Source organism: Corythoichthys intestinalis, chromosome 9 (genome assembly GCF_030265065.1).
Source record: "Corythoichthys intestinalis isolate RoL2023-P3 chromosome 9, ASM3026506v1, whole genome shotgun sequence".
In the NCBI taxonomy this organism is placed as follows: domain Eukaryota; kingdom Metazoa; phylum Chordata; class Actinopteri; order Syngnathiformes; family Syngnathidae; genus Corythoichthys; species Corythoichthys intestinalis.
The window spans coordinates 25,843,651-26,114,946 of NC_080403.1; the positions used below are offsets into that span (position 1 = coordinate 25,843,651).

The window sequence follows — 271,296 nt, forward strand, 5'->3', positions numbered from 1 at the left end:
TATTAGGCTGAGGGTGCAAATACTTTTGTCCGGCCCATTTTTGGAGTTTTGTGTAAAATGATGATTTTTTTTTTCATTCTCTTTTGTGTTTTTAATTGCAAGCAAAATAAATGAAGATATTACTACCAAAGCATTTGTAACTGCAGTCATTTTCTGGGAGAAAAATTGGGGTACCAATACTTTTGGCCAGCAGTGTGTACATATACACATACTGTACATATTGAGGTTATTGGCATACAAAATTCAACATGTGAAAATAATTCAAAATTATTATTCAAATCAAATGTGTCCCAAAAATCTATTCTAACATTTGAAAACACCTCAAGACATACACACATTTTTTTATCATCAGTGCCACCTAAGAAGTAGTTTATCCTTTTGTCTGTTTTATCAAAGTCTGATTCATAACAGATTTAAATAAAAACTGCGTACCTTGAAAGAGAACAGAATCTACCATCAGGGTGGTGGGTCAGACATGTAGGGTAACATATCAGGGTTGTACACCACACTGACCTGTAACATAATTTCTCTGTAAAATGCCCGTTTCTCTAGCTGGTAATATTGTACAAAGGAATAGAGTTGTTTTTTTATTATCGGAAAACGTTAACAATCTTGTATGTCTCAGTAACTAGCTTAGTGCAGAGGAGTGAAACTCATATGTACAGGTAGTTCCCCTATATGTCTTGTCACTATTGTTTTGTATGGAATGTTTTTGTATGAATTTTTTACCAGCACTTCTAATAGCCTGCCAAGGGACTACTGATGAAAATTAGCCTATGGCTAACACTGGCTCATTTACTTGAACTTGAAAAATGACATCTTGATTAATGTGCATTGCCCTCGTTAAATTAAATAAACGAACATATAAATAACTCTATTAGTAGTTTGTTTCACATTTTACAACAGGAATTGCCAGTTTGGTGTTTTGAATTGTGTTGGCATTTTCTATGACCCTTGTGATTAATCAACCTGCAATTCTCTCCTGCGGCTAATTCAGGGGTCTGCAACTTGCGGCTCCTGAGCTTCATGTGGCTGTTTTAGCCTTCTGTTAAGGCTCTTTGTGGCTTTGGAAGTTTAGGGGGAAGTTCAGAATTTTTGGCATGACGCTTAAGCTTCAAGTTAGCTGGGGTTTAGTTAGTCGGTGGAGTGGATTTCGACAAATTCCGTGCAGTTTGTTAGTTATTTCTAAGTTTTAGGTCTCCGGAGAGGCTAAGCTAGCGCGAGTCAATGGTGCAGTCTTAGCATGCCAATAAAAACAAAATGCATGCATGAAAATCAATAGTGTTGGCTATGTTTTCAGGAAAACGTTATTAAAACTTACCATTGCATGTCAATAACAGTAGTATAAACAGCAACATTTGTAATCCAGCAGCTCTGCAAGGAACAGGCGGCAGAGCGGAGTTATAATATTTTTCACCGGTGTGTTTATGTCGTAGTCAGCAGCAATTTACCACTGTTTGTATTGTTCCTCATTCTTCATAGGGAATTTGTGGACTACAACTTTCATTTGCCCATTTCTTCAGTCTGTTTCCACAGCCTCTAAATGCACATTTCACCATGTTGCCGTTCATCAGTCAAGACTCAGTAGACTGGTGCTGCATTCGAGGAAGGTGGGAAATTGGAGTTTTCCAACCTCTGACCAGGAAAAATTTCGTTGACTATGTTAAATTTGTTAATATCATTTCTTATTGGCATGCTAAGACAGGAAAATTTACTCGCGCTAGCTTAGCCACTCCAGAGCCCCAAAACCAATAAATAACTGACAAGCTGCAAAGGAATTTGATGAAATCAACTCTGCCAACGAATTAAACCCCAACTAATTCGAACATTAAGCCTAATGTCAAAAATTCAGAACTTCCGCTTTAACTCTTGCAGTGCTATTAAAGATCCTAAAGGTCCAACCGTGAGGTGTCAAATCATCCCTCTCCTGTTTAATTAAAATTAGTTCATCGCTAATAGATGTTCAATCCATTTGGACTGGCGGGTGGGGGTGCAAGCCAACCCTCGCACTTCAAATGGATTTGACTTCTATTGCCATCAATGGCAACTAATGCGCTAATGAGTATTGGTGCTGTTCTAATAAAAACAAGTAATGAACAAGTCCCTCAAAATATGCGAAACCTAAACCATTTGGCTCCCAATAAGCAAACTAAAGTATAGATGAACATACCTGTCAACCCGAGGCCATTGGCAATCTTACAAATAGTGACGTATGCCCTTACAAATTGGTGACTAATCTTACAACGTCATACAGTATATAGCGTGCAATATGAAACAAAAATAAAACTCAATTTTTAAAATAATATGAATTTATTTGTAATATTGTAACATATAACCTGGTGCAATCAAAGAACAATCAATATCTTTAGCTACATCATCATTACTAAAATTTAACAGTGACGTTTGTTATAATTGTATGTAGCACTTTTGGCAATTTCTATCATGTCTTGATTGCTGCACTTCATTGCACTTCAGCTCGCAGTTCAGTTTGATTTGAAGGTAGTTTGTTAGTGTGTCCAATTATAAATTAAAAAGGTCGTTTGATAAAATTAAATTACCGATGCAGTCTTTAAGTCAGGGAACATTTCTTTTGCTAATTCTGAGAAGTGATCACCAATTGTTGCAGGCAAATTGTGTTCGGCAACAAATTGGCAGAATTAAATCTACGCTTTCGTCACTTTTCATTCTGCAGACTTCATCTTTATGAACAGTTTTGTTAATCTTACTTTTAAAAAGTAATTAATTACTAACAAATTACTTCTCCCAATAAGTTATTGAGTTAGTAACTCAGTTACCTGAATGTAAGAGTAATTAGTTACTTGGCAAAATAACTGGTGTTACCTTTCATGTTTTTTTTTCTTCATTTTTTCAGAAAAACAAAAAAGAAAAACGGACTAAACTTTGCTATGTTTGGAAGACGTTTAATGTTGTGAATCAACTGTTAAAGCTGTTAAAATTGCTCCCGTTTTTGCATTTGTTCCCTTCTGTCTACTTTCGACATGTGAAAGTTTTAAAACTGTTTCATCATTTAAAGATAGATTCAAGTCAAAATTTTGCCGATTTAAGAGTATTTTAGACAGGGGTGAAAGTGGGCCAGAACAGTCAGGAACGCAGTTCCGGTATAAGATTCAGGGCCAGAACGCAGTTCCGGTATAAGTTTCAGGGCTGGAATGCTGTTCCGGTATAAGATTCAGGGCCAGAATGCTGTTCCAGTACACGGTATTTTGATTCCGAAAATATGACGGCAACTGTCAAAACGCTGTGTAAAAAAAAAAAGAAAAAAAAAAAAGCTAAGCTGCCACACGTGCATTTCATCTCCAAGAAGAAAACAATCTACGAACATCAGATTTACATACACAAGTGTTAATAACAAGCATAATAAAGTGGTTGTGTAGCGTAATCCGTTTCCACCGATATTCATTATTTATTTTATTCCACGGACGGCATGGAGCTATCCCCAGCTGATGCAGTTATCTGAATCTGACGATGATGAGTCACATCAATGTGCGAATGCACGCAGCAAAGCAAAACGCCGGGACTCATTTATCCGTTCAATTGGCTGATATACTGATATGTGATCAGCAGAGAGTTTGCTCTGATTGGTTCAAATTTGCATGTTTTCTGGAACAGCAAAAAAAAAAAAAAGGTTGTTGAATTGATGCAACAAAAAAAAGGCAATGCAACATAAAATGGATCAAATCTTTAAGAGCAACGAAAGAGTTGAGGAGGCTTGCAGTATTTATCATATTTCGTTTTATTTGCCGTGATGGGGAGGTTCAGAACATGTTAGCTGTCAATGCACTTGGACTTATATTTGTTAATTTATGTTAGGCTATTTATTCATTATATTATGATTTTAAAAAGTCAATGTTTACGCGATCTTCAATTTGAATACACATCCTATGTTTTCAAGTACCGTATTTTTCGGACTATAAGTCGCGTTTTTTTTTCATATTTTGGTTGGGGGTGCGACTTATACTCAGGAGCGACTTATGTGTGAAATTATTAACACATTATGATATAATTTCACGTTACTTTGGTGTTTTGGACTGATGGTTTTGTAAACTTGTTAGCATGCTATAGTTATCTGAATAATTCTTAATGTTCAATTGTATTATTGACTTTTTTATATTGAAATGGATGCATTTAGTTTGTGGCGCTTTCACGCCCACGTGGGAGCGCACTCGCACTTGTTTACGTGAAGAAGAGCGCTCGCACGCCAGAAGAAGACGGACAGCTACGTAGCTCTGAGTGAGTGAGTGGGCGAGTTAGCGAGAGAGAAAGACGGCTGCGAACCTACGTTCATTGTTTATGCTTTTAAAATATCTCTACAGAGGCAACGCCTGCGTGTATCATCTTTTCTGTTGTTGTGTGTTTTCCACCCGCGATCGGACTCTTAGAGCCAGTTGTGTGATTGTTTGAACGGTGTGCTAATGCTAGCAAACGCATGCTAACCTGTTACGTTATTGCTGTAATAGTACCTAATTATCATTTATTTACGTTGATGCGAACCTGTTTGCTATCGAGGACCAAATTGATTCAGCAAATTATGCGGATGTCCAGCATTGTCTTTTTGGAGTTCGCTGTATATAGCCAGGACCGAGCGGTAGCGTCCTGGTGAGGACAGTATATTCGCATTTCGTTGTTCATGCACTGTACACTGTACATTTATTCAGCATGTTGTTCTCTATTGTATTTTTATATTAAATTGCCTTTCAAGATGACATATCTGTTCTATGTGTTGGATTTTATCAAGTAAATTTCCCCCAAAAATGCGACTTATACTCCGGTGCGACTTATATATGTTTTTTTTTCTCTTTGTTGGGCATTTAATGGCTTGTGCGACTTATACTCAGGTGCGACTTGTAGTCCGAAAAATACGGTAGTTAAAATTGAGATTTGGCATTTAGTATGTGAGGAAATGTATGTGTAAATAGTATGTGTTTTTATTTTGCAAATCATTGAAAAAAATTTTGAAACAATTTTGAATGAAAATCTGTTTTTGTATGTGTTATAGAAATAACAGTGCTAAAACAGTTTTCTTTGCATTCCAGTAGTCTAAGAGGTTTGACCCCCTCCCCAAATGAAAGAAAAAAATAAATAAAATTTCTGGCTCCATGGCGACCTTTACGTCGGGGAGTTTCGGCAAGAAATTCTAGCCACTTTCACCCCTGATTTTAGATAAGTTTAGAAAAGTTACTTAGGTTCGCCAGGAAGGTTCACTACAACAGAGCCTTTCTGAGAAGTCTACAGCTTTAAAATGGCAGCTGTTTACTAACGCCGCCGATTCTGCATTTCGCATGTAGTTTTATATGCATGTGATATCTAGGCGTAGATTGTTGGCTGTCGGCTACAGACAGGAAATATTAGCGCCACCGAGCCTAGAACCGTGTTTGCTACAGCGTCACAACAAACACTTTTCTCTCTCCGTGTCTCTGACTTTTCTCGCGTTATTCAACCAACGTAGTAACGCATAGTAACGCACATTGTCTCGTTGCCGAAACGGTGACATAATCCGAACAGAGAAAAAAAAAACGTAATGCACGAAAAACGTACAGATTTTGAACGTACGGCATACACATTTAAAAATCAGTGCTCATTTGTACAAATTACGCCGAAACCGTACAATTAGACAGGTATGGATGAATGAACGTTTTTGTGTTTTCTGTTGGAGTTCATTTAAATGTTAGATGTCAAAGAACTTTTGTGGCTCCTGGTATTTTTTATTTTTTTTTAATTATTAATTAATTTATTTTTTTGGTGGCACACTGTCAAAACGGCATTTTGAGTATTTAAGGTTGCTGACCCATGGATTAACTCATTCATTCGCTGCAGGCTACTGCCGATCAAAGTGGATTGGACGTTTATCGCCGCCAATAGCAGCCATAGAATAACTTTAATTTTTATTACAAAAGATTATTTTACTTGGCCCCATCTCAATCAACACACATCACTTATATTCATTCCTCTTATCAAGTAATGCACCTTTTTCCCTCCCCGTCTCTCTCTCTCACTGTTGCTCTCTCTCACTGTGTCCACCACCTCCCTCATCCCCCCGAGCAGCACACTGGCTCACAAGTGGATCTCCCCCTCGAGCAAACCGCAGCACGGACTCATTTCTCCACGCACCAGCTCTGAGTGGATGCTCACTCAGCAGGGGTGTTTTGAGATATTAGCGCGCGCGTGTGTCTGTAGGGGGGAGAGAGTTTGCATGGTGGCGGGGGGGAGCGGCTCGCCCACCTGCACCGTCCCCGTTCAAAGGTAAGACGCCGTTCTTCGTTGCCCGGGTGGCGTCTAATAATGAAGATCATAAAGATGAAAAGATGGGAGGGTGACTTTGGAGTCAAAAGGAAAAAGTGGATGTGAAGTGTAAATTATCGTGTGGTCATTGAACGCAATCTTTTGAGAGTCGTGGCACTTTCTAACATTTGACAAACAAAATGCTCCTTGAGTACACTTTGCCTTATTTGGGATGTAAATTACCTGCATATTGGGATGCAAAACTACATTTGTACAAGTTGAATGTGTTTATTTTAGCTTGAAAAGTTGTTTGAAGGACATGAATATCATGTCTTGAAGGTATTTAGAATAATTACAAGTATTTCAAAAAGAAACGAACACAAAATTGGCCATCAACATCATGGATTGAAAACTTATATATATATATATACACAATATATAATAAGTAAATAGATGTAACGAAAAGCATATATTAAAAAAATATTGGTCATCCATTGCAATCAATGCTAAAAATGCAAATCTGTATTGCTCAATAATTGCATAATTATGATGATGATTAAAGCTTGAAAAGTTGTTTGAAGGACATGAATATCATGTCTGGAAAGTATTTAGAATAATTACAAGTATTTCAAAAAGAAACGAACACAAAATTGGCCATCAACATCATGGATTGAAAACTTATATATATATATATATATATATATATATACACAATATATAATAAGAAAATAGATGTAACGAAAAGCATATATAAAAAAAATATTGGTCATCCATTGCAATCAATGCTAAAAATGCAAATCTGTATTGCTCAATAATTGCATAATTATGATGATGATTAAAGCTTGAAAAGTTGTTTGAAGGACATGAATATCATGTCTCTAAAGTATATATATAAAAAAAAATTGGTCATCCATTGCAATCAATGCTAAAAATGCAAATCTGTATTGCTCAATAATTATGATGATAATTAAAACAAGCCATGATATGTAAAACAAAACAAAAAAAGTACACATACATATATATATATATATATATACTATCAATGTTGTAGAAGTCTACATCTGTAAAAGAAATAAATCTAATTCATAATAAAATAATTGTGATTTTAAAAAATTACATCACTTTCTAAAGACTTTCTAAGTTCTTGTTTATTCCTTATACATACATACGTACTGTGTGTGTATATTATATATATATATATATATATATATATATATATATATATATATATATATATATATATACACACATACATATATACACACATATATACAGTACGTATGTATATATGTAGATACATACATTATTGTCAATAAAACAGGTCAGTTGAAATATATATTGATTTTTTGGATTGTGAATATTTGATGATCATGGGTCATTTTTTTTGGCTTACATTGAGTATTTGGTCTAATGAAAATTTTTTCATTAAACATATATTATGTTAACAGAAATTTTATTAAGTGATTCTATTTTGAAAACAGCAATTTACAACTATTTATAAATCTATAAAAATATATGAGGTGAGATTTTAAAATATATTTGAAAAAACATCCACACATACGTAATGTAATGTAATTTAAAAATACATATATTCAAATTAGTATTTGAAAGAACAGAATGACTCTTTTAAGTGAGTAAAAGCACTGAATTAAAAAAAAAAAAAAAAAGTAGATAATACCTGACATTAATCCTACTTGAAATATTCACAATATTCAATATACTTTATGAACTAAAACTATGACAAAATGGGATTATTTACATTACTTTATTTTAGTTAATGTAAGTGAAAATCAGTTTTAAAAAAAACAATTACAACTCCACATAAGCCAAACATAAAGATACTACCATGTTTGTCTACAGAGAATGGGTATCATCACATGGACCCGTGTTGGAGTCATGTGGAGAAATTAAAATGGTGTGACAACACCTTTAGCAAACAGCAAATTAGTCTCTGCCTCCAGCAAGCACAACGTTTCGAGTCGCGTTATCAGTTGCCCTCGACCATCAAGCTGTGGTGCGCCACGTCAACTAAAATGAAGAGATGGTTGAGTAAAGAATCTTTTCAATTGTCCTGTCACTATTACATTTTGTCATCTAGAAAAACAGTCTTGTATGTCTTTATAATCTCTAATGATAAGCGGTAACATGGCAAACGGCTTCTTGTTTTTTGTTTATTGTCTATCAGTGCGTTCCTTTACATAGTTCCCCCCTAGGGTTGAGTTTAGACACAGCACAACTGAAATGCCTTATGTTACAGGGTTCACTAGTGTAAAATGTGTGGCATGACCTTTACTAAAACATGGAGGTAGAAGTTCAAAATTCAGTAATGACAAGAAATTGATGTAAAATGTATTATAGTTGTCTATAGTTGGTGTGTCACAAGATGTGGACAGATCATATAAATACGTACACAAAAACTTTATCTAACACTATATGTTATATACTATTGTATATCACTGAGTATTGGATACAGTTAAAATTGTGTTATGTACAAAAATATATACTTACTTTGGCACATTTCAACCCATCTGGCATGCAACTGAGAATATTCTTAGTTTGCTCAATGAACTCAAGGAGAAAGAAGCATTTGCTTAAAAAAAAAAAGAAAAAGTTATTCTTAAATGGTAAGTTTGCTGAATTCGGTACTCGCTCTTTCTTGTATTTTACCCTAGAGACCGCAGTGTTTTGCAGTGGTGGACAAGTTTAACTGCGCATGTGTTGTGAGTCGTGCAAAAACGGGCGCTGAGTTGCTGTCATGTCAGTCAAAGGACAGATGCTAGAGAGGGGTTGGGGGGGTTAATAGGCTCAAGGGGCCCCGAAATAGGTAACTATCTATGCAAAAGCTTGAGTGGTTTACTTATGTTTCAGTTAGTTAGGGCTGTCAAACGATTAAAATGTTTAATTGAGTTAATCACAGCTTTAAAAATATTTAATCGAAATTAATCGCAATTCAAACCATCTCTAAAATATGCCATATTTTTCGGTAAATTATTGTTGGAATGGAAAGATAAGACAAGATGTGCATAAACATTCAACATACTGTACATAAGTACTGTATTTGTTTATTATAACAATAAATCCACAAAATGGAATTAACATTATTAACATTCTTTCTGGTAAAGGGATCCACGGATAGAAAGACTTGTATGTAGTTCTTAAACGATAAATTTGAGTACAAGTTATAGTAATTTTATATTTAAAACCCCTCTTAATATTTTCGCTTTCAGCCACCTTGCTTTTCTTTTTGTGAACATTATTTTTTTGAGAGATAGCAATATTATTTGTTGTGCTTTCACTAAATGATACTGTGGCTACTTAACTGTTCCGCCCAAATGCATGATGGGAAGTTGGGCAACCATGACTGTCAGTTGTGGCTCCAAATGGTACACAGTATGTTTTGCATTGTGTTCAGTTAGGCGTGTTAAGAAAAAGAACAACTCCTGCTCTGCCCAAATGCATGACGGGAAATTGGGCAACCATGACTGTTAGTGGTGGCTGCAAATGTTATACAGTAGGTTCTGCGTTGTGTTCAATTAGGCGTGTTAAGAAAAAGATCGTCTCTTGCTCCACCCAAATGCATGAGAAGTTGGGCAACCATGACTGTTTGTAGTGCTGCCAAAGCTTAAGCCAATAAAAGGCGCAGTCCAATAATCGCCTGTGCCCACTTGCATTTCTCTGCCTTTACGCTCTCAATATACGTTGTCATCGTAAACTACCGTATTGGCCCGAATATAAGACGGTGTTTTTTGCATTGAAATAACACTGAAAAAGAGGGGGTCGTCTTATATTCACGGTCTAGACATTATATCCATTCACGACGCTAGATGGCGCCAGATATCATTGAAGCGATGTTCTGTCACGACAGACAGTTAGACTTCACTTTGATGGTTAATGCAGTTATTGCAATTTTGTTGTTTTATCACAATAGATTGGTTTATAGACATTTTAAAAACCAGAAGCCATTCATTTACGAATGTGACTGCACTTTCATTTACATATTTAAATGTTCAGATATTAATATTTGAATGAGGCAAAATAACATGCTTTTTCTCTTAAATATATTGCTATAATCGTTTGTTTCGGATGTACTGTATTTTCTATATAAAACTTAATTTGGTGTTCAAAAAGTCTTTTTTCAAACTTGAGTCTTGAAAAAGAGGGGGTCGTCTTTTAATCAGGGCCGTCTTATATTCGGGCCAATACGGTGTTTGAGGCAACGCATGAACGGGTCATTCCGTGCATGCGTTAATTGCGTCAAATATTTTAACGTGATTAATTAAATAAAATAATTACCGCCCGTTAACGCGAAAAAATTGACAGCCCTAGTTTCAGTCAAAAAAAAAAAAACACAGAATTGCTGTCGTTTGGAGCCAATTAGTTAGAGCAGGGGTGTCCGAACATTTTTTTCTGTGGGGTTCTTTTCAGGAAAATCAAGGATAAAAGTGGTAACTTGAAGTCTTTCCACTGTCATTTGTTAAACAGGTGATCAGAATCGGGTAAAAAAGATCGGGTTTTAAAATGTATTTATTTTTAAAGGGATCCACGGATAGAAAGACTTGTAGTTCTTAAAAGATAAACGTTATGATGAGTTCAAATAATTTGATATTGAAGCCCCTCTTAATGATTACATTTTTATACAATTTGTAAAATTAGTTTAACTAGTAGGTCGCCATTGTTGATGTCACAGAGTGGTGACGTCACACGGTTAAGCTGCCGGGCTTCCAGAGTATGACTCTAGCGACACAAACGTCATCTGTTCAATCCTTTCAATTTGAACCTGAGAGAACCATTTATGAGCAGGACAGCCCTGTCAATATTTCACAAAACGAGCAGCAAAAGCAAAATGAACAGGAAAAACTGGATGAGACAAGACGAAAGTAGTGGGGGGAAAAAAACGGTGTTTTGCCAAAATGTGCTACACCGGCTAAACGTCCTACAAGGGGCGAATTTGACACCGAAAGTAGCACTTTCAGCTTGCTTTGTTTAGATGCTTACAGACAGAACATACTAAAGATGCCTTAAGAAAATACTTGAACGTACTAATTTCAAACAAGGGTGGTTTAAATATGCTAATGTGGTCAACAGATCAACAATCTGTTTTAAAGTTACCACAAGAAAACACTCTGCTTAAAAGTATGAGAGGGAAACATATGCAAAAAGTATTTTGAGGCAATGAAAAGGTAATAAAAGACTCAATAAAAACACAAATAGTAAGTGCTCGCCGCTTTTAACCGATGAGCTCATGTGTTGGACGTCTCGCCGCGTAGACAGAATTGCAGTAACCCGGTAGTATTGGTCGAGTGAGAGTGACAATCTACGTCATCACCCCGAGCGTCCATAAAACATGGCGCCCTCCGTAGGTCAAAACATGTACTAAATATTATAGATATTTAAATCAATGGCAATATTTTATGTGTTTCTAATTACATATTTTAGTAAACGAGAACAATTGGGGCTTATTAGAGCCTACAAGTCTTTAAGTCCGAGGTTCCCTTTAAGTAATAACTAATTGGGTGGTATTGACAGCGATAGACGTTCAATCCATTTTGACTTTGGAGGGCTGGCAGCGAAACATGGAAGTGAAACATGATTATTCAATGCTAGCCTTCCCAGATGAAACTGATTTGATGTCTACAAGTTTAAGAATAGACACATTTATCTTTACACTACTGAAGCAAGCTTTGCAGAACAAAAAGAAAATGTCCAGTGACAGCAAAAAAAAAAGTTAAAATCCTGAAATTCTACGGTTTCCTACACTGATTTTATCATGTCAAGTTTTGATCCCTGAGCAAATTGAAAGGCACTGCTTAAGTGACCAGCTCCATCTTGTGTTAAAAATGAGAAGTGCAACAGAATGTAGGATGGATTTAAGCGTCTTGTGCAGGCCATATTCAATGACTGTTTTTTCATAATTTGCTGCAGGCGCATAAAAAGACTCAAAATCTGTTTTTCATTTTGAGGACACTAACTAAAATGGCTACTCCTTTATTAAGTTATTCGTGGATGGATCAGAATGGAATTTGGTGTGTATATTCTAGGGATGTACATGCTTCGATCCTCTGAGCCCATTTTTAAAAAATTTTGTCTCAAGAATGAGTGATTAATTGCAGACTTATTGTTGCCTGTAGGTTCGAAGTAGAAGGTATGTGCTCATGTCTCTTGGCTAACGATACTTTTAGACACGCAGAAAATCACATTGTTTGATTTTTAAAGAATTTATTTGCAATTCATGGTGGAAAATATGTATTTGGTCAATATCAAAACTTCATCTCATCACTTTGTTATGTATCCTTTGTTGGCAAGGAGGCCAACGTTTTCTGTAACTCTTCAAAGGCTTTTCACACACTGTTGCTGACATTTTGGCCCATTCCTCCATGCAGAACTCCTCTAGAGCAGTGATATTTTGGGGCTGTCGTTGGGCAACACGGACTTTAAACTCCCTCCACTGATTTTCTATGGGGTTGAGATCTGGAGACTGGCTAGGCCACTCCAGGACCTTGAAATGCTTCTTACGAAGCAACTCCTTTGTTGCCCTGGCTGTGTGTTTGGGATCATTGTCATGCTGAAATACCCAGCCACGTCTCATCTTCAATGCCCTTGCTGATGCAAGGAGATTTTCACTCAAAATCTCTCGATACACGGCCCCATTCATTCTTTCCTTTACACAGATCAGTCGTCCTGGTCCCTTTGCAGAAAAACAGCCCCAAAGCATGATGTTTCCACCCTCGTGCTTCACAGTCGGTATGGTGCAATTCAGTATTTTTTTCCCCTCCAAACACGAGAACCTGTGTTTCTACCAAAAAGTTCTATTTTGGTTTCACATGACCATAACACATTCTCCCAGTCCTGTTCTGGATCATCCAAATGCTCTCTAGCGAACCGCAGACGGGCCTGGACGTGTACTTTCTTCGGCAGGGGGACACGTCTGGCAGTGTTGGTTGGTGTTGGTGTTATACTTATATTGCGCTTTTCCACCTTTCAAGGCGCTCAAAGCACTTTACACTATCTCGCCATCTACCTACTGGTGACGCAGCACCAGGAGCAACGTGGGGTTCAGTATCTTGCTCAAGGACACTTAGACGAGTTCATCAGAGCGGAGAATCGAACCCACAACCTCAGTGCAGGATTTGAGTCCCTGGCGGCGCATTGTGTTACTGATAGTAGCCTTTGTTACTGTGGTCCCAGCTCTCTGTAGGTCATTCACTAGGTCCCCCCGTGTGGTTCTGGGATTTTTGCTGCCCGTTCTTGTTCTTGCATGGAGCCCCAGATCGAGGGAGATTATCAGTGGTCTTGTATGTCTTCCATTTTCTAATAATTGCTCCCACAGTTGGTTTCTTTACACCAAGCGTTTTACCTATTGCAGATTCAGTCTTCCCAGCCTGGTGCAGGTCTACAATTTTGTCTCTGGTGTCCTTCGACAGCTCTTTGGTCTTAGACATTGTGGAGTTTGGAGTGTGACTGACTGAGGTTGTGGACAGGTGTCTTTTATACCGATAATGAGTTAAAACAGGGGCCATTAATACAGGTAACGAGTGGAGCCTTGTTAGACCTCGTTAGAAGAAGTTAGACCTCTTTGACAGTCAGAAATCTTGCTTGTTTATAGGTGACCAAATACTTATTTTCCACTCTAATTTGGAAATACATTCTTTAAAAATCAAACAATGTGATTTTCTGTTTTTTTTTCCACATTCTGTCTCTCATGGTTGAGGTTTACCCATGCTGACAATTACAGGCCTGTCTAATCTTTTCAAGTAGGAGAACTTGCACAATTGGTGGTTGGCTAAATACTTATTTGCCCCACTGAATATTGGTTTTGAATTCCGAAAGGCTCGTTGAATCCACATATGAAACTTGTGGGGTTTGGTACCTTCAGCAAGGTTAAGAACCACTGTTCTAGAATTAAAACATGACTTCACACAAGGCCTCCATTTCACACTTTTAGAATAGCAGACAGGCACGCTTGGGTGCACTCTGATGCCTTTCTAACAAGCCGACCTTCTCGCTCACCCATGAGTATTCATGAGTAGGGATGTCGAAGGGGTTCGGGTGAGGTGCGGGGGGCTAATGGGCCGGCGCGATGTGACCCTGTGATTTACTGTCAGGCCAAATGATAGGGAGGGTGTGATGGTAGAAACAGGTGGTGCGCAATACAACAGAGGCGACGGCACGCCGCTGATCGGCATTGTCCTTTCGTCTAGCCCCGCAGCACGTGCTCCCTTGCAATATTGACTTGGGAGCACGTAATTATGGTCTATGCAAATGAGCTCCCTTGAAATAGGCTTATGGCTCAAAGCTTAATGTCTGTGTGAGAGTTTTAATAGTGAAATTGCTGTTCGCAAAAACAGTCAGTTCAACGCCAAAACTATTCAAAGCATATGGAAAGCGGTGATAAGCCTGTAATGTTCCACACAGGGAGCATTTTTTTTTTTACAATACTCTGAGGAAAAAAAGGGATGATAACTCTATACTTTTACCAAGAGGAAATAATATAAAGTGAATTCAGTCATTCCAGCCATCATAAAACATTAATAAATGGCCAGATGGGGAACACTTTAAGGAGTGACATTCAAAGTTTTCCAAGGTTTAAAAGCAAAGTTATCCACTAGCAATCATTGACTCTTTATAGGGCACTCAGTGGCTGCCATTGACAGCAATAGACGTCCAAGCCATTGAACGGAAGAGGGTGGCAGCGAATGATCGAGTGCTCTATAATGGTTATTACATCATGTTCCAAAAAGGTTTGACGTAATATGAGTCATATTTTATATATACAGTGAGTACATTGATAATCTTACGACAGAAAAGTATGACACTAAATAAAAGAATAGTTCAAGTTCTAATTACTGAGGTGAAAAAGTCATATTTTTACAAAATTAAGCGGTTTGCAAGGCTAGGCTTGGACTCCATAACCTACAGGTAGTCCCGGGGTTAGGACGTACTCGACTGCGCGATTTTGACTTTAAGACACAGGATTCTCGTGCACCATTTTGTCTGTAGTTGTTTTTGTTTTAGTTATAAAGTATACAGTGCTGGCCAAAATATTAGCACCCCTGCAATTCTGTCAGCTAATGCTCAATTTCTCCCAGAAAATTATTGCGAGTATGTGGTGCTTTTTTTTTTTTTTTTTTTTTTTTTTTTTGCGAAAAAACACAAAAGAGAATGGGGGAAAAAAATCATTATCATTTTACACAAAACTCCAAAAATAGGCCGGACAAAACCCTTTTAAAAAATCGTGTGATGCTTCTCTAATTTGTGTAATGAACAGCACCAGTTACTTACCTGTAGCATATAACAGGTGGTGGCAATAACTAAATCACGCTTCCAGCCAGTTAAAATGGATTAAAGTTGACTCAAACTCTGTCCTTTGTCCTTGTGTGTACACATTGAGCATGGAGAAAAGAAATTTATTTTGCTTGCAATGAAAAAACACAAAACAAAATGCAAAAAAAAAAAAAAAAAATCATTATCATTTTACACGAAACTCCAAAAATGGGCTGGACAAAAGTATTGGCACCCTCAGCCAACTACTTGGTAGCACAACCTTTAGACAAAATAACTGCGAACCGCTTCTGGTATCCATCAGTGAGTTTCTTGCAACCCTCTGCTGGAATTTTAGACCATTCTTCTTTGGCCAGCTGCTCCAGGTCTCTGAGATTTGAACAGTACCTTCTCCAAACTACCATTTTCAGATCACTCCACAGGTGTTCTATGGGATTCAGGTCTGGACTCATTGCTGGCCACTTTAGAAGTCTCCAGTGTTTTCTCTCAAACCATTTTTTAGTGCTTTTTGAAGTGTGTTTTGGGTCATTGTCCTGCTGGAAGACCGATGACCTCTGAGGGAGACCCGGCTTTCTCACACTGGGCCCTACATTATCCTGCATAATTTGTTGGTAGTCTTTAGACTTCATAATGCCATGCACACGGCCAAGCAGTCCAGTGCCAGAGGTAGCAAAGCAACCCCAAAACATCAGGGAACCTCCGCCATCTTTGACTGTGGGGACCGTGTTCTTTTCTTTGAAGGCATTGCTTTTTTCCCCTGTAAACTCTATGCAAATGCCGTTTCCCAAAAAGCTCAACTTTTTTCTCATCTGACCAAAGAACATTCTCCCAAAACCTTTTTGGCTTTCTCAGGTAATTCTGCAAACTCCAGCATGGCTTTTTTTTTTTATGTCTTTGGGTCAGAAGTGGGGTCTTCCTGGGTATCCTACTATAAAGTACCATTGAGATTGCCTATGCTTCCTCACAATTTTGCTTCTCAAGTCCTCAGACAGTTCTTTGGTCTTCTTTCTTTTCTCCATGCTCATTGTGTTACACACAAGGACACATGACAGAGGTTGAGTCAACTTTAATCCATTTTAACTGGCTGCAAATGTGATTTAGTTATTGCCACCACCTGTTATGTGCCACAGGTACGTAACAGGTGCTGTTAATTACACAAGTTAGAGAAGCATCACATGATTTTTCAAAGGGTGCCAATACATTTGTCCGGGCCACTTTTTGAGTTTTGTGTAAAATTATAATGATTTCCATTTTTAAACATTTCTTTTTTGTGTTTTTTCATTGCAAGCAAAATAAATGAAGATATTACAACCAAAGCCTTTGTAATTATTTTCTGGGAGAAATTGAGCATTCTCTGACAGAATTGCAGGGGTACTAATACTTTTGGCCGGTAGTGAATGTACACTTATGTTCAAAACGACACGCATTTTAACAATAAAACACTTGACACAAAACAATTGGTGTTCAAACATCCATTTAGTTTGATAAATATGTAAATTTAGTAGACTGAGTTAGCCTAATTTGCCTAACAAAAGTTGGCTAGCTTAAAAGCTAAAATGCTACTGTATTTACAATTCTTATAGCAAATCGCTCACACATAAGTCCACAAAATGTAGCTCTAGACTTAATTACAAATGTATAAACAAACTATATTATAACTATAACTATATATACAAACTATATACTATATATTATATCAGCTGAAACAACTTATAGCCTTATGTGGGCCAACCAGAGCGCAGCTATCCTTTATCCATGTCAGACGTCTGAGTCTGCTCCCCATTCATACAAGGCGACAGTCCACCCGGACCCAACACTGCCACCAGAGGGCAGTGTATCGTCGATCATTAAACAAAATACGATACTTTTGGCCTTTTTGGATAATTATTTTGAGATGTAGGGGTACTCAAAGAGTTAATTCCAATTTTCGCGGAAATTTGGGTTATGTCACCAGCCAGCGTAGGAACGGAACTCGTTCGTAACCCGGGGACTACCTGTATTAAAAAGTAGTAAGTTAGGGTGCCATTATAAAGCTCTTTTTTTTTTTTTTTTTTTTTTTCTATAGAGGTTCCAGTCAGGAGAATGGGCAAATCGGAAAGCCAAATGGACATCATGGAAAAATCGAGTAAACCTGGCAAACGTGGATGGACGGTGGTCGAAATCGGTCTGTGTGTGCTCCTGCTTGTGGTCAGCTGCGCCCTGGGTGGCCTCGTGGTCCTCTATACATCTGCCCTGAAAGGTAACAAAATTCTGTATAAGAACTACAGTTAGAATGCCATCATGTGTATTAGAACTGCCACAAATGATTAATTTGATATTGGAGTACCGTATCTTTCAGATATAAGGCGCACTTAAAATCCTTTATTTGCCCCAGAAAATCACAGTGCACCTTACAATCAAATGTGCCTTACGTATGAATTTGGGTTACGCTGAATGACCTCGAACCTATTTTATTGGAGCAGAACGGTATTATGTTGCTCCACAAAGTGCTCAAGACGCACATTCATCAAACCCATATATAAAACAAAGTATATTTACTCATTCACTCCCAGCTTTCACAATACGTCCTCTTCTGTACCACCATTTACAATAATTGACTGATAATTCAAGCGCCACAGAATATTGTGTTCTTTGGCTAAATGTGCACAGAATTTACAAAAAGAAAGATTAATATTCCAATCTTTCATCATTAAAAAAAAGTGTTTCCACTGTTTCGTTCATTAGTTTTGAGCAGTTGAACATCAGAAACAACATTGTTTATATATCTTTAGTAATGAAGGAGTTAATTATTATATAAAGCAAGAATTTGAATGTGAAAAGACAAAGGACGAAAGACAAATGCAGTAGTAATGTGTTTTATAATCTGATGAGCTTTATAGTCTGAAAAATATGGCACTCACTGATTACCGGGGTACTGATAACCTGGGATATAACTTTTTAGGTGGAAATTTGCGCTGAAAACTAAAACGTGCGGAAGAATCATGAAGATATTAAGGAAGTATATGACTGATTCAGTGTTTTCCAAAGAAAAAGAAAATAGCAAGTATCTAATTTTGGTAAATTACAAAAATAATCAGTCAGCTCCTGTGACTGGCTGGCATCCAGTTTAGGGTGTACACTGCCCCCTACCCGTTGTTAGCTGGGATATGCTCCAGGACCCCCGCGAACCTCATGAGGATAAGCGGTTCAGATGATGAATTAATGAAGGAACTAGTGCGTTTTCATCGAGGACAAGGAGAGTATTTATGGATTTTTGCCCCCCCCCCCTAAATTTTATTTAAAAAATAATTTTAAAATATATAAAAAATTTTGAAAAAGAATTGTTTCATTGTTGTTGTTTTCCAAAGTAAAAAGCAGATGTTTACAATAGCTAAATTATAATACAAAAAAAAAACAGTCCGCTTTCATTCAGTACTGAAATCAGAAAAAAAATAAATATAAAAAGTAAATTAAAAAATAACCAAAAAAATAATATTATCTTATTTTTTTTAACCCTTTAACACCTGGGCCTATTTTGTCAGAATTTGCATGCCTTTGATATTCAAAGAAAAAATTGTTAACAAACAACTGGTTAGGTGCCTTTTTTCAGGACACCATAGTCCTCATGTTCGAACTGTTGTTTTCTTCATTGACCAATTTTTAATCAACATTTTGGACCCAAAAAGACAACAACAATAAAAAAAATCCCCAAATCTTGTACAAAATTTGATATATTGATGTCCCACTGACAACCAAACATGCTCAATGAAACTATATTAATAATAATTAATAATATTTACTCAACTTGTTAGGCTAAACATTCAACAGAAAAGGTTTTCTATTCGATAAATCAACAGAAACAGCAGCGTGTTTATCGGCATTTTTGTTCTTTCTAAATAATATGGTCAAAACAGGTTATGCACAGTATACCAACACTGTAAAATAGTGAGAGAGGAAATGTGTATATACATATATATATATATATATATATATATATATATATATATATATATATATATATATATATATATATATATATATATATATATATATATATATATATATATATATATATACTGGACTGTCTCAGAAAATTAGAATACACAATATTCTAATTTTCTGAGACAGTCCTGTACATTAAGCCACCATTTAAAGCAGGGGTGTCCAAACTTTTTGCAAAGGGGACCAGATTTGGCGTGGTAAAAATGTGGGGGGCCGACCTTGGCTGACGTCCTTTACATAGAACAATATACAGGACTGTCTCAGAAAATTAGAATATTGTGTATTCTAATTTTCTGAGACAGTCCAGTATATATATATATATATGTATATATATATATATATACACACACATATATATATACAGTACTGTGCAAAAAAACTTTAAAAAACTTTTTAAAACTTTTGCACAGTACTGTATATTTTTATTATATTATGTGTATACAGGATATACTGTATGTATATATTTTCCCCAAGTGGAAGCTTCCATGATCCTAATAAATTTAATAATAATTTAAAAAAAATATATATATACATATAACACAAAAAGGGTTGGGAGGATATATCTTTGTGAGGTTAGGTATCAGTGTTGTTAATCTTACTGGAAAAAAGTAATTAATTATAGTTACAAATTACTTCTCCCAAAAAGTAATTGCGTTAGTAACTCAATTACCTGAATGTAAGAGTAATTAGTTACTTGGCAAAGTAATTGGTGATAATTACTTTTTTTTTTCCTCAAAAAAAAAACAAAAACAAAAACAAAAACAAACCAAAAAAATTGGCCACACTATGTGAAGTTTTTTGTGAAGGCTTTTGGTAAAATTGGCCCAAGCCCAGTTCTTTACCCTACTTTACCCTTTACCCTGAATCAACTGTTAAAAGTTGTTAAAATTGCTCCCATTATTGCATTAGTTCCCTTCTCTCTACTTTCGACATATGAAAGTTTTAAAACTGTTTCATCATTTAAAGATAGATTCAAGTCAAGATTTTGCCGATTTAGAAGTATTTTAGATAAAAAGTTACTTAGGTTCGCTAGAAAGGTTCTCTACAACAGAGCCGTCCTAAAAAGTCTACTGCAACAAGATGGCGGCTGTTTACTAACGCATCTAGTGCCGTGTCTGTCATTTTGCATCTAGTTATATCTATATACAGTATATGTGATATCTACCATGTCTACCATATCTACCATAACATGCGGGCGTAGTTTGTAGGCTATCGGCTACAACATGTATTATTGGAGCTACCTAGCATCGCGTTTGCTCGGCGTCACAACTTTCTTGCCTCCTCCCCACTCCTGCTCTGCTCTGTCGTCTCGGTGAGTCCGTCTCCCTCAGACTTTTCGACCAATATAATAACGCATAGTAACGCATGCCTTTCCGTCCTCAGTAACGGTAACGGCGTTGCCAAGATGAGAAAAGTAATTAATTAGATTACCCACTACTGAAAAAAATAACGCCGTTAGTAACGCCGTTGTATTGTAACGCCGTTATTAACAACACTGTTAGGTATTGCACCCATCACCTTACCAAAATTATATACATACAATCAAGCTTCTCGAACACTCACATCTATTTGAAGGAAAACACTCAGGTGATTAAAAGTTCCACTCTGAGACCCCCAATTTGGCCAAATTTCAAAATTGTCTGATATGCATGTGTGATACATCATTGGAAAGCTTCAAGTCTCAATTTTCTGGGGAAGGAAAATTTTGAACAGGAGGGCATTTAAAAAAAAATAAAATAAAATAAAAAATTAAACAGCAAAATCCTAACTGGAGGCGAGAGCACACGAGAGCAGAATTAAAGACGGCACGATTTTAACGAGATATTATCGCCTACCTACCTTGTTTTGATCCAAAAACTCCATGTAGCATGTATCACCAAATGTCTAGACAGAGCTGCAAATGGCCACATTCAGATTTTTTGGGGATTTTATGGGTGAAACATGGTGATATAACAAGGGTCGTGATGCAGAAATTGCAGACAACAAGGAGTGGTTGAGATTTTCTTTTTCGTATGGTTACCCTTTTAAACGTTATTTTTCAATTTTTCATTGTTTGGATCGATTATTTATCATCTAACATATCAGGGGAAATGAGACAGTAACAAAAAAATACAATTAAGCGATAGTTATGAGGTAGATATCCGTGACTTTTTAACAGATGCCAAATTTTTCATTGTGACGTAATTTGTTTAAAAGTTTAAATATGCGAGTGAATAATTTTTAAAAAGTCGTTTCCTTTTTTTAAACTAAATTTTAGACATCAATTAATGATTCTAAGCTTAAAATGAGAGACATTTTGAATACTAACTATATTTACTTACCTTCTTTTTATGGCTAGGTTGAAACAAAAGCGGTTGCGCGACATCTGTAAACGGGGGTTTTCAGGGTAAAACGGACAAATTAAAAATAGTTCGGGGGCTTAATGCTCCATGAATCTACCATGTCAGCATATAGACATATTGTTCTATCAAACACAACAGTTGTTTTGGCTTAAAATACAGCAGTTTCTTTTAAAGAGGAGTGCAAGAGCAGAAACTGCTTTTTTAGTCTTGTCTGTGTTTTCCGCCATATCCATACAATCAAGCTTTTCGAACACACACATCTATATACAAATTGAAAAAATTGATAGCGGAAAAAAAAAATCAAATAAAACATCGAAAAGAACCAGTTTCAAAAATATTGACAAAAACTAGTTCAGTTCAATTTTTTCAGGCATGCCATTCAGTTTCCCCTTGAACAGGACACAGGGCTATGTGCGTCACGCAGGCCACTCTCCCGCCGTTTGCGCACTACTGTCACTTCTTACGCGCTCATTGGAATAAAACGACAAATCTGGCCCATCCTTTTCCTCGAGTTGATGAAATAATGCAGTAGCTTGCGCTAAAATTCAATTTCTATTTATTCCGCACGTTTTAAAGTCGCTCGCTAAATCCACTGGGCTGTAATGTTCACATTACGTCTGTCCTTCGTGACCTCACAATGGCTCCTGGGATATGCAGTTTTTCGTGATGCTTTAGGTTTTGAAAAAGGACAAGAAATGATGGAAATATGGGCATAAACACATTGTCCATGCCACGTTTTGATGTTTATTTATGAGGGAAATAAATCTATAAAACTCAAATGACATTATCACACGTTTTACTTGGTCGATTGACTTTGAATAAAAACGGGCGTGGACCTTAACTTCCGCACTTTCAAATGAGACCAACCAGTGGCACGTGGACTGACGTAATTACAGCGTGACCACTGACGCGGCTTCAAAGATGACATGTGTAAACGTGTCTCCGCCGACACGTCCGGTGTTAAAGGGTTAAAACATTAAAAGTAATACTGTACATGACTAAAATAAAATATGAAATATACATTTTTTTACCTTTCTTTCCAACATAAAAGTATAAAAAAATAAGTACATTAAAAATTAGCAGAAGGAGAATTTTTACTAGACCATTTTAGGGGTCAACTAGGTCTCCAATCGATTAATCCATGATTCGAATAGTTCATCAATTCATTTGATTATTCATTATCTGTCAATTAATCGTGGCAGCTCTAATATGTATCCTCACTTTGACAGTCTATAATAGAGTTTTATGCTGATGACTTTCTCAAAATTCTATGCATTTCAGAACAATTCCAGCGTGCGACCGTGCCTCTGAAATCAGCCGACAAGGGAGGTGAGCAAGTCTCCCAGCCGCAGACAGTGAAAGCGGCACAGTAAGGGATAAGTGGTGTCACAGTGGAAGCGCCACCTCGCTTAATACTCTAAAGTCTCTTTGTTGCCAAGTCAGCAGCGCGGCACAAAAGTCAGAGCTGAGTCCACTGTGTGACCGATCTGTCCCAAATGCTTTACACAAGCAGTCTATGTCTTCACTCGGAGCTCCTTTTTGTTAAATGTTATGAAGAAACTGTATTTGTATAAAAAGCTGTCAGTGGCTGACATTGACAGCAATAGACGTCCAATCCATTTCGACTGGTCGGGCTGGCAGCGAAGAATCACTGCCAACCTTCCCAATAGCAATGAGTTAATGAGGTAAAAATGGTCATTTTTATCATTAAAATAATTTTAAAAGAATGAAAGTCTTATGTCATTAAGGTGAACGCTATCATATTTACTAAAAAAAATGGAGGTTGTCATTTTTACTGATTTGCAGCGGATTACTGCAATAGACTGCCAGTCCATTTGAATTTGTAGGCCGAGGGTTCCCTAGTGCTGGTACAATTGGATTGGACGTCTATCACTGTCAATAGCAGAAAAGGAATTCATGAAAAATAATTTGTTCTAGGGCTGTCAAACGACTGAAATTTTTAATCGAACTATTCACAGCTTAAAAATTAACTAATCGTAATTAATCGCAATTCAAACCATCTCTAAAATATACCATATACCATATTTTTCTGTAAATTATTGTTGGAATGGACACAAGACGGACATAAACATTCAACATACTGTACATAAGTACTGTATTTGTTTATTGTTTATTGTTATCATCAGTATCATTGACAGTTACAAAATAGCATTGTGATGAGATTAATTAACCTGAAGAAAAGACAAGGGCTGACGGGAGAAGCCTGTGCTTATTAAATTTGTTTATTATAACAATAAATCCACAAGATTGCATTAACAGTATTAACATTCTTTCTGTTAAAGGGATCCACGGATAGAAAGACTTGTAGCTCTTAAAAGATAAATTTGAGTAAGTTATAGTAATTTTATATTAAAACTCCTCTTAATGTTTTCATTTTAATAAAATATGTAAAATTTTCAATCAAAAAAATAAACTAATAGCTTACCATTGTTGACGTCGCTGAGCGGGACGTCATATGGGCTCCCTGTCGTTTTTCCACAGTGTCTTTAACTACGCAAGGCAGCGATTGAAATACACCACAAGGTGTCAATGGCGAGTTTTGAATTAATTAGAGATCTAGCCAAGGAAAAGTCTGAGTAAGTTTTATGTGTATTTGCATAGCTATTTTTTATTGGGAATGCCGTTCTCTTTGCATTGAGTGCTTTTCTTTTTGTGAACATTATTTTTTTGAGAGATAGGAATATTATTTTTGTTGTGCTTTCACAAAATGATACTGTAGTGTTTTAACTGTTCCGCCCAAATGCATGATGGGAAGTTGGGCAACCATGACTGTCAGTGGTGGCTGCAAATGGTATACAGTATGTTCTGCATTGTGTTCAATTAAGCTTTTAAGAAAACTATTATCTCCTGCTCCGCCCAAATACATGATGGGATATTGGGCAACCATGACTGTTAGTAGTGGCTGCAAATGGTATACAGTATGTTCTGCGTTGTGTTCAATTAAGCGTGTTAAGAAAAATATCGTCTCCTGCTCCGCCCAAATGCATGATGGGAAGTTGGGCAACCATGACTGTTAGTAGTGGCTGCAAATGGTATACAGTATGTTCTGCGTTGTGTTCAATTAAGTGTGTCAAGATAAAGATCGTCTCCTTTCATTCTTCTCCACGTCATTTGCCACAATACTTATATTTGTTGTGAAAGAGTTGCCAAAGCTTAATCTAATAAAAGGCGTGGTCCAAAGAATTCCTGTGTCCACTCGCATTTCCCTGCCTTTTCGCTCTCAATGTGCTAAAACGGCATCATTGTAAACTGTTTGAGGCAACGCATGAACGGGTCATTCCGTGCATGCGTTAATTGCGTCGAATATTTTAGCGTGATTAACTAAATAAATTATTACCCGCCCGTTAACGCGATAAATTAGACAGCCCATTTTGTTCATTTTCCAATGTGGTTTGTTTGTGGATTTTTATAGTCTAATGAACTGCACGCCTTTAGTGTAAATGTCCCATAATGTAATGTGGACGCCTGTGGTTTATATACCCTAACTCTAACCCAGTAGGGCTTATATTTGAACTAGGGCTGTCAAAATTAACGCGTTAACGAGCGGTAATTAATTTTTTAAATTAATCCCGTTAAAATATTTGACGCAATCAACGCACAAATGCCCCGCTTTGCGACATGGTTAATTGCTTTCTTGCCAGTTCAATATGGCTGCACAACGTCTCGGGCTGACACCTACGTTGTAATGTTGTGCTTATATGATCCTTGGACAAGATTTGTCCGTAAGTATGGTTGTTGTAGAGAATGTACATATTATGTTAGTAAGGGAACTGTTATATTTTTTGTATGAGACGCTTCTTGTTTATGTTTAGTGAACCTGTATAGCATGCTAAGCTAACGTTGTTGCTAATGCAATGCTTGTGTACTTTTTTGTTTGTAGTTTCACAACGGGTCTAAAGAGGACAATGGTTTGAGGCCATTTTATTAATAAATCAGATGAAAAAGGAAGAAGTCTGATTATTAAGGCGTCGTTCACTAGCTGTCTAGCTTTGGAAAAAGTAGACGCTTCGGAGTGAGGATAGCATAGACAGATTTAAATGGCAGTAGAGTGAAATGCCCACTACAGTCCTTATATACCGTATGCTGAATGTATATATCCATCTTTTGTCTTATCTTTCCATTCCAACAATTTATTTTACAGAATATATATATAATTTACAGAAAAATATGGCATATTTTATAGATGGCTTGAATTGCGATTAATTGCAATTAATTACGATTAATTAATTTTTAAGCTGTAATTAACTCGATTAAAAATTTTAATCGTTTGACAGCCCTAAGATTTATATATTTTATTTATTATTCTTATTTATCTTTTAAGATCTACAAGTCTTTCTATCCATGGATCGCTTTAACAGAATGTTAATAATGGTAATGCCATCTTGTTGATTTATTGTTATAATAAAGAAATACAGTACTTATGTACCGTATGTTGAATGTATATATCCATCTCGGTCTTATTGTTCCATTCCAACAATAATTTACAGAAAAATATGGCATATTTTATAGATGGTTTGAATTGCGATTGATTGCGATTAATTTCGATTCATCAATTTTTTAGCTTTAATTAACTCGATTATAAATTTTAATCGTTTTACACCCCTAATTTGAACAATTTTTTTTTTTTTTGTATTATTTACTGGCTGGAGCCCATTGAAAAATTAAGCTGTTATTTTAGAAGAAAGATATGTGATTTTTACCTGCCAAAATTGTTTTTGAATGAATTACCGGTATGTCATATTCGATCATTTCACTTATCAGTATTTCCTTTTAAAGAACTGTTTGATCCCTTTTTACGTTACCATCACGCACATCAGTTGAGCCACATGACCACAACACATCTGAATTTTATCACATGAACAATGCAGAGAAAATCTAAATTAAAACAAGAAAGAAAACAATACATTTTTTACAAATGAGAATCTTACCATTGTTCTTTACATAGTGTCATAAAAGCCCAAAAAAAAGAAAAAAACACATACACACACTGGTTAATCCATTGATGACAATTCTAACTTTGGGGGGGTTGATAGTTCAAATGTAATTTTTTGTTTTTCCCCCATCCAGGTCAACTATTTCGCTCCAACCTGGAAAACGTGTGCACTACCGCAGACTGTGTCACAGCAGGTGAGGCCTTCAAGATTTGAAAATATATGATAAAAATAAGTCGCATTCCGACATTTGACCCCCTCTCCTTCTAAAGCGTCTCGACTCATTCAGAACATGGACGCGTCGGTGGAGCCCTGTGATAACTTTTATCAGTATGCCTGCGGGGGCTGGCTGGAGCGGCACGTCATCCCTGAGACTAGCTCACGTCATAGCGTCTTTGACCTCCTCAGGGACAAACTGGAGGTTGTGCTCAAAGGTCAGTATATAACTTTCGTTATGATAGAGATGGTCAAACTGTGGCGTAATTGAAACTAAAGCATAACATTATTCTGTTGCTGTTTTTAATATAAGGTCTTAGAGTAAAATGCATACTGTAGATTAATAAATATTTTTGTACTTATTAAATGTATTCATAGTTCATACATGTATTTACAAAGTCTATTCCCTACAAAGACTTTATGAAAAGGTGTATTATTAAGGTATGTATTATCAAAAGACATGTTTTAAAATTAATTTATAAATGAGATTTAAAGTGAGGGATTAAACAAGTTACTTTATATAAAAGCCCATAAAATAAACACAATTTATACTGATATGTGTTAGTTTTGGGGAATAGAGTATTATAAATTTTAAAGAAAAATATATTTTGTTTTAAACTACCACTCTGTTTGAAATTTTAAAAAAAAATGTTAGTTCCAATGTATATATTAAATTGCATTTTGTATGCGCTTTTTAATTGATCATTATTGAATGACAATTGAATCACTGCTCTATATTTATTCAATTTTTTGAAAAATAATTTTCCTTTTTGTAAATGAAACAATTTGATTTAAAAAAAATAGCCGTTATAAATGAGAAAAGATTGTGTATAACATACTAAATTAGTGAATATTTGAAAAACAAAATTAAAGATTGCATGAATCTTTGCAAAAGAATTTTTTTGTTTTAATTTTTCTTTTAAAGGGAACCTCGGACTCAAAGACTTATAGGCTGTAATAAGCCATAATTGTTGTCTTTTACTAAAATATGCTATTACAAATGCAAATATTATTGTCATTGATTTAAAAATCTATAATATTTAGGACATGTTCTGACCTATGGCAGGCACTATATTTTACGTGCGCAATGCAGGCTGGGGGTGAGGACGCGGTAAGTCTGGACTGGGAGAATAGCTGTGCTAGCTAGCAAGCGAAGCTAGTCTGAGGACTGGCATGATTTTGTCACATCCTGCTGAAGGTCAGTTTGTTTTGTTACAGAGTTGTGGGATGAGTTCCCAACGTCGTAACTGCATCCAATTCCAGCTCATCAGCAGTCTTTAAATCGATCCAAGGCGGCTTGCTGAGATATTAACTTGCTGCCATTTGACAGTTTGTATATCCCTTTGTTGGTAGTTGCATCATAGCCTTGTTTTTTTTCCCATTTGTCTGCTTCTCACTGAGGTTTTCGCAAGTTTTTTTTTTTTTAATTTTTAAATTGATCCCAACTTACTGTCACGGACCCTTTTTGTGTCTCCCTTTTCGGGATCGCATGTTTTTTTGTGTGTTCAATAAACCCTTTTACGCAATCCCTGTGTTATTGTTGTCTGCTTGCTGTCTGAAGTGAGCCGCATTTCCTAATAATTAGGTTTTACCGCACAGTCAACATATGTTGGTTGCAATTGCTTTATAAGGAATATCCTGACTCTGACGTCACGCGGAAGTATAGTCCTGTGGTCTACGCGCTTATCTGTCCCACAGGAAACACGGGTTCGAATCTGAGGACCTTCATTTGATTGCTTTTGCTGCTCATTTTGTGAAATATCGACAGTGCTGTCCCGCTCATTACTTTTACGCTCGGGTTGAAATTGGAAAGGCAGAACTGATGACATGTTTATGTAGCTAACGAGTGACAATGTGGAAGTACGGCAGCGCTGCCCAGTGACGTCACCGCAAAGTGTGCATTGCGTTGTCAACAACAATGGTGACCTACGAGTTAAACAAATTTTTCAAATTTTATAAAAATGAAGATATTAAGAGAGGTCTGAATATTAAATTAGAGTGATCCATCGCTACTTTGCGCTTCAAACTTTGCGCCCTCAGTCCATCGCGGATTTTTTTTTTTCAATTGAAAAATAAATACAGATTAGCTGTCCCGAGCCGATCGCGTAGTCTCACTCTGCCTTCCTCCGTCCCTCCCTAACTCCCTCCCTCTCCCTGCTCTCTGGTCGTACTGGATGTGCTTATTAAAGTTTAACAATGATTGACAGACAGTTAAGCTTTGATCTTGCCAGAAGCGCTGGTAAGCCGAGACTTCAAAGCGCTGCATGCGTCAACATCGTTTAACCTGCTAAACAGATGCTGTAGCAACTCATTGTGTGTAAGTGAGCAGCTTGAGTGGACTCACTCAACGAAGCATTTAAATTTTTCAACTTTTTTACAATGGATTGAGCGTCTACATTTTTTCTTGTTTAGAAATATATATATATATATATATATATATATATATATATATATATATACTGTATACGTAAAAGTTTCTTTAAATAATACTTTAAGGGGAAAAAAGTGAGAAACCATGTCTAATACGTATCTTTTTCCAATGATAAATCAGAATAAATGCATTCAACACACAATATGGGGGGCACTACTTCGCGTTTTTTTTCACAGGTTCTGGTCCCCATGAACCGCGAAAAACGAGGTATTACTGTATTATAACTCATACGAACATTAATCTTTTAGGAACTACAAGTCTTTGTGTCCGTGGTTCCCCTTAAATGCAAAATCTGTTTTTACTAGAATAACTATCAGTATAACTAACTTTAAACTTATTTTCTTAAACGAAAAGAATTCTATAAAAATCACTGCTACATATATACTGTACTGGAAATTAGAATACACAATATTCTAATTTCCTGACTGTCTCAGGAAATTAGAATATTGTGTATTCTAATTTCCTGAGACAGTCCTGTATATATACACAGGACTGTCTCAAAAAATTAGAATATTGTGTATTCTAATTTCCTGAGACAGTCCAGTATATTGGTGGTGAAAAACATAACTTTTTTATATTTATCTAACATTTAGAACATGAATCGGTACTCCAAATAAACTAACGTTTTTTCATGTTTTTTTTTCACGACATGATGAATCTTTACTACCCAAATAAACACTAATACAAAGCCTGCTGCTGTGTGTTGTCTCCTACTTTTCAGGGGCTCTCGAAACAGAGAGCGAAGATGACAGAGATGCCATCAAAAAGGCCAAAATTCTTTACAGCTCCTGCTTGAATGAACGTAAGCTGCATCTTCAAGTCAACAGTAACAAAATGTTATTGTATTCCAGAACATAGCAGTGTAAACTGTAGATTCTGGCAGGCAATTTCTAAGGTCAAATAACTCAATAATTTTTTTGGAGTAAATCCCTATTATGATTACTTAAGGTGCTTAAAAAAGACAAAATACTGTTTTCTTGCACTGTACCTGTGCAGGTGTCCCTAATGTTGTGAGGTCTTTCTTGTTTAGACGTCATTGAACAGCGTGATTCGAAGCCACTGATGAGGCTCATCAACGTTATCGGCGACTGGCCTGTGGCTTCTGATGATTGGAACGCCACCTCTGGTAAGAGAAAACCTGCAAACGTTGAGCTAATCTGTCGAGTGATTATTGAACCTTGAAAGGATACACTGATCATGCACATAAAGTTTTAAATGTTTTAATTTGCTGCGGAGTAAGAATGGAGCCTCGAGGACATTCTTGTTACGATGACTGCTCGCTTTCACAAGAAGGTTCTTGTGGATATGTACGTGTGGACCGACGACAGAGATTCTCAGCGACATATCCTTTACGTAAGCAAGCGAAAATTATATGGTTGGAAACATCTTATGTAAACGACAATTTTATTTCTATTTGTTTTAATTTCATCTTGTATTTTGTTTAGATTGATCAACCAGGACTTGGGATGCCATCTAGAGATTATTATTTTAATGATGGAAACTACAAAAAGGTGAGACCTTCAAAAGCCATTAAACATTTACTGGTAATGCTGTGGATTGTCTTTACTGTTAACTCATTGGCTGACATTGCCACGACTAAATTAACCCTTCAGGGAAAGCAGTCACAACAGTGGATAGCTATTCAGACCTTTTCTAGAGTAAGTGACTATTTCGAGTCATTTAATTAACTCATTTTTATTACACTTATTTACGTTTTCAAACCCTTTATAGTGTGAGTGACAATGTGGTGATTTGAAAAACTTAAATAATTACCAATTATATATTATGTTAATTATTAATCGTTGTTCTGCTTTGTACATTCCATTATATTAAAAATTATAAATGTAAACAGTAATAACATGTTGATATAAACTATATTAATGAAATTAAAATGAACAAAAAACAAAAATACACACTGCTTACGGCCCCATGTAACACTCTACAGTATTTTTTTCCCCATACTATTTAAAGCAACACTCTGTAACTTTTCAGTTTTGGTCGATTTTAGTGACGCTGTTCCACAAGAGTGGTAGTGTTTTGCCTTAAAGGGATCCACAGATAGAAAGACTTGTAGTTCTTAAAAGATAAACGTTATTGAGTTAAAATAATTTGATACTGAAATCCATCTTGATGTTTTCGTTTTTATACAATTTGTAAAATTTGTTTTACTAGTAGGGCACCATTGTTGTTGACGTCGCAGGGCGGTGAAGTCACATGGTTACGCTGCCGGGCTTCCAGAGTATGACTCCAGCTATATAAACATGTCATCTGTTCAGCTCTTTCAATTTGAACTCGAGAGGAACATTAATGAGCATGACAGTGATGTTGATATTTCAAGCAGCAAAAGCAAAATGAACAGGAAAGACAGGATGAGACTTAACGAGTGTAACGAAAGAAAATGGTGTTCTGCCAAAATGTGCTACACCTGTGAAACATCTTACAAGCGGCGAATTTGACACCCAAAGTACTACCGTGCGCTTTCAGCTTGTTTTGTTTAGATGCATGCAGACAGAACATACTAAAGATGCCTTAAGAAAATACTTAAATGTAGTAATCCTTAAACGTAGTAATATCAAATAAGGGTGGTTTGAATGTGCTACATGACTAATGTGCTCAACAGATCAACAATTTGCTTTAAAAGCTACAACAAGAAAACACTTTTCTTAAAAGTATGCGAGGGAAACACATGCAAAAAGTATTTTGAGGCAATGAAAAGGTAATAAAAGATGCGCCGCTTTAACCGATGAGCTTATGTGTTGGACATCTCGCCGTGTAGAAGGAATTGCAGTAACCCGGTAGTATTCATCGAGTGACAGTGACAATCTACGTCATCACCCCAAGCGTCCATAAAAATGGCGCCCTCCATAGGTCAAAACATGTACTAAATATTATAGATTTTTAAATCAATAGCAATATTTTATGTTTCATATTTGAGTAAAAAATAAATAATTGTGGCTCATTACAGCCTACAAGTCTTTAAATCCGAGGTTCCCTTTAAGGAAGACTGCTACTCCCATGAGGACCAGCGCACACCTGCAGTGTCGTAAAATCATTAATCAATCAAAAATCAATCTCCCGGTTGCTTGCAGATGGATTAAAAATCATTTCTGCCTCCAGCGACTGTGTGAAGGATGAATAGTAATAAGGTAATAAATCCAGTTGTAGCTAGACAATAGCATATGACGGTTAGCAACCTGTGCCTTAGTGTGGCTAACCCCCCTCCACCCTACCCAAACTCTTCAGCGCTGACCAGCGCTCACACCAGCGAGTGAAAGCCGGGCCAATGTTTATTCTGTATATCCTGGTAGCCTCCTTTTTTTCCCCCCCTCAGACAAAACTTTTTGTTTCTCATTGCTCTGCCATCTTTCCAGAATTCAAGCGAAAGTGTACGCATCGACTTCCATCTCTATAATGAATGGGGAAATGGGGAAGTGACGTATGCAGTAAAGCAGTCAGCACATTTGTAGTTGTTTTTTTTTGTGTGTGTGGCAGGGTTCATGCCACCCTTCTCGAAGTTAATTAGTGCCGGTGAAAGCAATACAGCCCCCTTTCAAGACATAAAAGAGGTGTCATTCAACTAGTCGTCAGTCGACATACCATCACAAATGTTATGAAAATATTTTATAAAGGTTAAAAAGTTAGTTACTTTAACTCGTTGCATGCTATTGATGACAAAAGACATACAATTCCTTTAAACCAGGAAGACTGGCTGTAAATGCTCATGTTTCGTGCCAGGAGTTTAATGAGTGCCTTATAAGGGTGAAAAAGGATGTTGTTTTTTTTTTTTTATTATAATCCATGCATGAAAGGGTTAATATTGACACTTTAGGTTCGAGAGGCCTACCTCCACTTCATGGTCACCATTGCCAAGATGACTCGGGAGGACAGGAACCTGACACAGGATGATGAGCGTGTGTGGGAGGAAATGTTGCAAGTGATGGAGCTGGAGACAGACATCGCTAATGTGAGTTTGAAGAGAAAAGAGAAGAGCTCTCATACAGCTTCATGTTAGAAAAATAAATGAAATAGAATGTTTAACTCTGTTTGGATAAATGCTGTTAATGTAAGCAGCTTACATATAGATTAGCTGACATTGATTCATAACAGGGTGGCCTCTCAGTAAACAGTCGTGATTAAGTTATAATGTTACTTATGTCATGTAGCATTAATAATCAATTATGCGCTTGTACGATTAAACCTTTTTCTGTCTGGCTGGATTTCAAATAAACATACCAATAAAAACCAGAGAGGTAGTATTTCAAACTCTCCTGTGGCATAGCAAAACTGTTCTAGTTTTAAAAGCCATTCAGATCTACCATTCTGAATGTCCAAACTACTGAGCAGGGTAGAACTTTTTTTTAATCATGTAAGCACTGTACAAAAACTAAGTTATGACATTGATCATCTAGCACAGCTGTTTTCCATGTCTCCATCACAACTGACACTTTGATAATCAGGATCGTTATCAGGCTCCTGCAGAGCTTACTGATGAGCTGATCATTTGATTCAGGTGTTTTAAAGGAGGGAGACATGGAAAACAAGCTGGACAGGGGCCCTCGAGGACCGGAGTTGGCTACCCCTGATTTAGCACAACTCAAATTTGCTACGTTTACATGCAGACAAAATTTGATTCCATCTATTTAGACATTTGGAATTTACCTGACCGAATATACAAGGTTGTGAATAATAAGCAACCATCATGATGCAAATCCCGTCATTTCTGCAATTTGTCTAACTCTGTGGATTTGTTTTCGCTAAACATCGTTAAAGTATGTACTTTCTACCGCCAATAAGAGTTTTAAATCCTCACTCCAAACATTTTCGGCATGTATTAGACAGCAACAACTACAGTGGTATGAAAAAGTATCTGAACCTTTTGGAATACTCACATTTCTGCATAAAATTACCATCAAATGTAATCTGATCTTTTTCAAAATCACACAGATGAAAATATAGCATCTGTTTTGACTAAAACCTCCCAAACATTTATAGGTTTTCATATTTTAATGAGGATAGAATGCAAACAACGACAGAAGGGGGAAAAATAAGTAAGTGACTCTGCCTCAGGAGACTTAAAGAGCAATTGAAACCAATTTTTACCAAACATTTAAAGTCAGGTGTGTGCCCAGTCACTGATGAGTGGTTTAATACTCTGAGAGGTAAAAAAAAAAGAACCCTAGAGTGTCTGCTAAAGACACACTGGCACAGTCTCTGTGCACACATCAACTATATGTAAAACTATGGCCACGGAGGACGCCACTGCTGTCTAAAGAAAACATTGTTGCTCGTTTAATGTTTGCCAAAAGGCACTTGGACACTCCAGAGAAATTTTGGCAAAATATGTTGTGGACTGATGAAACCAGAGTTGAATTGTTTGGGAGATAACACACAACATCATGCGTGGAGGAAAAATAGAACAACTCACCAACATCAACACTTCATTGCCACCGTGAACCATGGTGGAGGGAACATCATGATTTGGGGCTGTTTTTCTGCCTCAGGGCCAGGACTACTTGGAATTGTTAATAGAAGAATGAATTCAAAAGTTTATCAGGATGTTTTGCAGGAATACCTTAGGCCGTCTGTCAGACAGTTGAAGCTAAAAAGAGGATGGATGCTGCAACAAGACAATAATCCAAAAAACAGAAGTAAATCAACTTCAGAATGGTTTCAGAAGAACAAAATACATGTTCTGGAGTGGCCAAGTCAAAGTCCAGACTTGAACCCCACTGAGATGCTGTGGCGTGACCTAAAGACAGCGATTCATGCCAGGAATCTGACTGAACTACAACAGTTTTGTAGAGAAGAATGGGCCAAGATTAGTCCTGATCGATGTGCCAGACTGATCTGCAGCTGCAGGAAGCGTTTGGTTGACGTCATTGCTGCCAAAGGGGGTGGGGCGCAAAATATTAAATGTGATGGTTCACTTACTTATTTTTCCCCCTTCTGTCATTGTTTGCAAACTATCCTCATTAAAATATGAAAACCTATAAATGTTTGGGTGGTTTTCGTTAAAGCAGACAGTTTTTTTCATCTGTCTGATTTTGACGAATCACATTTGATGGTGATTTTATGCAGAAATGTGAGAAATTCCAGAACGTTCAGATACTTTTTCACACCACTGTACTTCCTATACTCTAAGTCAAAGATTTCTTACGAATGTACAAGCTCCTTTTGTAGGGGCCTTTTCATGGTCAGATATTTGCTTTAGAAAGGAGTTAACCCATGTGGAATTTTTAAAAACACAATATGAGAATTTTTTGTTTAAGAGCAAGACAATGAAAAACACTCATCAACCCTCATCTCACAGGAGTCGGACAATCTGACAGATTATTTTTCTCCTTCTAGGCGACATTGCCGGCTGAGGAGCGCCAGGACGTTACCGCCCTTTACAACAAGATGACACTGAATGAGCTGCAGAACACATTCAGCTTGAACGTGAGTGAGGACTGTGCGTCTGGCTCCAGAGATAACACAAGGGATGGCGAGGAGCAGTTGATTACAATGCAGCAGTCAGACAAAAGAAAGTAATTAACACGAATGTCGCGATGGGAATTTACGAGAGCGGGCTGCTACATGTGATTAGATAATAAGGTCTTTGTCTTCAGACTTCGTAGAGCAGTCTGTGGCTCATTTTAGCAATGTTTGTTTTGTCTTTGACAACAATTAGATGTTAAAGTCATGAGGCGGTGTGGCGGCAGCTGCTGTGTTCGTCCGACGACCTTTTACACCTTATTATTTTCATTTGTTTCTTGTTACTCTATGCAACTTCTCCTTGCTAAATAAATTTCTAGTTTAGCGTTTCCCATTTGCCCAGGACAACTGCTTCAGTTGGGGCTCCTTTGGATTAATTTCCTGGTTGGAGTTTGTCAGCATACAAACCATGAAACTCACCTAAAAGGGACTGCAGTCTAATCACGTACACCATATTTTGCATTGTGTGGTGAAAATTGTGTCTAGAACCACGGTAATTTTCGGACCATAAGCCGCTACTTTTTTCCCCTCATTTTGAATACTGCAGTTTATAGTCCACTGCGGTTTATTTGTTGATTTATTTGGGTTAATACTGTATGTAACACTTTATTTGATGGCGGGTTCATAAGACTGCCATAAGACCGTCATAATTATAACATGACACTATCATGGGCATTAATGAATGCTTATGACAGATGTCATGAAGTTTCATCCGTCAAATTATGTCACTTCATTTATGTCCAGCTCGGATCTTTTACACCCATTCGAAAGTTCAGATAATTTGCTGGATGACACAAAATTACATTTGTCACAAGCCTTCATTAACACTAGTGGCAGTGTCACAGTGGCACGTCATAATTATGATAGTCTTATGACAGTTTTATGGTGCCACTGTCAAATGAAATGTTACCAAATACCATAGCTAGCAATTAATGAAACAACTAGAACAGTAACTGAAGAAATCATTAGCATCGAACATTAATTTTAATTGTTATTTACATCTGTAGCGCTGCAATGCATGCTAGGAGGCATGTTGGATGACAACAGTGCTGACAGCAGGTGGCAGCAGAGGTTGACTGTCTTCACCAAGGGAGCAGTGATGGCCAAATGAATCTTCTTTAAAAAAATGAAGCTTTGCAGTAAATTACAGTATTGGCCCGAATATAAGATGGTGTTTTTTGCATTGAAAAAACACTGAAAAAGAGGGGGTCGTCTTATATTCGCGGTCTAAACATTATACCGATTCACGACGCTAGATGGCGCCAGATATCATTGAAGCGATGTTCTGTCATGACAGATCTCAGCTACTCTTTTTAGTTTAACCAGTTTGCATTATTTTATTGCAAGGTTTTTCCTTATTCAGATTTGTTTCAAGACTACAGTTACAGTTAGACTTCACTTTGATGGTTAATCCAGTAAATGAAATTTTGTTGTTTTATCACAATAGATTGGTTTATTTACATTTCAAAAAACAGAAGCCATTCATTTACGAATGTGATTGCACTTTAGTTTACATATTTAAATGTTCAGATATTAAGATTTGAATGAAGCAAAATAACATGCTTTTTCTCTCAAATATATTGTTATCATTTGTTTCGGATGTACTGTAATTATTTTCTGTATAAAAATTAATTTGGTGTTCAAAAAGTCTTTTTTCAAACTTGAGTCTTAAAAAAGAAGGGGTCGTCTTATAATCAGGGCCATCTTATATTCGGGCCAATACGGTAGTTCAAAGCTTTATGGTGGTTCATTTTGGTCTTATTTTGCTGCTGTCAAATAAATTGTTACCGGTTAAAACCTTTTGGTGTAAATATCCCATTATACAGTGAGGACAGCTGCAACTTATAGTCCAGTGCAGGTTATCTATGAACACGTGTCGTTTTCGTGTGCAATTTGATGTGTGACGGCTTATAGTCAGGGGTGCATTATAGTCCGAAAATTACGGCAAAACATCTATTGACGGCAATAGATGTCCAATCCCTTTTAACTGAAAGGGCTGGAATTTCACAGCATGCTTGCGCTGCAATGCATGCTAGGAGGCATGTTGGATGACAACAGTGCTGGCAGCAGGTGGCAGCAGAGGTTGACTGGCTCCCCCAAGGGAGCAGTGATGGCTAAATAAAGCTTCTTGAAGTAATGAAGCTTTGCAGCCAATTGGATCAAAGCTTCATGGTGCTTGATTTGGTCTTATGTTGCCGCTGTCAAATAAAGCTTTACCGGTTAATATCTTTTGGTATAAATATCCCATAATACAGTGAAGACAGCTGTGCCTTATAGTCAAGTGCAGCTTATCTATGAACAAACGTCATTTTCGTGTCAAATTTGGTGGGTGGCGGCTTATAGTCAGGTGCGCATTAAAGTCCGAAAATTATGGCAGTTTCACCCCCCCCCCCCCTTCATGTGCCCTTCCATTCGTATTTGACACCTAAATACTCAAAAAGGTGATTTTACATCATACTCTACCCACACTACAACATGTAGACAAAACCTTTTGGCAGTTTGGTTTTGCGCACCCTTCAAGATAATCTGTTTTTTTTTTATTGATTTCACCCATAGTGGTGTCCTGGACCTTAGAAAAAAATCTCTTTAGTACCAAGCTTTTTTTCCGGTTATATCCAGTATATTATAAGAAAATAAAAAGCTTTTTTTTTTTTTTTGCAGGGTTTTAATTGGACACGGTTTATTCGAGGTGTCCTCGCCACTGTGTCCCTCAATGTAGAGCTTGAAGAGGAAGTGGTTGTGTATGGCTTACCCTACCTGGAAAAGATGAACGAAGTCCTCTCCAAACACAGTGTTCGGTCAGCATAAGACACACATGCAAAGAAAAGTTTGACAAAAATGAAACAATGGCACAGATTTTGCAACACTTCATATGTACAGGACCATGCAGAATTATCTCACCTGGCAGCTGATCATCAACCAAGTTAAAACCTTGAGTCGTCGTTTCAAAGATGCCAGGGCCCGTTACAGGAAGGTAAAACTCCATCGACAACTAGCTTGTTTTTGGAATTTAAAAATTCATTCTGTGTTGACATTTGTTGGTCACTCAGGCTCTGTTTGGGACCACACTGGAAGATGCCTGGTGGCGAGAGTGTGTCCGTTACGTCCAGACCACCATGGAGAATGCTGTTGGAGCGCTCTATGTACGTGCGACTTTTGCCGGAGAAAGCAAAAAAATGGTGAAGAAGATTTCTCTCTCTCTTGATATACCATAAAACCTATATTCGAAATCACTGATAGAGGTTGTTTAGATGAAGACAGCGGAGGAGAAATTGCCATTATCCGCCCATCCGTTTCCACACAGCTAATCCCCATCAGTGTCAAAAGGCACACTGGTCTAACTGAGCTGACTTTGCGAAAAGGCAGACACCAAAGACTGGTCGTCAGTCAATCTCAGCCAAACGTTCGTGTTTCTTCTCGCTTGCAGGTTAGCGATCTTATTGGGAAGATCCAGACTGCGTATGTAGAAACACTTGAGGAACTAAGCTGGATGGATACGCCCTCCAAGGAAAAGGCCAGAGAGAAGGTAAGTTTTACATCCATTCATCCATCCATGCAATATCCTGTGCTCATCACAGTCTTGTTCATGGGGAGCAGACTTATCAGGGAACAAGTATTCCCTGTGTCAGGTCACTTTCCCAACCTTCTGTGAGAGGACATCAATGTGTTCCCTGGCCAGCTAAATTGAGTTTTTATTTACTAGTACAGAACACAGAGGTGACCAATGGAGCTAATAAGCATTTTTGTGCAAACGACTAAACTGAAATTGCTGACTTAGGGGCAGTTTACATGGCGACTCTGCGACACGAAGACGCAATGACTGTGTTGCGGCGTGGCCTCGCGTGCATATGGTGTCGGTGAAAACGGAAGGCGATGACGAAAAATTCTGAATCCTGCCTCCAAAGTGGAAGAATTCGATTGTGGGGGATTGAGGGGGGCTTGCTCCGCATGCATATCAAAGGCTCCCGCGGCGCGACACTACACCAATAACGTCAGCACTCGTACACGTCACATTGGGCGTGCGCAGCGGTGCTACTAAACATTAAAAACAGCAAATATGGTGGTATGTCGGCTTTAATTTACTGTTTTAATAATATTTTTAAATTAAATATGTTGAATGTTTCAATTTTTGTGTCTTTTTGAACAAAAGAAAAATGCCATCGCTTCGAGTGGGCGGGCATATTTTTTTCCAGGCTGAAGAATTTTGGTGGGGTCAAAGTGCATCATTCGCTGTCGCCTTGTAAATCTGCGCTGCCCCCTAAGGCCTGGCATGAATACTACATCGTTTTCGTGCGGAATTGCAACATTGTTTGAATGGAGACGGGCCCATATAAATGCAAATTTGAAATTTTTCGTATTCTCGGAGAGTCACCATGTAAACGGCCCCTAAAACAACACTGTGACAAAATCAGCATAGAACGTTAGCAAGATGACGACTAGTAAACAGTGAGCCGGATGGAAAGTACTGGTAATATCGTGTAATGTCATTCCAAGCCTTTTCCTTTTATTGTATCGGCACACAACAATGACCAATTCTGGAACCAACGGCCTTTGCACGCTACACGCGGGCGATATGAGTTCCAGACAGAAACTACTATTTCCTTTGAATCAAGAATCTGTAAATTTAAGGTGTTTTCCCCACAGGCCTTGGCCATCAAAGAGCATATTGGCTATCCAGATCACATTCTGGAGAAGAGTAACCAAAAGCTAGACCAAGAGTATGCTCATGTAAGAATAATCACTATACGTTTTAGGTAACAGAATTATCCTTACGATCACTAAATTTGACTATTTTCTGGACTATATTTTACATTCAGTTGAATTTTACTAAGGAGCACTACTTTGAGAACATCCTGGAGAATCTCAAGTCCGAGTCCCACAAGAGTCTGAAGAGGCTTAGGGAGCCGGTGGACCCCAACATGTAAGTCGATGCACACCGAATGATAAACACTGAAGTATTTTTTTTTCCCCTGAGGAATGCTTAACGACAGAATTATAAACATTCCTGGTCTCTCTTAAGGTGGATCATCGGTCCTGCCGTGGTTAATGCGTTTTACTCTTCAAACAGAAACCAGATCGGTAAGATCTTCAATGTCGAAACCTTTGAATAACCTCCCCAGTGACAACCATCTGTATCGTCTTTTTAATAGTGTTTCCAGCTGGCATCCTGCAGCCACCATTCTTTAGTGAACATCAACAGCAAGCTCTGAACTTTGGTGGAATCGGAATGGTCATCGGCCATGAGATCACCCATGGATTTGATGACAATGGTAGGACTGGGTAATTAGTGGCTGCTTTCAAAATAGTATAACCGTATATTTCAGACTATAAGGCGCACTTGAGTATAAGCCTCCACCCACCAAATTTGACACGAAAACGGCATTTGTTCAAAGAAAAGTTGCACTGGACTATAAATTGTAGCTGTCCACACTGTATTATGGGATATTTACACCAAAAGATTATCTGGTAACAATTGATTTGACAGCGGCAACATAGAGTAAGACCAAATCAACCACCATGAAGCTTTGAACCAATTGGCTGTAAAGCTTGATTGCTTCAAGAAGCTTCATTTGCCCATCACTGCTCCCTTGAAGGAGACATTCAACTTCTGCTGCCGCCTGCCATAAACACTGTTGTCATCCAACATGCCTCCTAGCATGCATTGCAGCGATACAGATGTAAATAGCAATTAAAATTCATGTTCGATGCTAATGATTTCTTTAGTTACTGTTCCAGTTGTTTTATTAATTGCTAGTTATGGTATTTGGTAACACTTCATTTGACAGTGGATACAAATGGAGATAGTGACATAATTTGCTGGACGACACTTAATAACATCAGTCATAATCATTCATTAATGCCCATGATAGTGTCATGTCGTAATTATGACGGTCTTATGGCAGTCTTATGATGCCGCTGTCAAATTAAATGTTACCTATTAACTAGGATGTCAAATGATTAAAAATTTTAATCGAGTTAATTACAGCTTATTCCTCAGCTTAAAAATTGATTAATCGTAATTAATCGCAATTCAAGCCATCTATAAAATATACCATATTTTTCTGTAAGGTATTGTTGGAATGGAAAGATAAGACACAAGACGGATATATACATTAGACATACGGTACATAGGTACTGTATTTGTTTATTATAACAATAAATCAACAAGATGGCATTAACATTATTAACATTCTGTTAAAGCGATCCATGGATAGAAAGACTTGTAATTCTTAAAAGATAAATGTTAGTACAAGTTACAGAAATTTTATATTAAAACCCCTCTTAATGTTTTTGTTTTAATAAAAATTTGTAAAATTTTCCGTCAAAAATAAACTGGTAGCTCGCCATTGATGTCAATAATTACACAATGCTAATGTGGTGCTGAAACCCATAAAATCAGTCGCACCCAAGCGAAAGCAGAGGGTGACAAAAACACCAAAAAACACAAGTAACAAGTGGACATTACACTGTGCTGTCATTTTAATGTGCTTTAAATGCATCAAATATCTTAACGTGATTAATCTAAAAAATTAATCATTAACCATTAACCCGATAATTTTGACAGCCCTACTATTATAGGCCTGAACGATATTGGAAAAAACTATTATTGCGATTTTTGGGGGGTTTGCGATGTATTGCGATATTATATTGCGATATTAAAAAAAGAACATATATACTGTGCATATATATATATATATATATATATATATATAGATTTTTTTTTTTTTTTAAAGACATTTTCACTAGATGACTTGAATAGCTGTTTGGAAAGACTTTGGATGACTCACCATCACAACAGTGTACAGTGATCCCTCATTTTTCGCGGTTAATGGGGACCAGAACCCGCCGCGATAAGTGAAAAACCGCGAAGTAGCGCACCTCCCCAATTTTTTTGTTTTTTTTTTGTTTTTTGTGCTCAATGTATTTATTCAGATTTAGCATTAGACATGTTTTTTCTCACTTTTTCCCCCAAAGTGATTTATAAAATGTATATAAATAAATGATTTTTAAGCACTTCAAATGTCATAATTATTATCAGTTTTAAACATGTCCAACCAAATCATTTTTGAACAAGAATAAAGTACTGTAGTAGAAAAATGCTTGGTTCTATTAAATGCTTCTGTTTATCTACCTTAACTGTGACTCTTGGAGTGACATGTAGAAATTTCAAACTCCTCATGATCACTTCTGGCATTTGTTTTATGTCTCAAACGTCTCCACATACACATACACATTCATTCCAGCGCGGCTTCCTTGCAGAAACTGTTTAACAAGTTAAACAATGATTGACACATTGCTCCGCTTTGAAGTCCGTTTTTTTGGCAAGATCAAAGACAACGAGCATCGTTAACTTGAAGAAACAAGTGCTGCAGTGACTGAGAGGAACAAAGGGCTGGGAGTGGGAGGGTATGAGGCTGTGCGCAGAGCAGAAAGCAAGGCTTATGTGGATTAAAAAAAAAAAAAACTATCGCACGTGCTTGCAATGATGGGACTATCGCGTATGCGCACATCGCGATGGCAATGTTTAAACGATATATCGTTCAGGCTTACTATTAACCCAATAAATGGAAGAAAAAAAAACGCACTGGACATATAGCCGCAGGATTCAAAATGATGGGGAAAAAGTAGCGGCTTATCGTCAGAAAATTACGGTAATAATGCATTATTATATTTTACTACTACTAAAAGTACGTGTTGACAAAATATGGTCTGGTAGTAGAATAACAACTACTGTACCGCTCGTTGATTGAATATCAGACTCCAGTTCTTTCACAGATGTTTAATGCTTATCAAAACAACAACTTTAGCCATAATTCTTAATATTTACATAAAATAAATGCTAACTGCACGTTTTTTTTTTTTTTTTTTTTGCTTTTAATCAAGAATTGAGACTGTTTTACGTCCATATCTATAAAGAATTCGGGGATTTAAGCATTTAATCATAAGACCTTTCACCGGAAAACCTCTGTTTACATACTAAGGTCACTAACAGACTAGCATTGTACTTCGACATATTTACGTAAAATAAATGCGAACTGCAGTTTTTTGTTTTTTTTTTGCTTTTAACCAAGAATCTAGACTGTTTTACGACCATATCTATAAAGAATTTGGGGATTTAAGCATTTATTCACAAGAATTTTCACCAGAAATGCTCTGTTTAGATAAGGCGGCCGCTAGCTTAATTTACTAACACACGAGCGTTGTACTTCGACATATTTCATAAAATAAAGGCTAACTGCACGATTTTTTTGCTTTTAACCAAGAATCAAGACTGTTTTACGTCCATATCTATAAAGATTTCAGCAATTTAAGCATTTATTCACAAGAATTTTCAACGAAAAAAGCTCTTTGCCTGTGATTCCACTCGGTCAGCTTTGACAGCCTCGCAAACGATGCAGGCCCCCTATTTAATGGTCCCGCGTCCCGTTAATACGTTATGAAGTCTATGCTTACATTTAGTGACGCCGCATATACACTTCCGGTGAACATTTCAAAATAAAGGCATGGCATGTCTGCAGTTACAACTACTGTTTCCCATTTTGATTCTGACATTTCCACTTCGGGTCACTTTCAATGTGCCCTGCTTCCACCCTTCCTGTGCCTGCATGCTTATACTCTTTTCTCCAATAACCTAGCTGTTTCGATCTTAGGGTTTCCTTCACACCTTAGTTTTGTAAAGGTACTTCAGTGTCCAGCGTATTTTTCTGATAGTCAGGGTTTCTCCGAATTTCCTAGTATTCAGTGTACTCCGGAAAAACTCCTTCCTAATGAAATGAAAAAAATCTAAATCTGTTGACAGTACAGCTCAATATGTACTTGATTGACGTACCATACCTGGTTTTCCATTATAGGGAGAAATTTCGACAAGGATGGCAACATGCTGAACTGGTGGAGCAATTATTCTGCGGAGCATTTCAAGGAGCAGTCACAGTGCATGGTGCAACAGTATAGCAAATTCAGCTGGAAACTCGCGGGTGGTCAAAATGTAAGCCTTTTTCATGATATAGACCAAAGACACCAAGATGTGCTTTTGTGCATTTACGGGCTTTTCATTGTAGGTGAGCGGAATTGGCACTTTAGGGGAAAACATTGCAGACAATGGAGGAGTTCGCCAAGCCTACAAGGTGGCCTTAAAGATGCTAAAATATTTGTGTGAGTTAAAGTTTCACACAACACGTGTGTTTTGAAAGTGTTTTTCACCTGTTCACAGGCTTACTTAAAGTGGGTGGAGACAAACGGGGAAGAGCCTCGTCTGCCCGGTCTAGACTTGGATCACAAACAGCTGTTTTTTCTTAATTTTGCCCAAGTAAGCAAAGAAAAATATATGTATGTATAAAGGAGGCCCAATCAGAAAAAAATAGCAGTGCATTGGTAATTAAAAAAAAAAACAAAACATTCTCCACTCCAGTGTTGCTTTCGCCAACAATGACAATAACGAAAATATTTCGTTGACAAACAATTTTTTTCATGATGATGACGAGCCAAAAACGTTGCTCAGGAGACTAGAACGTAACGAGACGAATGCCAGTTTTTGTGTGACGAGAAGACAACGAGACGAAAATGCAACATACGTAGTTTCTGTAATACTGTATGTTCACAATGCGTGAGTTAGCGTGACCTTTTCATGTTGTACGTGTCGTGGAGTAGGGCTGCAGCCATCAATTATTTCAGAAGTCGATTAATCTATCAACTAATTAGTTTGAACAATGGGATTAGGAACATTTAATGCATTGCAGAATACATTTTAGGAGATGTAAAACAAAGGCTTGCTAGGATTGCACTTTCAGAAGAGCATTAAATGTGAATACAAAAATAATACAAAAATAGTTGCTCCAAACTATGCATGATTGCACTTTTATTTAGAAATGAATTCAAATACCTGATCTTAGCCTCAAATGGTATTAAAAAAAATTAGGATCTACAAGTGAGTACAACAAGTGAACATTTGGCTTACTTGCATAGCAAAAGTCTACTAGCCTAAATGCTATAAAAAGCTAACATTTTTTTCTACAATGCTTTTAACAAATTGTTCAAACACATATTCCCACACAAAAAAACAGCTAAATATACTAATTAACGAATGCATAAAAATACATTAACTCAAACAAAAACTTACCTTATGTTGGTCTTAACAGGGAGCAGCTGGATTCAGCCATGTTGAATGAGTTATGTCGTATTCACTGTTGCTACTTTAGGGCAGTATATCCACCCAAAATCAATAAAATCAAATGCTAACACTTTCAAAACAAACCATTACATTGCCACTATAATTAAACGAATACTCGAAGCAGCAAAATTGGGTTCGAAACTTTTTTCCTAATCGAATTACTCAAGTTAATCGATTAATCTCTTCTTCTCTCTCTTCTGAAGAAGAGAGAAATGGCGGCGCGGAACAAAGTTTGCAGCGGCCCGATGCTCACTCATAGAACGGAATTTCGTTGCATCTGTTGTCATCTTGTGAGAGCTGGTGTCCATGACAAATAAATCTCTGAATCTGTAATCGTTGCAGCACTAGCGTGGAGTACGTCAGCTTGCATTGTAGCAGTATCGTGTCACTCATGTGAGATGTACTGCGCCTCCCCCTCACTCTTCTCACCAGAGTTTAAGATGTGTTTCAAGTTAGACTGCGCTTCATTTTGCTCATTTGAAAACACATTAAGATTTGTTTTGTTATCTTGGCAAGAGACAATATGCAATGTTGCTTTAGACTTTAAATCTCTGTGCTGAGTGATCATCACAGACTAAATAACTCGTTGCATTAGGATAGCATTCGCGTTAGTATTAGCATCAACTTTAGCGTGGCGAGCATCCTCTTAAACGTTCAGATATCACTCATTTTTAACATAGTTTAACATAGTTTGTGGCTTCTAAGTGGGTTTATTTGAAAATAATGTACTACTTTTCCTGCCGAGTGTGTATCATCATCACGAAGTTGGCGTTTTCCTTGTAGACGCTACTATTTTTGCTCGTCTGTCTATGTTCATTCGAAATTGTTGGAAGCGTTTATTTTTGGACTAAAACGTTTGAATTTTAAAGATCAGAACAATGAGTAACTGTCGACTAAAACTACACGAAATTTGCTTAAGATTTCGTCGAATAAAAGTAGACTAAGAGGAAGACATTTTGAAATGACCAAGACTAAGGCTAAGACAAAATTGAAAGGGCTGCCAAAAACAACACTGCTCCACTCTGAATGTTCACTTTGCTTCGTCCAGGTTTGGTGCGGTGCTTATCGGCCAGAATTTGCCAGCCAGACCATTAAAACAGATTCCCACAGCCCATTACAATACAGGTAAGGTAAATATGCCACCAGGTTAAATTATCTTATGCTAGCCACAAACAAAATAAGCATTAGAAAACAGTTATCAATGGAAATCTTCAGTACCGCCAACGCAAGGCTATTGGATCAAGGAGATGATGTATTTTCTCAAGTTGGAGAAAATTAGACTGACACTTGGTGGATCTTCTGCGTCCTTTGAGAACACTTGGAACCCTTTTTTTGTTATATGTTAGGAGCACAGATTGTCATATTGTAAATTTTTGAAATATGCCTGAAAACCCTCATAATGTATACAGTATGTACACTTTTGTTATTTAGCCTTTGTTCTTTTCCCCTTTAAAGGGGCATAATAATAATAATACATGGTTTTGGAGATATGTGCCGGGGGCCTTGGGAGACGGGGGTGTGGGTTTCGTCGTGGGTTCCCCCCCCCCCTTTTTTTTTTTCGGGGGGGTTCATATTTTTTTTCGGGTTGGTTGTTCAGTTTGGTTTGATATATAAAAATAAAAGTTACGGGGGATTTGATGAACTGATCATGGGCACAACTGCTGATTGCCTCTTTAATGTGGATTGCCCCATTTGCTTCTGATCCTTGTTAAAAAAAAAAAAAAAAGAAAGCAGTTATCGATCGTGTTGTCCGTCAGGAACGCACAGTATGTTCATGCAGCATGTTCAAAAAATTTTTATCCTGGTACACGTTTTCACTGGCACTTCTCCAGGGATTCTTGGAATTCTATAGGAACTTAATTTTTCCCTGGGTATTCCAGTTTTTCCTGAGTGCTTAATTTTGTTCTGGGTTTCTTCACAACTCAAACTGATAGGACAGTTTTTCCAGATTTTTGTACGTCCTCTATTTTGTTCGAGTATCCCACTTCACCCAAAATCTGCAACTATTTCATAAATTTCCAGTAACATCGCTTTATCATGCCATTCAGACCAGTTATTGCTGAATTGCAGTTAATAGCTTAAATTACTTTCTCAGCAGTCTTTACAGTTTTTCTCAATTGCTTTGGTACGTTTCTCAGATAAGAATTGAAATTCTCAAAACTACTTGTTTAATCTTCACAAAATGTCACACAAGGAGCAAAACAACATTACCAGCAAAAGCCAGTTTTCTGTGCAAAATACTTTGTCTATCGCTCTAAATTAAATTTCTGTGTCAAGAACATGTCAGTGCTGTCAGAATGATAAGTCCTTGTTTCATTGTGTACAGACAAGACAGTCAAATTGCTTAGTCATGCTCTCAGTTGAAAAGTTACCCTGGTGAAAGGCTCTGACGCCGAAGATGGTGTACGTAAGTTTTGATGAAAATTGCAAATTACAACTTTGTGTGTGGGAGATTGATTGCTAGAGACTGGACAAGATTCAGTTTACACTTTTCCTGTTTTTGCAACCTTTACAGATCATGTCATTGCAACACAGTATGGCTGCAGCTATCGATTATTTTAGGAGTCGATTAATCGATGAACTAGTTAGCTCGAATAATCGAGGAATCTGATGAGGAACACGAAAATTTTAAAATACCTGAGCTGAGCCTCAAACGGTATAAAAAACAATGACAACAACAGAACAATTGGCTAACTTACATAGCAAAAGTCTGCTAGGTTCATTGCTATAAAATGCAAATTTTTTTTTTTTTTTTTTTTTACAATGCTCTTAACAAATGGTTCAGACACATATTCCCACAAAAACGGCTAAATATGCCTATAAACTAAATTATGAATGCATAAAAAACATTAGCTCAAACAAAAACATAGCTTACGTTGGTCTTATCAGAGAAGAGTTGGATTCAGCCATGTGAAATAAGGCAGACCAGAGAGCAGTGTATCCGCCCTAATCAATAAAACTAAATGCAAACACTTTCAAAATAAACCATTACAACGCCACTTTAATTAAACGAATGCTCGAAGCAATAAAATTTAATTTGAATATTTTTTTCTAATCGAATACTTGAGTTAATCAATTAATCGTTGCAGCACTACAATACAGAAAGCAAAAGACAGCACTGAGTATCACAAAGAAATATAAAAGCAAAATTACAAATGTGAACATAAGACAATCGGCACAACTAAACTTAAAATGCTGTCAGGATTATTCACTCATTCCTTCTACACATCTTGACGTTCCTCTCTGCTTGGCCACAAATTTTCATCCAGGTCACAACGGATGTCCTCTCTTGCTATACAGCATGGAGAGAATCTTCTTGAATGCCTTACACAGCCAATGCAGGCATCTGCTGTGATGTCACTGCATGCTGCATTCATGGCATCCAGGAAAGTCATCTGATTGTGAGGCTAGCAATCATACACTTGCCATCTCCATGTGAAGAAAAAAAATCTTCTATGGGATTGTATGGGTTGTATTGTATTGACTGAATGGGGAGTATAGTGGTAGGAACTTCATTACCATTCTGTTGTAGATTGCAAACCATTCCCTTATTATGTTGGCGTGGTGGAAACGCGCATTGTCCCAAACGATTGCAAATTATGGCAGGTTAAAATAAATTACTTAAAACAAGTATTTAAAATGCTCAGAAATGAGCACACACGTTGACATATTCTGACAACACGTTCATCCATTTTGCCTGTAAAGGGCAATGAAATAATGACTAGATGTTGTGGTTCTGCTGAGTAGGAGTGGGAACCTCTTGGTACCTCACAATACGATACGATTTGCGATACAAAGCTCATGATAATGATGATCTGACGATACAACGATTATCGATACATTGGTCAGGAGATCATTCTAGGATATTCTACAACCAACTAATGAACAGGAAAAACAAGCTTCTGCTGTGAATTGGAATGAGTTTATCACTAGTAGATGTCCAATCCATTTGAACTGGGAGGGTGGCAGCGAATGAACGAATGCCATCCCTCCCACTTCAAACGGATTGAACGTCTATGTAGGGCTGCAGCTATCGAATATTTTAGTAGTCGATTAATCGATGGACTAGTTAGTTCGAATAATCAAGTAATCGGATAAGGTACAGTTGTGGTCAAACGTTTACATACACTTGTGAAGAACATAATCTCATGGCTCTCTTGAGTTTCCAGTTATTTCTACAACTCTGATTTTTCTCTGATAGAGTGATTGGAACATATACTTCTTTGTCACAAAAATCATCCATGAAGTTTGGTTCTTTTATGACTTTATTATGGGTGAACAGAAAAAAGTGATCAAATCTGCTGGGTCAAAACTATACATACAGCAGCGCTAATATTTGGTAACATGTCCCTTGGCCATTTTCACTTCAATTAGGCGCCTTTGGTAGCCATCCACAAGCTTCTGGCAAGCTTCTGGTTGAATCTTTGACCACTCCTCTTGACAGAATTGGTGCAGTTCAGTTAAATTTGATGGCTTTCTGACATGGACTTGTTTCTTCAGCATTGTCCACAAGTTCTCAATGGGGTTTAAGTCAGGACTTTGGGAAGGCCGTTCGAAAACCTTAATTCTAGCCTGATTTAGCCATTCCATTACCACTTTTGATGTGTGTTTGGGGTCATTGTCCTGTTGGAACACCCAACTGCGCCCATGACCCAATCTTCGGGCTGATGACGTTAGGTTATCTTGAAGAATTTGAAGGCAATCCTCCTTCTTCTTTAGCCCATTTACTTTCTGTAAAGCACCAGTTCCATTGGCAGCAAAACAGCCCCACAGCATCATACTACCACCACCGTGCTTGACGGTAGGCATGGTGTACTTGGGGTTAAAGGCCTCACCTTTTCTCCTCCAAACATATTGCTGGGCATTGTGGCCAAACAGCTCGATTTTTGTTTCGTCTGACCACAGAACTTTCCTCCAGAAGGTCTTATCTTTGTCCATGTGATCAGCAGCAAACTTCAGTCGAGCCTTAAGGTGCCACTTTTGGAGCAAGGGCTTCCTTCTTGCACGGCAGCCTCTCAGTCCATGGAGATGCAAAACACGCTTGACTGTGGACACTGACACCTGTGTTCCAGCAGCTTCTAATTCTTGGCAGATCTGCTTTTTGGTGATTCTCGGTTGAATCTTCACCCTCCTGACCAATTTTCTCTCAGCAGCAGGTGATAGCTTGCGTTTTCTTCCTGATCGTGGCAGTGACAAAACAGTGCCATGCACTTTATACTTACAAACAATTGTTTGCACTGTTGCTCTTGGGACCTGCAGCTGCTTTGAAATGGCTCCAAGTGACTTTCCTGGCTTGTTCAAGTCAATGACTGTTCAAGTCAATAATCACTCACATGAAATTGCTAATTCGTGTTGCTGTATGTATATTTTTGACCCAGCAGATTTGATCACTTTTTCTGTTAACCCATAATAAAGTCATAAAAGAACCAAACTTCATGAATGTTCCTTGTGACAAAGAAGTATCTGTTCCAATCACTCTATTGGAGAAAAATCAGAGTTGTAGAAATAACTGGAAACTCAAGAGAGCCATGACATTATGTTCTTCACAAGTGTATGTAAACTTTTGACCACAACTGTACATGAAAAATTAAAATACCTGAGCTGAGCATCAAACGGTATTAATCTTTTTTTTAAATGAGTATCTATGTACAACATTAGAACAATTGGCTAACTTACATAGAAAAAGTCCACTAGCTTAAATGCTATAACATGCTAAAGTTATTTTTTACAATGCTCTTAACAAATGGTTCAGACACATATTCCCAAGAAAAAACGGCTACCGTAAATATATCTATAAACTAAATTATGAATGCATTAAAAAACATTAGCTCAAACAAAAGCTTATGTTGGTCTTAACAGGGAGCAGTTGGATTCAGCCATGTGAAAAGAGGCAGACCAGCGGGCAGTGTATCGACACTAATCTAATCAATTAAACAAAATGAAAACACTTTCAAAATAAACCATTACAACGCCACTTTAATTAAACGAATACTCGAAGCAACAAAATTTAATTTGAATATTTTTTTCTAATCGATTACTCGAGTTGATTGATTAATCGTTGCAGCACTACGTCTATGGTCGTCAGTGACAGCCAATGCCAGGCAATGGGGTAATTTTGGGCCATTTCAGGTCATTTGCCTGTTGATTTTCAGTTACTTCCTGTTGATTTGGGGGTATTTTATGGGTCACTTCCTGCCACTTCCTGTTTATTTTGAGTTACAGAACAGGAAGTGACCAGGGAATTACCCGAATGAATAGGCAGTGACTCAAACTCAACATGAAATGACCAGTAAATGCCCTAAAATGAACATCAATTGACCTGTAAATACCCTGAAAATTGGACAGAATAACTGTAAATGCTCTGGTTTCAAATGAACAAACGTTCCCAGTCTAAATGGATTGGGCGTCGAGCACAGCAATGCAGCCTTAGAGTTAACTGAGACACTATTATGGTGAAAGATTTTGGTAGCAACTTGTTGGTTCCCTTTTTTTTTTTTTAAATAAACAGTGACACCTTTTAAAAACGATATCTCGATTTGTGGCAGGAGCATATTGATAACCTTTTGTTTTGGGATAAAAGTATCATGCTATATCACCATTTCGATATTTTGTCACACCCCTAGTGGTGAGACTATTCGTTAAAGATCCACGATAATTAATTTTGACCATCATGGCAGATACAATTGATAATGTAGGAAACAGCAGAGAATTGTACAAAATCATTTGCATGGATGCACAAAAACATCTGCAACCCACTCGAAGGAATGAGAAACTGCTTTTTTGATGTGCACTAGTGGTGCGATGTTGTGAGGATTGAACAAGTAGTTTTGAGAATTGCAAGTCTGATCTGAGAAACGTACAAAAACAATTGAGGAAATACTGTAAAGACTGCTGAGAAACAAATTTAAGCTTTTAACTGCAATTCAGGAATAACTGATGTGAATAGCATTTGCCATCTCATCCTCATGTTCTCTTCTTCTGCCCGCAGGGTTCTTGGTTCGCTCCAGAATTTTGAAGCTTTTTCAGAAGCATTCCAGTGCCAAAAAGGCAGTCCGATGAATCCAGAGCAGAAGTGCCGCGTGTGGTAGAATGTTTGTCATCATTCCTGTTATGGCAGTTGATGGTGGCACTGTCTTGATGCTGACTGTCTGCAAGAGGCTCATTTCATTGTATTTGGGGTGACAGCAATTATTGCAGTCACTGTTGTCGTATTTGCAACCAGTGACATTACAGATCGTTTCATGGCTTGAATGCAAACTCTCGTGAATTCCCAAGGCAACGCTAACATTTTGCGTAAAACCTTTTCTTCTGAGAATGTTCCATGCAAATCTCTAGAGCAGATCTTTATGATGTTTTCATTCGACCGACATGAAGTGCTTACAGCATTAATGAAAACATCAGCAGCTACAACAGAATTAGTTCCGCTCGATGAGTTTGCCTATTGACTGTTAAGTGCAGCAAATTACCTGACAGACTTAAGACTTCAGTCTCTGCAGTTTGAATCTTAAATTAACATTCTGGGTAAGCTTCAGCTTTTAACAATAACTTGGGAAAAAAAAAATCAAACAAGGATTTTCAGAAGCTTTCGCTGAGTGTCTCAAACTACAGGCATCCACACTACTTTTAGTTTCATAAACAATTTAAGTGGCTTATTCAAAACATAAAACCACTTTGAAGAACCTGGTACACAATTTATTTAAAATTTAATTGCTGGATTGAGGGGGAAAAAAACTGTTCAAATGATTAAAATGTCACCTGATGAAACATTTTTATACAAAAGATGTAACAGTTTCATGTTTCAGGAGAATGTGTTTTTTGGTAAAATTTTCAGTCATCCAATTGTGGCGAATAACCTTTCAAATTGCGAAAAAGGAGAAACTAATTTTAGCAAAGATGAAAAAAGTGCCCAGCCCTAAAAAAAGACCAACATTTTTGCGATAGCTATTGTGAGTAAGGTTTCTGAATCTAGATTTCCTTTTCAGTTTGAGTGTTGTCATTAACCTTTTTCTCATTGGCTCTGCTTTGTCTGTTTACTGACAAATAAAAAAACAAAAAATGTAGTATTTACCTACTTTGGAACTTTTAGCTATTGTGAATACCATTTTTGACTACAGATTCCTTTACATTTGAGCATTTATTAATGTTTTCTAATTTGCTTATAAATGTGAACAAAACCATACTAAATAAAAATCTAAATTTATACATAAATACATACAAAATGAAAAGTTCAATGATTTGAGTTTGGTACCATTTTCGGTTAAGGATTTCTTTCTGGATAACTTTTACTTTTGGGGTGTTTTTGTCAAATTTCCTTCATCTGTATGTCTGCTCTTTTTTTTTTTTTAATGGCAATTGTGAGAGCTTGTAGGTAGTGATTTTCAATTACCTTTAGCATCTTCTCTCTACTTTCACAACTGCATGTGACATTTAGGGGATTAAACAAGATTACATTCGTCAAATTAGCACAATAACATAGGCCAACATATACACATACATGAGTTAATTCTGGATTTTCAGCCTTTTGGACAAAAGCAATTACACGCAAACAGTGGACTGATCAGGCAACAGCAAGTAAATGTAGCTCACATTTATTTAGTAGAGATGAAAGGATGCTGAGGCTTTGTGACAGCCAATGTGAACGCAAACGAATGAGGCTGGGACTGTTATTTTCTATCTTTATTACCACATAATGGCTCAAAAATCAAAGCGGAGCACAGGGAAAAGGGGAGTTGAGTGTACAATACATAGGGGTGATTAGTGTTCCTTTGTGCCGCTGAGAGCTTTAAAAAAGAAAAAAAAATGAAAAAAAGAGAGACATTCAGGATGCCTTGTGACTGTTTAGTCTGAATGTTCTATATTCTGCAATATAAGTAGTAGACATACATGTGTGTTACTGTCTTAGTTTGATGTTCTATACATAATTATTTCCATACAGATACATCAGGTTACATCCACATGGTGAAACTGAGTCATTACCAGCCAATTACTTTTTTGGTATACATATGATACATATGTATATGTATGTAAACATGTGAGAGGAATTTATTTATCTATTTATGAGGTTGCATAGTTGCTTGGCCAAATTTTAAATATACAATGAAATAATGTCTTATGAATGTTACTGTGTTAATTGGATTTCTACAATGACTGCTATTTTTGTGACACTAACCTATAACAATTGCCATTAAAGTGAATATCCCAATAAAATTAATGAAATGTGTATTTGCCTATTTCTTTTCATGATACATATTTTAAATTAGGCCTTCACAAGATATTGTTTGAACATCGCCATCGCAATGTGCGTATTCGCAATAGTCCCATCGCAGGAAGGTTTTTTTTTTTTTTTTTTTTTTGGGGGGGGGGGGGTGTAAACTTTTTCTCATAAAAGCAGCAATTGTGCAGAGACATGGCTTCCTGGATCCCTTTTATAGACACCAATCTTCATAATTCACAGATAAACCCCCTTAGCCTGGATTAAACTGTATTATATGAATACTAGGGATGTCTAGAGGCGTGCGAAATTTCCGATTCTTAGATTATTTGCAATTCGGCCAAGGAAGATTCGAGTACGATTTACAAACATCCAAATTCCGATTATTGAATTATACCAGGCAAAGCCGAACTAAAACACAGTCAGCGCGGTCTTCGGGGCGCAATGAGGAACAGAACGAGAGTAAATATCATGTTCAACTCATGCCGCTAATAAAAAAACAATACCTAACTGCGACCGACAGCTGCTACAAACAACGCCCAGTGGCTAGTTGCTACAAACATACGGCCACATACGGCTACAGTAGATATCACATACATGTAGAACTAGATGCGAAATGACAGACGAAGGTAGCGTTACAACATATATAGCGAACTAGATGCAAAATGACAAACTTGCCGGCATTAGTAAACAGCCGCCATTTTAAAGCAGTAGACTTCTCTAGAAGGCTCTGTTGTAGCAAACCTAGTTAACTTATCTAAAATACTCCTAAATCGGAAAAATCTTGACTTGAAGCCATCTTTAAGTGATAAAACAGTTTTATAACCGACATGTCAAAAGTAGACGGAAGGGAAATTATGGAATAACGGGAGCAATTTTAACAACATTAACGGTTAATTCACAACATTAAAATAATTTAATGTAGTTTAAAGCTGCTCATACAGAATGGGGACTTGAGTTTTTTATTTACGGTTTTCAACTGTTAACTTGACACTGAAATATTAGTTAGGTTTAACCTGAGAGGATTTTTAAACAATTTTGGAACTAATGTACGAAATACTAAAACCGGGGGGTTGGGGGCATCAATAATCGATTTATAATCGAATCGGAGCCTCTGAATCGTAATCGAATCGTTACGTGACCAAGATTCCCACCTTTGGGATGTCCCTATAACATATTTCTAGACTTTAGTCCGAGGCACCTGATTTTGAGATTCTATCCATACATATCAATTCAGAGTCGCGATCCGATACAGAAAAAGTGTTTTTTTTTTTTTGCTTTGACGTTCACGCTGCCTAATACAGCCTCACTTAGACAATGAATGAGTTGCCACAGAACACTTTAGACTGTGTACAAAGCTTAACAATGATTAACATATTTGTGCCTTTGATTGTAGCGCTACCGAGGCGTCTCTGGCCAGATCAAAGCTACAAACCTGTCAATTATTGCTAACTTTTCTGTTAATTCTTCTAGTTTTAATTAGACATGTGCCGATTACCGGTTTCAAGGTATACTGTGGTAGAAAACGTCATGGTTTCAAAACCCCCCAAAATTTCCGTCATACCGTCCCTACGGTATTAGTTACAGTGCATCACAGAAGTGAGCACATCCCTCGCATTTCTGCAAATATTTAAGCATATCTTTTCATGGGACAAAACGAACAAAATGACACTTTGACACAATGAAAAGTAGTCTGTGTGCAGCTTATATAATAGAGTTAGTTTATTTTCCCCTCAAAATAACTCAAAACATAGCCATTAATATCCAAACCCCTGGCAACAAAAGTGAGTACACCCCTTAGAGAAAGTTGTCAACATTAACATACAACATGACAGTTGTCAATATTTTGTGTGGCCGCTATTATCCAGAACTGCCTTTACTTTAGCTGCCTTTACATGGAGTTTACCAGAGCTTCACAGGTTGCCACTGAAATGCTATTCCACTCCTCCATGACGACATTGCGCAGCTGCCGGATATTTGAGACTTTGCGCACCTCCACCTTCCGCTTGAGGATCCCCAAAGATGTTCTATTGGGTTCAAGTTTAGAGACATGCTTGGCCGGTCCATCACCTTTACCCTCAGCCCCTTCAGTAAAGCAGTGGTCATCTTGGGGATGTGTTTGGGGTCATTGTCATGCTGGAACACTGCCCTGCGACCCAGTTTCTGGAGGGAGGGGATCATGCTCTGCTGCAGTATTTCACAGTACATGTTGGAGTTCGTGTTTCCCTCAATGGAATGTAACTCTCCAACACCTGCAGCACTCATGCAGCTCCAGACCATGACATTCCCAGCAGCATGCTTGGCTGTACAGTAGGCATGACACACTTATCTTTGAACTCCTCACCTGGTCGCCGCCACACATGCTTGAGACCATCGGAACCAGACAAATGAATCTTCGTCTCATCAGACCATAGGACATGGTTCCAGTAATCCATGTGCTTTGTTGACATGTCTTCAGCAAACTGTTTGCGGCTTTTTTGTGTACAGCTTCAGAAGAGGCTTCCTCCTGGTGTGACAGCCATGCACACCACTTTGATGTAGAGTGTGGCGTATGGTCTGAAAACTAACAGGCTGACCACCCCCACCTCTTCAATCTCTGCAGCAATGCTGACAGCACTCCTGCGACGATTTTTCAAAGAAAGCATTTCGATGTGATGCTCAGCACGTGTGCTCAGCTTCTTTGGACGACCGACCCGAGGCCTGTTCTGAGTGGACCCTGCTCATTCAAAACGCTGGATATCTTAGCCACTGTGCTGCAGCTCAGTTACAGGGTGTTGGCAATCTTCTTGTAGCCTTGGCCATTTTCATGTAGCACAACAATACTTCTTTTAAGATTCTCAGAGATTTCTTTGCCATGTGGTGCCATGTTGGAACTTTCAGTGACCAGCATGAGAGAGTGTGAGAGCTGCACTATAAATATAAAACACACCTGCTCCCTATGCACACCTGGACCTAGTAACACTAACGAGCCACATGATATTTTGGAGGGAAAATGACATGCAGTACTCAATTTGGACATATAGGGACTTAGTTTCTAAGGGGTGTACTCACTTTTGTTGCCAAGGGCTTAGATATTAATGGCTACATTTAGAGTTATTTTGAGGGGAAAATAAATTAACTTTATTATATAAGTTGCACACAGACTACTTTTCGTTGTATCAAAGTTTCATTTTTTCAGTGTTGTCCCATGAAAAGATATACTTAAATATCTGCAGGAATATGAGGGGTGTACTCACTTTTGTGATACACTGTATTTTTTTATGTTCCAAAAGTGCAGGGAGAAATCCCTCGCTTGCAGCTGCAAGTCCCCCACCAGTTTTTGCTCAGTGTCAGTGAGTCAGTTGTGCTACACAATGGCTGGAGGAGGTGAAACGCCATAACTTTGTCCCCATCGAAGAAAACGAAATCGCCGGTATATGAATACTTTGGCAACAGAAAAGTTACAGACAGCCGCGGCTTACAGTAGATGAGGAAGGCCGACCGACACGTAAAACATGTTTGTGGAGTGTGGCTGCAGAGAAGATAATACCTCCAATATGATTTTGCATTTACACGTACAAAATTAAAGGTTCATAAACACTGTCATGAATGTTTCCAACCAGCTACGAGAGTTAACCCCAACATGTTTAGTGTGTCTAGCGGTGGAAAAACGTGTTTTTTTTCTCTCCGGCAACTGTCTGTGTTGAGAAAGAGAGTGTGTGTATAATGTAGACACGACACGAGTAATACACACATGCTTTCTATGGAAAATAATTCCATTATTTTTGTTCTGATGGTAATAATATTAAGTTGTGGCTGTGGGTTTAGGCTTACCAAGGACTGCATTTATCTTAATTTTATCTCGAATATTTCAGCTATATATTTCAGTTATATTAGTTTTTATTGAACTTAACATTATACTTATGTCCCAATTTGCAAATATGTTTTGAAAAATTAAACTCCTTTTTAATGGAAAAAAAAGTGTTTGCTTTTTTCTAAACCTAGATACAGTGCCTTGCAAAAGTATTCGGCCCCCTTGAACCTTGCAACCTTTCGCCACATTTCAGGCTTCAAACATAAAAATATAAAATTTTAATTTTTTTGTCAAGAATCAACAACAAGTGGGACACAATCGTGAAGTGGAACAAAATTTATTGGATAATTTAAACTTTTTTAACAAATAAAAAACTGAAAAGTGGGGCGTGCAATATTATTCGGCCCCCTTGCATTAATACTTTGTAGCGCCACCTTTTGCTCCAATTACAGCTGCAAGTCGCTTGGGGTATGTTTCTATCAGTTTTGCACATCGAGAGACTGACATTCTTGCCCATTCTTCCTTGCAAAACAGCTCGAGCTCAGTGAGGTTGGATGCAGAGTGTTTGTGAACAGCAGTCTTCAGCTCTTTCCACAGATTCTCGATTGGATTCAGGTCTGGACTTTGACTTGGCCATTCTAACACCTGGATACGTTTATTTTTTAACCATTCCATTGTAGATTTGGCTTTATGTTTTGGATCATTGTCCTGTTGGAAAATAAATCTCCGTCCCAGTCTCAGGTCTTGTGCAGATACCAACAGGTTTTCTTCCAGAATGTTCCTGTATTTGGCCGCATCCATCTTCCCGTCAATTTTAACCATCTTCCCTGTCCCTGCTGAAGAAAAGAAGGCCCAAACCATGATGCTGCCACCACCATGTTTGACAGTGGGGATGGTGTGTTCAGGGTGATGAGCTGTGTTGCTTTTACGCCAAACATGTCATTTTGCATTGTGGCCAAAAAGTTCAATTTTGGTTTCATCTGACCAGAGCACCTTCTTCCATATGTTTGGTGTGTCTCCCAGGTGGCTTGTGGCAAACTTTAAACGAGACTTTTTATGGATATCTTTGAGAAATGGCTTTCTTCTTGCCACTCTTCCATAAAGGCCAGATTTGTGCAGTGTACGACTGATTGTTGTCCTATAGACAGACTCTCCCACCTCAGCTGTAGATCTCTGCAGTTCATCCAGAGTGATCATGGGCCTCTTGGCTACATCTCTGATCAGTAGAAGAAAGTTTGGAAGGACGGCCGGGTCTCGGTAGATTTGCAGTGGTCTGATGCTCCTTCCATTTCAATATGATGGCTTGCACAGTGCTCCTTGAGATGTTTAAAGCTTGGGAAATCTTTTTGTATCCAAATCCGGCTTTAAACTTCTCCACAACAGTATCTCCGACCTGCCTGGTGTGTTCCTTGGTTTTCATAATGCTCTCTGCACTTTAAACAGAACCCTGAGACTATCACAGAGCAGGTGCATTTATACGGAGACTTGTTTACACACAGGTGGATTCTATTTATCATCATCGGTCATTTAGGACAACATTGGATCATTCAGAGATCCTCACTGAACTTCTGGAGTGAGTTTGCTGCACTGAAAGTGAAGGGGCTGAATAATATTGCACGCCCCACTTTTCAGTTTTTTATTTGTTAAAAAAGTTTAAATTATCCAATAAATGTTGTTCCACTTCACGATTGTGTACCACTTGTTGATTCTTGACAAAAAAATTAAATTTCATATCTTTATGTTTGAAGCCTGAAATGTGGCGAAAGGTTGCAAGATTCAAGGGGGCCGAATACTTTTGCAAGGCACTGTATCTTAAAGTAACACATTTTAGATCTGTAATTGCAATACCGTGATACCGTGATATTTTGGCTTCAGGTTATCGTACCCCCAGAATCTCTTACCGGCACATGCCTACTTTTAATATCATAATATATATCGCAATATATGGCAAACCTCCAAAAAGTCACAATGTAAGTTTTTCCAATATGGTTCAGCCCTATTTTAAATGTTTTAATGAATCTAGTTTGACACATTTGGCTGTAGATACTACGAGCTAAACATGTAGGTGAATTGATTTTTATGATTTGGGAAGAATTTTGAACTATCACTAGTTGAGTTGGTGAACTATGAATTCAACAGTGGAAAAAATAAAGCAAGAGTTTGCATCTGGAAAGTATGACCGTGATTTTATTAAAAGCAAATTGATTTTCCAAACAAGGTAAGAGAATCATTTGTGTACAATTAAATGCCTGGTCTTGCGACTGGATGAGATTAAAATCAAACTTGATATGCGACGACCTCATCGGGTGCAAACGTCATCATTGCACTGCAAAAAAAAAAAAAAAAAGATCAGAGCTTGTCATTTCTACATTTACACTGAATTTTTCAGAACATCTGGTACCGTATATTATCTTTCATCATCCTATGTACCCTGTGATTGGCTAGCCTGCTGCAGAGATGACGTACTTCACAAAAATGTGTCAAGTCACTTTTGAGAAAAATCTGAATTTATCGGGAACGACCGCTGACCTCCACGCGTTTACAAGGCTTCAGTGTAGACACGGCCCCGCTCGCAAACAAGCGCGTCCGCCAGCTTGTGACTAACACTCATTTTCTTGAACGTTTGGATTGCGCTTTGCAACAAAGGAGGTCTTTTGTGTTGAGAAAAGACGCGTATTGCGACTTGGGACAGGTCACGGGGAAGTCGGATGCGTTTGAAAGGTATGCTTGGAGGGCGTCACAAGCAGCCTTGACGAATCTGATGGTCACAGGACAAATAGATGCTACCAGTAAGATCTACCGCTCAATACGAGGACTGGTGTTCGGCCATTCCTTACTACGCGGCGAAACGTCCTACAAAATGCTGAGCGCCACACGCATGCGCACATCGGTTAGAAGTGGCGAGTACTCACTATTTTTTTTTTAATTTAGTTTTTTAGAACCTTTTCATTGCCTCAAAAATACTTTTTGCATGGATTACCCTCTCATACTTTTAACCATTGTGTTTTTTGTTAGCTTTGAAGCAGTTGACCACATTAGTCACGTAGCGTATTTAAACCATCCTTATTTGATATAACTACATTTAAGTATTTTCTTAAGGCATTTGTTTTAGTACGTTCTGCCTGTACGCATCTAAACAAAACAAGTTTAGAGCGCACGGTAGTACTTTGGGTGTCAAATTCGACTAATGTAGATGTTTCGCCGATGTAGCAGATTTTGGCAGAACACTGGTTCCATTAAGTATACAGAAATGGCATGTAGTAGTGTAATAAAAATGTTACTTTCATTCATCTAGCAAGCTTTTAACCCCTTTCAGGAATAATGGTTACTAAAATGGACAGCTTATCAAAGGTTGACACTTAAGACTGCTAACCTTTATAGAGCAAGCTATTTTGGTAGTTTAAAAAAAAAACTTTTGTGACACTAGAGACTTTTAACCTTTTATTGGGCAAGTTGCCTTTAGGTCACAACAAAAATAGTTGTTTTTGTTGTTGTTGTTTTTTTTTTTTATTAATACTGATATTTATTCGGGCTGTCAAACGATTAAAATTTATATTCGAGTTAATCACAGCTTAAAAATGAATTAATCATAATTAATTGCAATTCAAACCATCTTTAAAATATGCCATATTTTTCTGTAAATTGTTGTTGGTATGGAAAGATAAGTAAAGTAGTGATTGAAAATACACCACAAGGTGTCAATGGCGAGTTTAAATTAGAGATTTAGCCAAGTCAAAGTCTGAGTAAGTTTGATGTGTATTTTGCATAGCTATTTTGATTGGAAATGCCAGTTCTCTATGCATTGAGCACTTTTCTTTTTGTGAACATTATTTTTTTTGAGCGATAGGAATATTATTTTTGTTGTGCTTTCACTAAATGATACTGTAGCAACTTAACTGTTCCGCTCAAGTGCATGCTGGGAAGTTGTACAACCATGACTGTCAGTAGTGGCTGAAAATGGTATACAGTATGGACTGCGCTGTGTTCAATTTAGCGTGTTAAGAAAAACATTATCTCCCGCTCTGACCAAATGAATGCTGGGAAGTTGTGCAACCATGACTGTCAGTAGTTGCTGCAAATGGTATTCTATATGGTCTGTGTTGTGATCAATTAACCCAATTAAGCATGTTAAGAAATAGATCGACTCCTGTCCAGCCCAAATGCATGCTGGGAAGTTGTGCAACCATGACTGACAGTAGTGGCTGCAAATGGTATATAATATGGTCTGCGTTGTGATCAATTAAGCGTGTTAAGAAAAACATTGTCTCCCGCTCTGCCCAAATGCATGCTGGGAAGTTGTGCAACCATGACTGTCAGTGGTGGCTGCAAATGGTATACAGTATGTTCTGTGTTGTGTTCAACTAAGCTTGTTATGAAAAAGACTGTCTCCTGCTTCGCCCAAATGCATGCTGGAAAGTTGGACAACCATAACTGACAGTAATGGCTGCAAATGGTATACCAATATGTTCTGCGTTATTTAATTAAGCGTGTAAAGAAATAGATGGTCTGATCGTCATTGATAATTGCGTCAAATATTTTAACGTGATTAATTTAAAAAATTAATTACCGCCCCTTAACGTGATAAATTTTACAGCCCAAAAATTTATACTTATTTCTTATAATTATAAATACATTTATAAGTCAATACAATGTTAATGAACCAAAATAAATACAATTTAAATCAATACAAACAGAAATACACACTGGTTACGGTCCCACGTTTTTTCATATTATTAAACTCATTGCATTGCAATTCATTTAAACTGTGAATGCTCATGTTTCAGTGCCTTTGACAGTGCTTCAGGTCCAATCCATATTGAGTGGGAGTCAAAATAGTTTGAGCATCTAGGGCCAACAATGGCAGCCAATGAGTTAAATGATTGCCCTGTAAGGATTAAAAATAATCCTAATCTGTGCATGAAATGGTTAAAATGAAGTTTTAAAAAAATGTGATAGGACTTTTCTGGGAAAGTTGCCTAATGTTGTTATATCAATCACAAGTAGTTTCTCAACTAAGTATAATTAAAGAAGATTGCTTCGGGGAAAAAATAATGATCTTTCTGCTGATGAAAAGCATGAAATAGTCCCATGCCTTCTGAAACCAATGAAAATGCTGCACATTTTAACAGAATCCTTGTAAAATGGTTTGTCAGTAATTCAAAAAGCAAATGGATTTATTCAGAGGTTTCTGGCAGGCAAAAATGCCAATGATGAGAAGCAAATGCCAATGATGAGAAGCAGGCAATTCTGTTTAAGATTTAGCTAAGTATTGTTAACTCTGAATAAAATCAAATCGCTTCACTTTATAATGCTGAGGGGTGGACGGCAAAATGTGCAGAAATTACAACCCACTCACCTGTCAATCAAATACCACTTCTACAAATTGATGCTCATGTAGGAGCCACGAAATATAGTGACACAAAAAATGTACGTAATTTCACAGGCCAATAATTTTGGCGATTCTTGATGAAATAACTTCATATAATAGAAATAGGAATATAATATAATGATAATAGAAATAATAATATCTAACTGATAATTTTTATTTCTTCAGATGAACCATTCCATTCACACTGACAAAGAAGTCATTTTGCAGCTACGAATATAATACCACACATTAACCCAAGACTATGCTGCATGCTTTCAATTAAAAACTTTGAAAAACTTAACTTCCTACAAATTCAAATAGAATTGGTTCCCAAAATGTAATTATGAAGGAAATATTTGAGGACTTTGAACTTTTCAATTTAATTGAGGCAGACCAAAGGTATCAAACTCAAGCCCCAGGGACCAGATCTGGCTCTCCCACATCATTTTCTGTGGCCCACGAAAGTAAATCATTTGAAACGACTTCATATTTCTCGCTTTTATTTTCTTTTTTCAAATGATGTCACTCCCAATGAAAGATTGAGGACACGGGATATCAGAGGATAGGTTTTGTATTTTTTCCCCCCTAAATATTAAATAAACAAATAGTTCAGTTGTATTTTTTAGGTATTACTTGTTCTTTCCTTTTTGATTTTTTTTTAACTGAGAAAAATACATTTAAAACTAAATATTGCACATTTTTAGTTCAACAATGTGTCAAAACGATTCATCCGTTATTAAAATAGTTGTCGATTCATTTGATAATGGTAACAATGGTAATAATGGTTATAATGATAATGTCAATAAGTTGGTTAATCGTGGCATCATTGTTGGGCAATAAATAATGCCAATAACCCTCTTTCCCAAGGAAACACTAACACGGTGGACAAAAGTGGTAGTGTTTTGCCTTAAGGTAGACTGCGTTTCCCATGAGGACCAGCGCACACCCGAACAGTGTTGTAAAATCAACAATGAATCTCCCGCTTGTCTGCAAATGGATTAAACAACATTTCTGTTTCCAGCGGCTGTGTGAAGCACGAATAGCAATAAGGTAATGAATCCAGTTGTGGCTAAACAATACCATATGATGGTTTGCAACCGTCTGGTTAGATTGGCTAACCCCCACCCCACCCGAACTCGTCAGCGCTGACGTCACGCCAGCGAGTGTAAGCTGTGCCAATGTTTATTCTATATATCCTGGTAGCCTCTCTTTTTTTCCCTCCTCAGACAAAACTTTTTGCAACAACTCTGCCATCTTTGCAGCATTCGCGCGAAAGCGTTCACATCGACTTCCGTCTTTATAATGAATGGGAAAAGGGGGAAGGGACGTATGCTGTAAAGCACTCAGCACATTTGTTTTTTTGTGTGGCAGGGTTCCTGCCGCCCTCCTCAAAGTCAATTAGTGCCAGTGAAAGCGATACAGACCCCCTAGAGATAAAAAAGAGGTGTCATTCAACTAGTTGTCAGTTGACATATTATCACAAATGTTATGAAAATATTTTATAAAGGTTGAAAAGTTGCCTAGTGTTTATATATTTTTCAAGATAATTGTTTTTAAAATATTTTTTGTACGAGATATAAAATGTTTTATAATTATACTGCAGTTGACTTTGGATGATGTCTTCCACAAAATGGATTACGTAATTGAAGTTGAACAACATCAGATTTTAGAATTTCTAGCAAACATTGCGATAAGGGTACAGTAATTATTTTGCAAATTATATCTATATTTACAGCATCACGGTGATCTAACAGTCCTTTTCAAGCAAGTTAATGTCCAAATTTTCCGGGTTGATGGGCCGTAACTACTCAGTAACGACCGTGATATTGTCCGTGGAGAAGCCTGTCAGATGCACCCAGTGGTGCTGACGTAAAACCAATAAGAACTGACGTGTGGGTTGTGACTGACACATGTTTTTCTGACTGTTCCGTTTAAACCCTCATTGACAACGTCTTGTTGAGGTAACCTAAGTTTAAGTAGCGTGACTTACCACTGGCTTCTGTCCCGCTTTCGCATTGGAGGAAATGGACAAAGCTTTTGCAATATCCTCCAATGGTACATAGTCACCTGGGGTTTCCTGGACAAAGTGCAGTAAAGTCTTTTCTCCCCCTTTAGCAATAAGAAAAGAAAAAAATATCAAGTCCATGACTTAGGGTAAACTGTCATCTTTCTAGTCATTTTCCATGAAGAAAAAATCTGAACATTAGATTAGAGTGGAAACATGCAAATGTCAAACCAAATATGTTCCATATTAACATATTTGTTACTTTTGACACAATGCTTTGTTGAAGTCAAGAGATAAAAATGGGTTTAAATTAAGTTAAATATGAATTCAGTTATACTTAACAAATGAACTGTATTGGATTAAAAATAATATAATAATATACATTTTTAACTCACTGCCTTTGACTGCCATTTGAAATGGGAGGATTGGCAGCCAGTTTAAACGAAATGGATGTTTATCGTTGTCATTGGCAGCCAAAAAATTAAGGGGGGGCCACGTCCCGTTAGTGGAACTCCTATCACAATTTTCCTAATTGCTTTATTACACCTAAAGTGCTCACTTAGTCTTCCTCTTCTATAGCTTTCATCACTTTTTCCCCGTCAACATCGTCATTTGGTATTGTCAAAATGAAAAAAAGAAAGACACCGTAAAACGAAAAGCCTACAGACTACATTATTGAAGGTGTATTCATTTGTTCCAGCAAAGACAAAGAGTATAAACTGCTCAATTTGTTGAGCAACAAGAACAGATACAACTTATCGTACTGTATAAATGTAAAGTCTCAGTTCATATGATAGAGCACTGCCCTCTTCTGGAGGAACTTCAACATACAGTACTATATATTTAACCAGTCCCAACTCCCTTTTGTGATTTCCCCCCATTTGTAATGTAGGATCTTTCGTGTTAAATGTCTCCCTTTTGTGTCTTCCTGAAAAGTGTTGCTTTTGCAGAGATAAGCATGCTAGACTAATTGAAAACTGTACATTTATGTATTTCATGCATCTTCAAATGAGGGAGTACTACAACTTTTTAAAGTGTTATCATACAGTAAATGACTCATTTTTACATTGGTATAACATTTTTATAAAATAAGCTGTGTTTATTATTTTGTGAGTAGCAGATTTTTAAAGGATACAATGTCTTATGTTTTTATACTTGAACAACATTCAAAATGTTATTTAGATTTTCTCACCTTGAAGGTAAACTTAAAATGCTTGTCAATGTACCTTTGGCAACGATGAGCATGCCTCCACTTTGGAGCAGGTCGCCAGAGAAGTTACCCTGTATGCCGTCAGCGCTGGCCTATGTGTGAAGCAGCAGCAATAGAGGTAAATGTCAGTTTGTGTGTGGGAGAATCATACAAGCGAAAGAAAACACTCCTACCTTTGAAGACACTTCTCGTACTTTCTTCCCCAAAGCGGCGGGAACCACACTCAAAGCTGTGTACCTTCAAATCAATCCAAGCGTAGATTTATTAAAGGTGCTATGAAATGGTGACCAGGTCAAAAAATGAAAGTAACTGCTCTAATGCAATTTTACATATAGAAAATGAATTTGGCAATCAAATTTGGCTGTTTTTTCCCATTTTATATTTATTCCCACCAAATCAATGCAACAGGGAACGCCCACTTTTTCGGCTTTTCTGGGTGTGATATCACAACCAGAATTAATGATCATGTCGAGCTTTCTAGTGCTGCGCTAGCTAGAACATGTGGACAGAATGACAGGACGGGCACACAGGAACAAGAAAATAGAAAGCCTATGGAAAGCATACTAGCAGATTGTAAAATTCTGCAGCTCATTCTGGGTGTGACATCTTCTGTTTAGAGAATTTTTAGTGGCCGGGCAGCTTAGAAAGGAAGACTAATTTCATTACTAAGCCTGTTCTGTCACTTTTAGGATAGATTGCATCCAAAATATGGTCTTCTATCATTTTAATGTGATTTCCTGTAGTTTTCCCACAGCAACTTAAAGGAGTAAAACATTGCCGTTTTTTTTTTTTTTTTTTACTTCGGTGGCAGACTCTGGATGTATTCAGAATTTTGTAATTAGATGACTGTGCTGCGGTGACATTGGCTCGACTCACCTTTTAAAGCCCAAATCCTTGTAGCATTTCTTTTGCTCATCGATGTAAATTGCTTTAAAAAAAAAAAAGTTTTCTGTTATTCATTTCATAAGAGGGGCAAAAACATTCAATCCTCATCGCATCTCATAAGACTTCAACAGCAGTTTGCTTAAACAGGGTTGCTGCAGGGTCAACAAGCAAATTTAAGACATTTTTAAGACCAAAATGAATCAAATTTAAGACCCATTTCACCACGATACCTGAAAAAAAAGTACAAAAGATTTTAAGGAAAGATTGGAGGCCCGGAATTACTTGAAAAGTGTCTGAATTTATTCTCTGTCAGAATCCTGCGGCTCTTTAGCATTGCCCTAATGGCTTCCTGGAGCTTTTTCAAAAATGTTTGAAAATGGAATAAGATTGGGGAGGGAAATATATTTTTGGTTTTAATATGGTTTCTGTAAGAGGACAAACATAACACAAATGTTCTTCTAATTCATTAATACTGTAATGAAGTTAAACTTTAGGCGGCATCGTACAAGAGTAGTTACATGGTGCGTCATTCTTAATAAGATGCACTTTAATCATGAAGGCTCATTATGTATTTGTAGCCAACTTAGTCATTTTGATAGTAGGCTAATATAGCGAATATTGATACATACAGCAAGCGTTGCCTTCGTTATAAGGTTTAGACAAGGCTTTTAATTTTTTCCGGCTCCAGACATATTTGGTTTTTGGTCCAACATGGCTCTTACAACATTTTGGTTTGCGGACCCCTGGCTTAACCAAAAAACACTAGAACTTTGTCTTTTCTGAAGCAACATGTGAACCCCAAACGTTGTTTTCTGCTGGCATTTTATAACTGCCTTGTGCTTTTCAGATTTGCAATGGGATTCCAATGCCTTGATACCCAATGTTCCAAGTTTTAAAATTTTCTTGCACTAAGAACAGTGTGCTTCATACGTGTTTCCCTCAATCATGCGCTGAACTGTACGTTCTCAAGCGATAAGTCACTAAATTTGCACTTACCCATGTATGTAACTAGTGTAAATCGGTCTTTCAAGTTTTCTCTGCTATGACTATCCTAAGCTGTTAACACACAACTGCGCACTCACAGCAAAACTTGGTGGTGTTCGATAAATTCGGACCAGACAGCACAGGTAGTTCCGCTTTGTAGATATGTTATATCATCCTCTAAAATCGAATCATTTAATGAGAGACTGAAATGTATGCATATTCTACATAAAAGTAACATCAACAGATTTTTAAGACATTTCAAAATTGTATTTAAGACGTTTTATGAGATTTTAGACATTTTAAGCCCTTAAATTCAAATTATTGGAATTAAGACTTTTTAAGACCCTACGGATAACCTGTTTAAGAACTGAGTAAATTGCTGCCACAAGCTGAAGCCATACTTCAAAATAACAATCACACGAACACCACTTACATCCTTTAAAGAAGCCCAACTTCTTGAACTCCTCGAGGCCGAACTCCTCGGGTCCGATTCCCACCAGAGCGACGTTGTTGGCGCTCAGGTCAGGCTCCAGTTTGCTAATCTCGGCCGCTGTCCAACGGCAAATTTGGCACCCGAAGCGGCGCAGGAAGAACAAGACTACTGGCCGATCCTGCCATAGAGACTGGAGCTCGACACTCTGGGGAAACACAAAAGCACAAAGTTAGACAAAACTCATCTGTTCCTTGTGGTGGGAAGTATATGTACTTTGTCTTACTGGTATCTGCAATTGAGTGCATATTTTTAATTAATTTTAATTATATTTTGGTATGTCTTCACATAAAAACTTTTATAAATGAATCGAGAAAAGATCAGAGTAAATGTATACCTAAGTACACCTTGGTAGTACTTATGCAATCTATTGTCTATCTCTCTGCATGTGAACATAATTATGTATCACACAAGAGACCCACTTAACACTTATTAGCCTCAGTATGATAGCAGCTATATGAGTTTAGGTCTCTAAGTCAGTTGTCAAAGACCCCCAGGGTATAGTCAGACTACTCAAGTAACTTCAAATGGAAAGTTAGATAATTGTAGTACAAATTGAACATATTTTATCCCATAGTTTCCTCTCTCTACGTTTTATGTATTACCTCCCCGTTGTCAGCGCTCTTCAACAAGTTCTTCCCTACGCGAACAAGGTCGACGCTGGCCATGTTTTAATAAAGACAACAAAACAACAACAATACGCAAAATTTATATTTCAAACAGAAGGTACGTGATATTGTAAATATGTAAGCCAGTTGTTGCAAAACAACTACTTCCTGGTACGCCTACTACATTGTTGTCCAATCGTATTAGGCTATCTAGTAAGCAGTAGCCAATCAGAAGGCAAAAAAGACCACCAAAAGAGGCGGGATATTCTCCAGCAGAAGACCGAGCTTTTGCTGAACAAAGGTGACATTTTTTACGATATCAACGTTTGCCCTGTTCCACGCCTTATTTATTGTATTCTATAATCTTTTCCATATCAGTATTGTCCAGGAAATATCCAATTTTAGAATCATTCATAACCCTCGGATTTTTTAAATAACAGTCACTATTTTGTATTCAATAAATTATTTAAAATATTTTAAACATACATTAAGTTATTTTTCTCCCTAAATCGTCACATATTTCAACATAGTTATTCACGTTTGTATATATTTTAAAAATAATATTGTATTATTAGTCACTGTTTTTCTTAATTGTATTATGTTGGTATCCCCCACCACATTTCGTTTCATAAAAATGTTCCCCAATACTTATCAAAAATGTATATTTCGATCTCCTTAATATCTTCGACTGATATTTGTGTTGGCATTTGAAAGACAGACATTCGGTGGTGCTGATGTTGCAGGGAGGGGCGTGACGTCACGAAGGAGACCGGCAGGAAGAGGCTTTGGGGGGGGGAGAAAAAAACGAGACCTCCGTGTGACTGCATCAAAAGGGATCCAAACAGCACCTATTATGGCTCCTGAAATCCGTCTGACGCCTCTTTTATTAAGCCAACATGGTTGTTCCTTACGCATCGCCATCGCGCGGCTATAAATGACGAGGCAGCCCAATAAGGTAATTATCTCTTTTTGCATGCTTTTTGCCTCTTCTCTTTTTGCGTGGCCTCGATTGCGTAACTACATCGATTGATTCGTCTGCAGTACATCGGCAAACATAAGCTTATCTTTGCATCGTATGTGGGCGCCATCAAATCCCGTTTCCTGCATGAAATATTCAAAAGGAAACAGGCTTCTCCATGCCGCATTCTCACTGGGTGAGCACATGGGCAATGCGCAGCTACATGCGCATTGGTGTCTGCAGTGTCCTCCCGACCGGTGCACCCCCACCCCCACCTCGGTCCTGCCCACTTATGACCATGAGCAATGACTTCTGAGCCGGTCCATACCTTCAGTGGACTTTGTGCATCTATTTACAGTACCAATAATTATGATTATTGATACAATGATACTGCACATTTTCTATAACTCACTGATGGCAAAAGTACTCATGCGCTAGACTGTATTTAAGTATAAGTACAGATAAGATAAAAACAAAGACTGGTTAAAGTACAATTACTGATGCAACTCATTTACTTTATATGAATAAAAGTGTGAAGGGACTGACTATACTGACACACATTAGTTTCAAAATTACACTTTTTAATGCCATAGGCGAGCTTTGACGTCTTCTCATTGTGCTGCAGAGAAAGCTGCCTTGAGAGAGCCATGTCATCTCCGGGCATGGGTACCCCCAGCGACCCCCTCCTGGCCAGTCCTGGCGTGGGGAGGCTACCTTCTGTTCAGGACGGTCTTTGGAGGAGCTCGCTACCTAAAACGGCCAGTTTCCCGACGTCCTCCATCCGACTCCTCAGTCACCGTGCCAACAACTTCCAACGACAGCCCAAGCGGCAGAAATTGATTCGACCTTCGCCGCCTCCGCCGCCCAACACGCCATGTCCCTTGGACCGGCTGGACCTCAGCGAGCTGCCACCAAGACGGGCCTTCCAGGAACTGCTTTTCAACGGGTGCATTCTGTTTGGGATTGAATTCAGCTACGCCATGGAGACTGCTTACGTGACGCCCGTGCTTCTGCAGATGGGCCTGCCAGATCAGTTCTACAGCTTGGTGTGGTTCATCAGCCCCATACTGGGTAAGTCAGGACATAGGATCAAGCCCGTCGACAGGGGGGGGGCAACCGGGTATGTTGTCCCGGGCCTAAGGACCATAGGGGCTCCTGAATGACCCTTAATTTATTTTACTTTACATTCACATATTTCTTTTTTATTTAAATCATTGACGGATTAAATATTATGATCTACTCGATATATACTTAAAAACTTTAACATATTAATACATATAAAACATATTTCCTTTTTTTTGCACAACGCCCCCCACTCCCTCTGTCTTAGCAGAGAATGGTTTGACCCCGCTCTGGCGCACTCAAGGCTACACTAGGTACGTGCCCTGAAGCGGGGAAATTAAAATCTGTCATTGTTATAAACTGTAAACATGGCGAGTCGTCGTAAATCGGGTGTGCAGAAAAGAAAAAAGAAAAAGAGATGAAGATCATAGAGGTGAACGAGAAAAAATGATGAAGGGAGACAAGAAGCCAGAGAAATAGGGCTAGAGTTGATTGTGGACGGTGATGTCGATAAGTGAACAGTAGCCGCTAACACTGAACGTTTACATTCGCAATCACCGTGACCAAAGCCCGATTCGAGTCTGTCACCGGTCGCTTGCAGCCTATTGAGCAGCGGTATGACAAGACATGCTGCTCGCGTTTAGCCGAGGAGAGAGAAGGTGATGGGAGATCAGGGATATACTGTATGTTAGTCTGTGGGGAGCAGGTACGCGAGGCTGAACAGACTAGAGCCCGGCGGCTGGATTTATCTTGGGTTTTCAACCTACTGTGTATTATAGCAAACGCTAATACGCTCCACCATATCACAGGGCAGGCTTAACAACCTAGCCATGCTCTCCATTGAACGTGAGCTTGCTCAAAAACTGTATTTCACTGATGTTATAAATGACTTTACTGTCAAAAAATCTAGGCGCGTCAGTGTTACAGCCCTGGATAGGATGAAGATTTTATGAAATTGAATGAGCTGACTTTTGCCAAGAGAAGCAATGACTGGTCACCAAACGATCTGTCCATTGCCTGAGGTTCCTTGGAAGGTACTATCCAAATTTTAATTGTCGTCCCAGCTGACTCTGGTTAAGGGAAGCAGAGTGGACACTAGACTCTCCATCTAATCACAGCGCTCACCAAGACAAATAGTCATTCACACTCACATTCACAACAATGAATTCTTTTGAGCAATCAATGAACATAACATGCATGTTTCTAGACAGGGGCAGGAGGACCAGATATTCAGAGAATACCCACAGAAACTCGAAGAGAACATGAAAACCCGGCCCTAAATCTGGGAAACTCTGTATTGTATATAATTAGTAAACTTAACATCACCTGTGTTTGTCTTCAAGGATTCCTGGTTCAGCCTCTTATTGGAGCGTGGAGTGACCGATGCACATCCCGGTTTGGACGCAGGAGACCGTTCATTTTCGCATTAGCCATAGGTAAGACCAGGGGTGAAAGTGAGCCAGAACAGTCAGGAACGCAGTTCCGGTATAAGATTCAGGGCCGAAATGCTGTTCCGGTATAAGATTCAGGGCCGGAATGCTATTCCGCTACACGGTGCTTTGATTCCGAAAATATGACGGCAGCTGTCAAACCACTATGTAAAAAAAATGCTGAGCTGCCACACATGCATTTTATCTCCAAGAAGAAAACAACTGACCAACATCAGATTTACATACACAGGTGTTAACAACAAGCATAATAAAGTACTTGTGTAGCGTAATCCGTTTCCACCAATATTTATTATTTATTTTATTCCACGGACGGCATGGAGGTTTCCCCAGCTGCAGCAGTTATCTGAGTCTGACGATGATGAGTCACGTCAATGTGCGAATGCACGCAGCAAAGCAAAACGCGTGGACCCATTTATCCGTTCAATTGGCTGATATACTGACATGTGATCAGCAGAGATACTTAGCTCTGATTGGTTCAAATGTGCATGTTTTCTGGAACCGCAAAAAAAAAAAAAAAAAGGTTTGATTGATGCGACAAAAAAAGGGCAATGCATCATAAAATGGATTAAATCTTTAAGAGCAATGAAAGAGTTGAGGAGGCTTATTTATCATATTTACTTTTATTTCTTCTGATGGGGAGGTATAGAACATCTTAGCTGTCAATGTGCACTTTGGACTTATATTTGTTCATTTATGCTAGGCTACTTATTCATTTCCTTATGATTTTAAAAAAGTCAATGTTTGCGCGATCTTCAAAATATATTCCATTACACTCTGCATAATATGTCATTTGTACTTATTTTTCTGAATGTATGTTACTTATGTCTCTTATTGAAAAAACAAAACAAAAAGTAAATCTTAACATTAACTTCAATTTAAATATACATCCTATGTTCTTAAGTAGTTAGAATTGTGATTTGGCATTTAGTATGTGAGGAAATGAGGGAAAATAAAAATTAGGAGATGGAGGTTGGGGTTATTGCTGGTTTTGTTAACTTTTATTTTGCAAATCATTGAAAAACTACAATTTTGAATGAAAATCAGTTTTTGTATGTGTTATAGAAATAACGGTGGTAAAACAGTTTTCGTTGCATTTCAGTACTTTAAGAGGTTTGACGCCCCCCCCCCCCCCCCCCCCCCCCAAAAAAAAAAGAAAGAAAAAAAAAAGAAAAAAATTCTGGCTCCATGGCAACCTTCACGTCGGGGAGTTCCGGCAAGAAATTCTAGCCACTTTCACTGCTGGGTAAGACTATCTTGCTCAGATACATACAGCATATGCTGTTGAGTTGAGATTTACAAGGGATGTGATAGTAGGCGGTGTGTTGCTTTTTTAATCCCTCATGTGGATTAAAGGAAAAAACAGCAATGAAAAGCACATCTATTATTAAGTCTTCCTGTCGCATACGATTTAAGGTTGTGTGACTTTTTGCTCCAACAAATTCCTGATGGTACTTCACGTTTTCAGGGGCGCTGGTCGGTCTGACTCTGGTGCTCAATGGACGGGACATTGGAGGAGCACTGGCAGACACAGCTTCCAATCATAAATGGGGCATAATCCTGACAGTGTGCGGTGTAGTCTTGATGGACTTCAGCGCAGATTCAGCAGACAACCCAAGTCACGCCTATATGATGGACGTGTGCAGCCCGGAGGACCAGGACCGGGGGTTGAACATCCACGCTTTGCTGGCAGGTGGGCTCCATGGTCACCATGCTTTAGAAAATATCCTGTCTTAATCCACAGTTTTTTGCAGTATGTAAAAAAAAAAAAAAACAGTGCGTTACTTGGTTTTGCCATCATTTGCCGCAGGACTCGGGGGTGGCTTTGGGTACATTGTGGGCGGCATCAACTGGGATCAAACCCACTTTGGAAAGTCAATGGGAGGTCAGCTTCGGGTTATCTATATGTTCACCAGCATCACACTGGTGATCGCTACAGCCATGACTCTTACGAGTATTCCCGAGCGACCGTTGACAAAGAGCCAGCCCCCCGGGAAAAACCACCTGAAGAGCCCCAACCTTCTCCTTCCTCCCTCGCCGCCTGCGCCGCCGGGATCTGCACTGGCTGTGGATGAAGAGGACGAGGAAGGTCACTACAGCTATTATTTGTCAAAGTCGAGCCACCCAGATCCTTTGGCGCATTCCTGCAGTGCTAACGCTCGTCTCTGCGCTGGACTCACTAGCCCCATATCACCTATAAGCCCCCTTACGCCAAAATACGGCAGCTTCATAAGTCGGGACAACTCAATGACTGGCATCAATGAATTTGCCTCCTCACTGGGGACATCCTACATAGACAGCATTCTTATAGACTGCTACACAGGGCAACAGACACCACAGGATGTTTTAGCCCCCAACTCTATTCCCATGCCTCCGGGTGACTCCCCTGCACTAGAAGGGTCCGCCCAGACAGAGAGGGAACGTGATGGGGTCTGTCATTCAGACACAGAGGGTGACCCGCAGTCCCAACCAGCATCTCAGGTTATATCAGCGGCGGAAACTGGTCCAGTGCTACGACGGGGCTCTACTGCCGGAATCTTAAAAAGACCGCAGAGTCTGGCACTCATGGAGGAGCCCATGGCGACCCAGATAGTCGGGCTGGAGAACGGACGTAGGAGAACTGTGACGTTCAGCCAGCAGGTCAGACTTTAAATTAACCTTTAAGGCATAGTCAATAAACAGTCTGGGAGGGCTTGAAGTGAATGATCACTGTCAGCCCTTCCATGGCAGCAAATGAAATCGAAAATACTATATCTTAGAGTAAAAATGAGCTCATACATTGTATTGTGTATGTTTTTGTGTGATAAAGGTTGCAAACATTTTGCTGAACGGCGTGCGTTACGAAAGCGATCTCAGTGAAAATACGGAAACGGGAGAATCCCAGATGTCAATGAAACTCTTGTGTATAGCCATCTACCGAATGCCTCCCTCTCTTCGCAGCTTATGCACTAACCATTTTCTGGGTAAGTGAATGAAATTTACAAAAAGGTTTGCCGGGTTTTTTTAGGTGTCAGTGGACCCTTGATATTTGCGCTCTACTGTCTAGCTAAAATCCTAGCTGACTTTTGAGTAAGGTAGTGAGTTTGCTCTGAAAGTCTGAGGGTCCGCTACAAAAATCGATTGTAAGTCCAAATTATTATATGTGTCACCTCTGGGTTCTTGCAGGCTGGCTGTCCTTCGAAGGCATGCTGCTTTTCTACACAGATTTTATGGGAGAGGTTGTATTCGAGGGAGACCCCAAAGCTCCCCACGACTCTGAGGCCTACCAGCGCTACAATGCTGGGGTCAGCATGGGCTGCTGGGGCATGTGTATCTATGCATTCAGTGCTGCTTTTTACTCAGGTAAGTCCCTAAAATCCTCTTCTGCCAATTCATATGGACAATTGAGCTGACTCAATGGTCTCCAAACTATGACCCGTGGGCCAGCTGCGGCCCACTGCCCAGTTTTTATTGGTCCGCAGCAAATATAATTTTAAATTATCATTTGAAAATATCATTGAATATGAACTACATTAGAGAACTTTTCAACTTTAACACGAGAACTTTTCAACTTTAACACTACTGCCTCTCCATTAGCTAAGGGGTCAAAACCAGGCATGTTGAAATCAACTTGGAAACTTTTTTTTTATGTCACTTGATATTTTCTCTTTGTCCTGCCAACTTTGTTTCAGTCGTGTAAATGTGAACATAAAACTTTCAATATCCTTATACCTCTGGATTATTTTGTTGCTTTTAGCCAATAACTCATTCACTCAATGCCATTGACCGTAAGACATTAAATCCATTTAAACTGGGAATGCTGGCATTGAGTGATCATGTTTCGACTGGGGACCCCAGTCAAATTGGATTGAACATCTATCACCGTCAATGGAAACTGATGAATTAATACTTAAAATATATTTAAAAAAAATTTAAACCTTTACCCAATTCCGATCCTATATATAACAAATGAAATTATAAGAATTTTAAGTTGGTCCTTGCGTACTGCGATTTTTCTAATAGCGGGCCCCGAAGAATAAAGTTTGAACACTATCTAATCGATTCTGCTTTGTTTTTTACTTTTAGCCATATTGGAAAAACTAGAGGAGCGTTTCTCCCTACGCACACTCTACTTTTTCGCCTACCTGGCTTTCGGCCTGGGCACGGGTTTGGCTACGCTATCCACAAACCTTTACGTGGTGCTGTCCCTGTGCGTCACTTATGGTGTGCTTTTCTCTTCGCTATGCACACTGCCTTACTCTCTGCTGTGTGAATACTACCAAAGCCCTCAGGTAAGTCACATTCATTTTGATTAGTCCTGTTCTAAGGTTCTGGACACCAAACACAGAATTGCTCTTGCTGCTCAGTACAATCCAGAGAAAACAATCGTAATGTCGTCTTATGTGCGTCCTCAGTTCTGTGGGTCATCAGAGGAGGGAACCCGACGCGGTATGGGGGTGGACATCTCGCTTTTGAGCTGCCAGTACTTCCTAGCTCAGATCCTGGTGTCAGTGGCGATGGGACCCCTGACGTCGCTGGTTGGCGGCGCGCAGGGGGTGATGTACTTTGCCAGCCTGATGTCGTTTGTGGGCTGCGCGTATTCGTCTCTCTGCGTTGTGTACCAGCTGCCCGCCGCGGAGGGTGAGCCCGCCGAAAGCGAGACACGGCCGCTGCTGGCGCACATTTAGTTCTGTCTGGATAGGACGCATCCTGCCACGCACTGTGCAGCACAAGCAGACATTATTTCACAGCGCTCGACGACACAGGCAGACAGACATTGTGTTCATACAGTGTGTGCGCCCATGCATCATTCATTCATTCACCTCTGCATTTTTGTAGCATCGACTTAGAAATCATCAATAGAATAGTCAAACACAAGCAGGTGCATGTCGCTGTCCTAGCCTTGAAAAATATCATGATTTTATGTTACATTACCAATTATACTGCAAACAAAATGTCCACCCTGTCCTCAAATTTAGGTTTGCATAAGATAGTCATGTAGCAGAAAAAGTGACAAACAAGTGTGTGTTAATTTGGGTCAAATTTGAATAGCTTAGCCCGTGGCGCGGGAAGTTAGGGTGCTGCTGCACCCCCGGGTGTTGGGGAGAAAAAGTGTTTCGGTAGATTATTATTTTCTTTTTTTTTGTGTTAAAATTAAATCAACAAGTAAAACATTCAAACTGTAGCGTATTTATCTTTGGGGTTTAAATACAGTGGGGCAAATATTCACGCCTCCTCTGTCAACAGTTAACTTTTCCATTCAATAGCGTCTTATCCAACGTGATCTGGTAGCAAGCAAGCTGGTGACAATGTTATTACCCCCCCCCAAATGTTTTACATTACATACATTATAACATATACAGTGGGGCAAATAAGTATTAGTCAACAACTAATGGTGCAAGTTCTCCCACTTGAAAATATTAGAGAGGCCTGTAATTGTCAAAATGGGTAAACCTCAACGATGAGAGACTGAATGTGGGGGGGAAAAAAACAGAAAATCACATTGTTTGATTTTTAAAGAATTCATTTGCAAATCATGGTGGAAAATAAGTATTTGGTCAATACCAAAAGTTCATCTCAATGCTTCGTTATGTACTTTGTTGGCAATAACTGAGGCCAAACGTTTTCTGTAACTCTTCAAAAGCTTTTCACACACTGTTGCTGGTATTTTAGCCCATTCCTCCATGCAGATCTCCTTTAGAGCAGTGATGTTTTGGGGCTGTCGTTGGGCAACACAGACTTTCAACTCCCTCACAGATTTTCTATGGGGTTGAGATCTGGAGACTGGCTAAGCCACTCGAGGACCTTAAAGTGCTTCTTACGAAGCCACTCCTTTGTTGCCCTGGCTGTGTGTTTGGGATCATTGTCATGCTGAAAGACCCAGCCACGTGTCATCTTCAATGCCCTTGCTGATGGAAGGAGATTTTCACTCAAAATCTCTCGATACATGGCCCCATTCATTCTTTCCTTTACACAGATCAGTCTTCCTGGTCCCTTTGCAGAAAAACAGCCCCAAAGCATGATGTTTCCACACCCATGCTTCACAGTGGGTATGGTGTTCTTCAGATAAAATTCAGTATTCTTTCTCCTCCAGACACGAGAACCTGTGTTTCTACCAAAAAGTTTTATTTTGGTTTCATCTGACCATAACACATTCTCCCAGTCCTCTTCTGGATCATCCAAATGCTCTCTAGCGAACCACAGACGGGCCTGGACATGCACTTTATTCAGCAGAAGGACACGTCTGGCAGTGCAGGATTTGAGTCCCTGGCGGCGCATAGTGTTACTGATAGTAGCCTTTGTTACTGTGGTCCCAGCTCTCTGTAGGTCATTCACTAGGTCCCCCCATGTGGTTGTTATCATTTTGATGCCACAGGGTGAGCTCTTGCATGGAGCCCCAGATCGAGGGAGATTATCAGTGGTCTTGTATGTCTTCCATTTTCTAATAATTGCTCCCACAGTTAATTTCTTTACACCAAGCGTTTTACCTACTGCAGATTCAGTCTTCCCAGCCTGGTGCAGGTCTACAATTTTGTCTCTGGTGTCCCTCGACAGCTCTTTGGTCTTGGCCATAGTGGAGTTTGAGGTGTGACTGACTGAGATTGTGGACAGGTGTCGTTTACACTGATAATGAGTTAAAACAGGTGCCATTAATACAGGTAACAAGTGGACACTCGTTAGACCTCTTTGACAGCCAAAAATCTTGCTTGTTTGTATAGGTGACCAAATACCTTTTTTACACTCTAATTTGGAAATAAATTCTTTAAAAATCAAACAATGTATTTTCTGTTTTCCCCCATTCTGTCCCTCATGGTTGAGGTTTACCCATGTTGACAATTACAGGCCTCTCTAATCTTTTCAAGTAGGAGAACTTGCACACTTGGTGGTTGACTAATACTTATTTGCCCCACTGTATATGTTATAATGTATGTAATGTAAAACATTTGGGGGGGGGGGGGTGTTAATAACATTGTCACCACAGCTTGCTTGCTACCAGATCACGTTGGATAAGACGCTATTGAATGGAAAAGTTAACTGTTGACAGAGGAGGCGTGAATATGGAGCAAAAACGAATTACTGATGTTTTTCCTTTACAAAAACAGCAACATTTTCTAAAATTCAATTCGAGGTCAAAAATGAAGATTATTATGAAAGTTTACAATATTTCCCAGCGATGAAAAATTGCAGATTTAGACCGTGGAGAACTTCAAATCGCTTACATTGTACCCATATTATTGTTTGTTGTTGCTGTTGAGCAGCCACCGTGCAGAGCGCTGTGGGATATTCGTGTACATATTATTTGGGTGTTGTGAAAAGTGGGTGTTAAACCGAGGCTTATTGGACCTTTTATACACGGGCATTTTTTTCCAATACTAAAACTCCAACACACACTGTAGGTGAAATAGAAAGCGGTCTTTTTAGTTGCCTAGTAGTAGTACGTAAACTATCCAGCATGCGTGTGCACTGCCATTTTGCACGCCTTGTATGGAGAAAATGTGTGAGCATGACAAATTTGGACCAAAACAGCCATTTTTTATTTGGAAAAACAAACCAAGATCCTCAGCACCCCCTGCTGTGTGAGACTTCCAGCGCCCCTGGGCTTAGCTTTCACCAAAGCCTTATTTTATTCAGGTCAGTTCCCTTTCATCCATCCAACCATTTTGTCCTCATTTGGGTCAGGGGTCAGCTGATCGTCCCCCACACCTGACTTCCAGCGTTCACACTGCATTTGCTTTCCTTTTTATTGGTTGTCTTGCATGAGCTGCCGTGTGTTTGCGTTAACATTAGCCTAGCAACCCACAAACACACTTGGATATGTGTGTCCTGGACTCCAATTCCTCCAAGTTTTGTCACCTCTTAAAGCCCCGAAGCTGCACGGTCATGCTGTGAGTGACACTCCCTCCAAGCTGGCCAGTTTAATAATGACAGTCATTCTTGTCATTATCAGGAAGAGGAGAAGTTGAAACGGGGGTGTGAACATCAACATTGAGAAGAACACAAAGAGACCCCTTTCTTCCCCAGAAGGTGGACAACACGGATCGCCAAATACTTTTTTGTGGGAGGGGGTGCATTAAAACCACCAGCAGCGGCAAGAACGATTATCAATGATTTCCTTGAGGTTGTTTTAACCTTCTCGAACACCGGCAGACTTCCTAATTAAACAATTTGCAGAAACCACCATTGATTACTGCTGCCTTAGCAGAATGTCAATATTTGACATGTACACAAAAGGCTTGCTTTTTAAAAACATTGTTTTAATAATTGCTTCGTTTTTCAGTTTGGAAAAAAAAAAAAAAAAAAACTTTTCAAAATAAAATGTTTTCTTGGAATTCTGAGTCGTTTCATAAGCCAGCAATGGGTTTCACATTTGAGCCTAAGTAATTCAGGTATATCTGTCTTTATTATTCAAAAAAAGTTGCTTCAATCAAAATATATATTTTCAATCACAGAAAAAGTCACTCCAAGCAAAAATAAATTTGATTCGAAAAAAAAAAAAAAAAAGTATTTGAAAAATACTTTCTTTGAAAGTTTTTTTTGATTGAAACAACGTTTTTTGATCAAATTAATGTAGTTTTGCATTTGGACCACATTTTGGCTAGGACCAAACTAGGATTGTCTTTATTTTTCAATCATAAAATAAGTTGCTTCAAACAAAAAATATTTTCAAAAGAAAAATCATTACAATCAAAAATAAAAAAAATCATAGAAAATAAGTTTTTGAATGCGAAAAAATATTTGAGACTCAGAAATTTGTATTTGAACACTTAATTTTTCATTGTAACTTTTCTTTGATTAAAGCAATCCTTTTTGTGTTGGTGTTTTGTTGTGTGCCATGTTATGGGTAAGATAATTTGTCTAAATCATTCAATCCCAATAAAAGTTGCTTCAAAGAAATCATTTGCAAAAATATATTTTTGAAATTTTTTTTTTATTTGAAATATATTTTATTGAAATGTCACTTTTTGAAAAGCAAAAAGTTTTTAAATTTTTAAGTGGAAAAAGTTTTGAAGGCTTTTTTTCCCCCGATTGAATCATTTTGACACAAAGCTTCAACTTCGCTGCTACTTCCAACATGTTTGAGTGACAGGTGACTATACCAATGGCATAAAAGCATGAAGCAAGAATAACTTTTCCACTTTAAAGAAAAAAAAATATTTTAAAACTTTTTGCTTTTCAAAAAACTGACACTTCAATAAAATATACATTTCAGATTAAAAAAAAATATTTTCAAAAATATATTTTTGCAAATGATTTCTTTGATTGAAGCCATTTTTATTGTGATTGAATGGACTTAGACACTAATGTTCTACCCATAATATGGCCCAAACACAAAAAGGATTGCTTGAAAGTTTCAATGAAAGATTAAGTGTTCAAATGCGAATTTGAGTCTCAAATATTTTTTCGCATTCAAAACCTTTTTTTCTGAGTGATTTTTCTTTTGAAAATATTTGTTTGTAGCAACTTATTTTTTGATTGAATAGACAATTGTCCTAGCCAAAAGAGTTTCAAATGTATCTTTGCATTCAAAAACATTTAATTGAAGTGACCTTTTCTCTCAATGAAAATATTTTGATTGAAGCAACTTTTTTGGGATTGAATAGACACAAACTGACCTCCATACACTTACGCCATACGAGGGAGCCAGAGGACAAGTGTACTCACTTTTCTCAATCAGAAATGGCGTTTTTAACGCATTTTATGGAGTCGACCATTAATCACAAATTTGACATCTATAGACATATTTGGTTAAGTCAATAACACCTAGTGCAATTTCTGCAATTATGTTTCAAGATGAATATTCTACAAAGTGATGTTATGTTTTTTCCCCCCACTGTATTGGCTTAATGCACGATGAGATTTTTAGAGAGCATCACTTTTCGGGATGCATTGTAGATTACGTAAAAATCTCACTACAAATTGGAACAGCACAAGATGGCGAACGTACTTGAGAGCAGACGTGCGGTGATTCTGAATACAGCCCAAGACGTTTCGGTTTCCCTGCCATTTGCTGAACCTTGGACAGACATTTGGATGATTAAGTGGGTCGAGTGACATCATTTAAGTAGGGGCGCTCATTAAATCATGTCACACAGATACTGCACTGCACACATATGGTAACCACACACACCTCTAAGACACATACTCAAAGACACTGTCAACTCAATTCGCCATGGCACACAGAACATTGTCAAACTCTCTCCTCGACAAATTGCATACGAACCACCACCACCACCACCACACAACTCAAAGACTAGACTGAAGAATTTCTCAAGACAGACAATATAAACTATTTAACTCTCAGGACATACCAGGAAATACATACCTGGTGCATTCACTCAAGACTGTAGAAAATTAAGTAAAAAGACATTTTATTTGTTTGAGAATATACAAAGCAGTGGCTGAAGTAACCAGATGTGATGGCCGGTTGTTTGAGAGGCAGTCTTGGACACAAAAGTGGGTTACCCAGCCATAAATGTAAACTCCGTAAGAAAACGACAAATCAAAAGAAAAACTGTAAATGGTACAAACCAGCGTGGAATGCATATGAAACAAACGAGACCAAAGCGTTAAGCTTTAAGAGGGGTTCAATAACGTTGCCAAACAACAGAAAGCATGCCCCCTTCAAAATGGCGGCAGCGTGGAGGGCCTCTATAATATGAGCACCATCTGTTAGGCCAACAGGGCGGCTAAGGATTAACTAGCAGCTTAAACACCAACGAAAGATAATGCTTTAACTAATAATGTTCTTTATTATTATTAGCCCCTGCTTAAAACTTGTCTTTGGTCCTTGAAGTGAATATGAGCAGCTGCCTGAATGTTTGAGTAATCGGCTGGTCAGAGCTGACTTGATAGAGGTTGTGCTTACCAACTGAAGCGAGGAAATGGAAATCAACTCATCTCATAGCATGGCCCCATTTAGCACACACATACAAAAAAAGCTCATTTAAAGACCAATAAATAACATCTTGAAAAAAAGAAAAAGAAAAAAAGAGGGCCACAATGTTTCACAACTCCAGTGCAATGTGAGAACATGAAGCACAAAAAAAAAAAAAAAAAGTGTGAAACTAGAAAAAAGCACAAGCTCTACAACACCATGTTGACCAGTAAGACTGGGCTGCATACAAAATGGCCCATTTTAAGCCTCCACCTCTGTATCTTTTGAGTCTCCATTCTCCTCCGTCTTCTGTTTTTTGGTGTCCTCTTTCTCCTGTCGAGCAAGGAGGAGTGGGAAAATCTTATGAATTGCTTAAAGCAGAGCTGGAAATTTTGTACTTCGGCTGAAGATTTGACACCAAAATGAAAAGTTAGAGTAACAAATTGAAGAAAAAGTAGCGCTGGATAGAAATGTGGAAAATTTTACATTTCCCAAAAAAATGTATAATTGGAATGTTGAAAAATTTGGGAGTGAATTTAAATCTGATAATTGTAAATTTCAGTTTTTTTCTTTCAACAGTCTCAAACAACCTAGAAATTAAATATGAAATGATTGCTCCCAAGTGAGAATCTTTTGAAAGTTTCACAATTTGAGGTTCAAAAGATATCAATATTCTTCCTTCAGTACTTTAGGAATGTCTACATTGCACAATTTTACAAACATCAAAAGTACTTATTTATAAATTGATTAGGGCTGTCAAACGAGTAAAGTTTTTAATCGAGTTATTCACAGCTTAAAAATTAATTAATCGTGATTAATCGCAATTCAAACCATCTATAAAATATGCCATATTTTTCTGTAAATTATTGTTGGAATGGAAAGATAAGACACATGATGATATATATATACACATTCAACATACTGTACATAAGTACTGTATTTGTTTATTATAACAATAAATCAACAAGATGGCATTAACATTCTGTTAAAGCGATCCATGGATAGAAAGATTTGTAGTTCTTAAAATATAAATGTTAGTACAAGTTATAGAAATTTTATATTAAAACCCCTCTTAATGTTTTCGTTTTAATGAAATTTGTAAAATTTTCAATCAAAAAATAAACTAGTAGCTCGCCATTGTTGATGTCAATAATTACACAATTCTCATGGTGCTGAACCCATAAAATCAGTCGCACCCAAGCGCCAGCAGAGGGCGACAAAACTCCAAAAAACAAGTAGCAAGTGCATATGACCCTGTGCTGTCATTTTAATCTGAGCGGGGCATGTGCGTTAATTGCAAATATTTTAACGCGATTAATTAAAAATAAATAAATAAATACCGCCTGTTAACGCAATAATTTTGACAGCCCTAATATTTATATGAGGGAACTTTCTAATGGAGAGTTGAAAAATTGTGAATTTGATTGATTCATGGGGGGGGGGGGGGGGGGGGCAGCTCTTTGCAGGGGATGTCAGTTATTTAAATTTGGTGATTTGAATTGGTTAATTGGCAGAATTTCTTCATTATTTAAAGGGATTTTTAAGATGCTTGGATGGCTGAACATAATTGCCACTTAATTTAAAAAACCTGGTGTACACATATGTGGATGCCAGGTATCAATAACAACTCCAACTCTAATATTATTTTTATATATATTTATGTAGAATATACATAAAAGACTAAGTTAACAAACTCAAAATGAATGAAATACTCTAACACTAGTGTATATATTTTTCAAATTTCACAGTATTTAGCACTGCCACTGTCCGTGCTAGACGTCCAATCCAGTTAAGAGTAGAAGGGCCAGCAGCAAGAATTTGCTGCCACCCTCTCCCACTCAAAATGTATTGCACATCTAGCGGCGCCAATGGCAGAAATTAGTAAACTGAGTGCCATATAAAGAATTTAGAAGAGAACCAATGGGAAATGTGGAATTACATGAGTTAAAAAGTAGTATTTTTGGGTATTTTGAGATTTCTCTCACAGAAAACGTGTACTTATTTTAAAGTGTGCTTTTCAGGGACGGGGATTGGTTTGAATTTGTTGATGAAATTGCTTTTTTTGCGATGGTGAGGATACCTGACCCACCTCCTCTTCTTCAGCAGCACGCTTCACAGGCTGTGCGTCCGTCTCATCAGCAGGGGGCGCCTCTTGCTCCGATTTCCCTGATGAAAAAAAATAATTTTGGTTGAGTGTCATTCAAGACAACGGGAATGTCAATTAAAGTAATAACAGGAAACTCGTTTAAATGCAGGGGTAAGGGGTCAAAAGGTACCATCTCCATTCTTCTGTTCATCTTCCTCCGCAGCGTCCTCAACTTTGTCACTGTGGTCAGCACCATTCTGAAGAAGGAACATGTTAAATTTAGACTCTCGGTAGTTGGAATAATCCTCCATGGACACCCTAGGGAAGAAGGGGAGGGTTTTTCGGGGGGTGCTTTTTGCTCTCCAGAGGATTAACCACCACCACCAGCAGCAGGCTCTCTGGGAAGAAACCCCCAATGGAGGCGGCTTGCTTGCCAACATCTGTGCCATTTTTCACAAGGCACACAAAGAGCACACGGCCCAAGCAGAATGGCGACACCTGCACGACGAGGGGGCTTCTCGCAATAAGACAAAAGGCCCCCGCCTCTCTCCCTCAAAGCAGGCTCAAACTCACAGTGCCATTAGCAGGTGCGTCCCCGTTGTCTGTCTTGTCCTCCTCCTTGTCCACTTCAACTTCTTTCTTCTCTTTCAGCTCCTGAAAATATACAGATCAAGCAATGACGATTAAGTTGTCACCGTTTTCCCTTCTGAACTTCAGTGCCGACTTGAGATGAGCCTTGCTTCTAAGAATATGTCGTTTTTAATCGATTCATTTGTCAACTAAATGGAGTTGTTTCCTCTTTGGTCCGGGCGCACGCGTGAGACGTGCATAGAGCTTCTCATGCTTTTCCCGCCCACATCAAAAAGCGCCGGCTGCTTTCTCCTCGCTTTTGTTCTCCCACCCCAAAAAGCACTTTACACGACATTAGAGGCTTAATTCTTAACGAAAAATGTCAAGTGAGGCTTACATATGCACAAGAACGATTCACACTAGACGGAAGCGTCGAATTTTATTTTATATTCGCCATTTTAAACGTGATACATTTGTCAAACCGCCATTTTAACGCCGAAACGACAAACTACGAGCAGCTTCGAGTTAACATTCGCAACTTTATTAACTTCTTAAGCTTTATTAGTGACGAGGGGAGGAGAATATAAAATGAATGAAACGCACCTTGGCTGTAACCTCTGCAGTCGCGGTGGTGTCAACAGCTGTGTCGGCCATGTCTACTTTGACGGCAAGTTGACTTTAAGTGATTTTTAATTCCAATTTTTAATCGTCGTCGTCGTCGTGGATACTAGTCCAAGGACGCCGTGAGAGAAATGATGTCTGCTCGTCTCGGCTTTTTCTGTGGGAGCCGCTTGAAAACCACTCTACTTCGAGGCAGAAGGTCAACTCGGCGCCCGATTGGACCGTGGCGTCGCATCTGAGGTTTGATTGGAGGAAAGCGACGTCAGTTGTCAAATAAAAACCCGCCTTCCGTATCTTCTCATCGTTGATTGGTCAGTGGTTTTAAAGCGCCGCTTGGCCATGACATGTTTTCCCTGGTGGTTCTTGTAGTTTGAATTCAAACAATGGACGCAAGTTGTTGAAGTTGCTTTCCATTTATCGGTTGTACCAATTTTTCAATATTAAACATTTTTTTAAATAAACATGGGAGAGAGCTTAGGTTGTGAATTACATTGCCTCGCTGACTTTATCCCCGCCCCCCCAAAGTTAGCGTTGTCTGTGTTGATTGGCGTCAAATTACACTTGAGGAACCGTGTAAAAACAATTGTTAAAAAATGTTTGAATTTTCTGTGAATTTTCACATTGAAAATGTAGAATGCTTCAAAACACTGGATATTTCAGGGTTCTCTTTCAATGTATAATAGTTTTTTAATTGGTTAAGAAATTGATTAGTTACATCTATTTAAGTCTTCTAATTATTAAAACAAACAAACAAACAAACAAAATAACTATGAGGTAGAAAAAGGAACATTGTAAAATGGTACATTCCTTTTCCTAATTATTTAATGCAGTGGTTCTTAACCTTGCTAAAGGTGCCAAACCCCACAAGTTTCACATGTGGATTCGCCCAACCCTTCGGAATTGGATAATTAAGCAATTAAAAAAAAAAAAATCAAAACGATATACCTAAGCCAGGAAGCTAATAATTTAGTAAATTCGCGTAAAAAATTCTTCTCATTTCGACAGCATGAATTATACAAACAGGTCAAAATTTTAGACCACGCTGAAACCAGTGAAAAGAAAACCAGTTCCTCCTCCCATCAGATCAAGGACTAGGAGTTAAAAGAAATTCATTAAGCCTGTAAATTGGGAGCAAGCCAGTCCAAAACCTGGTCTAAAAAGCCATTTTTCCTAGATTTAATCAACATACGAAAAAAGGGCTCTACGTTTCTTTACCTTCGCCGAACCCTTTAGACTTACTCACCGAACCCCTGGGGTTCGATGGAACCCAGGTTAAGAACCACTGATTTATTGTTTGACTCATTTTAGTGTCAAATTACATTTGAGGCGAAATTATCCAAATTTGTATTTTTATTTGGAGTATGTTTGGACTAATTAAGAAATGGCAAATTTAAACATGAATTTGTTGAATTGCATCAATGAATTTGTGATTTTTTTCATGAAAATTTGTTATTATTATTATTTTTTTTCTCAATTAGATGCATTTTTAATTTGGTGGATAAACTGAATTTAAAGAGCATATGACACGAGAAAAAAAGTCTTAAATGGCATTATTATGTGAATTAGAATCATATTTTGAGACGATTCGACTATATACAACAATTTAGAAAAGCACAGATGACGAGAAATTAGTCTTTTAATCTGCCGGTTAGCCACGCCTACCATTATAGGGCTTTAGCGTCCCCAACAGGTGGATGACGTCAGCGGTAGACTGGGCTCATCGGTTTTACTATTCAGCCCATTGAGGGGGAATTATTCAGAACGAGGAAAACGCGACGAAGGGAGCCGCAAAATGTCATTGTTTCAGTCTCTTGACTCCAATATTTTTACAGGATATTCTTTTTATCCAAGTATTTTTCCCCAATAGCTATATAAATGGCTTGAGAAGGACCAGTCAGCCCGTCGAGGGGGAACTATTCACAACGAGGAAAACGCGACGAAGAGAGCGGCAAAATGTCATTGTTTCTGTCTCTTTACTTCAATATTTTTACAGGATATTCTTTTTATCCAAGTATTTTCCCCAATTGCTAAATAAATGGCATGTTCATGACAAATAACAGTCTTGTGCTGAATGGAATATGAAATAATAAAAATGCATTTATTCAGGACGACATGGCAAAATTACTCCATAATGGTCAAAAATGTCGACTTCACCTTTACTGTCACACCTCCCGAACGATATTTTATGACACCTAAATCGGACATATGTCATTTCCCTTCCCCGGCTTCGGAGAATGTAAACAAACCAGAAGCCGTGACAGCTAGCCGACATGCTAACCCGAACCGAGTGATGTTTCAAAGTCTTCGAAGTGGAAAATCACACATAACTATCCTGGATTATTTGACATGACGACCCAGTTGTCGACTGTCTTAGTGGATCGGCAAACAGCCTGGCGGAGAGCAATTTACAGTTCATTCCCCGGAGGAGGGTGGCTGGATTTGTTGTGCAGCTAACGTGCTGCTGCTAATGACCCTTAGGAGAGCTTTTTACATGCCTATCAAAGATCAAACGTAAGTAGTCCTTCATTTAAAGGAAGTTTGTAGTGTTTACTTTGTAATCGCTGTATTCGTATTTGACATAATACAAAACAAGATGTTTACTCACTTCCTCATAAGTCCATTGGTCCCACAGTAAATATCCACGGTGAATGGGAACCTTTTGAAACTCCAAAAAGGCGCATACGCCTCTCCCTCATACAGAATGATTTTTCTGCAGCCGTTTGGCTGGCGTGATGCGAAAAATAAACGTATTAATCCGCAAAATCAGCTGAATCCTTCGTCCTCATACACAACAGTACACTGTAGCATGAAGAGGACGTCTTCTACCGTGCACGTCACAGCGCCCCCCTCCTCAATGCAAGACCGAAGCCGGAAGTCACTCATTTTCATGGCGCGGGATTCAAAAAACTAAATAAAAATAGCAATCGCTTCCACACACATCCAAGCGGCCCATATCATTCAGGGGCATAAAATACCGCGTGTATTATGAAATAAACATGCTTTTTCGTGTCATAGGCACTTTAAATGCAAGTCATTGAAGTGATGATATAGCAACAGAATGTTTGAACTTTACAGTACTATAAAAAAGTGAGATGAAACCATGCTGACTTTTTTATGTTAGTACTCCTTCACTGTGGCTCTTGGTGTCAAATTACATTTAAAGAGGGATTATGTCAAGATGTGCACATTATGCCCATACTAGCTGGGTAGTCGTTCTCTCTAAATGTAACTCTCCTCCTACATTGATCTAATTAATAATCACTGCTAAAAGCTGCACCATTATCAAAGATTTTATCAGAACACCTACAAAAGTGTACCAAAGCGTGTCTATTTGTAAGACTTACAATTGTTGTACAAGTCACAGTCAGCCATTTTTAGACTGTACCATTTTCATCTTAATTTAAATTGTCGAATTATATATATTTTTAAATTATAGTTCAAACCTCTGTGTAGTTTGTTGTTGATATCAGACGAAACCTTATAAAATAATTAGTCTACTTCCTGTTAATGACTAACCCTTCTAACCCGATCAGCCCGTTTATTTTTTTCTGTCTAAAGTTTACTTCCGTTCTTCTTCAACTGGCTCATCCAACTGTTAAACCAAAGGAAGTGACAACAGGCGTCCTTGTGGCCTCGCGCTCCTATCGCTTCAAATGAGGCCTGTTGGCCTAAAGTTACCTTACTGTCCTTTTCTGACTTTTTATGTTTTGCAGCTCTGTCAAGACAGCGTTACCCCTTGCACAGATTGCAAAATGCCGTTTGATTCTTTGAAAGGTTCACTGGGCTCTGTGTTTAAGAAAATGCTGATTTTGCAGGATTTTTGTTTAAAGAGCTTTATGATTTCATGTCGTTGTCTGCAGCATTTCAAGCCACAAATTATGTTTACTTTTCATTCCAAATATATTTTTCTCACAAAATTTTTAACTTATTCCAAGCAGGATATTTTGTCACAAGCGGCTAATTTTAGCACCTCCCCTGGGATCCCTTTTTTTTTTCTTCTTTTGACTCGCCATCTCTCCACCACTGCTGCAGCCACAGATTTGAAGGGAGCCTTCGGGGCCCTAAGCCTATTTAGTGACTCACCTCACATTCAGAAATATAATTACGAAAACTAATTACACGCAGAGTTCAAAGGCGTGTGTGCTTCTGGTAGGATCTGGGGCCTCTTTCATCACTCAGTCGATTGCATTGCGGGCATGCGCATAGCAAATAATAACCGATTTTATTATCAGGAAGCAAATCATGAGAAAGCAATTATGAATTTATGAAAAATATGATGCAACGATAAAAAAAAAAAAAAATACAAGGAGTGACATTGGTCCAGACTTGCAACATTTCAAGATTTTTACTGTACTATAATTCTCTTTTGCTTGTTTTATATTAATGGTCTGGATGTGTTTTGTTTTCTGTAAAAAAATAGAAGAATTATGACTTTACGAGCAGTCTGAGCATGGGTTAGAGATAGACCCTGGCGTGTTCCGACTTGTGTTGAAATTCGGGTTATGTCAACACAATAAGAATGAAGCTGTGTCAAAAACAGGACCTGCTGCACATTAGGTAAAATTATTTTTATCCTGGCCATTAAAAATAAATTAATTCATTAGCGTATAATTGCTGAGTTGGTATAATTTTAGGATTTTTTTCTCACATTTCAATGTTGCTGTACCCAATGTTTTTTTTTAAAGTTTTTTTTTTTTTTTTTTTAATTATTAGCTAGAAGGTATTCGTACACACATTCACAGTATTTATGACTTTACAGCAAGGGTGGGAGAATCAGTCCTCAAGGGCCGTAGTGGGTCCTGGTTTTTGTTCCAACTGATTCAGCACAGACAGTATAACCAATAAGGTTTCTGCTGAAACAAGAAGTACCTGACTGCAATCAACTGATTGCACTTGCAAGACACCAGACTAGTGAAAAGGTTTCATCCTGATGGGTTGGAACAGAAACCCGCACCCACTGCGGCCCTTTGTGGAAAAGTTTAGTAGTACGTAAGTAATAGACTATGGTATGTTACGACTTCGTAGCCAGACAGAACTTTGTCATAAACTGAGTACACCCTATAGATGAAAGTAGTTAGAAATGACAATAATTAACCCACTAAAGAGTCTTAAGTAACTGTCTGAAAATATGCAGCAAATCAAACGACAGGGTTTATAGCAGAGGTAGGCAAACGGGTTTTCAGAACCGGCTCCAGGTCCTGGTTTTTATTCGAACCAATCCAGCACTGAGAGTTTAACCAATGAGGATTCTGTGGAAACAAGAAGCACGTGACTGCAATCAACCAATTGCACTTGTAAGACACAAGACTGGTGAAACTGTCTTCTTGATGGGTTGGAACAAAAACTCGAAACCACTGTGGCCGTTTGTGGAATAGTTTGCCCAACCCACCCTTTATTTAAAAAACACATATTCAGTCCTTCAAAGACTTTGTCTGATTCCTACAAAATGTTCACGGTGGACTGGTTATGACCAGGGTGGTGGATCAGTGGTCTAATGATCCCACTGCCTTTGAGGAGGCTTGGGTTTAATTCCTGCCTTTGGGTTGTATTAGGAAAGGCGGCTGGCGTATATACTTGTGTGCCAAATCTATCATGCAAATCGACCTATTCGCTGTAGCGACCCCTTAGAACTGAAAGGTATGGATGTACAGTGGACTGGTTATGCAAATATGTTAAGCATATGAGTTTTCATCATGAGCAGAGCATTGAGGTAAAGGTTGATTTTTCACTATAAAACACAAAACTGTTCACTGTCATACGGTGCAAAAAAAAAAAAAAAAAAAGGTTAAATTTACACTAAAATAATAGTAGTTGTGGTTGCCTGAATATTATTGTTAAAACAAATACGAAAAAAATGTAAAATAATGTTAAAACGGTGTTGTGCTTCAGAAACTGTTAACTGTAAAGATTTTTTTTTTTTTAAAGATGAAAATCATGGTAGAAAAAAATATTTCAATAGTGATCCATATGCAACTGGGTCCTGATGGTGACATCACTAAAATCACTTTTCTCTTTCTCATCCTAGAATTCAAACCCATTCAGTCATCTTGGAAGTCAAGCGTCCTGGGTACCGAGCTACTCAAGACTGGTCGGAGGAAGATTTATGCCTATAGAAGGTTAAAAAAAACTACTCCCTGACAACTTATTTTAACCTTTTCAGCACAGTTCCTCAGAGGTTTTATTTCCCAAACAGGCCTTAACCAAAGCATCTAAAAAGTCATATCGATGATAAAACTGTCTATGCAAATTCTAACCCTCTTAGGAAAGGGCAGATGCCAGATTACATAGCATCTAATGGCCTGAGTGCCTACAATAGAGACATGGGAGTATACAAGGGATGGCAGAAGGCATTACTCACGCTGTACTCTGGAAGAGTGGAAAGTTGGCGCAATAGAATCAGGGGTGTGAGGGGAGGTGAATTGTGAGATTTCCTCTCCTTCCTCATTTGCCTACCGCAACTTGTTTCCATCCATGTTTGTGCAACTCAAACTGTGACCTATGTGCAGCCTAAGTACAGGTAGCCAAAAAAGAAAGCATAAGACATGCAATTGTGCAAACATTTTAGCTTTTAACCACTTTTTCCAGTCGGATGAAGGGGGGGGGTGCACATGGCAACAGGAGAAAGGAATCATTCACAAAAGACAAGCCTCTCTATGTTTAAAAGGATGGAAATATTATTTCAAGACCCCTGACAGTTCTCCTGTGCAGTGACTTGATGCAGGATGGCAAGTAGGTTTAAAGCACCTTCTTCTCAACTCCATTTTGGGAGGACAAAAGACCATCCTGACTTGTGGAATGTCAGTCCTCCGAGCATAGTGGGGGCAAGAGCAAGGGTCAGGCTTAGGGTTGGGGGAAGGGAGGGTGGGTCCTGATAATTGGAGGAATTGGTGTCCGCAATCTGAGTTCTTTTGTTTGGAACCGCGGGAGTCCCGCATGGTCCAGCGGCCTTTCTACTGTCATCAGGCAAGTCCTGTGGTGCTCGGGGGACAACATAAAGTTGACTTCTCACTGGGAGCGCACTCGGCTTCACTGATCAGTCAATTATTAGCATAATAATACAGTCGAATATCTGCATGAAAGACAATATTATAATGATCAAGAAACTTGCATAAATACATGTAATTGTGTTAATGATGAGTTGACACAAATATAGCAACAATTAAAAAAACAGGATTATGTCCATTATGAGTATTTATGATTTTACCTTTATACTGTATGGCATTATAATTGATCAAATCAAATGTAGGGTTGGCAACAAGGAGCAAAGAACAGGCCCTTACACTCCAACATGAGTGTGAGGAAAAGCAGAGCGGAGTTTGAGGAGAACACAGACAGAATACAAACTGTTGCTGCTGAAGGTGTTCAATCAAGTCCACTTAAAATTAAAAATGGGATGCCGCAGGGTCTGTCCTTGGACCACTCCTTTTTATGTTATACATTAATAATATTATTCTTCCTGATCAATATTGTCATGTCCATTTTTTTTCTGATCATTGTATTCTACAGCATATGCTCCCGGTTCTCCCCCAGCTCTAGCTCTGACTCATTTACAGACTGCTTTTGATTGTTTACAAATATCTCTTTATAATCACAGATTAGTTTTAAATGCTGAAAAAACTAAATACAAGGTTTTCTCCTCTTCCACCATTACTGACAATGACTTACCTGGAATCAAATCCCTAACTGGTACTCAAATTACTCTCACTGATTCATACAAATCCTTAGGAATTTGGATTGACAGTAATTTATCATTCAAAACTCATATTCATCATCTAATCCGTAAACTCAAATTCAAACTTAGCTTCCTGTATAGAATCAAAGGCTGTCTGTCAACTTCTAACTGAAAAACCATTGTGTTATCTTCTTTTCTGTTCTTGATTATGGGGACATCCTGTACTGTCATGCAGCTCCATCAACTCTTCAGCAGTTAAACCCAGTCTCTCACAGTGCACTGCGTTTCATCACCAATGACAATTTCTGCACTCATCACTGTACCCTTTATCAAAACGTTGGTTGGTCTTCACTACAGTCAAGAAGAAATATCCACATCATGGTATTCATCTATAAGGCTTTACTGTGCAAACTTCCTAACTACCTCACATCTCTCCTGTCATTCAAATCCAGTAACTACAAAACATGATCATCCAACTACTGAACCCTAAACATTCCACTCACACGCACTAGTTGGCAGAACTGGCTTTAGCTATTATGCTGCTCTTAAATGGAACAAATTGCAATCTACTCTTAAACTACAGTCAATTATTCATCTTGGTGATTTTAAATCTCCTTTGTCTGATGTTTTTACTGATTATTGTAACTGTTTCCGTTAGTGTATTTTGTGTTGTTTGATATTTGTGAATGTTTCTTTGTGCTCAGGCCTCTTTTGAAAAAGAGATATTAATCTCAATGCCTGAAAAAATAAAGATAAAAAAAAAAAAACACCTATCGTATTTTTCGCATTATACATCGCACCTGAGTATAAGTCGCACCAGCCAAAAAATGCGCAATGAAAAGGAAAAAAACATAAGTCGCAAGGGAGTATAAATCGCATTTTTTGGGGGAAATTTATTCGATAGAATCCAGACATGTCATCTTGAAAGGCAAATTAAAATAAATAGAGAACAACAGGCTGAATAGGTGTACGGTATGCTAACATTACATGACGCTAAACGTTAGATCGGGCCTAAAAAATCCAGCCCGACCGGCTCGCAGATATTAAAGCCAATCAATTAAGTTGATTTACTTGCCCGAGTCCGAAAAAACCCGAAATTTTATGGTTTATTTGTGAGGACTCAGGAGAAGAAGGAAATGCGGGGATGCAATGAGTGGTTGCGTTTTGTGTGATCAAGTTTGTGACGATGCCTGTGCATATATGCATAATGATAACAAATTAAAGCCTATCTTTTGTAACGAATTCTCCCAGTTAAACAAGACTGTAAGATGGATATTCAATAAACATTTATATCTTTTATAGTTGCGTGTCTGTTCTAACAGGTGGATAGTGGATTTGACATTTATTTTAAGTTGTCTCAATGTTTAAATAGTCTACATATTTTATGATCATTATAAATGCATTTACACAATGAAATAACGCTGGACAAGTTAGGTAAATATATTTCTCGTTCGAGACCAAAGCACCACATTCGTTTACATTCAGCGATGCCGACACAGGTTTCCGTATGCCACCTTCAACAATCAATTTGAATCCTTTCAATATCCTACTCCTATCGCAGTTGTCTGCTTTTCAATTCCTCTGTCTTTAGTTTGTTTTTCACTCCTATAGCTGCTCCACATCAAAAAGGAAATACCAGGATGCTCGCGGAGGGCGCCAGGGGAAGATTGAAAAGAGAGCGGGGCCACTGCCTTCATATGCGCAGGCATGTACAGCGCCTTCTCTGTTTTATCCAAATTATTTATTTTATTTAACATCCATACATCGTTTTAGTATAAATATATGAATATATATTTATTTTTTTTAAAAGTTAGCGAGAGAGAAGTCGCCCGACCTGACCGTTAATAATCACACATAAGAGTATAAGAAAAAAAACTGCGACTTATAGTCCGAAGAATACGGTGAATACGTCTTCCAGTATGACTTTCACTAAAATTTATGGTGGATTGACAAAATTTGCCACCAATTAGGCATTGAAATTGGGAGTAACCAGAAAACATCGGGCTAGGTTCAAACTGCAGGTCTTAATGCACAATTCCATTTTTTTGTCATATGTTTTTCTTTTTTTTTTGGGCGTGCCCGTTCAGACTGCCTTCGTCCATTCAGCGCGTTCAAGTATTACAATGCACACTAATTCACAGTTCGAAACGCGCTGAGCAAGCCGACCCGCATCCGCAGAAGCATCAAAACAAATGAATATACATGCTGGCTGTCATCCGTCATTTTAGGGTGACCCTATTTTGATTTCCAAAAAGAGGACAAAAATAACAGACATTAATAATCCCCGTTTGGTCTTTTATTCAAAGTTTACGTGGATTAATAGAACGCATGCACGCGCGTGCATGACGCACACATAAGCCTTATGTGTGTGCATCAGTTTGCCCCGACTCGGCCATGTAAGCAATAATGAAATATTGCTTATTTGGCGCACATAGAGAAAACCGAGCAGAATCAGGCTTATCCTTCCTTTACTTAATTTTATTTTTTTATAAGACTATGACTGTGATCAAGCCTGCCTTCTACGTAGAAGCCGAGTTCAAGCTAAGCGCTACCGCTAATGCAAAGCTATCACTGCCTTCCTGCCTGCCGCTCTCACTCTTTGCTGACGTAATTGCTGCACGAATTCCAATTTGGTTAACACTTCAGACCGCCGCCATATTCTTGAAAAATGTGGCCTAGAGCAGATTTGAACTAAGAATAAAAGTGACCCAGATCAGATTTGAAATGGTCCACTTCTATGCGACTTGTCACGTTCAGACCGTGAGATTAATGCCTCACTCGAGTCGCAAAAACATGAAAAAATCGGATTTGCGCATTAAGGCCAGGTTTTAAAGCACAATTCCGTTCTTTTGTCTTATCTGCTTTTTTGGCGCGCCTGTTCAGACTGCCTTTGCCCGTTCAAGTAACACGCACTTATTCGCAGTCCGAGACCCGCTGAGCGACTGACCGGCATGTGCAGGAGCATCAAAACAAATGACTATATGCACACACACACACACACAGACACATACGGACAGTTTGCCCCGGCTCCCGGCTCCCGGCCCTGTAATGAAATTACAATCTTGAAATATTGCTCATTCGGAGCAGAGAGAAAACCAAGCATTCTCAGGCTTACCCTCAACCCATTTTATTTTTTTCTGACTGTTGTCAAGCCCGCTCCTTCCCCAAAAGCTGTGTTCAAACTACGAGCTAACGCTAATGCACAGCTGCACCGCTACCGGAGCGTGCTGTCTCTCTCGCTCTATTCTGACGTAACTGCTGCATGAATTCCGATTTGGGACACTTGACAGTTCAGACCGCCGCCACACAGATTTAAACCACATACGAAAGTGACCCAGATCGGATTTGAAATTATCCACTTCTATGCGACTTGTCCCATTCAGACCGTCAACTTAATGCTTCACTCGAGTTGGAACAACACGAAAAAAAAAAATCGGATTGGTACATTAAGAGACAAGTTCATCTCAGAATAGTTTGAAATTACTAAGACATTACGGTATCCTTAGGGCCCTAAAAGGACCACTTTGAACCAATTTTGCAGACTGTGTTTTAACCACATGGCTTCTTGGACACTTTTTTGATGAGTTTACTCATAGCAGACATGATAACCAAATTTGATAAGTTGAAATAATTTTTTTTTTTTCTTAAACTTCTTGGGGTTGCCATGATATATACAGTATAAACCTGCCTTATTTGGTGATTTTCTATCGCTTGAAAGCACCCAAAACCGCAATTTATTAGTTGTAGGCAACTAGACATCATATTCACAATCCGAGACTATTAAGAAAAAAACTAGAAAGTTGATCCGTTTAAATATATTGAATATCTTTTATTTGTAATGTATTCAATTTAATATTAATACATTCATTTATCATCTGAACCGCTTATCCTCACAAGGGCCGCGGGGGTGCTAGAGCCTATCCCAGCAGGGTACATCCTCAACTGGTTGCCATCAATTTAATACTGTATATGTAGGTTAAAAAGAATTTGCATCATGTTTTTATTTACATTTTTTTTACAACGCCCTAACTTAATTTTTTTGCACATTAAATTCCATAATCATTCTGAAAACACTTGGGCCCATTGTGTCTTCCAATTGCAAGTGTTTTTTTCTTTCTCTGTTACAGTGTTCTACGTTTATTTTCAAAGGCAAAATTGTGAGCAGTACCGTAATTTGTCAACTAAAATAAATCAGATGCCTGTAAATCAGAACGGGTTTGGCTCAAAAGACTATGTCGACTGTCTAGACGCGTGTGTGGATCTTGTTGGTTGACTTGCCTTTTTAATGTTGCACCCAAGTATTAGCTCTTTGATGAGGATTTGCAAAATGCTCGAGTGTGCGTGTTTGGAACCGTTCCAGGGGGACGAAAGGGATTTAAGATGTGTTTGCTAGCGACTTAAAAGATTGAAGCAGCACGTGTGGCTTTCAGGGAAAAAAATTGTGGTTTTATGTATAAGCTTGGAAAGCGCTAAAATGGATTTTTTACTGCTAGTTTAATTAATGATGATGACATGAGCGACAATTGCAGTTAATGGGGATCTTGATTTCTGGATATAATGTGGTTGCTTGTAAAACTTAATGGAGGACAGAAGGCTACCAGTGCTTTTTCATTTGCAGTGGTGGCAAAAAGACAAATTTGACTACTAAGTGTGACATGTTTGTGGACTTTGTTAACAAGGCAACGCGTCCAAAACATACAAAATTTTTAAAAAGTCACACATGACTTTCCTCTACATTTCATGTGTATTTTTTTTAGTTCTAGTGAAGTATTTGACCTCGAAAAGATACATTATACTAATCTGTAGTTCTTCTCTTTGTACTACTTGAGATGAGTTTGAACTACCTTCTTCACCTCTTAGCTCCACCTTCTCGGTGACTGTGTGAAAGTGGAAATTTCCAGTAATTCCGAGAGTTTGTCGAGAAGTGCCCTCCTACATTGCTGCTCCTCCCCTGGTTTTCCCGCCTTTCCTTCTACCTGCCCCTTCTTGCCCCCAAACCTCATGGCCCCTCACGCTCATGCTGTCATGTTGAAACAACTTCACACCGATACGGAATATGAGATCTTAATAGTTTCATTTAAAAATGCCTTTTAAACAAACTGGGCTCATTGTCACTCTTGAGAATATGGCGTAGTATCCTGTGATACTGTGAATAATTCAAGAGGTTGGACTATTATAACATTAGTGATGAACATGCACTCGTGTTTGGAATTGCACAGCAGATGGTGCATTTGCATTAGGTGTGTTTCTCTAGAGATTGGACTGGCTGGTTGTTGCACATCCACAAGGGAAAATGTTAAAGAAACTCAAGAATGAATTTTAATGGATATACAGTATATTGTTCGTATTGATCCTTTCCTGCACTGATGATTCATGTCCTGTCCAGTTGTTATTGCTCAACCATGGTAACTTAGTGGTTAAGACCGCACAATTTTAAGGTTGAGGTTTGAATTGTGTAAAATTTGCATGTTCCCACTGCGCGTGTGAGGGTTGCAGTGGTTTACTCCCGCATCCCGAAAACATGCATGTTAATTCCTTTGAAGAAAAATTCTATTTTTGATCAGTTCATTTTCTTTGTTGTTCTTACCTGCTATGAATTTGGGGTACAACTGTACTTGGGAGACATAAATGGAGAACACGGCAATAAAAGACGCTTCAATTGTGGCATATAGACACTTTAAGTCATAAAAATGCAAGGCCACTGTGTGATATCGGTCGCAATCTACCTGGATCGTGGCTTTCAGACACAGAAATGTGATCTGGAAATTACCCAGCTCAGCGTCATGCAGATTAGCATCGCACCAGTGTAGAATGGGCATTACAGAGGGAATAAAGTTAATGTACTTTACCGATCTGACTTATTGATTTGTAAGAGACTAGATTAAACAATGACAAGTTGTCGATCACAAGCATTATTTATAAAGTAACAATAACAAGAAAATACGCTTTAAACACTCATCTGTTTCTTCTTATTCCTTAAAGATAAAAAGCCCAAAGGTCGGCAACCAGTTGTCAGATCTAGTTTGCCATTCAAATATTCTTTCATAAATTCAATTTATTAGTTTTTTTGTTTACTGCTTGTCAAATATTATTTCATTTACAATGAAATAAAATGAGGAAAAGTAGTATATTGAAGTGATACCTACATCATCAACATCTGTAGTCTGTTGCTGAACATTACCTGCAGAATTCAGCCATAACACAACCTGGTAATATAACCCGACTTGTGACAAGGTTGCAAACTGTTGGCTAATATCCAGGTCAACTCAGCTGGCACATTGCGTACACACATAAGCGCCTACTGGATAAATAACGGAACATTACTGGACATTAAGCGATGTCTGAAAATGGTTTTGCAAACATAACGTCGCATAATGAGTCCTTAACCCCAGTTTTTGGTAAACCTTCGAGCAGAAAATTTGTAAAAATTGTAGTGCAGTGTGTAAAAACAGTTTAATGCAATCAACTCACAAAAAAACAATCTTAGTCTCGGAGTGTCCAGGTCAACTGAGCTGACACATTGCGTTCACACATAAGCGCTTACCGGATAAATAACAGAACATTACTGGACATTGAGGGATGTCTGAAAGCGGTTTTGCGACCATAACATTGCATAATGAGTCCTTAAACCCCAAGTTTTAGCCACCTCTCGAGCCAGAAAACATCAAATTGTAGTGTAGTGTGTTAAAAAATGTACTGCAGTCAACTCACAAAAAAATAACAATCTTAGTGTCGGTCTGGACTCCCATAAGTCTTGATCATAGTCTGCTTTCTGGTTCCATGCATATCTTGGTCACTACTAAATTCTATTTGTTTCAGATTGATATCTTTTTATTCTCTAATTTCTAGGGATGTCCTGATCGCATATTTTTGCACCCGAGTCTGAGTAACCTGATTTTTTAGAATCTGCCGATACAGGATCCCGAACTGATATTGAAAAAAAGTTTTTATTCATTTATTTATTTATTTATTTATTTATTCTAAATAAAAGTTCCAAAAATGTTACAGTAGGCTACTGTACTGTTTTCCGGGAGTGTTGCGGAGTATAAAATGTATGTACTTTTGCTTCTTTTGGCAATGCCATTTTATTTCTGGATTATTTTGTTACTTTTTAGCCCTTAAAAATATATATTTTTAAAATTTTTAAATTAAAAACCTGATCCTCCCAGTTCCAATCTGAAAAATGGCGCTATCGGCCAGATTTCCGATCACGTGATCGGATCGGGGACATCCCTACTAATTTTGTTAATTAAGTCTCTAAGTTGCACTTCTGAACTGTCTGAAGCGACTCGATTTAGACACAAATCAAAGAAGGGCCTAAGACCTATGCACACACGGTACTACAAGAGGTTCTATCATTCACCTCAAATAATAGTGAACAGAAGAGAGAGTGTGCCTTAGCTGTACTGTGCAAAAAAAAAAAAAAAAACTTCAAATAAAGACAAGAGGCAGCTGGAGAGGAGAACTTTAGCGTGCGTGCTGATGGCATGAGGCGCGCTGACCTTACCACCATTGTGCAAGGCCAACAAAGAGCCATCTGCACAGCAACCAGAGCAGCGACCACAAGGGAGTCGCTCACAGGGGAAATCGAGGGAAGAGGGTGGGTGTCACGGAGGGATTTTGGAAGTGAAAAAGAACAACAAAAATAACAACAACAACCAAATTGGAGTGAGACGAAACTAGCAAACAAGGACGGGCCTCTCTCCTCTGTCAGCTAAGTGGCACACGAAAGCTGCAGGCCTAATCACTCAAGTGCACATTTCCTGTATACAGGCTGATACAAAGAAGTCAAACAGGAGCCAACTATTACGCAGCAAGGGCAAGCGTTTTGTTGAAACTCCTGTTACGAATGCAAATCTGGATTGTGGTGAACACAAAGACAAAATGGTGCCCGGAATGTTTTCAAAATTTTCCCAGGTAAAAACAAGACTGTTGGTATTGCTTAGCAACAGTAGGAAGATGAAAAAAATTATCAGGAGAAACCTGCTGTGCTGCCACCCAGTGATCAATCTTTGGCACACATTGAAGAATAATTTATAGGAAAAGGAGATATGCAGAATATGTTATTTGCATATATTAAGATTGACTTGATTGAGGGGAGAAAAGAGCTGTTTGAAAATGTCTCCACCGATCTGATTTGCCAGGAAATGGTCTCCTGGTGGGTGGTTGCCTAGCAACATCCTGAGATGAGGGTATGGGAGAAGGAGAGAGTGTAATAAGTCTGCTGGTGGCGGCAGTGGCAGTAGCATTAGGGGGTTTTATACATACGTCAATGGGAGGATCGGGCTCTGGGTGCAGCTTTGGGAAACTACCTGGCAACATTCCCAAATAAACAAACACGAGGAGCTGGGTAGTCTCACTTTCCAATATAGATTGTGAAGCAACAGTGTATTTTCCGTCCGGTAGAACCAAACACTACAGAAAGATGCATGGAGGTCATGAAAGACAACACGGAGTCAAGAGGCCTCTTCAAAGTAAAGCGGCTCCAGGAGGAGGAAAGTAGTAAAGTGACAAATCCAGACATTCAAGCCAAACAAGGTGCACAAATAGGAAGTAGCCAAGCAGGAGGGGATAAAAAGTGTTACTGTAGAAGGTGTGCTGATGGCGGGGTGGGGATTTCACTATAACAGGTAACACCCACAGATGTCACAAATAAGGATAGATGTCTTACGGCGGAGTCGGCAGCGTAACTGCAGCCATCTTGCAACAGAGGACTTTTCTGGTAGGCTCTGCTGTATCAAATAGAAGGTGAATGATTTTCTCCTCAAAGATACTCTTATGTCACTGAAGTCTTGACAGATTTCGAAAAGCTTTGATTTCTGTCGAACTCTACTACAGTGGCAATGATTCAGGCTGGATGTTAAATGTTTATTTTTATAATTATTTTTGTAAGTATGCAGTAGAAATACTGCATCTCTGATGCTTATTAACAAGCAAGCCTATTCAAAATCAGTTGAAAATTGAGGAATCTATTTTAATTTCAAACTACACACTCCATTGATTTTAATGTTATGTGACTCAAATTTGGTTTACAGCGTGCATAAGACATCTAGCCTTACATATGATATCTATGTTTCCTGCAGTAGGAGGTGGGTCAAACCGTGCTTTGAGGGCTCTTTGTCAGGAGCAGGAAATGAGCTTGTTTTGCGATTAAAAAAGGGAGGGTTTCTATGGAGATGCAGGGCCGTGTGCAGGCGGAGGAGGGGTTGGCGGCGAGAGTAGAATTTCAAAGACGCCAGCCTCTCCTCCATCACGTTTCCCTGCTCGCTGTTTCCACGGCGCCCCCTTTTATCTACTGTAATCTGCTTTGGCAGAGGTTGCAAGTGGGTTTATCTTAAATAAGCCCACCATGCCATCAATCGACCGGTCACTAATGTCAGGAGTACCAGTTCCACATCCTATCAAAATCCTTTAAAGCAACACAAGCTTCAGTCAATTACATCAGATTGACCCATTTTCACGCCCTTTCTTGTTTGAACAAGTGTTTGGTAACAACATTTCCATGATTTTGAAAGATGAAAGTAAAAAAAAAACTTCAATACCATTTTGATTGTTTTTTCAATCCCTTACAAATTGCCATTGTCCAAATATTTCAGGACTGAATGTGACCTTTGAATCCCTAAAAATAGTAACAGGCTTTGTGAATTGTTTCGCAGGGCCGAGGTACAAATATACCATCCTAAAATAAATCACCATTTTTAGTTTTTCAGGAAACTGCTGTTTGGATAACTTGACATTTCAAATGTCTTTACAGTCAATGAAATAACCCAAATAAAGAACTAGAGATGCTAAGATTAGACAAGTGAACAGTGTACCGACTCAAAGTAATGCCACAATGACAAACTTATTTATGAGCGTAACTGAACAGAACCATATTTCTTTGGCAAAGTTTTTCAAACAATGAGGCATCAGAAACTATTTTAAAGGCAAACTAGTATATCTAGTAACTATTTTAAACCATGGTATTACGACTACGGTTTCTCTCATTTTTCAAATTATAAGGCACTTACCAAAATTGGACTTCAGATAGTGTCGGGCAATTACATGACTGTGAAATTTTTTAGATTGATTTGGGTGATAGACCTTGAGTGCATTTTCTCCATCAAACATGGTGTAAATGTACGAAAACAGCCAATCCGAGGTTACCTGTAATGTTGTTTATTAATTACATCATGTTAATAATAAAACTTTTCTGTAAAAAAAAAAAATTTTTTTTTTAAAATATAACAATCAAGTTCAGAAAATTGTGAAAATAATACAAGATGGGACAGTATGAGAAAAAGTTGTGATAGCTTTCGTCTGCCAACTTTTTCAGCCCTAACATCTGGTGAAGTGAGCAGCTTGATCAACATTTTAGTTTTAATTAAAAACTTTTAAAACTGACGTTACTGTTTTGAGTGAAAACCTATTTTAATGCCTTTAGTTACTGGGGAGTGGGGGGTTAAAATCAGTGTTTACGGTGGAGATTCTCTGTTTATAACTATTAAGATGAGGAAAACAAGCACACCCCACTGCAGCTGCTTTCAATTGACCTCTTACCCGGGGCTCGGAATGTATGTGTTTCTTACATTTTGTTTATTTTAAGCATGATTGTAGTGACAAAGTGAGTAAATAAAGTAAAAAAAAAAATAAAAAAAATAAAAAAAAACTTCCAATCCTCTCACCACGCGGAGCACTCCAAAATCCAAATCTCAGCATGGCAATTAGAATGAAAAAAGCTTTTTGCTGCCCCCAACCTTTGTGTTGGAGCATAGCAGCCAGAGTCACGTAGTGAAACTGCCCTTTCACAGTACTGACTAAAAGCCAGATGGCCCTTCACACATTAAAAGCACAGCTTGGTTACCAGGACCTCTTTATGGCCCTAACAACTAATTAGATCTAAATAAACAAATTCTAAAATGGATTAAAATGGACCTTTACCAAAAACCAAACGATTATACTTTGAATGTATGTATTTATACGTGCCTTACATGGCGATTGCTGTTTCTTCAAGAACACGTGTACTTGTTTTGAAGCTTTTTGTTGCCAACTTCGACCCTAAATGCTCTCTTTGACTAACCTGTAAAGAATACAGAGACAATTTCATGCAGTGTAACTTAATCTCAAGTTGAATACACTCTAAATAGTGTTATATTTTTTAAAAATCTGACTCACCCCTTCCAAAATTCTTCTGCGGAGTTCCCCCTGTGAGAGAGGCCGCTCTTCCTCATCCGGGACAAGCAAGTTGTCCGCGTCATATTCTCCACTAGGGAAGTCAGAGAACATACCCGTCAGCACTAAAGCCTGTAAGTATGACAGTACGTGCACAAAATGTCAAATGTTTGAAAAAAAATCTTAAACCTCTGGACTGCAGGTTGGATGTTAACATTCTCTTGAAGCATCTCTGGGTCTTGGCCAAAAAGGAATTTGGGCAGATCGGATGGGTTGTAGGCTTTGCCAATTTCCTGTAATTATGAACAAAGGACAGGTTATGCATAATAAGGGGACTCTTGATGTCTAAAAAGTTTGCATTAAAATCTAAAATACAATGCAAAAATATTACCTTGTTATCGAGAAAAGCTTGTATATTGAGGAGTTGGTTGGTCTTCTGCTCCACCGCACTCAAGTATGGCATAATGTTGTTGTCATTGATGGAGTCCTCCATGTCACACTCCACTTTAGAGGCAATGCTGCTCACTCCTGTGAGAGATGAAGTATTGAACACTTACTACAATATTAGGTACAGATGAGGTTTGTGTTTAAGCCACCTTTTTTAACTTCCTCCAAAGTTTGGCTTAATATGGTGGCACGGTTTTCAAAGTCTTCGGTTTGTAATTCAGCAACTTTCTGCCGTGCATCAACATCTCTTAGTGAAGAGCGATGGTCCTCTTTCTGTTGCAAACTTTTCTCTTGAAAGTGCTTCATCTCTTCCTGGATCTGGATTATACACACATTGATAACATGAGCAAAAAGGCACACAGAGCAGTAGTGCGGTCATGTTTTAAGATAACAAACTCACCTGGCTGATTTGCTCCCGCAGCACCTCAATTTCATTGTTTTGATCATTTACAAAATTGAAGAGTGCAAAATTATGGTCTTCAGCTGCAAGGAAAAACAACAAAATAACCAAAATAATGTACAGTAGGCACTGGGCACTTAACCGATTAACAGTACACAAACTGGATCACAATTTTGAATGTAATCAAAATCTCACGAAGAATTCTCAGTAAATCAACATTTTTAACCGATAGAAACCTTCGAATGAATTTCAGTAAAGTTTAAGCTTCTTAATCACGTTGTTCTATCTAAAATAGATTCATAATTACAACCCCAAAAATATTTCAAGAGATTAAATGAAAACTCAAGTAAAATTTTACACCTCAGAAAATGGTTACATCAACTTACAAAATTTAAAAAGTTGTGTTCAATATACAGTATACTTAAAAACACAACAACCAAATTCCAACAAATAAAAAACACGATAACAATATTTATTGTTAGATTTATTTTTACTTATATTTAGTGATAACCTCTGGGTGATCTCCCATCGTTCAACCTCCTGCTTTTACTGAGACGTGCTGCATCAATTTTGATTCGAGATGAAGTCACCAAATAAGGATACTTAAATATGCCTAAATTCCATTTAACTCTAAAAGCTACAGCGTAATAGAAGCTGACGTACCTTGGATAAACCTGCTGACCATCAATTCTGGGTCATCCTCCCCTGTAACAGATTGAATTTTCTGAAAAAATGCCTCCAGGTCATCCGGTGACTCCTCACTCGACTCTTTTGAGTGCTGCTCCTCCAAACCTTATGCAAAAAAAACTCATATGAGAAGACACGACAACAAAGAATGATAAGCAAACTTTTCATCAGGCCAAAAGAAAACATCCTCTGAAATTTGTCTCTGACCGGGTTCTGTCCCCTCCTGGTCCATCTTTTCGCTGTATTTAGTGGTGATGAAGTCTTTGAGACTGCACTCGTGTGAAATAACCCTCTCGAGCTCCCTCATCTCTGTGTTGTATTGGGAGAGCTCTTTCCCCGCTTTCTCTCGCATCATCGCCAACTTGGACTGAGCCTCCACCCTAAATGCAGAAAATAGAGGAGAACGGGATTAGAATTATAATAAAAATAGTAATGACATTCTTCTGAATAAAATTTAGGTCATCATCTTAATATGTAAAGAACATAAACAAGAATAACATTTTAACGGGAAATTCCAATTTGAGCAGGTTTACATACAACGTGGCTTCAACAAAACATAGCACATCATTCAGGTTATTGTGTAGAAAACAAAAAAATATATAAGTCATTGAACTAAAGAACTGATTAAGAGATACTGAACACATAATTAAATTGATTCCTGAATTGAAGGTCAAAATCTTGTCCGGTTACTATTCACTTTTTGAAACACAGTGATGCAAGACAAAGGGCTTTCTCTCTCTCTGTCTGTTGTGTTTTAGTGCCTTAAATTATTTTTTTTCCTAGGGTTTTTTGTTGTATTTACACTATTGTACACAGCTGTGGGAAAACAATTTTACTGTGCTCTGTACAGTGACAAATTTGACAATTAAAAAAAACAAACAAACATTTGAATCCTTTGAACTGCTGATGACATGACAACCATACCCATCCTACTTATGTTTCTGGCTAAAAGCGGAATTAACCAGTAGCAAGCAACTGGCAAGTTAGAGATCGGAAATCAAATTTGTAAGCTCTTTTCTCATACTTTCTAATGGTAACACTTACATACAGGGCCAGACTTTTTCAGGTCAGGGGTCAGACATTTAACCATTAACTAGCATTAACTAACTAACATTTAACCTAATGTAATACTCACCCTAATGTCATATGGACATTGTCAGACCAGCACTTAGCCGTGGAGGTGGTGACCCACCAAATAATTTGAAGCAAAATATAACATAAATTGTCTTTACTCCACTATGGCAAACATACTGTAGGTTGCTCTATTCCAGTTTTCATTTTTCAAACATACTAAGGATAAATTAAATACAAAAATAAAGAGCACACAAACTTAAATGTGATTGAAACATCTTTACCCACAACTTACCCTTCTTCCAATATGCAACTTATACTAACCGAAATAAAGTGCTGTAAATATGTGACCTAACTGCTTCTGTGGTCCATTTACAGATCTGAACCCCAAAGTTTGTAAATGCTACCTTAGCGGGTCAGCATGTGACGCATTATAGCACTAGATTCTGCTACCTTATCAATAAAGCTATCACTGTCTAACCCAACCAACATTTCCTTCTCTGTTGACATCAACAGAAATGCCTCTAGTCTCGATGACTGCTGTTCTTTACCTGTCATTTGCTCTGAGGCTAAGCTAATACTGGACTCAATGTCTGATGCGCCTGAATTTGTAATATCTCAAAATTGATTTTTGCAATGGCCAGTTGCAAAGATTTTCTCACAGTGGCAAAATTCAGTAAAATATTATGGTATGGAAGAAAGCATAACAAATGTGTTTTTAGCTAGAAAAACAACTAGAAGGAAACCTACCAATTGATTTACATAAGCATTATTACACACATGGCAGTGGGACATACTAGTAGTTATTATATTGACAAGAAACCAATGTTTGTTTGTTGTTGTTGTTATTATTATTTTGATAACTTGATGCTGACGCTTCTTTGTTTTAAAATTGTATGTTTTTTGCATTTGGCTGCATTATCTTCCAGCGCCTTTCTCTTTTTCTCCCTCTTAGCGAAGCCTTTCCTCTTTTTTTAAACCGTTGCGAGTCCATCGATTAATCTTGTCTATCATCTCCACCCTACTCTGTCCGGTCTTTACACAAGCGATACTGCTTGTGTGGCTGATACGGACTGTTAGGGCGGGTGTTACTGCAAACGAACCAAAAATCTTGCTTTTCTTAAATACTTGATGATGAAGCTTTTTTTATTTCGAGCATGCACAAGAAACAGTTCTTCTTCTTCTGGGCTGAGTAGCCACTGATTGGCCCGGCGTTCTTCTCGTAACCAGCGTACGGGCAGCTTATATTTACATTTAAAAAAAAAAAAAAGGGGGGGGGGGGGGGGTGAGGTCCGCAGGCAAATCATTGAGCTGGTGCAGGTGGAATTCTCCAACCTCTCCCTATGACCTTCCCGGGCCTGCTTTCATACTAGAAACTTACTGAGTGAAATCCGATAAAATGAATAGCGAAGACCTTAAAATTTTGAAAGTGACCCCAACCCCCCCCAAAAAACAACAATTGCCTCTTCTTAGTGAAACCTGACTTTTGAGTCAGGTTTGACTCTGCAGCAGTGATCCCCAACCACCGGGCTTGGGACTGGTACCGGTCTGTGACACATTTGCTACCGGGACTGGTACCGGTCCGTGGCGCATTTGCTACCGGAGCGCCGAGAAATAATAAATCATTTGTTAACAACGGCAATCTGTCCTCTGCCTCTTCACACATCAATGTGCCCGTCTTACTCTATGAACTAATCCGAGTAGAAGTTTTTGTACGTCGCCATCTAGTGGTTGGCCACCATTAATGGGGTGTTTGCACACCTATAGCAGCCCAGTGTTAGTCAATGTAAACAGTAACATTAGCTGCTGTTGGATGTGTGCTGGGGGTGGCCACATCTTTGGACATCTTTTTACGCGGAAAAAGCCACCTGCTGAACCAGAAGAGGAGCGTACAACCAAGTCCATTCTGCATAATATGTGGCTAAAACCTAGCAAACGAGGCAACAAAAGTAAATGCACTGAAAGTATCATACCTCGTGGCGAACTGTATTGCTAAAGCCAAGAAACCTTTCATGATTGGAAAAAAACTCATTATGCCTGCAACCTAGGATATTTGCCGTCAACTTTTAGGAGATGCTGCTGTTAAAAAAGCTTGACTCAGCGTATTGTCAGTTACATTTTCCCTTCACTGATGTTAGTTTTTAGCCCCTTTGTGTTATTTTATATTTACTGTAATTTTTCTGCCACACAGTGCCGGTCCGTGAAGAAAAAGGCCAACATTACACTGGTCCGTGGTGCATAAAAGGTTGGGTACCACTGCTCTACAGTAAAGACAATGTATACTTATTCCTGGCAGCATTATGATCATTTAAATACTGATTTTGTGCATCACAACCCTCTGGTGGTCGAGTTATCACAAATGTGACAACCCTTGTGACAACCAACCCTGTTACCACCTACCATATGACAACACTATCACTCAATGCATGCTCAAGACTTATACCTCGCATCGTGGGCTGCATTCGACAAGTGGATTGCTTCACTTATCTTCTTCCTGACGTCTTTGCACTCCTGCGACAAGCAACCAGTCACAGCAATGAGCCAGCCAATATGTATTATTCAACATTCTTGTTGCTAGGAAGCTACTGGGAAATTTTCCAAGAGGCTCACCTGGACCAACCTGTCGTGAAGTCGCTGGAAACGTACACGCTCGATATGAAGAGTCTGTAGCTCCTCCCGGAGGCGGCTGTTCTTGGTCAACTGCTCACTGAATTTTGTTAATCCCTGAGAAGACACACAAGTATCATAAAGGTTATGCCAATACTGTATGTGAAGTCATTCAACTAATAAGACTTTGATTCTCACTCCTTGCAGTTTGTTCTCAAGTGTGTATATGGCCTCCTGATTCCGCCTCTGCACAGATCTTTGGGTGCCACTTTTGCTGGCATTCTCTTTCCTCAGCTCTTTCAGCTTCATCTCCATGCTTGAGATCTGCCCACATGACAATTAAATCAGGAGTAATCACCTAAAATTAATATTTCATAGTACAAATTTTTTGAAACGCAACGGTTGTGATCATTCACTGAAAATGTATCTCCATCAATGCAGCGAATGAGTTAACGCTGTACGGCTGCAACTAACAATTATTTTCATAATAATCGGACCATTAATTAAACGATTAATCGATTAATTAGATCAATGTCACTGTTTTCAATCACCTTCATAAATTAACTTGAAGTTTTAGGCATGTTGTAAGTAACAATAAAGACAAAATGGATATCTATTTTCTTCAAAAATAATATATGGTGGAAAACACAGACAAGGCTGAAAAAGCAGTTTCTGCTCTTGCACACCTCATTAAAATAAACCGCTGTATTTTAAGCCAAAAGAACTGTTGTGTTTGATAGAACAATATGTCTATATGCTGCCACAGCAGATTCATGGCGCAATAAGCCCCCAAACTATTTTTAATTTGTCCATTTTACCCTGGAAACCCCCGTTTACAGACGTCGTGCAACCGCTTTAGTTTCAACCCAGCCATAAAATGAAGGTAATTAATTATATTTATCATTCAAAATGTCTGTCGTTTTCAGCTTAGAATCATTAATTGATGTCTCATATTTCGTTCAAAAAAAAAAACGACTTTAAAAAATTGTTCGCCTGCATATTTTAAACTTTTAAACAAATTACGTCACATTGAAAAAAACGGTGTCTGTAAAAAAAAAAGTCACGGATATCTACCTCACAACTATCGCTTAATTGTATTTTTTTTGTTACTGTCGCATTTTTTCCGAAATGTTAGATGATAAATAATCGATCCAAACAAAGAAAAAAAATGAAAAAAAATGTTTAAAAGGGTAAATCTATGAAAAAGAAAATCTTGACCATTCCCTGATGTCTGCGATTTCTGCATCGTGACCAATGTTATATTACTATGTTTCACCCATAAAATCCCCAAAAAATCCAGCTGTGGCCATTCACAGCTGTGTCTTGACACTCAGTGATACATGCTACATGGAGTTCATGGAGATCGAAACAAGGTAAGTATGCGATAATATCTCGTTAAAGTCATGGCGTCTGTAATTCTGCTCTCGCGTGCTCTCCCTTCCATATAGGGTTTTGCTGTTTAAAAAACTTTTTTTTTTCTTTTTTTTTTTTTTAAATGCCCTCCTGTTCAAAAGTTTTCTTTCCCCAGAAAATTGAGATTTTCAGCTTACCAATGATGTATAACACATGCATACTGGACAATTTTATAATTTGGCCAAATTGGGGGGTCTTAGAGCGGAACTTCAAGTCACTTGAGTGTTTTCTGCCATATATTTTCTTACAGATTCCTGACTTAACTGTGCTCTACAACTGTATAAATAATCCAAAGTCGTTGGCAACTGGTTTAATAATCGATTTTAATGTATTTAATTGATTAGTTGTTGCAGGCTTATTAATAAAAAGATAGTTTAGACAGTAATATGTCTGATAATTGGCAAAAATGTGAATTGTTACTTTCCAAAGTAAAAGCAGATTTTTGTTCATGTCCTTCTTTGACTTACCAGAAATATAACGAAGAAATATGATAATATTTACAACTAAGAAGTTATATGTATGTTATAATTTCAAGAATTTAGACAAGTTTAAGGTAAAGTAGGTCCTAAACAATTAATTGGTTATCAGAATAGTTCATTCATTCAAAATAGTTGTCGATTATTTTGCTAATCGATTGTTGTAGATTAATTGTTGCACCTCTATTAAGGTTTTTCAGAACTATTGCTATGGGCTTTACCTCTTTCTGTAGCTCTCTTTGATGCTGTGTTTCCTTCTCTAACTCTTCCCCCAGGAGGTCTCTCTGCTCCTGAAGAGCTTTAAAGCCCTCTGCGTCCTTTTTGTCCTTTTTTAAACGGGACAAGCTCTTATAAGCACCAAGCTTATGCTGCAGCTCCACCTGCTCGGCCGTCAGCTTTTCTATTTCCTGCCTTGCAAGACAAACAGTCACTTTGATTTGAAACAAAAAGCAATTAAAAACACTGTTGAACTTTAGCCCTCACTGTTGTTTGTGGATCTGCTGCTGGGCATGAATTCTGTAGGCCTGTCTGTCTGCATCCATGATTCGGTACTGCCTTAGTAGCTTGGCTTTCTCTAATTCTGTTGAAAATTCACACATTTGCCTCTGCACAAATATTTAGCTTGTATCACGCGATGATTACCACATATTTACATACACTGGTCCCTTTTCAGGTACAGTTGCAAAATCCAGTGAGATCCAATAAGAGAATTGTGACAAATTGTGATAATTTAAAAGGTATTTTATTAGATCTCATTGTGCAACTGTCCTTATAGTTGTGAATTGAATATATTTATAATTAGGTTAATATTACCTGTGCCATCAACATCTGCATCACTTGTGTCTGACCGGGCACTTTTGGGTGTTCTTCTTCTTGACATATTTGCACTGCACTCTAATGGACATAAAAAACGTGCTCAAAACATTTGTTCATTTTGCGTTTCGTATTTGAATCTAAACGGATGTTCATTTGGAATTGCGAACTCAATCCACGATGTCACTATTACCCAGGTAAAAACAATATGGCGACAAATTAAAATGATGTATATTGCTATAGGCGTGCGACTACAATACTAAGTAAAAACTGTGTGTTCGTTTGTAAATATAATAAAAAGAAATCTTACCCTTAAAAATGCGATAACGAAGCCTTCTTTCGGAAGGACTTGTCTAAACTCGAATGCAAAACTTGAGTTGTTAGCAACCGTCACCATGTCACTTGGAACTTCATTTCCCAACATGCCCAGCGGGAGTGGAAAGTCCCAATCAGGGCCCTGGTCCCAATGTGGTAAGTGAAACACGTTAACTCGACAATTATTTTTAGGTGTTTGTCTTTCGTTGCACACCCAAGATGTTTTATTGATAGCCTACTTGACAAACGTGGTAAAAACATTAACCAAAAAAAAAAAAAAAAAACATTACACAACATTAAAAGAGTTTTATTCGTGCTGATAGCTGATTCCATGTAGCTTACCTGCAATGAATATTATATAATAAGTAATGCGTGCATGAAAAAACATAACTTCTAAACATTATGTTACTTTTGGAAATGTAATAATAATGTTGTTTTTACCAACTGGCTGTGAATACAGTGCATAAAATGTATACAATGTTGTATTGTATGTGACCATTGCATGATACATTTCCAGCTGGCCATATTGAAAAAGTAGCCTAGCCACACGACATAACAGCAATATTAACATGCATGTCCTTATTTAATTCCCTTGATCTAATCTACCACATAAAGATAGAATCTGGCACACGTAGTATACAGTGTAATTGTAGGTTGTTATTGGTCTTGCCCACTGCCATTCTGCGGCTCCACACTAGCTGGCATTGCACCTTCCAAAAAGGTACAAAAGTACTCCGAGGTGTTGAGCTCAGGTTTCCTCAATAGTAGGTAACATTTTGGGAAATAGTAAGCTGCAAATAGTCCAAAGTTACTAACCATATTGAAGGAAATCAAAATTGTGTACCTGTTTCTTTCAGTCAGACCCATGTAGATGGGAATAAAGATCACCCAAATAATGCAGTATATTAACACAGAAAAGGTGATGTCCCTGGCAAGGTAGTACTGATGCGGAGGTTTTGTCGCCATGAAAGTGCACATGAATGACATAAGGGCCATTAAAATGTTGAGGCCTTGCATCAAGGCCAGTCCGACCATCGGTATGACAGGACATGACAAAAAGGCCCTCAGGAAGTCTATCTCCATATTAGCTATGTGTTCCGACAAAGACGGCCCCTCTTGGATGTACCACCCGCAGAAACCGGCCTGAAAGGCGCAGCAGATGATCAAAAACAGCCAGCAAGCAGGACCTCGAAGTGTCTGTAGGTGACGGGTGGCCTTGCTGTGGAATTCTGTTATTAGTAATATCTGTGTTGGAAGACAAGCGAAAAAAGGTTTTTATGTTCTGTCTTTATACAACTGTTTACAACCTCCAATGATGAGCACCCCCATATTAGTACAACTTGCAGTTTCCCTAAAAACTGAAATATATCCCTCAAAAATTTATCGTCCATAACGTCAAAGCAAATGTTGTTCGAGGGTTTATCCTAAAAAATTAAATGACAACTAAGATGACAAGAGAATCTTGCCACTGAAATGTTTTTTTTTTGACATGACTTTATGGATACATGAATACATATATTTATAAAGTAAAATAAAAAAAAATAAAAACTCAAATACATAAATAGTTATCGAAGTACATCTTGAAATATAAATAAATGGTGAAACAATAATTAATTTTTTTTAGCTATAAATTTATCTTGCCCCCCCATGTTCAGACTTACAATAATGTTATTTTTATGATGGTGGAAATGTTCTGTGTTGCAGGTTCCTTTCTGCAATCTAACCTAATCTCATTACTCACCTGCAGGGAAATGGATGTGATAACAGAGAGGGCAATGGTTTGTAAAATAGAGATGAGAGGCAGCTGAAGGCGACACAGTGAATCCCCTGGCTGCCCCAGGAAGAGCGCTAGACTAAGGCAGGCTCCCATCAGGCTGAAAAGCACCACAAAGGTCAAGGGTCCGCCAGAGGCCGCCACCATGGGGGTCCGCCAGTGCAGCAGGAATATGACGGCCACACCGACCTGACACAGCAGCAGCAGTGCCCCGCCTAAGGCCAGATAAAGTGCTTCAGGTGTGTCCCAGGATAAGACTTCAAAGGTGGGTTCACTGCAGTTAGTGCTTAGAGACTGCGACCATTGGCCCCTTGGGCATGGGGTACACTGGATGTCTTCTAGTTAGAGAAAGCACAAGAAGGAAAGCAACACAATTTTTTGACATGTTCACATGAGCAAGGATGTCTTTTCCTCAAATTTGAATGTAAAGCCGATTTACTCATTCACTGCCATTGACAGTAATAGACATAAATTTGTTTTAACTGGGTGAACTGGCAGTGACTGATCATGTTTCAGTGCCATTGATGGGGATAGACATCAAAGTTCAAACGGACTGGATTTCTATTGCCGTCAATGGCACCCAAGGATTTCATGAGGATAATATGATAAATGACTTCAAAACCATAATTCTTATGAAGGAGCTAAATTTAGCTCTCTAACCTATTTTGGCAGATTATTTTAAACAAGTGTTTTATAGACACATAGGTTACCATTTTTGGCTTGATAAGTGCCTGGCAGGCAGTCAACACAATCGAAACAACACGAATGAAAGCCTTTGACTCGGCGAACTTGACCGATCCCACATGCCGCTGAACAGGTAGATTTAGGTACCTACAAAAATAATGGCATTGCAGGTTTGTGTTTTTAACTCAAACAAACACTATTTTGACATAAAGAAGTAATTTTATGTTTGATTAATTACCAGTGAATTTTCAGTGTGCCATACAAAAAGAGACTTGTTGATGTTGAGCTCTTCATCAAAGCTTCCGACAACCAGAAACCCTAAATGTGAGTCGGTCCAAACCCACTGGATCACACTGTAACCTATGTTGGGGTTTCCGCTACTGTCAAACACCAAGTGTTTGCCATTTATGTTAAAAGATGTGTTCTGTAACACTTGTAACAACTGCACAAACATACAAAAACACATTAATTTTTAAGTAACAAAACCAAAATGGCATGAAGACAGGTAAAGTTCACCTTCCAAGGAAGAATTCTGGTCTCTGAATCCCATTTGCAAGTAGTAGAATTGCATCCAAGCATTTTATGCAATGACTGAGCCACACTGTAGATGGCAGCATACACACTAAAAGATACTCTCCTTACTGCTGGATCCATGACTAAGCTCATGTTGGCAGGTGACAAGTTCCAACATTGTGGACAAGGATTCTGGACCTTTGATGTATCATAGGAAGTATTCTTCTGCTCACTCAGTTTTGTAAAGAGAACCTCTGTGTAGGCTGGGAGCAAATCAAGGGTCTTTGTTTTGTAGGTGAAGCCGATGATCGTACCGATAGTTTGTATATTGGGGATGGACGTCAGACGATAGTCAACAACCCAACTTCCACTGGCGATCCACACACCCTGTATTTTTCTGTTGATAACCTGTGAATGAAGGCCACAAAATGTAATTCTTTAATGCATCAATAATTGTGCCTAAATTAAGAAAATTAAATAGACCATTACTACTTTCATTGGATTTGAACCTTTTATTGCAAGTAACAATTTTTGCAATAGTAGTTTAAGAAAAAGAAAAAAAAACTTTACTCAATATAGACCTAGCGTCCACATATGTGATGTCATTTTTGGCCACAATATTAATATTCGGTATCCAAGCACATGACCCAAAAATTGGCTGTTTATAAATAGTGGTATGAAAAATGATCAGAACCTTTTGGAATTTCAGCATAAAATCACCATCAAATGTGATGTGATCAAAATCACACGGATGAAAATAAAGTGTCTGCTTTAACTGAAACCACCAAAACAATTGCCATGTTTACATGGAGCCAAATATTCCAATTACAATCGGAATATTTGTTCAAACCGAATAAATGTGTTCCATATAAACACCTCATTCGGAATGAACAGGCCCAAACCGAATGGAATTTCATTCCGAATCACAGGGGTGGAATATTCCTTTTCCCAAACCAATTAGAGGTAAAATTATATCATGTAAACAGGGAAGCGGAATGGTGTCTGGTTGCGTTCTTTCTGCGCATGCTTCGTACTGACGTGGTGACGTCACTTGGTGACGTAAGTAACGTCACTTGCAACATGGCTTCCAAGCACACGCACAGTGCACCCACACAACTTTTTAAATGAACGGCGTATCATTCTGAAGTTTTGTTTCCACTCGAAAAGTTAAAACAGCAGCTGATCTGACGATCGATCTCCATGTTTTGCAACGTGACGCTTTGTTTTGATTAATCTGCGCATGTCAGACGGCAGTTGTCAAACGTCCTTTCGGAATAAAGGCAGTCACATGTAAACGCAGGATCGGAATAGATGAAGTGACATGTAAACAGCTGATGTGAAATTTCCATTCGGAATGATTTGAATCGGTATGAATAAAAGTCAGCATGTAAACGTGGCTATTGATAGGTTCTAATGTTTTAATGAGGATAGCTTGGAAACAATGACAGAAGAGGCTAAAATAAGTAAGTGAGCCCTCTGCCTAAGGAGACTTAAAGAGGGATTTAAACCAATGTTTACCAAACATTCTAGGTGAGGTGTGTGCCAAATCACTGATGAGTATTTAAAGATGCCCTGCCCACTATAAAACACACACCGCGTAAAAATTGTATTGATGAGAAGCATTGTCTGATGTGCATCATGGCTCAGTCAAAAGAGCTGTCTGAAGACCTGCGATCAAGGATTGTTGATTTGTATGAAGCTGGGAAAGGGTACAAAACTATCTCTAAAAGTCTGGATGTTCATCAATCAACAGTCAGAGAAGTTGTTTACAAATGGAGAGAGTTTGGCATTTTTGCTTCTCTCCCAAGGAGTGGCCGTCCACTAAAGATGACGCCAAGAGTTCCGCGCAGAATACTCAGAGAGGTAAAAAAGAACCCTAGAGTATGTGCTAAAGACTTAGAGGAATACTGGCACAGTCCAATATCTCTGTGCAGACACCAACTATACGTATGTAAAACTATGGCCAAGAATGGTGTTCATAGGAGGAATACACAGAGGAATCCAATGCTGTCTAAACAAACATTGTTGCTCATTTAATGTTCGCAAAATGCACTTGGACACGCCACAGAAGTTTTAGCAAAATATTTTGTGGACTGATGAAACCAAAGTTGAACTGTTTGGGAGTAACACACAATGTCAAGTGTGGAGGAAAAATGGAACAGCTCACCAACATCAACACCTCATCCCCACCATGAAGCATGGTGGAGGGAGCATCATGATTTGGGGCTGTTTCCTACCTCAAGGCCTGGACAACTTGCAATCATTAATGGAAGAATGAATTCAAAAGTGTACCAGGGTGTTTTGCAGGAAAACCTGAGGCCATCTGTCAGACAGTTGAAGCTAAAAAGAGGATGGATGCTGCAAGAAAACAATGATCCAAAACACAGAAGTAAATCAACTTCAGAATGTTTTCAGAAGAACAAAATACACATTCTGGAGTGGCCAAGTCAAAGTCCAGACTTGAACCCCTTTGAGATGCTGTGGCATGACCTAAAGACAGCGATTTATGCCAGACATCCCAGGAATCAGACTGAACTACAGCAGTTTTGTAGGGGAAAATGGGCCAAGATTAGTCCTGATCGATGTGCCAGACTGATCTACAGCTACAGGAAGCATCTGGTTGAAGTTATTGCTGTCAAAGGGGGGCCACAAAATATTAAATGTGATGGTTCACTTACTTATTTTTCCCCCTTCTGTCATTTTTTGCATACAATCCTCATTAAAAATATGACAACCTGGGTGGTTTTAGCTTAAGCAGACACTTTTTTTCATCTGTGTGATTTTGACAAACATTAGATCACGTTTGATGGTGATTTTATGCAGAAATATGAGAAATTCCAAAAGATTCAGATACTTTTTCATACCACTATACTGTATGTGGGTCAATATTTTTTTTTCAATTAATAAAAAAAATTGGAGCACTCTGAGAGAGCAGTCAAATTCAAAGCATCGCCATATTTGGTAGAGTGGGCACTTCGTCATGCACCAAAATGTCTTGATCTTTCTCTTCTCATCATATCACGTACCCTGCTTAATCCATTAGCAATTAATTGAGAAATTCCTTTTGTGATAAACATATCCTGCAAATTTGATAATAATCCCCTTTGTTCTTGAGTTACCTTCATTATAAACAAAGAGACGAACAGAACTGAATACGCAACCTCTGCCTTCTGTAGGGTCAATCACTAGCGGAGATAATACAATGTTAATAAAACTGCACTATGGCTATGACCCCCAATAACATTCTAAAGTTATTTATTTATTTTCATAGTATTTAAATAATTGCCTGCCATTTTCAACGACAGCCGTCCAATTCGTTTAAATTGAGAGAAGTGGCTGTGAATGCTCATCTTTTAATGACATTGAATGCGCTACATGTCCAATCCATTTTGACTGTTCCAGCCTCTCCCAGTCAAAATGGATTGGACGTCTAGCGCCCTCAATGGCAACTGGTGAGTAAAATGAGTGCCTTTGAAATTATACAGAATATCAATTTATTAACAACACTGAGACTTTGTATGTTTTTTATGAAGCTTAAGTCTTCACTTGCCTCTTTAAAGAAGACCACAGCTGGATCCGGAAGAGAAAAGACCAACACCACTTTGACTTTGGTGGCTTGGATGTTGTCGACAATATTTTTAACCGTTTCTATAGGGTCGGTATAGACCGGAATCATGCCCTGGTAGGCAACGCACATTGACGTGGTCTCGGCTTTCTTGGCAAACTCCTGTGCACCTTGTTGACCGAACTCTTCATCACTGGCCACCACCGCCACCCAGTTCCACTCAAACTCTTTCAGCAGAAGCACCATGGCATTAATTTGCAATGTGTCACTGGGTACCGTGCGGAAGAACGACGGGTAGACACGCTTGTTGCTGAATTTGTTGCTGGTGGCGCCAAAGCTGATCTAAAGTGGGAACAGTAAAGACACCCTCAAATTAGATGACTTGCAGTGTGTCGTGTTGGGCATGAACGTCGGTCACTCGTTTTAATAATTTAAAACAAACAGTTCTAGAAAATTAAACGCAATTTTATTGTAGAAATCAACTGAACTGTACATGATAAATGCACTGTAGTGGATTTAAAAATAATTGTGGAAACATTTAATTTAGTGGTACTTGTACCACACTTTGAAAACCACTAATCTATGTAATTTCAGGTTTACCTAAAGGATGAAAAAAAGGGAAGCATGTACTGTAGAGTCTCTATTAGAAAGTGTTATCAGAATTTTGGTTTGAAGCGGCAAATATAGGTTTATTTTCAGACCATTTTCAGCTGTTGGTGACGTTTTATGCAATTTAACTAAATACTACTTTCGTGCCTTTTATTTATCATGCACTATATTTTGCTTTTTTGTAAAGCACTGTGAGGACCTCTCAGATTTTATATAAATAAATTTGATTTGATATACCTTGAAAATGCCTAAACAGTTATTTACATCAAATTCACTGATTATTAATCAAGAGCTCCGAAAAAACAAACCTGCGGCATTAAAAAGAATCCCAGAACTTTCCCAATGACCGACACCATTTCAGAGTCGAAGGGACCAATCACGGCCACCATGCTTGTCTCGTAGTCAGTGTAGTTGCACTGCACGGATAGCTCTCTGCTGTTTTTTGCAGACAAGAAAGAGATAGTTGGCTTCACAACCACAGCAGTTTGTTTGCACGTGTCATGGATTTCATAACCCAGCTTGATGCCGGGGAGCAGCGCTTGGTTCGCATTGACTTCATCCACAGCAAACTTCATCACCACTGCAAGTCCAAGTTCGAGCTCATTCAAACTGGGTAGAAAGCGAATAAAAGAATCACAAAATGTCACTAAAACTTTTAAAATGTAAATAATAGGAATCCCACATTTTAAGTCAGACTAATCTCAATTTACCTTTCACAGTTCATGTCATTTGGCTCAGTCCTCTGGCTGAGGTTGCCGGTCATCTGGTTGATGGCAAAGAGCCCACCTAACATAATATCACCAGATAAATTGAAAAGGCTAGTGGAAATGTTCTGGAACCATGCAGGCGAGGTCATGCTGCAGGTAAGCCTAAATGTCCAGCAAAGTACCAACAGTGGCAAACATACAACCATATTGCTTAGCAGGGTAGAATCTGGCTGGAAGGTTGTGCTCAGTGCTCGCAGGTGTACCATGAAGGATTTTGTCATGCAAACTCACCTGTAAGGTGAGTGTGCTATTGCCCCCTCCAATCACTTTCAACAGGAAATAGTGAGGTTGTGTTTTTGACCCCCCGGTCCTTTCGCAACTCTTGAATTTTCAACAGCTAGTTGTAACAGGGCAGGCATCAAATGGTAACTCGACTCAAATATGAACCATCACGCAGAAACTTGATGTATCCGTGCTGGATGGATGATAGTGGTGAATATACAAAGAAAAAGCCAAATGCTGGCTTCAAGCAGTTGATTGTTTTTCTTTTAACAATAATTAAATAATTCTTCTCTGTATTGCTGCAGCATACTACACAGTTAATCAGTTGTGAAACTCTTCGATATGATTGATTCTTGTATTTTCTGCCCCTTCTGAGCTGTTTCTAGTATGTACTTAACTCATTCACTAACAAAGATATATAAACAGTGTTGGTTATGATGTTCAAATCTAATCATTTATTTTAAGGCCTGATTCATCAACAATCAATTCTCCAAAATCCTCTCAAGTCCTAACAATTGAGTAATCAATTTACTATGCCAATCCCAAGTAATCAATCACGTACACTAATAAATATGTGGATAAAATTGCTTTTTTTTTTTTTTTCCAAACGTGTTTGGTTATGCAGGCTCTGCTCAATTGTCTGCCGAATTTTCCTGACATTTGTTTGTGGTTTGTTGTGTGATTCTCTTCTCTGACAAAAGAGGAGCCAGGTTTCAATTATGGCTATCCCTCAAAGTCAAATACTGAAATGAGATTGCAGTAAAGGCAAACAAACAAAACAGGCCCTTAATTTCAATAATACAAATGTTTTTGGAATTGCTTTTTCAGTTTCGTTTGTTTTGTCTTCCTCTCACTGACTTGATTTGCATGAACATTTGCATAATCTTCATCCATGCAGTCAAATTGACACAGTTCCTCTGGATATATTTCAATAGATGTACACAAAACACAATATTCCGTAGCATGTTTAATATTTTTTTGCTTTTGCTTTGTTCATTTAATGCAAGAAATTGTCACGTCCTCACTTGCACGCTTACGATGTGCGATTACAGTGCTGGCAAACAACCATCATCGTTTTTAATCATGTACCTTTCGGCGTCTTTGTAGCAGTATCAGCTCCAGGAAGGACTCGTTTAGAGATATAAGAAGAGGTATTCTCCTGGCTATCTCATTTTGGTATCTTGACATAAGTCTACTGATGAGACTCAATGTTTTTCTTTGGTAGGACTTGTGTGTGTGTGTGTGGTTCTTTTTTTTATTTTTTTTTATTTTTTTTATTTATTCTCCTACTGTGTTGTCAGACATGAACCAGCCAACCAGTTTTGAGTGTCTTCAAATTTCCAGAAACATTTTATAATTGCTTCTTTGAAAGAGGTTTCCCATTTTGGTGGTAAATTGCTGTATGTGGCTCAACCACTAGGTGTCAGACTCGTGTCTCGTATCTGCTTCACTGGCAACGCTCATCACTAAATCCAACCAAAACCACATAAATTTTGAAAATGTATTTGAATGCAAGCTGTAGGCCTGGCATTTTAAATACTGCATGAAATTCTGGAGGTTTTACTGCAACATCTCTGTGGCTATGCAAGAACGCAGTGCAGTGATCAGATAGGAGGTTATCACCTTAAATCTGAGGAATTATGTTTTGCACTGCTAGTCTTTGTGTGTATACACTCCATGGGTTAACCTGTGAGGGAGGCAAAATTATTGCACAACACTTCTCAGATTGAGACAGAACCAATGTTTTTTTGCAAAAAGGTAGACGTTGCCCCGTCTGTCTTTCCCAAAACTTGTGCTTCCATGAGAAAAACCAGGAATACCAACCACTTCCCTTCATTCCTTCTACTCTCTCATTACTCACCCCTACCCGCCTAGTGGCCGGATCAGACTCGCTCTCTAATCTCCATCGCTGGTTTGAGAAACACTGGGCCCGTTGTTGACATGCTGGCCTCATACCCCCACAGGCGCTGACAAATTATTAGCCAGCCCCTCTGTTCACAGTCAGGGCTGTCAGCTAGCCCGTTCCGGCTGCAGAATGCTAATCCGCACTCGGCTTTTTGCCGAAAAGGCTGGAGTAAGCACGAAAAAGACAAGCACCTGTTGCTGTATTTTAAAAGACAGCCTCAAAATGTCAAGTTCAAATCATTTGTTTAAAAAGCTCAATGAACATCTGCTTTTCCTATTGCCTTTTCATGCCACCACACTGATCTTATGTTGTTGACTAATAGACTCGCACAGAATTTTGTGTTCTGTCATAATATCAGCACTGATTCTACTAAAAGAAAGAATAGACTGTGTTCTATCACCCCCAAAATGTTGCTTCAAGCTTTTTTGTTGTTGTTATGTAATCAGCAATAGATTATGAGTTGTTTTCATCAAAAACATTGGTTTCTAACCAACTAACCGGGAACATTTATTGTTATTGAAAGAAAGATACCAAGCAGAAAAGTGGCTTGGGACTCTTTGTGCATTATGACCTGCGCAAGTTAATACCTCAAATGAATCGGAAAAACACCAAAAAACTTTTGCATTATGACCTGCGGTATGAACCTAGTCTAAGGCTAGGTTCATACTGCTGGTCTTAATGCATGAATCCGATTTTATCGTGTTTTTCCAACTGAGTGAGGCATTAACTTGACGGCCTGAATGGGACAAGTCGCATAGAAGTGGACCATTTCAAATCCGATCTGGGTCACTTTTTTATGTGGTTTAAATCCGATCTGAGCCAAATTTTTCCAGAATGTCGCAGCGGTCTGAACAGTCGAGTGTCCCAAATCGGAATTCATGCAACAATTACGTCATCAAAGAGTGAGCGAGACAGGGCGCTCCGGTAGCGGTGCAGCTGTGGGTTAGCGCCCAGCTTGCCTTGAACACGGCTTTTTGGGAAGGGTCGGGCTTGACAACAGTCATAAAAAAATAAAAATGGGTTGAGGATAAACCTGAGAATGCTCGGTTTTCTCTCTGCTCTATATCAGTAATATTTCAAGATTGCCTGCACGACTGAGAGTTGAGGCAAACTGTCTGTGTGTATGTGTGTGTGTGTGTCATGCACTGAAAGTGCATGCATGCTCTAGATCCATATAAACTCTGAATATAAGCCTGAACGGGTATTATTTATGTCTGTTTTTTGTGTCCTCTTTTTGGAAATCAAAATATGATCTCCCTTGAATGATGGATGACAGCCAGCATGTGTAGTCATTTGTTTTGATGCTTCTTCGCATGCGAGTCGTCTTGCTCAGCGCATGTTGGACTGGGAATTTGTGCGCATGCATAATACTTGAACGGGCTTAATGGACAAAGGCAGTCTGAACAGGCACGCCAAAAAAACAGATATGAAAAGAAATCGTATTTGTGCATTAAGACCTGTGGTATGAACCTAGCCTAAGTTTGACACCCCTGATCTGTAAGGCTAGGTGCAAGACTCGAGTGAGGTATTAACTTGACGATGTGAATGGGACAAGTCGCATAGAAGTGGAGCATTTCAAATCCGATCTAGGTCACTTTTGTATGTGGTTAAAATCTGATCTGAGCCACATTTTTCCAGAATGTGGCTGTGGTCTGACCTGTCAAGTCTTCCAAATCGGAATTCATGCAACAATTACGTCAGTAAAACGCGAGAGGCAATGGGGACGTCAGCAATGGAGCTGTGCATTAGTGTTAGCGCATAGCTTGAATTTGGCTTTTAACGAGGAGGCAATTTTGACCACAGTCATAAAAAAATTTAAATGGAAAAAAAGGATAAGCGATAAATGAGGAATATTTCAATATTGCTTACATGGCCAAGAGTCGGGGCAAACTGACTGTATGTGTGTGCTTGCATGCGTTCTATCAATCCATATAAACTTTGAATATAAGACTAAACGGGGATGATTTATGTTTGTTATTTGTGTCCTCTTTGGATATAATATATGCAAAATATGATCACCCTACAATGACGTACAAAGCGTGTTTCGGACTGAAAGTTAGTGCTCATGCGTAATACATGAAAGGGCTCAATGGTAAAAGGCAGTTTGAACGGGCACGCCAAAAAAACAGATATGAAGAAAAATCTGAATTGTATATCAAGACCTGCGCTCTGAACCTAGCCTTTGTTTACAAGCTCTGTCAAGCAAGGCTAGACCCTCTCTAATGTACACCTGTTGAAAAAAATGAATTGTTCATTGGTTGCGATGTACAGTTTGATGGCAATGGAAAATGAACCATAAAAATATTTAAAATAATCTCAAAACACGTGGAAGGGTGTTGTAGCATTTAAATGCTAACAAATATATACTATTGATATTTTTGCCCCAAAAAGGGGGAAAAACACACACTTGTAATTCTCTGCAAATTATAGGGAATAGATTAGAGAAGACTAAGTTAGAGGAAAATATGTGATGAACAAGGTTTTAAAATTACATCTTCAATATCCGTCAACACCACTTTGATAAATTGTGACCTATTGGATTGCAAAATCAGCTGTTACTCTGGAAGCTAATTCACATGTTTTAATATTATTCTTGTACTAATCTTGATCACAGTCCAGACACGTGCTCTACACCTGCGAAGGGTTAAACAAAGCATCCCTTCTCCTCCCCCTCCCAGCTGTAAAACTCGTTCTTCTTCGTGTCTTTAGCCTGCGTGTGTGTGTAGATGTGTGCTCTTTGAGTGTGCTGCAACTGTGCGCACATGCACATGTGCAGAGAAATATACAGTACATGATATACTGAAAAGCCACACGTTATGTGCACTATAAGGAGATATAATGCAAAAGCTGGATTCGGGTTTCAAACTGAAATATCAGCATGTAAAAAATATTAATAAGGATTCTCATTGTGAAGTACAGTTGTAAACAGCTGCAAACCACAACCACAATATACACTGTTTTGTAACTGAGCGTGATTACTTTTCTAAAGGCAAACCATGTGATACAGCTCTTATATTCCATCTCATTATTTTCTTTTTTTCCCCCTATCTTGGCCCTTTTTGGATACTTTTTATGCACAAGCCAATTTTATAGATACTTCTACGAGTACTTTTATTTGCAATCTATTCTTAGCATTATGACAGAAAAACCACAAAGGTCTACATTCAAAATGCGACCCTGAGAAGCAGTTACAAGGGACCAGAAGAGTGATGTTTGCACTTTGGATTGACTAAAATCTTGCAGGTCAGGGAAAGAGCTTGGTGGCCCTTGAAAGCTATTCTCAGTTGAAATTTGGGACAAGCAGTGTTGAGATTAATTTCTGTCATCTGCTCAGTACTCTGTGGGTTTTGGGAAGCGGGTATTTTTATGGAGTAGTTTAAAAATTTAAAGATGAGGGAATGAGAGAAGTGATTTACCTTGTGCTTACAGCTCACAAGGGCAAGTACAAGCCACTTCTGGAGATGATATTTATTACTACATCCAACAATCTGTTGTAGCTATTAGTTTAGCATAGAATATATAGTCAGATTCCCCTTACATTGCAGTTACTGTCAGAGATGAATAGTTTTTATACAGTATTTTTATCCAATTATTTATGTAATCATTTTTATTTTGAAATGTGTATTATTCATTTTTTAATGAATAATACACATTATAAGAAGAAGTAAAAATGGATCATTGTTGGCCATTTATTTATTTAACAATATATATTAATATATAAAAAATATATATGATTAAAATTAAATAGACCCTGTAGACAACAATAAAGGAAATCTATTTAATAGAAATAACAATAAGAAATAGAAAAAAGCATTTTCAAACAGGTTTTAAAGGTTTACAAAAAACACAAATAACCCCTCCATGGGCAAGATTAAAGAAATTCAAATTTATCAATGAAGATTCTCAGTGGAATAAAGTATTTACAAGGGTCATTGTTTCACACATTATGGAAAATAAATAAATAGCTTTAGCAAATAAAATAGGTAATACAAAAAAATATACATTCAATAGATATAATAAAAAAAATAAAAACTACTGAACAAGTTCAAATGAACTATGACCACCTGGTACCCATACAAGATGGAGATAAATACTTCCATATTTCGGATAACTGGATTAACTACTGCTCATAAAACCACAGGTTTGCGAATTGATTCACATACATTCCTAGAATATGCCTTCCAATTTTTGTTCTGATCTGTTCACAAATAACAGAAAAGTAGCCATTTAAAGGTGCTCACCAAGAAGAAAAAGAAAGTAAGTAATGTTTAGAGCCCTTCCCCCGGACAGTCTAAAAAGTTAATTTAACTGATGAAATTAGGTGAAAATGAGTTCATTACAAAAGCAATAATTTGAAGAAACAATCCTAAAATTCTTAAAAAATATATACTGTATTTTTTTTTTTTTTTTTTTTTAACAAAACCACACTTTAATAAAGTCATCTATTGAATGAAGTACAACTGAATATAATAAAACAAATTGCTAAATAGATAGCAGCAAAAAATAAAAGAATAGAGATCAACCTTGTCTGATAACTGCTGTGATTAATTTGTCCATCCTTGGACTTGTTCACCTCCGGTTACACAACACTTGTTTGACGGGCACACATTTGTACAGTACATGCTTAAACTGTGACTTTGCACCAGTAAAAACTAAGATGTAATGTCCTCAGTCACCTTGCAACGCAAACCCTGTCGAGGCGTGTGATTAGATTGTTGTGATAGCAATGTGGAAAAATATATCGAGATAGATTGTTCACACAGAAACAAAATACGCAGCTGCGATATTACTTACTGTAGTTAAATTACGGTTTTTTCCTCCTGTCTTTTTTTTTGCCCTTTGCAGAGTGAACATATGCATTGCACAATCCAGGATGGGGCTAATCCTCTTTATTGATGATGCACTCACTGCACTTGAATTTCAAGTGATTCTAAGTGATCGAGCAGAGGTGGACCTCACTTGTATTCCTTCCTATAAGCTAGTTTTGTCTTACATCTTAAAGCAAACATATATTTCTCATCTGTCATTCTCTGGTCTGTGACTCATCAGGCAACTAATTCGTGATCTCACAGTTAGTCTGCTTTCTTGCTATTCTCTTTATTTATTTTTTTATTTTTACCTGCTATGTCAACTCATACGAGACATTTCCTGTGTATGGTAAAATGAACCTAAATGGGCTGTGAACCATCAATAAAATCTGATATTGGAAAAATAAGATGATGTGAAATAACCATAAGGCAGTTCTCAATTAGATGATGGCGAGTTGCGGTTTCGTAAAGGACAATTTTAACCCTTTATAGGCCACTCATGTACTGTAAGTCATTGGCTTTTGACGGGACTCGACGTCCGATCCATTTTGATTGTGAGAGGCCAGCAGTAATCACTCACTGCAAACCCTCTGTGCCAATCTTTTATTAAAAAAAAAAAAAGATAAAAGTGCATTTCTTCATACAGTTAAAATGTTTGTTCATATTTTAATCTGTATTTAAAAATAGTTTTAAAAAGTTATTTGTCATTAAAGTGGAAGTTCAGAATTTTTGACGTTAGGCTTAATCATCGACTTAGTGGGTGTAAAATTGGTCAGTGGAGTTGATTACAACTTATTCTGTACAGTTTGTTAGTTATTTATCGATTTCAGGCCTCCGGAGTGGCTAAGCCAGCGCGAGTCAATTGTCCCTTCCTAGCATGCCAATAAAAAAACGTTATTAACAGCTCTAACATAGTCAAATGAATTCAAAATGCAGATGGTTGTTCAAAATAGCAATGCGGCCTAAACAATGTCACACCAAACTGCCGTAATTCATTTATTTCTGCAGGACTATTTTTTAGATGTGTAATGTGACCACAATTGAGTGCTTTGGCCACTCGTGCTCATGCTGCATTCGAGGAAGGTGGGAAGTCGGATTTATCCCAATCAGATGGTACCTCAAAGCGTTCCAAGCGTTTATTTTGGCCATCAAAATCATGTTGACCTGCACTAAACATGGTTCTCGTAAGCGATCTAATAGTGGAGGAAAAACGACAGCTAAGGTAAATAGACCACACTGTAAACTGCCTTCTTTAGTTTTACTATTGATGTACTGCATTTCAACGGGCTGCGCATTTTGTCGAGTGACGACTGATTGAACCAACTCGTGAAGTCGGGAGGCTTTTTTTTCTGACTTCGCGACTAGGGCCCCTCAGTTCGAGTGGCGTTCCAATGATATTTATCCTGGTCGGACATTGGAAAAGTCCGATTTCCCACCTTCCTCGAATGCAGCATCAGTCTACGGAGTCTTGACTGAAGAACGGCAACATAGTGAAACGTGCATTTAGAGGCTGTGGAAACAGACAGAAGAAATTGGCAAATGTGATTTCCTATGAAGAACAATACAAACTGTGGATACCTACTGCTGGCTACGACAAACACACCGGTGGAAAAAATATCACTCCGTTCTGCAGCCTGTTACCTGCAGAGCTACAGGATTACAAATGTTGTTGTTCATACTGCAGTTATTTACATGCAATGGTAAGTTTTAATAAATTCATCCTGAAAACATAGCCAACACTATTGATTGCATGAGTGATTTTCATGCTTGCATATGTTGTTCTTTATTCGCGTGCTAGGACGGGCTTATTGATTTGCGCTAGCTTAGCCACTCCAGAGCCCTGAAACTAATAAATAACTAACTGCACGGAATTTGTTGAATTCAACTCCACCGACTAATTAAACCCCCGCTAACTCGAAGATTAAGCTTAATGTAAAAAATTCTAAACTTTCCCTTTACCACCATTTCATTTAATATTTAGCAACTTTAGAGTGTTATTGAAGACTTTAAAATTATTTTCAAATTATATTTTAAAAATATTGATTAATAATTCAAACACATTCACGGATGGTCATGTTACCTTTCCCCTCACACCCCAGAATGTCATCACTCTTTTCTCATCATACGACCTACCCGGAAAATTTTGTGTTATGTAGGCCACACTTATACTAGTATATCAGTTTTTTAAATGATGAAATATAGTCGCTTTCCCAATAAAGGGTTAATAGTGCTGCTTTATGTTCCTCAGTGGACCACAAGAGGCTTTCTGGAGACGCTCCAGAGCAGTAGACAAGGACCCCTGAAAACAATGACAGCAAGTGTAATCCAGAAGAGCGACTCTCTTAAAGGCAAAGTCTCATTTGAAGTGAGGCTGCCCCGGTTGTAAGCAGCTGTAAAAACATCCCCTGAGTGGGTGGCTGGATTTAAACAGTGAGAAATTGTTGTCAATGCTGAGCGTAACACTTGGACGATGGAAGAGAGAGGCGCGAGCCAGCACTGTGGAATTTTACCAGGTCAAACCTTATGTAAGAGACACAACACCCATACGACGGAGGGGAAACATGGCATAGTCGGACAGACGTAAATGCTAAATTGTTTCCCTGGATGATATTTTGTCAGCAATACTAAATTCTCCTTTGGAGTCTTATGTTTGAAATCTTTCTAATATGAATTTGTACGCTGATTTTTTTTTTTTCCTCTTTTGCCGCCTTTCCACCAAATCCATGAGTCACCCATCAAGGCCGCCAGTCATCAGATGATTTGATGTGTGCTATAAATCGGAGGTGTGACTCAATAATTACTTCCTCCTGAGGATAGACAGAGATCAGCATCTGCTGAGCACATCACACGAAGACGGCCCGCCTGTTTATAGAAACATACCATCTGCTGCGGTCCTGCCCTCGGGGTGTCTGTCCTCCTAAGCACAGGTTAGGAGCCGTCGCAGCCCACATCCCCAGTCATCTCAGGCAAATGTGTCTCTAGTCATCTTTCTTCTTCTTGCCTCGAATAGCCAATGTAAATACATGTTTTGGCGTACACAGTTTCATCATTTCTAAGTAAGTGAGTGAGTCAGGACCGGTGATTTAAGTCATATTTGCTTTGTTATTTTAGGTCCGTTCTCCTGTTAAAGTTCTTCCTCCTTTCACTGTCTGTAATTTATCCAACAAGCTGGCCATCCATTTTCAATACTAGTTGTCCTGTGTAGTTATACTAAAGCTGAGTTGAACCCCTATGATCTCTGTGCCATTCATTTTTTCAAATCAAGCCAATTTTTTTTGCGTAGTCATACTTTTTTTCCTTTTCAACAATACATAATTGTGCATTTTATAATTTACGTATCTGTTTGAACTTATAGTAGTGGGGGATTCCCTGGATTCACTCTCATACACATTTTTCTCAAAGAGGAATGATTGTCAAAAACAAATTTGTAAGTGTTGCAAAATGAGATATTTTTAAAAATATTTTTTTTTAAGTCAAATTGAGTATTTTTAAAGCCCTGGCTATAGAGGTGGTGTGTATCTACTCATTAGTCAGGGTAGGGTGTAGGGTGAACAGCATTGGACTGTTAGAATGTGGGATAGCCTTTAAGACAAACATTAACATCAAATTCGGTCCTGTGATTTTTTTCTCGTATGATATGTTTTGAGAGGAAAATAAGGTAAAAACATACAACACAACAATAAATAGAATCAAAATTTTGATTGCCAATTGAAAATGGATAGAACTAATGATAATTCCCTGTCACCAGTGTTGTTAATAACGGCGTTAGAATATAACGGCGTAACTAACGGCATTATTTTCTTCAGTAGAGAGTAATCTAATTAATTACTTTTCTCATCTTGGCAACGGCGTTACTGTTACTGAGGCGGGAAAGGCGTGCGTTACTATGTTGGTTGACTGACGCGAGAAAAGTCTGAGAAAGACGGACTCACGGAGACAAGAGAGCAGAGCAGGAGTGGGGAGGAGGCAAGGGAGGGTGACGCCGTTGCAAACGCGATGCTAGTATGCTATGTGGCTCCAATAATACCTGACTGAAGCCTATAGCCTACAAACTACGCCCACATGAAGCTTCGGTAGATATCACATATATACAGAACTAGATGCAAATGATTGACACGGCTGCATTAGCAACATGTATAATAAAGAACTCGATGCGTTAGTAAACAGCCGCCATCTTAAAGCAGTAGACTTCTCAGGAAGGCTCTGTTGTAGAGAACCTTCCTAGCGAACTAAGTAACTTTTTATATAAAATGCTCCAAAATCTGCAAAATCTTGACTTTAAATAATGAAATAGTTTTAAAACTTATACATGTCAAAAGTAGACAGTAGGGAACTAATGCAACAACGGGAGTAATTTTAATAACTTTAACGGTTGATTCACAACATTGTAAATGACTTCAACACATAGCAAAGGTTACGATCTAGTTATCGCAATATCCGCAATACCCCTGTGTCTAGTTAAGTTTAGGGTAAAGAATTGGACTAGGGCCAATTGTCCCAAAAAACCCATTAAACTTCACATTGTGTGACCTGTTTTTTTTTTTGTTTGTTTTTTTTTTGGGGGGGGGACATGAAAATTATCACCAGTTACTTTGCCAAGTAGCTAATTACTCTTACAGTCAGGTAACTGAGTTACTAACACAATTACTTTTTGGGAGAAGTAATTTATAACTGTAATTAATTACTTTCTTTAAAGTAAGATTAACAACACTGCCTGTCACACACATTGTTCTCAAAATGTATCAGACTGTCTCACAGAATCCAATTAAGCAGAATATTTTTACTGAATACTTTTTGCGCTTCTGTAGTACTGGCATACAATCCTACATTTATTGGATTAGCTTTCTAATGCCAGCAGTGACAAACAAAATACTAGCAGGACAAAGACAAATGCTCCCAACAGAGACAGGGTGGAAGAAATTTGTGAAATAGAATGTAAGCCCTTTTCACATGGCACTTGACAGGGTAACAGCAGGCGAGCACAAGTGTATTCATATTCGTCAATGGTTGCTAAACTACTGAATGGGTAGCAGCCTGGTACATTTCAGAGTACAGCTAAACTAGTGATGGCATTTACATTGCTTCAATCCTAGGTTTCTAGCCATTAGGTTACTTCAATGATCAATGAGGATACTACTGAAATAGCCATGACTTATGAGCCTTTCTGTTCGTACTACACATGTTGTATTCATGCCTGTATGGGTTTTCTCATGGTACTCTTGTTTCTCCCCAAAGTAAGAGCATGTAAAGTTAATTTTAGTTGGCGTCATTGCCCCAGGTGCTGACACATGATCTAGATTTGTCCCAATATGAGAGCGGGATTGGTTCAGTGTAGAAAGAAATATCACTACCGCTCGGAGCCAAACCAGTACCCTTGTTCAACATTTTTACAGTGTGTTACAGTACTTCTAGCATGAGCCTCCATGTTAAAAAATGGAACAGCATTGTCATTTGACTATAAAAATTTGCCGGCACAGAGTAGTGGGCTTCTGTTGGCTTAGTTTTCTACACAACGCTAGCCAGTCCCGCACACATCTGAAAGTAATAAGCTCAAAGTTGGGTCTCGTATTTTATTCAGAAAGATGACTCAGTTTCTGCATTAGAGACAGAGGTTTTGCGTCACTCTGGTGACCTTACAGGAAAATCCACATTGCATTACTCTAGGCAGGCGACAATACCAGTCATCACCACGATTATATATTTGTAATAGCCCTCAACATGACAGCCTGAGTACTGGTTGGCCACGGACGTAAAGTTCTCTGGATTGGACTAAAGACCACCCCTGACTAAGTAAACATTAAAACATTCTGCAAGAATTTCCCAAATCCTCTTAGTTATTTTTTTCATATTCAAAGACTCTGTTTTAGCTCTGTTTCTCTACTACGGTTCTTAATTTGACCTTTATCAGTGGCCCTTACCCTCAGCCATTATACAGTAATTGCAAACTGTAGCTGCGTTATATCAACTCTCCTCCCATAAGAATGAGCATCCATATCTAAGGCAGCTCCAAATCTGCCGCCTTGTAAATACAGACACCCTTAATGCAGACCCTTGCTCTGTCAGCCTCTTAACTGACAGAAGAGTTGCGTGTCAAGATGCAGGCTGTGTCATTGCCATAAATTTAAAAAAAGGGGGGGGCGTAAACAGGCTTTCAATTGCAAAACACCTGTATCTGACTCATGCAGGGTAAATGACACACGCTTAGATTGGCTCTGCTTAACACTAAGGGACCAAATAGGCAGGGGCACTGCATGATTTTATCACATAGTGTTTTTCCTATGCAATTATTACCTGCTTTGGTTGTTAGCAGAAAACAGTGAAATAGGTTTCTTCGATATTTTTCGGCATTGACCACCAAGAGGAGCTTATTGGTGAAACTTTTGACCCCAAAAATTACTTTCATATGGCAGCCAATGAGTTGATGAAAGGTTTTAATTGACTGAATCCAGTCTATTGTGGACATTGTGTTCATGAATAATTGGTCTGCCCAAGATAGCAATCAAATTAGGTGACGCAAAAGTCCGCCTTGATTGTGGCTGGTTTTTTGCTATGGGCTAAGTTTGCTTCACCCTAACGCAACTTGTGTAAGGAAACTGATTTGCTCCGGGGGCTGAGGCGATATTCACTTCCACTTTTGTTTATGTAATGTCACATACAGTATGTTTCTTGTGTGACTTAAATCCCAATTAAAAAAAAAAAACATCTTCGTTGTGTCATGAAAGCAAGGTGCAGGGTCCAGCAAAACATCATGAGGATGTCTTCGTACTAATGCTATACTGTCCGTATACAAGTTACATTCATAATGACAAAGTGGACGCGTGTAACTTTAACGTGTATGTTGAGATGGTGTCAACTGTGCTTACATGTTGGTTCCTTGACGGACCGGTTTGGGGATCAGTCTGTGAGTGAATGAATGGTTGGTGGCTAGCAGCTCAGCATCCAGACAAGCAAAAGCAGCTGCATGGGGATATACTGTACTGACTGCCATGCATTTTACATAAACACAGGGTCTCTCTCTGAGGTGAGAGCTTAGCCTCTCCTGCTTGACTCTTCTAACACTTCCATTGACCCCCGTATTTGTGTGTTGAATATAATGAATTCAAACCTCATATATTTTCTTGGCAGCAGTAAGAAAAAAAAAGTAGTACAAGAGTGATGTGCACTGGGCAAACTGGGTTATGTACACATCATGACTAAGACAAAGTGACAAATGCCATTATGTGAAACAGTTGTTATAGGTAATTAGATGGTACAAGCACAGCGCACCTGTATAGTACACACTGTGATGGGAGAAGGAGATTTAAGAGGTGATGCATATACTGTGCATGCGGTGGTGCGTGCAGAGGAGTGCGTGTGCCAAGGGTAAAGTGGATGGGTGACTCCACTGGAATGTGGCGCTGAGTCAGTCCGACTGTCAGCCACGGCCATGTTTGCTCTGTGGACTTATTCACACTGTGCGACCCTTTCCGAGGGGGGATGGTGGTGGAGGGGTGGCAATAGCCTCGAGCTGGATTTCCGGAAAGACCCTCGGAATTTCAGGGAATAGAACTCCAGGAAGTTCATGGCCCAAGCAATATGCCCTTTTTTTGGGTCACTTCTTTCCATTTGCATAATTTGAACCCCATGTTTTGATAGACCAAAAGACACGATTGAAGATTATATGATGATAATTTTATCAATACCAATTAAGTGGCCATTCTGTATTTTTTTTGAGTGACTCATTGGCTGCCATTGATGGGGGTAGAAAATGAATCCTTACATGCAGGGCTGGCAGTGAATTATCACTTCCGTTTCTCCCAGTCAAAATTTGATAGGACGTCTATTGCCATCAACAGTAGCCAATGAGTTAAAATATTTGAAAGACTATTTCTACTGTATTTGCACAAGCATAAGCACAGCTCGTCAGATTTACAGGAGCCAGTCTTCTCACATTAGAAGCAGGAAACTTACAAAGCCTGGTGGTAGAGAAGTGCCTGGGTTGGGGGGGGGTGGGGGGTTAAACTTGTAAGCACTAAGAGGAAACCTTGCTTCAAATTTTTAGTCTGGTTATTAACCTGACGTGCAAATGAACAATTGAACAATTCTGAGCAATTCTATAGATCAGGGCCTACATAGCTACCGTGTCAGGACTGACCAACACCTTGTACTGTGAGATGATTCATGATCATCGATTTTGGGTCTGAGAAGTTCTACAATGTCAAAATTAAAAGTCTAGCATGCATAACTTTTGGGCTATATCGGCAAAAAATCTGCAACATAGCATCGTGATGTCATTAATAAGATTGCTTCATCTCCAGTGGTGGCAGCCAATGACATTTATTGTCAAAGAGAAGAATGAGTGGAACAACATAAGCTGCAGCTAGTACAGAATGCTGCAGCCAGAGTCCTCACAAATACAAGGAAGCTGGACCACATTACACCGGTTTTGAAATCGCTACACTGGCTTCCAGTGAGTCAAAGGATAGACTATAAAATACTACTGCTCGTTTACAAAACACTTAATGGCTTTGGACCAAAATACATGCTTGATTTGTTAGAGTCCTATGAGACATCTGGACCCCTAAGGTCGTCTGGAACCGGTCTCCTGCATGTTCCAAGAACAAGAACCAAGCAGGGTGAGGCAGCATTTAGTTATTATGCTCCTCACCTCTGGAACAAGTTACCTGAACGTCTGAAGTATGCTCAAACTGTTAGCTCCTTTAAATCAGGGCTAAAAACGCTTTTGTTTAGCACTGCATATCCATAACTGTCTATATATTTCAATCCACTTGCTTTCTATTCCTCTTGTGCTTATCTCCATTGCTGATTTCAATTATTATTAGTAGTAGTAGTTTTTGTTTTATTTTTATTTATTTATTTTTATTCTATTTGTGATTAAATGTGATTTTGATGTATAATTGTATTTCCTATTTTGATTGTCTTGGTTTTTACGTTGTATTGATTTAAGTGTGATTTTTATGATGTTCATGTGATGTAAAGCACTTTGAATTGCCTCGTGTTGAATTGTGTTATATAAATAAATTTGCCTTGCCTTTGGTGTGGCGTGGCTCAGTGGTAAAGTAGTTGTCCTTCAACCCAGAGGTTGTGGGTTTGATTCTTCCCCCTGATGAACTCGTCTAAGTGTCCTTGAGCAAGATACTGAACCCCACGTTGCTCCTGGTGCTGCGTCACCAGGAGGTGGATGGCGAGATAGTGTAAAGCGCTTTGAGCGCCTTGAAAGGTAGAAAAGAGCTATATAAGTATTACACCAACCAGCCAATTGAAGAAAAGCCAGTGGACTTTTGGTAAAAGCACGTCTGTGTGTCTTTGGGATTTTTACCCAGAAGAACACAAATCTAGACCAACTGAAGACCATTAATATTAAACATGTTGGGCTGAACAATAGCCAATCACAAAGCAGTCTACAGCTTGAGCTTTTGCCAACAGTAATAGCAGAGCGTGGTTGTGTTGAGTGTTGGTATAACGTGTTTCACAAGTCAAGGAAAAGACTTGGCAACGTCAATTAAGTTGTCAAATAAACTAACAGTTCACTTCTTCTATTCCTTTTTTGACTACCACTGCTCTTCTTCTTTGTATTTTCCTGCAGTCCAAATGCTCTTTGGTACTATGCGTCCTTTCACATGGCAGTCTTAGTATTATGACAGTCATCTGGTTTGGTTAAAAAGACTCATTGGACACTAATGTTTAAAAAAATAGTTAACGTATTCAAAATTGCTTAACACTACCCAAGATTGTGATAGATTTTTGTCCACAATGCCCTTAACCATGAGGTTAAATCACAACAGAAAAAAAAGATTGTCACAACTGAATTTGAGTTGGCTTTTTTGCTTTTGCATACCAACACGTTGGCATTCAATAGTTATTGCATACGTATGTCATATGAGAATATGTCTATCCGCAAATGATCCAGGAGGACCCCCCCGTCAAGCCTCAAACATACAAACGTGTCAGCAGTGTTCACCTCTGAGCCACCCAGCACTGCTGAAAGTACGTGTGTGGACAGCCACGTTAATCACACTCCCGTATAACACGTCCGTTTTTGGCTCTATATTTCATGTGTGTGTGAGTCTCTATCTGTAGGCAGTGCAGAACACACCCTGCACGAGTGCTCATACACATACACACACTTCCACACTACTTGAACCCTAGGGCAGAATGCCAAAGAGCTGGAGGAATGTGACCCGCTGACCTTGGCTTGCAGACTTCCACATGAAGACCGGACACTCGGATGGGGGGCGCGGGTGGGGTGACTCGGAGGGGGTACTTGGGAAGAAGGGGCCAGAATAGCCTCGGTGTCTGGTAACGGCAGACATACAGTGTTTGTAAACCACAGATATATGACACACGCAGTCTGCAGTGCATATAGACACATGTCTGCATCGAGTATTTGCACAAACATGCACAGGTGTTAGTCCGCATAGTTGCTCATGTTCGAGGTTGGAAGCCAGATGATGACTTTTTGGATCATAACACTTGTTTTTAGTGGCAGCTTCATCTTGTACTTGCATGAATCCTGACTTTCCTGTTCCTTACAGTTTCTTAGGCTAGGTTCATACTGCAGATCTAAATGCACAGATCCGATTTTTTGGGTGTTTTTCCGACTCGAGTAAGGCATTAACTTGACGGTCTGAACGGGACAAGTCGCATAGAAGTGGACCATTTCAAATCCGATCTAGTTTACTTTCATATGTAATTTTAAATCACATCTGGGCCACATTTTTCCAGAATGTGGCTGCGGTCTGAACTCTCAAGTCTCCCCGGAATTCGGTCGACCGATGACGTAAATTTGTATTGCTTAGCAACGGATGAATTCGCACAATGAAGTAGCACGGGAAATAAAAACAAACATGGAAGTTGGATGTGCAAGCATTTAGCTACTTCAATATCTCAAGAGTTTCAGCATATATCCATGGACAGCGACATCACAGACCTCCATGTTAATTCTTCTGGCATATGTTGGCGCTTCTTTCTTGTGACATATTTTTCTACATCTGCACACCCGGGTCACTTTACGCTGTGTGATTTTGTGACTTGTCTATTATTGGTCATCTATGCATGCGCGACATTTCTCGGGCTGCGATTGAAAATGGTAGTCTGAACGGGCTTGCAAAAAGCCCAAATATGACAAAATATCGGGTTTGTGAATTAAGACCTGCAGCATGAATCTAGTCTTAGATTATGTGGAAGCCTTAAGCAGCAGGTACCCTCTCTAGGGTAAGAAAGCATACTTACCAGCTGGGTTCCTCATGTCCCATGTGATTTCTTGCAGCCAGTAAAGACAGGTAATGACAGTAAATATAAATGATGCGAATGATGAATGTGCAAAAAAAATAGAAAAAAAACTGATATGTACAACTTTATATTTACAGTTGTGGTCAAAAGTTTACATACACTTGTGAAGAACATAATGTCATGGCTCTCTTGAGTTTCCAGTTATTTCTACAACTCTGATATTTCTCTGATAGAGTGATTGGAACAGATACTTCTTTGTCACAAAAAACATTCATGAAGTTTGGTTCTTTTAGGACTTTATTATGGGTGAACAGAAAAAAGTAATCAAATCTGCTGGGTCAAAAATATACATACAGCAGCGCTAATATTTGGTAGCATGTCCTTTGGCCATTTTCACTTCAATTAGGCGCTTTTGGTAGCCATCCACAAGCTTCTGGCAAGCTTCTGGTTGAATCTTTGACCACTCCTCTTGACAGAATTGGTGCAGTTCAGTTAAATTTGATGGCTTTCTGACATGGACTTGTTTCTTCAGCATTGTCCACAAGTTCTCAATGGGACTTTGGGAAGGCCATTCGAAAACCTTAATTCTAGCCTGATTTAGCCATTCCATTACCACTTTTGATGTGTGTTTGGGGTCATTGTCCTGTTGGAACACCCAACTGCGCCCAAGACCCAATCTTCGGGCTGATGACGTTAGGTTATCTTGAAAAATTTGAAGGCAATCCTCCTTCTTCATTATCTCATTTACTCTCTGTAAAGCACCAGTTCCACTGGCAGCAAAACAGCCCCACAGCATAATACTACCACCACCGTGCTTGACGGTAGGCATGGTGTACTTGGGGTTAAAGGCCTCACCTTTTCTCCTCCAAACATATTGTTGGGCATTGTGGCCAAACAGCTCGATTTTTGTTTCGTCTGACCACAGAACTTTCCTCCAGAAGGTCTTATCTTTGTCCATGTGATCAGCAGCAAACTTCAGTCGAGCCTTAAGGTGCCGCTTTTGGAGCAAGGGCTTCCTTCTTGCACGACAGCCTCTCAGTCCATGGAGATGCAAAACACGCTTGACTGTGGACACTGACACCTGTGTTCCAGCAGCTTCTAATTCTTGGCAGATCTGCTTTTTGGTGATTCTCGGTTGAATCTTCACCCTCCTGACCAATTTTCTCTCAGCAGCAGGTGATAGCTTGCGTTTTCTTCCTGATCGTGGCAGTGACAAAACAGTGCCATGCACTTTATACTTACAAACAATTGTTTGCACTGTTGCTCTTGGGACCTGCAGCTGCTTTGAAATGGCTCCAAGTGACTTTCCTGGCTTGTTCAAGTCAATGATTGTTCAAGTCAATAATCACTCACAAGAAATTACTAATTCGTGTTGCTGTATGTATGTTTTTGACCCAGCAGATTTGATCACTTTTTCTGTTAACCCATAATAAAGTCATAAAAGAACCAAACTTCATGAATGTTTTTTGTGACAAAGAAGTATCTGTTCCAATCACTCTATCGGAGAAAAATCAGAGTTGTAGAAATAACTGGAAACTCGAGAGCCATGACATTATGTTCTTCACAAGTGTATGTAAACTTTTGACCACAACTGCATATACTTTTTAAAAATTGTTAGGACTCACGAAATCCCCTATTTGCAGATTTTGTTCCCCCAAAATATTTTTCTTTTTTTCTCATGTATAAATACCGTATTGGCCCGTATATAAGATGGCCTTGATTATAAGACGACCCCCTCTTTTTCAAGACTCAAGTTTGAAAAAAGACTTTTTGAACACCAAATTAATTTTTATACAGAAAATAATTACAGTGCATCTGAAACCAGGGCCGGCCCAGGCCATTTGGGGGCCCTAAGCAAAAAAATGCAAAGGGGCCCATATTTTTGGCCCACCATTTCGTCACAGTGTACTGTGAAACCCATACATGCAATCCAACCCATACGTCCATATTTTGTATATTAATCAGATTTTGTTGGACTGTATCTTCAAACTTCTCACCCCAAATGATTGTCAGTACTTACAGTAGATAGCGCCAAACCTTTTTCTAAAAGAGGAAAGAAAGAAGTTAAGGAAGAACTTTTATTTTTTTAAGCTTGTAATCAAGTATCAAAACTCACAAAAGTCAAATAAAGCAAACTGAAGTAAACAAAATAGAATATAAATTAAACAATTGCCAGATTGGGGGCCCTAAGCAGCTGCATAGTCTGCGTATAGGTTGGGTCGGGCCTGCTGAAACAAATAATTATGACAATATATTTGAGAGAAAAAGCATGTTATTTTGCCTCATTCAAATCTTAGTATCTGAACATTTAAATATGTAAACTAAAGTGCAATCACATTCGTAAATGAATGGCTTCTGGTTTTTGAAATGTAAATAAACCAACCTATTGTGATAAAACAACAAAATTGCAATAACTGCATTAACCATTAAAGTGAAGTCTAACTGTAACTGTAGTCTTGAAACAAATCTGAATAAGGAAAAACATTGCAATAAAATAATGCAAACTGCTTAAACTAGTAGCTGAGATCTGTCACTACAGAACATCACTTCAATGATATCTGGCGCCATCTAGCGTCGTGAATGGGGAGAGTAGCTGAGATTTGTCATAACAGAACATCGCTTCAATGATATCTGGCATCATCTAGCATTGTGAATGGGTATAGTAACTAGACCGCGAATATAAGACAACCCCCTCTTTTTCAATCTTCTTTCAATGCAAAAAACACCGTTTTGTATTTGGGCCGATACGGTATGTAAATATTGTATATGTACGCTACACATACACAGTATATACGTATATTTTATATTTTTACCATTCTTTTAATTTGACCTTCAAGTGGCGAACTGCTCTTTGCAATCGCTTAGTGGCACTTATTAAAGAACTTTTGGGGGTTTAAAACAAACAAGCAAACAAACAAAAAAATAAGCAAACAAACAGTTTTAGACTCCCTCAGAGTGAGGGCTCCAGATCTCACTCGCTTTGTTCTTCTCGTTGAGGTCCCTAACTATCTAACTACTACTCCATTACTTGTGGATAGATTAAATCGAAATCTAATTAAATAAATAAACGAAATCTGGTAGGTATGTTCTAAGGATGAAAACAATCCTTCGAGCCTGATTTTTGTAATTTCTTTGTCCCAGGGCTGATTCATTAATTGTGGACTTATTGTTGCCTGTCTGTTCAAAGTTTGCCAGTAGAGGGCATGTGCAGTCTTTGGATGTGCTTACCATGTGTCTGGGCTGATAATTAAATCAGGGAGTCGGGTAGTTGTAGTTCATTTGAACTTTTCTTTTAATGCTTTATAAATTGACATCACTCATACACAGCTTTTGGGTATTTGTGGTCAGACCTGTATTTAAATAAATTGAAATAGTATTTAAATTTTTCTGGTGTAAAATTTTGATATCCTTAACGCGTGATTCTAAAACAAACAAACACCTATTTATGCGGAAAATTTTCTTTAAATAATTTCTGCCTGCATAAAAGATAAAAACAGATGAAACTTAAGATGGAAATGAATCTTGATAGAAAGATGAGTGCCTTTAGTCCCAGTTAAAGTACTATTGCATTCAAAATGATTCAACCCCCACTGCTGCAGCAAGTATCACATTTATTTTTCTTTATCGTATCATATTTATCAGATCAAATTAGGACTTTTAAAATCAACAATTGCATTTGTCTGTAAATATTACAATTTCCTCTTTGATTAGATTTTGAATGCAAAAAATAAATAAAAGTCAGTCACACTTGCTACAACATTATACTGAAGTGGGGGTCGAATAATTTTGGACACAAGCCATATCGCGAAAACGCCATCGTATGATAGAGCATACAGGATTAAGAATGGGTTCTGTGTTAAATTAAAAAAATTTGAGATGTCCCGATCACGTCATTTTCAAAGTATGTGAATCGGCAAAAAAATATCGGACATGCCTTTTTTAATATATATATATATATATATATATATATTTTTTTTTTTTTTTTCATTAAATCGTTTTCTAATTGTATTTAACGTTACAGACAAAATGTCTTACACTCATCCAGTCTTTAGCTTTGGCTTAAAGTGGGGCTGTCAAATTTATCGCGTCAACGGCGGTAATAACATTAAAATATTTAACGCAATTAACACATGCGCTGCACTACCCACTCACGCATTGTCACATTGAATCTATAATGGCACCGCATTACGTATGCATAGAACTAAAAGGCAATGTAAAATGATTAGAGTACGTATGCATAGAACTAAAAGGCAATGTAAAATGATTAGAGAGAATTTTGGCAGCCTTTGAAGCCTTTTTTAAATTGGCTAAAGCCTTACAATCCCTCTCTCAACGATCAGAAATATCATGGGAAGTATTGTGGGGAAGAAATGTAGTAGATCTTTTTCTTAACACCCTATTTTATTTCCCAACGCTGAGAAGATATATCAATTGGTACCATTACGCACAGTCTTGGTTGCACTTCCCATCATGCATTTGGGCAGAAGTTAAATGGCTGAATTATCATTTACTGAAAGCTCATAAAAATCCACTAGATGGCAATATGTAGTCACAATATACAAAGTCACATTTGTCCTTTAAGAATTACAACTCTTTCTATCCGTGGATCCCTCTCACAGAAAAAATGTTAATAATGTAAATGCCATCTTGAGGATTTATTGTCATAATAAACAAATACAGTACTTATGTACTGTATGTTGAATGTATATATTCGTCCGAGTTTTATTCATTTTTTTTCTTAATGCATTGCCAAAATGTATATGATTGGGAAAAATTATCGGGAATGATTGGAATTGAATCAGGAGCAAAAAAAATGCAATCGGATCGGGAAATATCGGGATCGGCAGATACTCAAACTAAAACCATCGGATCGGGAGCAAAAAAACATGATCGGAACAACCCTAGAAAAAATAGGTAGTGAAAAGAAATGAATATAGTAGTAAATAAGTAATAGGTAGTAAAAACAAAATTCGCTGATTAGGTTTTTTGGAGCTGTTGGTTTAAAACATGTACTGTAAATGTATAATTGTGCACTTGTGCGCCTGCACATTGCCTCCTAAATGCATGCTTTAGCACTTGCTCTGCGTGAAGCACACAATGATCGTATAGTGCCAAGCGGTTGCACAATATGCTGACCTGTTTTTCCTTCCTTCACTGACTAAATGCAGCAGGGATCCAAGTCATGCATCAAAGATGGTAAAGATTAGGAGTGCCATAAGTGACAGAAATATGTTTAGACGTCACAAAGAGATGAATGCATGTTGTCGGAGCAGGTTTTATCCCAAAAGCAGTAAAGGTGCACCCATTACCTTAAAACTAGAAATGCAGTTTAAAGAAATATATATTTTTCTGTGAGTGTAAATCAAATTTTCTACACTTGTGTGGGCAGACTACAGCTAAACCCCACCCTCTGCGCTTGGTTAAAGGATAGAGATACTTGTGACAGATCAGGTTCAACCAGTCACTGGTGACAAACATTCAGTGTTGCTCCACGATAGTCTGACAAGCTAGGTCGAAAGAGTCATTCCGCTTTACTTTTTTTTCATGATTACAAGAGGTTAATATGACTGTAATGACTATTTTATTAATTAACACTCCTCCGAAACTAGCTCATGTTTCATTGTTTTAAAAAAAACAAAAAAAAAACAGTAATATTGTTTTTTTACGGTTGCTACTATGATTAACGTCAGTTCAAAGTTGGTTAATCGATGACTTAGGCTACGTTCATACTACAGGTCTTAATGCACGAATCCGATTTTTTCGTGTTTTTCCGACTCGAGTGAGGCATTAACTTGACGGTCTGAACGTGACAAGTCGCATAGAACGGGACCATTTCAAATCCGATCTGGGTCACTTTCGTATGTGGTCTACATCCGATCTGGACCACATTTTTCCAGACTGTCGCGGCGGTCTGTACTGTCCAGTCCCGCAAATCGGATTTAATGCAGCAATTACGTCATCAAATAGCGAGAGAGTCGTTACCGTAGCGATGCACCTGTGCGTTATTAGCGCCTAGCTTGCAGTGAACATGGCTTTTGGGGAAGGGCTGAGCTTGACAATAGTCATAAAAAATAAAAATGGGTTGAGAATAAGCCTGAGAATGCTCAGTTTTCTCTCTGTTCCAAGTGAGCAATATTTCAACATTGCCTCCATGGCCGAGAGTCGGGACAAACTGCCCGTATGTGTGTGTGACGTGCACGGACAGTGCGTGCATGCTATCGATCCATATAAACTTTGAATATAAGCCTAAACAGGGATTATTTATGTCTGTTATTTGTGTCCACCTTTTGAAAAGCAAAATATGATATCCCTGGAATGACGGATGACGTCTGTCATTTGTTTTGATGCTTCTGCGCATGCGGGTCTTCTTGCTTAGCGCGTGTCGGACTGCGAATTAGTGCGCATGCGTAATACTTGAACGGTCTCAATGGATAAAGGCAGTCTGAACGGGCACGCCAAAAAAACGGATATGACAAAAAATCGGATTTGTGCATTAAGACCTGTAGTATGAACGTAGCCTTATTTGCTGCCATTGACAGGAGTAGACGCACAGAAATTGAGCAATTAAAACGATGTTGTTTTTAGACACCTTTTTTAAAAATGAACAATAGCCATGTTTGGATTAGAGTATTTTGCAAAAATAAGAGCAATATAAAAAAAAAAACTCTCAGCAAAGTATCATGTGACTTAAGCGTGTTTCCACTGAAGTAGGTTTTTCTAAAAAGTGTGACACTCGTGGTCGCATCACACGAGATTTTAATGTGTAGTCCAAGAGAATTGTGGTCATGTGACTGGGTACACCACATCCTGTGGCGTATTATTTTGAAAAAAAAATATTTCCATTGCAACATATATACATTTTTTAAATAACGAAACGTCTTTAAAAAATCATCATAAAAGCACGACATCCTTTTTGCAATATGAGTGTTTTTCACTATTTGGCCGCTTGCGTTTTTAATTACAGTTTCTGTTTCACCTAATGTGCCTTTAAAAGCACTACACAGAATTTTTTGTGTTAATTTAAATGACTTTTCTGCCCAATGCATGCTCCACCAATACTCTGAGGAGTACACAGAGCCCTAAAAAGCCATTTATCTTCCCTTCAATAGAGAGTTTTCGAGTTGAACACTCATCAACGCACATCAACGCGCATCACTGCAGTAGCAGCTGTGTTTCACGAGCCTCCGCCAATTCTCCGCTTGACAAAAACACTTTTCTAATGCACTTTAGACTCGCTACTCACAGTAAACAATCACGTTTGCAGTTTTGTTTCTGGAGCTGATTTGAAGGGTGACAAGCATGTGCAATATACACAAGTTTAAAGCAGGTTGTAGTAAGGCACATACAAAACAAAAAAAGTTGTACTCTCCCGGTCATGATTCTGCAATTTCCAGAACTTAACATAAAATAAACAACAAGCCTCTGTTACAGGTTACGTAGTACCTCCAAAGGCAGAAAAAAAAAAAACTTAGTTGACTTCACCCTGTTCTGTGACTGTGCTATTTAAACCGAAGCGTGACGTAGTAAAAAAGTTGGAAAATCATGCATTTTATTGGGAGTGTGAAAGGGGACAGTGTTTTATAGGCCCATGTGATTGCACACAGTGCACTGTGTGTTTGTGTGGTTAGTGCTTGTGACCTACCGGAACACACAGGTGCAGAATCTACCTGCGGCAGACGGTCTGGTGCCAAAGGATTATAAAACAATCGGATGGAGGTAATATAGCGCTCTGCCTATCAAACAGCTGACAGGGCAGGAAAGGACCATGACGTCGATGCAGAGACAAACAGCATTTCAAAACCCCCCCCCGCTCCATCCGGCGGTGTGCGTTTCGGACTTTCTCTGTTGCTGTCATTCTAGAAACAGTCTCCCAATGCGGGGGGTACAGTTACCAGTAAGAAACCGTGACTCTGTAATGGAGTTAAATTTTAAACAACAACAACCAAAATGTAGACTTTATTGTTTTGCCAACAGTATGTATAATCAACTTCTTGTGTGTTCTGCAGACACCATGCTAACAGCGCTACCTTCCCCCGCAGCATCTATTCAGGTCAACTATTGAAGGATGCCACTGTCTCTATGACAACGAGTCAAACAAACAACGTGTGGGTTTTGTATGAAACACTAGACTTAAATCAGCGGGCCTCACGAAATGCAGTTTGCGGGAAGAGACGGTCTGCACCCTCTCGGTGTTTTCGACCACGTTCCTGCCCTTGTGAGAGATGTGTGGGAGTTTGACGAGCTGTCAGACGCTAACCACACTGAGGGAAATTCTGTAAACAAAAGGGTTTGCTTCGCTTGAAATCCAACACACTAGCACACTTTGAAGCCGCCTTGACTGAGGTTGTCAGAGGATGAGGCAATCCATTCATTCATCTCTTATGTGGGTTCAGTGGAAGCTCGTAACTATTCACAATGCAGTGGTGTCTTCAGATACACGTTCAACTTGTTTCGTGACCACGTTCGTAGCTCAAAACACTTCTGTTTGTGGGAGTGGCAATAGTGGCTTGAAGCTTCTTTTTGAATATTCCAATAACTGCTCAAAATTTTGCTTGTCAGTCTAAACAAAAAATTCTACCAAACAAAGATATGCATATCGAACACCCATATGTCACATAACTCACAATTCACACTGAAAATTCAACACTGATTCAGCATGTAAAGAAGCTTTTTATTTTATCTTTAGTGTTTTGGGGGTTTCTGTGAAGTCATCATAGTGCAAGGGTTGCAGGCTACATTGTAGTTATGGGTTCATTTGGGGGCTTTTATGTCTGCCTAATTAAATGAATTTTGATAGAATCGTTGAGAGACATTTTTTATTCTGTTCATTGAGTTTATAGCAAAGACTCCCTTTTGTATTTTAATTATTTGTTTTTAGAAAATTGTATTTAAAATTTTTAATGAAAATAGGTAAAAAGATGAAAACACAATTTATTTTCATTAGGGTTCGAGCACCAATTGTTGCAAGAACCCTATTGAAATGCAAAGGATTATTATTATATTTATTATTAGTAGGGCCCATGCAACAAGTGGTATGAGAGCCCTGTTGGAATACAAAGTGTTATTTATTTTTTTGTGTGGGCAAATTAAAATAGCCAATTTGGAGGCCTTAACATGCTTGAAACCTCACCAAATCTGCACATGCATTCGGCTTGGTGTAAATTTCGATAATTTTGCAACCTTTCCAAAAAACGTAACAAAATGGCTCAACGTCGCAAACTTGAATTTTTCAAAATATCCGCTTCTATTAGTTTTTTCAACATAGAGCAATGAAATTTGGGGAGTTGATACCTTGTGCAAAACTGCTCTAAAAAGTCTCTTGGACCCATATTCCAAACCTAACAGGAAATTGGATATTTTGGATTGAATGTGAAAAAATACGTGATTTTAGTCGATTAACAGGGTGAACATTTGAGACATTGGCGCCTAGGGAGTTAGCTGGATCCTCCTCAAAATTGGCAAGACTGTTCATGAGACATATGAGATCTGAAGTTATCAAAATGGTGAGTTTTCATTCACCAGCCTGACCTGGATGGAGTACCAAAGTCAGCCTTTTTTATGGCAACATGCCAAATTCAGTAAATCTCTAATAACTCCTTGATCCAAGTGTCAGTCTTTTTCATATCTGGCGCATATGAGAGGTATCCCAGCCTGAACATGACTGCATTGAAATATTACCCAGTAGGCCTGGCGCCCCCTGCTGGGAACAGGAAATGCTATTTTTTTTTACTAGACAGGCTCCTCCTCCAAAGGAAAAAAAATCAATTGACCTCAAACCTGCTTCTGGGGAGCCTTAAGACTTGTGTTCAGGTATCAGGTACAAAATCAATTTCTTGTGTATGAATTGTAACAGTAAGTGTAATGCAGTAAGTAGCCTAATGCATATGTAAAACCTGTTGTGTTTTATTGTGTGTTATAGGTATAACTGTGCCAATTGCTGTTTTCATTGCATTTCTGTGGTTTTAGTAGGTTTGACCCCAAAAGAAACCCCCCAGAAAAATCTGGCTCCATGGCGACCTTTATGCTAGGGAGTTCCTGCAAGAAATTCTAGCCACTTTCACCCCTGCTTGAGTGAAAAAAATTAATATTAAAAACAAAATATATAACAGCATGTCAACCTATGGGCAATTTGGAGCCTTTAATGATGTCAAATGCGTGCTTTGTGGATGTGGGAGGAAGTTGCAGATACTGCAAACTGTGTGGCGCATGTGCTAACCACAAGTCCAACATGCTGCCTTTATTTTAATTGTCTTGGTTCTTTGTAATTTGTGCACAGTGCAGCTGGAACTGGTTGCCTGCACTCCATTGAAAATAGTGATGATAAACACAGCTCCGCCCCCGCGTTGTTGAGTAATCACTGCCATGCTCAGTTCTCTCTCCAGGAAAGTGCGTGCGTGCGCGCGTGTGCTTGTGTGTCACTGTTCTTCTCTCTGCCGTCAGATTAGATTTCAACGTGTCCAATCAAGAAACACTCTGGAAGAGTTTCAGCTATGATTTATACACACACACACCACATGTATTTTGTTTGGGTTATAAAGAGTGCAGGCGAGCTATTCTATCAGCCCTAATCTCAGGCTCTTATCTTCATGAGGAGGAAGGGGTGGTGGTGGTGGGGTGTTGGTTATCAGCGTTGCCGCACAGGCTGTAGGCGTGTACGTAAAGTGACTGGGGACACAGTGAGATGAAAACAGGAAACGGAGGCGAGGTGCTAAAACGCACACACAACACTAGTATGTTCACACTCACTTGACACGCAAATTTGATGAGCACAATTTGTGCTTCCGACTTTACTGTTTTAATGGCATACTGGGAACTATAATTAATGTGTTCTGTTAAAGTGAATTTGAATGGTGGTGCTCTGTATTACATCCTAATGAGCAAAGCTTCTTATGTTTTTGTTATCTTGTCTTGATTGCATGAGAAATTTCTCAGTGCTGGATGTCATAACTAAGGTGTCTGTGGATATGCCCTTTCTCACACACCCTATGTGACTTATTTCACTGAATAGATAAAAAAAAAAAGCTAATGGTGATTAACAATTTTGGCTCACATTACAGAGGTTTCGGGTTTGAATCTTGTTGTTGGCCCTGCTGTGTTGGGTTTGCATGTACTCCTTGTGCTTGAGGTGATTTTGTTCAGGTACTCCAGCCACCTTCAACATTCCATCAAAGGTTATTTCAGGAGTTTAATCTTCCTATAGGCGTGAACATCAGTGTGAATATACAGTATGTACAGTACCTTGTGATTGGCAGACTAAACAGTCAGGTTGTAGCCAGCTTTTCTCACCAAAAGTCAGATGGGGTTTATTAAAGCTCATTGTGGGCATAAGTTTTTTAAAAATGGAGTATGTACATTAGGGATGTCCCGATCCAGGTTTTTGCACTTCCGATCCGATACCGATATTGTTTTGCACTTCCGATCTGATACCGATACTGGCCGATACCGATACCGGCCTATCTGAGCATGTATTAAAGTTTAAAATTATTTAGCCTCCTTACTTAGTTGTCAGACTCATGTTGAAAAGGGTTTAAGTTCTCTTGATAACAACTAGCCAGCTGAATTAGGTGAGTTTGAATAACACACAATGGTTGGTAACAAGAAACTGACCTGTTTATTCAGTGACAAACACAAAACATTATAAATGACAAACAGAAATGGCATAGTCAGTCAGTAAAACGTGCAAATAATAAAATAATAATAAAACTGTCAGTGGAAAATCCCTCAAACCCCCCAAGCTATGAGATGCTTTTAATGTTTCGTGCATTAGTTACAAAAATTGTATAAAAAGCCTCTCAGGTTTAAATAAACGACTATTTCAGTATCAAGTTTACATTTTAAAACAGTAAATAAAATACTCCAGTCCCCATTCTGTATCAGCAGCTTTGAACTACATTCAATTAATTTAATTTTGCGAGTCAACTGTTTAACTTGTTAAAATTGTTCCCGTTATTCCATAATTTCCCTTCTGTCTACTATTGACATGTGAAAGTTTTAAAACTGTTTTGAAGATAGATTCAAGTCAAGATTTTGCCGATTTAGGAGTATACTGCTCCCCTTGTGTGTGTAAGCGGACACAAGTTCGCAGCAAGCCAAACTCCATTCAAAAATCAACGCTGGAGTCAGGAAGTAGCATCCAAGCTCCATGTGCTTTTATTTAGCTGCACTGTCACATCCAAAAATGAACCCAGGTGAAACCAAAAGAAATAGAATGTACAGAACGAAAATGATTGACAGGTTTGACTGTCCATATGCTATATATGTCAAATATATACGAAGCCAATTCCCATACAATGCCTCTCAATATTCTAATATGCAAATGAAGCATGCAGCAGGTGCCAAAGTTTACAAAGTGGTCAAAACGCTCCAAATATGGCACGTAAAATCGCTAAATACTATATATAAAAAATGTTGTACTTACAGACGATGCCTTCGAAGGCGCAAACAACACGACAAGTTTAGGATAACGTGAGCACAGTAAACAATGCTGCCCAGCTCTCGTCAAACGGCGACTGACGAAACGACTACAAACATGGCCGCCGCGCTACTTCTTTCCTGTCGGACGGCTGTCAAAATAAAAGCAGGAACGAAAAATGCACATCACGAAATGAAGGGCAGAACAAGGAGTATTTTAGATAAAAAGTTAATTAGGTTCGCTTGGAAGGTTCACTACAACAGCCTACAAGGGAAGTCTCCTGCTGTAAGATGGCGGCTGTTTACTAACGCACCTAGTTTTCAATGCATGTGTATGTCGCTAAATGCTTGATTAGGTTGGTTGTATTAAAACTTCTTATAGCTTTACCACCACGCTTGACTTTATTGTGGCATATGTTGCACTCTGCCTCTTCGTCTTTGTCGTCCTTTAAGGTGAAATGATCCCACACAGCTGACATTTTTACAGATAAAGTCTCTCGGTAAATTGGGAGACGGTAATGTAGTGTGTTGAAAGTGTGCCTTGAAATGCGGACCGGATTTTAGGGAAACCGAAGCAAAAACTGGAATGGATGATGTATATCGGTGCGCTGGAAAACCCGGACCGGATTTTCAAAAAAACTGGATCGGAAGTCTGGATCGGAATTTTTCCATGTCGGCCGATCCGATACCGATCCGCATTTTTTTGCCCATGTCGGCGGCCGATCCGATTCAAATATCGGATCGGGGCATCTCTAATGTACATTGCACTCAAAATAGCAATCAAATGGGAAGAAAACAGTGCTATTGGGAAAAATAACTCATTGAAGTGGAAGGAGGTTAATGTACTTCATCTTACTTTGTAGTGTCTTGATCAATCTCTTATTACTGACATACTGCAGTGCATTGTGGTGCTTAAAATGCAATGTGAATTCTATCAATGTATTGACATAAATGAATGAAAATATTCAGTAGCATAAAAGTGAATTTGCAAGATTTGTAAAATGCAGTACAAATTTCAATACATAAATTTCAAAGTAAAACTAGCGGACCCCTCTGAGACAAAGTTATGCCTATGCATCCAAAATTCAAAGCATCACTATTAGGAGTGGGAACCTCTTGGTACTTCACGATACGATACGATTTGCGATACAAAGATCACGATAATGATTATCTGGCGATATGGTGATACAACGATTATCGATACATTGGTCAGGAAATCATTTTAGGATATTCTACAAACACCTAATTAACAGAAAAACAAGCTTCTAGTGTGAATTGGAATTATTTTATCGCTAGTAGACGTCCAATCCATTTGAACTGAGAGGGTGGCAGCGAATGAACATTCGTTAATTCGCTGCCATCCCTCCCACTTCAAACGGATTGAACGTCTATGGCTGTCAGTGGCAGTCAATGCCAGGCAATGAGGTAATTTTGGGCCATTTAAGGTCCGCACTGGAACAGCACCAAACAAAAGTTCCAGCATCATCACCTTGTCCAATGCAGATTTTTGACTCTTGGCACCTTGTCCAATGCAGATTCTTGACTCTTGACAAGGTGATGATGCTGGAACTTTTGTTTGGTGCCGTTCCAGTGAGATTTACGAAGATGATTGCCTGAAGAAGAGAAATTCCCTCAGTCCTAAATGATATGGGTCTACATGTCAGTCACTGGGGAGATGGCTGTGGTTAAATCTTCAATAAATGCACAAGTTTACCTTGAAATTTTAGACAGCTTTTTTATCCCTTCAATTGAAAATATGTTTGTCATTTTCCAAGATGACAATGCATCATGCCACAGAGCTAAAACTGTTAAAGCATTGCTTGGAGAAAGACTCATCGAGTCAATGTATTGGCCTGCAAATAGCTCAGATCTCAACCCTATTGAAAACCTGTGGTGGAAATTGAAGAAAAATGGTCCACAGCAAGGCTCCGACCTGCAAGGATGATCTGGCAACTGCAATCAAAGAGAGTTGGCACCAAATTGATGAAGAATACTCATCAAGTCCATAATAGCCTGAGGTGGTGCTACTAAATACTAGAGAGGTGTTTTGAATGTTATTTCTTTGTTTGTTTCTCATGATTCCATATTTTTTTCCTCAGAATGGAGTGATTCTATATATATTTCCCTGCACTTGCTCTATAAAAGTAACATTTATTGACCACCATAATATTTTCTATTCATTTCTTTTAGTGTTTCTAAATACTAAAGAGTTGCACTTTTGAACTAATTCATTATTTTTTCAAGCTTTTTATCGGAGTTTGTTCTACATGATAAAATGTCTGAGTGAGTGCTGGGTGATTGCATACTTTTTGCCAGGGGTTGTATCATAGTGGAAGATTTTGATAACAACTTGTTGGTTCCCTTTTTTTTTTTTTTTTTTTTTTTTTTTTTTTTTTAAACATTCACACCTTTTCAAAACGATATCTCGATTCTTGGCAGGACCATATCGATAACCTTTTGGGATACAAAGTATCACGATATATCACCATTTCGATATTCTGTCACACCCCTAATCACTATATTAATGAACTCTGTAATCTTTGACCTGTTCTCTTCCTATCATATTGTCTACCCTGCAAATAAGTTAAATAGGCTAATCCATCATCAAGTTACTGATGACAAAATTAATTTTCTGACCTCTGTGCCCTTTGAACGCCTTCTCCCAAAATTTAATTACCTCTTCGGTTTCATAATTCAAACATATCCTCCTAGTTTGAAAATAATCCCTTTTTTCGTTCTTGAGTTATCTTAATAAAATATGCCAACAAACAGACATACAGTGACTATTTGTTACCTCACCTCCGCTTTGACCGGCGAAGCACTTATAAAGTGACGACAGCTCCTCAATTGGGCCTATCTGAAAATGCTCATGTCTCGGTAAAAATCAAATCAATGTTCACTAATTTTAATAAAGCACTAAATAAATTGATCTAATTAACGCACTTAAAGTTACAGGCAGCTCTAGTTGTTTCATGAATAAATGTATTGGTTTCCATTGAAGGCGATAGCCATCTAATCCATTTTTACTGGGAAGGGCCACCCCTCCTTATAATATTGGATTGGATTTCTTACCCTGTCAACGGCACTGAAAAAAGGTCAACCTGTCCTCTGATCTATTCTATTATTTCAATTTTATTTGATTGATCAATTATAGGTGAGCGCTCAGCAAAGGTAAAACAGTTCACTTTCTTTAAGTGTTTTTCCATTCAGTGCGTGTGTTTGCGTGTTTTTTTTCCCCTCTAACCACCACTTGACAGGGACTCATGCTGTTTTGCAACACAGACGGGACATGCTGTTCTAGTCATCAACTGTGTGTATCCAAATAGTACAGATCCGTTTTTATGAATGGCTCCCGGTAGCATAACAAAAGGCACGGATGGCTCGAAAAGATGATATCTTGCAATACCCAGCTGCTGAAAGGTAAAATATTCCACGCAGCCTCACCCTAGTGACACTTGTATGTTTTGGTTTGGCATGTCCTGCAAAAGGAGACCTGATGGTGTATCCTTGTTCCAAAAAACGTCAGCCAATTGAAGTGCATGAGTCAAGCTTTTGTGGTGACAGTGGGTGGCTTCTCTTCTATGACAACTCCCGGAACCATCGCTCTCAATCTTTCTTCTAGTCCTCCTCTATAACTCTCATTTTCCGTCTGAATCACCCAGCTAATTTAGCTGATGAATGTTTGGCTCCTTTACAAATTCCTCCTCCTCTTAAGCCGACCACCGTTCGGCTGAAGCCGTTAATAACACCAATACTACACTGGCTTGGAGCAATATGACAGGGCCGTGTTTGCCAAGTTACAGCTATGTCACATGAGAGATCAGCATTACGTTATGTGGACACGTGCCCGTGCAAACACAAAAGGCCAGTAGGCAACAGGGAGTGGCGTTTTTAAGGTGCGAGGGACAGGCCAGCTAGTCCGTTGAATTTATTCGCGTCTTTCCTCATTAGTAATATCCTTTCCCGCTCTCTGTGTGTAAGCTGGCAGAGCAGCCGTTCACTGTGTAGGAAAATGCAATGAGTGTCAAGTCTGCTTTATGTCACAGGAGGTGCCAGCAATATGATTTGCTGTTTTTTCAGTGCTGACACTAATTTTCCTAAAGTAATTCCAACTTCAACCTTTGATTGTAAAGTCTTAATTTGAAAAAAAAAATATATATATATACATATATATATATATATACTGAAATCAATGGGAAATGACCCTGAAATGCTTCAAAATCGTCAGGAAGGTACCCTTAAATTCCCCCCAAAAACAGGAAGTGGCACGGAATCAACAGACAGTGACTCGAAGTAGCTTAAAATCAAAGGAGGTGACCAAGAACAACAGGAAGTGATCCAAAAATGCCCCAAAATCAATACGGAGTGGCCCGAAATCGAAAGGAAGTGACTCGAAATTGCCCCCCAAATCAAAAAGAAGTGACCCAGAGCTGTCCCAAAAACAACATGAAGAGGCCCGTCACCAACAGCAAGTGAACTGTAAATGCCGCAAAATCTACAGGAAGTAACCAATGGGAGTTTCCCGACCAGCAGAGCAAAGCATTTCCAAGCAATTTCTCCAAAAATTGTATTTTCTAGTAGTTTACAGGACTGTCTCAAAAAATTAGAATATTGTGTATTCTAATTTCCTGAGACAGTCCAGTATATACAGGACTGTCTCAAAAAATTAGAATATTGTGTATTCTAATTTTCTGAGACAGTCCAGTATATATATATATGTTAATCTTTTAAATGTTAATTTATTTATTTATTTTTAAGGTTTGAGTATTTTTTAGGAAGAATAAAGCCTGTTAGAGTAACCAGTTGAGTAAAAAAAAAAAAAATTCCATATAGTGTATAATATATACTATATGGCAATAGGCCTATGGTTTTTTTTTGTTTGTTTTTTTGATAAAACTGAATTTTCTATCCGGACGGAGGAGGCCCGCTTTAAATATATTATAGTTATATAGGCATCTTTGAGTGGACTTCGAGTAAAATTCAAGTATCTCGAGGCTGGGCCGAGTGTCCTCTTTTTTGTAAATCAAAATATGGTCACCCTATATAACAAGGGAAACATGAGAAACTGATTTTCATTCAAAATTGTATTTTTCAATGATTTGCAAAATAACAGTTAACAAAAATAGCAGTAACCCCAGCCTGTATCTCCTTATTTTTCCTCATTTCGTCACATCTAAACGCAAAACCTCAATTTTAACTACTTAAGAACATAGGATGTACATTAAAATTGAAGATAATGTAAACATTTACCTATTTTTGTTTAAAATGCGTACGACAGAAGAAAAAAAGTCTTAAATAGGATTACTATGTGAATTAGAATCATATTTTGAGATGATTCGACTATATACAATTTAGCAAAGCGCAGATGACGAGAAATTAGTCTTTTAATCTGCCGGTTAGCCACTCCTACCATTATAGGGCTCTAGCGTCCCCAACAGGTGGATGACGTCAGCGGAGTCACGATTTCATCTGATTTAGTATGCAGCCCAGTGAGGGGGAATTATTCACAATGAGGAAAGCGCGACGAAGAGAGCCGCAAAATTTCATTGTTTCAGTCTCTCCAATATTTTTACAGGATTTTCTTTTTATCCAAGTATTTTTCCCCAATTGCTAAATAAATGGCATGGTCATGACAAATAACAGTCTTGTGCTAAATGGAATATGAAATAATAAAAATGCATTCATTCAGGACGGCATGGCAAAATTACTCCATAACGGTCAAAAATGTCTACTTCGCCTTTACTGTCGCAGCTCCCGAACGCTATTTTATGACACCTAAATCGGGCTTATGTCATTTCCTTTTCCCGGCTTCGGAAAATGTAAACAAACTAAGAGGCACGACAGCTAGCCGACATGCTAACCCGAACCGAGTGATGTTTCAAAGTCTTCGAAGCAGAAAATCACACATAACTAGCCCGGATCATTTCACATGACGTGTGTGTATGTATGTATTTATGTATGTATGTATTTATACATACACTGTATACAGGAGGCACAGCTACAGTCATGGCGAACTCGTTAAAGGCTTGCTCCCTAAACATACGAAAATTGAGAAACATGACAGCTCTGGTGCTTTCCATGGATCACTTGCATTAGAATCAATGCTTACCAATGAATATGACAAAGTTCACTGTCGGCCCTTGAGATTGTGAAACACATCAAGGCTTGCAAATGGTAAATTGAATATTATCGGAACACGCCAGCCCTGTAATTGACAACAGTTTAGAAAATGAAAAGAAGAATGATGGTATTTCTGGAAATGATTCTCTTCAAATTAAAATTGCATCATAGTTCTTGATGCAATGTTTTTGTATGTATCCACACGCTAGGATGTAATATGAAATTTGTGTGGTGACCTCAACACCTGATTTTGTGTTAAAGAGCAACGACAGTATCCCTCCAGATGTTTCCTGGGTTTGGACCATAGAGGTCCTCATGGCTACGCATGGGAAAACTAATTTCCTCTGCTCGTAACCGCGACCTTGTTACTTATGTTAATACCAAGAATTGCAACCTTAGGTCAGGATAGGGTTGGATTGTAGTGGGATTGTAGATTTTCAAATTTAGAGTTCATCCTTTTGACTGCGCTCTCCTATAATCCATTCAAATATTTTTCATTTGAAGGACGAACATGACAAGTCTAATTGGGAGCCTTGGCCTCAGTTTTGGCAGTAATGACTGTCATCTAACTGGCCTGGTGAAGGCTCAAAGTCCCTACTCAAAGAAGCCAAAAAGATTAGATCATTTGCGGATAACAGAGATGACATCCTCAGACTACTAAACTGGACAACTGCTGAACTTTGACTCTGTCTAGAGATTCCTTTCATAAAACTATGACCACTGCTACAAACTTCACACTGGTTGGGGTTTTCCATTAATCTATGATGATGGTTGTGTTACCTATAAATGTAGAACACTCATCACACATACAGTCTGTGATTATGGAAAATTACACATTTTAATCTGACACTTTGTTGTTATACAAAGTACACCCCTCGAAGCTATTTTCAGTGTATGAAAAGCTTCTATTCAATTAAACAGGGATAATTATTAGTCGAGCAGACATACCCGAGGGCTTCACTTCCTGTTCAGTATTTTGGCTGTTCCGGAAACTGCAACCAAAACCCAGACTATTTTACCACTTTCTCTTCCTGTGCATTCTTTTGAGAGCGCGTCTTGTTAGAGAGCACTAACAAGGCTCTTTTACCGTGAGCAATGTGTCACAATATGTCTAAACTGCTTTGACATCAGTCCCTATTTAAAGGCAGTCCTTCACCCAAGGCAGTGTGAGGTCAGGGGGACACATATGTGAGTGTGATATCTCTTAGAGATGTGTAAAACGACACCCTCTTCCTGTGCACTGGAAATCTGTGGCTGGATTCGGGATGCAGCGAATGCGTGTGAAGCCCTTTTTCTGTGTAATCGCAGCAAGGATCAGGTGACTTATTTGTGCACACCTTTTTTCCAAGTGAATTTATGTGCTTGTCTGTGTCCACAACCAACTTGGCAAAGAAGTAAGAAGCACTTTGTGCCCTGAGAGCTTAGTGCTCACCTCCCACACGCATTCAGGCTCCAGGGGCCCTCGCACTGTTTGGTCTGGGATGGCTCTCCGGCTCATCTACTTCCTGCCGGCTGACCACAACAGTGAGTAGGCGACAGCGTGTCCAGAGGTTTTTGAGAAGGCCCGAAAATGGATAGAGTAAACAGACATTCACAAGACAATTTTTATATATACAGGCAATATTTGAATGTACCAGAATAGGCCTAGTTTTAACCCTATTTCCAACTCTGCTGAGCAAAATCCTCCCTGGCTTTGCTTAAATATAGAGCACTGCATTACTGATAACCCATTATTTTTCTTCACAGTCAAGAGTAATTTGCTGGCTCCAAGATAATTACAGCCCTTCTTAAACCTCGACACTCTGTTCTTTCCATTTGCTTCATTTACAAAGCGGCGACGCTGACTCAAGTTTTGTCTCAGTTTTATTTTGTCCACATTATCAAGGCAGACACCATGGTTCATCATTTTTTTCTTTCACATTGGGGGATCTGTCAACTCTGCTAAATCTGTCAGGATTATACATAGGACAAGAACATGGTCATTGTCTCCAAGATAGGAATATTTCATTCTGAAATATGATGATTAGGATTGTAACGGTACATGTACAGTGAGCGTGTTCAGATTTTTAAGAATGAAACTTTCAGTCCTGTATATATAAAAGAACATAATAGAGAAGAGACAGGAAATGTAGCTGCGTTTTTTTTTTTCCTTGAGAAATGTTACTAGCAGACATCTTTACTAGCGATATATGCATTTAGCAGTACATCATACATACACCATATCTTGGATGTCAACGAACTCTGTGCTGAGGAAACAAAGCAGTAATAGGTAAAATAATTCTGTCAGCCATTAATTTTCTATGATGCCTGTTCTCACTAGGGTCACAAGTGTGGCTTGCTGTAAAGCAATCGTTTATAAAGGGCAAGTCAGTTTTTTGGGTCTTTTAGGTGGATGTCACATTTTGGTTAGTGTTTGCCACAATATATACATTTGCTTTACTAGTGTTACCTACATGACGCAAAAAGTGATGTCCACATATATGGACACCAGGTCTCAATTATATACAGTGGTACCTCAACATCCGATCGCATCGACACGCGCTCTTTTCGACATCCGACGTAAATTTGACTCGACATTTTTTTCTACATCCGACGACATGCTCGAAATATGACAATTTATGACAGCGCCGCAGTTTCTTTGTTTTCCCGCAAGACTGACGCACAGCGGATTTTCTTTTGAGACAAATCCATGGTGGAACCCATGGTGATGGGTTCCAAGAATGTTAGTGCAGGTGGCGAAAAAAGGAAAAAGGTGAGGCTTACCATTGAAATGAAGATGGAAATCATATAAAAATATGAGCATGGTGGCCGCGTCGGTGAACTGGCTTCACAATACGGCCGTAGAATGTCTAGAATCTCGAGGGTCCTCCTCCGACCTCCGTTCTCTAGTCTTTATAAGTTAAGGTGACAATTATTATGGTGGTAACATTGCCAAAAGATCGCCAGCTTCGTAGGGTTTTTAATCATTTATTTCAGAACTTGTGTAACACAATATGCCTACTGTTCACCCCAACTGAGCAAAGTGAAATTAAAAAGTCCTCCCTCACTCTGTCAATGGTCAAGTCAGCCACGCAGTGCGTTCAAGTAAACCACGCAAAACACATCCGCCACATTAGAACCCAATTTCTTAATATGATTATTAGTTAGTATTATTAATATTATTATTATTATGATTTTTATCACTAATTTATTTATTTTGCTTTGTGTAATTGTTATTTACAATATTACCAGCAGCATTTATTAAGGATTTAGTGTAGGTTTTCAGGCTGTGGAACGAATTAATGGGATTATAATGTATTCTTATGGCTCGACATACAATCATTTCGACCTACAAGACTAACAAGGTCCTGGAACGAATTAACTTCATATGTAGAGGTACCACTGTATATATAAATATTTAAATAAGCATTATTGTATCGCTTAAATGATTTATATTTTTCTCTGAGTATATATGAGTTAAATTTTAATAATAAAATTAACATGAATAAAAACAGAAATACACTCTGGTTATGGCCCTCACTATCACTCTACAGTTGTGTTAAATTTCATGGTATTTCATTACATTCGAAGGCAAATTGGTGAGGAAACAGAGAGTGGTGGACCTAAGTGCAAGAAAGCAAGGAGGCAAGGCAGGGTTGTGGAACTAAAAAATGTTTTAATTTTCAAAATGTCCAAAAGTGCAAACAAAAGACAGGGGAACTAGAAAAATGCAAACCAAAAGACAAGGTGACAAACTCATCTTAATCAGAATCAGACAGGAGGGGGGTCATAGGAACATGAAACAACAAGACGTGACATTGTCAATGGACTAACAAGTACTAAAAAAAAAAAAAAAAAAAACAGGAAGCTTAAACACAAAGACAGTGGTAACAAGATGAGAGATCCACCTGGTTTAGCATGAACGCCAGAGGGGAAGCTCACTAGTCAAACATACAAGGAGCAGACAACACCAAGTGACATTGGTTGATAATCCAAAGGATGAAACACACTGGGGAACAAACCAGAATGACACCAAACCAAAGCACAAAACATCAAAAGGGAACAAACCAGAATGAAACCAAAATACACAAAACAAACACAAACCATGATAGTATTTAACCAAATGCCTGTCATTGAAAGTGATAAACTTCCAATTCAATTAAACTGAGAGGACTGGCTGTGAATGCTCATCTTTCAGTGCCATTGACGGTGCTAGACGTCCAATCAATTTTGACTGGGAGGATTCATTCCCAGTCAAAGTGGATTGAACGTCTAGCAATGTAAATTGCAGTCAATGAGTTCCCTATAAAGGCTTAACCCAGATAACAAACTGTATGCATTAAGTTTCGCACGATGTTACAACTATATTTTATGACCTCCTAAGAATGTTCAGCTGGTTTCTAAATTGTTGGGTGTTCAAATTTGAAGATACCGCAGTACTGTGCATTTTTCATTTGTGCAAAGTGGTTGGTGGTTTACTGATTTGTCAAGGATATAGCGGTTAGTACATGGCCTCAAGACCTTAGCAGCCCTCAAATTCCATAGATGGTAGTTAAGGCTTCGCATTACCACCCACGCTCTGTTGCCTCAATGGACCGTCACATTTCGTCTCAAATGTATGCACCTGCACAGCTTATTTTCTTGCAAGAGTTGGAAAATGGCCACCGGGCCTCGCCGCTGAGACGCTTGTGCGATCAGTGATGCGGATCATTTCTGTCACAAAGAATTAATGCAGGTTGCCATGTTTATCCCCTGCCTCTTTCACAGAGGTCCTAAACCCTTGTTAAAAATTGAACAAAAGTCCTCTGACACCGCACAAGTCTGGCCCAAATGATTCAACCTCCGTCATCCTGCTGTATGTGTGTACATGGTAGATGTACATGTAAATGTAGAAACAAGACGTATCCAGCTGACCAAGTGCACCCCATCGATCATCCATCTTTACCCAATTTCCTGCCTTCTTGGCAGTAATTTATTAGCCCTGTGGCAAATAGCATCACAAATGCAGCCTCCACGATGGCAAACCTGCTGAGTTCTATGCTGGACATCTGAAATCTTTATCAGTTCCTCAAAGGAGGTTATAGTCTCTGATGTGCGATTTTGATGTCCCTCGAGGGAAATGGAAGAAGGATTGAAATCCCTTGACTGTGGCTTGTTACGTTAGGATTGATTGATTTTAGCTAAACCTCTTGCTCTGCAGGCAACATCAAGAGCACCGGAAGCCTGGGATAGTCATTGGCCAGGTGCCAGAAACTCCTGTTTTGGATGTTTGAAACACAGTCCAGGGAGTACATCTGTTCACCCTTCAGGAATAAGTAATCGCTAAAAGATGTTCACGATGCTGCTCAATATTAGCTGTGGGAAAAATGTGCCGGAAACAAGGCGTATTTGGAGTTGCTTTCCATCCAGCGGTGCGCACACTACTGTACAGCTGGCGAGTCGGAGAGCAGCATGACGTCCTCCTTCACACCACAGCTGTCATTTTCACAGCTTCTCCCCAGACGTCAGACACCATAGGGAGGGTGTGCGGTTTTAGCGTGACTGAGAATGGAATCTTATGTTCCCATGGTTTTTTAGTGGGACCATTACGATGTGAACTCACTTCACCGTGAGGATTACTAACGGCACTTTGATTCATAAGACGCGCTAGCCAGTAACTCCCCCGGCCTTCGTCTTGGAGACGAAACACACCCTGTCATCATCAACAAGACTGACTGGCTCGGGCCAACCCGTTCGTAATACTGTAACCACTCAGCATAACAATGTGGAGGCATGATGCAATGTTGAGTTGTATCAGGGCTCTGTTTGTATTGCGCTCTAGAATAGAAAATTCTTGTATTGTGAGGCAATTTACAATCTGATCCCTCCGTTTCCCATCAGCAATTTGCTAATAGAGGAAGTGATTAAGAAGCTAAGCATCTAAGGGAAGTCAGCCTTGTTAACAAACGTGCTTTAATAAGGTTTACACTTGGGTGAGCGATGACAGCCTTGGGATTGGTTTCCATGGGAGGAAACAAGTGTGTCTGTAGGAGGCTCGGTGAGACAAAACCACAATTGAGCAGTAATCTACTGGGATGTGTCATCAACTTTGAAGCGCACACCTGCTCCTCGTGGATGCATAAAGCTACTACTGTACAAGCGATGACGGCACATCAGCTCAATTAAATGTATGGTGTCGTTACTGTGTGAATGTATGCCGACTATCACTCCACTGATGGGTTACTTTATTTCACTTTCTGGAAAAATCAGATACATTCTATTGGGATATTTTTTGGTGTATCTGAGGGAGTACTGTATTTCAACCTTATATTCCCCTGTTGCACAGCAAAACTGTTCCACCATTAACAGGCATTAAAATCTACCATTCTTCATGACCACACAACTAAACAGAACCAGTTACGAATAAAAACTTCTTTTTTTTTTTTTTTTTTTAAATATCTATAGCTTACAGTAATCGCCCCTTCATCGTGTCTTCATGTTCCAGACCACCTAGACAGTGATACTGGAATACAGTTGGGGTGGGACTCGATTAACAAAAATATTCTACATAATTTTGGGACATTAGTCATACTAACGCACTTACACACTGATAGACTGGGATGCATGGGATGATGGGCATTAATTAGTATTGTTTTGGCAGCCATTTTAATTTTCGTCTTAGTCTTTTTGACGAAAATGCCTACTACTCTTATACTCCTTTCCCACTGGCCAAAAAACCTGTGTCAACCCGCTAACAATCGGCTTTTGGTGGCAGTGGGAAAGGTGCAGCGACCCGCCTCGACCCGTGTCAATCAACCCACCAAGCGACCCGCGTTAAAATCACCTCGGCTCTGATCGTCTTGCAGTGTGAAAGCAAAACCCCGGGTCAACACTCAACACCCTAATCTACGTGGTGACGTAGGCTCTTACGTGATGCGTCATAACGACGTGCCAGTCGCTTCCCATTTAACACGCCCCACAACTGTAGTTACGTCGATGCTAACAACAAAGCTAGTAGAAGAAGAATAATTCACGTCGCCTACGTTGCCTCAGCACAAGCAGAGTTTTGATCCTTTGCTGCATTTCGATCATTTTGAGGGCAGTAAAAAGCATGAAAACGGAGAACACAAATGGAAAGGAAGCTTACATGTTGCTCTGCATTGGTTACTTCCTTGATCTGAATGAATTTTCGACGCGCATTTTAGTGTGGTGATGTCACGTAACCTTACGCACGGCTGAGGAGGGGTGGGGGGTTAGACGGGTGGGGGAAAAAAAAGACGGCTTTTTTTTTTTTTTGGTCAATGGGAAAGGTGCCAAATGCCAATTGCTACTGGGTTGCATCGGCTTGGAAAAAACGCGCGTTGACCCACTAGTTTCAGTGGGAAAGGGGCATTAGTCATGTTTTAGTCATTTCAAAATGTGTTCGTCTTTGTCTAGTTTTAGTCAACGAAAACTCAAACAAATTTCATCTAGTTTTAGTCAAAAATGTTCAAAAATTTTCCGTCTATAAACGTCAAAAGTTATAGTCCATAAGTAAATAAATAAAAGGTTTCCAACAATTTCAAATGAAGATGACAGACGAGCACATAACTGTAGAGTCTACAACAGGGGTCTCCAAACCAGTCCTCAAGGGCCGCTGTGGGTCCTGGTTTTTGTTCCAACTGATCGAGTACCGACAGTTTAACCAATGAAGTTTCTTCTAAAACAAGCAGCACCTGACTGCAATCAACTGATTACACTTGTAAGACACCAAATTGGAGCAAAGGTGCTGTCTTGTTTTGTTGGAATGAAATCCTGCGCCCAATGCGGCCCTATGTGGAATAGTTTTGAGAGCACTGGTCTACAAGGACATCACAATTTTCATGATGATAATACATACGCAGCAGGAAAACGGCACATTCATTCATTCATTCATTTTCCATGCCGCTTTTCCACACGAGGGTCGCGGAGGTGCTGGAGCCTATCCCAGCTAACTATTATTTTCAATTAATTAAACTCACCTGGATGCCACGAACTGTATGTAAAATGTCTCTCAAGAGTTTAAGAAGACACAGTCATCGTGCTAAATGTTAATGGTAATGCAAACGCTATGCTAATGCTACAAGTCAGTTTAGTGTGTGACGATCACACTGCACAGACCTAAAGCAACATGGCATTGCTAGCCAAGATAAGAAAGCAAAAATTACCAAGCAGCACATGACATATGTTTCACAAAAGGAGCCTGAAATGGGAGCAGCCACCGGCCGGTGAGTAAGCATATGTGTTGGATGGGGGATTTGGGGGGGGGGGCACAGCACGTCACATGAGTGACACAACCAAACACTGCTAAATGCATGGTAACTACACATACAATAAGAAAATATCAGACATTGGGAATATATGACGGAAACTATGGCGAATTTTCATCTCGTTCGCTTGTCGTCAGACAACAACTGGCATCCATATCGTTATCTTTTAGTCTCCCAAGACATGTTTTCAGCGCATCGTCGTGATGTCATCATAATGGAAAAAAATATTCGTTGACTAAATAGTTTCGTTATCGTTGACGAAAACAACATTGGCATTAATGACGAAGAAGGGCGGGCAATTTGATACACTCTCATTTGATTGGCTAAAATAATTCCAGCATTGATAAATTGTCTGCCCTCATTTCAGCTGGTCACGTCCTGGAAATATTGGCGTCTATTGAAAATGCTCGCCACTAGGGATGGGAATCGAAATCCGATTCCAATTCAGAACCGGTTCCTAATGTTTCGAGGCCTCGACATTACAATGAAAAAGCCTTAACGATCCCTTTAACGATTCCTAAAGACGCATATTGCGTCGTGACGTGTCTTGTTGTCCAGACGCATCAAACTAGCATGGCGCCAAGAACCACCCGCTCCAAAGTTTGGAACTTCACCAGGAAAGAGGGTGAAAATGAAAGGTTACGATGGTTTAGCACGAGCATTGCAGCCGTAAACATAACAATGACAGCACGTAGGTTCAAACACTCAAAAGTGTGTCTTCACTTCACGAGGAAAAATTACAACAAAGCGACTTGCAGTCATTGCAAGGTGGAGATAACTGCATCGGGAGGGAATACGACTGCACTGTCCTCACCGAGAAACTAAGGCTCAGTCCTGGCTATACAGCTAGCTAAACTCCCAAATGACGATACAGAAGACGTTGGTATAATTTGCTGACTTTATTCAACTGTCACTTGAAGAGTGAAACTACAAATAGGAATGAAACAAATCAATTTCGTCCCCAATAGCAAACAGGTTCGCATCAGCGTAAATCAGCAATGATTTGCTGCTAATACAGTAATAACAAAACGGTTAGCATGCGTTCGCTAGCATTAGCACATCGTTCAAACCACTACACAACTGGATTTAAGTGTCCGATCGCGAGTGGAAACACACAACAACAACACAAAAAATGATACAAAAAGGCGTTGCCTCTGCAGATATTTTACAAACATTGACAAAGAACGTAGGGTCATATCAGTGTTTCCGTCTCTCACTAACTCGCTCACTCGCTTGGATGCGAGTACATTGGATGCGATTCTTCTTCTCGTGTAAGCGCGCTCTTCTTCACGTGAGCGCGTTCTTTGCGTGAGGGAGCGCAAGGACGCCCCCACTTGAGCGTGAAAGCACCATAAAAACTAAAAGGCATGCATTTCAATATACTGGTAAATAATACACTTTAAAGACGGGTCCCCAAACTACGGCCCTCCACATTTGGTCCGGCCCCCTGAACAATACCACAGCATTTTGATTTTTTTTTTTTTTTCTCAATAGTGTTATTTATTTTCTGGCCTTTTTCTGTGAAGAACTCAGAGAGGGTTATTTGGTTATTATCTATTTGATTAATAGTGTTATTATTATTTATTATTATTATATTTCATTATTATTTTTATTTTATTTATTTTTGTTCCGTGAAGAATCCAGAAAGAGTTATTAAATTGTGGCTTTCTTAAAAACAATCATTTTTTACATTTAGGCACTCCTACAATCGTCATACTTTTTCTGTTACAAACTGACCCCGGCCCCTCATCAGAGAAGAAAAAAGTTATGTGGCCCTCACAGGAAAAAGTTTGGGGGGCCCCTGCAAGTTTAACACATATTGCCAAAGGCAGAACAACGACCTATATGCCAATATATACCAATATTTTTTATTTCTATTAGAAAAATGTTTCAGTAAAATGTTACACATTCTTGTGCATTTGCCACTTATTGCCGCAGTTAATATTGAGGCTTTGGGCCTCTTTTGATTTCGTTGTGAGTTTGTAAGGTTGTGACTTCTGATTAAACAAACTCGATGCCAATCAAAACGTTTCTTCTTCTTTTTCCCAAAATTAGAATCGATAAGAGAATCGATAAGAGAATCGAATCATTAAGCAATATCGATAATGGAATCGGAATCGTAAAAATCCTATCAATTCCCATCCCTACTCGCCACTATTATACTCGTACATCATAAAAATAAAATTGATTTTTTTTTCTTCTAATTTTTAAAGACGATTCTTTCTGCTTGGATGCACATGAAAAACTCATTACTGTCCCTTTAGGTTGTCCAGTCTGATCGTGATTTATACCAGCAGTAGCGATAGACAAGAGCAGTCAAGCAGACTGACTTCATCATCAGGTTATTATTTCCAATCAACAGAAGTGAGATGAGACTCACCTTGAAGGCACACTTCTCCATCTGCGCATTCAGTTCCAGGTTTATGGTGGGGACATTGGTTATCTTGTTTATAGAGTTGTTTAAACATTGCCTGAATACTAAATGAAGATATATAGGACAACAATTTTATTGTAAACTGTCCTAATTAAGTTCCACCTTCCAGGAACGTGCCATCTTGCAGCTATTAAATTTTTTTTAAAGTGAGATCAGGAAATAGAGAATTAACATTCTTCCAGGATTGTTCTGCATTATTAATGGTTAATCTTGTTTTATATCCACAAAGCTAATATAAGTGGTAATGAGACAATGATTTTTGCAGCGTGCCGTCCCACAGGTTTTCATGCCTGACGTCACCTTCCAAGCCTCCTGCTCGTATGTTTGTATCTGCGTGGACTTTGGCCATAGGCTGAATATGCATGCAATTTAATAACCTCGACTGGCTGGTGCAATCAATGCTCTGACCTGCAATGTGAAGAAATCATTTACGCTATGAGCCAACAAGCACCACACAGTAGTGCTACATTTATGTTAGAATGCTACAAAGGGGAAAACTTTCTGTAAGTACCACAAAAAAAAGAAAGAAAACTAAAAGGTGTTTTTTTTTTTTTTTTTTTTTTTTTTTGGACGTGGCAAAGAAAGCCCATTGACGAAGCATTCTTTCCTGTGCTATCTCGCTTTCCCTCCCCATCTCACCTTATAAGGCACTTCCTGCGAATGATGACATCATGACGCAGGCGGGGGGGGGGGGTGAAAAACGAGCGCGAAGCTGACATTCACTACTTCTGCTGAAATATGTTGCGATAACAAGAACAAACTGTACTTTTATAACTCAATTTCATGTTTTATGTTTTGAATCACACTTACTATGAAACATTTTCTATTGGACTACAACACACCACCATTTCTGGCCCCTGAGGAATCCCAGAAATGTGCTCAAAATTAGAATGTGTCCATGTTGGGGCCCTCAATGTAATGATAAGCCTTTGGGGTTTAGGGGGCCCCGCTGTGCCCGAGCTAGAAAGCATTTACAAACTTAGACACAAGAACACTCTGTTCTCTCAGCACATGCACACACACACACCTCTGCTTTGGGCCACTATTGATTCAACACATGCGGTGATTGTCGCTATTGTTTAGGTGTGTTTGGTTAGCCTGTGTGTCACCGCGCGCGTTTGTTTAGCCTGCTACGGTAAGGGCGACATACTTAATAAACTTCACGTTGCATCTTACTTAATCAGTATATATATATATATATGGCGGAAAACACATACAAGGCTGAAAAAGCAGTTTCTGCTCTTGCACCCCTCTTTAAAATAATTTCTGTATTTTAAGCCAAAAGAACTGTTGTGTTTGATAGAACAATATGTCCATATGCTGCCATAGCACCTTCATGGCGTGTTATGCTCCCGAACTATTTTTAGTTTGTCCGTTTTACCCTGGAGACCCCCGTATACAGACACCGCTCAACCGCTTTTGTTTCAACCCAGCCATAAAATGAATGTAACTATATTTTTTATTCGAAATGTCTATCATTTCTAACTTAGAATAATTAATTGATCTATAATATTTAGTTTTAAAAAATGACTTAAAACAAAATTCACTCACATATTTTACACTTTTTAAACAAATTACATCACAATGAACAAAATAGTGTCTGTAAAAAGGTCACGGATATCTACCTCTTAACCATCGCTAAATAGTTTTTTTGTTACTGTCGCAGTTTCCCCGATATTGTAGATGATGAATAATTGATTCAAACAAAGAAAAATTGAGAAAAAAAAAAGTTTAAAAGGGTAAATATTTGAAAAAGAAAATGTCGACCACTCCTTGATGTGTGTGATATCTGCATCGCGACCCTTGTTATATTACCATGTTTCACCCATAAAATCCCCACAAAGTCCGGCTTTGGCCATTCACAGCTGTGTCTTGACATTCGGTGATACATGCTACACGGAGTTTTTAAATCGAAACAAGTACACGATAACATCTCGTCAAAATTATGGTGTCTTTAATTTTGCTCTCTCGTGCTCTCACCTCTAGTTACCGGAAAGCCACAAAAAGACATACACTGCAGTCGAACGCTAGCGCGAGAATTATGGACACAGCAGGCTAACTGACAAGCGTCCTGTCCATTATCTTTTCGACCCTTGTTGCCATTTTGATAACTTATTATGGGATGATATCAATGTATAAGATACATTTGATGCTTAAATCATAAAGCCTTGCCTAGACTTCAAGGCTAAATACAATAAATAGATAGTGTTATGTACTCACATTTATACGTTTCCCTTATGCGTATAGAGCCTTTTATTCTTAGTATCACGCATTCACATTCTTTAATCATAATTGAAAAAATAGATTAAAAGCCCACTGCAAAAATTATGGTAAAATATTATGGTTTTAGAATGTAAATGTAAAACTCCTAAAATTCCCCTGGAAATGTTTTTTCTTTGCACAGAATAAAATCAAGCAAAATCAAAAACTGTATGCAGTAAAGTTATCATTACCTATACAGCTAACTCCCCGTTTAGCCATGTTTATTTACAAATAAAACACAGGGCTAAATGAAATCTACATTTACTCACACACGAATTGACTTTATTATTGTACATCCACCCACATGTCTTAGCGCATGCATTTGGTTATCAAAGACTTGAGTAGACAAAGGAGGGTCATCTTGAGGTGTTTGTTATTTATTATGTACCAGGACGGGTGCCCAAACCTTTTTTTTTTAATGAAAAGCAAGAAAATTTTAAAGGTCTCAAAAATGTCTATTTTTCACTCACCTGATTTGACCTACTTTCAACGTGTCAAAAAATGCCCTCCTGTTCAAAATTTTCTTCCCCCAGAAAATACAGATTTAAAGCTTTCCAATGATGTATCACACATGCATATAGGACAGTTTTGAAATTTGGCCAAATTGGGGTCACAGAGCTGAACTTCAAGTCACCTGAGTTTTTTCCGCCTTTTTTTGCTCCCTCCTACTTTTTAAAGGAAACATTAAGAACAAAAGAGAAAGCTGTTAAATGTTGAACAAAAGTAACATATTTTTTAATCTCCCCTACTTGTGTTGTGAGCTGTCAAATATGATGTAATGTCTACACAAAAAAACGAAACCTTTCTCATGGATTATTTTATCTAATAATGATTGAAATTTTAAAAAACTTTTTTTTTTTTTTAATAATTCTGAATAAATACTTGAATCAGTGAATAAATTATTGTCTTGCCCCGGCCGAGAAAGCACGGGACAGGATGCACCACGGTCAGCATGAAGATAACGATTCCATTTGCCACCAATGCAATCTACTCCGATCATCCCCTTCAAATGTGTGAAAAGTATGTTGCGCTTGTACAAATTTTAATGTGGTATGGCTTAACATTGAAATAGGCCAATAGCAAACAGTATCAGCCAGGGGAAAATAAGGGTTGGGGCGATCCAATACGCTGTGTGGCGCAACAACGTAGGCTTTGTGCAACTGGCAGCACACAGCATGTGTGCGTACAATAAGTGTGTGCTTTTGAGGTTGCTTTTATTGTGCTCAAGCCATATTGGAGGCAAGAGTTGTGGATTGCATGGAAATGTGTAAAAATAAAAAGCACAATATTCTGTCATGTGAATGCTGCATTTGCTTATTTTGGTGAATGTTGTGCGGAAATGTAAAAAAAAAAAAAGCTCTTCCTGTAGTTTTCTGTAACTGCCTGGTTGAAGTATACAGTATTGTACCTCTCACCAGAACCAGGCACTGACGTTATCCAACTGATTGCAGGATGTTGTGTGACTTCACAAAAAGACAAAGATGGATAATTGCAGTATCTGTCTGTAAAACATGTTATTATTGGCACTGCCTATTTGTTCATACTGTACATCCTCTTTGAACCAGGAAGTCGTATGAGTTCTTCGTGTTACCGAGTGCCGTTGTAGTTATAAATGATACATACAGTATAACATTGATTACAAAGAAATCGAAATCCAATGATTAATGATTATTGTTTCCCCATTTGCTTTTGATCTCATTACGGAAATGTGTATAGATAAATTATGCTACTATCAAGATACAATATATGTTATACCACCACTTAAATCAGGGATTGGGCAATCTCCAACTCATTGGCTTTATACAGCTGCGAGAGCATTTGCAAAATTGCATAATTACTTGCGGCACCCCGGTGATCTCTTTTGGCATGCGAGGGTGCCGCGGAATCTACTCAAACTAGATTAGCAATTGGACAGTTTATTTCTCTAATCTAGAGCAGAACAAGTCAAGTTTAAGCAATCTGCGTACATAAATAGTACATTTAATAATCACCATCTTTGGTGAGTGTGATGAACAGTATACGATTTACTTTTTTTTCATGTTATGGGATGAATATTGATTTTGAACAGATCTAGATGATTCACATGGTACTAGGAGGTGGATTAAAAATCACTGACAGACGTCCAAGGTAAAACGGATTGGACATCTATTCCAGTTAATGGGTATTTTTTATTACAAATTTATTTGTCTTTTATTGGCCGGCAGTAAATTAAAAAGATGAATTGGTCCCCGGTAGGAAAATGGTTATCCATCTATGCATTGAAATGACAATATAATATAATTAGAGGTGGGCAAGGGCATTAGTGAGCTACATTCATGTTGCATTTAAGAAACTTTAACAAGTATTTTTGATAACAATTTATATGACAAATGACTGTTTTTAGTAAATTAAAAATAAAATAAAAAAACAAATCATATATGTGGTTTTAACTTTGAATTATATATATAATTTTTAAATTATTGATCCTTTTTTAAAATTATAAAGTAATAAAATGTTAATTAAAAAAAAAAAAATTAAAATGAATAAATACTAGGGCTGAATGATATTGGAAAAAACTTATATTGCGACTTTTTGGGGGTTTGCGATATATTGCGATATATATTGCAATATTATAACTAAGAAGAATTTTGACCAGAAGACTTGAATAGCTTTGCTTGGGAAGACATTGGTTGATTCACCATGACCACATTGTATTCATATAATACAGTTTACTCTAGTCTAAGGGACTTCATCTGTGAATTATGAAGATTGATGTATGTAAAAGGGCTCCAGGAGGCCATGTCTCTGCACACTCGCTGCTTTTATGAAGCAAAAAAAAAGTTTACGCGTTCAAAAAAACAAAAAAGCAATTGCACGTCCTGCGATAGGACTATTGCGCATGGACATATTGCGATTGGCGATGTTCAAACGATATATTGAGCAGGCCTATAAAAAAAGAAATACACTCTGATTGTGGCTCCCAAGAAACTCTGAAGCTGATTTTTTGTTTTCTCAAATTTAACCATAGACATCATAATGACATTGACGGCCATATTCCCCAGACACTGTGCCGCGCCATCCCGTCCCACAATCCGCTTCAGTCGGTCGAAATCGTTCGCAGTTGTTCTCAAACACATGCAACAATCCAAACGCCGGATTTAGGTTGAAAAAGTACGAAAGCTGTACCGCATACAAACAGGAAAGATTGTCTCAGGAGTGATTTGTGCAAGGATTCAAGGTAATTATGATATTCTTCGTACCATGCATGCATTTTGAAATGTGAAAAAAATCAATAGGAGAAATTAAACGCAACGGCATTGGCGTCAGGATTTGCAATATTTTTGTAAAATAAATGGTAACTCCCTCGGTTTATTGCTATTAACCAAGAATCAGGACTGTTTTACATTCAGGGATTTAAGTATTTGTTCACAAGAATTTTCAACGTAAAAAGCTCTTTGTGGTGATAAGGCAGTGGCTTAAAGACTAGCAGCACATTCGACATGTTTACGTAAAATAAATGCTAACTGCCAGTTTATTTTTGCTTTTAACCAAGAATCGAGACTGTTTTATGTCCGTATCCATAAAGAATTCAAGGATTTAAGCATTTATTCACAAGAATTTTCAACATAAAAAGCTCTTTGTGGTGATAAGGCGGCGCCACAGTGGCTTAAAGACGAGCAGCACATTCGACACATTTAGGTAAAATAAATTCTAACTGCCCGTCTTTTTGCTTTTAACCAAGAATCGAGACTGTTTTACTATATATCTGTAAAGAATTAAGGGATTTAAGCATTAATTCACAAGAACTTTCAACGTAAAAAGGTCTATGTCTGTGTTTCCTCTCGGTCAGCTTTGACTGAGATAGGCCCCCTATTAACCAGCCTCGCACCCCGTGTTCCATATATACTGTACATGAAGTCTATGATTTAACGGTATTTAAGTGAGTGCCCTATAAAAGGTTCAAATTAAACCATGAAATTGAGCTACATTCTGGTCACTAATTTTATATATTTTTTATCTCTTTCCTAGGGTTCCAGTTTCCTCCCACTCCTTAAACATGCACGGTTAGTTCATTAATTGCTGAATTGTGTGAATGACTGTTTTCTTTGTGCAATTAGCTGGCAACCAGTTTAGGGTGTACCTCGTCTCCCGCCCAAAATTCAGTACCGTATAATCAAATGACATGTTGTGTGGTTCAAATGTTAGAAAGTTAATTAGAATACATTGCTTTTGGCTAGATACTTAACCCATTCACTGCCATTTTTGCCAATAGTCATCTAATCCATTTGAAATGGGAGGGGGATACAGTCAAATTGGACTGGGCGCAGGTATGCTTTATGTAGGCAGTTCTTCAGTTAAATGCCTGGTTTTACATCCTGCACAGTTTAAAGTAGGACAGTTGTCCTCCTTTTTGGAACTATAACTGAACATTACACACTCCGATGTGTTCGCAAGTGCTCACTGCATTGAGAGAAATTAAAGGTTGGCAATATTGAGCATTTAGGAATGCTAGTTTAACTTAACATCTGATATACTGTCAACTAGACATGTGCCGGTTACCAGTTTAAAGGTACAGTGGTATGAAAAAGTGTCTGAACCTTTTGGAATTTCTCACATTTCTGCATAAAATAACCATCAAATGTGATCTGATCTTTTTCAAAATCACACAGATGAAAATACAGTGTCTGCTTTAACTAAAATCACCCAAACATTTATAGGTTTTCATATTTTAATGAGGATAGCATGCAAACACTGACAGAAGGGGGAAAAATAAGTAAGTGAACCCTCTGCCAAAAGAGATTGAAAGAGCAATTGAAACCAATTTTTACCAAACATTTTATGTCAGGTGCATGCCCAATCACTGATAAGTTGTTTAAAGCTGCCCTGCCCACTATAAAACACACACCTGGTAAAAATGTCTTGATGAGAAGCACTGTCTGATGTGCACATGGCTCGGTCAAAAGACCTGTCTGAAGACCTGCGATAAAGGATTGTTGATTTGAGAAGAAATCTACAAATCGAGAGAGTTTGGCGCTGTTGCTTCGCTCCTAAGGAGTGGCCATCCACCAAAGATGACGCCAGAAGTTCAGTGCAGAATACTCAGAGAGGTAAAAAAGAACCCTAGAGTGTCTGCTAAAGACTTAAGAAATCACTGGCACAGTCAAATATCTCTATGCACACATAAACTATATGTAAAACTATGGCCAAGAATGATGTTCATGGGAGGACTCCACAGAGGAAGCCACTGCTGTCTAAAAAAAAAAACATTGTTGCTCTTTTAATGTTCGCAAAAAGGCACTTGGACACTCCACAGAAGTTTTTGCAAAATATTTGGTGGACTGATGAAACCGAAGTTGAAACCGAAGTTGAATTGTTTGGGAGTAACACACAACGTCATGTATGGAGGAAAAGTGGAACAGCTCACCAACATCAATACCTCATCCCCAGCGTGAAGCATGGTGGAGGGAGCATCATGATTTGGGGCTGTCTCAGGGCCTGGACAACTTGTAATCATTAATGGAAGAATGAATTCTAAAGTTTATCAAGATGTTTTGCAGGAAATCTTGCGGCCGTCTGTCAGACAGTTGAAGCTAAAAAGAGGATGTGTCAGGGATGGCAGGCGGTGTTGTGGACCCAAATGCAGGAACAGGGAGGCGAGGCAGAAAAGGCGGTGCAATAATGTTTTAATTAATGCAAACAAAAAACAAAGTACCAACAAAACGACCAGGGGATCCAGAAACTCTTCACAAACAAAAGTCAGGCTAACAAATCAACTTACTTTTGAAGCAGGACGAGGAACATGAGGAACTGGGGAAAAACGGTGACATGAACATGCACAATTTCACGAAAAGACTCAACAAAAATGGGGAGCTTATATAGACACAGACACGGGGTAATGAGTCAACGTGGAACAGGTGGTTGACACAAGAGGATACAGATTGGAGGATACACTAGGAGCAGGCACACCAGGTAAAATCAATGGGCAATCATAGGAATAAGTCACACTAGGAGGAAAAAACACCTAACAAGGATGGATACTGCAACAAGACAATGATCCAAAATACATAAGTAAATCAACTTCAGAATGTTTTCAGAAGAACAAAATACATGATGTGGAGTGGTCAAGTTAAAGTGAAGACTTGAACCCTGTTGAGATGCTGTGGCATTACCTAAAACAGCGATTCATGCCAGACATCCCAGGAATCTAACTGAACTACAGCAGTTTTGTAGAGAAAAATGGGCCAAGATTAGTCCTGATCGATGTGCCAGACTGATCTGCAGCTACAGGAAGCGTCTGGTTGAAGTTATTGCTGTTAAGGGGGGGCACAAAATATTAAATGTGATGGTTCACTTACTCATTTTTCCCCTTCTGTCATTGTTTGCATACTATCCTCATTAAAATATAAAAGCCTACAACTGTTTGGGTGGTTTTAGTTAAAGCAGACACTGTTTTTTCATCTGTGTGATTTTGACAAAGATCATCTCACATTTGATAGTGATTTTACGCAGAAATATGAGAATTTCCAAAAGGTTCAGATACTTTTTCATAGCAATGTGTACTATGGTACGAAAACGTCCCGGTTTTAAAACCGCTAAAATTTTCCATCATACCGTTCCTACGGTATTAGCTATTTTTTATGTCCCAAAGGTAGAAATCTCTAGCTTGCAACTGCAGGGTTTACCTCTCCCCCTCCGGTTGTTGCTCAGAGAGTCAGCTGTGTTACACAATGGCTGGAGGAGGTGAAACACCTGAACTTTTCCCCCATCGAAGAAAACGAGGTCTTGATATGGGAATACTACGGCAACAGAAAAGTTAGAGATGGCCGCGGCTGAGAGGAACAGGGCCAGCCGACATGTAAAACATGTTTGCGGAGGGTGACTGTCAAAGGAGGCAATACCTCCAATATATGATTTTGGATTTAGGTGACCACCCGTTGCTTTATACAAAATTTAAGGTTAGTAAACGCTGTTATGAACGTTTCCCACCAGCTACGAGAGTTCACTCTAGCGTGTTTAGTGTGTCTCGTGCTGGTAAAAGAAATACGGAAAGTAGACAATAATGATGATGATAATATTGACCTATGGCTAAGGGTTTAGGTTCCCCTAAAGGACTGTGTTTACTTTAATTTTATTTAGAATATTTCATTATACTTGCTGTGTGTTCCAATATGCTATTACAGTGGTACCTCGATATACGATCGCTTAGACACACAATCTTTTCGACATCCGACGTAAAATTTGACTCGTCATTTGTTTCTACATACGACGACATGCTCGAAGTACGACGATTTAAGACAGCGTCGCAGTTTCTTTGTTTTGCCGCAACGGCAAATGTTCTTGTGAGAGAAATCAACATGGGTTCCAACAATGCTTGTGCAGGTGGTGAATAAAGTAAATGGTGAGGCATACCATTGAAATGAAGATAGATGATAGAAAAGTATGAACGTGGGCTGCGCATCCGTGAACTGGCTCAACATTACGGCCATAGATGAGCTATGATTTCGGCGGTCCTCCTCAATTCGCCAGTCTTTATAAGTTAAGGTGACAATTATTATTATTGTAGCATCGCCAAAGGAATCGCAAGCTTCCTTCGGTTTTTGATCATTTATTTCAGAACTTGTACAACACCACATGCCAATTTGTTGCAGCTGACAGGTGAAGTAAAAGTAAAAAGTCCTCCCTTACTCTGACACGTCAACCACGCAGTGCGTTCAGGTACACCACGCAAAAATACGTCTGCCACATTAAAACCTGATTGGTCACATTATTACAGGTATTATTATTATTATTATTACTATTATATTATTATTCCTATTTTTATTCATAATTTATTTGTTTTGCTCTGTGTAATTGCTATTTGCAATAGTACCAGCAGTATTTTTTTAGAATTTAGTGTAGGTTTTCGGGCTGTGGAACAAATTAATGGAATTATAATGTATTCTTATGAGAAAATCATGCTCGACATACGACCATTTCGACGTACAAACAAGGTCCTGGAACGAATTAAATTCGCATGTGGAGGTACCACTGTATGTTTTTTTTTTGAAAAATACAAATCCTGTTCAATGGTCCTGTTTGTCTTTTTGAAAATAACTCTTGCATCACATCAGTGTCGTGTTGTGTTTTAAACATTTTCTTTATTTTACAGTGGGGCAAATAAGTATTTTGTCAACCACTAATTGTGCAAGTTCTCCCACTTGAAAATATTAGAGAGGCCTTGTAATTGTCAACATGGGTAAACCCCAACTATGAGAGACAGAATGTGGGAAAAAAAACAGAATATCACATTGTTTGATTTTAAAGAATTTATTTGCAAATCATGGTGGAAAATAAGCATTTGGTCAATACCAAAAGTTCATCTCAATACTTTGTTATGTACCCTTTGTTGGCAATAACGGTGGCCAAACGTTTTCACAGACTGTTGCTGGTATTTTGGCCCATTCCTCCATGCAGATCTTCTCTAGAGCAGTGATGTTTTAGGGCCGTCGTTGGGCAACACAAACTTTCAACTCCCTCCACAGATTTTCTAGAGTTGAGATCTGGAGACTGGCTAGGCTACTCCAGAACCTTGAAATGCTTCTTACGAAGCCACTCCTTTGTTGCCCTGGCTGTGTGTTTGGGATCATTGTCATGCTGAAAGACCCAGCCACGTCTCATCCTCAATGCCCTTGCTGATGGAAGGAGATTTTCACTCAAAACCTCTCGATACATGGCCCCATTCATTCTTTCATTTACACAGATCAGTCTTCTGGATCATCCAAATGCTCCCTAGCGAATCACAGACGGGCCTTTCTTCAACAGGGGGACACGTCTGGCAGTGCAGGATTTGAGTCCCTGGCGGCGCATTGTAGCCTTTGTTACTGTGGTCCCAGCTCTCTGTAGGTCATTCACTAGGTCCTCCCCGTGTGGTTCTGGGATTTTTGCTCACCGTTCTTGCTATCATTTTGACGCCACGAGGTGAGATCTTTCATGGAGCCCCAGATCAAGGGAGATTATCAGTGGTCTTGTATGTCTTCTATTTTCTAATAATTGCTCCCACGGTTGATTTCTTTACACCAAGCGTTTTACCTATTGCAAATTCAGTCTTCCCAGCCTGTTGCAGACCTACAATTTTGTCTCGTGTCCTTCGACAGCCCTTTGGTCTTGGCCATAGTGGAGTTTGAAGTGTGACTGACTGAGGTTGTGAACAGGGGTCTTTTATACCGATAATGAGGTAAAACAGGTGCCATTAATACAGGTAACGAGTGGAGCCTCGTTAGACCTTGTTAGAAGAAGTTAGACCTCTTTGACAGCCAGAAATCTTGCTTGTTTGTAGATGACCAAATACTTATTTTCCACTCTAATTTGTAAATAAATTCTTTAAAAATCAAACAAAGTGATTTTCTGCCCCCCACCCACACCCACACACACACACATTCTGTCACTCATGGTTGAGGTTTACCCATGTTGACAATTAGAGGCCTCTCTAATCTTTTCAAGTAGGAGAACTTGCACAATTGGTGGTTGACTAAATACTTATTTGCCCTACTGTATATGCACCTGGCTGTTACATAGCGTTTTTTCCCAAAACTGTCTTGTTGTTAACATAAAGGTTCTTTCAAGAACAGGATTTTGCCTTTGTTATAAATTTATTTTTATGGATTGTTGTATAGCAGCCACCTGCATTGCGTGATTTTTTTGGGGGGGTTAATGGAGGCGTGCGCCTTTAAGTGAGAGCGTGCGACTGTGGGCAGGGCCAGGGCGTCTCTTCTCATGACTGTAGCCTATAAGACGTCAGCTCGCTCCCATTCAACACTTTATCTAAAAGTGTCACATTGTACCAGGGTGGGGGGAGCGTCAGCCATTCTCAAGCGTCTGCTGGCCCCCCGATGTTAACTCCAAATAAGCTGTACATTACAAACAACCCGGAGCTGTTTTAGGAGCCAAGAAGGAGTTTTATTGGAGCGTTCCAAAAAGGCGCTTTTTGGGGGTGGGGGGTCCCTTGGAGGAGCGTTTCTCTTGGTGAGTTTTGCAGTTTGAGACGTTTGTCAAGTGTGTGCGACTTTGTTTATCTCACCATGTTGATGTCAGGCGTCATCGAGTGATGCATCTTGTGAGGGGAGGGTGGGGGTGTTCATGTTAAACTGCTTTTTAAGATGCTTATATTTGATTTAAAACGACCGGACGCAACTTCAACAGACAGCTTTAATTATTGCAGTGATGACTGTAATGATATATACAATACTACACTAACGCATTCTCATTGCATTCAATGTACACTGATTTTATTATCATTATTACTAGCAACGGATGCTCGGGACACCTTGCTGCAAGCCTTCTTGCACGTACTATTTAAGATCGATCCCGATTCAATTTCGTGCCGAACGATCGCAAAACAAACACACACAAAAATACAACAAACAACAAACGTGCGCATGTCTTCTGCGTGGCGTGACTCAGCCCCGCTGCTAGAGGGCTTTTAACCACGATTGTCTAAATCCGGTAAAGTGAGGGGGTGTGCACTGCTGCGTGCTTGCCGCACAGGTAAAGCGGGTATGGTTGCTCGGAAACCGCTGCAGGGGTGTCGTTCAGTGGAGGCGGCTACTCCCTCTCTCTCTCTCTCTTTCTGGAAGGCACAACGCGCCTTTTTTGCTGTCACTTTAGCTACCTGAATGAGTTTTATCAACATCCGCTTACGGTATGGTACCCCCAAAAGGCACGATTTGAAAATGCAGTATGCCTGTCTATTTTTAACCCTCGGTTGAAGCAGTCAATGAGATATACAAGATATGGCGGAAAAACAGACAAGACTGAAAAAGCAGTTTCTGCTCTTGCACTCCTCTTTAAAAGAAACTGCTGCATTTAAAGCTAAAACAACTGTTGTGTTTGATAGAACAATATGTCTATATGCTGCAATAGCAGATTCATGGCGCATAAAGCCCCAAACTATTTTTAATTTGTCCGTTTTACCCTGAAAACCCCCGTTTACACACGTCGCGCAACCGCTTTTGTTTCAACCCAGCCATAAAACGAAGGTAACTAATTATATTTATTATTCAAAATGTCTGTCGTTTTTAGCTTAGAATCATTAACTGATGTCTCATATTTCGTTAAAAAAAAAGTGACTTTAAAAAATTATTCACTCACATATTATAAACTTTTAAACAAATTATGTCACAATGAAAAAATGGCGTCTGTAAAAAAGTCACGGCCAGACTGTTCTCCCTGTACTTTTCAAACACTGAGAGAAAAGTCTGGGAACCAGCCCATTAAAGGCCTCTCGAGCAGGTACAAAATCAGTCGACAAATCAGATTCGTTTATTTGCGTGACGTGTTCTTAACGAGCAACGTCACTCTTGCGCGTCGGAAGTCGTCTCCACAACAACACAGATGGTGAACAGGAGAGCTGAGAATATGTTCAAATCCACGGTAAAATCAGTTTTAAATTACCAAAAACACATCGACACGAGTCATTGACAACAGTCTGTCTTGCGCTAGCCATGTTGAATAAGCTCCGCTCTCCTCGTATGTTTACTTCCGCGCGCAAGTCCCTCGTCCTGCCCTCGTCGTTTTACTAACGTCATGTCTGCCCGTTGCTGATTGGTCCACTCCGCTGTCTGTTTGCTGTGGCTTGCTCCGCCCTGGAAATTGTATCCGCTGAATGGTGGCCAGACTCAATAGCTGGAACAGCGGTGAGTCTGGTGTACCAGGCAAATGGATATCTACCTCATAACTATCGCTTAATTGTATTTTTTTTTGGGTTACTGTCGCATTTTCTCCAATATGTTAGATGATAAATAATCGATCCAAACAAAAAAAGTTGGGGAAAAAAAACGTTTAAAATGGCAAATATATGAAAAAGAAAATCTCGACCAGTCATTGATGTCTACGATTTCTGCATCGCGACCCTTGTTATGTTACCATGTTTCACCCATAAAATCCCCCAAAAATCCAGCTGTGTCCATTCACAGCTGTGTCTTGACACTCAGTGATACATGCTACATGGAGTTTTTGGATCGAAACAAGGTAAGTACGCGATAATATCTCGTTAAAGCCATGGCGTCTGTAATTCTGTTCTCGCGTGCTCTCACCTCCAGATAGGGCTTTGCTGTTTAAAAAACTTTTTTTTTTAAATGCCCTCCTGTTCAAAATTGTTCTTCCCCCAGAAAATTGAGATTTTAAGCTTTCCAATCATGTATCACACATGCAAATCAGATAATTTTGAAATTAGGCTAAATTGGGAACCAGAACTTCAAGTCACCTGAGTGTTTTCCGACATATACAAGGGGGTCTCCGGTTTACAATGGAGTTGTTTAAAGTCATAATTACAGTAAATCTGTGTATGAAATAGGGTTCTAGGCCAGTGTTTTTCAACCTTTTCTGAGTCACGGCACATTTTTAAATTGGAAAAAAATCTCGTGACACACCACAAACCAAAAATGTTCCAAAATTGCTTTCTGTACAATATATTTAGTTATAAAATAATTTCTCAATATTTATACTTACTCAGTGTAAAACTTGAGCCTGTTTAGATGAACACAGAGCCAATATGCTGGCAGGAATCTTCAACAGCTCTCAGTCGCTTTATTTTTTTATTTTTTTTTTATAGCGCTTAGGCTTGAAAAGCTCAGAATTATCAGACGGTGGGACTTTAGCAATGTCTTTAACCGCATCATGGTCGACCATGTCGCTGACAATGGCTTTGCCGGCAGGTAATACTAATGTCTCTGCCCCAGTGTGGGACTTTTTGGATTTAGCAACAAGTTCAGCAACAAGGTAACTGGCTTTGAGGGCTTTCTCATATACCTTTGTTGTTTTTCTAAAAAAAATGGGTGATGGGTGTTTCGTTTGGAAATTACATTTAAGCTTGCCTGGCACCATGGTGCTGTTGGTAGCTGCTCGTGTCGCGTTCAAAAACTGCTTGGATTTCTAGGCATCAGCCACCTTGCTGTCTTCAACAATGTGTTGGAATAAAACACGAGGAGGATTGACGGTCGTTACATATGGGTAAACTGGAAAGGACATTTCCGTGTATATCGACACTTGACAATTCTCATCAAATGATGTACAGTAGATGTGCTGGGGTCCAAATTGTCATGGACAGCAAGGTGGCTAGAAATCCGAGCAGTTTTTGAATGCGATATGTGCAATACCTCGCTCATCTGCACACGACCGCAACCTTCTACCTACTCGTCCCTTCCAACTGCAACTCCGCCCGACGATGTTAAAAAAAAAAAAAAAAACGATATTGGAAAATTTGTCGCGGCACACTTGACGATCTCTCGCGGCACACCGGTTGAAAAACACTGTGCTAGGCCATAAAAATAAAACATTAAAATGAGAAAAAGTACTTTATACTATCATAACTACAGTTCGATGACATTCTTGAGTAGAACACTTCATTTTTGATTTTGATTCGATTCGATTACGATTCAGGGTGCTACGATTCGATTATTGAACGGTGATCACGGTATTGACGATGATCACGGTTATCACGATTCTCAATGCAACATACATTACTAATTAATAAAGTAGCCAAACAAATTTATGTCCATTACTTATTTAAAATATCCTAATAATTCAACAGTAACAGTGGAAACATGCCCAAACAACAAAAAGCTGCCCTTAAGCTGCTTTTTTATTTATTTGTTTTTTACAAGAACGTGCAAAATATTAACAATTTTAAAGGCCATACGTATTTCTCTCAACAATACAATAAAATTTACACCAGTTGAATTAATTCCACATTTTCTGGAAACAAAGTGTCTTTAGAAATAAGACTCTTTTAACCAATATACTTTGTTTTCACAGATTTCTGTACTATTTCGCATGTCTGTAGTGTTACCGCTGTACTTAATCATGGTTTTACACGTTCTGCATATGAAATACACGTTAGCAAATTAGCTAATTAGCTTAGCGCTCGGCGCTAACTGTTAACATCTCAGAAACGACAACAATAAAGGCTAAACAGTACAAGAGGGTTCGTGCACTCACATCTTATTGACGCACACGGGTCTTAGCAACACACTCTGGACGTTTTTCAATAGACATGACTTGAAACTACTCCTGGACATCTGAAGCACGACCCCCGAGGCCCTGCCTGTCTCATACACAAATTTCTTTTCCAGTCTTATGAAAAGGAGTAAATCTCTCCATCATAATGTGCGTGCGTCCGTTAAAGGTGTCTGGGCGGCAGACTTGTTTTGAATTTTGTTTGACGATGAGCGGCTGTCATCAAGTTCTTAGGGAAAATCATCATTTTTTAACCTTTATGAATCATAATCGAATTGTCACGTGTCGAATTGCGATGCATCTAATAATCGATTTTTTGGAACTCCCTTAGACATAACACTACCAACTTTTCAGGATGCTCAAATTGTCACCACCAACCTTTAAATAACCATATTTGCGTTACATATTGTAATTAGTTCAGTAATATAGGTCATTTAGGTTGTCTTCCCATATGTTGTAAGGTTAGAATAGCCCCTCCCAATATTAAGTGAATTAATTTCATAATGTTCAGATATACACTTATCCCTTTTCACTTGCTGAATGTGCCGGTCCCTATTTTTCCTCTCAAACTCTAAAACAGAGGTGGGCAAACCTGTCCCCGAGGGCCGCAGTGGGTTCTGGCCTTGTTCCAACTGATCCAGCACAGACAGTTTAGCCAATGAGGTTTCAGCAGAAACAAGAAGCACCTAAATGCAATCAATTGATTACACTTGTAAAACACCAGATTGGTGAAAAGGTGTCCTTTGTGGAACAGTCTGCCCACTCCTGCTCTAAAAGTTAGTATAAGTCAATGCAGATCGATTTTGTATTTATCTTTTAGCCTATCAATTGATTAGTTTCATGTTTGTGAGAAATGTAGCTCTGATCCCCATTCAATAATCTGTTTGGTCTTATTAATGTCCTGTCCCCAGCAAAAACTGTACATGCAGGTTATGCTGTTACCGTATATCGTTCCTACCAATGTTGGGACAAAACCTACACCCTTGTAATACAGTACCTGCTTGGGTTTACATAAATTGATATCCATGGTTTCTTCGCCGTGTTTTTCTTTTTTTCTTCGCCAACTTTCTGCTTCTGGAAAAGGGCATCATAACGTTTGTTACAGCAGTATGACTAATAACCTCCTACACCCATCCAATTATAATATATGTATGTTACATGATACACCAATAGACTCCTGAACATTGTATTTATTGATCATGTGCCAATTTGACCTGAGCAGAAATCCATTTACGTATTAGGGACGGTCTCTTAACCCCGATTTCTTAACTACACACAATTTCCTCCTGAGAAAAGGTACCTTGAAATCTTGTACTTTTCCTTATGGAGTGAATATCTTACACGGCAGTACAAGAATTAGTTCAACAGCTTTGGTAGGGACAGTACATATAAAGACAGTTCTACCCAAATGGACACAGATGGCCTATCGAAACCCCTGCTTCTTGACCATGTACATCCTTTTCCTTTTAAAAGATACACAGGAGTCCCAAAGCCAGTCCTTGCGAGATTCTTTTTTGTGTACCTAGAAGGACGGCAATGACGCTTTAGCCTCCTTGTACGTACTGTATGTCTTCATAGTCAGGACACAAATAGCCTGATTGCGTTGGACATGAAATTATACTGAGAATTGAACATGAACTGAATGTTTTTCTGTCCCTGGGGAACATTTACAGTACTTTTACAAGGTTACTATTAAGGTTACCTACTAAGGCGCTTTGACTATGTTCATGTGAATCAAATACTATGTTTTTGTCAATATGCAGCATGTACCTGATGTTTTTTTTTATGCAGTGTGGACAGACCATTTCAGGGTTTTTCTTTAATTAACCTAACCTGGGCTTATTCGTGTGTGGCTATAAATCGAATATATATCTGATTTCTCTGCAATATAAACGTGATTCATACAGATCCGGCCTATATGCCAAGTGAAAAATTGCATTCAACAAAACAAACAACAGACATGAACGAGCAATGGTGGACAAAGGCGTAGAAAATACTTGATACCACACGTGAAACTATCAGGTTATGAATATGTTGGCTCCAGTAGCACCAAAAATGCAATATTGCCACAAAAGTGTGACAATGGAATGGATGCCTATCGAAGGGACCATATTTAAATCTGTAAATACTACAATATGACATGTAGTGTACGGTTTGCATGTATTTGACATCATGGACACGTTCCGTCTTTTGCAATATGATTGGACTACAAGTCGCACCTGAGTATAAGTTGCACTAGCCATAAAATGCCCAACAAAGAGAATAAAAACATATATAAGTTGCACCGGAGTAGAAGTCGCATTTTGGGGGACATTTACTTGATAAAATCCAACACATAGAACAGATCTGTCATCTTGAAAGCCAATTTAATATAAAAATACAATAGAGAACAACGTGATGAATAAGTGTACAGTGCATGAACAACGAAATACGAATATACTGTCTTCACCAGGACGCTACGGCTCGGTCCTGGCTATACAGCGAGCTAAACTCCCAAATGACGATGCTTGACGTCCGTATAATTTGCGGAATGAATTTCCTCCTCAATACCAAACAGGTTCGCATCAAACGTAAATAAATGATAATTAGGTGCTGTTACAGCCATGACACAAACGGTTAGCATGCGTTCGCTAGCATTAGCACATTGTTCAAACAACCACACAACTGGCTTTAAGTGTCCGATCGTGCGTGGAAATTACACAACAACAACAGAAAAGATGATATACACAGGCTTTGCATTTGTAGAGATATTTTACAAGCATAAGCAATGAACGTAGGTTCGTAGCCGTGTTTCTCTCTCGCTAACTCGCCCACTCACTCAAGATGCGTAGCTGTCCGTCTTCTTCTGACATGTGAGTGGTCTTCTTCACGTAAACAAGTGCGAGTGCGCCCTCACGTAGGCATGAAAGCGCCACAAACTTAAAGCATGCATTTCAGTACAAAGAGTCAATATTACAATTGAACACACATTGCCGAAGGCAGAACGCGAACGAGGCCATAGCTATTAAGAGTTATTCAGATAACTATAGCATAAAGAACATGCTAACAAGTTTACCAAAACATCAGTGTCACTCCAAAACACCAAAATAACATGTGAAATGATATCATAATGTGTTAATAATTTCACACATACGTAAGTCGCTCCTGAGTATAAGTCGCACCCCCGGCCAAACTATGAAAAAAACTGCGACTTATAGTCCGAAAAATACGGTACTTGATTGTGTATCTTTTGAGCTAAAATATCTGTCTTGCTTGCAATACAAAAACTTAGACAAAGGGCTGGTAAATTAGTGTGTCTTGTAGTAACAGGGATGAACCACTGCGTATATCATTTTAGCCTTGAAACAAGATAGCAAGAAGTCAGTAGTTTTCATAACAAGATACGAAAAGGCTAGATTCTCCCCCTAAGTGGTGTCAGAGGACTTCTAGAAGCATGTGCATTTTTGGTTCCAGGTAATCATTTTCATGAGTTTTGAAAGGGTACACTGTAGTGTACAATCAATATACAATTGTAACTTTTGGAACACAAAAAGACTTCATATAACTCTATGCTTTTGTCCAATGATCCAAACAAAGTGCTTCCACAGTCTGCCTAGCCACGTGTCATTTGTTTTAATCCCGTTGCCTGTAAGTGCTCTGGTGGTTGAGTGCCAGGATGAACTGTCTTTGCACCTGTTGCAAGAGGAAGCACAAGCCCCTGGGGGTTCATTATCAAGGATCATATTGCTTCCCGTCACCCCCTGGCCCGCCGAACCGAATCCGTGGATCCGAAAGGCAGCCGTGGGCCGATGGCGACGGCGTGCCTCGTTGGCGCAGTTTGGCTCTGACCAATGCCCCTGCGCTTCCTGTTGTTTTAGGGCTTTGTTTCCTAGCAGCTGTCATTGCCGCGCATAAATATGGCTCACGAGAGACAAGGAATGGGTTTTTACAACGGGGGCTGGTGTTATTCTCACTCATCACTCCTGTATTATGAGGAGAACTGCTAGTCCGTGGACACCGCACAGGTGATGCCATATAAGCACTTCCTCAAAAAGCCATCTCCTACTTTCTGCGCTATTTCATTACCCATTGTGAAATACGAAACAGGTTAATCCAGTCAAATCGCGTCTGGATTTTGGTCCATGGTGTATTTTCAGGGGAGGACAAAATTGATACGATCCTCGAGTATACCTCACTGAATATTGTAGACATGGTTTACTCAGCCCTGACACATACTTGACATGACACAAACATTCAGGTCATTTGACATGAGGAGTTGTTGCAACATCAGGTGCCCTTCTGGTAACAGGAGGAGCCCCTTCCTCTGCACTTCAGGCCTGGCCGGATTGCAGTGACAGAAGCGCTCACTCTTCTTCTTCGCTTCTGTAGTCTTTTATTCAATAGCTCGGACCACATACAGTGGGGCAAATAAGTATTTAGTCAACCACTAATTGTGCAAGTTCTCCCACTTGAAAATATTAGAGAGGCCTGTAATTGTCAACATGGGTAAACCTCAACCATAAGTGACAGAATGTGGAAAAAAAAAACAGAAAATCACATTGTTTGATTTTTAAAGAATTTATTTGCAAATCATGGTGGAAAATAAGTATTTGGTCAATACCAATAGTTCATCTCAGTACTTTGTTATGTACCCTTTGTTGGCAATAACGAGGCCAAACGTTTTCTGTAACTCTTCACAAGCTTTTCACACACTGTTGCTGGTATTTTGGCCCATTCCTCCATGCAGATCTCCTCTAGAGCAGTGAATTTTTGGGGCTGTCGTTGGGCAACACGGACTTTCAACTCCCTTCTCACCCCGTGGTGTCAAAATTATAACAAGAACGGCAAGAACGGGGAGCAAAAATCCCAGAACCACACGGGGCGACCAAGAGAATGACCTACAGAGAGCTGCGACCACAGTAACAAAGGCTACTATCAGTAACACAATGCACCGCCAGGAACTCAAATCTTGCACTGCCAGATGTGTCCCCTGCTGAAGAAAGTACACGTCCAGGTCCGTCTGCGGTTCGCTAGAGAGCATTTGGATGATCCAGAAGAGGACTGGGAGAATGTGTTATGGTCAGATGAAACCAAAATAGAACTTTTTGGTAGAAACACAGGTTCTCGTGTTTGGAGGAAAAAGAATACTGAATTGCACCATACCCACTGTGAAGCATGGGGGTGGAAACATCATGCTTTGGGGCTGTTTTTCTGCAAAGGGACCAGGACGACTGATCTGCGTAAAGGAAAGAATGAATGGGGCCATGTATCGAGAGATTTTGAGTGAAAATCTCCTTCCATCAGCAAGGGCATTGAAGATGAGACGCTGGATCTTTCAGCATGACAATAATCCCAAACACACAGCCAGGGCAACAAAGGAGTGACTTCGTAAGAAGCATTTTACGGTCCTGGAGTGGCCTAGCCAGTCTCCAGATCTCAACCCCATAGAAAATCTTTGGAGGGAGTTAAAAGTCCGTGTTGCCCAACGACAGCCCCAAAACATCACTGCTCTAGAGGAGATCTGCATGGAGGAATGGGCCAAAATACCAGCAATAGTGTGTGAAAAGCTAGTGAAGAGTTACAGAAAACGTTTGGCCTCCGTTATTGCCAACAAAGGGTACATAACAAAGTATTGAGATGAACTTTTGATATTGACCAAATACTTATTTTCCACCGTGATTTGCAGATAAATTCTTTAAAAATCAAACAATGTAACTGTCAGGTTTTTTTTTTTTATTTTCCACATTCTGTCTCTCATGGTTGAGGTTTACCCATGTTGACAATTACGGGCATCTCTAATATTTTCAAGTGGGAGAATTTGCTCAATTAGTGGTTGACTAAATACTTATTTGCCCCACTGTAACTGATTGGCTGCCATTACTGATGATATAGTATAGCCAATCCTTTGTAACTTTGCCAATTCATCTTGTGTACCTCTCCAGTCGACGTGACTCAATATTTCCGATCTGTGGTTTTCTTTTCGATCAAAACATATCATTCCTGCTCTTCAATACACCTGCTTTTGCGTTTAGTTACCATTCTTCCGCCTGTGATTTATGTATTTCGTGGCCCCGTCACAGGTAAAGCAGTGGCCGCCAACGATCCAAGTGTTTCCTGGCTTTGATGCGGCCCGAGTGCACCTGGAGCATGTCCACAGTGGGCCTGACTGCCCAGGAGACATATTTTCCCGTAGAATACCCCTTCTTGCGGGGCAGCTACTGTCATAGTATGGCTGGATCCAAGTCAACGTGGAGCCATTCCTGCGACCCGGAGAAGTGAGTACACCGGGGGATTCTTACTGAGGACGGAATGTTACGTGGTTGAAGTGGGTGGTAGTAATCGCTTTTATCCTTGACAGCTTCTACTTCACTATGAAATCTGCACACACAGATCACGGCTCTCACGCCCAGCACAAGAGTCCCCCATCGCTAAGCTACGAAAGTAAGTGTCGTCATTCGTCAGCTGCTTTCATTCACTCATTGGCTCGGCATACTTGTGTTTTGGAACACTGTCAACATGTAAATTGACTTGGGACAACAATAGATACACCTGCACAACCTAATGAGATCCAACACAAGAAGCTGTGTCCAAAACAAAGATAATAATGCCTAAGTTATCAGAAAAGTAGTCATTAATTTTAATATGATGATTGTGGTTGAAGGTTTGCTTTTAATGTTTTGGTGACCTTATTTAGTGACATGGTTTGTTAGAAACACCTTAAGGAATGCAAACTACAACCACAATGATTGAAGATGTGCACAGCGACAAACACGTGACAGTTTTTTTTGTTTTTTTTTAAATTAAATCCTGTTGTATAAGTTTGTAACATGAGATTGAGCTACAGCACTCATTTTACTAATTGGCTGCCATTGATGACGCTACTCGTCCAATCCATTTTGACTGAGAGAGGCTGGGTAGCTAGTGATCGCTACCAGCTCGCTGAAACATGAGCATGCAATGACGGCCGTTTAAGTTCAAATGGATGTCTACCACTGTTAGTGGCTGGTAATGAGTTAAAAGCTATAAGACAAAAAAATATATATATTGTTATCATGGGCCATAACCAGAGTATATTTCTTTTTACATTCATTTGAATATTTTATTTATTTGGTCTTTATTTATCCATTAAGAAAATATAATAATAAGATAAAAAGGGTAATAATAAAAGAATAAATATGATAAATAATTATGATTGAGAGATTGAGCATCACATTTTGGGTCATGTAGGTTACATTTATATGCCAAATGTTAATATTGTGGCTTATATTACCCAAAATGAGATGTCCACATATGTTGATACCAGTCTTCATAAGATTAATTTTTGTTTTTTTAATGACCAAAAGTAGTCGCTTGCTTTATAAAAGGGGTAAAGGGAAAGCAACACCTTCCACAGACGTCATTCCCCATTCACTGCGAAGGTGGCCGTCCCACACTCCGCTTCATTTATTAGCAGTCGGTCACATGCAGCGATCTAACGCCAGATTGAGGTTGAAAAAGTACGAAAGCTGTACTGCATACAAACAGGAAGGATTTTTTTTTTTTTTTTTTTTTTTGCTTCTAACCAAAAATCGAGACTGTTTTACGTTCATATCTATAAAGAATTCAGGGATTTAAGCATTTATTCACAAGAATTTTCAACGGAAAAAGCTCTTGGTTTACATATGGTAGCCGCTAATTTGCTTACTGATTAGCACCATAGTTTTAATTAATGCTAACTGGAGGGTTTTTTTTTTTTTTTTTTTTGTTGCTTTTAACCAAGAATTGAGACTGTTTTACGTCCACGTCTATAAAGAATTAAGGGATTTAAGCATTTATTCACAAGACTTCTCAACAGAAAGAAGCTCTTTGTCTGTGTTTCCACTCGGTCAGCTTTGACAGACATAGGCCCCCTATGAAATGGCCCGTGTCCTGTCAATACATTATGAAGTCTATGCACCTTCATCATGTTCTTCGGATGGAAAGATAGAATTTTGTTCATTAAATTGAAAAAAACCCCAATGATTAATTTTTGTTTTATATGTAACCGTGAAGTAAGAGTAAATACGAATCAGTATTTTCAGGAAGTGGCCGCCTAACATAGAGACATACATTTTATGAACACTATTTTAGCCAATCAAATGCAGGTCTCCCGGATTGTCCACCGTTCTTCAGGATGTCATTAATAATAATTATCAAATGCTCCTGTGCTGCATGTGCATGGCTATAACTGATGTCACAAAATGGCTGCACTCATAAGCAGAGTCATTTTATTATAATAAGTCTAAGAAATTTGCCATTTGCATACTTACGTACGTATATACTTTAACCAACCATCTGTCAAATGAAGCTCATTCATGCTAGGTGTTGTGTCTGTCCCTTGAACCCATTTGAACAGCTAACATGTCACAATACTACACTGAAATGTCTACACAGTCAAAATAATCATTAATTAGACTTCTATCGCTGTCAGTGGCACTGAAACATGATCATTCAATGCCTGCCATTAAAATCTATGGTTTTGCTCTCTAGATTGCATTGTAGTGTGTGTCTGTTTCCATGACTAATGTTCAAATGTGTCATTGCAGCTCTCCTGGCAGGACATAAACACGGTTCCAGCACCCATAAATTACCTCCCAAGAAGTCCCGGCCTTCACTTCTCCCTCTGTCCTGCAGCGGCGAACCGTCCACTCCGAGTCCAGTCGACGACGACCAGGTGGTCCCCCCATTCCAACGACTCTCGGTGGATGAGTGCGGCAGTCCGCCGCAGACTCCAGGTCGGTGCGCCAAGCCTCTGCCGCCCATCCCGCTGCCTGGCGACCTCTCGTCCGAGCAGGCCATGGACAATGAGGTGGAGTTCTTCCCCAGCACGGACGAGAGCTGCCGCCTGGTTTCGGATCAGTGTTCCAAACCTTCCTCCTTTTGGATGGGACTTCCCAGTCGGAGAAGCTTCAGGGACTGTGGACGGATTAACCCCGGGTACTACGACGGGCCTTTAGGACCGCAAAACCTGAGGCAAACCCAACCTCAACAGATTCCCTCGCATCACCCGACGCAGAAGGATGCGCAGCAACATCGGCGCCAGGACTTACCGTCGGGCTGCCAACGGCAGCAGGACAAAGCTCTGAGGAAAGTTCGGCGCTCTCACTCTGGACCGGCCGGATCCTTAAACAAACCTTCCCCACAGCGCTTCTCCTGCCACAACCGTATTACCTACAACACTGATTCGTCAGAGGTTCCTCCTCCAATCCCGCCACGGTCAAACAAGACGACAGATCTCTCACACTATCACAAAGGTAGTCATATAACATTGGGTTTATTATGATCTTGTTCTTTTAATATTTTATACTGACGGACCAGTACACTGTAAAGTAGATTTTAAAAAAAAAAGGTGGTTAAACTTCAAGTTATCCAATTTCACTGGCTTTTCTACGTTTAGAAGGGAAAACTTGAAACAAGTTAATACTCTGAACTCAACATTTGAAATAAACTGGACTTCAAACTACTTAGCTGAAGTCTTACTTACTCGAAATGTTGAGTTTGTTTAGTGCTTCGGTTGGTTAGAAACACCTCAAGGAACGCAAAGACAATGGAAAAAGAAAAATATTTTTGTTTCAAAGAACAACACAGGTCACTGATTTAATGAAGTTACGGCCGTTTCCCTTTATGTTTTCTTGGTTACATTCCCAAAATCAGTCCCCAGATTTTATGCCGTGGTGATACCTTCTTTGGGATTTGGAGATTTTACGAACACAATGTCTCTTTACCACAAATTACAATGAGTTACTTTTTGGAGGGAAAAAAATCAAAACCATAAATTCTCATGAGATATGACTTTAGGTTATATATCATTTTGTAACGTAATCAGTGTTGTCACAGATTACTTGAAAATTTTAATTACTGATTACGCCTAAAAGTAATCTAGTTACTTTACTGATTACGCCTAAAAGTAATCTAGTTACTTTACTGATTATTATCAAAGTAACTAAGTTACTTTAAAAGTAATTTTTGGGGTTATTTTTACCAATTTTTCCCCCTTCGCTGCCTCAACATAAGAATGACAGCAGAAAAATGTCATCACATGTAATTGACTTTCTAATAATTCAATTCATAGACAAAGGTCAAAATTTTTAACATAAGCTAAATCTTAAAGTTAGCGGGGGTTCAATTATTCGATGGAGTTAAATATCAACCAGCATTGACTCATAGTAGCTTAGCCACTCCGGAGCGCTGAAACTAACAAATAACTGACAAACCACATGGAATTTGTTGAAATCAACTCGACTCAATAATTAAACCCCCGCTAACTCGGAAGATTGAGTCTAATGTCAAAAATTCTGAATGTCGGGTTAGGGTTATGGTTAACAGCATACCAGTGCCAATATAAAATAATGCAAATTCACTGCTCAATAATCAACACACAAATGAATTGCACGGTGCAATAAACACAAATGTTGGGGCGGGCGCGAATGCGCGCGCACAACCCGTAAGTACGACGTACACACAAGCGGTCAATTTAGCCACAAAACGTGGGGGCAACTAAACACTTTACACTCAATCGGACGTTCAACACATCACAAAAATGTTAAACGAACACGTCACCTCACGGCAAACGGCAAAGATACGAAACGGCTGGCAATGTAGCAGCTCCAATCTATCGCTGGAACCCTCCAGAATGAAAGAAAAATACTCACGTTCATTCATGGACGCACAGCTCAACATTCCCTCATACATCTCAACAGGTGGCTGCACTCAGCTCGAATGTGCTCCCGCGCTGGCACACGTCTTTCTCAGTCCCAAAACACTTAGCGCGTGTGACTTGAGACCAAAACAGGAAGTAACTATAAGCGGTTACCATTTTCTATTCAAAATGCTCTCCGTACCTGACTACAATATTCTACATTCTACATACATTATGGGGCAATAACAAAATAGTAACGCACAAACACTAAGGAAACTAATCAGAATACTGGTATGGAAAAATGAACACGTTACATTGCTCGTTACTGAAAAAAAGTAATTGGATTAGAGTAACGCGTTGCTTTACTGGTAACATTGATAGTAATCCCCTGCATATTTGCAGGTCACTATTTACGTAGTCACTCATTTTTAGGTTGTGTACTCTTTTGGAAAACACCCTAAGGAATTGGTGTCAAGGGCATGCACACGCACACTTGTGTTGCACCTTCACATATGCACAAAACTGTTGGAGAATAAGAAGTTGCAGTTCAACTGAATTATTTCAAAAGAAACAAAATGATGATACCCCGAGAAAAGATTTAAAATAAGTAAAGCATACGGACATATTCAATCACAGATGTCAGTCAGTAAGTCTTTTTATAGGGTGGGACATAGTCACCTTGCTGTTTGATGACACAGTTTGTCCCATACTAAACATGTACCAGGAGATTTCAAAGAAAATGAAAGACGTTAGACTAGCACGTTAAAGTGGAAGGCTATCAAACCCTCTGCAAGCAGCATAATTTTCTTTTATGCAGAAAGAGAAGCGCCACAACTTTCGACAATGCTCCCAAAAGTGTCTAAAAAAGGAAAATTGATTACAAATTGAAGAAAAACATCATACGAATTATTTTAAAAAGAGCCCAAAACCACCTCCTATTGACAGAGGAAAAAAGCATTTTGGCAACGAAAATGAAGCCTACAAAAAAAAAAAAAAAAAAAAAAATCCACCGTCCAAACGACTCAACATTAAAGATCAGTTATATTCTGGGGCTGCTTTGCTTCATCTTCTACTGGATGTCTTGAATTTGTACAATGAATTCTCAGGACTATCAAGGTATTCTAAGAAATGTGAAAAAACTTGTCTGGACTGCCCATTGTTCTTGAAATGCAGGGGTCCCCAAACTACGTCCCGCCTCCACATTTGGTCCAGCCCCTTGAACAAAAAAAAAAAAAAATTTTTTTTTTTTTCTTTTTTTTTTCCCTGGCTTTTTTTCTGTGAAGAGCCCAGAGAGGGTTATTTGGTTATTATCGATTTAATTAATAGTGTTATTAGTATTTATTATATTATTAATAGTGTTATTATTATTTATTATATTATATTATATTATATTATATTATATTATATTATATTATATTATATTATTAGGGATGTCAAACGATTAAAAATTTTAATCGAGTTAATCACAGCTTAAAAATGAATTAATCGTAATTAATCGCAATTCAAACCATCTATAAAATATGCCATATTTTTCTGTAAATTAATGTTGGAATGGAAAGATAAGATAGAAGACAGATATATATATTCACCATACAGTGCATAAGTACTGTATTTGTTTATTATAACAATAAATCAACAAGATAGCACTAACAAGATAGCACTAACATTATTAACTGTTAAAGCAATCCATGGACAGAAAGACTTGTAGTTCTTAAAAGATAAATGTTAGTACAAGTTATAGAAATTGTATATTAAAACTCCTCTTAATGTTTTCTTTTTAATAAAATTTGTAAAACTTTCAATCAAAAAATAAATTAGTAGCTCGCCATTGTTGATGACAATAATTACACAATGGTGCTGAAACCCATAAAATCAGTCGCAACCAAGCGCCAGCAGAGGGCGACAAAACTCCCAAAACACAAGTAACAAGTGCACATAACACTGTGCTGTCATTTTAATCTGTTTGAGCGGGGCATGTGCGTTAAATGCGTCAAATATTTTAACGTGACTAATTTAAAAAATTAATTACCGCCCGTTAACGCGATAATTTTGACAGCCCTATATTTTATATTATATTGTATTATATTGTTATTATTATTATTTTTTTTTTTTTATTTACTTTTATTCCGTGAAGAATCCAGAAAGGGTTATTTGATTGTGGCTTTCTGAAAAACAATAATGTCTTACATTTAGGCACTCCTGCAATCGTCACACCTTTTCTGTTGCAAACTGACCCCGGCCCCTCATCAGAGAAGGGAAAAGTTATGTGGCCCTCACAGGAAAAAGTCTGGGGACCCCTGTTGTAATGATTCCATTGAACAGAAATGTTTTTAATTTTCATGAATTTGTTTTGAACTCAGCCATTTACGTCTGTTTTGCTTTTTGTTGTCTGCCAGACCTCCGCCGCTGGTCAGCAGAGGTGTCATACAGCGACGAAGACAAGCCGCCAAAGCTGCCCCCAAGAGACCCCTTGGGAAGCCCCAAAACCCTCCCCATGTACATTAACGGCGTGATGCCCACTACCCAAAGCTTTGCGTCGGACCCCAATTACGTGAGTCGGGGTTTACAGAGACAGAACAGCGAGGGATCGCCTTGCATCTTGCCTATCGTGGACAAGGAGGGGAATAAGCTCAGCAGTACTCATTACTACCTTCTGTGGGGTTTGGAAAACCCAGATTCGGACTGGGACTTTCACACCCAGCAGAAAGCGCCCGTGGATCTCGTTTGAGGATACTCGCCTCTCTCCAAACTGCTGCTTTTAGTTTTAGATACTGAATGACGCGTGTCCAGTTACTGCTGACGCCGCTCACCACAGGTCGAGTTCATTGACTTTTGTCGTATTTGGATGTCACTGGAAAAGATTTTACTGTCCGGAAGGTGCAAGCGGGCCTTGGACCTCTCATTTTCAGTGTTTTGTGTCTGGAAGATTGACCGTGCTGTGTTGCTGCTTTTTATCTCGCTAGGGACGAAAGGTCAGTAATGAAACCATGTAACACTTAGTAGGGATGGGCTTATTAATCAATTCATGGTTAGGTTAATTTCAGATTAATCTCAAGTTTGATTCAAAGCATGAGCCAGTGCAGTGATTTCCAAACTTTTTCAAGCCAAGTACCACGATGTATTGCACTTAAAAGTTATATGCAATTGAATTTACAAACTAATTAAAGCCACTTTATTTCATTCACTTCCATTGACAGCAATAGACATTCAATTCATTTTGACTGGACTAGTCAAAATGGATTCAATGTCTATCGCCGTCAATGGCAGCTAATGAGTGAACATTATGCACAGCTTTAATTCGGTGATTCCTTCTCACACCACTAGAGAGAGAACATACCACTGCTGGTCAAGAACATGCAGCCCATCCCTAGTTATTTTAGGGTCAAATGAAGGATTTTAGCACTTGAATGTCTACTGTATGTGAGGGGATGAGCATCAACTTTGGTGTTTGTTTTTGTTGTTTTTCTCAACTCGTAAGCGCTCGTGCTTAGCATGTTCCTTCCAGGAAAGTCAAGTGCAGCTCCCGTAGCCTCAAAAATGGCCATATCGGATCCGGAAAAGAACTGTTTTTTTTCTTCATCTTCTAAGAACGTGTTTTCACGCTTGTCGAGAAAACTTGGCACTACCATGTTCTTATGTACACCATTTACAGTGGATGTAAAAGTCTACACAACCGTTTTATTTGTTTGTTTGTTTTCACACAACTGTTGTTGCAAATGCCAGGTTTGTTTCATATGAATAAGATTATTTTAAAACATAACAAGGAAATTGAAAAGGTATGGTGGCCAGGAAGTTCAAAGCAATAAGCAAATTCCAAACGCACATGAATGGCAAGAGTCGCAACATGGATGCAAAATGACCTCAACCCAAGTAGATTTGCAAATTACAACGGTAGAGAGACGTTGGTAGATTTGTGACCATCTCTGCCTTAGTTTAGAAATTATTGTATGAAGTTAGCTGCTAACGTTAGCATTTCAAATGTAAATTTGTCTTCACTTCCATTCTGTGGTTGACAACGGATGGCTTAAGTAAGGATCTAATGTCATACAACGTTCTCTACTGGAAGATAACATTACCTGTTAATACCATACAATGATCTCTTCTTGATGATAACGTTAGCTGCTAACGTCATCCAACGATAGGGTTGCCACCTTTCAGAAATAAGAAATATGGGACGCCCCCCTCTGTACAGGCAGAGAAAAAAAGGGACATCCCCAAAACTTCTAAAATGCATAGAAATGTATCTATTAGGGCTGTCAAACGATTAAAATTTTTAATCGAGTTAATCACAGCTTAAAAATTAATTAATCATAATTATTCACAATTCAAACCATCTATAAAATATGCCATATTTTTCTGTAAATTATTGTTGGAATGGAAAGATAAGACACAAGACGGATATATACATTCAATATACTGTACATAAGTACTGTATCTGTTTATTATAACAATAAATAACAAGATGGCATTAACATTAACATTCTGTTAAAGCGACCCAAGGATAGAAAGACTTGTAGTCCTTAAAAGATAAATGTTAGTACAAGTTATAGAAATGTTATATTAAAACCCCTCAATGTTTTCGTTTTTTAAAAAGTTGTAAAATTTTCAATTAAAAAATAATCTAGTAGCTCGCCATTGTTGATGTCAATAATTACACAATTCTCATGGTGCTGAAACCCATAAAATCAGTCGCACCCAAGCGCCAGCGGAGGGCAACAAAACTCCAAAAAACACAAGTAACAAGTGCACAAGACACTGTGCTGTCATTGTAATCTGTTTGAGCGGGGCATGTGCGTTAATGCATCAAATATTTTAACGTGATTGATTAAAAAAATTAATTACCGCCCGTTAACGCGATAATTTTGACAGCTATTCATTTATATTCCGTATTAGTTCAATATGGAACGCAACATTTAATTCCCAATTTCGGATCGTTCATTATTTCAAGGGACATGTGGCAACCCTATCCAACGATCTCTACAGGACGATAACGTTAGTGGCTAACGGAATAAAAGGATGTTCACAAAGAGATGTCTAGCAAAGCGCATCTACCAAAGTTTGCGAATTCCCAGCCACCATAATAAGAAAAGTAAAAATAAAATGGAATGATTTCATTCATATGATGGTCTCATTTTTTTTCACATCATGAAAAAAACTGGCAATCGAACAGTGGTGTGTAGACTTTTTATTTCTACGGTACATTGGGTAGTCATTTATGGCTCTGATACTACCTCCAAAAGGTGAAAAATTACCCAGGTTGACTCTGTCCACCTGTCACACGACAAGAAAAATCTTGTCAGGTTTCCACTCGTAGGTGTTTTTCCTGCGAAAGTCCTTGTTACTGCTTTAAGTTTTTTTTTTTTTTTTTTGCTTTTGGAGGTTGCACAGAGAACGTCGCCTTGAAGCTGGACATACACTGTCAAATAAAAGCACAAAGTTGAGAGAAGCGCATCGCTGTGTTTTCAGCTTTTAGTAGTAGCATTCCTATTTTTTTTATTTTTTTATTTTTTTGACAGCGACACTTTGAAATCACTCTCCTGACACCTACAGATCCGAAGCGGTTGTTTAATCGTAAACTCTGTCAAAGTTAGGCTTTGTACAGTGTATGCCCAGCTTCAGTGAATGTATTCATTCTTACTGAAATTATTCTTTTTATATTTAGTGGTCAAGCTGTGAGTCATTGTTTGGAACACATATGCTACCTCCCTCAATACCAACCCTCCATTTCACTTTGTCCGTTTTTTTGGGGGGGATGATCTTGTTTTGTGCTGAACAACTAACTACAAAGGAGTACTAGGGACACAAGTAAAAGAAAAATAGTACATTAAAATAGAAATTGGAACTGTTCTAAATGGTAAAACACAATTTGTTCAAATAAAAAAGGGTAACACTCAGGGAATAATGTTGGATAATTTCATTTTTGGGGGGTGTGACAGCAATTTCCATTACCATTTTTTTCTAAAGGTTTTTAAAATTAAGCTATTTTATTTTTTCTTAAAAATACATTTGTTTTAAATTTCAGAAGAAACATGACTCATTATAGCTAATTTTAATCAATATTACTCCAAAAAGGACATTTTTCTTGTGTAAAAGAAGTATTAATTATGGTAAATAGAGACACACTTGGATTTAAGGCTGCAGCTATCAATTATTTTAGTAGTCGATTTATCGATAAACTAGTTAGTTTGAATAATTGAGTAATGGGATAAGGAAAATGAAAAATTAAAATACCTGGGATGACCCTCAAACAGTACAAATAAATAAATAAATGAGGATCTATGTACAACAAAAGAACAAGTGGCTAACTTAAAAAGCAAAAGTCCGCTAGCTTAAATGCTATAAAATGCTACGGGGGTTTTTTTCACAATGCTCTTAACAAATGGTTCAGACTTATTTTCCCGCAAAACATGGCTAAATATACCTATTAACTAAATCACAAAAACATTAGCCCAAAGAAAAACTTACAAAACGTTACATTGGTCTTAACAGGGTGCAGTTGGATTCAGCCATGTCAAATGAGGCAGACCAGAGGGCAGTGTATCCACCCTAATCCATACAACTAAATGTAAACACTTTCAAAATAATTCATTACACGCCACTTTAATTAAACGAATACTCGAAGCAACAAAATTTAATTTGAATATTTTTTTCTAATCGAATACTCGAGTTAATCGATTAATCGTTACAGCACTACTTGGCTTGCATCTTCAAGGCACTCAAAGCGCTTCATAGTTTTGCCCTTTCTTTAAAATGGTTTTTGACCTTTTAAAAAATAGAAAATAATTAATAGTATGATACATTTTTGTGTGCATCTTCTCCCTTTAGATTGGAATTATTTTTACTCTGTTTTTTTCCCCACCAATATTTATAAATACCGTAGACTTTAATTAAACCCCCAAAACAACTCAAAAGAAATTAAGTCAGAAAATAGTGATATTTTGGTCAATATTTATTTTGATAAAAAAAAAAAAAGAATAAGTCATAGTTTTGCTAGGGTTTTTTTCTTCAGTTTTTTAAAAATCTTTTTTCTATTAAAAATAATACTATTATTTCCTTCATATTATGATTTTTTTCCCGACTTGCTTTTCCCTCTTAGTTTCTGTAGTTTTTTTGTTTTTTTTTGAATGTATTTTTATATTTTCACTTTTCTTTTTTTCTTTTTTTTTTTTTTAGGGTGCCATTTGGACATAACAGAGTGGACACTAACGGGGGGGACATTTTGTGCTAAAGATAGCCCTCAGCCTAGCTTTGCTAGCATAATAGCTAACACAACTTTGGATACTTGATGAGAAATATTGTAATTTTACAAATCAACCTTTTGAAAAAAATCTTTTTTTGGTATACAGTATAGCTTTAACAGAGTAGGCATGTTATGATCATAATTATAATTATTAATATAATTATTATATTTAAAATTATGTTATAATTTCCCCTTTTTTTCCTCACCCAAAAGTAAAAAAAAAAAACTTGTGGCCCTAATACTCCTGGTTAGACGGAACCGACATCAAAGTTCTGTCGTCGGTTGCCCGCTGTCAAAATGGAGTCCCGTCGGGTGTTAACCGCCTCGCTCCGGGACGATCTTGGAGGGTTGACCTCCGCCGCGTGGTCTTTCCGGTTCTGCTCAAGCATTCCTGCCTGACATGATTGCAGTGGGTGTGTCCTCACAGACTTTGGCTGCCGGCGGCCGACACTGAAAAAAAAAAGAAAAAAAAAAAGATAAATATATATCCATGTGAATGTTTATTGTTCTAGCATTACCTAATGGACACATGAGGATGATATTGTAAATGTAGCACACGTACGGAAGAACACGGTGTTCACTTTGAGGGAGGGGGGACTCCAATCTAAGGTCAAACGGTTATTGAAGAATATATTTTTTTGTAGTTTCTGCTCACGAACACAATGTTGCTTTGACTTTAAAAGTCACCCCCACCCCAGGAAAAAAAATGTTTACATACACTGGTACTATTTAATCTTAAAAGGTATTCAAATGTCTTATTATGTAAAATAACACAAAAAGGAAAAAAAAAAAAAACAACAACTGAAGACTTTTATTTGTAACTTCTCTGCTGTGGTGAAGACGAACGTTGACATGCACTGGGAGAGAGCACAATGCTGTGTACAGTATTTAACGATTCCATTTATTTCTTATACATAGTCGTTTTTGCAATGGAAAGAAAAATAAAACTATTTATATCACCTGTTTTATGTCTGTTTGGCTTTTACCATCACAAACACACTTTGCTGTGTGTTATTGTGACTTGTTAGCAAGACAGAGGCATTGAGTGTGAAATTATGTTAACTCGTTGGCTGCCATTGACGGCGAAAGACGTCAAATCCATCTGGACGAGTGACAAACTACTTGCCTGGTATACCTGTACTTGTACCTTGCTCGAGAGGCAGTTAATTGGCTGGGTCCCAGACTATTTCTCAAAGTGTTTGAAAAATACATGGAGAATAGTCTGGCGGTGCCAGTCAAACAAACTACTAGCACTGACCAACAACAGTAATTGAATAACTGCAATTTTAAATTTTTTGTCTAAAATGGATTCTATAATAGTGACAAACTCATTTCAATTCGCAGTAAAAGGGTGAAAAGAGCCACATGATATGATGTCAGCTGGGTCACCATCTCACAGTACAGCCATTGCTACAGTGGGACAAATAAGTATTTAATCAACCACTAATCGTGCAAGTTGTCTTACTTGAAAAAATTAGAGAGGCCTGTAATTGTCAACATGGGTAAACCTCAACCATGAGAGACAGAATGTGGAAAAAAAAAACTGAAAATCACATTGTTTGATTTTTAAAGAATTTATTTCCAAATCAGAGTGGAAAATAAGTGTTTGGTCACCTACAAAAAAGCAAGATTTATGGCTGTCAAAGAGGGCTAACTTCTTCTAACGAGGCTCCACTCGTTACCTGTATTAATGGCACCTGTTTTACCTCATTATCGGTATAAAAGACACCTGTGCACAATGTCAGTCAGTCACACTCCAAACTCCACTATGGCCAAGACCAAAGAGCTGTCGAAGGACGCCAGAGACAAAATTGTAGACCTGCACCAGGCTGGGAAGACTGAATCTGCTATAAGTAAAACGCTTGGTGTAAAGAAATCAACTGTGGGACCAATTATTAGAAAATGGAAGACATACACTGATAATCTCCCTCGATCTGAGACTCCATGCAAGATCTCACCCCGTGGCGTCAAAATGATAACAAGAACGGTGAGCAAAAATCCCAGAACCACACGGGGGGACCTAGTGAATGACCTACAGAGAGCTGGGACCACAGTAACAAAGGCTACTATCAGTAACACAATGCGCCGCCAGGGAATCAAATCCTACACTGCCAGACGTGTCCCCCTGCTGACGAAAGTACACGTCCAGGCCCGTCTGCGGTCCGCTAGGGAGCATTTGGATGATCCAGAAGAGGACTGGGAGAATGTGTTATGGTCAGTTGAAACCAAAATAGAACTTTTTGGTAGAAACACAGGTTCTCGTGTTTGGAGAAGAAAGAATACTGAATGGCATCCGAAGAACACCATACCCACTGTGAAGCATTGGGGTGGAAACATCATGCTTTGGGGCTGTTTTTCTGCAAAGGGACCAGGACGACTGATCTGCGTTAAGGAAAGAATGAATTGGGCCATGTATCGAGAGATTTTGAGTGAAAATCTCCTTCCATCAACAAGGGCATTGAAGATGAGACGTGGCTGGGTCTTTCAGCATGATAATGATCCCAAACACGGCGCCAGCCTAGTGTGCTGCAGGCATTTGTTGCTGAACCAGGGAGAGGCTTATGAACCGTTTTGGGTTTTAAAAAGTTCCTGTTCACTGCGGAGAATGGCCAAAACAAGTCCAACAACTCTGGGACCATTGGACCAATGAGGAAGTTAGTAAACTACGTGTTTTGTATTATGTCAAATACTGAGATCATGGTGGCTTGCATTTTTTGTGGGTGACAAAACTCCTTATCCACCTAGAAGGCCACTCGGCTGACGACCAGCAGCTTGTCACACACCATGGTCACTTCCACCCCCTCAGTCCTCTTCATGTGGCCGCCACTATCCTCGGTTTGGCCACGAGTATCCCCCCCGCTCCGACGTCTTGGAGCGGGTTCACCAAGAATGAGCTATTTTCGGCGTTTATTCCCGGCGACGAGCACTGCCAGCCCGCCGTGGACACAGCAGAACGACGAGCTGTAACTTGCTCGCCGCCGGGGGCTGGCCGATCCAGCCCATTCAGTCCTCTTCACGTGCCCACCGAGAATGCGCTTTCCTCGGCTTGGCCATGAGCAGCACCCCGTTCTGATGTCGGCCGGTTTGTCTACTGAGAATAGGCTATTTTTGGCATTCATTTCTGGCGACGAGCACTGCCAGCCCACCGTGGCCGCAGCGGAATGACGAGCCAAAACTTGCTCACCGCTGGGGGCTGGCCAATCAGTAAAGACAATCAACCCCACCGCCGGCCCGTGTGTGACATGAGTCAGTGTAGTTTTGTATGATTTTTTGTTTTCGAAAGGGGAAAAGAAGACTTGGAAAAGCTGCTCGGTTCGGGTTAGTATGTTGGCTAGCTGTCACGCCTCCTGTTTTGTTTACGCTCTTTCTTCCGTCTCCAAAGGCAGGGCAGGGAAATGACAAAAGCCGGATTAACGCCGGTGGCATAAAACACGATTTGGTAGGTTTAAGAAGTCGGCAGTTTTGTCCATTATGCAGTAATTTAGCCCTGTCATCCTGAATAAATGCATTTTTAATATTTCATATTCCATTTAGAACAAGACTGTTATTTGTCATGACCATACCATGTATTTAGCAATTGAGAAAAATACTTCGATAAAAAGAATATCCTGTAAAAATATTGGAGTAGAGAGATTGGAACAATCATGACATTTTGCCCCTCGAATCTTCGAATCTTCCCCCTCAATGGGCTGAATTTTAAATCAGATGAAATCGTGACCCTGCCGATGTCATCCTCCAGCTGGGGACACTAAAGCGCTATTATGACAAGCGGGGCTAAACGGCAGATTAAAAGACTAATTTCTCGTCATCTGCGCTTTGCCAAATTGTTGTATATAGTCGAATCGTCTGAAAATATGATTCTAATTCACATAATAATGCTATTTAAGATTTTTTTTATGCTGCCAGAGACACTTTAATCTTTGAATTAGTGGGAATTTAATTAGTTTTTGGAGTTGATTTACACCAATTTCAATGCAGTTTGTCAGTTATTTGTTCGTTTCAGGAGTCCCCAGTGGCTAAGCTAGTGCGGGTCAATGGTGCCTCCTCAGCATGACAATAAAAAAAAAAACATTAAAAGATCTAACATTGTTAAATAAATTCAAAATGCAAACCATTGTTCAAAATACCTATGCGGCCAAAACAATGTCACACCAAACTAGGACTTTTTTCTTTAGATGGGTAATGCGACTACAATAGAGCAGAGTACTTAGACCACTCGTGCTCAGTCTGCTTGGGAGGTCCTTTTCGTTCCCACAATTTTTTTTTTTTTTTTGAAGTTAGCAGTGAAAAACCAATGTGACATCACTCCGCTCTGCTTGCCTAGAGAGCCTGTTCCCTGCAGAGCGGCTGGATTACGAATGTTGCTCCTCATACTAAAATTGTTCACATGCAATGGTACGTTTTAACAACTTTATCCTGAAAACATAGCCAACACTTTTGATTGCATCATTCATCGGTGATTCTCATTTGCAAATATCTTGTTTTTTATTGGCAGGCACTCGCACTAGCTTAGCCACTCCGGAGCCCTATAACTAACAAATAACTAACAAACTGCACGCAATTTAAAAAAAAAAAAAAAAAAAAAAAAACACCGACTAATTAAACTTCCTGCTAACTCAAAGATTAAGCCTTATGTAAATTATTATTAACTTCCCCTTTAACCTCCGAATGCTTAAACTGACATTTAACACACATGCATAAAAATGCATTGAGGGAAAGAAAATATAATAAGTACATGAAAATATCAATAATAATTGTAACAAATTGAAAATTCAGTTGAAAATTCTAGCAAAAAATGGAAAATCTTAAATTAAAAAACAGAATAAAATAGAAAGTGTTTATGGTCATTGTACAAAGTACAACAAGATTCAAAGTTTCGCCATAACATGCACCGTGCAAAGAACAAAAGTACTATAAGGCTTAAAAAAAAAAAAAAAGTACAAAAGTAAAAGTAGATGTGTTAAATCTATTTTAAATCAAATAAAAAAAGAGGAAAAAACTAGGAAGAAATTACTTTTATTTTTAAAGAAAATATAGAAACCAATAAAATAATAATTTTTTAATTAGAAAAATAAAATACATTGTGAAAATATAAAAAAATTAAATCAAAAGGGGAATTATGAATAAATTTGTCCCTTTTCATTTATTTCTCAAATTATTATTTAACTAAATTTTTATTTTATTTTCTCTAATAATTACTAATATATTAACAAATGTACTGTTATTCAAAGAAATACACTTTCTCCCAAGAATAGCTGTATTTCTTAAAATATACAAAATTCTAAAGAATAAAAATACTGGAAAAAAGACATCTGTAGAAAAAAATACTTGAAATTCTTTATTCTTGACAAAAACTAAGAAACAAAAGAAAATATAAAAATTAATAAAATACTACTTTTTTAAAAAAATTATATTTTGTGAAAATATAAAAAAATCAAGAGATATAAATTTCTCCCTTTTCATTTATTGTTTAAAAAATTATTATTTAACTTAAAAATATGTTTAATTTTAATTTTATATATTTTTCTAATAATTACTGCTCTATTAACAAATACACTATTATTAAAAAATGCACTTTTTAAAAATATTTGTGGGTATGAGGTGAAAAAGACATCTGGAGAAAAAAAACATACAACAACAACAAAATTGAAATGAAATTCATTACTCTTTATTATCATGGAAAAAGTAATTTTAGTATTTTAAAGGAATACAATAATTACAATACAAATGTATATATATTTTTTTAAGAATACAATAATTTAATAATATACATACTCACACATGCATACAGTATATGTTGTGTTTTTAAACAAGTGTAAGTTTTCAAATAATATACATAAACAATTTCAACGCACCGATCACTAAAGTTACATTGTACGACATTTGTTAATTTTTTTTTTGTTAATTTTTTTAATGGAAAATTTGAATTGATTGGGTCTCTACTAGTAACAAACTCATTTGAAAAAAGTTACACTTTTTATTAATGATGGCAATTCTTCAACTTTTTCTCTTGAAAAGATACATTTGCTCATCAAACTTGATCAAAAACAAACGAAAGAAACAAAACGTTGCAACTTAAAAAGGACGACTTGTACAGCATGTTGCAAAAAAAAAAAAAAAAAAATTCCAAAGTGCTCTTGCATTTTATTCCTTTCAAAATCCACAACTTGAAATACAGTTCATGCATTTGTCAATTTTAACGTGCAGGTGTTTCGCCCCTCTATGATGTCACTGTGGGTTGGACGGCAGTTAATTTTTAACAATGTAGCACAGAAAACTGCAGCTGTCATGTTAATGATTGACCACAACAGGTCAGGACAGGAAAAAAAGAAAAAAAAAACATGAATTCATGTTTATGATCACTAAATGAACGAGATTTTACAACATTGACGATCACGCCAACTAACAACGATGAATAAATACAGCAAGTGATAAAAATAATTGACAGACATTAGAATGATTGTATTCAATTGTGACGTCATTATGATGCAGGCAAGTCTTTCATGACAAGTCTGCCCTCTGCTGACTAAATGCTGAAGTGACAAACTTCAAGCGAGCAGTTTTCTGTTGAAGGGGGTAAAAAAAAAAGTAGGAGTGGGACTCGTTTAGCAAAAAACAAACAAACAAAAAACAAACAAAAAAAAAATCTAATTCATTAGGGACTTTGTAGTCAATTAATCTTGATTAATCGCGCTTTAATTGCATGGCAATATTTGTCCTGAAATGTTTATAAATAATAAATAAATTTAAAAGGATTTTGTTGGACGAATGAATCAAATAACATCCTGGAAAATTAATAGTATTTGCATTTGTATTTAAAAAATAAATAAAAAAATAAAACTGCAGCAAAACAATTACCCAGTTTAAAAAAAGTAGAAGATCTGAAGTTAAACTGCCATTTTAGGACTTTTTTTTTTTTTTTTTTTTCCGAGGGGTACCAGTCCGACATTTAAATGCTCAAAAGACAAAAAGCAAAGTGCAAATCTTTTCCGGTAAAAGTACCAGAAAAATAAATTAACTTGGAAGAAAATGAACAAGCTGAAACATGTAAAGACAAGTATTTTATGTATAAATATTTTCATTAACACATATTTTTAGATTAAATGTGCTGATTTAATCATATTTCTCTATTTTGGTAGCTGTTAGCTGAGCTAACGTCTGCATCATTTTAGTCGCTGTGTCAGAAATGCAAAGGTTCTGTGTTGGGAACGTAACCTGCAATTATTATTATTATTATTATGATAACTCGTTCATTTTTTTTCCTCACAAATTAGTTGTAATTAATCTGTTAAAGTCCCATCTCTAAAAAAATATTGCACAAAGTAAATATTGGGGGAAAAGAACATTTATTGCACATTTAAAAAAAAAAAACAACAAAGAGAATCACAACAATCTGAAGACATAGCTCAAATTTATATATTGATCGACTGTTTTAGCCTTTACTTTGTCTTCATCAGTAACATTTGACACTTTGAGCCGTTTTGTTGTCACCTGCTGAGACAAAAAAGTCACATAATGTCACGTGAGATTCATTTGGGAAAAACAGAAGGGTCATTAAATTGTAGGGTGCCATTTGTGTCCCCCGTATAAATTATGCTGTACTTTCACTAAAGTTAGACAAATCCTCATTCAATTTATTTTTAGGTGCATTAGCAATTGCTGTAGGCCTATATTATAAATTCAAGGGTCCAGGCTCCTAAATTCTGTTTTTTAAATTCTTTTTACTTCTAGTAAAAAGTTTGCTATGGAATTTTGCTCTGTCCATAGTGTGTTTCATTCCAATTCAGTCTATAAAATAACCAATATAAGTAGAGAAAAAAAATCTTTAATCATGTGTTGTTGTTTTTTTATTCAAATGTAGTGATTTCAAAAAAAGAGCGGGAAAAAAAGGGTTTCTGTTCGTCCCCAGTGTCACTGTCCACTCTAATGTGTTAGTGACCCTTTAAGAAAATGTATTCATTTATTTATTAATCATTTATTAATGACATCACTCTCCTGCGATAACATCACACCAGTGGTGGGAAGTTCAACTGTGGTAAGTAATTTCTTTTTTACCTCATTTAATAATCAAATTTTGCAGTTTTATGAAGTACGCTCAGTGTGGATGATCATAACGTGTCCACTCTGTTAAAGCTTTACTGTATAACAAAGAAATGAATTATTTCAAATGGGGGATTTGTAAAATTAAAATATTTCTCATCAAGTATCCAAAGTTGTGTTAGCGATTATGCCATTAAAGCAAGGCTGAGGGCTAACTTCAGTACAAAATGTCCCATCTGTTAGTGTCCACTCTGTTATGTCCAAATGGCACCCTTTTAATAAAAAAAAAAAAAGACAAGTGAAAATACTGCACCTGTATTTATGTATCAATGTTTTCTAGATATGGCCGGAAGCGCTCTGCTGTGTAACTGCCTGCAAGTCCCAAATTGTAACGTCCTGCAAAAAACAAATAATTAGTCATTTCTGTGAAAAAGATCAGATGTTCAATGAAATAAGTTGCAATTTGACAAGAACAAATTTGTATTTTAGACGTAAACATATTATCACCGTGCTATCGTCACTCCAATGGCTTCGATTTTATTTTAGAAATGATTTTAAACTTTGACTGTTTGTTTTTAATTTTATTAACGGCCAGGCTCCTTCCTACTTGTCGGAGATTTTAACCTTCCGGAACTCTAGCAGGGGCGTGGAAATCACTCACAGCAGAGGGTGCTAAGGATCTTACAGTGGTATGAAAACTTTCTGAACCTTTTGGAATTTCTCAACTGCATAAAATCACCGTTAAATGGGATCATCTTTGTCAAAATCACACAGATGAAAGTACACGCGGCCGCACTGCGACTGGTGTGCATTGGCTGATTGACTTTAATGCCCGCGTTTCACTGTGTTTTTGCGGCGGCCACGTTGTCGCACCATTGAAGTTTCTTAACTGTCCTACTGTGTTGGTCCTCATTATAGTAGAGAAGACGGAGTAAATATAATCTACACAAAGAAACTGTAGCCCGATCGACTCACAGCCGATATTTTCTGTAATGTACTGATAAAAGTAAGGGTTACATTACGTTAGAAACTCGTTCGGTACGCCTCCGTTCCGAACCGAAACGGTTCGATACAAATACATGTATATATATGCACACACACACACAGTGGGGCAAATAAGTATTTGGTCAACCACCAATTGTGCAAGTTCTCCTACTTGAAAAGATTAGAGAGACCTGTAATTCTCAACATGTGTAAACCTCAACCATAAGAGACAGAATGTGGAAAAAAAAAACAGAAAATCACATTGTTTGATTTTTAAAGAATTTATTTCCAAATTAGAGTGGAAAATAAGTATTTGGTCACCTACAAACAAGCAAGATTTCTGGCTGACAAAGAGGTCTAACTTCTTCTAACGAGGTCTAATGAGGCTCCACTCGTTACCTGTATTAATGGCACCTGTTTTAACTCATTATCACCTGTCCACAACCTCAGTCAGTCACACTCCAAACTCCACTATGGCCAAGACCAAAGAGCTGTCGAAGGACACCAGAGACAAAATTGTAGACCTGCACCATGCTGGGAAGGCTGAATCTGCAATAGGTAAAACGCTTGTGTGAAGAAATCAACAGTGGGAGCAATTATTAGAAAATGGAAGACATACAAGACCACTGATAATCTCCCTCGATCTGGGGCTCCATGCAAGATCTCACCCCGTGGCGTCAAAATGATAACAAGAACGGTGAGCAAAAATCCCAGAACCACACGGGGGGACCTAGTGAATGACCTACAGAGAGCTGGGACCACAGTAACAAAGGCTACTATCAGTAAGTAACACAATGCGCCACCAGGGACTCAAATCCTGCAATGCCAGACGTGTCCCCCTCTGAAGAAAGTACACGTCCAGGCCCGTCTGCGGTTCGCTAGGGAGCATTTGGATGATCCAGAAGAGGACTGGGAGAATGTGTTATGGTCAGATGAAACCAAAATAGAACTTTTTGGTAGAAACACAGGTTCTCGTAATTGGAGGAGAAAGAATACTGAATTGCATCTGAAGAACACCATACCCACTGTGAAGCATGGGGGTGGAAACATCTTGCTTTGGGGCTGTTTTTCTGCAAAGGGACCAGGACAACTGATCTGTGTAAAGGAAAGAATGAATGGGGCCATGTATCCAGAGATTTTGAGTGAAAATCTCCTTCCATCAGCAAGGGCATTGAAGATGAGACGTGGCTGGGTCTTTCAGCATGACAATGATCCCAACACACAGCTAGGGCAACAAAGGAGTGGCTTCGTGAGAAGCATTTCAAGGTCCTGGAGTGGCCTAGCCAGTCTCCAGATCTCAACCCCATAGAAAATCTGTGGAGGATGTTGAAAGTCCGTGTTGCCCAACGAGAGCCCCAAAGCATCACTGCTTTAGAGGAGATCTGTATGGAGTAATAGGCCAAAATACCAGCAACAGTGTGTGAAAAGCTTGTGAAGAGTTACAGAAAACGTTTGGCCTCCGTTATTGCCAAGAAAGGGTACATAACAAAGTATTGAGGTGAACTTTTGGGATTTACCAAATACTTATTTTAAACCATGATTTGCAAATAAATTCTTTAAAAATCAAACAATGTGATTTTCTGTTTTTTTTTTTTTTTTCACATTCTGTCTCTCATGGTTGAGGTTTACCCATGTTGACAATTACAGGCCTCTCTAATATTTTCAAGTGGGAGAACTTGCACAATTAGTAGTTGACTAAATATTTATTTGCCCCACTGTGTGTGTGTGTGTGTGTGTGTGTGTGTGTGTGTGTATATATATATATATATATATATATATATATATATACCTGTCACCCCAGGAGGACGCCTCTTCTGAAGACAGTACACAAGAAAACCTGCCTGTCCCATCAGACCATAGGACATGGTTCCAGTAATCCATGTGCTTTGTTGACATGTCATAGGACATGGTTCCAGTAATCCATGTGCTTTGTTGACATGTCTTCAGCAAACTATTTGCGGGCTTTCTTGTGTACCGTCTTCAGAAGAGGCTTCCTCCTGGGGTGACAGCCATGCACACCAATTTGATGTAGAGTGCGGCGCATGGTCTGAGCACTAAAAGGCTGACCCCCCACCACTTCAATCTCTGCAGCAACGCTGACAGCACTCCTGTAACGAGTCACATGACATTTTGGAGGGAAAATGACAAGCAGCACTCAATTTGGACATTTAGGAATGTATGTAGTTTCTAAGGAGTGTACTCACTTTTGTTGCCAGGGGTTTAGATATAAATGGCTATATTTTGAGTTATTTTGAGGGGAAAATAAATTAACTCTATTATATAAGCTGCACACAGACTACTTTTCATTGTGTCAAAGTGTCATTTTGTCAGTGTTGTCCCATGAAAAGCTATACTTAAATATCTGCAGAAATGCGAGGAGTGAACTCACTTTTGTGATACACTGTATATAGATACAAATATATATATATATATATATATATATATATATATATATATATATATATATATATATATATATATTGTAGGCAAACATCTGCTTTATAAAATAAAACAATAGCAATTTCGCGAGAATTAAATTATTTTGGGAAAAACAATTAAAATCAGATATCTTCGGGCCATTTTGTACTTTGATGAAGTTCATCGTTTTTTTTATGATTTAATGTCAACTGAGTAAAAAAATGAAAGGTGTGAAAGATGTCATGAGGGGAAAAAAAATCCCTGTACATTAGATCCCTCCATACCTGTGCCGGTGAAGTCAAAGTAGTCTTCATCAAAATCTAGAAATCCGGTTGAAACGGCTCTATTCCTAAAACACAAATTCATCATTTTTGCCATCGTTTTTTTTTACCATTTCCATGAAATTGACTTACCAAGAGCCACAACGTCTTTGTTTAACCAGGAAGACGACGATGGCGACTACTGCGGCCATTAGCAGGGCCGCCGCTATCGATCCGAAAAGAGCTCCATAGAAGGCTGGACCCCAGCGGAAGTGTTGGCATCGAGGCCCAAAGTACTTGCTTATTTTTGATGAATAGCAGCTAGGAGGGAAACAACAATAATCATTTGCTTCAAAATTGGTATTTGCGTATTAACCTGTTAATCCCTAAATTTATATGTATGAAGCATTGGTGGAATAAATAAGTACCGTAATTTTTGCACTATACGGCGCACCTGACTATAACCCGCCACCAAAGGCGTAGCGTCCCTCTGGGGGCCCCCAGCCAGCAGGGGCCCCCAGAGGGCCAACAGATTTAGCACACAGAGCTTTACTGCACTAACAAGTGTTGGGAGTGTTTCAATACCATGGATTCATTTGGCAGATTATCTAATGAGTCTGTTATCAATCCCAATCAGCATTAACCATCTCATGTAATTTATACATGTTTAAGACAATCCATTCAGCTATTAACACCACATGATTGTTTAAAGAGTGACTCACCAATTACTCTCTGGAAAGTCCTTGCTGAGTCATATTACGTTGATTTTCACAGGCCACCTCATTATTCATGTGACTACTTAAAGAACGGTGATTTTTCCAAGAAAGTCTATTAATGGGTCTATCGTATTCCTCGTTGAATACTCTATTAGAAAAATATAACATATATGTAACTAAAATAATCCTAAACGATTTTACTAGCAATTTTAATACTCCTTTTAGCAAGGTTCCTTGGGTATGCGTACGTTCCCATAGCAACCAGTCCTGCTATTGTCCTACGTCACAAGCGCTGCGTATTCTCGGAGCAAGAATAGGCGTGAGGTGCGCATTTCGAGCAGAGGACGGCCAACTGATGTGTGTGTCCATGAACGAATGTTAGTACATCCATATGAGTCGGTGTAAAGTGCTTAGTTTTCACCACTTTTATGGCCAAGATGACTGCACGTGCACGCAGCGCGCACTCGCACCCACCCACCTTTGTGTTCATTTACTGCGCGAGTTACGTGACTCAGAGTGAGAGTGGGTGGCGATCTGGCCTTTTTTTAATTGGCAAAATGAAGAGAAGTTATCTTTCTGGAAGCGAAAAAAGAAAAACAAAAAAAGCAGAAGAGGAGAAAAGGAAGCAAGACAGCGGTGAGTGTACTATGTTACTGTAGTTTTATGTCCTAATGTAGTACAAGCACTGCAGACTAGTAGTAGTAGTAGTAGTAGTATTTTTATGTCCTAAACCAATTAACTGCCTTGACTTGTTGTAACTAGCTTGTTAGCGTTTGCTAACAGCATTGCAGCATGCTAGCGATTCTTCATACATAAAGATGTTACCTAGAACATAAAATCAGTGTTTAGAATCAACATACACACTGATCAGCCAAACTGATAAGATGTTACATGATTCACTTCTGTGCCAGAATGTTATCCTTACTAAGTAAAAGCAATATAACTTACCATCAAGTCAGTAGAATACGGTATGTGTAAAGCCTTTTCACATACACATGTGCAAGTAAGGGAAGTAAGTTGGATTTGGAGCAATTTGCTCCAAGTTCAACTGTCCCCCTTCCTTGCACACGCTCGAAGGGCCCCATGTTGCTTGTTGCCTGGGGCCCCCGGGGACCCTTGCTACGCCTCTGCGGCCGCCACCCACCAAGTTTAACACGAAAACGGCATTTGTTCATATATAGGTCCTTCTAAAAAAATTGGCATATTGTGATTAAGTTCATTATTTTCTGTAATGTACTGATAAACATTAGACTTTCATATATTTTAGATTCATTACACACAACTGAAGTAGTTCAAGCCTTTTATTGTTTTAATATTGATGATTTTGGCAAAAAAAAAAAAAAAAAAAAAAATCCCTATCTCAAAAAATTAGCATATCATGAAAAGGTACTCTAGAGAAGCTACTAACATAATCATCTGAATAAACGAATTAACTCAAAACACCTGCGAAAGATTCCTGAGGCTTTTAAAAACTCCCAGCCTGGTTCATTACTCAAAACCGCAATCATGGGCAAGACTGCCGACCTGACTGCTGTCCAGAAGGCCATCATTGACATCATCAAGCAAGAGGCTAAGACACAGAAAGAAATTTCTGAGTGAATAGGCTGTTCCCTGAGTGCTGTATCAAGTCACCTCAGTGGGAAGCCTGTGGGAAGGAAAAAGTGTGGCAGCAAACGCTGCACAACCAAATGAGAAAGATTGTGGAGAAGGGCCGATTCCAGACCTTGGGGGACCTGCAGAAACAGTGGACTGAGCCTGGAGTAGAAACATCCAGAGCCACCGTGCCCAGGCGTGTGCTGGTAATGGGCTACAGGTGCCGCATTCCCTAGGTCAAGCCACTTTTGAACCTGAGACAGCGGCAGAAGCGCCTGGCCTGGGCTACAGAGAAGCAGCACTGGACTGTTGCTCAGTGGTCCAAAGTACTTTTTTCAGATGAAAGCAAATTTTGCATGTAATTCAGAAATCAAGGTACCAGAGTTTGGAGGAAGACTGGGGAGAAGAAAAAGGCCAAAATGCCTGAAGTCCAGTGTCAAGTACTCACAGTCAGTGATGGTCTGGGGTGCCATGTCAGCTGCTGGTGTTGGTCTACTGCAGTACTTCTCAAATGGTGGGGCGCGCTGGGGGGGTGCAGAGCGATGCCAGGGGGGGCGCGAGTGACCTCGGGGAACATGCTTTTTTTTTTTTTTTTTGCCGTACTAGAATAAAGTGTACTTGCACATCCACTCCGTGGGTGGCAGTGGCGCTCTCATTTTCAAAGTGCGTGCAGTATTTTTGAAGTAAGCAAGAGCACACGGAAGAGACTCATGCAGAGCTGGACTCACGCAGCGACCCACTGTCTTCTTCGGTTCTCACGTGTCCGGCCGAGAAGTGCCGTTTTCGGCTTGGGATCGTCACGACCACCGCCCTCACCTACGGTTCTCCCTCGGCCGCCGAGAATGCGCTTTTTTCGGGCCGTTTGCCTTTGACTTTTAATATAGTGGGAAATGAGGAAAGACCACTGTTTACTGAGTCTAAAAATGATTATAGCGGAGAAGCCAAATCAGTTAAGACGCCACTTAAAGACATTAGACCTCAATCTCATTGATAAGCCGCTTGATTGTTTTTCAGCGAAAATGTGCCGAATATTGCCAATTGTCACCATCGTCCCGCTTTGTCAGTGTTATATCAGTAAACCAGTGAGCACTGTGGTGAATCAGCGAAAATAAAAACTTTCCTTCTGTCCAAAGACCCCCCCCCCCCCCCTTCTATTCAGTTTTGTTTTTTTTCGGTCAAATTTTTTGGCATGTTGTCCTGAAGAGTAAATGTTTCTAATCAATTTGAATTTGTTATTATTTACTGATTTTATTACATTTTATTTTTCAGTATCAAATGGTCAAAAATGTACCTTGAGTGTATTTTTACAGTTTGGATGTGACTTTTTTTTTTTTTTTTTTTTTTTTAACTTCAGGCAAATTGATGCGCGTTAAGTCTTTTCTGTTGTTACAAGCAACACAATGTTAAAAAAGTTATACTTTATTATAAGTTGATCTATGTTACTTTTTTTTCTTTAATAGAAAAAAAAGGACACAATGTTAGGCTGAGGCGTACTTATAATAGTAATATAGACGAATGATACTATTTACAGTGGCGGCAGAGAGTTGGGGGGGGCGCGAAACATTTACGTCTTCCTTGGGGGGGCGTAACAGAAAATAATTGAGAAGCACTGGTCTACTGTGTTTTATCAAGGGCAGGGTCAATGCAGCTAGCTATCAGGAGATCTTGGAGCACTTCATGCTTCCATCTGCTGAAAAGCTTTATGGAGATGAAGATTTCATTTTTCAGCAAGACCTGGCACCTGATCACAGTGCCAAAACCACTGGTAAATGGGTGGCTCACCATGGCATTACTGTGCTCAATTGGCCTGCCAACTCTCCTGACCTGAACCCCATAGAGAATCTGTGGGATATTCTGAAGAGGACGTTGAGAGAAACCAGAGCCAACACTGTGGATGAGTTTAAGGCCCCTATCGAAGCATCCTGTGCCTCCATAACACCTCAGCAGTGCCACAGGCTGATTGCCTCCATGCCACGCCGCATTGAAGCGGTCATTTCTGCAAAAGGATTCCTGACCAAGTATTGAGTGCATAGCTGATATACAGTAATTAATTGAAGGTTGACTTTTTTTGTATTTAAAAACACATTTTTGTATTGGTCGGATGAAACATGCTAACTTTTTTTAGATTGGGATTTTTGGGTTTTCTTGACTTTTTTGCCAAAATCATCAATATTAAAACAATAAAAGGCTTTAACTACTTCAGTTGTGTGTAACGAATCTAAAATATATGGAATTCTAAGGTTTATCAGTACATTACAGAAAATAATGATCACAATATGCAAATTTTTTTAGAAGGACTATAAGCCACACTGGACTATAAGCCACAGCTGTCCTCACTGCATTATTAGATATTTATACCAAAGATATTAACCGGAAACACTTTATTTGACGGCCACAACATACGACTGTCATAAGTCAAAATGAACCACCATGAAGCTTTGAATCAATTGGCTGCAAAGCTTCATTTGCCCATCACTGCTCCCTTGAGGGAGACAGTCAATCTCTGCTGCTACCAACTGTCAACACTGCTATTGTCCAACATGCCTCCTAGCATGCATTGCAGCGATAGAGATGTAAATAACAGTTTAAATTCATGTTCTGTGCTAATTATTTCTGCAGTTACTGTTGCATTTGTTTCATAAATTTCTAGTTATGGTATTTGGTGACATTTTATTTGACAGTGGCACCATAAGAAAATCATAATTTTGACATGACACTGTCATGAGCATTAACGAATGCTTATAGCAGATGTCATTTAGTGTTATCCGGCAAATTATCTCACTTTTGAATGGATGTAAAAGATCCGAGCTGGACATAAATGGAGCCAGTGACATAATTTGTCGGGTGACACTTAATGATATCTGTCATAAGCATTCAGTAATGCCCATTAAAGTGTCATTCTGTTAATATGACGGTATTATGACAGTCTTATGTTGCTACTGTCAAATAAAGTGTTCCCAATTAACCCAAATGAATCAACAAATAAGCCGCATTGGACTGTAAGCCGTAGGATTGAAAATAAAGGAGAAAAGCAGCGACTTATAGTCGGAATATTACAGTCCATTAAAAGATGACTAACTCATCAGCGATCGCTGTCATTCCCCTGGTCAAATTGGAGTGGACGTCTAACGCAGTCAATGGAGTCAATGAGTTAATAAAAAAAAAAAAAAAATACAACTAAATAGAGAAAATTAAATTGACAAAATACAGCTAAAAATGACAAAATCCTAAAATTAAATCTTTAGTTTAGTTTAGTTGTTATTTAAATGTATTAAAAAGTATATTTCCATGGAATGGCCCAACAACAAAGTGTCTTACTTGCACACTGCTCCTACGTTAATATCATTGAGGCATTGACCATGTCCATTGCAATAGTCCAGCTCCTTCATGCAGGGTCCCACGCACTGCCACCGACCGTCAATCACCTCAGCGGTGTAATTATTAAATGAGCAGTTGATAAAGGGCTGGAGATCCATGATACCTGATTGACAGCAACTGGTTTATTTTAGCACAGTAACTTTAAATTTAAATTTTAAAAAATTGTGATTTACTCATAATCTGTGGAACCGGAGAGGAGACTTTCTTGAAGAGTACACTGGCACTGAATGCTTCAGAGATCTGCTGGATGTTGTCGTCCTCGTTGAAGATTCGCACCAACTCGCCTTCGAGCTGATCATTGAGCCACTGGATCTGCGTGGCATTGTTCTGATAAACGTACTCAGCTCGGCTCGTGGCCAAAACGCTTCTTGGCCTGAAATAATTTCGACGACAAATTAGAACACCTTGGATAGAAATGGAAAATAACCAGCAGTCTTACATACCGCAACTCTGTGACGTCCGCTTTTGTCAGCAGATCTTTCAACTGAAAACAAAAGTCAAGAAGGTCAGACGATTGTTTACCAAGTTCAAGCTTCATTTCATGTTTTGACAATGCAATAAAGGTCGACCTTCATGATGAACTTTTTGAATAACTGGAATTTTGGTTCACTCTGCAGGGAGCGCTCCTTCCTTCGGCTTGAGTCGATAACGCTTCCTTCTCTAAAGTAGGGAAAAAGACACCAATTTAAAATAAATTAAATGAAGCAAGAAATTTGCTAAATTTAATCAGTAAACTTACAGTAAGTTGATGACTACTACTTTTTGAAAGTGTGGAACTTCGGCGCAAAGTACTTCAAGCTGAAAAAGATGTTGTTTTTTAATGATATCCAGGTTAACCAGGAAAACTTAATTGTGCTGGTGAAAACGTTAAAAAAGTGATAACTTCTACTATGGGAGAGGCAATGAAATTGACTCATTAAAAAAACACAAAAAACAACACTATCTACCTCCATTTGCAACTTTTTGATGAAATCTATTGAGGCATTTGAAAGCAAATCGTTATATGCATCCAAAAACGTGATCTTGATATCCAAAGTAATATTTGCTTTTCGTGTAGGTATTGCAGAATAATCTGTAAGAGAGACATAGATACAAACATTTTGAATATGCGACGGTAAATTATTCATAAAAATACGGTCTTTCTTACCAACATCAGGAGTTGTGAGGTTTTGTCCATAATTACAATCATCGCCATAGATTTCTTCTTGACAATAAGGGGTTGTAGATCCGCCCGTTGCAGTGGTTTGTGGTTTGGATGATATTTTAGATTCTGTTGAATCTGAGTCTGTTGACACGGAGTCAATTTGAGTTGTGTCCGTAAAACGTGTGGTCATTTGGGGGAATGTTGAGGGTACCCCTGAGGATAAACCACTATCGGTAGAAGAACTTACTGTGTCGGTGGAGTCAATATTGGTAGTTTGGATTGTTCCTTTCGTAGTGAATGTTTCGAGTGAAGTGTGTGGCTCTGAAGAAGATGGAATTGTACTTGCTGCTTCTATACTTGTTGACTCGAAGTCAATATGAGTTGTGTCAGTAAACCGAGTGGTCATTGGCGGGATTGTTGAAGGTAGCGCTGACGATACACCACTGTCTGTGGATTGAAGATTGGTAGTTTGGATTGTTCCTTCCGTAGTGAATGTTTCAATTGATGTGTGCGATTCAGAAGTTGTTTGTGGCCCTGAAGAGGATGGAATTGTACTTGTTGCTTCTGTACTTGTTGACTCGAAGTCAATATGAGTTGTGTCAGTAAACCGAGTGGTCATTGGCGCGATTGTTGAAGGTAGCGCTGACGATAACCCACTGTCTGTGGATTGAAGATTGGTAGTTTGGATTGTTCCTTTCGTAGTGAATGTTTCGAATGAACTGTGCGATTCAGAAGTTGTTTGTGGCTCTGAAGAGGATGGAATTGTACTTGTTGCTTCTGTACTTGTTGACTCGAAGTCAATATTAGTTGTGTGAGTAAACCGAGTGGTCATTGGTGGGATTGTTGAAGGTAGCGCTGACGATACACCACTGTCTGTGGATTGAAGATTGGTAGTTTGGATTGTTCCTTTCGTAGTGAATGTTTCGAATGAACTGTGCGATTCAGAAGTTGTTTGCGGCTCTGAAGAGGATGGAATTGTACTTGTTGCTTCTGTACTTGTTGACTCGGAGTCAATATGAGTTGTGTCCGTAAACCGAGTGGTCATTTGGGGGAATGTTGACGGTACCCCTGAGGATAAACCACTATCGGTAGAAGAACTAACTGTGTCTGTGGAGTCCATATTGGTAGTTTGGATTGTTCCTTTCGTAGTGAATGTTTCGAGTGAAGTGTGCGCTTCAGAAGTTGTTTGTGGCTCTGAAGAGGATGGAATTGTACTTGTTGCTTCTGTACTTGTTGACTCGGAGTCAATATGAGTTGTGTCCGTAAACCGAGTGGTCATTTGGGGGAATGTTGAAGGTACCCCTGAGGATAAACCACTATCGGTAGAACTTACTGTGTCTGTGGAGTCAATATTGGTAGTTTGGATTGTTCCTTTCGTAGTGAATGTTTCGAGTGAAGTGTGCGATTCAGAAGTTGTTTGTGGCTCTGAAGAGGATGGAATTGTACTTGTTGCTTCTGTACTTGTTGACTCTGAGTCAATATGAGTTGTGTCAGTAAACCGAGTGGTCATTGGCGCGATTGTTGAAGGTAGCGCTGACGATAAACCACTGTCTGTGGATTGAAGATTGGTAGTTTGGATTGTTCCTTTCGTAGTGAATGTTTCGAGTGAAGGGTGCGATTCAGAAGTTGTTTGTGGCTCTGAAGAGGATGGAATTGTACTTGTTGCTTCTGTACTTGTTGACTCGGAGTCAATATGAGTTGTGTCAGTAAACCGAGTGGTCATGTGGGGGAATGTTGACGGTACCCCTGAGGATAAACCACTATTGGTAAAAGAACTTACTGTGTCTGTGGAGTCAATATTGGTAGTTTGGATTGTTCCTTTCGTAGTGAATGTTTCGATCGAAGTGTGCACTTCAGAAGTTGTTTGTGGGTCTGAAGAGGATGGAATTGTACTTGTTCCTTCTGTACTTGTTGACTCTGAGTCAATATGAGTTGTGTCCGTAAACTGAGTGGTCATTTGGGGGAATGTTGACGGTACCCCTGAGGATAAACCACTATCTGTAGAAGAACTTACTGTGTCTGTGGAGTCAACATTGGTAGTTTGGATTGTTCCTTTCGTAGTGAATGTTTCGAATGAAGTGTGTGATTCAGAAGTTGTTTGTGGCTCTGAAGAGGATGGAAATGTACTTGTTGCTTCTGTACTTGTTGACTCGGAGTCAATATGAGTTGTGTCAGTAAACCGAGTGGTCATTGGCGGGATTGTTGAAGGTAGCGCTGACGATGAACCACTATCTGGAGAAGAACTTATCGTGTCTGTGGATTGAAGATTGGTAGTTTGGATTGTTCCTTTCGTAGTGAATGTTTCGAATGAACTGTGCGATTCAGAAGTTGTTTGCGGCTCTGAAGAGGATGGAATTGTACTTGTTGCTTCTGTACTTGATGACTCGGAGTCAATATGAGTTGTGTCAGTAAACCGAGTGGTCATTGGCGGGATTGTTGAAGGTAGCGCTGACGATGCACCACTATCCGTAGAAGAACTTATGATGTCTGTGGATTGAAGATTGGTAGTTTGGATTGTTCCTTTCGTAGTGAATGTTTCGATCGAAGTGTTCGCTTCAGAAGTTGTTTGTGGCTCTGAAGAGGATGGAATTGTACTTGTTGCTTCTGTACTTGTTGACTCTGAGTCAATATGAGTTGTGTCCGTAAACTGAGTGGTCATTTGGGGGAATGTTGACGGTACCCCTGAGGATAAACCACTATCGGTAGAAGAAGTAACTGTGTCTGTGGAGTCCATATTGGTAGTTTGGATTGTTCCTTTCGTAGTGAATGTTTCGAGTGAAGTGTGCGCTTCAGAAGTTGTTTGTGGCTCTGAAGAGGATGGAATTGTACTTGTTGCTTCTGTACTTGTTGACTCGGAAACAATATGAGTTGTGTCCGTAAACCGAGTGGTCATTTGGGGGAATGTTGAAGGTACCCCTGAGGATAAACCACTATCGGTAGAACTTACTGTGTCTGTGGAGTCAATATTGGTAGTTTGGATTGTTCCTTTCGTAGTGAATGTTTCGAGTGAAGTGTGCGATTCAGAAGTTGTTTGTGGCTCTGAAGAGGATGGAATTGTACTTGTTGCTTCTGTACTTGTTGACTCTGAGTCAATATGAGTTGTGTCAGTAAACCGAGTGGTCATTGGCGCGATTGTTGAAGGTAGTGCTGACGATAAACCACTGTCTGTGGATTGAAGATTGGTAGTTTGGATTGTTCCTTTCGTAGTGAATGTTTCGAGTGAAGGGTGCGATTCAGAAGTTGTTTGTGGCTGTGAAGAGGATGGAATTGTACTTGTTGCTTCTGTACTTGTTGACTCGGAGTCAATATGAGTTGTGTTAGTAAACCGAGTGGTCATGTGGGGGAATGTTGACGGTTCCCCTGAGGATAAACCACTATTGGTAAAAGAACTTACTGTGTCTGTGGAGTCAATATTGGTAGTTTGGATTGTTCCTTTCGTAGTGAATGTTTCGATCGAAGTGTGCGCTTCAGAAGTTGTTTGTGGGTCTGAAGAGGATGGAATTGTACTTGTTCCTTCTGTACTTGTTGACTCTGAGTCAATATGAGTTGTGTCCGTAAACTGAGTGGTCATTTGGGGGAATGTTGACGGTACCCCTGAGGATAAACTACTATCGGTAGAAGAACTTACTGTGTCTGTGGAGTCAACATTGGTAGTTTGGATTGTTCCTTTCGTAGTGAATGTTTCGAATGAAGTGTGTGATTCAGAAGTTGTTTGTGGCTCTGAAGAGGATGGAAATGTACTTGTTGCTTCTGTACTTGTTGACTCGGAGTCAATATGAGTTGTGTCAGTAAACCGAGTGGTCATTGGCGGGATTGTTGAAGGTAGCGCTGACGATGAACCACTATCTGGAGAAGAACTTATCGTGTCTGTGGACTGAAGATTGGTAGTTTGGATTGTTCCTTCCGTAGTGAATATTTCAATTGATGTGTGAGATTCTGATGTTGTTTGTGGCTCTGGAGATGATGATGATTTTGTACTTGTCGATTCTGTACTGGTTGAGTCTGTCATGGGCTCTTCAGATGTTGATCCTCCAGATGTAAATGTTATTTGTGATGTAAACGCTGGTTCTGAAGGTGAAGACATGGTTGCTGTTGATGCTCCAACGTTGGTAACAGACGATTGAGTTGTGTCCGTAAACCGAGTGGTCATTTGGGGGAATGTTGAGGGTACCCCTGAGGATAAACCACTATCGGTAGAAGAACTTACTGTGTCGGTGGAGTCAATATTGGTAGTTTGGATTGTTCCTTTCGTAGTGAATGTTTCGAGTGAAGTGTGTGGCTCTGAAGAGGATGGAATTGTACTTGCTGCTTCTATACTTGTTGACTCGAAGTCAATATGAGTTGTGTCAGTAAACCGAGTGGTCATTGGCGGGATTTTTGAAGGTAGCGCTGACGATACACCACTGTCTGTGGATTGAATATTGGTAGTTTGGATTGTTCCTTCCGTATTGAATGTTTCAATTGATGTGTGCAATTCAGAAGTTGTTTGTGGCTCTGAAGAGGATGGAATTGTACTTGTTGCTTCTGTACTTGTTGACTCGAAGTCAATATGAGTTGTGTCAGTAAACCGAGTGGTCACTGGTGGGATTGTTGAAGGTAGCGCTGACGATACACCACTGTCTGTGGATTGAAGATTGGTAGTTTGGATTGTTCCTTTCGTAGTGAATGTTTCGAATGAACTGTGCGATTCAGAAGTTGTTTGCGGCTCTGAAGAGGATGGAATTGTACTTGTTGCTTCTGTACTTGATGACTCGGAGTCAATATGAGTTGTGTCAGTAAACCGAGTGGTCATTGGCGGGATTGTTGAAGGTAGCGCTGACGATGCACCACTATCCGTAGAAGAACTTATGATGTCTGTGGATTGAAGATTGGTAGTTTGGATTGTTCCTTTCGTAGTGAATGTTTCGATCGAAGTGTTCGCTTCAGAAGTTGTTTGTGGCTCTGAAGAGGATGGAATTGTACTTGTTGCTTCTGTACTTGTTGACTCTGAGTCAATATGAGTTGTGTCCGTAAACCGAGTGGTCATTTGGGGGAATGTTGACGGTACCCCTGAGGATAAACCACTATCGGTAGAAGAACTAACTGTGTCTGTGGAGTCCATATTGGTAGTTTGGATTGTTCCTTTCGTAGTGAATGTTTCGAGTGAAGTGTGCGCTTCAGAAGTTGTTTGTGGCTCTGAAGAGGATGGAATTGTACTTGTTGCTTCTGTACTTGTTGACTCGGAGTCAATATGAGTTGTGTCCGTAAACCGAGTGGTCATTTGGGGGAATGTTGAAGGTACCCCTGAGGATAAACCACTATCGGTAGAACTTACTGTGTCTGTGGAGTCAATATTGGTAGTTTGGATTGTTCCTTTCGTAGTGAATGTTTCGAGTGAAGTGTGCGATTCAGAAGTTGTTTGTGGCTCTGAAGAGGATGGAATTGTACTTGTTGCTTCTGTACTTGTTGACTCGGAGTCAATATGAGTTGTGTCAGTAAACCGAGTGGTCATTGGCGGGATTGTTGAAGGTAGCGCTGACGATGAACCACTATCTGGAGAAGAACTTATCGTGTCTGTGGATTGAAGATTGGTAGTTTGGATTGTTCCTTCCGTAGTGAATATTTCAATTGATGTGTGAGATTCTGATGTTGTTTGTGGCTCTGGAGATGATGATGATTTTGTACTTGTCGATTCTGTACTGGTTGAGTCTGTCATGGGCTCTTCAGATGTTGATCCTCCAGATGTAAATGTTATTTGTGATGTAAACGCTGGTTCTGAAGGTGAAGACATGGTTGCTGTTGATGCTCCAACGTTGGTAACAGACGATTGAGTTGTGTCCGTAAACTGAGTGGTCATTTGGGGGAATGTTGAGGGTACCCCTGAGGATAAACCACGATCGGTAGAAGAACTTACTGTGTCGGTGGAGTCAATATTGGTAGTTTGGATTGTTCCTTTCGTAGTGAATGTTTCGAGTGAAGTGTGTGGCTCTGAAGAGGATGGAATTGTACTTGCTGCTTCTGTACTTGTTGACTCGAAGTCAATATGAGTTGTGTCAGTAAACCGAGTGGTCATTGGCGGGATTGTTGAAGGTAGCGCTGACGATACACCACTGTCTGTGGATTGAAGATTGGTAGTTTGGATTGTTCCTTTCGTAGTGAATGTTTCGAATGAACTGTGCGATTCAGAAGTTGTTTGCGGCTCTGAAGAGGATGGAATTGTACTTGTTGCTTCTGTACTTGATGACTCGGAGTCAATATGAGTTGTGTCAGTAAATCGAGTGGTCATTGGCGGGATTGTTGAAGGTAGCGCTGACGATGCACCACTATCCGTAGAAGAACTTATGATGTCTGTGGATTGAAGATTGGTAGTTTGGATTGTTCCTTTCGTAGTGAATGTTTCGAATGAACTGTGCGATTCAGAAGTTGTTTGTGGCTCTGAAGAGGATGGAAATGTACTTGTTGCTTCTGTATTTGTTGACTCGGAGTCAATATGAGTTGTGTCCGTAAACCGAGTGGTCATTTGGGGGATTGTTGAAGGTAGCGCTGACGATACACCACTGTCTGTGGATTGAAGATTGGTAGTTTGGATTGTTCCTTTCGTAGTGAATGTTTCGAGTGAAGTGTGTGGCTCTGAAGAGGATGGAATTGTACTTGTTGCTTCTGTACTTGTTGACTCGAAGTCAATATGAGTTGTGTCAGTAAACCGAGTGGTCATTGGCGGGATTGTTGAAGGTAGCGCTGACGATGCACCACTATCCGTAGAAGAACTTATGATGTCTGTGGATTGAAGATTGGTAGTTTGGATTGTTCGTTTCGTAGTGAATGTTTCGAATGAACTGTGTGATTCAGAAGTTGTTTGTGGCTCTGAATAGGATGGAAATGTACTTGTTGCTTCTGTATTTGTTGACTCGGAGTCAATATGAGTTGTGTCCTTAAACCGAGTGGTCATTTGGGGGAATGTTGAAGGTACCCCTGAGGATAAACCACTATCGGTAGAAGAACTTACTGTGTCTGTGGAGTCAATATTGGTAGTTTGGATTGTTCCTTTCGTAGTGAATGTTTCGAGTGAAGTGTGCGATTCAGAAGTTGTTTGTGGCTCTGAAGAGGATGGAATTGTACTTGTTGCTTCTGTACTTGACTCGGAGTCAATATGAGTTGTGTCAGTAAACCGAGTGGTCACTGGCGGGATTGTTGAAGGTAGCGCTGACGATACACCACTGTCTGTGGATTGAAGATTGGTAGTTTGGATTGTTCCTTTCGTAGTGAATGTTTCGAATGAACTGTGCGATTCAGAAGTTGTTTGCGGCTCTGAAGAGGATGGAATTGTACTTGTTGCTTCTGTACTTGTTGACTCGGAGTCAATATGAGTTGTGTCCGTAAACCGAGTGGTCATTTGGGGGAATGTTGACGGTACCCCTGAGGATAAACCACTATCGGTAGAAGAACTAACTGTGTCTGTGGAGTCCATATTGGTAGTTTGGATTGTTCCTTTCGTAGTGAATGTTTCGAGTGAAGTGTGCGCTTCAGAAGTTGTTTGTGGCTCTGAAGAGGATGGAATTGTACTTGTTGCTTCTGTACTTGTTGACTCGGAGTCAATATGAGTTGTGTCCGTAAACCGAGTGGTCATTTGGGGGAATGTTGAAGGTACCCCTGAGGATAAACCACTATCGGTAGAACTTACTGTGTCTGTGGAGTCAATATTGGTAGTTTGGATTGTTCCTTTCGTAGTGAATGTTTCGAGTGAAGTGTGCGATTCAGAAGTTGTTTGTGGCTCTGAAGAGGATGGAATTGTACTTGTTGCTTCTGTACTTGTTGACTCTGAGTCAATATGAGTTGTGTCAGTAAACCGAGTGGTCATTGGCGCGATTGTTGAAGGTAGCGCTGACGATAAACCACTGTCTGTGGATTGAAGATTGGTAGTTTGGATTGTTCCTTTCGTAGTGAATGTTTCGAGTGAAGGGTGCGATTCAGAAGTTGTTTGTGGCTCTGAAGAGGATGGAATTGTACTTGTTGCTTCTGTACTTGTTGACTCGGAGTCAATATGAGTTGTGTCAGTAAACCGAGTGGTCATGTGGGGGAATGTTGACGGTACCCCTGAGGATAAACCACTATTGGTAAAAGAATTTACTGTGTCTGTGGAGTCAATATTGGTAGTTTGGATTGTTCCTTTCGTAGTGAATGTTTCGATCGAAGTGTGTGATTCAGAAGTTGTTTGTGGCTCTGAAGAGGATGGAAATGTACTTGTTGCTTCTGTACTTGTTGACTCGGAGTCAATATGAGTTGTGTCAGTAAACCGAGTGGTCATTGGCGGGATTGTTGAAGGTAGCGCTGACGATGAACCACTATCTGGAGAAGAACTTATCATGTCTGTGGATTGAAGATTGGTAGTTTGGATTGTTCCTTTCGTAGTGAATGTTTCGAATGAACTGTGCGATTCAGAAGTTGTTTGCGGCTCTGAAGAGGATGGAATTGTACTTGTTGCTTCTGTACTTGATGACTCGGAGTCAATATGAGTTGTGTCAGTAAACCGAGTGGTCATTGGCGGGATTGTTGAAGGTAGCGCTGACGATGCACCACTATCCGTAGAAGAACTTATGATGTCTGTGGATTGAAGATTGGTAGTTTGGATTGTTCCTTTCGTAGTGAATGTTTCGATCGAAGTGTTCGCTTCAGAAGTTGTTTGTGGCTCTGAAGAGGATGGAATTGTACTTGTTGCTTCTGTACTTGTTGACTCTGAGTCAATATGAGTTGTGTCCGTAAACCGAGTGGTCATTTGGGGGAATGTTGACGGTACCCCTGAGGATAAACCACTATCGGTAGAAGAAGTAACTGTGTCTGTGGAGTCCATATTGGTAGTTTGGATTGTTCCTTTCGTAGTGAATGTTTCGAGTGAAGTGTGCGCTTCAGAAGTTGTTTGTGGCTCTGAAGAGGATGGAATTGTACTTGTTGCTTCTGTACTTGTTGACTCGGAAACAATATGAGTTGTGTCCGTAAACCGAGTGGTCATTTGGGGGAATGTTGAAGGTACCCCTGAGGATAAACCACTATCGGTAGAACTTACTGTGTCTGTGGAGTCAATATTGGTAGTTTGGATTGTTCCTTTCGTAGTGAATGTTTCGAGTGAAGTCTGCGATTCAGAAGTTGTTTGTGGCTCTGAAGAGGATGGAATTGTACTTGTTGCTTCTGTACTTGTTGACTCTGAGTCAATATGAGTTGTGTCAGTAAACCGAGTGGTCATTGGCGCGATTGTTGAAGGTAGTGCTGACGATAAACCACTGTCTGTGGATTGAAGATTGGTAGTTTGGATTGTTCCTTTCGTAGTGAATGTTTCGAGTGAAGGGTGCGATTCAGAAGTTGTTTGTGGCTGTGAAGAGGATGGAATTGTACTTGTTGCTTCTGTACTTGTTGACTCGGAGTCAATATGAGTTGTGTTAGTAAACCGAGTGGTCATGTGGGGGAATGTTGACGGTACCCCTGAGGATAAACCACTATCGGTAGAAGAACTTACTGTGTCTGTGGAGTCAACATTGGTAGTTTGGATTGTTCCTTTCGTAGTGAATGTTTCGATCGAAGTGTGCGCTTCAGAAGTTGTTTGTGGGTCTGAAGAGGATGGAATTGTACTTGTTCCTTCTGTACTTGTTGACTCTGAGTCAATATGAGTTGTGTCCGTAAACTGAGTGGTCATTTGGGGGAATGTTGACGGTACCCCTGAGGATAAACCACTATCGGTAGAAGAACTTACTGTGTCTGTGGAGTCAACATTGGTAGTTTGGATTGTTCCTTTCGTAGTGAATGTTTCGAATGAAGTGTGTGATTCAGAAGTTGTTTGTGGCTCTGAAGAGGATGGAAATGTACTTGTTGCTTCTGTACTTGTTGACTCGGAGTCAATATGAGTTGTGTCAGTAAACCGAGTGGTCATTGGCGGGATTGTTGAAGGTAGCGCTGACGATGAACCACTATCTGGAGAAGAACTTATCGTGTCTGTGGACTGAAGATTGGTAGTTTGGATTGTTCCTTCCGTAGTGAATATTTCAATTGATGTGTGAGATTCTGATGTTGTTTGTGGCTCTGGAGATGATGATGATTTTGTACTTGTCGATTCTGTACTGGTTGAGTCTGTCATGGGCTCTTCAGATGTTGATCCTCCAGATGTAAATGTTATTTGTGATGTAAACGCTGGTTCTGAAGGTGAAGACATGGTTGCTGTTGATGCTCCAACGTTGGTAACAGACGATTGAGTTGTGTCCGTAAACCGAGTGGTCATTTGGGGGAATGTTGAGGGTACCCCTGAGGATAAACCACTATCGGTAGAACTTACTGTGTCTGTGGAGTCAATATTGGTAGTTTGGATTGTTCCTTTCGTAGTGAATGTTTCGAGTGAAGTGTGCGATTCAGAAATTGTTTGTGGCTCTGAGGAGGATGGAATTGTACTTGTTGCTTCTGTACTTGTTGACTCGAAGTCAATATGAGTTGTGTCAGTAAACCGAGTGGTCATTGGCGGGATTTTTGAAGGTAGCGCTGACGATACACCACTGTCTGTGGATTGAATATTGGTAGTTTGGATTGTTCCTTCCGTATTGAATGTTTCAATTGATGTGTGCAATTCAGAAGTTGTTTGTGGCTCTGAAGAGGATGGAATTGTACTTGTTGCTTCTGTACTTGTTGACTCGAAGTCAATATGAGTTGTGTCAGTAAACCGAGTGGTCACTGGTGGGATTGTTGAAGGTAGCGCTGACGATACACCACTGTCTGTGGATTGAAGATTGGTAGTTTGGATTGTTCCTTTCGTAGTGAATGTTTCGAATGAACTGTGCGATTCAGAAGTTGTTTGCGGCTCTGAAGAGGATGGAATTGTACTTGTTGCTTCTGTACTTGATGACTCGGAGTCAATATGAGTTGTGTCAGTAAACCGAGTGGTCATTGGCGGGATTGTTGAAGGTAGCGCTGACGATGCACCACTATCTGGAGAAGAACTTATCGTGTCTGTTGATTGAAGATTGGTAGTTTGGATTATTCCTTCCGTAGTGAATGTTTCGATCGAAGTGTGCGCTTCAGAAATTGTTTGTGGCTCTGAGGAGTATGGAATTGTACTTGTTCCTTCTGTACTTGTTGACTCTGAGTCAATATGAGTTGTGTCCGTAAACCGAGTGGTCATTTGGGGGAATGTTGACGGTACCCCTGAGGATAAACCACTATCGGTAGAAGTACTTACTGTGTCTGTGGAGTCAATATTGGTAGTTTGGATTGATCCTTTCGTAGTGAATGTTTCAATCGAAGTGTTCGCTTCAGAAGTTGTCTGTGGCTCTGAAGAGGATGGAATTGTACTTGTTGCTTCTGTACTAGTTGACTCTGAGTCAATATAAGTTGTGTCCGTAAACCGAGTGGTCATTTGGGGGAATGTTGACGGTACCCCTGAGGATAAACCACTATCGGTAGAAGAACTAACTGTGTCTGTGGAGTCAATATTGGTAGTTTGGATTGTTCCTTTCGTAGTGAATGTTTCGATCGAAGTGTGCGCTTCAGAAATTGTTTGTGGCTCTGAGGAGGATGGAATTGTACTTGTTCCTTCTGTACTTGTTGACTCGGAGTCAATATGAGTTGTGTCCGTAAACCGAGTGCTCATTGGCGGGATTGTTGAAGGTAGCGCTGACGATGCACCACTATCTGGAGAAGAACTTATCGTGTCTGTGGATTGAAGATTGGTAGTTTGGATTGTTCCTTTTGTAGTGAATGTTTCGAGTGAAGTGTGCGATTCAGAAGTTGTTTGTGGCTCTGAAGAGGATGGAATTGTACTTGTTGCCTCTGTACTTGTTGACTCGGAGTCAATATGAGTTGTGTCAGTAAACCGAGTGGTCATTGGCGGGATTGTTGAAGGTAGCGCTGACGATGCACCACTATCTGGAGAAGAACTTATCGTGTCTGTTGATTGAAGATTGGTAGTTTGGATTATTCCTTCCGTAGTGAATGTTTCGATCGAAGTGTGCGCTTCAGAAATTGTTTGTGGCTCTGAGGAGGATGGAATTGTACTTGTTCCTTCTGTACTCGTTGACTCTGAGTCAATATGAGTTGTGTCCGGAAACCGAGTGGTCATTTGGGGGAATGTTGAAGGTACCCCTGAGGATAAACCACTATCGGTAGAAGAACTTACTGTGTCTGTGAAGTCAATATTGGTAGTTTGGATTGTTCCTTTCGTAGTGAATGTTTCGAGTGAAGTGTGCGATTCAGAAGTTGTTTGTGGCTCTGAAGAGGATGGAATTGTACTTGTTGCTTCTGTACTTGTTGACTCGGAGTCAATATGAGTTGTGTCAGTAAACCGAGTGGTCATTGACGCGATTTTTGAAGGTAGCGCTGACGATAAACCACTGTCTGTGGATTGAAGATTGGTAGTTTGGATTGTTCCTTCCGTAGTGAATGTTTCAATTGATGTGTGCGATTCAGAAGTTGTTTGTGGCTCTGAAGAGGATGGAATTGTACTTGTTGCTTCTGTACTTGTTGACTCGAAGTCAATATGAGTTGTGTCAGTAAACCGAGTGGTCATTGGTGGGATTTTTGAAGGTAGCGCTGACGATACACCACTGTCTGTGGATTGAAGATTGGTAGTTTGGATTGTTCCTTTCGTAGTGAATGTTTCGAGTGAAGTGTGCGAGTCAGAAGTTGTTTGTGGCTCTGAAGAGGATGGAATTGTACTTGTTGCTTCTGTACTTGTTGACTCGGAGTCAATATGAGTTGTGTCCTTAAACCGAGTGGTCATTTGGGGGAATGTTGACGGTACCCCTGAGGATAAACCACTATCTGGAGAAGAACTTATCGTGTCTGTGGATTGAAGATTGGTAGTTTGGATTATTCCTTCCGTAGTGAATGTTTCAATTGATATGTGCGATTCAGAAGTTGTTTGTGGCTCTGAAGAGGATGGAATTGTACTTGTTGCTTCTGTACTTGTTGACTCTGAGTCAATATGAGTTGTGTCCGTAAACCGAGTGGTCATTTGGGGGAATGTTGACGGTACCCCTGAGGATAAACCACTATCGGTAGAAGTACTTACTGTGTCTGTGGAGTCAATATTGGTAGTTTGGATTGATCCTTTCGTAGTGAATGTTTCAATCGAAGTGTTCTCTTCAGAAGTTGTCTGTGGCTCTGAAGAGGATGGAATTGTACTTGTTGCTTCTGTACTCGTTGACTCTGAGTCAATATAAGTTGTGTCCGTAAACCGAGTGGTCATTTGGGGGAATGTTGACGGTACCCCTGAGGATAAACCACTATCGGTAGAAGAACTAACTGTGTCTGTGGAGTCAATATTGGTAGTTTGGATTGTTCCTTTCGTAGTGAATGTTTCGATCGAAGTGTGCGCTTCAGAAATTGTTTGTGGCTCTGAGGAGGATGGAATTGTACTTGTTCCTTCTGTACTTGTTGACTCGGAGTCAATATGAGTTGTGTCGGTAAACCGAGTGGTCATTTGGGGGAATGTTGACGGTATCCCTGAGGATAAACCACTATCGGTAGAAGAACTAACTGTGTCTGTGGAGTCAATATTGGTAGTTTGGATTGTTCCTTTCGTAGTGAATGTTTCGATCGAAGTGTGCGCTTCAGAAATTGTTTGTGGCTCTGAGGAGGATGGAATTGTACTTGTTCCTTCTGTACTTGTTGACTCTGAGTCAATATGAGTTGTGTCAGTAAACCGAGTGGTCATTGGCGGGATTGTTGAAGGTAGCGCTGACAATGCACCACTATCTGGAGAAGAACTTATCGTGTCTGTGGATTGAAGATTGGTAGTTTGGATTGTTCCTTTTGTAGTGAATGTTTCGAGTGAAGTGTGCGATTCAGAAGTTGTTTGTGGCTCTGAAGAGGATGGAATTGTACTTGTTGCCTCTGTACTTGTTGACTCGGAGTCAATATGAGTTGTGTCCGTAAACCGAGTGGTCATTGGTGGGATTGTTGAAGGTAGCGCTGACGATGCACCACTATCTGGAGAAGAACTTATCGTGTCTGTGGATTGAAGATTGGTAGTTTGGATTATTCCTTCCGTAGTGAATGTTTCGATCGAAGTGTGCGCTTCAGAAATTGTTTGTGGCTCTGAGGAGGATGGAATTGTACTTGTTCCTTCTGTACTTGTTGACTCTGAGTCAATATGAGTTGTGTCCGGAAACCGAGTGGTCATTTGGGGGAATGTTGAGGGTACCACTGAGGATAAACCACTATCGGTAGAAGAACTTACTGTGTCTGTGGAGTCAATATTGGTAGTTTGGATTGTTCCTTTCGTAGTGAATGTTTCGAATGAACTGTGCGATTCAGAAGTTGTTTGTGGCTCTGAAGAGTATGGAAATGTACTTGTTGCTTCTGTATTTGTTGACTCGGAGTCAATATGAGTTGTCTCCGTAAACCGAGTGGTTATTTGGGGGAATGTTGAGGGTCCCCCTGAGGATAAACCACTATCAGTAGAAGAACTTACTGTGTCTGTGGAGTCAATATTGGTAGTTTGGATTGTTCCTTTCGTAGTGATTGTTTCGATCGAAGTGTGTGCTTCAGAAGTTGTTTGTGGCTCTGAAGAGGATGGAATTGTACTTGTTGCTTCTGTACTTGTTGACTCGGAGTCATTATGAGTTGTGTCCGTAAACCGAGTGGTCATTTGTGGGAATGTTGACGGTACCCCTGAGGATAAACCACTATCGGTAGAAGTACTTACTGTGTCTGTGGAGTCAATATTGGTAGTTTGGATTGATCCTTTCGTAGTGAACGTTTCAATCGAAGTGTGCGATTCAGAAGTTGTTTGTGGCTCTGAAGAGGATGGAATTGTACTTGTTGCTTCTGTACTTGTTGACTCTAAGTCAATATGAGTTGTGTCGGTAAACCGAGTGGTCATTTGTGGGAATGTTGACGGTACCCCTGAGGATAAACCACTATCGGTAGAAGTACTTACTGTGTCTGTGGAGTCAATATTGGTAGTTTGGATTGATCCTTTCGTAGTGAATGTTTCAATCGAAGTGTTCGCTTCAGAAGTTGTCTGTGGCTCTGAAGAGGATGGAATTGTACTTGTTGCTTCTGTACTTGTTGACTCTGAGTCAATATAAGTTGTGTCGGTAAACCGAGTGGTCATTTGGGGGAATGTTGATGGTACCCCTGAGGATAAACCACTATCGGTAGAAGAACTAACTGTGTCTGTGGAGTCAATATTGGTAGTTTGGATTGTTCCTTTCGTAGTGAATGTTTCGATCGAAGTGTGCGCTCCAGAAATTGTTTGTGGCTCTGAGGAGGATGGAATTGTACTTGTTCCTTCTGTACTTGTTGACTCTGAGTCAATATGAGTTGTGTCAGTAAACCGAGTGGTCATTGGCGGGATTGTTGAAGGTAGCGCTGACGATGCACCACTATCTGGAGAAGAACTTATCGTGTCTGTGGATTGAAGATTGGTAGTTTGGATTGTTCCTTTTGTAGTGAATGTTTCGAGTGAAGTGTGCGATTCAGAAGTTGTTTGTGGCTCTGAAGAGGATGGAATTGTACTTGTTGCCTCTGTACTTGTTGACTCGGAGTCAATATGAGTTGTGTCAGTAAACCGAGTGGTCATTGGCGGGATTGTTGAAGGTAGCGCTGACGATGCATCACTATCTGGAGAAGAACTTATCGTGTCTGTGGATTGAAGATTGGTAGTTTGGATTATTCCTTCCGTAGTGAATGTTTCGATCGAAGCGTGCGCTTCAGAAGTTGTTTGTGGCTCTGAAGAGGATGGAATTGTACTTGTTGCTACTGTACTTGTTGACTCGGAGTCAATATGAGTTGTGTCCGTAAACCGAGTGGTCATTTGGGGGAATGTTGACGGTACCCCTGAGGATAAACCACTATCTGTAGAAGAACTTACTGTGTCTGTGGAGTAAATATTGGTAGTTTGGATTGTTCCTTTCGTAGTGAATGTTTCGATCGAAGTGTGCGCTTCAGAAGTTGTTTGTGGCTCTGAAGAGGATGGAATTGTACTTGTTGCTTCTGTACTTGTTGACTCTGAGTCAATATGAGTTGTGTCAGTAAACCGAGTGGTCACTGGCGCGATTGTTGAAGGTAGCGCTGACGATAAACCACTGTCTGTGGATTGAAGATTGGTAGTTTGGATTGTTCCTTTCGTAGTGAATGTTTCGAGTGAAGTGTGCGAGTCAGAAGTTGTTTGTGGCTCTGAAGAGGATGGAATTGTACTTGTTGCTTCTGTACTTGTTGACTCGGAGTCAATATGAGTTGTGTCCTTAAACCGAGTGGTCATTTGGGGGAATGTTGACGGTACCCCTGAGGATAAACCACTATCTGGAGAAGAACTTATCGTGTCTGTGGATTGAAGATTGGTAGTTTGGATTATTCCTTCCGTAGTGAATGTTTCAATTGATGTGTGCGATTCAGAAGTTGTTTGTGGCTCTGAAGAGGATGGAATTGTACTTGTTGCTTCTGTACTTGTTGACTCGGAGTCAATATGAGTTGTGTCAGTAAACCGAGTGGTCATTGGCGCGATTGTTGAAGGTAGCGCTGGCGATAACCCACTGTCTGTGGATTGAAGATTGGTAGTTTGGATTGTTCCTTTCGTAGTGAATGTTTCGAGTGAAGTGTGCGATTCAGAAGTTGTTTGTGGCTCTGAAGAGGATGGATTTGTACTTGTTGCTTCTGTACTTGTTGACTCGGAGTCAATATGAGTTGTGTCAGTAAACCGAGTGGTCATTGGCGGGATTGTTGAAGGTAGCGCTGACGATGCACCACTATCTGGAGAAGAACTTATCGTGTCTGTGGATTGAAGATTGGTAGATTGGATTGTTCCTTCCGTAGTGAATATTTCAATTGATGTGCGAGATTCAGATGTTGTTTGTGGCTTTGGAGCTGATGATGATTTTGTACTTGTCGATTCTGTACTGGTTGAGTCTGTCATGGGCTCATCAGATGTTAATCCTCCAGATGTAACTGGTATATGTGATGTAAACGCTGGTTCTGAAGGCGAAGACATGGTTGCTGTTGATGCTCCAAGGTTGGTAACAGACGATTGAGTTGTTTCCAGATTGATAAGAGTTGTGTCCGTAAACCGAGTGGTCATTTGGGGGAATGTTGACGGTACCCCTGAGGATAAACCACTATCGGTAGAAGAACTTACTGTGTCTGTGGAGTCAATATTGGTAGTTTGGATTGTTCCTTTCGTAGTGAATGTTTGGATTGAAATGCGTGATTCAGAAGTAGTTTTTGGCTCTGAAAAGATTGGAATTGTATTTGTTGCTCCTGTACTAGTTGACTCGGAGTCAATATGAGTTGTGTCAGCAAACAGAGTGGTTATTGGCGGGATTGTTGAAGGTAGCGCTGACGATAAATCACTATTTGTAAAAGAATTTATCGTGCCTGAAGATTGAAGATTGGTAGTTTTAATTGTTCCTTTCGTCGTGAATGTTTCAATTGATGTGTGGGATTCAGATGTTGTTTGTGGCTCTGGAGATGATGATGATTTTGTACTTGTTGATTCTGTACTGGTCGAGTCTGTCATGGGAGTTTTGTCTGTAAACCGAGTGGTCATTTGGGGCAATGTTGACGGTAACCCTGAGGATAATTCATCAGACATCGAAACAAATTTGGCTATAGAGTGAATGTCGTTAGTTTGCTTGGTTCCTTTTGCAGTCGATTTTCTCATTGATATCTGAGAGTCTTTTAGCATGTTTGTTGACACAGATGTTTGCTGCTTGAAATAGGATGATATTGTACTCTTTGACTCTGAACGTATTGACTTAGTCATGTGTTCATTAGGTGTCGAGACTTCAGATGTTTCTATCATAAATTGTGTTTCTGAAGTTGAAGACATGGTTTGTGTTGATTGTCCAAAGTTGGTAAAAGAGAAAGGATTTGTTTTTGGATTCAACGGTCTTCTGTCAGTTTCATACCTTAATGATGTTTGGCTCCATGTGGGAATCTTTGTCGAGAATGTTGAATGCGAACTTAATGACACTTCATTGTCTGTGGAAGAACGGAATGTTACCATAGAGTTATTATGATTTATTGCTTGCATTATTTCTGCTGAGGGGGTTCTTTCAGCCCCTTCTTTAGAGTTGATTCAATTGATTCTTTGGACATGATTGGCAAAGAAGTAGTGAGTGGCTCTGATTACAAGAACAAAACATTATTTGTTTCATGGTTGGTTATTTGAGATGAACTTGTGTTTGTGGTTTTTGAGTCCAGAGTGAAGTTATTTTTTATGACCTCGTTCACAATACATTCGGTGGGGCAAATAAGTATATAGTCAACCACTAATTGTGCAAGTTTTCCCACTTGAAAATATGACAGAGGCCTGCAATTGTCAACATGGGTAAACCTCAACCATGAGAGACAGAATGTGGAAAAAAACCCCAGAAAATCACATTGTTTGGTTTTTAAAGAATTTATTTGCAAATCATGGTGGAAAATAAGTATTTGGTCAACACTAAAAGTTCATCTCAATACTTTGTTATGTACCCTTTGTTGGCAATAACGGAGCCCAAACGTTTTCTGTAACTCCTCACAAGCTTTTCACACACTGTTGCTGGTATTTTGGCCCATTCCTCCATGCAGATCTCCTCTAGAGCAGTGATGTTTTGGGGCTGTCGTTGGGCAACACTGACTTTCAACTCCCTCCACAGATTTTCTATGGGGTTGAGATCTGGAGACTGGCTAGGCCACTCCGGGACCTTGAAATGCTTCTTACGAAGCCACTCCTTTGTTGCCCTGGCTGTGTGCTTGGGATCATTGTCATGCTGAAAGACCCAGCCACGTCTCATCTTCAATGCCCTTGCTGATGGAAGGAGATTTTCACTCAAAATCTCTTGCCAAATGGCCCCATTCATGCTTTCCTTTACACAGATCAGTTGTCCTGGTCCCTTTGCAGAAAAACAGCACCAAAGCATGATGTTTCCACCCCCATGCTTCACAGTGGGTATTGTACAATTCAGTATTCTTTTTCCTCCAAACACGAGAACCTGTGTTTCTACCAAAAAGTTCTATTTTGGTTTCATCTGACCATAACACATTCTCCCAGTCCTCTTCTGGATCATCCAAATGCTTTCTAACGAACTGCAGACAGGCCTGGACGTGTACTTTCTTCAGCAGGGGGACAAGTCTGGCGGTGCAGGATTTGAATCCCTGGCGGCGCATTGTGTTACTGATAGTAGCCTTTGTTACTTGGTCCCAGCTCTCTGTAGGTCGTTCACTAGGTCCCCCCGTGTGGTTCTGGGATTTTTGCTCACCGTTCTTGTTATCATTTTGACGCTACGGGGTGAGATCTTGCAAGGAGCCCCAGATCGAGGGAGATTATCAGTGGTCTTGTATGTCTTCCATTTTCTAATAATTGCTCCCACAGTTGATTTCTTTACACCAAGCGGTTTACCTATTGCAGATTCAGTCATCCCAGCCTGGTGCAGGTCTACAATTTTGTCTGTGGTGTCCATCGACAGCTCTTTGGTCTTGGCCGTAGTGGAGTTTGGAGTGTGACTGACTGAGATTGTGGACAGTTGTCTTTTATACTGATAATGAGTAAAAACAGGTGCCATTAATACAGGTAACGAGTGGAGCCTCGTTAGAAGAAGTTAGACCTCTTTGACAGCCAGAAATCTTTCTTGTTTGTAGGTTACCAAATACTTATTTTCCACTCTAATTTGGAAATAAATTCTTTAAAAATCAAACAATGTGACTGTTTTTTTCCCCCCCACATTCTCTGTCTCATGGTTGACGATTACCCATGTTGACAATTACAGGCCTCCCTAATCTTTTCAAGTAGGAGAACTTGTACAATTGGTGGTTGACTAAATACTTATTTGCCCCACTGTATATTGCTAAATTGTTGGATGTCTAAATGCAGTATAATTCATATTACCTATCATGGTAATCCGAAAAATTGTAATGAATAGGAAATGCCAATTTTCACTTTTTCACCAGAGCAATGTTGGGCCATACTGCTCGTTATATACGTGTATTGTTGTCATTTTGCTGGTGAGGCATATCAGAGAGTAAAAGCATGTTCTTAGCTGAGTGGTTCACAACCAATGTGCTGTGTCACTATAGTGCTCCATTAGATTATCTATTGTGGGCTGCGGACAAAAATCCAATTCAATTAATTTGTTCCAAAATTATTTCTGTGCAACTCAACAGGCCTGAATTTAAAATTTTGATCAAGTGAATTTGTTTGGAAATTGAACCAAGATAAATATGTCATTATCCTGTATTGTGTTTACTATTCATAACTCTTTGATTTTATGGTCTGCCTTGAAATTATTTAGGGTTATATTTGCTCAATACAGATTGGGAAACACTGGCTTCAATCATGCTCACTTCAGTTACCTTTGCTTTGACAACCATAAAAAAAACACAATCTTACAGACTGTAATAATTTGATTAAATGGAAAAAATATTTTTGTTGCTGCTAAATATTTGAGAATCATCTTAATATGATAAATCCCTCTCAGAAAGTTATGCGCTAAAAGGATGAATATGTAGAAGTTGTTTAAGGAGACCCTATAAACAAAGACTATGCCATTCCGTTCTGAATTTTTAAAAAAATCATATACATTTGTCATATTAAGTAATTTGTGTAGTTCCAGATGAAATCAAATATTGAAATTCAAAATAACTAAATTCCACATAAATGCTGGATATTGAATTTACTTTTTCAATCTACATAAATTACTTGGACGAATACAGAACTACATAAATAATATTGTACTTCAATGTGCTTTCGAGGAATTCGAGTCCATCGGTGTAGTTTGAGAAATCATGAAATGAGGGACTTACCTTGTTCTTGTGCGTTTATTAGACCGAACACAACCATCATCATGATGTTTGCGTTCACAAGAAGAAGGGTGGAAAAACTCTTCCATATTTTCATCTTCCCTTCTTGTCAGCTGAGCATCCAAAAAATGTCTGCCTGAATCATTTCACCATCGTCATGGATGTAGAAATTATTCGAAGTTGTGGGCACAATATTAACACATAATCTTTGGTGTAACCAGTTGGTCATAAATGATCAACAGGTCAACTCAGATTGGTGGTGATATCGTGCCCTCCCTCTGCAAACCTTTCAAGTATTGGCGCATGACGTCACAAGAACTTGTCAAGTACACATACACACACACACATATATAGACACTTGTAAAGTTCTTGGGATATTGCTTGGTTGGGCGAGGTGCATAAATATTCACCACTGATATGTAAAAAAAAAAAGTTATATCGCCCTTGTCGAACTTATTGTTTATTAGAGAATGATGAATAAAGTAAGCAATTTGGGATGGGAGTGAATTATGTTTCCATGTCATTGTCTGCAATAAAAGATGACTGATTGCAGTTTTCCTTCAAATCGACCAATACTCAAGTATGACATGACAAAACTGGAAAGCTAAACAATATTTTACAGGCTGTAAATGAATTATTACTTGCATGTGAGTATCCGTGAAATGGGTGGAGAAAAGATGGTATTTAGATTAAAAAAAAAAAAAAAAAAAAGGGAGCGTTTAACTGGGCAAATAATCAAATGGAAATTCAATGGCTTGTTTGACGTTAATCACTCATCAGCACTGAGTCACAAGCAAACAAGTGAAAAGGAAAGCAGAAGAAAGACTCAAGCTTAAACGTTCACAAGGGGAGGTGAAGGAAGGGAATTCTTGGAAACAAACAGATTAAGAATATTTCATCAATTTGCTTCAGATGAGGAATGCAACAAAGAATAAAAAAAAAAAGGCTTTTCGTTAGAAGCATGTTACAGTGATGAGAATCAGATTAAATTATGTGTTGCTGGTGTGTATTTACTAATGTTACTCGACCCACTTCGAACAAAAAAAAAAAAAAAAAACTGCAAAAATTGTAATCTTACTAGAATTAAACAGTGTATTTTCCTAATGAAGTCCGATGATAGGTAACATTAAGTCCACTATAAAAAAAAAGGCATATTTGATGTCTTCTAATAACAAAAAAGCCATATATTTTAGGTCGACAAATTTATTTTCGAGAATAACTGTAGGAGATACTAAAGATTCAAGTTGTTGGGTTACCAGAATATACTGTATATTTGAGTCAATTTTTGTGAAACAGTAATAGAATATTTGAGCCTAATTTGAAATCTGTGAGAATAAAGTCAAACTACTGACATTTTTTCGATTAAAATTTGAGTATCTTATATCTGATTTGGGCATATTATACAATATTTGAGTATCCGGAGATAAGCGTCATATTTTTTTAGGTTAACATTATAATATTATGAGGTCAAAGCCGCACTTTTTTTCCCAAAAAATGTTCAGTCTTTAAGATTGCCAGAAATCTAACTACAATAAAACCATATATTTTCAAAAAATATTTCTTTCCGGAGTTTAAAAACAGTAATTTACGATGTAGAAGTCCAATTGTGTCATCCTTTTCATCCTTCTGCTGTGAATTTAACCAGGTTGATCACTAATAGACATCCAATCCATTTGAACTATGAGGGTGGCAGCGAGTGAACGAATTCACTGCCAGCCCTCCCATCTGTCTATCGCCGTCAATAAGCTACATTTTTTGGGGGGGTAAGATTCAAACAAATCTACTAGAATATAGTTGAATATTTTCAAAATTCAAACATGAGATAGTTGTACAAAAATTCTATACTAAATCAGAATCTAACGGAGATAAAGTATCAATAATAAACATGTATCGCATATTTTGGAGTAAAACATAACATTAAAAGTTAATTTTCAAGATCATTTCAAATTAGATGTCGTAGTATTACTAAATTAAAATATGCAATTTCAATACCAAAGTCATGATACAGCACATGGTCTCATTGCCTTGTTAAAGAAGCTGAAAACAGATGCTTGTATATTTCCTCACTTTTAATTCCACAGTGTATCAAGCATGTGTCAAACATAATATACAATGTACAAAAACAGTCTTTGTGCGCTGCCATGACATCACAACCCCATCACACTTCCGTCTCTATACTTTTTTTGGCTTCCGTTTCGGTCTGTGTCTCTCGGGCTCGCCGGCGTTCCATCTCCGTCACAGTCATGGGATGGAGCGGGTAAAAGCCTGCTAAACCTGCGGAAAAAGGAGTAATGATTGTATTGAGTTCATTTTGTCTACACTTATAGATTAGTTGAATTTTTCTTTTATCCCAGGCAATTGTTTTAGGTTGTTTTATTTACCTGACATGTTTCGGCGACTACTTCCGCCTTCATCAGAGTGTCACTGGTGTTGGTGTGACGCGTCTTTATCAGCTGATGGATGAAGGCGTTACTCACCTGTCAGATTTGACAGGTGAGTCACACCCTCTACCTGGACCAGCATCCTAGAAGAGTGAATGGTCAGAAGAGGACGAGACTCGCCTGTCAAATCTGACAAGTGAGTCACGCCTTCATCTATCAGCTGACTAAGACGCGTCACACCAACACCAGTGACACTCTGATGAAGGTGGCGGTAGTCGCCAAAACATGTCAGGTAAATAAAACAACCTAAAACAGTTGTCTGGGATAAAAGAAAATTTCAACTAATCTAAAAACGAGCAATGGTTGAAAAAGCACTTGAGTTTAGGTAACTAGTCCAAATGAATTGAGTTTCTCCTTACACTCATGAGTCAAAAACATTTCTATAACACTTCAAGAGCAGACACAGCTGCAACAAAGAATATTTTACATTTACAGCCGTCAATGGCAGTGAAATGGTGTTGGAGACAAACAGATTTCCTAATAATTTCTTTTGTGCAGTTTTGAAACACAGTGTTTCATACTGCGTTAGATTACATTACAGCTGATTTTTTTTTTTTTTTAATAGAAATGTCTTTTTCAAACAATTACATATTTTTCCATAAGTGTGTACTGAGTGTGCTATAATTTTATCTTTGTTTTTAACCCTCATAGCTAATAATACAAATATAGTAATAATAATATATACAATCATAGTTTTAACCCTATAGCTCATTTAAGTCAGTAATATTGATATAAATGGATCGATCAATAGATTTGACATATTAACAAAATTATATTATTCATTGTTATAATTTTTTAAATCAGTATTTTAATGCCAACTGTGTAATTTTATACTTGTATAATTGTATTAGTGTAGCTTTTTCAAACACATATATTATTTCAGAATTCTATTTTCAAACACAATTAGTTTACCATTCATTTATTATGCATTTTTCTTTGTACAACAATGTGTTGATTATAGCTTTCGTTCCTGTTGTTTTTCCTATTATAACTTTTCTTTCATTAAAACGTTCTTTTGGGAACTCAATTTTTATCATTGAATTTTATTTTTCCTTTTATATAAATAAACTGCTACAGTACTGTAATTTTCAGACAATAAACCAATACTAAGTTTTATCATCTTGGTATAGGTCACCTTCACAAATCAAAATCATGTAAAGAATGGTTCTGCTGTTCCTAATGCTGTGACCAGAAGGTAACCAAGGACTAAACACACCTAGAAGTTTTGCCACAGGTTTGGTAGGGTGTGCACCACAGCCAATCCAGTACTTGATGCGGTCCCAGTTGAAGCTGACCAGTTTCTCATTGTGCACGTTGGGCAGCGGGTCGTACGTTCCTAGCTGCTCGATGTACTTGCCGTCTCTTGCCCGCTTGTTGTACGCCGCCACGATACGGTAGAAGGGTCTGTTGGCTTGCTTGTGGCCCGCTAGGGCCATACGGATGACCACGTAACCCCCATGGTACCGCTTTAATAGCTGCGACGCTGCAACAGCAGATGGGGTTTGGAACCAAGCCCAGTGTTATTTTTGGCAAAACTTATATAAATAATCAGGAAATAAAGTTTGAAATATTCAAAGAATGCATAAGGAAGCCCTTCTCAATATGCAGCCAAGCATATAAATACCCAGGGGCCACTCCATAAGGAAATGTCCGATTTGCCTTAATAGCTTGATGATTAACTTTATATCAATCTTCAAAAAGCTGCAATCATTTTACCTAATAAAATATTTATCAGTTATATTTTCATGTAGATAAGCCGACACAAAAAAAGAGGAGCAAACATCTTACGCGCTTATGAATTGCATTAGCATAAACCACTCATGTACGAATAGACCCTACTCACATGACGTCACAACTAGTGTTGCACCGATACCATTTTTTGGGCCCGATACCGATACAGATACCTGGCTGTGCAGTATCGGCCAATACCGATACCATTCCGATACCACTCTGTTAGCAAAAAAAAAAAACAACAACAAAAAAAACACATACATATATATATGTACGTATAAGGGATGCAACGATACAGTTAAGTCATGGTTCGGTACGATTTTCAATACAATTCAATACATTTAATGCTCTGAAACAGAAAATACAACTGTTATTATTATTATTATTTTTTTTTTTTGCTAACAAGCAAAAATAACATCATATAAACAAGCATTTTAGTGCATAATATTTATGTGCTTACTTCTTACTGATCTGAAGAAATTTTGTATATAAGTACTGAGAACAATCTTTACTGTTTGTAAAGTGGGGCACACTGTTGATTGCTGCAGCTTTCTTAGCAGCTATATTTACCATATAAGCAAAACATCCTATTTGTGGTCCGAGTCCATCTGTAACATGTACTGAATTAACAGTATTTGCAGCATTATCTATAGTCACTGGTATGGATTGATCTGGCCTGCTTAACTTCCATTCAGTCATGGCGGTTTCTAATTCATCAATGTAGTATATGGACTACGCGTCGCTCTGGGCTTACGCAGCTAATGGCACGGGATCTAATGTAGCACATCTAGGTTGCTATTTGATGATATCTAATGTGTGCGCGCGAAAGTTGGCATGGGATCTAACATAGGACATCTAGGTTGCTATTTGATGATATCTAGTGTGCGCGCTGCGCTGCTTGAGTGTTGTCTGGCCACAGAAGTCACTTCTGCTCATTACTGCACAACACATACAACAATCGACTTTCATAAACAGGACGAGTTTGAAGTACGGCGCTCTTAATTTGCCACTCATTGTTTATCATGAAACCATGAGTTTGCTTAGTCTCCCACGGTTTTAACCTTTCTGATCCCATCAGCGCTATAATAGCAGGCGTTAGCTTACGCATGCTAATCGTTTGTGAATGCCATGTTAGATGAGCAGCGTAACATCGCGGAAATGCATTGTAGTTTACATCTTTAAAATTGAAGATGAAGGAGTTAATTTCGTTTGGTAATTTTGAGACAAGGACATACAGATGTCATGCATCGGGAATTGGGAAGTTAGCTCTCGTGGGGAGGACAGTACATTTGCGTTCAAGTGATGCCAAGAGATGGTATCGGCGCCCTAAATGTTGGTACTCGTCGATACCGATACCACCAATTCGGGCCGGATCAACGCCCCCTGCCGATACTGGTATCGGTATCGGTGCAACTTTAGTCACAACCACGCCTCCGCGCCATATTGTCCGTCAGCTCGTCGGGTTTCAGCATTACCGCTACGTAAATTCCTCCTATTATGGCGTGTTTTTCTGCTCGTTAACATTAATAATCAAAATCGTGAAGGCGTGTGTGGCGGTTGGTTGCAATAACAGAGAAGATAGACGGAGAGACTTGAAGTCCTACCGTATTCCGAGAGACCCGGAGAGGAGCGCGGGATGGACTGCTGCAATTCGACGAAAAAATGGGCACCAAACGATCACTACAGATTATGTAGTAGTCATTTTATATCTGGTAAGATGCATTTAATATATATTTAGAGGGTTTTGGGCTGACAACCACAATTAAGATCATTGCGAGGCTAATCGCCGACAACATACAGTTTCAAATTCAAGATGCTTATTTCTTCCACCATCATTATTTTTTGAATAATATTTAGCTGGTACCAAGTGAAAGAAGTTAAACAGGTGTGTCCAAACCTTTTGCAAAGGGGGCCAGATTTGGTGTGGTAAAAATGCTGGGGTCTACCTTGGCTGATTTACATAGAACAATATATTTAAACAAATTTTAGCAAGCCCTTCTGTGTGTCACATTTGCTTTATAATTTTTTAAATTCATAATTTCAACAATCTCGTCTTTGTGGCGTTCTCTTTCGACACTAGGGCTCTTGCGAAATACTGCTGCTGTGAAATTTAACTAGCTTCAAGTTGCTATAATTTCTCGCTGCGTATCTTCCCTGTAATGTTGTCATACATGTCAGCGTGTCTTGTTTGGTAATATTGCGTCACATCGAACTCTTTGAAAACAGCAACTGTCTCTTTGCAAATGAGGCAGACACAGTTGTTGCGTGTTTTATTGAAGAAATAGTCCAATATCCACCTATCCTTGAAGCGTCGGCCATCGCAGTCAACTTTTTTTTTTTATTGATTGTCGCCATTTTAGAAAATTTGAAGTAAAGGGTCACACGGGGTAATGTTGCTTAGAGTGCTGCTCTTAAAGTTAATCAGACTTTCGTGAGAATAGGCTGATTTTGTGTGGACAAGATAGTTGTAGATATCAGGGTAGCAGATGTCAGGCAGAGAGGGCGAAGACAGCGGGTCGAAAAATATCGATTTAGCCATCAAATATGGATCTGTCGAATGAATAGACTTAAGCTTTTCCACATAACGCCTTTTATGCAACGCATCCAATGAGTTTACAGCGTCTGAAAGCACCAGGGCTTCCATGAATTGCACTATAAATTGCACGACAAATTGAAACCATTGAGAATACGGATAAACACTGACGGACAATATGGCGGCCGGATACAGCGATACGTCATTCTGTGACGTTGGTGAGTAGGGTAACTATATACTATACACATATTCAGACTTGTTTTAAATCTTTCATTTGTGTACTTACAAAACCAAATTCACTACAATCACTATCGTAAAACTATGTATACGTTTTATTCTTGAATTCTTTGTTTTTTGTAATTTGTTCTGATGTATAATGGTGATTTCTTTTGATACACGGTGATATAATACTTACTCAGATGGACCATGGTGCCAGTTGAGTACTTTAAAAACCCTGCAATGAAGGAAGAAGAAATTACATGTCTAAAACAGCGTTCAAATTACCCGTAATGTTTACAATGATTGTAGCTCTGCTAAGCTAATGCTAAAAGCTAACCGTAAACAGCAGTGGCAATGTAGATCAAAATTAAACGGAATACCTTTTGAGGTCTCTTGACGAGCACACTTTGTCTGGGTAATATGTCAGTAGAGTTTAGTTTAAAAATATGATAAACTGCTTGTTTTGGTCGCGATGTCCAGAACTAATGTCACAGTTGTCAGCGCGCAGCCATGTCTTTTCTTCTTCGTTGGGGTTTAACAGCGGTGACCAACTCAGAAAAGCGCATTATTGCCATAAAGTGTAACGAGCACACAAGTATATCACAAAAATAAAATAAAACAACAAAGAACCCGTATATAATCTTTGGATTGAATTCTGTTGCAAAATACTAACCAATCTTTTGATGTTTAGCCTTACTCAGTTCGGCAAATTTAAATGGACTGGTAAGGAATTCACCTTATCTAGATGTTTAAAGGTGGGATAAGCGGCGTGTGTAACCGGTGGCCATTTTGCTACAGTACACGTGAGCTAAGTGATATTCTCAATTATACTTAATTCGCTTAATTCTTAAAGGATTACTAATGGTTTGGTTTATAACTAACCATATTAATATTTTTATGATTTAGGGTATTTGTTGGATCAAAAAATGCATTAAAATTACTCGATCTCTAACGTTTATTATGAAAAACCAGACCGTACATGGTTCACTCTCGTTTATATGGCTCTCATGTGGTCCTTCAGATGGCCGATCAAGTGACGTCCATTCCCAGTCGCTCACAATGCGTAGAAGGTATTTGGCCTTATAGTGTATTGATGACTGCCTCCTAATTCAATGTTCCAACTGCACGACAGTGGTGGTTTTCTTCAATACAGTACGACAAAGACATACACTGCTTGCCATGGCCTTTAATTGTGACACAACACTTCAGAAAAAAGTCAAGTAAGTCCAGTTGTCATGTAATGTTTTGTGTGCAACATTCGTGGAAGTGTCGTGATGAGAACTTGTGAATGGTAAAAAAATGCCAACAAAGATTCACATTAAAATAAAATCTGGACATGACTTTTGGCAGCAAGTTGGTACCAACGTCCAACTTGTACTCAAGTGTCAACATTTCACATGATTCAAATTCACAACAAAAATGACTATTGTGAAAAGAACAAAAATCATGCCCGTGGTTTACAGCACCATTAATTGCTAGCTCCTTGAAATGAAGTTTAATATTTTTTTTTAATCAAAAAGCTCAGTTCAAGTTTCACAATATCAGAAAATTAACAGAAAAGTCAAATAAAATCAGCAGTGGAAACTCCAGAGTTGAATAATCTGGTGTTTAATTAAATCAAACTGTCAACATCTGTCTCACCACTTGTGTTTAAGTGACATTTACATGATTTTTTTTTTTTTTTTTTTTTAAATATAAGAGAAAAGTGCCACACGAGAAAGGACTTTGATTGAAATCAATAAAGGGCAAGTAGTTTTGAGTTTTTGCACTTCAACCAATCCATTTCAATAGACTGGACGTGTATCCCAGTCATTGAGTTAATACGTGCTGTGTTGGTCAGAATACAGTGGTACCTCTACTTAAGAACGTCTCTGCAACCAGAATTTTCATGTTAAGACACATCTCAATAGGAAAATATTGCCTATTTTAAGAAAAAAAATGTCAATATGCGAAAGGCAAAAATATTAAAACTAAAAATGGCTGGTACTCGCAACTCCCAGAATTTACTGAACATAACATAGCTGCTCTGTCATTGGCTATTGGCCAGCATTGCTGGTACCAAGTTGGCTAAGAGGGACCTCTACTATATGTGTTTCTGTTTATCCCAGCGTCCTATTCATTCATTTATTCTCCCCTAATGTTCGGACAGCTTTACATAAGTGTTGTAACGTTAATTCTTTATTCTTGGTTTTTTACATTATGTGCAACTCCAATTTATTGTGCAATTATCTAATTGTAACATGCATGTTATTTTTTGACGCATTTTAAGCATCATAAAAGATTTGTCTGAATTTTGGGGTGCTAGGAATCGATTAGGACATTTACATGGAAAACGAGTCTCTACTTACAGAATTTTTAAGTTTAAAAACTACTTCCTGAACCAATTAATTTCATAAGTAGAGGTACCACTAAATCAAAACAACCAGCGCATAACACAACAGGACATTCGTCTCCTTGCGTGTGGAGTCCTTCACATTAGGAATGACAAAATGCAGTTAGTTTCACTGAGTACACATTAATGTTAGCTTGACATTTCATGTTATTAGTGTAAAAAGCAAAAATGCCATTAGTCATTGTGTGTGGTTTAAAAAGTAGAACACTGAAGGTGGTGTGTGGTGAATGTTGGCGGACGACGTGAGGTAGAACAGTGATTCCCAACCACTTTGCTGCAGCCTTTTCACTTGTTTTGAAAAGGGTCAGTTGATTACCAACAGGCATATGCACAGATAGACTACTAGTGGTGCTCAAGCAACAGCCATCTTTCCCGGAGCTAGTTGTTTGTTTTCAATATAGGTCTCCCCAATACGTAGCGCACACAAGCTTGGACTATATCAACAAGGTTGTGTACATTTTATGTATAGTGGCTTCCCAAGTTAAAAACATCCATTTATCTTATTTGTGAGCTATTTCACCACAATCTCACAAATCTTGCAATGTAATTAAAAAAATAACGCCCTCTGGATGAAATGTGTTATTCTGAGAGGTTTATGAATAAACTCCCACTAAGAAACTTTCACTCCTCGGTTTTCATCTTTAAATTGAATATGCTTTTGTAAGCAGGCTCACCGTGAAACACCCCGGGGTAGTCAGATATCAAATATGTCACAGATATCAGCTGATAAATGCAATTTCCCAGGCGGCATGGTGGTAGGACCTTTTTTTTTTCTTTCTTTAAATGATCAAAATATGTATCAAAGGTCCATTTATTTTAATGAAGGATGGCAACTAAGGACTTTGAAAGACAAACTTGCCCCATGCCTTGTCATATTTTATGACCTTGAATTTCCTCAAATTTGGAGAAAAATGCATTATGCAATTAATTCATCAATTTTCATTGGATTTTAAATATATCTGCAGTTTTGCAAAGCTTTTCAAAATCTATTTGTCAAAATTTGACCAGTCTCTGCTCTTGGTGGAATTGGGAGCCCTTTAAATGTCTGTGCACTTGCCTGACTACAGATAACATTTCGTTCATCTATGTATCCTAGTAACAACTGACTACAGGGTAAAATTAACCTGTATATCAACCTGGTGCCAGATGCAACACAATCCGTAAGTAATTAAAACATTGGCTGCCATTGATGATGGTAGATGTCCAATCTCTTCGGACTGCGAGGGCTGACCGTGATTTTTCGCTGCCATCCTCTCCCAGTTCACATGGATTGGACGTCTATCACAGTCAATATGTAGCCAATGAGATAGATGCCACCTAAGAATGTTGATAATTGTCTTTAAAAGCTACAAGATGACACCAAAGCACCACTTTTATAGCAGGCAGTGTTTTAGCCTGTCTAATAAAACCTCAGCAGTAACTTTGCACCAAAGTGCCGCCAAAGCACGAGTTTTCTATCAGATAAGACTTTGGTGCCATTATGCGGCATCTACGGAGTGTTTCAAAATGAGAACTAAAACAGCCGATAGGCTCCACATAAAAATCCGTACATACAGTCGAGATTACTCTTCTGTAAAATCCGTGCCTTGGTTCAATATAGGTTGGGAAACACCGAGGTAGACGGCCACAGACGTGGAGGGGTAGCGCAAAGAAAAAACAAAAAGCCAGTCCAGGTTTTCAGACTTCGCCAAAATTGGTGTGACCTGTCTCCTTGGCGTGCTCCCGTGCCTCCTTCTGTCCCACCAGGCCCATCTGGCACACCATGCAGCGCAGCGCGAAGCGATTGACGTCCGTGAATTGCCGTTTGCGGCGAGCTTCGTCTGCCAACTCCAGCGCCTGAGCCAGGATGATGTCGTCAGCGGTGGAGAAAATGGTCTGCGGGGGTGAGCCGGTAGCTTCCTTCTGCAGAGGGTCGTAGTGAATGCCGTCATAGATCAGCAACACACGTTTCCGGTAGCCGGCGTCCTCGCCGAAGCGGTCCATGCGCACCGTTTGCGTGTCCACCACGCAAATCTCACACTGGTAGAACTTGGACAGAATGGACAACTCAATGGCACCACCCCATGTGTCATCGCGGCGGATCCAGGCACAGTAGTCCTCGTTGCTCTTGCCCAGAACTGCTTCAGAGTACTCAGCGGGGTCGCTGGACACGATTTGGGCGATGAGGCCGCGCATCTCGGGGGCGCACGCCGGATCGTACACGCCGCCCTCCACCACGTAGTTGACGCTGGTAAACAAGCAGGAGTTGTCGGCAGGGACCACGCGGCGCGCAAGTACTGGCAAGGTGTTCAGCCGAGGATGCTTGGTGACGGCGGGACGCTCGCTCAGCTTCGGCTTGTCTTTCTCCTCCTCCACAATGAGTGTGTCACCTGTGGGGGCGCAACAACATCACTACAGCCGAACAAGACTTTTTACCTCATGCAAAAAAATCTTGACTTTTTCCTCTTGGAAGTATGAAAATTGTTTCTCCTACATACTAGTATATATATTTTTTAATATGACCTTTTTAAAAATTCAAATAGGAATTTGATTCACGACAAAACTAAGCCTTTCTAAAAATACAAAGAAATGTATAGACCACTATTAAAATATAAAAGCATTTTTGTAAATGTTAATTAATAGTGATGTCATGATCCGATCGCGTGATCGGAAATCAAGCCGATCACTCCATTTTTCAAAGGCTCGAAATCAGGTAAAATCAGGGTTTTTAATTTAAAAAACATATTTATGTTTTTCTGCTTCATGCTCGTACAGCCTCTCACCCTCCTTCCTGCTGCTTTTCTTGCTCACCAGTGCAGCTGGCTTGCTACTTAAAGGGATCCACGGATAGAAAGACATGTATTTCTTGAATGATAAATGTTAGTACGAGTTATAATGATTTGATAATAAAACCCAAAACAATGTTTCCATTGTAATAAAATTTTTAAATTATTTTAACTAGTAGGTGGCCATTGTGATTGATGTCACAGGGCGGTGATATCACATAGCCACGCTCCCGGACTTTGACAGTGTCACTCTTTAACTATATAAACATGTCGTCGGTTCTGCTCTACCAACACGAGCGAAATTGTAAAATTTTGTATTTTTATAAGTAAAAAATGTCAGTGAAAAAGAATGATTAAACAATACAAAATATATTTTTTCCCTCACTCCCTACTTTGCTTTCTTTTACACAAGTTTACCCAGTTTAAAGTTGCGAAAATTAGTTCAGGACAAAAATCTATTGAGACTCTTAAATGCTCAAAATATAGGACAAGTGTTAAACTCTGCCTATATTTCCTTCTTACTATGTTGTAATTGTTGATTTTTTTCAAACTGAATGTAAAGAGTTCTATTACAAACATTTGAGTAGGCTTGTTTTGTTAAAATAATTAGATAATGCTTAATACCAGATTTGATGGGGTAATCCTTCAGGTGAGCGTCCTCATTGCGCAGGTCCAGGCTGGAAGGGGGGTAGCCCACCATGATTTTCTGCACCTCACAGGGGATGCCGGTCAGCTCCTCCACTTTGCTTTTTAACTCTTTCACACAAGACTGATGAGTCAAGCCTTGCATGACGTGAGTCCCAGTTTTGGTCTTACAGCGAAGACGCAACATCTTGCCTGACAGGAAACAAATGCTGACAAATTACAGACAGAAAAAGTTTGGGACGCGCTGTCCAACACGCGCTGAGCAAACTGATCTGCATGTGCAGAAGCATAAAAGCAAATGACTACATTTCCAAAAAGAGGACACAAATAATCCCTGTTTAGTCTTATATTCCATGTTTATATGTATGGATAGAACGCATGACGGTGATGACGCACACACGTATCGTCAGTTTGCCCCGACTCTTGGCCATGTAAGCAATATTGAAACATTGCTCATTTAGTGCACAGAAAGAAAATCGAGCATGCAATATTGAAATTTTGCGAATTTGGCGCACTGAAAGAAAACCATTCATTCTCAGCTTATCCTTTTTCCCCCTCTGTTTTATTATCATTTTTTATGACTGCGGTCTGGCCTGCCTCCTGCCTCAAAGCAGAGTTCAAGCTAGGCACTAACGGTAACGCACAGCTCTCACTCTTTCCTAGATGCTGCGTGAATTCCGATTTGGCAGAATTGAGAGTTAAGACTTCCGCCACATTTTGAAAAATGTGGCCCAAATTGGATATAAAATCACATACGAAGTGACCTAGATCGGATCTGCAATGGTCCACTTCTATGCGACTTGTCCCGTTCAGGCCGTCAAGTTAATGCCTCACTCGAGTCAGAAAACCACGAGAAAACTTGTTCATTAAGAACTGCGGTGCAAACCTAGTCTATGACAACCATCCATGGTAACAAAAAGTGTGACTTATGTTCAAAATGATAGTTTTCCTTGAAAACATTTTTCTTGAACATTGTTTACATTGAAAAACATACATTTACTAATAGAAATCTTTTTTTTTCTTAACTTTTAGAATAAACCTTTTGAGTTGAAAAAGTATCCAATTTTATAGTCGAAAATATACAAATATCCTCTAACTTTTGTTTTTTAACAGAAAGATCCTCAATAAGACTTTTTTCCCCCTGAAAAATAAAAACTTAAGCATAGAAAATGTTTTTTTTAAATGGGTTTTTATGACACTGTTGACTAACGCTGCACCATCAAATAAACAATGACAGCACTTGACATTGTAGCCATTTTTTTGTAATCAAACTATTCAAGGAATTCAACTAAATGTTTCAGCCACACTAATGTCTAGTCAGCAGCTGATTAAAAACATATATGGGTTGGAGGTGGTAGAAATGGCATGTTGAGCGGCGCTAACTCGGATAACAACCTTTCCATTAACTTTGCATGAAGTGGACATTTCCCCTTCTGAATACTTGTCTTTGTCCTATAATCGTCCTCGAGGTAAAATGTCACACAGCTTAGACAGTAAACAACTTTCTTCCTTTTTCTCATATTGCGATTTTTGGGGGGTTTGCGATATATATTGCAATATTAAAACAAGAAGAATTTTCCCCAGATGACTTTAATAGCTTGGTTTGGGAAGACTTTGATTGACTCACCATATTTCTGTATTAGTGTATTGCATTCAGTATTTTATTAGATTTTTTTCCCCTGAGTTTCCCCCTTGTTTTCCTCATTTATCCTTGTATTCTTTTATTCTTTATTTTATTTTCTTTAAAATAGTTATCATATTCTTTATTATGAAATGTTCTTTTCTGTATTTTTTTTGTTTGTTGCATCATCGATTTAAGGTGCTTCAATATACTTGAATTGTATTTATTTATTATTCGTTTATTAAGTGCAAAAAACTGCAAAACAGCGATATATGATTGTATTCATACAATACGGTTTAATCCAAGCTAAGGGAATGAAGAAGATTGCTGTAGAGTATATAAAAGGGATATAGGAAGTCATTTCATGGCACACTTGCTGCATTTATGAAGCAAACCTAAACTTTACGTGTTCAAAAAAAAAAAAAAAAAAAACAGATCCTGCGATAGGACTATTGCGCATGAGAACATCGCGATGGCGATATTCACATGATATATTGTGCAGGCCTACTTTTAAATATGCGGTAGGCCAAAAAGTAGGGCATTCGCGCTGCCAACGGCAGCCACTGTTTAAAAAGATGCTTTCGCACTGATAATATCTTTTAATAATTGGTTGAGACAAAAACTAGTAATGAATTAATTTTAATGTCAATGCATTGACTTTGATGGGAATGCCACCCCTACCAACATGGCTGCCCTGATGTCCTTCTGGTAGGGCGTTGAAAGTTCTTTCCATGCTTCTGCCATGAATTGAAATGAGATTATCATTAGTAGACATCCAATCCATTTAAAGAGGGAGGGCTGGCAGTGAATGAACGAACCAGCCATCCCACTTCAAATGGATGTCCTATGCGGTCAATGAGTTAAGCATTGTCTGACCAAACCATAATAGCAATTACTTCAGTCACGTGAGTATGCTGTCATTTAATACCAAAAGAATTTTTATTGCGTTTTAAAAGTATTTTTTCAAAAAATGTGTTGCTGATGCCACAGAGCCGGTATCGGAATCGGGAGCCAAAAACACTAGGTACAGTGGTACCTCTACATACGAAGTTAATCCGTTCCAGGACCTTGTTTGTAAGTCGAAATGGTCGTATGTCGAGCAGGATTTTCCCATAGGAATACATTATAATTCCATTAATTCGTTCCACAGCCCAAAAACCTTCACTAAATCCTTAAAAAATACTGCTGGTACTATTACAAATGGCAATTACACATAGCAAAACAAATAAATTATAAATCAAAATCGGAATAATAATAATAATAATTCCTATATTAATGTAACGAATCGGGTTCTAAAGTGGCGGACGTTTTTTGCTGACCCTGAACGCACCGCGGGGCTGACGTGCCAGAGGCAGACCGGTGAGCTTGAGTTTCACTTTCACTTTGAATGTTTTCTTGAGAACACCGTCAATTGCGGCAGACAGAAGGTGTTTTTGTTTTGAATAAGTTGTGAAATAAATGATAAAAACGTGGCGAAGTTGGCGATTTCTCTGGAGATGTTACCACAATAAGAATTGTCAGCTTAACTTATAAAGACTGGCGAACGATGGTCGGAGGAGGACCGTGGAGATGTATTGTTGAGCCATTTCACGGATGCCCACCCTACGCTCATATTTTTCTGTCATTTGCATCTTCATTTAGAAGGTAAGCGTCAACTTTTTCCTTGTTTCACCACCTGCACCAACCTTTTCTGAAACCAGTGTTGATTTGTCACACAAAAAAATCCGCCGTGCATTCGTCTGCGGTGCTGCCATTGTCGTCGTATTTCGAGCATGTCGTCGGATGTAGAAACAAATGGCGAGTCAAATTTTACGTCGGATGTCGAAAAGTTCGTGTGTCGAAGCGATCGTATGTAGAGGTACCACTGTATTACATTATCTGTTTCACCTTAACAATCACGTTTTAGATATAAATTATATAATACTAACCTGATACAGTTAGTAAATGTCTAATTAATTTATAATGTCTTAAGTGTAACCATACTATTGACGAACTGTATAATCCCTGCCCATAAATATGTAACGTTGTCAAAACCAAGGGCGTAGGTTTACATAGGGACATAACACTACCAACTTTTCAGGATGCTCAAATTGTCCCCACCAACATTTACGCAATCTTATTTGCATTATATTATGACTTAAGATTATATAGGTAATTTAGGGTATCTTCCAATGTTGTAAGGATATAATTAACCCAACCATTATTAAGTGAATTACAGTACTTTCAATATGTTCAGACTTACATTGACCCCTCTTCCCTTGTTGAATAAATTTTTTCCCCCTCAGACGCAAGTTTGATTGGCTGATGATTTGACCCCTCCCCTTCCTACACACACACGCGTTCACAGACGGTGTTCGGTCAAAATTTTCACCCTGATAATATTTTGCTCCCGAAGCTTTTGTGGTAGTGGATAAGCACTGTTTTACATTCAGTTGAACTCTCAATGTTATCCAAAGGTGCTAAATAAACAAGTTACATCATAAATATACACGTGCAACATGAATATGGCATGAATTACAAAGACGTTAACGAGAGAGCGGAGTGCAGTTGAGTTGTGGGCAGCCACATGGCAGGATGTGTTTAAGGAGAACTTTTCTACCAGTCCGTCCATCAAACCTGAGTAAATATTAGAGCTGGGAATCTTTGGGCACCTAAAGATTCAATTACGATTACGATTCAGAGGCTCCGATTCGATTATAAAACGATTATTGATGTAACCCCCTCCTTTTTGTTTTTAAATGTGTTGTACATTAGTTCCAAAATTGTTAAAAAATCCTCCCAGGCTAAACCAAACTACTATTTCAGTATCAAGTTAACATATAACAGTAAACAAATATACAAAATAACAGTAAATAAAAAACTCCAGTCCCCATTCTGTATCAGCAGCTTTAAACAACATTCAATTAATTTAATGTTGTGAATCAACTGTTACAGTTGTTAAAATGACTCCCATTATTCCATAATTTCCCTTATGTCTACTTTTGTCAAAGTTTTAAAACTATTTCATCATTTAAAGATAGATTCAAGACAAGATTCTGCCGAGTTAGGAGTATTTTAGATAAAAAGTTAATTAGGTACAACAGAGCCTTCTAGAGAGGTCTACTGCTTTAAAGCTGTAGCGTGAACTAATTTCTTCACATGCCAAATAGGGTCACAAATAAAGTAATTAAACATTGTCCACCAAATAAAGCATGAAAAAATAATTTATATGTTGTATATTTGTCAAAATAATCACGTTTCGAAGTTCGAGCCTGAAAGGGGACGAACCCGGAAGTGACACGTCACACCGGGAACAGCGTTGGCAGCTCCATACATACGGCCGCCAAACAAAGCCCTTCAAACAATGATTCAAACAGCGATATAAGCGATAGACCGAGCGCAAGGGAGGAGATCCAAGTTTTTGAATAGTTGGAGGAAGAAGAGGAGCTTGGAATTTTATGTTGGATCTAACATGTATTAGCCAGACGCTAATCTAATGTACCTAAACTACCTGACATGGAATGGATACAAGACCCATCGAGATTACAACATTGGTAAGATATAGGCTGTTATTATTTTTATAATTTGAAGATGCAGGCATTTGCACATAATGTTATGTTTTTGTCTATCTGATGACATTGTTAAAAAAATAATAATCAGACTTCATGTTCATTTTGGCAGATCCGGCAGCTCTCGTACATATAAAATAATAATACAAAAACGTTGGGGGGAAAGAAGGAGATGAATCGTTGTTATATCTTGACCGAGTGACCCACACGACACCTTTATTGGCTTTTACAACTTTACTCAACGTCTTGCCAAGTGACTCTGAACAACAACGTTTCTCTCTTCGTGAAGGAGTAAGGCACAAACAATAACACATCTAAATGACATGCGTACACTCTACTGGTGAACTCCCGTATTACAACTAAATAATATCCACTATATCACAGTCGCCGATGACTTTCTCCACTTTTTTGTGGCAACAATAAGAAAACAAAGTGGCGTCTAATGGCGTGAGGAAATGTAGTTTTTTCACACAAGCGAACAGATTACAAAGCACCAATTCAGTGTTGTCCCGAGACTACATTTCCCATGATTCACTGCGTGGCCTGCGCGCTCGCTGATTCGCTGCCAGACATTAAAAGCAACACTTGTCACCTGTCAGCGGCTCTCGCGAAGCGGCGAAACACAAACTAGAAGGCTATCTGCAACGTGACCGTGAATTACCGCGACGCCGACACGCTTATGTGCACATCCACACCCCTTTCCCGATTGACAGTGGATTAACCCTTTCAGACAAGATCGTAGATGACGCACAATTTAAACACGCTTAACTTAGCGAACGCAACAACAACTATGATCGGTGATAGCCTCGGCTAACGTCGCTAGCTTATACTGTTCATTCCACAACAGTTGGCAGCTCTGCTTTGACAAAGTCATCAGTCATCTATCCAAAAATCACACTTACTTTTTGGCAAATCCTTCATCATAAGCAGACCGGTTAAGGGAGCAGGCATCTTCGAAGTGTTTGCAGCAGAGAACACTACTCGATGATGGCGTGAAATTCATTCGCTTCGTGCGAACGAAAGATGTCCATTTACGTGCCCTGCTATCCTTTGGCCACTCATACAACTTTTCGTTTGAGTGAGAACAAAACATCGCCACACACCGCTGTGGCATCTTACCGAGAAGCAATGCAACAAACAATACTGTTCTATGGTGGACTTCCCTCGCACGTCTAGGTGTGACGTAATTTCCGAAGATTTCCGAAGATTGCCGAAGAAAAGCATTTTCGTTGTCAAGGGCGTTGCTATGGGTTAAACAAAGAATCTGGAAGGGTTGCGTTAAAAAAAATAATGAAAATATGCTTATAATTGTTTAGCCATTGATATTATTCAAAAACATGGTTGGCCAACCTTACTTCAAAGTTCCCCTTTAAGATGGTGGCTGTTTACTTACGCCGGAAAGTTTTTCATTTCGCATCTCTGTTATAACACCGACGTCGTCTGTCATTTTGCATCTAGTTCTACATATATATGATATCTACTGTAGCCGTATGTTTGTAGCAACTAGCAACTGGCCGTTGTTTGTAGCGGCTGTCGGTCAGGTATGATTGTCTTTTTTATCTAGCGGCATGAGTTGAACATGATATTTACTCTCGGTCCGTTCCTCATTGCGTCCTAAAGACCGCCCTGTGTTTTACTTCCGCTTTACCTGGTATAATTCAATGATCGGAATTTGGATATTTGTGAATCGTTCTCGAATCTTCCACGGCCGAATCGCGAATAATCTAAGAATCGGAAATTTTGCACGGCTCTAGTAAATATGGCTTTCTTTATCGAAAGTTTGTAGTGTTTACTTTGGAACCGCTGCATTCGCGGCCGTTTTTAACATTATGCGCATGCACAGAACCGTTTATTTTTTGCATTCCTGGATAGTTAAGAGATGATGAACAAGTTTGTATTTCTTGTGCATGCTAATATAATTTGTGTTTAAATTTGCTTATAAAATCCATTTATTCTGGAAGTTTTCAAAATGTTTCTTTAGTAATTTTTGAAAACAAAGGTTTGAATCGAACGGTGTGTCACCTGAACCAAAACATAGGCACTACAAAAACCCACCGCCTTAAAACTAGGCCTGTCACGATAACAAATTTTAGTGTGCGATAATTTATTTCATAAATTATTGCGATATGCGATATTATTGCAGCCCCTCAATTAAAAAAAACAAAAAAAAACAACACTGTGAGAATACAGTATATATTAATAGATCACGTACACCCATTTAAATGCAATAAATGTTTACTCTTAATTCAAAAATACTTTTTAAGAAATCACAACTAAAAACAATAGACCATGCTTCTTTTGAGTAAAAGAGACTGCACAGAAACACAGAATAAATAAAATGTTTTTTAAGAAAAAAAAATAAAATTCCACATAATAATTTAAGCATCTAGGCAAATGAAAAATTTTCCCCTCATAGCTTCTGCTATGGCGTTCCATGTGTAATACTGTGGTACCTCTACATACGAAGTTAATTCGTTCCAGGAGCTTGATTGTAAGTCGATATGATCGTATGTCGAGCAGGATTTTCCCATAAGAATACATTATAATTCCATTAATTCGTTTCACAGCCCAAAAACCCACACTACATCCTTAATAAATACTGCTGTTACTATTGCAAATAGCAATTACAAAGAGCAAAACAAATAAAATATGAATAAAAATCAGAATAACAATAATATAACTAGGCCTGCAAGCAGGACTGAACGGGCCCTCGCAATCTAGCGCAACTCGGACTGTGTGCAGGTCAGGGTGGTGGCAGATCCTCCTCTCTAATCATCTCATTAGAACCTAACAAACTCGAAAGTCGCCTCTTTACATTCACACACCTAACAGATAAAAAAAAAACCTAGTGGAGAGAGTACTACAAAAAAGGAGGTACTACTGAGCTGTGCAGCCAAGCACTTATTCAAAACCAAAATTAATATTCTAACTGGGCCAATTCGACCAAGTGTGCCAAATATTGTGGCTCTATAAGCTGCCTGAGTCTCTGAAAAAAAGTATTTCCTTTAAATGGCGAATAAAGGGTCGTCACGGCAACAGACAGAGACACGTGGACATGGGCCGTAAATAAGTATTTTAATAGGTCTTGAAACTACAATGATCAACCTGAAAAGAACTGGACATGTATTGGAAAAACGAGTGACTTTCTATTGCCACTAGTTGGCGCTGTAGGGTTGATGCAAATGACCCCTACAAGGCCCTTCAGGGTATGACTCTCAACAAGCACGGGAAGTTTGGCGCAGATATGTTGTATATCTGCCGAGTTATGACTGTTCAAAGTTTTTGGAGAGAAAAATTGTTGACAGTCATTTTCACTTTCCTGTTTGGACCCCTCCGCTTCAACGAAACTTCAATATTTTTTATCAGGCACCTGAAGACAGGTCTTAAGGCTTCCCTTATGCAGCTTTGAGGTAGATTGATTTTTTCCCTTTAGAGGAGGAGTGTGTCCCGTAAAAAAAGGGCATTTCCTGTTCCCACTAGGAGGCGCCAAGCACAAATGGTAAATTTTCAATCCAGTCCTGCTCAGGCTGGTATACCTCACACACATGCCAGATTTAAAATAGATTGAACGTTGTATGAGGGAGTTATCAGTCATTTTCCGAATTCGGTGTTTTGGCGAAAAAATGGCCGACTTTGGCACCCCGCCCAGGTCAGGCCCGTGAATGAAAACACACCATTTTGATAACTTAAGATTTAATATGCCTCATGAACAGTCTCGCCAATTTTGAGAATGATCAAACTAATTCCCTAGGTGCCAAGGTGTAAAATGCGCACACTGTAAATCGATAAAAATTTCACATTCAATGCAAAATACCCGATTTCCTGTTGGGTTTGGAATATGCATGCAAGAGACTTTTTGGAGCAGTTTTGTACAAGGTATCAACTCTCCGAATTTCATCCCTCTACGTTGAAAAAACCTAAATGGAGAGGCCTTTTTGAAAATTTCAAGGGGGCGCCACTGAGCCATTTTGTTACATGTTTTTGTAACGTTGCAAGATTATTGAACGTTATCCAAAGCCACATGTATGTCCAAATTTTTGTGAGTTTTCGTGCATGTTCAAGCCTCCAAATGTAAACTCCTACTGTGAACCGATAAAAATTTCACATTCGATCCAAAATACCCGATTTCCTGTTGGATTTGGAATACGGGTGTAAGAGACTTTTTGGAGCAGTTTTGCACAAGGTATCGACTCCCCAAATTTCATCACTCTATGTTAAAAAAACCTAATAGGAAACACCTTTTTGAAAAATTCAAGGGGGCGCCACTGAGGCATTTTGTTACATTTTTTCGTAACATTGCAAGATTATTGAACGTTATCCAAAGCCGTATGTATGTGCAAATTTTTACGAGTTTTTGTGCATATTCAAGCCTCCAAATGTAAACTCCTACTGTGAACCCATGAAAATTTCACATTCGATCCAAAATACCCGATTTCCTGTTGGATTTGGAATATGGGTGCAAGAGACTTTTTGGAGCAGTTTTGCATAAGGTATCTACTCCCCAAATTTCCTTGCTCTATGTTGAAAAAACCCAATAGGAAAGGCCTTTTTTAAAACTTCTTTCTGTCGCCACTAGTTGGCACTGTAGAGTTGATGCAAATGACCCCTACAAGAACCTTCAGGGTATGACTCTCAACAAACACGGGAAGTTTGGCGCAGATATGTTGCATATCTGCCGAGTTATGACTGTTCAAAGCTTTTTGCGTGACAAATTGTTTACGTTCATTTTCACTTTCCTGTTTGGACCCCTCCGCCTCAACGAAACCTCAATATTTTTCATCAGGCACCTGAACACAGGTCTTAAGGCTCCCCTGATGCAGGTTTGAGGTCAACAGATTTTTTTCCCTTGGAGGAGGAACCTGTCTCGTAAAAAAAGGCATTTCCTGTTCTCACTAGGGGGCGCTAGACCTAATGGGTAATATTTCAATGCACTCGTGTTAAGGGTGGGATACCACACATACATGCCAAATATGAAAAAGATTGAACGTTGTGTCAAGGAACTATTAGTCATTTACTGAATTTGTCATTTTGCCGAAAAAATTGCCGACTTTGGCACCACGCCCAGGTCAGACCCGTGAATGAAAACGCACCATTTTCAAAACTTAAGATTTCATATGTCTCCTGAATAGTCTCACCAATTTTCAAGATGATCCAACCAACTCCCTCGGCGAAAAGGTCTCAAATGTGCACCCTGTAAATCGACAAAAATTTCATATTTGACCCAAAATAACCGATTTCCTGTTGGGTTTGGAATATGGGTGTAAATGCTTTTTTGGAGCGGTTTTGGACAAGGTATAGACCCCCCAAATTTCATTGCTCTACGCTGAAAGACCCTAATGTTATAGGCCAATTTTAAAATTTCAAGGGGGCGCCACTGAGCCATTTTGTTATATTTTTTTGCAACGTTGCAAAATTATCGAAATTTACAATTTTCCGGACGTATGTGCAAATTTTGGTGACTTTTCGTGCATGTTCAGGCCTCCAAATTGGCCGTTTTCATTTGCCCTGAAAAAAAAAAAAAAAAAAAAAAAAAAAAAATAATCCTTTGCAAAACAATAGGGCCTTCGCACGCTTAGTGCTCGGGCCCTAATAATAGCAATAATAATAATAATAATACAGTACAGTACATGTAATAATGTAACGAATTGGGTTCTAATGTGGCGGACTTATTTTGCTGTACCTGAACGCACCGCGGGGCTGACGGTGAGCAGGAGAGCGCTATTTTACTTTCTGTTTCGATCCTGGCGTCAACAGCAGTGGACACTCGGCGAGTTGATGGAATAAATGATTAGACGAAGCTGCGTTTTCTTTGGCGATGTTACCACACTGAGAACTGTCACCTTAACTTATAAAGACTGGCGAACGGAGGAGGACCGACGGTCATGATCGGCATTCTACGGCCCTATTGTCGACCCAGTTCATTGATGCACACACCATGCTTATATTTTGCCATCATTTACACCTTCATTTCAATGGTAAGCGTCACCTTTTTTTTTTCTCCACCTGCACTAAACTAAAAAATAGCGTAAACCATCCGGCGGGCTCTGGCCCGCCGGAGCACTGACGCAGCCAGTGTTCTGACAAATTTGCTACTTTGCGGTTTTGCGCATGCGCGTAACGTTAAAAATGGCCGCAAATGCAGCGATTCCAAAGTAAACACTACAAACTTTCTTTAAAGAAAGGAATATTTACTTAAGTTTGATCATGTAAAGACATGTACAAAAGTTCTCAGACACATCCTACCATGTTAGCTGCACACAGCAAAAGCACCCTGCGCTCTCACTGTTAACGACTTCGCCGTGTCGTTAAGTATTATTTTACGCCATTTTCGTGTTGCACATGTACGTTTATGATGTATCTAGTTTAGTTAGCACCTTTGGATAACATTGAGAGTCCAGCTGAATGTAAAAGACGGCTTTTTCAGCGCCACAAAAGCGTTGGGAGCAAAATTTTATATGGGAGTAAATTTTGACAGAACACCCGGTATACGTTGAACAATAGGATATAATGGGAACAATTTGGCTCTGGCGCTATTTTTTGCCGGACCCAGAACAAAAATGCATTTTGCCTATTTGGTAACAAGGAAGCCGAACTTTTAACAGCACGTCAGCCGCACGCGTGCACGTGGCGATAAATTGCAGCGGAAAAATTACCGCCTTCATTTTTATTTACCGTGCGATAAATGGAATTATTACATATTGCGACAAGCTTACTTAAAACTGGGAAAAAAATTAAATTCCCTTGTTTTCAGTGTAAATCTACTAAAAATTATCTTCTAGTGCTTCAAGTTAATTTTACTCAGATTTCTTGAAATAAGAAAAATAGCTAGCTGAAAATAAACCTATTTTAAGCACACACAAAAAAGTATATTTCATACTAAAAAGAAACTTGTTGAAACAAACATGTTCTTAAATCAAGAATCGATATTGTTCAAAAGTCAAAACATTATTTGAAAGCATTATTTTCTTGACACATTAATCTGTTAACTAGCCTTTAACACTCAAAACAAGATGGGAGAAAATCATTCGACTAGATTTAAGAAAAATTATCAGATAAAGAGTAGAAGTAATACATTTGCAGTGTGAAAGTTAGTATAAGTCAATACAGATTTATTTTGCATTAATCATTTAGCCTTTCAATTAATTAGGGTCATATTGGTGAGAAATGTAGCTCTGACCCCCATTCACCCAATCTGTTTGGTCTTATTAATGTCCCATCCCCAGCAAAAAGTGTCCATGCGGGTTATTCTGTTATATCGTCCCTATAAATATTGAGACCAAACCTACGCCCTTGCTCAAAACTATACAATACAGATTGTAATCACACGTTTAAGAACAGTTTTGCTGAAATTAGATGAATTATCACAATACCTAACTTTTCAGCATTTCTAAAAAAAAAAATGCAAAAATCTTAAAAAGCTATTCTAAGGAACAAGCAACTTTCCTGGTGAAAGTATGCAGTTTTTGTATAAAAAAAAAATGTTTTTCGTTTTTTGCTTAAAGTATTTTACAATTTTTACAATACCCGACCTATCAGCATTTCTAAAAAAGTACAAACATCTTTTTTTTAAAAAAATATTCTAAGGCAAAAAGCAACATTTCCTGAGGAGTATGAAGTTTTTATATATAAAAAAATGTATTTCGTTTTTAATTAATGTATTTTCAATGACAATACACGACTGTTGGTTGAAAATGTTTTTTTCTCGTTAAAAATGAAACTTTCTGTCGGAAAAAAATACTCCTAAAAATTCGCTCCGTTCCTCGCAGAAAACAAGCTTCATCTATTGTACACATACATTGCCTAATCTAGTTCAGATACTAGTTATGACTCTATTGTTTACTAAACTGCTGATGTCAAAGCGCGCGAACCCACGGGGAAAATACCTGACAGCAACAATTCTGTTTTACTACTTTTGTTCGGACGTTTTGTTCTAGCTTCAAACTTACATTTTCTGGTCACATATCTTGTGTTGAAATAAATAATAAGTATGACTATAATGAAGCAAGGGTGGTGAGTGGGCAACGAGTATCGAGCGACGCTAAACTGGGCTAGCATGTTGCGAACCTATCCATAAACTTAGCGTCCAGTGGACATTTTCCTCCAAGCTGCCTTCCTCATCCTGTGTTCTCGTTCTTGGACTAAAACGTCTTAATTGGCCAGTTTTTTCTTTTGTTTGTTTGTTTTTGTTACCTGCAATCGCCCGTTCCCAGCGCCTCGAACAATACACACCGAGCCACCGAGAGGGGCCCGACGTCAAACACGAACGCGTGACGTCGTGACGTTGACACTACCGTTAGTTCTCTAATAGCTCACAAACGGAGAATTCGTACCGTGAGATTTGCCATCACGTATGATCATTTTAAACATAAAACCTCACAAATTTCGTCATGTAATTAAAGTTAATGAACAAAAATTAGTATCATTCTCTAGATAATGCAATTTCTTGAAATTGCGAGGGGATGCGCTGGTCATTCCTGTACATTTTCGGTCACCTCACTTCCTACTCATTTTGGGGTCGAAGTCCTCTTTGTTTAAATTAGGGCTGTCAAAAGATTTACATTTTTAATCGAGTTAATCACAGTTTAAAAATTAATTAATCGTAATTAATCGCAATTCAAACCATCTATAAAATATGCCATATTTTTCTGTAATTCATTGTTGGAATGGAAAGATAAGACAAAAGACGGATACATACATTCAACATACTGTACATAAGTACTGTATTTGTTTATTATAACAATAAATCAGCAAGATGGCATTAACATTAACATTCTGTTAAAGCGATCCACGGATAGAAAGACTTGTTCTTAAAAAATAAATGTTAGTACAAGTTATATAAACTTTATATCAAAACCACTCTTAATGTTTTCGTTTTAATATAATTTGTAAAATTTTCAATCAAAAAATAAACTAGTAGCTCGCCATTGTTGATGTCAATAATTACACAATGCTCATGGTGCTTAAACCCATAAAGTCATTCGCACCCAAGCGGCAGCAGAGGGCGACAAAACACCAAAAAACACAAGTAACAAGTGGACATGACACTGTGCTGTCATTTTAATGTATGAGCGGGCGTTGTGCGTTAATTGCTTCAAATATTTTAACGTAATTAATTTTAAAAAATTAATTACCGCCCGTTAACGTGATAATTTTGACAGCCCTAGTTTAAATACATTGGATATCTATCATTGTCAATGCCGTCCAATGAGTTAATTTTGGGTCATTTCACATCCTTGTTAATTAACAAGCCAGTTCCAGAATATTAAATCGGGTCCACAACTAAACAACAAAAATTATTAAATGCATGTTGGAAAAATATCTAGACTGTTCATCAATATGCATGTATTTCATGAAAATATAGTTATATAAAGTTAGGGTATAAAGTTTTGGGTCAGTATAAATGATATTTGTGACTTTTTTAACGACACCATTTTTTTCATTGTGAC

At 38.8% G+C, this 271,296-nt stretch overlaps 10 protein-coding genes and 1 long non-coding RNA gene across 18 annotated transcripts; 3 read left to right on the forward strand and 8 right to left on the reverse strand.

Annotated features, from left to right (window-relative positions):
* Positions 1–6,084: 6,084 nt before the first annotated feature.
* Positions 6,085–55,297, forward strand: mmel1 (membrane metallo-endopeptidase-like 1). 3 transcript variants are annotated; one of them, XM_057846744.1, is made up of 24 exons: positions 6,085–6,261; positions 17,585–17,758; positions 23,124–23,171; positions 26,931–26,990; positions 27,067–27,228; positions 30,163–30,243; positions 30,472–30,567; positions 30,682–30,794; positions 30,887–30,952; positions 33,271–33,405; positions 35,790–35,879; positions 38,577–38,713; positions 38,796–38,889; positions 38,966–39,094; positions 39,343–39,441; positions 40,560–40,643; positions 40,733–40,836; positions 40,936–40,994; positions 41,066–41,185; positions 44,768–44,901; positions 44,975–45,040; positions 45,127–45,222; positions 47,132–47,208; positions 53,072–55,297. In XM_057846744.1, exons 2-24 carry the CDS (start codon positions 17,602–17,604, stop codon positions 53,169–53,171), a joined length of 2,307 nt encoding a protein of 768 aa, XP_057702727.1. In that variant the 5' UTR covers positions 6,085–6,261; positions 17,585–17,601; the 3' UTR covers positions 53,172–55,297. The 3 variants fall into 3 exon arrangements, with proteins under 3 accessions (XP_057702727.1, XP_057702728.1, XP_057702726.1); XM_057846745.1 differs by lacking the exon at positions 6,085–6,261 and adding an exon at positions 8,212–8,284; XM_057846743.1 differs by lacking the exon at positions 6,085–6,261 and adding an exon at positions 8,232–8,289.
* Positions 16,894–40,182, reverse strand: LOC130922166 (uncharacterized). The gene is made up of 3 exons (XR_009064464.1): positions 38,673–40,182; positions 33,286–33,384; positions 16,894–17,751 (listed from the first exon to the last, which is right to left on the reverse strand). It is a non-coding gene; the product is annotated as an uncharacterized LOC130922166 (long non-coding RNA).
* Positions 55,298–61,256: 5,959 nt separating the features above from the next.
* On the reverse strand, positions 61,257–70,821 carry prxl2b (peroxiredoxin like 2B). Its single transcript, XM_057846145.1, has 7 exons — positions 70,635–70,821; positions 69,973–70,177; positions 68,547–68,598; positions 67,844–67,907; positions 67,687–67,762; positions 66,446–66,564; positions 61,257–61,413 (listed from the first exon to the last, which is right to left on the reverse strand). The coding sequence occupies exons 1-7, from the start codon at positions 70,695–70,697 to the stop codon at positions 61,387–61,389; spliced, it is 606 nt and encodes a 201-aa protein (XP_057702128.1). The 5' UTR covers positions 70,698–70,821; the 3' UTR covers positions 61,257–61,386.
* A 607-nt stretch (positions 70,822–71,428) lies between these two features.
* Positions 71,429–85,142, forward strand: slc45a1 (solute carrier family 45 member 1). 3 transcript variants are annotated; one of them, XM_057846845.1, is made up of 10 exons: positions 71,429–71,592; positions 72,221–72,666; positions 74,001–74,093; positions 75,574–75,798; positions 75,916–76,745; positions 76,915–77,068; positions 77,271–77,447; positions 78,171–78,376; positions 78,500–78,725; positions 82,033–85,142. In XM_057846845.1, exons 2-10 carry the CDS (start codon positions 72,243–72,245, stop codon positions 82,059–82,061), a joined length of 2,364 nt encoding a protein of 787 aa, XP_057702828.1. In that variant the 5' UTR covers positions 71,429–71,592; positions 72,221–72,242; the 3' UTR covers positions 82,062–85,142. The 3 variants fall into 3 exon arrangements, with proteins under 3 accessions (XP_057702828.1, XP_057702829.1, XP_057702827.1); XM_057846846.1 differs by lacking the exon at positions 78,500–78,725; XM_057846844.1 differs by lacking the exon at positions 82,033–85,142 and having other exon boundaries at positions 78,500–79,223.
* On the reverse strand, positions 84,438–88,423 carry si:ch211-222l21.1 (prothymosin alpha). The gene is made up of 5 exons (XM_057846847.1): positions 88,220–88,423; positions 87,620–87,700; positions 87,237–87,303; positions 87,050–87,126; positions 84,438–85,293 (listed from the first exon to the last, which is right to left on the reverse strand). The coding sequence occupies exons 1-5, from the start codon at positions 88,268–88,270 to the stop codon at positions 85,222–85,224; spliced, it is 348 nt and encodes a 115-aa protein (XP_057702830.1). The 5' UTR covers positions 88,271–88,423; the 3' UTR covers positions 84,438–85,221.
* Positions 88,424–106,592: 18,169 nt separating this feature from the next.
* On the reverse strand, positions 106,593–115,417 carry odad1 (outer dynein arm docking complex subunit 1). Of its 2 annotated transcripts, XM_057846190.1 has the most exons (15): positions 115,285–115,386; positions 114,975–115,055; positions 114,645–114,741; positions 114,383–114,572; positions 112,471–112,596; positions 112,276–112,389; positions 112,109–112,176; positions 108,802–108,974; positions 108,571–108,699; positions 107,908–107,990; positions 107,657–107,825; positions 107,452–107,588; positions 107,250–107,353; positions 107,064–107,154; positions 106,593–106,968 (listed from the first exon to the last, which is right to left on the reverse strand). In XM_057846190.1, exons 2-15 carry the CDS (start codon positions 115,039–115,041, stop codon positions 106,876–106,878), a joined length of 1,641 nt encoding a protein of 546 aa, XP_057702173.1. In that variant the 5' UTR covers positions 115,042–115,055; positions 115,285–115,386; the 3' UTR covers positions 106,593–106,875. The 2 variants fall into 2 exon arrangements, with proteins under 2 accessions (XP_057702173.1, XP_057702174.1); XM_057846191.1 differs by having other exon boundaries at positions 114,975–115,417.
* A 193-nt stretch (positions 115,418–115,610) lies between these two features.
* LOC130921860 (taste receptor type 1 member 3) lies at positions 115,611–123,705 on the reverse strand. The gene is made up of 8 exons (XM_057846192.1): positions 123,145–123,705; positions 122,743–123,043; positions 121,811–122,167; positions 118,264–118,668; positions 117,986–118,189; positions 117,774–117,894; positions 117,031–117,401; positions 115,611–116,534 (listed from the first exon to the last, which is right to left on the reverse strand). The coding sequence occupies exons 1-8, from the start codon at positions 123,420–123,422 to the stop codon at positions 115,947–115,949; spliced, it is 2,625 nt and encodes an 874-aa protein (XP_057702175.1). The 5' UTR covers positions 123,423–123,705; the 3' UTR covers positions 115,611–115,946.
* A 58,907-nt stretch (positions 123,706–182,612) lies between these two features.
* Positions 182,613–205,648, forward strand: errfi1a (ERBB receptor feedback inhibitor 1a). Its single transcript, XM_057846530.1, has 5 exons — positions 182,613–182,823; positions 192,873–193,067; positions 193,151–193,233; positions 195,357–196,064; positions 199,846–205,648. The coding sequence occupies exons 2-5, from the start codon at positions 192,916–192,918 to the stop codon at positions 200,175–200,177; spliced, it is 1,275 nt and encodes a 424-aa protein (XP_057702513.1). The 5' UTR covers positions 182,613–182,823; positions 192,873–192,915; the 3' UTR covers positions 200,178–205,648.
* Positions 205,649–211,874: 6,226 nt separating this feature from the next.
* Positions 211,875–223,546, reverse strand: LOC130921932 (uncharacterized). The gene is made up of 11 exons (XM_057846313.1): positions 223,226–223,546; positions 223,026–223,150; positions 222,818–222,876; positions 222,648–222,738; positions 222,522–222,562; positions 222,252–222,451; positions 222,019–222,181; positions 216,545–216,712; positions 216,416–216,480; positions 213,043–213,125; positions 211,875–212,180 (listed from the first exon to the last, which is right to left on the reverse strand). Exons 1-10 carry the CDS (start codon positions 223,410–223,412, stop codon positions 213,049–213,051), a joined length of 1,176 nt encoding a protein of 391 aa, XP_057702296.1. The 5' UTR covers positions 223,413–223,546; the 3' UTR covers positions 211,875–212,180; positions 213,043–213,048.
* Positions 223,547–246,019: 22,473 nt separating this feature from the next.
* On the reverse strand, positions 246,020–251,471 carry mrps16 (mitochondrial ribosomal protein S16). Its single transcript, XM_057846395.1, has 4 exons — positions 251,260–251,471; positions 251,076–251,114; positions 247,613–247,879; positions 246,020–246,229 (listed from the first exon to the last, which is right to left on the reverse strand). The coding sequence occupies exons 2-4, from the start codon at positions 251,086–251,088 to the stop codon at positions 246,114–246,116; spliced, it is 396 nt and encodes a 131-aa protein (XP_057702378.1). The 5' UTR covers positions 251,089–251,114; positions 251,260–251,471; the 3' UTR covers positions 246,020–246,113.
* Positions 251,472–252,050: 579 nt separating this feature from the next.
* Positions 252,051–270,130, reverse strand: yod1 (YOD1 deubiquitinase). Of its 3 annotated transcripts, XM_057846711.1 has the most exons (4): positions 270,041–270,090; positions 258,984–259,039; positions 256,661–256,873; positions 252,051–255,640 (listed from the first exon to the last, which is right to left on the reverse strand). In XM_057846711.1, exons 2-4 carry the CDS (start codon positions 259,033–259,035, stop codon positions 254,949–254,951), a joined length of 957 nt encoding a protein of 318 aa, XP_057702694.1. In that variant the 5' UTR covers positions 259,036–259,039; positions 270,041–270,090; the 3' UTR covers positions 252,051–254,948. The 3 variants fall into 3 exon arrangements, with proteins under 3 accessions (XP_057702694.1, XP_057702695.1, XP_057702693.1); XM_057846712.1 differs by lacking the exon at positions 258,984–259,039 and having other exon boundaries at positions 270,041–270,130; XM_057846710.1 differs by lacking the exon at positions 270,041–270,090 and having other exon boundaries at positions 258,984–264,904.
* Positions 270,131–271,296: the final 1,166 nt, after the last annotated feature.

What these genes read in the sequence shown, in the direction of transcription:
- mmel1 (XM_057846743.1), top strand. An exon ending in CCAGGGCCCGTTACAGGAAG is followed by an intron (nt 38,890 to 38,965) that starts GTAAAACTCCAT and finishes TTGGTCACTCAG; the next exon opens with GCTCTGTTTGGGACCACACT. An exon ending in CCGGAGAAAGCAAAAAAATG is followed by an intron (nt 39,095 to 39,342) that starts GTGAAGAAGATT and finishes TCTCGCTTGCAG; the next exon opens with GTTAGCGATCTTATTGGGAA.
- prxl2b (XM_057846145.1), bottom strand. Translation starts at nt 70,697, where the DNA reads ATGGCCAGCGTCGACCTTGTTCGCGTAGGGAAGAACTTGTTGAAGAGC. An exon ending in AGAGCGCTGACAACGGGGAG is followed by an intron (nt 70,178 to 70,634) that starts GTAATACATAAA and finishes GTGTTTCCCCAG; the next exon opens with AGTGTCGAGCTCCAGTCTCT. An exon ending in AAGGATTTGGGCTTTAAAAG is followed by an intron (nt 67,908 to 68,546) that starts GTGAGTCGAGCC and finishes ATTGATTTGAAG; the next exon opens with GTACACAGCTTTGAGTGTGG.
- slc45a1 (XM_057846844.1), top strand. Translation starts at nt 72,243, where the DNA reads ATGTCATCTCCGGGCATGGGTACCCCCAGCGACCCCCTCCTGGCCAGT. An exon ending in CATTTTCGCATTAGCCATAG is followed by an intron (nt 74,094 to 75,573) that starts GTAAGACCAGGG and finishes TCACGTTTTCAG; the next exon opens with GGGCGCTGGTCGGTCTGACT. An exon ending in CTGTGACGTTCAGCCAGCAG is followed by an intron (nt 76,746 to 76,914) that starts GTCAGACTTTAA and finishes TGTGTGATAAAG; the next exon opens with GTTGCAAACATTTTGCTGAA.
- si:ch211-222l21.1 (XM_057846847.1), bottom strand. Translation starts at nt 88,270, where the DNA reads ATGGCCGACACAGCTGTTGACACCACCGCGACTGCAGAGGTTACAGCC. An exon ending in TGAACAGAAGAATGGAGATG is followed by an intron (nt 87,127 to 87,236) that starts GTACCTTTTGAC and finishes TTTTTTCATCAG; the next exon opens with GGAAATCGGAGCAAGAGGCG. An exon ending in GTGCTGCTGAAGAAGAGGAG is followed by an intron (nt 85,294 to 87,049) that starts GTGGGTCAGGTA and finishes CTTGCTCGACAG; the next exon opens with GAGAAAGAGGACACCAAAAA.
- odad1 (XM_057846191.1), bottom strand. Translation starts at nt 115,041, where the DNA reads ATGTCAAGAAGAAGAACACCCAAAAGTGCCCGGTCAGACACAAGTGAT. An exon ending in AATGCAGCCCACGATGCGAG is followed by an intron (nt 108,975 to 112,108) that starts GTATAAGTCTTG and finishes TTCTGCATTTAG; the next exon opens with GGTGGAGGCTCAGTCCAAGT. An exon ending in AAGCTTTTCTCGATAACAAG is followed by an intron (nt 107,354 to 107,451) that starts GTAATATTTTTG and finishes TCATAATTACAG; the next exon opens with GAAATTGGCAAAGCCTACAA.
- LOC130921860 (XM_057846192.1), bottom strand. Translation starts at nt 123,422, where the DNA reads ATGACAAAATCCTTCATGGTACACCTGCGAGCACTGAGCACAACCTTC. An exon ending in GATTCTTTTTAATGCCGCAG is followed by an intron (nt 122,168 to 122,742) that starts GTTTGTTTTTTC and finishes TTCCCACTTTAG; the next exon opens with ATCAGCTTTGGCGCCACCAG. An exon ending in CTGTGGTCTTCTTTAAAGAG is followed by an intron (nt 118,669 to 121,810) that starts GCAAGTGAAGAC and finishes CTTCATTCACAG; the next exon opens with GTTATCAACAGAAAAATACA.
- errfi1a (XM_057846530.1), top strand. Translation starts at nt 192,916, where the DNA reads ATGCGGCCCGAGTGCACCTGGAGCATGTCCACAGTGGGCCTGACTGCC. An exon ending in CATTCCTGCGACCCGGAGAA is followed by an intron (nt 193,068 to 193,150) that starts GTGAGTACACCG and finishes TATCCTTGACAG; the next exon opens with CTTCTACTTCACTATGAAAT. An exon ending in TCTCTCACACTATCACAAAG is followed by an intron (nt 196,065 to 199,845) that starts GTAGTCATATAA and finishes GTTGTCTGCCAG; the next exon opens with ACCTCCGCCGCTGGTCAGCA.
- LOC130921932 (XM_057846313.1), bottom strand. Translation starts at nt 223,412, where the DNA reads ATGACCACACGTTTTACGGACACAACTCAAATTGACTCCGTGTCAACA. An exon ending in TCCGGTTCCACAGATTATGA is followed by an intron (nt 222,182 to 222,251) that starts GTAAATCACAAT and finishes GCTGTCAATCAG; the next exon opens with GTATCATGGATCTCCAGCCC. An exon ending in CAAAGACGTTGTGGCTCTTG is followed by an intron (nt 216,481 to 216,544) that starts GTAAGTCAATTT and finishes TTTGTGTTTTAG; the next exon opens with GAATAGAGCCGTTTCAACCG.
- mrps16 (XM_057846395.1), bottom strand. An exon ending in ACCTGTGGCAAAACTTCTAG is followed by an intron (nt 246,230 to 247,612) that starts GTGTGTTTAGTC and finishes CTTTTTCCGCAG; the next exon opens with GTTTAGCAGGCTTTTACCCG.
- yod1 (XM_057846710.1), bottom strand. Translation starts at nt 259,086, where the DNA reads ATGGATTGGATGTCTACTAATGATAATCTCATTTCAATTCATGGCAGA. An exon ending in ACATCAGGGCAGCCATGTTG is followed by an intron (nt 256,874 to 258,983) that starts GTAGGGGTGGCA and finishes GTTTCCTGTCAG; the next exon opens with GCAAGATGTTGCGTCTTCGC. An exon ending in GGATTACCCCATCAAATCTG is followed by an intron (nt 255,641 to 256,660) that starts GTATTAAGCATT and finishes GCGCCCCCACAG; the next exon opens with GTGACACACTCATTGTGGAG.